Raw genomic sequence first — 213,575 nt, 5'->3', positions numbered from 1 at the left:
TCATTAAAGGAGGCTATCTTGGTTAGGGTTTGTACTAGTTTTTTCACAAACTGATTGTTACTTTATGTCTCTAGGGCATTCATAACCAGCTTTCAGCAGACCTATGACTTTTCTGTAGCCTGGAAATGGAATTGCTCCTGACTGGAATACCAGTGTGAAGTGCTCTTTTGATGGAGCAAGCTGGATCTTTACATATTAAATCAAGAATAACAGATGGAATTCAAGTGAGCTCTCATACCAACCCCTAGCAAAGGATGATCAGATTTAAAGGGTAGTAAACACTTGGTATATGCTTTGTTTCAATCATCAAAGAATTAGATTTTCAGTGAAATAACATGAATTCTCTAAGGCCTTTTAGGAGTATGTCCTACAGTAATATACTATCCATATACTCATCTTGCAATGTTCATTTTACCCCATTTAATTTCAGTAAAAAGACATTAAAGCACAACTGTATTATTCTAATCTCCCTATTGTAAATTACCTTTTAGTAAGATACAAAACCAAAGTCAAGAAGGCCAAGCTGTTTAAATTTAAAACTCAGTGTGCAATATTTGTAGAGCCTTTTTAAAATATACATAGGAAAAATAAGACAAATACTATAAAACTGGACATTTGAGAAACCCAAAGTATATTATTTCTAACAGAGTTAATATACCTAATACTTTGTTTTTCATTTACAGCAAAAAGCTGTGCTACATGTACAGAATATGCCTAACTTGATTTAAGGGCAACTAGTAGTGCCTTTTCTTCACTTACACAACTAACATACAGCTCTTTAAGTATCGTATTTATTTCTCAGTTCATTTTTAATATGTGAAATACATACATTCCTTTTTGTGCACATTATTATTTGCGTTATATTGTTAGATGAACGACCTTGTGTTCTGAGCAATATTGAGGAACAAGAGTAATGACATTGACATTGCACTGGTATCTTCTAACCATATTTATAGAATTGTAGAATTTTAAGGGAAATGGAGCTTCTAGGCTCGCTCTTTTTTTTTTTTAATAGAAAAATGACTTGGATACCTAGAATCACGGGGTTTTTGCTGTAGAAACCCCATCATATTGTTAATTTTTATGTGCCTACTAAGCTTGGTAGCATTTTAAGACATTTTAATGCTATTCTTGTTTTCCTTAAAAATAGGAAATGTGAAGGGATCATTTGCAAGCATGAAAAGGAAAACAAGTTCAGGTGGGCGTAAGGTCTTCAAGGAAAGTGTACCCAAACCAGTCAAATCAATGGTATGAATTGAACAGAATGTTTTGGTAAATAGCTTCAGCTGTATTTCAGGTTCCATGACTTCTGTTGAAGTTGCTTTACATGCACCAAACATACTATTTTCTGTTTTTGGAATAATAGAATAAATAGCAGTGTTCTTGGTTTATGGAGCCCATAGAAAATGATCTTTTTTTTTTTTTTTTTTAAAGATTTTATTTATTTGACAGAGATAGAGACAGCCAGCGAGAGAGGGAACACAAGCAGGGGGAGTGGGAGAGGAAGAAGCAGGCTCATAGCGGAGGAGCCTGATGTGGGGCTCGATCCCAGAACACCGGGATCACGCCCTGAGCCGAAGGCAAACGCTTAACCGCTGTGCCACCCAGGCGCCCCAGAAAATGATCTTTTAAACCACAAAATCTAATTAGCCCTAAAAACCATTTGTTCCATTTGTTTTATTATTTTTATTTTAATATTTTATTCCACTACAGATGCTTCAGTTCATAATTGAATAATGTCATAGTTTTGTGTATTTGAAAGCAAGGTATAGTTCCTTTCAGGTTAACCTTACTAAGATGTCATGATGTAGAGGTAAAATCAAAACACAAGATATTTATAAAGGAACAAATATGGGGCACGTAGCTGTCTCAGTAGGTAGAGTATGTGACTCTTGGGGTTGTGAGTTCAAGCCCTACATTGGACATAGAGCTTACTTAGAAAAACAAAAACGAATTCAGGATAATAGTCTGCTGAGGTGATTATTAGCGTGGTTGATTTTCCTTTAAAAAACGTTTTTCAAATAACAAATAAGCATTTTTAGAAACCAGAAGTAGTGAAGAGCTCATAGTGGGAAATTTATAATCCTCTTCCTACGTGTAGTCCTAATCCATTGAGAAAGTAGCTTTTAACTGTTTCTGGTTTTCCTTTTTAGGTTACCTCCTGGTCTCTAAGCAGTGTGCATATCTCTCTCTAAGTAACTCTAGGCTTTGTCTGTACACCTATGTTAATTACGTTTCTGTTCCATCAATTATGAGTAGTATCTCTTGACTCCCTATCTTTATCCCTAACCTTCATTTAGTACAGGTGGTCCCTTTCAGTGGTTTAATTTACAATTTTTTTTACCTTATGATGGTGCAAAAGCAATATGCATTCTTTAGAAACTGTACTTTAAATTTTGAATTATGATCTTTTTCCTGGCTTAGTAGTATGCAGTGTGATACTCTCTTGTGATGCTGGGCGGTAGCAGTGAGCTGCAGCTCCCAGTTTGCCACGTGGTATGAGGGTAAATAATGATACACTTAGAACCATTCTGTACACATACAGCCATCCTGTTTTTCATTTTCAGTACAGTATTCAATAAATTACATGATATATTCAGCACTTTATTATAAAATAGGCTTTGTGTTAGATGATTTTACCCAACTATACACTAATGCGTTTTGAGCACGTTTAAAATAGGCTAAACTGGGGTGCCTGGGAGGGTGGCTCAGTTGGTTAAGCGTCTACATTCAATTCAGATCGTGATCCCAGGGTTCTGGGATCTAGCCTTGCTTTGGGCTCCCTGATCAGCGGGGAGTCTGCTGCTTCTCCCTCTGCCCTGCTTGTGCTCTCGCTCTTGCTCACTCAAATAAAATCTTTTTAAAAAATTAAAGGATAAAATAGTCTAAGCTGTGATATTAGGTATATTAAGTGCATTTTCAATTTATGGTATTTTCAGCTTACTATTGTTTTATTGGTACGTAACTCCATTGTAAGTTGAGGAAGATCTACAGTGGAATTTAGGTTGAGGGAGGGTTGTTGTATGCATGAAAGCTTTGAGAAAGTATGGTGACTTTGGGGCAGAATATGTGTAGGTAAGGGGCACTTACTCATTGGAGCAGTAATTGCTTTGGAACTGAAGCAGAGATAAGGAATAAGTAAACTGAAACAAGGAAATTATGATATCTAGATTGGGGTCACAATTAGAAGAAGAAGATATAACGGAACGACTATGAAAGGAAGAAAGAACAGGCAAAATGTAGTAAAAGATCAAGGCTGTAAACCTGAGGAGGGCAGGATAGGAAGGGAAAAGAGTGCTATGTTGGAAGACATCCATGTAGGAAGTGCAACAAAAACCTGGGCCCTCAATGGTAATCGTTTTAATGTGCTCAAGTTGCTGTTCCAACCTTCTATCCCCAACTCTCTCAATTTAATTGAGTAGATGAATAACTTTCTTCCTGGGCCTTTGAGGAGCTTCTCCCAGACATCCTTCTTTATACTCTTTATTACTTTCCATGGGTCTTAGATTATTTTTTCATCATCCAGCAGTTCTTTTTTCCAACGCCTTTTTCCATTAAACTGTTCATGCTTTTATTTTCTCCTCTTTTCCCTACTTTCTACTACTCTTAGGAAAGTGCTGCTTCCTGAATAGTTTGCTTCCTTAACCTTTTCTTTATTCTTTAATTCTCACAATTTGGGTCTTGGCCTCCATCGTAATACTAAAATTGGTCTGAAAATTCTGCAGCCCTTCAAATTACAGATAGAAAAAAAAAATTGAGGTCTTTACTTCCCAAAAGTAACTGGATGACTGACATTGTCAAATTGAGAATTTGAGTTTTCTGTCCACTGTACTTATTTTATTTTTAAAAGCATTTGTGTGTGTCTGTGATAAAAATGTGCTCATTCAGGAAACTTACACTTAAAAAATAAGTCCTAAAAAAAAAAAGTCCTAATCCTACTACCTCCCAGACTTAATATTCTGGAGTATTTTCTTTAATGTACTGTTTTTATGCAACTAAGCTAATCCTATATAATTATCAATATTCAGCTTTTTAAAACTGATAATCACAGCTCTTTAACAAACTTTTATATAAATATTTTGAATGGCTAAAGATAGGCCATTGAGTAGGGTTACCATATTTTACATATCAGTTACCCTATTAGATGTGTAGCTTGTTTTCGATCACACATTATGCTGCAGGGGATTCTGATTAAACATGATGAGTACAACAAATGCTTTCCTACTTGCTTTCTCCTAAAACTCAGTTGAAATGACATATTTTTAAAAAGAGAAAACAATAGGGATGCCTGGGTGGCTCAGTTGGTTAAGTGTCTGCCGTCAGCTCAGGTCATGATCTCTGGGTCCTGGGATCGAGTCCCACATCAGGCTCCTTGCTCAGTGGGGAGCCTGCTTCTCCCTCTGCCTGCTGCTTCCCCTGCTTGTGCTCACACGCTCTCTCTCTGACAAATAAATCAAATAAAAAATAGAAATCAATAGAGACAATGGAAAAGAAAACAATGTCAAAATTCTTTTTGGAAGAGGGTGCCTAGGTGGCTCAGTTAGTAGAGTATGTCTCTTGATCTCAGAGTTATGAGTTTGAGCCCCATATTGGGTATAGAGATTACCTAAGTATTTTTTTAAAATACTTTTTGGAAGGTAGAGGAGTAGAAACTGATTTAGTATAGTAGGTGTAAATTGTCTACAGGAGTGTTTATTTTACAAGCAAGATGATTTGTTCCTTAAAACTCAGAAAGACCTAGAAATGGGAGAGAACAGATCTTGCAGAATGTGGGTATGAAATGTTGGGCTGGGAGTGGATATTGGTTGAAAATGTATTTCTTTCTGCCCAGTTAGGTAGATAGCTAGGTTACTACTATACTCTTTTTTTTTTTTTTTTAAAGATTTTATTTATTTATTTGACAGCAGGCAGAGAAAGAAGCAGACTCCCTGCTGAACAAGGAGCCGATGCTGGGCTTGATCCCAGGATTCTGGGATCATGACCTGAGCTGAAGGCAGACGCTCACCCAACTGAGCCACCCAGATGTGCCTCTAGGTTACTACTATATTCTTACATTGGAAGGAGAATTACTGTCTTGAGAATTTAAAATAAGTCTTCAGACTGAGATACCAGTTATAGATTGAAAGGGATCAATTAAAATTCTGTATACTTAGTAGATTCCTAGTTTCTAGAATGCTGACAGTTAAGTATCAGGGAAAAGGAGACAGGATCCTTTTTTTTTCCTTCTTCTTCTTCTTTTTTCCAAGTATGCTCCATGCCCAGCATGGAGTCCAATGCAGGGATTGAGTTCATGACTGTGAGATCCAGACCTGAGCTGATATCAAGAGTTGGACGCTTAACTGACTTGAGCCACCCAGGTGCCCTGGCAGGATCCTTTTCTAGAAACTCCATGATCCCAGAGAAAAGACCTTCAAAGGGATTCAAACATTTGAAGTATTTCCAGTGAGAAAGCAGAGTACCCTACATGAGGAATGTCAAAGTATGAACAAACTCAAGAATTACCAGATTTTTAAAAAGATTTTATTTATGTATTTTAGGGAGTGCATGAGAGTGGGGGGAGAGGGAGAGAGACAATCTCAATCAGACTCTGCACTTGAGCATGGAGCCCAATATAGGGCTCGATCTCACGACCCTGAGATCATGACCTGAGCTGAAATTAAAAGTCGATAACGTAACTGACTGAGCCACCCAGGCACCCCAACAAGCACCAGATTTGTGAAAATTGCCCCAACACCAACAACCAAGACCAAAACAAGATCAGTACAGGAAGAAGAAAATCTGAAAATACAACTTGCCTTCAAAGATAAGATAAGCTCTTGTGTTCATGAGAAAAGTACAGAATGTTTTATAAAATAGATTTTGTAAATTATGACAAAATTTAGTTAAAACATTTGAAGTTTAAGAAGTACAATAAAGGGGTGCCTCGGTACCCCAGTTTGTTAAGCATCCAACTCTTGATTTTGGCTCAGCTCGTGGTCTCAGGGTCATGAGATCGAGCCCTGTATCAGGCTCCAAGCTCTACATGGAGTCTGTTTGAGATTGTCTGCCTTTCTCTCTGCTCCCCCCCCACCCCCAACTTTCATGCATGCACTCTCTCTCTAATCTTTAAAAAAAGAAAGTAGGTAAAATAAAAGTTAAAAATACGAAATGTTTGAAATTATAGGATCACTCCAGAAGGTCCAATATCTAATAGGTAACTTTTTTTTAAAGATTTTATTTATTTATTTTAGAGAGAGATAGCACAAGCTGGTGGGGGGGAGGGCAGGGGAAGAGGGAGAGAGAATCTCAAGCAGACTCCACACACAGCCTGACGCAGGGCTCAATCTTATGACCCTGAGATCATGACCTGAGCTAAAATCAAGAGTTGGTTGCTTAACTAACTGAGCCACCCAGGCTAATAGGAACTTTAAAAAAATGGAATGATGCAAAGTATTAAAATAATCAGGGACATTTAGGGACACTCTATTCTGAGGGAGCCTATTGAGCACCCAGCACAATGGAAAAAGACCCACAGTGAGACATGTCTTGTTTCAAAACATTAGGAAAATGAGCCCAAAAAAATGGAATTGGGAGCTTGAGAAATAGGCCCCTTAAATAAACAGGGGATAAGAATGTCCTCAAGTTCCTCAGTGATATGGGAACCTAGGACGATGAAGCAGTGATTGAGAGTTTTGAGTGAAAAATTATTTCTAAATTCTGTTCCCAGCTGAGGTGTCAGTTTATGCTAAAGATAGTTTCATGTATTCAAGTCTCAAAACATTTTTTTTCTTTTATTGTCTTTTTCTTGGGAAGCACCTGAATGGTACACTCACCAAAATGGAGGAATAAGCCATGCAGAAAAAAGACATGAGATACAGCATAAGAGCTGGTGGTTTTCTGGAATGAGTGAAGAGAAATCCTGAATGTCAGTTGTGCAGCAGGCTTGAGCAGTTGTTCCAATACATAGAGGACCTACCAGAAGGATGAAATAGTCTGGAGAAGATCAACAAAATGAAAGGAACTGATAGATTATCTAATATATTTTACCATGTGTTTAGAGTGCAAGGAAAAAATTGACAATAGTAGGTATACGGAAAGCTAATAATAATTTAAAAAAGATGTGGGGTGCTGCGATGGCTCAGTCGGTTAAGTGGCCGACTCTTGGTTTCAGCTCAGATCATGATCTCAGTGTCCTGGAATTGGGCCCTGAATTGGGCTCCGTGCTCAGCCAGGAATCTGCTTCATAATTCTCCCTCTCCCTCTGCTGCTCCCTCTGATTGCTCATGTTCACTCTGTCTCTCTAAAATAAATCTTAAAAAAGAAAAAAGATGTAATCGTTCTAGGAAAACAAAGATGTAAAAAAGAAACATTCAAAGTATGGCCATTTAGCAATCAATAACCACATAGTCATAATGTAAACTATTTTACCAGACTTGCCAAGTACTAAACCATGAAAAATGGAAGGGGGATATGTGATACAAGAGAGCTAAGAACTTGTATACCTTTATGTTTTTAAGTCAGTGAATACAAACATAGTGTAAGCATATTATTTTGCAAATGTTTGCCTTTAAAGATTGAAATGGGATATGTGTGTCAAGATATGCTTTCTATGTGTGTGTTTTTAACAGATTTGCTGAGATGTAATTCACATACCATATCATTTGCCCATTTAAAATGTACAGTTCAGGGACACCTGGGTGGCTCAGTTGGTTAAGCTTCTGCCTTTGGTTCAGGCCATGATCCCAGAGTCCTGGGATCAAGGCCTGCATCGGACTCCCTGCTCACCAGGGAGCCTGCTTCTCCCTATCCCTCTGCTGTTCCTCCCGCTTGTGTTCTTTTGCTCTCTCTCTGTCAAATAAATAAAATCTTAAAAATAAGATGTACAGTTCAGTGGCTTTTAGTATATTCATTTGTTACTATATTCATTTGTCATTTGTTAGCTTGATTTTAGTCATTTTCATTACTCCAAAACAAAAATCTGCAGCCTTTACTAGTCATGTGTTTTTTAAAAATAATCCTTTAATAAATAGTTGACTTAAAATCTAAACATACTACTTCGATAAATGAAAAATGCCGTATTGAATCATTTTGTATGCATTTCAGATTATTTCCTCAATTAATTACAATCTGCTGGAGCAACTGGTTGGCTCAGCGGTGGAGCATGTGACTCTTCATCTCGGGGTTATTAGTTTGATCCCCATATTGGGAATAAAGATTACTTTAAAAATTAAAGGGACTCCTGGGTGGCACAGTTGGTTGAACATCTGACTCTTGGTTTCAGATCAGGTTGTGATATCAGGGTCATGCAATTGAGCCCCATGTCAGGCTCCACGCTCAACACAGAGTCTGCTTGGGACTCTCTCCCTCTCCCTCTGCCCCTCCTTCTCTATGCTCACTTGCACACGTGCTCTCTCTCTCTCTGAAATAAATCTTTAAATAAAAATAAAATTTAAAAAGGACAATTTGCAGAGGTTTGCTTTATTGCTAAAATACTTTCCTATGATGTTGTACTAATTAATATGACCACTAACACATGAAAGGGTCCCTCTTTCTGAAATGTAAGTATTCATTTAAAAAAACACTACTGTCGGGCTCTCTGCTCAGCAGGGAGCCTGCTTTTCCCTCCCTCTGCCTGCCTCTCTCTGTCAAATAACATCTTTAAAAAAATGCTGTGAAGGTGCAAGTAATGTGGGTTTGTTTTTAAGATACACTGTGGGTGTCATTTCAAGGGTTAATTTGCACTGGTATTCCTCTCTGTTTAGGTTCCTTGTTCACTTGAATTTTGCAGTTTTAATTGTTTAAGAAATTAGAATACTTCTCTAAGAATAATCTTAGCATTGTTTTTCAAAGCAGAATGGGAATTAATATTGGGTTTTTACTTTATATCAGATGGCATTTTATTAAGATTTTATTTATTTGTCAGCACAAGCAGGGGGAACAGCAGGTAGAGGGAGAAGCAGGCTCCCTGCTGAGCAAGGAGCCTGATGTAGGACTTGATCCCAGGACCCTGGGATTATGACCTGAGCTAAAGGCAGATGCTTTTTTTTTTTTTTTAAGATTTTATTTATTTATTCGACAGAGATAGAGACAGCCAGCGAGAGAGGGAACACAAGCAGGGGGAGTAGGAGAGGAAGAAGCAGGCTCACAGCAGAAGAGCCCAATGTGGGGCTCGATCCCACAACGCCAGGATCACGCCCTGAGCCGAAGGCAGACGCTTAACCGCTGTGCCACCCAGGCGCCCCCAAAGGCAGATGCTTAATCAACTGAGCCCCCAGGTGTACCTGTGGCATTTTAGATAGTATGTATTATGTCACTGAATACTTCAAAACAAATGTAGTACTTTTTAGATCGTATTTATTTTACAGTTGAAGAAACAGGATGAGCAACTGACCAAGACTTAATGAATATCAACCCAACCAAATCAGATATCAAACGTAAACTTCTGTTCCTATTTATCATCCTGTTAAGAGGCACCTTAGTTATTTTCAAAACTACATTAAATATCTGATTTCTCAGGGCGCCTGGGTGGCTCAGTCGTTGGGCGTCTGCCTTCGGCTCAGGGCGTGATCTCGGTGTTCTGGGATCGAGCCCCACATCAGGCTCCTCCGCTGGGAGCCTGCTTCTTCCTCTCCCGCTCCCCCTGCCTGTGTTCCCTCTCTCGCTGGCTGTCTCTGGCTGTCAAATAAATAAAATCTTTAAAATAAATAAATAAATAAATAAATAAATAAATAAATAAATATCTGATTTCTCTTTTTAGCATTTCAGTCCTGACTTCTGATTAAAGCTAGAATGGATTGGCATATTTATCCTTCATTTCTCCTAAAAGACCACATTTAAAGGAATGCAAGGTGGGGATTAAGAGTTATATATCCTTGGGGCACCTGGGTGGCTCAGTTGGTTAATTGTCTGCCTTTGGGTCAGGTCAAGATGCCAGGGTCTTGAGATCAAGCCCCATGTCAGTCTCTGCTCAGCAGGGAGTCTGCTTCTCTTGCTATCCTCTCCCTCTCTACCAAATAAATAAAATCTGAAAAAAAAAAAAAGGAATACAAGGTAATTATACATATAAGCTGACAACAATGAAGAAAATAGGATAGACTGAACAGTGGATAAAGCAAAATCCTGCAAAGTAGGAACCAATGGGTGTGAAGTAATGCTACATACAGAAAAAGCCACAGCTTAGCTAGAATGCAGAGAGCTTTGAACTGTGGAGAAGGATGGGCTTTGAAGGAACTAGGTATTGTGTGAAAATATAAGTTGGATAAGAGGCTTAAAATGGGAATTAAATGAAAATAAGGATATATAAAATTTTTTAAAAAGATTTTATGTATTTATTAGAAAATGAGAGAGAGGCAGGCTCCCCACTGAGCAGGGAGCCCGATGTGGGGCTTGATCACAGGACCTTGAGATCATGCCCCGAGCTGAAGGCAGACACTTGACCAACTTAGCCACCCAGGTGCCCCAAGGATATATAACTCTTAATCCCCACCCTGCATGATTATCTTTTTAAATTTTTTTATTTATTTAATTTTAATAGTTTATTTGTCAGAGATTACAAGCACAAGCAGGGGGATTGGCAGGCAGAGGGAGAAGTAGGCTCCCCACTGAGCAAGGAGCCCAACGTGGGACTTGATCCCAGGACCCTGGGACTTGACCCAAGCTGAAGGCAGGCGTTTAACCAACTGAGCCACGCTGGCATTCCCAGTTCAAGACTTAAAGTTATTTGATGACACCTAGACCTTTAACCCTGTAAAGCTATTGCCTGATCTAACCCAATCTTACTAACTGGCCCTCTCCACCTCCTTCCACCATGCCCTAATTCATAGAATTCTCAGGAGCAAAACTGAATCTTGATTACTTCCTGAGACCACTGTTTTCCCTGGAGTCTCCGCAATTGGTGGTTATGTATATATATATTTTTTAACTTATTTTTTGGGGTGCCTGGGTGGCTCAGTCATTAAGCATCTGCCTTTGGCTCAGGGCGTGATCCGGGTGTTCTGGGATCGAGCCCCACATCAGGGTCCTCCGCTAGGAGCCTGCTTCTTCCTCTCCCACTCCCCCTGCTTGTGTTCCCTCTCTTGCTGGCTGTCTCTCTCTCTCTCTCTCTCTGTCAAATAACATGGGGCTTGAACTCACTACCCCAGATGAAGAGTTGTGTGCTAAAAAAAAAAAAAAAAAAAAAAAAAGTTGCGTGCTCTACTGACTGAGCCAGCCAGGCATCATCTGGACCTAGGGTTTTCTTTTTTGGAAGATATTTAGGTACAAATTTGATGTCTTTAATGGATATAGAACTATTGTCTCTTGAGTGAGCTTTGTTGCTTTCAAGGAAGGAAGTTGTCCATTTCATCTAAGATGTTGAATTTATGGGTATAGAGATTTCTGTAGTATTCCCTTATTCTTTTGATGTCTGTGGGATTGCTAGTGATAGCTCCTGTTTTGTTCCTGTTATTGGTAATTTATATCTTCTTCATTTCTTTTCTTAGTCATTCTGGCTAGAGCTTTATCAGCCTTATTGCTTTATGAAACCAGCTTTAGGTTTCATTTATTTTTTGGCTTTTTAAATTTTTCACTTTCATTAATTTCCCTTTAATCTTTATTATTTACTTCTGTTTTCTTTGGGTTTAATTTGCTTAGTTAGGTGGAGGCTTAAGTTATTGATTTTAGATCTTTCTTTTTTTCTTAATATAAACATTTAATGCTGTTAGTTTTCCTCTAAGCACTGCTTTAGATGTATCTCACAAATTGTACTGTGTTGTGTTTTCATTTCCTTTCAGACTAAATTATTTTTTAAATTCTCTTGAGACTTCTTCTTTGATCTAAGGACTAGTTTATTTAATTCCAAATATTTGGGGATTTTCTAAATATTTCTGTTGATTTCTAATTTAGTTCTGTCTGAGAACATATATTTTCAGATTTTTGTTACTTATATTTGTTAAGATTTGCCATATGGCCCAGAACGTGGTCCATGTTGTTAAGGATTCCATGTGTACTTGGAGAGAATATATAATCTGACATTTTTGGGTGGAATATTCTGAATGTCAGGTCAAGTTGGTTGATAGTGCTGCTCAGGTCATCTCTATCCTTACTAATTTTCTGTCTACTTGTCAATTACTGAAAGCATAATGTTAAAGTCTCTGGTTATACTTATGGATTTATATATTTTTATTTTCATATCTATTTTTGCCTTGTTGTATTGAAGTTCAGTTATTTTAGGTGCATGTACATTTTGGATTGTCCTTTGTTGGAGAATTGACATCTGTCATTTTCTAATATCTCTGTTTGTCTCTGATAGTATTCCTAGTTCTTAAGTCTATTTATCTGAAATTATTTAAATATTCCAGCTTTCTTTTGGCTAGTGTTTGCATGATATATCTCTGTCCTTTTACTTTTAACATGTCTAAGTCTTTATATTTAAAGTGGATTTCTTATAATTAGCATATATAGAGTTGGATCTTGCTTTTTAATCCATTCTAGCAATCTGTTTTTTAATTTTTTAAAGATTTTGTTTTTTAAAGTAATCTCTACACTCACTGTGGTGCTTCAACCCATAACTCCAAGATCAAGAGTCATTTGCTCCACTGACTGAGCCAGCCAGCTCCTGCCACCCCCACCCCTTTTTATAGATTTTATTTACAATCTCTGTCTTTTAATTTGTGTGTTTAGACCATTTACGTCTAAAGTGATCATCGATATGGTTGATTTAAAATTCTCAGTAGCTGTTTTTAATTTCACAGCCCAAATTCCTGAAGGTGAGGCATGTATACTTGTTATTCCACTTCCTCTTTACCCAACTTAGTTTCCATGGGACGTCATCATAATTATCCCTTGTCCCTTGCTTCCTGATCTTCTTTGCAAAATCTCATGTGTCTGCCTACTCAACTCCTATACCTTCATAGCAGAATTAACTGGAGAAAAACACAGTTAAGCTGAATGTTCTCACCATGAGCTGATCACCGGTATTTTCAAGTGTGCCTTTCACACTTAGCTTCAATCTTGTATCTCCCTGATCATTTCAGTCTTCTGTTCTCTGAGGTGACTATTTTACAACTTATTTGCCTCCAATCTCCATCAGATACTTCTAATTCTTCACAGTTAATGAACTAATTTCTTATATTACTGAGAGACAGAAGCAAGGAGCACTGCATCTTTTCATCATCAAATTTATCAGCCCACCTGCATCTATTGTTATATACTTTGTCTTCCTCTGTTTTGGGATTTTCCTCCCATCTTTTTCTCTTATGTTATTAATTTCTCTCTTTTTTACTTCAACCTGCAAACTCATAATATCTCCATCTTAAAGAGATAAAGGAAAGCTTTATAGTTTCCATACCTCATCTGGTCCAGGATTTGAACTCATGGAGACCATCTCCATGCTTTTAACCACTGTGCAGGATATTTCATACTTAGATTTAAAAAACGAAATCTTTTTTCCCTTTTCACCTCCACCCAAATCTGCTGCTTCCTCCATCTTTCCTTAGGCATTTGAAAGGTACCATTATTTATCCAGTTGTTCAAGTCAGACCCTCCACCCCAAATCACCCTTCACTCCTTTATCTGCCTAACAGCCCATATTCATTAGCAACTCTTACTAGGTCAGCCTTTAAGTATGCACTTGACCTTTGAACAGCACAGCTTTGAACTGTGTCTACTCTTTGGATCTTTTTCCCAGTAAATATGTTACAAGTGCTGTAAATATATTTTTAAAAAATTTTTAAAGATTTTATTTATTAGGGAGAGAACGTGCGAGAGAGAGCACAAGCAGGCGGGAGGAGGGGCAGAGGGAGAGGTAGACTCCCTGCTGAGCTGGGAGCCTGATGAGGGGCTCCATCCTAGGACCCTGGGATCATGACCTGAGCTGAAGGGAGATGCTTAACTGACTGAGCCAACCAGGTGCCCCTAAATATATTTTCTCTTACAATATTCTAAACATTATTTTTATATTTATTATAAGAATACAGTTTATAATACATATACAAAATATGTGTTAATCAACTATGTCATGTAAGGCTTCTGGTCAGCACTAGGCTATTGGAAGTTAAGTTGAGGGGCGCCTGGGTGGTGCGTCGGTTGGGCGTCTGCCTTCGGCTCAGGGCGTGATCCCGGTGTTGTGGGATTGAGCCCCACGTCAGGCTCCTCCGCTATGAGCCTGCTTCTTCCTCTCCCACTCCCCCTGCTTGTGTTCCCTCTCTCGCTGGCTGTCTCTGTCTCTGTCGAGTGAATGAATAAAATCTTTAAAAAAAAAAAAAGTTAAGTTGAGGAAATCAAAAATTATTTGTGAATCTCTTCAGTTGCCCAGGGGTTTGGTGCTTCCAACCCCCACATTGTTCAAGGGTCAACTATATTCTGGTTCTGATTTCCACTTACTGCTATCACTACCTCCCTAAGCAAGCCATTATCACTTTTGCTTTGACAATTAAACGCCCTCCCTCCTACTGGTGAGCTTCTATAGTCCATCTGCCACATAGTAGCCAGAATGTTTTTAAGTGGTGCTTCCAGTCAAAATGACTTTTAACTAAATTTAGAGTAAAATCCATGTTCCTTACTGTAGCCACAATACTCTAACCATACTATCTGTTATGCTTCTAACTAGCTTGTCTCTCCAGAGTACGCCAGAGACTGGAAAAAGGTGGGCAGAAGAGATATTTTCATTATAAACCTGTTCTTTCTTTAACCACCACTTTATTCTTTGCATAAAAATACAAGTTTTTTTTTTTAAGGTTTTTATTTATTTGTCAGAGCAAGAGCACAAGCAGGGGGAGTGGCAGGCAGAGGAAGAAGAAGGCTCCCCGCTGAGCAAGGATTCCCAATGCCAGACTCAATCCCAGGACTCTGGAACCATTACCTGAGCTGAAGGCAGACACTTAACAGACTGAGCCACCCAGGCATCCCAAAAATAAAGTTACATTAGGAGGTCTTTCATTTGCTCCCTATAGTAATGTTTCTCTAAGTATACATTGTGCTTCCTCAATGTTTGAAATTGCTGTTGCTTCTTTTGCATATGATTCTCTTCCATTTCTATAAATTGAAATCTTATCCTTCAAATCTACCCCCAAATGCTGTCACCTCCATGGACCTTTCTAAATCTCTTATAGGAACTTATAAGTTCCACTACCCATGTACATTCTAGCTTATATTCTTGCTAGTTGTTTACCCTGGTTGATTGTAAACTCCTTAAACACAGTCTTGGTGGTTAATAAATGTCAAATGTGCACTGAAGAAATATCAAAAGCGGAGGAAATGGGACTAAGAAGGGCGCTATCAGCAACATTAACGGCGTCAGAATCATGGAGCAGATGAGAGCTAGTCATTGCATTATTGGCAATTGTTTCAGCATTTTATTAGTTTTCTTCCAGTATCTGAGCAGTTTTGACAAACTGATGGAATTAACAATCAGCTTAGAAGTTAGAGAATGGTGAGCTAAAATAGAGAAGTTTGGCTGTTAAAAAGGGAACTAAAATAATTAGCAAGTATTGTCAGGTGAAGGTTTGCTTTCTAAGATGAGAGAAACTTGTGCATGGGCATATTTTGACAGATGGAGAAAAGTCATTGGAGAGAGAAATTAAAGATGCTGGGAAGATGGAAAATAATCTCTTGGTGAGAAAAGTGGGATACAGAACAAGTATGGATTGTATAATCAAGAAATATATAAAGGGGCGCCTGACTGGCTCAGTTCATGGAGCGTGACTCGATCTTAGGATTGTGAGTTTGAGCCCCACATTGGGTGTAGAGATTACTTAAAAATAAAATCTTTAGGAGCGCCTGGGTGGCTCAGTCAGCGAAGCATCTACCTTTGGCTCAGGTCATGATCCTAGGATCCTGGGATCAAGCCCCACATCAGAGCGGAGCCTGCCTCTCCCTCTCCCTCTGCCACTCCCCCTGCTTGTGCTCTCTGGTTCTCTCTCAAATAAGTACAATCTTTAAAAAATAAAATATTTAAATATATATATATATAATTTTTAATTTTGATATAAAATGCTATTTAATGTATTATAACTATTTTGAAGGAATTATTGTCTGAAGTATAGATGGATGCAAATATACCCTGTCAGTAGCAGGAACCATAGAGATCTTTGAGGCAGATCTCATTTTGCTCGTGAGAAATTCAAGCTGAATTGCAGTTTGCCTAAGGTCATTTATACATTGTTAATGAATCATGTAGTTGGGATTTGAACTGTTTTCCAAATCTGTATTCTCCCTATTTCCCTACCCAGTCTGAAATACCTGTCTCCCTCCTGATGAAATCCTATTTAACTAAATGTCAGTTTTCTGAAACATTTTCAAGTTTCTTTAAACTCCCTCTCAGGCACAGTAAATTTTTTCTGACTCCTATTTTTTGTGTAAACTTTTATTATAGCACACATCACACCGCATTAACACAATTTGTTTTCATGTCAGTCATTTCCTCTTTAAGGGTTGGAATCATGTCATCTTTACTTTTCTCCCTAGTGCAAAGACTGGCAGAGAACTGGTGCTCAACCATGTCTTCAGATTGGAATTCTTATTATGAATCATTTTGATCTGTGGAAATTGTCCCACAGGTGCTATTTATAAGCCATGCCAAAGATATCCAGGGAATTTATGCTTGTGGACAAAATTTTGGAAACATAAGACTTCTAAATAGCCAAACAGAAATGTGAGGTGTCTCAAGCCCCAAAGGACTTGGGTAATTCTAGTGATCAGAATTTTAGGCCTCTGTGAAAGCCAAGCGAAGGGCTGTTCTCAGAAATGAGTTGGAAAAAAAGGAAAGTGAAATTGAGTATAACAAAGCTCTGTTTATAAGGGTTTTATATTGTATTTTTCTTTTTTTTCTTTTTGCATTAGCGTTTTAGTATTTTTTTTAATGTTTTTTTATTAAATTATGTTAGTCACCATACAGTACATCCCTGGTTTCTGATGCAAAGTTCGATGATTCATTAGTTGTGCATAACACCCAGTGCACCATGCAATACGTGCCCTCCTTACTACCCATCACCGGTCTGTCCCATTCCCCCACCCCCCTCCCCTCTGAGGCCCTCAGTTTGTTTCTCAGAGTCCATAGTCTTCCATGCTTCACTCCCCCTTCTGATTACCCCCCCTTTCTTTATCCCTTTCTTCCCCTACCGATTCTTTTACGGCCTATTCCTACTTTTCCTTCTTCCCATATTTCGTATCTGTACCTTTACAAGTATCAAAAAAGATTTGAGGCAAGTTTTAAGAGCAAGTAAAATAATTGTATTAGGCCCAAGGATAAGAAAACTATGCAAGCATGAAATTGTTATACATCCTAAGTGCTTATGTTCTCTTAAAGGGGCCAAATCAAATACCATTAGTACTGTGTCCTGGCCCAAGTCTAGGATCTCTGGGTAATGTCTGTTTCTCTTCTTAATATGATCCTGTCCAGATACTGTGTAACCTGTGGACTAATTTGAAAACTTCATACTCTATATAAAATAATGCAGAAAAGTGGAAAATAGCTTAAAATATAAATATGTATATATTATTTAAATTTTATGTAGGTTACTGAAATATGTGATGTTATTCAAGTCATATAGCAAAAAACCATAGTTCATTGCTGCTTCTTATATCTGCAACTGGTCAATGATGCAGTAGCTGACAAGTGTCACCATTATGATTTCCCTTTATTACAAATTCACCTTCCATTGGCTAGCTCCTCAATAGATTAGGCAGCTTTTTATAGAACACCAGTTTCCCTAGATTTCTCCACACCCCTTTCTGCCACTGTTGTGGAACAGTAACATATTTCCCTATTTGGTAATATAGATCATTCACCCCAGTCAATTCTGTAACATTTTCTATTGGTGACGTACCCTGTGTATTTAATACCTGGAGTGAATAATTTTTTAACACCTTTTATGCTACAAAATTATTATCAGTAATCATGTAATAATACAAACATTTTTATTGAACATCATTTATGTATAATTATGTTATAAAATTTTGCAGTACAAAAGAGGAAAAGTAGTAGACTAATGATTTTAAATTACATTAATATCTGTTTTGAGAAGAGGGGAAAATGTATTAGTCTTGCACAGTGAATAATGTTGCGATTTCTATTTTTGTTTGCTTTAAGGATTTATTTATTTTGAGAGGGAGTGAGCATGAGCAGGAAGAGCAGAAGGAGAGGAGAGAGAATTCCAAGCAGACTCTGTGCTGAAAGCAGAGCCCCACTCGGGGCTTGATCCCATGACCCCGAGATCATGACCTGAATCAAAATCAAAGTCAGGGTGCTTAACCGACTGTGCCCCGCAAGTGCCCTGCTATTTGTGTTTTTTTGTCTGACTTCCCATCTACTTATTTTGCAATTTCTTTTTTTTATTTTTAAAATTTTAATTCCAGTGTAAGCCCCAGATCTCTATAAAGTGTCTGTTTTTTGGTTTGTCTCTCTTTTTTTTGTTTAGTTTTGTTTCTCAAATTCCACATATGATTCTTTCTCTGACTTATTTCACTTAGCATTATACACTCTAGATTCATCCATGTTGTTGCAAATGGCAAGATTTCATTCTTTTCATGTCTGTGTAATATATATATATAAAGAAGATATGCCATGTCATTCATTCATCTATCAATGGACACTTTGGATATTTATCTATCAATGGACACAGTGCATATATCTTTTCAAATTAGTGTTTTTGTATTCTTTAGTAAATACCCAGTAGTAGAATTACAAGATCATTTGGTAGTTCTATTTTTAATTTTTTTGAGGAACTTTCATACTGTTTTCCACAGTGACTGCACCAATTTGCATTTCCACTAATAGTGCAAGAGGGTTCCTTTTTGTCCACATATCCACCAATCCTTGTTGTTTCTTGTGTTTTTGATTCTAGCTATTTTGACAGGTGTGAGGTGATATCTTACTGTGGTTTTGTTTTGCATTTCCCTGATGATTAGTGATATTGAGCATTTTTTCATGTGTCTGTTGGCCATCTGTATGTCTTCTTTGGAGAAGTGCCTGTTCATGTCTTCTGCCTGTTTTAATTTAATTTAATTTAATTTAATTTAATTTAATTTATTTGCTATGTTATTTTAATTAATCAACTAATTAGTTAATTTAGAGGGCGAGAGTGGAGAGGGACAGAAGTAGAGGGAGAAAGAATCTCAAGCAGACTCCACAGTCAGTGCAGAGTCCAACATAGGGCTCAATCTCATGACTCCAAGATCATGACCCAAGCTGAAATCAAGAGCTGGACACTCAACTGACTGAGCCACCCAGGTGCTCCTCTTCTGACCATTTTTAAATTGGATTATTTGTTATTTTGGTGTTGAGTTGTATAAGTTCTTGATATATTTTGAATCCTAACACTTTATCAGATATGTCATTTGCAAATATCTTTTCCCAGTCAGTACGTTGTCCTTTAGATTTGTTGATAGTTTCTTTTGCTCTGCAGAAAATTTTTACTTCAATGTAGTTCTGATAGTTTATTTTTGCTTTTGTTTCCCTTACCTCGGGAAACCTATCTAGAAAAATGTTGCTACAGCCAATGTCAAAGAAATTATTGCCTGTGCTGACTTCTAGGATTTTTATGGTTCTGGTCTCACATTTAGGTCTTCCATTCATTTTGAGTTTATTTTTGTGTATAGAGTAAGAAAGTGGTCCAGTTTCATTCTTTTGCATGCAGCTGTCCAGTTTTCCCAACACCATTTGTTTTTTGTTTGTTTTAGAGGATTTTTATTCAATTTTTGAGAGAGAGAATGAGCAGTGGGGAGGGGCAGAGGGAGAGAGAGAGAGAAGCAGACACCCAGCTGAGCCCGAAGCCTGATGTGGGGCTCGACCCCAGGACCTGGAGATGATGACCTGAGTCAAAGGTAGACGCTTAACTAACTGAGCCACCCAGATGCCTTTTTTTTTTTTTTTTGAGAAGACTGTCTTTTTCCCATTGCATGTTCTTGCTGTCTTTGTCAAAGATTAATTGACCATATAATGGTGGGTTTATTTCTGAGCTCTCTGTTCTGTTCTGTTGATTTATGTGTCTGTTTTTATGCCAGTACTATACTGTTTTTTTTTTTTTTTAAAGATTTTTTATTTTTATTTATTCGACAGAGATAGAGACAGCCAGCGAGAGAGGGAACACAAGCAGGGGGAGTGGGAGAGGAAGAAGCAGGCTCATAGCAGAGGAGCCTGATGTGGGGCTCGATCCCATAACGCCGGGATCACGCCCTGAGCCGAAGGCAGACGCTTAACCACTGTACCACCCAGGCGCCCCCAGTACTATACTGTTTTGATTACTACAGCTTTGTAATATATCTTGGAATCTGGGATTTTGATACCTTCAGTTTTGTTTTTCAAGATTTCATTGGCTGGGGCGCCTGGGTGGTACAGTCGTTAGGCGTCTGCCTTCGGCTCAGGGCGTGATCCCAGGGTTCTGGGATCGAGCCCCACATCAGGCTCCTCCGCTGGGAGCCTGCTTCTTCCTCTCCCACTCCCCCTGCTTGTGTTCCCTCTCTCGCTGGCTGTCTCTGTCAAATAAATAAATAAAATCTTAAAAAAAAAAAAAAGATTTCGTTGGCTATTTGGGCTCCTTTATGGTTCCATATACATTTTAGGATTCTTTGTTCTAGTTCTGTGAAAAATACTGTTGATATTTGGTAGAGATTGTATTAAATCTGTAGATTGTGGGGTGCCTGGGTGGCTCGATCGGTTAAGTGTCTGCCCTCAGCTTCGATCCCAGGGTCCTGGGATCAAGCCCCACATTGGGCTCCTTGCTCAGCAGGGAGTCTGCTTCTCCCTCTGCCCCTCCCCCTGTTCATGCTAGCATGTTCTCTCTTTGCTCTCTCTCTCTCTCTGAAATAAATAAATAAAATCTTAAATCTGTAGATTGCTTTGGGTAGTATGGACATTTTAAATTTGTTTTTCCAATCCATGGGCATGGCATATCTTTCCATTTGTTTGTGTCATCTTAGTTTCTTTCATCAATGTTCTGTAGTTTTCAGAGTACAGATCTTTTACCTCCTTGTTTATGTTTATTCCTAGATATTTTGTTATTTTCGATGCAGTTAAAAATGGGACTGTTTTCTTAATTTCTCTTTCCTGCCATTTCATTATTCATGTGAAGAAATGCAATATATTTCTGTATATTGATTTTTTTTAAAGATTTTATTTATTTATTTGACAGAGAGAGACACAGCCAGCAAGAGAGGGAACACAGGCAGGGGGAGTGGGAGAGGAAGAAGCAGGCTCCCAGCAGAGCAGGGAGCCCGGTGTGGGGCTCAATCCCAGGACCCTGGAATCATGCCCTGGGCCGAAGACAGATGCTTAACGACTGAGCCACCCTTCTGTATATTGATTTTGTATCCTGTGACCTTACTGAATTTATTTATTCTAATAGCTTTTTGGTGGAGTCTTTAGGTTTTTCTTTTTCTTTTTTAAGGTTTTATTTATTTGAGAAACAGACCAAAAGAATGTGAGCAGGAGAGGGGCAGAGGCAGAGGGAGAGGACAAGCAGATTCCCCACTGAGCGCAGAGCCCAACACAGGGCTCGATCCCAGGACCCCGAGATCATGACCCAAGCTGAATTCACACACCTAACCGACTGAGCCACCCAGGCATCCCGCTAGATTTTTATATATATAGTATCATGTCATCTGCAAATAGTGAAAATTTTACTTCTTCCTTCCAATTTGATTACCTGTTATTCCTTTCTCTTGTCTGATTGCTGTGGCTAGGACTTCTAGTACTATGTTGAATAAAAGTGGTGAGAGTGGAATCCTTTTCTTGTTTCTGATATTAGGGCAAAAGCTCTCAGTTTTTCACCATTTGTATCATGTTTGTTTTGGGTTTTTCATAGAGGCCTTTATTATGTTGAGTTATGTTCTCTCTAAACCTATTTTATTGAGGGTTTTCTTTAATGAATGGTTGTTGTACTTTGTCAGATGCTTTTTCTGCATCTATTGGGTTGATCATATGGTTTTTATCCTTTCTCTTAATGTGATGTATCATGTTGATTGATTTGCAAGTGTTGAACCACACTTGCATCCCAGGAATAAGGCCCACGAGATTGTGTTGAATCATTTTTGTGATGACTCAGTTTACTAATATTTTCCTGAGGATTGTTGTATCAATTTTTCCTCAGTATTGGCCATAGTTCTTTTTTTTGTTGTGTCTTTATCTTGTTTTGGTATCAGGGTAAAGCTGGCCTCATAGAATGAGTTTTTAAGCTTTCCTTCCTCTTCTATTTTTGGAATAGTTTGAGAGGAATAAGTATTAACTCTTTAAAGGTTTGATAAGTTTCACCTGTGAAGCTTTCTGGTCCTGGACTTTTGTTTGGAAGGTTTTGATTACTGATTCAATTTCATTGCTGGTAATTGGTCTGGTCAAATTTTCTACTTCTTCCTGATTAAGTTTTGGTAGGTTATGTGTTTCTAGGAATTTATTCATTGCTTCTACATTGTCCAGTTTGTTGACATATAATTTTTATAATTTTCTCTTGGGTGCCCAGGTGGCTCAGTCAGTTAAGCATTTGCCTTTGGCTCAGGTCATGATCCCAGGGTCCTGGGATTGAGCCCACATAGGGCTCCCCCTCTGCTTGTGCTCTCTCTCAAATAAATCTTAAAAAAATAATATTCTCTTAAATCATTTGTGGCATTGGTTATTTTTCCTCTTTTATTTCTGATTTTGTTTGAGTCTCTCTTTTTAAAATTGTTGTTACTGTTGTGTGTTTCTGTTTTGATGTGTCTGGCTAAGGGTTAATCACTTTTGTTGATTTTTTTAAAGATTTATTTATTTTAGAGGGAATGTGTGAGTGGGTCGAGAGGTGGAGGGAGAGGGAGAGAAGCAGACTTTCTACTGGTTTCAGGTTTTGTTCTGTTCTAGCTCCTTAGGTGTAAGTTTAGGTTGTTTATTTAAGTTTATTGTTTTTTTGTTTTTCGGGGTTTTTTGCTTCTTGAGGTAAGCGGGTAATGCTATAAACTTCCTTCCCTCTTAGAACAGCTTTTGCTGCATCCCGGAGATTTTGGACTGTTTCATTTTCATTTGTCTCCACATATTTTTTAATTTCCTTTTTGATTTCTTAGTTGACCTGTCTGTGTTTTATCCAGATTTTTTCTTGTGATAGATTTCTAGTTTCATAGCGTTAAGGACAGAAAAGATGCATGATATGACTTTAGTCTTTTTTAATTTGTCGAGACTTCTTTTGTGGCCCCACATGTGATCTGTTCTGGAGAATGTTTCATGTGTACTTGAATGTGTATTGTGCTGCTTTAGGATGGAATGTTCTGAATATGTTAGATCTATCTGTTCCAATGTGTCTTTCAAAGCCACTGTTTCCTTGTTGATTATCTGTTTGAATGATCTATCCATTGATGTAAGTGGGGTTTTAAAGCCCCCTACTATTATTGTATTACTATTGATAATTTCCTTTATGTTTGTTATTAACCACTTTATGTATTCGGGTGCATAAATACTTAAAATTGCTATATTCTTGTTGTATTTTCTTATGCTTATATAGTATTCTTCCTTGTCTCTTGTTACAGTCTTTGTTTTAAAGTCTATTTTGTCTTATATAAGTATTGCCACGCTGGCTTTCTTTTCACTTCTATTTGTATGATAAATGCTTTTCCGTCCCCTCATTTTCAATCTGCACATGTCTTTAGGTCTGAGATGAGTCATGCTCAACTGACTAAGCCACCCAGGCGCCCCAACGGTCTTGCTCTTTTATCCATTCCATCACCCTGTGTTTTTTATTGGAATATTTAGTCCATTTACATTCAAAGTTATTATTGATAGGTATTTATTTCCATTTTGTTACTTGTTTTATGGTTGTTTTTGTAGTTTTTGTCTGTACCATTCTCTTGCTCTCTCATGGCTTGCTGGCTTTCTTTAATGATATAGTTGGATTCCTTTCTTTTTATTTTTGCATATCTATTTCTGATATTTTATCTGTGGTTACCATTAGGTCTATATATAATATCTTATGCATATAGCAGTCTGTATTAAGTTGATGGTTGTTAAGTTTGAACCCATTCTAAAAGCACTAAATTTGTACTCCTCTTCCTTCCACCATGTTTTAGGTCTAAATTGTCATACTTTATATCCTATTATTTTGTGAACCCCTTGACTGATTTTTATAGAGTTACTTTTACTGTTTTTGTGCTTCCTACTTTTCTTACTCCTGCTTATGATCTTTCCTTTCCACTCAAAGAGTCCCCTTTAACATTTCTTGTAGGGCTGGTTTAGTGGTGATGAATACCTTTTAACTTTGGTTTGTGTGGAACTTTTTAAAAAGATTTTTAAATTATTTTTATTTTTAAGTAATCTCCATACCCAGCATGGGACCTGCACTTGCGACACTGAGATCAAGAGTCACACACTACCAATTTAGCCAGAGAGGCACCTCTGTCTGGGAAACTCTTTATATCTCCTTTATTTTGAATACCTTTGCTGGATTGAGTATTCTTGGTTGCAGATTTTTTTCTTTCAGTGCCTCAGATATATCATGCCACTACTCTCTGGCCTGCAAAGTTTATGCTGAAAAATCAGCTGATAGCCTTATGGATTTCCCTTGTTTGTATCTGTTTTCTTTTTTTCTTGCTGCTTTTAAAATTCTCTATCACTGCTTTTTGTCATTTCAATCCCTATGTATCTTGGTGTGGACCTCCTTGGGTTGATTTTGTTGGGGGCTCTCTGTGTCTTCTGGATCCATATTTCTGTTTCCTTCATCCTTTGGGAAGTTTTCAGCTATTATTTATTTCTTCAAGTAAATTTTCTGCACCCCTTTTCTTTCTCTCCTTCTTCTGGGATCCCTATAATGTGGATGTTATTATGCTTGATGGTGTTGCTGAGTTTCCTTACACATTTTCATTTCTTCTTATTTTTTCTCTCTCCTGTTTAACTCAATTGCTATCCATTATTCTGACCTCCAGGTTGCTGATCTGTTCTGCTTCCTGTAGCCTGTTTATCCCCTCTGTGCATTTTTGATGATTCTTTTTTTTTTTTTTTTTTTAATTTCAGAGAGCATGCACAAGCATGTGTGGGGGGAGGGGTAGAAGGAGAAGCAGACTCCCTGTTGAGCAGAGGGCACTGTGTGGTGCATGATCCCAGGAACCTGGGATCATGACCTGAGCCGAAGGCAGATGCTTAACTGACTGAACCACCCAGGTGCCCCCCCCTTATTTTTTTTACTCTTTCTTTCTTTCTTTCTTTCTTTCTTTCTTTCTTTCTTTCTTTCTTTCTTTCTTTCTTTCTTTTTCTTTCTAATAATTTCTACATCCAGTGTGAGGCTAAAACTCACAACCCTGAGTTCAAGAGTCATATGCTCTACCAACTGAGCCAGCCCGGTGCCCTCTAGTGTATTTAAAATTTTAGTTATTGAGTTCTTCATCTCTGATTTTTTTTGGTAATGTTTTCTGTCTCTTAATATTGATGATTTCACTGAGGTCCTCCACTTTTTTCCCCCCCAGCACAGTGAGTATCTGATGAGCATTTCTTTAAATTCCATTTCATTTAGTTCTTGCTGTGATTTTGTCCTGTTCTTTCATTTGGGACATATTCCTCTGTCTCCTCATTTTGTCTGACTCTTTGTTTTTTTGTGTTAGGAAGGTCAGATATATTTCCTGCTCTTGGAAGTGGTGGCCTTATGAAGAGAGATCCTCTTGTGCCCTGTAGTGCATTGTCTCTTGTTCACCAGAACCTGGTGCTTCAATGGTGTCTCCTGTGTGTCGCATGCATCCTACTATTGTGGCTGCGCTGCATTTGCCTTCCGTCAAATTGCCTGCAATGGCTCTCTTTGCTTATTGTGGGCAAGGTTTGGTCCCTCTGTTGTTAGTGACTTAAGTTGAATCACATCAGGCAGTTTCCAGAGCTGCAGTAGCACCAAACTGCAGGGCACTCTTCCCTTGAGAAGCTTTAGTTGGTGGGTGGAGCATGCAGTCAGAACAGATGTTTGCTCCCAGCCCACTGCTGTGGCCACAGTCTAACTGGCATGGGTGATTATCTTCCCCTCTCCCCGGGGAGGGAGTCACTTTGGAGTGGTCCTGGTCCCTGTTGGGGCTGCTTGCACATTGCCAGGCCTGTGGCACCACTTTGGATGGATAACTGCCAAGGGCATGTTGGGGGGCAGATTGGCAGGAGAATGTGGGGGTGGGGCATATTGTGCCAGCAAGATCCTCATCAGTCTGCTGCAAGAGGGGCCTTACAGCTGCCTGGGAAAGCGGCATAGGCTGGGATGGAGGGGACACATCCACAGGGGGGTGGGGAATGTGCTGTTAACAAGCTAGGTGGAGAGTGTTCGTGCTGTGCTGGTTCCTATGGTGTCTGTGTGTCTAGGCTGTGCAGTGTCAGAGGAAAATGGCACCTGCCAGCTATGTTGTTCTTGGAGAAATCACCCAAAGATCCTTGTTTCTCCAGCACTTGCTATGAGATTAGTAAATAAATCTTCTGTATACCTCAGGCATTTCTCAAACTCCTGCTGCTGTGCTTTATCTCAGTGGGGCTGTTGGTTGTGTTGTCTCTTCAAGGGTTTAGGACTCAGTTTCTTTTCTCTCTCCTGTCTCTCCCAGAGCCAAACCCAGTGATTTGAAAGTTCGGATTGTTAAGCCCCACTGATTGTAAGAACTCGAAGTTAGGCCCCTATGGTTTTCAAAGCCAAACGTTATAGGGATTCGTCTTCCAAGTGCGGGTTTCTTGTGCATGGCATGCCTGATGCGGTGGGGTCTGCTCCTGTCCACTCTCCATTGTTCATGGAGTCCCTCCCTCCCACAAACAAGCCTGTGGGTCCATTTGGCTCCTGACTCTGTCTCCACCCTCCCTACTGTCTTTGATGTAGCCTCTTATCTACATTTAGCTTATAGAATGTGTTCTGCCAGTCTTCAGGTCATTTTCTGGGTTATTTACACTGATGTGGGTGTTATCTAGGTGTATCTGTGGGACGAGGTGAGTTTAGGATCCTTGTACTCTGCCTTCTTCCCTGAAGTTCTCTCGCAATTTCTGGTTTTTAAGCCTTAAGTTCTTCAAATTTATTAATGGTATTGTCAAAATTTTTTTATATTCAAAAAAGACTATACCCAGATTTGTCATCTATCCTCACTCATAGTTGAGCAAAGAATACTATTTATTTTAATTTTGAAAAGTATTGCATGAATCAAGATCAACAAATTATGGGAAAAGTCTTAAGCATAAGTTTATGTGTGTCAGAATTTCATAAAAGTCCCATGTCACAATATATTCCAGAAATTGCAATATTGTTAGTGTTTTTGCTTTTCAGGATTGATTCTAGCAATTTCAATAGAGAACAATTCAAACACAAAAACTCCAAGTTGTCATAAAGAATGACGAGACTGATGTAACTGAGGTACAGTTCTTTGTCTGATTATTTTGAATCTAGGATCTTCTGTCTTCTGCCTTGAAGGTGAAGAAAGCTATAAAGAGAGTGATTACTACTAATCCACAAAGTCATTTTCTTTTTTCTTTCTTTTTTTTTTTTAAAGGTTTTATTTATTTATTTGACAGAGAGAGAGACAGCCAGCGAGAGAGGGAACACAAGCAGGGGGAGTGGGAGAGGAAGAAGCAGGCTCATAGCGGAAGAGCCTGATGTGGGGCTCGATCCCAGAACGCCGGGATCACGCCCTGAGCCGAAGGCAGATGCTTAATGACTGCACCACCCAGGCGCCCCAACACAAAGTCATTTTCTTGAACCCATCAGAGAATTGAAGTAACCAGATGGCCTGAAATCTAAACAAAGGTGCCTCAGACACCAGGGGAGTTTTCATCTACTCATAGGTACTTTTACGTGGTCATTGATCAACACTCACAGGGACTACTGGGCACAGGTGGAGACCAGAGACAAGCCTTTCTTGGTAGTGCAGGCCTGGGGAGGTGAGCACGTGCTGCTGTGTCAAGGAAACCAAGACCTGCCTGGACTCTTCTTCCCTATGTAACAAAACTCATAGCTGCTGGGAAAGGAAAGCAACTCTTCACCCCGGAGTATAGGTGAAGATCAGATAAGGTTGGGGAAAGAAAAAAATCCCTGTCCCATTGGAGAAGGGGCAGAAAACCATGGGAGAGGTCAGGATCACAGAGGAAGCCCCATCCCTTAGATTGCTTTCTACCGGGGGATCCATTTTCTGGCGAGGCCTCTTTGCCTGGATTGCAGCTGGCCATCTTCTCACTCTGTCCTTACATGGCCTTTCCTCCATGTGTACAGCTGGAGAGAGTGCACACGTGAGTTCTCTGATATCTCATAAGGACAGGAACTCGTAAGAGAAGGAACTGATCAGTCATTGTGAATATGTTGGTCTCTTGTTTACACATAGTATTTTGTATCTTTGGTTGATAAAGTCAATTGTGGCCATGACCACAGTGGAGAAAATGGTTTCCAGACCTGCCTAGCTGAGAACCAGATTGACTCCAGCAAGTAATCCTGTGAGGAGTGGGTGTTTTGCCTGCAAATTCAGTTATAGTTAATAATGGTATTTTTGACATGATGTGGATTTGACAGTCTGGTACATAGGTGGATGCTGCATTGTTTTTCATAGTTAAAGATTTTTCGAAGATGTATCATTTATCTTTTTTTTTTTTCTTTTAAGTAATCTCTACTCCCAGGGCACCTGGGTGGCGCAGTCGTTAAGCGTCTGCCTTCGGCTCAGGGCGTGATCCCGGCATTCTGGGATCAAGCCCCACATCAGGCTCCTTGGCTGGGAGCCTGCTTCTTCCTCTCCCACTTCCCCTGCTTGTGTTCCCTCTCTTGCTGGCTGTCTCTCTCTGTCAAATAAATAAATAGAATCTTAAAAAAAAAAAGTAATCTCTACTCCCAGTGTGGGACTTGAACTTAAGACCCGGAGATCAAGAGTCGCATGCTCTACTGACTGAGCCAGCCAGGTGTCTCATTTATCTTAAGATTTATTGAGGTATAACTTACCATAAAATATAATTCAGTGGTTTTTAGTAAATTTATTCAGTTGTGTGACAATCACTGCAATCAAGTTTTAGAACATTTCCATCACTCTGATAAGATCCCATGAGCCCATTTAGAGTTTATCCCTGCTCTTAGCCCTCGCCAACCACTATTCTACTTTATATCTCTATAGATTGGGCTTCTCTGGGTATTTCATATACATGGAAGCCTATAATATGTAGTTCTTTGTGTCTGGCTTTTTTCACTTAGCCTAATGCTTCTGGGATTTATTGATGTTGTAGCATGATTAGTATTTCCTTCCTTTTTATTGCTTAGTATTCCATTGTATATACACATCACCACCCCGTTGCTGTCTCATTGCTGCTGTGAGGTACTGAACCCAAGCCTTCCAGGGTTCCTGCCTGAATTCACAGAGCAAGTGTCTTCTTTGCATCTCAGCAATCCGTACTCTCAATGATTCAGCTTTCATAGGGGCAGAGGTTCTAGTTGCAATGCCAGCCCTTTCTGAGCCTCTTTGCTCAACTATTATTGTTGAAAAATACTGATCACAAGCAAGGATATTAAACTGGACATGAACTCAGGCAGAAATCTTTCTAATCTGTTCCTTCCCACATTCAAACCTTATTCTCCCCAAAGCCAAATGGCAATGAAGGCCGTGTTTGCACAATGGCTTTCTTCTTGTCCCTGCTAATTATTATGGAATATTAATAATGCCTTCATCCTTCCGTAGGAATTCTAATGTTTAGCTGTTCTCACCCTCAAAACACAATGCCAAAATTATCAGTAGAATAGAAATGCCTCAGTGAAGATCAGGTCTTTGGACAACAAACACTTTGCTGCTATTTATGTTGCTATTGTCACAAAAAGGCAGAATCATCAGACTGGAGATGATATAATATTTGGTTCATAAAATATTTGTGAAAGTTTTCCCTGAATTAGCTTTGGAGACTGGGACCTGTTGACCGTCACAGCATGGTGGATGCCTTGTGATCAAGAGAAGATCCTAGTTGCATGTATGTGTGGAGAGAGAGAAAGGCCGTGGGATCTGTCTAGTTTTGATCCCAGTGAGCTCTGACTTCTAAAAAAGAGGCAGGCCCTTCTGTTTGTAATTCTGAGTCCATGGGCAGACCAAGCTGGGCCTGTTCTACATAGGACATTTAAAAGAACCGCTGTACAATGGTTACAAGTTAAGTGGCTTGAGGGGTACCAGCCTTCTGCCTTTCAGTTCTTAGCCTGAGGTAGGTTGTGAAGGGGCAGGTTCCTCTTGTGTTCTGAAGCTGGCCTGTCTCTTGGAAGGGTACACTCCATTGTAAGCCAGGGGACACCAGATAGCCAAACTGCCATACCTTTTAGAGGAAAATGTTCTCAGGCACTTTTTTGGGATGAGGGTGTATGGCCATCAGGGGTGAGTCTCGTCTAAAAGGCTGAGAACAAAACTAAAAGAGGTGCTTCAAGGGGACACTGCCTGGGTCTCCCCAGAATTTAGAGCACAGTAAGGCCCTACGGTTACACAGAGTTTGTCCAAAGAAGCTACAGAAATTGTCAGCACACCCAAATTTGTGCTTGGGGAGGGCATGCACTCAGGACAGCGGGTGAGCAAGGTTTGGGGGCTAGGACAAGGTCTTCCAGTTTTCAGAGGAGTAATCCTTCATGCGTAGGAAGTGCTCAGGCAGTTTGCCCTGGTGAACTAGCAGACTTCTTTCTGGTCCTTCCCTGGCTGCAGTTTGTCCTTCCTTGTGGTCACCTTTGCTCAGAAGGTCCTCAACCTCCTGCATCAGATCCAGCTCATTGTGAGGCACAGGCTTGCTCAGCGCAGTACTTTTTTCAGAAACTGCATCTCCTCTTACAGTTCTCAAGAGTTGTATTGTATTTCTCTATATAGAAAAGGTAGGTTTCATTTCTATAGGATCTATCAGGGCTTTGAAGTCCAGACAATGTATCACCTGATACAGTCGTATCTGCCTGTGTTGTGCCATTTGCTTTGTATTGCTAGTCCTTCTAAGGCCCCAAACTAGCGTTTTTAGTGTCAGCCCCTGGCATTGTGCCTAGTCTGTACAGATTACATAAATACCTGTAATGAGGAAAATCGCTACCCCTTACTCTTCAGTTTTTACTGGCTTTCCGTAGACTTGGACCTTGCTCCTTACATGCATAAATGACCTCCGATTGATTGCTTTCCAAGCTTCTCGCAGAATTTGATACAGTGCTATTCCTAAAAGGAATGGATTTTATTCAGAATACATGGTCTTTGCTAGAGAACAGGAGTAACTAGAGAACAAGGGGAAGGAAACTGCCTTTAGCTGGCAATCAGCATCAATAAATGTTATTTGAGAAATACCCCAAAATTGAAATCCTGATCACCACCCTGGCCCAGATTCCTTAGAAATGGGACCCACATGTTCCTATTGGCCTTTCATCTCTTTTTTGAGAGTGTGAGCGCACAAGCTGGGGGAGGGGCAGAGGGAGGAGAAGCAGACTCCCCCACTAAGCACAGGGAGCCTGATGTGGGGCTGAATCCCAGGACCCCAAGATCATGACCTGAGCTCAAGTCAGATGCTTAACTGACTGAGCCACCCAGGTGTCCCCATTGGCCTTTCAAATAAGACACAAAATGAAGTAAAGAAGGTTTATTACTCTTACGGAAGTGAAAATTTACAGCTCTGGTTTACAGGCTGAGAAGGTATGTGATTTTGCACATTCATTTCCATTGTTCTACACTGTTGCTGGCTTATGGCCAACTTTTACTTCTTGTGAGCAATGCCATGATTATATTGAGGCAGGCTGCAAAGCTTGTCAGACTGTTGGAGACTTGTTGGTCTCCAGTGGTTTCTATGAACAGTTTATCCATGTGAATAGTGCAGTTAGAAAAGTCGTGACAATACAAATATCAAGGTGTAGAATGGTAATCCCATTGAGGGTAAAATACAGAACCAGGCAGGATAGCTAGCTTTATTTCGTATTCAGCTCATTTCTTATTCCGGATACATGCAATCTGCTTGCTGTCCATCAGTTTTTAAACTAAATGCGCATGTCCAAAATTTGCAGTAAATAGATGTATCAAAATATAAATGAAAGGCCACTTTTAAGTTGTTGGGTTAAAAAGCAACTTCTAAAGTTTCCCAAATGTTTACCAGAATTTATTGTCTATTATGTTCTCCCTGTCACTGTAGGTCAGATCAGAGTTAGTAGCCAGGAAGTTTGAAGGTTTGATTTTTTGATTTATGATTACATTTGATTTCTTATAAGGATATGCAGACTCCAGAATCCAAAGAGAAAATATGCAGATATTTTATCAGCTTGTGACATACCAGGGGGTACATGAATATTCAGGGTTCCACACTACTATATAATGCTGCATTTCTTGGTTTTATTTGAAACAATGCATATTTTTAGCATTTTATGGTAGGATTTTACACTCATCATTTACACAAATTACAAGGTTCTGCTTCAAGTTTTTAAAAAATTTTTTAAAAATTCAGCCCATGTGCAGCACAAGAATATGCAAAACTACTTTACATTATACACACTTTTTATCAAAGGAGATACAAAATTCTGGCTTGTAGTTTTAGACAAATACAAGAAGCTTCAAACTAGACACAAAGGGTTAACATTAATTCTCAAATATAAGTCTGCACTTTGTGTTGTATTTCTCTGAGATGTGAATATCAAATTCCTAAGGGATTTAACTTTTTCCTTTTTTCAAAGGAAAACTGACAAATGTCCCTTAAATCCCTCCCCATCATCTCAAATCTTTTTCTCCTATTCCCTTCCCTTAGTGCCAGAGGCTTGCATCATATTATGAAACCAGGGGGGCCATTTACATACACCTGTGGACCAGATCCTTTTAGCTAAACTCCTCTCCTGCAAAAAATCGAAGCAGCCACAAACAGATGCAAATGGTTCTGCTACATTATGTTGTAAATATGACTTAACACCAGGTAATCTAGCTGAGTAATCAAAAGGAGTTGAAAAAGGTCCCTACCAGTGTGCTTTTTAATTGGTGACAGATCAGTGGCCTTAAGAATCAAGTTGTTTGATGCTAAGAGCACTTTAAAAATCTTTCTAAATATACATGTCCACTGTTTGCTTGAGGGACTTCTCTGATGCTTCTGCATAGATATTCTTTTTCAGTATGTTGGAGGCAATATTTTATACTTTCCTTCTAAAGGGTAATGAAGAGGCAATAAGAGTGAGGGCTTTTCCTGCCCTTTTAAAAGGTATTGTTTTCTATCACTTGTATCCACTGTTCCCTAACCATCATCCAATACTTAAATGTGTGTACATGCATATTTGAAAGAATTACCCATCTTTCACTGAGTCAATATACAGCCAACTCTTGATTATCTATGAGATACGTGACATTTACTGGCAAATTTCACATTCAACATAATCATTCTTTTTTGACGTAGCTCACGTTCGCTGTTTTATATCCATTGTAGACTACAGCCTCTCAACACCAAGTTCTAATGCAAGTGTCATTTATGTCTTCTGACCCTCACTGGGAATGTGCAAGGCAACTGAGTGAGCACATTCAGTTAGGGCTTCGGGAAAGAGCGTCAAGTACGGCATGGGGGGCAGCTACAACTCTGATCACGAGGAAGGACAAATTTCAAGTTCCTCCTGAATTAGCTCTTGCAAAATACTTGCTTTCATTAAGTCTGTGATTTAAATTATGACTGCAAAACTCAAAACCTGAGGCATAGTCACTATTTTATATAGATAATGGAGAGTTGACTGTAATCATGTTATGACTTTAGCCCTTTCACATAAAAAGAAACTCACAAGAAAACATAATATGATAAAGAGATTAAAAAAGACTACCATATGACATCTAGAAGCATTTATTTTATGCAAAAAACTTAAATATGATTATGTGTACACAAAAAGTGCACACATTACCTATGCTGAACAATGCCAAGAAACAATATATTGATGCAACAGTTGTCTTCTAAAATAAACATAAAAACTGAGCCCAGACTGGCAGACAAAAGCAATATACTTATTTCCCAACAGCACAATGCTGAAGATTGATAGCAATCCTAAACACCTCCAACTTTCCTTACAAAGCTGCCAAAGTCCGACTATTTAAAAAAAATTGACTTTTTCTTTACATCAATAATAAAAATCTGGTGACAAACATTATAAAACCAAATGCTGGGCAGTCTTTACTCCTTTAAAATTCCAAATATTCCAACATAATCACAGGAGTAAAAACCATTTTAAAGTGATATGCTTTATGAAACAAACAACAATATGTACATTTATTGCAAATTATATTAAACTAAAATGGAGGGGAAATCAAAATATGAAGTGATATGAAATCAATAATAATTTTAATTATTTTCTCACTCTGATAAAAATCAGAAAGCAACATTTATAAAATTGCCACCACATCACTTTTCATAGCAGGGAACTGAAATCTGTACATCTCATTTTTGCAGAAAAGTAGGCAGGCAGAAAGAATTATACATAAAAGTTTCCAAAAGGAAAAACAAAGAAATATTTAATCTGATCTCTTTTCTTCTAAAAAATTAATTCAGTAGACTTCTATTTTTTTTTTTCTTTTCTGTTTAACACGGGAATTCCTGGCTCTAAAATTGATGAATTTTCAGTGTCAGTGTAAGGACATCCTGTTACTTTCTTTAAAATAAAAACTGCAGCATGGAAATTAATGGTGTATTATGCTTTTTTAAACTCCAGATATGCAGGAACTGGAACCAAGTGTTAAGCAATTTGCTTAATTATTGACTCTTCATAAGAAAAGTCTAGGGGAGGGTAGAATAGAGTTGCTTTTAGCCTCTCTCTCAAGAGTTTCTGCTGTACATTTCCATCAAAGGACTTGTGGTCATGTGAAAAGGAAGTAATAGTTTCTTTCAGTTTTCAAGGCAGAAAGTGTGTTCTGAAGTTAACTTCATTTTCTGTTCAGGGACATTGTGAATCCAAGTTTTTGCAGAAGCTGGAGCCTCCTTCTGTTTGGCTTTCATTTTCTCCCTTTGCAAATGAGTTTTCTTTTTACCTTGCAGAGGGGAGTAGAAGAAAGAAAAGTTAGAAAAGACATAAACGGGAAAACACACCAAACCAGAAGAATTACTTCATTTCTACAGTTATTATCTAAAAAATCTCAAGTTTATTTTTCACCTGAGACCTTGTTTTAAGTAATCTTTCTCTAAACTATATAAACACAAAATACCATGAAGAAGTTTTTACTTTCAACCACTAGGTGCTGCTACCCAATCAATGGCAGATCTGCTTATAATAATAAAAACAATAAAAGCTATTTATTTGAAATAACTGTAATCTGTCATTAGTATTATTTCAAAATGGTATTACAGAAAAAAAGTTACTGGGCACTATTTATAAGCAGCAAAAGAAGTTCTGACTTCTGAACTGGGTAAACATATTTTTTTAAGATTTTATTTATTTAATTGAGAGAGCCCAAGCAGAGGGAGGGGCAGTGGCAGAGGGAGAGGGAGAAGCCAACTCCCCACTGAGCATGGAACCTGATGTGGGGCTCGATCTCAGGACCCTGAGATCATGACCTGAGCCAAAGTCAGACACTCAACTGAGCCACCCAGGGGCTCCAAACACATACATTTTAGTATACTAAAAACAAAAAACAAAACAAAACAAAACACCCAAAAACCCACAAAAACACAAAAAAACAAACGAGGGAAATTTAGCTTAATTCCTTTAAAGAGGTTAGAGGAATCAAATCCCCACTGGTCCCATCTCCCTGCTAAGGAGAGACAGTCTCATCTCTGGAAGCATGAGCATGGGGGAACATGATCTCTCTTCTCTCACCTAAGTCCTCTTTGGGAGGAGGAAGAACCCATCTAATAGGGGAGGGGCAAGGGGGGTGGAGGAACTAAGCATGCTGGGCTTGTCCTCTCCTAGATTTGTTTTCTTTTGCCTCCAAAAGGGGCATTCAGGTCTGCCTGTGGTGGTTCAATTCAGAGGCAAGGCATTAGCAGCCACCTGGCCTGTCATTTCCACATTTTTCACCAGCCATATCAGCATTAAAACTGGGTCTCCTCTGCAACAGTTCCAAACTTGGGAGAAAGATAAGGGAGTTGTTTACTTGTATTCCACTACATATACATTTTATTAAAATGACAATGCTTAAAAAACAAGCTAAGTGATTAAGATTCTTACAGAGACTTAGTTTGTTATAATATATAAAACAGATTTAATAATGTGATATCAAAGAGTCCTCTAGAAGCTGCCTGCTGCACCTTCAGGCAGCTTCCCTTTATGAGCTCTGAGTCCTCAGTATCTTCCTGGCTGCTCTCACAGACTTTTAAATGATCCAGATCACTGGAAGAATTTCATGAACTTGATTCTATGTCCCAGAACCGTCATCGCACCCAAGCACCTGGCTTCTAAGAAATGTCATACTATTTTGATAAAAATTCACCTGTCACTGAAAAAGTATTCACATCAAAGTAATATATGGTTGCGTAACACATGAAGATACATACTTAGGGGTTACTATGATATTAAGATATGAACCCAGGTAATGACAGGAAACTTTCTCAATATACAGATATTTGGGCACAGAAGTAGGAAATTCTTTGCTTAAAAAAAAAAAATTCCAAGATTCTTGAATACTTCCACTAAGCATGCTAAGCAAAACATAGTCATCCAAAGATGGGAAAACTATAGTCTGTTTTCCTATAGATAATTTCTTTATATTTAGTTTCCCCAGAAGTCCCAAATTTAAGGACTGTTTCTCCACTGGTGTTTCCTGATAGTCTCTTCCTTGTGGAAGAATTTAGCCTTAAGTGTAAGAGGAACATACCGAAGAATCAGCAGACCTATAAAAATACATTTTCAATGCAAAATGTTTGGAATTGTTTGCCATCTGGATAATGGCTCAAAAACAAAGGAAAAACAAGTAAACTAAATAACTGAAATGATCTACCCTTCACCCAAAACTCAGAAAGCCAACATTAATTGTCCAGTTGTGAGATACTGTTTCCTGGCCATAATACACAAATTGCTAATTATTATAAATGTATAGGGTAAATTCCAGGAATTTTCTTGACGTAACAATTCCAAATATAGCCCAAAATACAGACAGGAACATTTACTGCAAAAATCCAGGGAGATCTAAAAATTCTATAGTTTACAAGTTAAAATGCTCAGCATCAACTCCCAGATTAAGAAATAAAATCTATGCCAGTAAATTTTTGTACATACCATACGTGTTTTGGATAAAATATCCATCCTTCAATTAGTAAATAAATTATACAAGTAGGAATCATACTAAAAGTAATTATTTACCTAACGCTTACCTTACCTCAGTAAGAGGACCTAGTAAGAGGAATTCTAAGGGGTTAGCACCTGCCACACATTGTAAGTGCTGGCTGTGGTATTAGAATAGCTCTAGAGGCTACCATTTACCAAGAGTCCTACCTAATAGCGCTGAAGGGTTAAACAAGGTAGCAGACATGAAGTATCTAGACTGGTTGGCATATACTAGGGTCCCCAAAACGCTTTTCATTAATAATATAACCACACAATGATAATACAAATATCAAGCAATAAGATTGGGTGAGTTTTCGAGCGGCGGTAGTAGCATAAGGTGTAGAGAGGAGATCGCATATTCAGAAGGACAAAGGAATAGATGGAGTAAAGAAGATTCGGGTAATGTCAAGGGGAGAGGGTCCTGTTGGATGTTACTGTGGAAACCTGGGACCAGAGCAAGAACAGACCATCTGAGTGAGAAATTAAGCAAGTGAAAGGCATGAAGAATAATGCAAGGTTGAGGAAGAGACTGAAGTGGCATGTGAAGTTAGAGAGCAGCGCCACAGAGAAGCACTAGGGTACTGGGCCTTCCTTGTCGGAGTCTTGCATTCCAGCTTCAAGTCCGGGCGGCGAACTACTTTAGTGCAGCAGTTCAGACCTCACCTCACAAGGCAAGGCCTCTAGGCGAGGCTTTGAGTCTCCAGAGCAATAAGCAAGCTATCACCCTGGGGTCATCCCTCGCTCACAGATTTAGTGTTTGATGGCTCTCATGTCTGGCAACACTATTTCTTCTTCTAGTAATTAGCTGGTTGAAATTTTAATGACAACCTTAACAGGATGATTCAAAGTGCTGGATTAGCTCTATATTGAGAACTGTAATCATGTGGCTTTAATCTGTATGTGATCCTCACCAGGTCTCAGGAAAATACAGGTGGGATGTCAAATCAACCACAGGTAATACTTGCAGTTAGTAAGAAGTATGTTTATTTTTCCTTATTTTTTAGTAAACTCTATGCCCAATGTGGGGCCTGAACTCACGACCCCGAGATCCAGAGTGGCATGATCTACCGACCGAGCCAGCCAGACACCCCAATGAGAAGTAGGTTTAGAATCTTGTAGGAGGGTGGAAACTACGACATGTAATAAAAATAAAGCCGGTACCTTCAGGATTTTGACCATTTAACATTTCTCCTTAAGTTGAGATAGTTAAAATATCAGCCAAATCACAAATCAGGAACTTTTGTTTTGGTGTGTCTATTCCATCATTTGATGGTAAATACACATTATCTTTTACATCATTACACAATATCTTTTACATTTTAAGAGGAAAAACAAATAGAGTTCTGAATGTTCACAGTTTAAAAATGTTTAAAATACTGCATAAATTACTGGAGGAACGACCACACTGAGGTGCTTACTAAGGGATGCTCCTAGATTTGACATAGGTGCCTGGAGACAGTCTGTTCAGGTCTCCTTACCTCTAACATAGGGTTGTACTTGCTTCCTACTGACTGTTGGCAAGACAAAGGTTTAACAACCTTTCCCTATTATTACTATTATTTCTATTAATAAATATGCCAAGCACCACCCCAAATATCTTCCACACATTATTCTACCTAATTTTCATCAGCCTATGTTTTTTTTTTTTTTTTTTTTAAAGATTTTATTTATTTATTTGACACAGAGAGAGACAGCCAGCGAGAGAGGGAACACAGGCAGGGGGAGCAGGAGAGGAAGCAGCAGGCTCCCAGCGGAGGAGCCCGATGTGGGGCTCGATCCCAGGACTCCGGGATCATGCCCGGAGCCGAAGGCAGATGCTTAACGACTGCACCACCCAGGCGCCCCAGTCTGACAATGTTCTTAGCATGAGGTGCTTCGTTTAAGTGTGCCACTTTCAAGAATCTCTGATCTACTGATTGATTTATTCCTCTCTGATGCTAACATGCAGGGACTTCTGTTTGCGTGTACTCTGAAAGAGTTAAAAAAGATGACTATAGTTGGTTTGTTTGGCTTAACCTGTGGTTATTTTAAATAAAATAGCTTTAGGGGCGCCTGGCTGGCTCAGTTGAAGAGCATGCAACTCTTGACCTCAGGGTCTTAAGACTGAGCCCCATGACGGGTGTAGAGATTACTTAAATAAACTTAAAAATAACTAAATAAACTAGCTTTTCACATTAGAGTTAGAAAAATTAACAATGCGGGGCACCTGGGTAGCTCAGTGGTTAAGTGTCTGCCTTTGGCTCGGGTCATGATATCAGGGTCCTGGGATCGAGCCCCATATCGGGCTCCCCACTTCTCCCTCTCACCCTCACTCTCCTTCTTCCTCTGTGCTCTTTCACTCTAATAAGTAAATTAAATCTTAAAAAAAAAAATTAACTCAAATGTACTCCATTATGGAAACTATTACACATATCAACTACATTAGCTATTTACGATATACAAGAAAATAAAATATACAAGTATTTTCAGAGCACTCTCTACCAGTTTTGTGCACATGTATAATACCTTAGAATTAAGACTTAATTTTATCTTAAAATACAATATACAATGGCAGTTACAAACTCTGGAGAGACATTGCCTGGGTTTAATCCTGGCCCCACTATTTACATAAGCAGAGACCAAAAGCTACCCCTATACCTGGGTTTCTTTTCTTTGTAAGCTGGAAATAATGTTAGAACTTATTACCACAAAGAGGTGTTTTAAGGATTTAATAGGTTAACAAAGAGTTTAGAATTGAGCCTGGCTCATTATCAGTACTATATTAGTGTTAGAGATTATTATCCTATTTAGCAATTTTTTTGTTGTAGTAAAATTTATATGACCCGACATTTACCATTTTAACCATTTTTAAGTATACGGTTCAGTGGCATTAAGTACATTCACAATGCTGTACAATCAAGGCCATTCATTTCTAGAATGTTTTCATCTTCCCCAAATGAAACACTGTACACCCACTGAACACTAAAGCCTACTCCCTCTTTGCCCTGGCAACCACCATTCCACTTCTGGTCTACACAAATGTGATGGCTCTGGGTACCTCATATAAATGGAATCATATGGTATTTGTCCTTTGGGGTATGGCTCATTTCACTCAGCGTAATGTCTTTAAGGTTCATCCATGTTGTAACATGTGTCAGAGTTTCATTCTGTTTTATGTAGTAATTAAAAAAAAAATCCTATACTTTTACTGTATCCATCAGCAGACCTAATGTGAAAGTTTTCTGGTCTCTTCTGGAGTTGATAAGCTAGGGAAATAAACTCTTTGAGGGCAAGAGCCTTTCCACTTTGGAAACATCTGTATTGCCAACACTCAGCATGATGCCTAGCACTCTTATCAGTTGAGTATTTGTTAAAAGAACAAATGACAAGTACCAGGAGCAACACTGATGTGCTGACAAGGCATTCAATTCTATTCAAGAGGGGTTACTCTTGCATCCAAGCAAGACTGCATCTAGTTTGTGGAGTAAGTGAGCTTTCCCTGAACAGTTCATCAGGATTCCAAGCTTAAGTCATAATGCTAGAATGTAAGGGCAGAGCTGTATATTAGGTTTGGGAAAAGATAAAAGAAAGCTTGGGAGAAAGTTTCAGAATGTACTATGTTTTGTTAAATTAGTAGCAGACAGTTCAATCAGAAGTTTCTGAAATATGTGTGCAAAATACTCAATCTAGTCTCCAGAGTTAACACAGTACAGCGTTGTCAAGAACATCTAACTTAACCACCTAACTTCACTGAGAATATAGACCCCATCACAGAACTCTGTTTTGGCTAACACACTACCCCCCCGCCCCCAATGACCTACTAGCCAGCATACTTGAGACTTCTAAGGTGTTTTTCACTCAAGACAGTTTTAGATTTTCAAGAAGGCTCAATGCTATTTTTAACCAGTCTCTGGCGCGAAAGCCGTTTTTGTTGGTTTGATGATGTTGGGGCACACGGTGTAGCAAAAGTAGAGCAGGGGGCTTTACGAGGCGCTATCAGAGACAAGATCCGGTTGCTACTGAAAACATTTTCAGGGACTAAGTAAGCACCCTTGGATATTTTTGTTAGAAGGCAACAACAGGACAGTTAATGAGAGGTCAGGTCAGGTGGCTCAAGTGGCCTGTGTGTGATGATCAGTACTAATGGAACGGCTAGAATAGAATTTTAGAAACCCTTCAGAAAATTCTGGCCATCACAAAGGAAACTGTTCAACTTCTGTGTAACTGAAAAGTGTATTAAGAGGTAGAGAAACTAGAATTCAAAACAATGGCTGTAACAATGACTGAGCATTTATTCTGTGAAAGGCACTTGGTTTAAGTGCTTTATATTTACTGATCCATTTAATTCTTAGGACAGTCCTTTGAAGAAGGTAATATTATACTGTCTTACTGATGACAAAGAGGAGGCAGAGGGTAAATATGATGTTCTAGGTCAAAGATCTAGATCTGAGGAGAAAAATAATAAATTTGCCCCCAATAGCTTTCATTATTACACTTATTAGTCCATAAAACTGGAAGTGAGTAGGAGAATCACCCATTACTTAGATCAGGTTTGGGCCTGGATCCGCTCCCATGAGATGTTGTAAAAGACAGCCTGAGACACTTAAAATATAAGAAAATATAACATGAATGGTAATTTAAAAAGTGTACTTTCAACGCATACGCTTCAGGCAACACTATACTTTATAAAAATACTGAAGCAGGATCGTAGGGTCATCCTGAGATGATCAAAACTGTCTCTCTCCTACAAGGAATTCAGAGGCTTACAATCTGATTCAAGGGGAGATGAGTCAGGTACGATACAGAAAGAAAAAAGAAGGGGGTAGGGCTAAGTTCTAACTGTAGGCCAAGTATGAAAGGAACCAACTTCTAGATCTCCACCTGGAACACCACCATTACCAGGTAGAGAAGCTGAAGTCCCAGCCCAAGAATGATCAAAGATGAGCCGCTGGGAGGTCGTTTCACTGGAGAGTGGGGGGGAAGAGGGAAGTTGCTGACGTATATTAAGATGAACTCTAACAAGAGCAATTCAAGAGCAGGAGATACGTGTTTGTGTGTCATGACTTCTGTCTTCTCCATTCTAAGAACCCCCCCCCCCCTTTAAAAAAGATTTTATTTATTTATTTGACAGAGAGCAAGAGCACACAAGCAGGGGGAGCAGCAGAGGGAGCAGCAGGCTCCCTGCTGAGCAGAGGGCCCGATGCAGGACTCGATCCCAGGACCCCAGGATCATGACCTGAGCCCGAAGGCAGACGCTTAACTGACTGAGCCACCCAGGCGCCCCATTCTGAGACCTTTTACCCAAAAGGTACCCCTTTAAAAATTAACTAAAGCCCATATAACTGTGTGAAGGATACCGAGCAAAATTTAATACTGTCCTTGCTAGTAAGCAAAAATACAAAACAGGATATCCTAATTAAAAATTAAACAAAAGAAACAAGATCTCTCTTCAAACTGGCGTCCTGGAGGTTATGAGATCAAAAGAAATGCCATTATAACCTACTCAGGAAAACCAAGGGCAGTTTTCAGTCCCAAATGCCTCGGTGTTTGGGGAGACTGGCACATACTAAGAACAAAGCGAAATGTCTAAATTGACAGTTCAGAAAGAATGGCATCCATTACCTTTGTAAGTCAATCTGTCTCTCTGCTGGTGCTGCCTTTTTGGCTACATCTTGCAGTTTGGGTGCTTTGGCATTACCTGCTTCCAGACCCCCGGGGCTTTCCTGACTGACCGCAGCTCTCTTTCTTCCCTTGCCAAGAGGTTTGTTTATGTCATCATTTTTGGTTGCATTGCCCTGAGATTCCGACTTGGGTCGGCGTCCTCTCCTGGGTTTTGAAGGGGCAGGTGGTCCTGATTCGTCTGCTTTCTCATCTGTTTTTTGTTGGATGTTCTCTGTACCAGCTGCTGCTACACTTCTTTTCTTTCCTCGGTCACCGCTGATGTTGCTCTGGGTAGTCTGGTCAGAACTGATCTCCTGAAAGAGCACAAAACAATTCTATAAACACAAATTCCTTAAATATCAATGATCTGTACTGGAAAGAAGTATTTTGAAAGTATTTTCGAGGAGCTGGAATTCCAAGGCTTCTAATGAACTCCTTGACGGTAGGACCTGAGAGCACTGCCAACCATGGGGCATGGCACATATAATCTATGCAGTAAATGCCTATTAAAATGCACAGGTGGTCTACAGAGAGAAAATCTACTGAGTTTTGCTTTCACACTCATTCTAAGTGAAAAGGTCCTTTTAATCGATGGTATGCTCTAAATTTATCACTTTTTAAAAAAGGAGAGCATGTTTGCATAACTGAATATGCTCTTTATCTATGATGCCTCTTTCACTATAATAATTTCTGTAATTCTATGACACAAAGTTCTTCAATTTCTCACTCCGCTCATACATTCTAATTTTTGTCACTTTTTGCTGCAATCATTAACCTTCTACTTTCTTCTGAACGTTTTTTTCTCTAGTTTACCAAATATATATGTTAAGTCATCTAAAATGTTCAAAGTAATAAAATCCCATTTTAATATAATAGATATAATGGACTTTAATAGTTTTTAGAACAGAAAGTGACCTTTATACAAAGGATATTTAGGAATCACAATTTTAACTGATAAAATTTTAACTGATTAAAGCAAGACAAAGGAGCACTACCATCATCTAAAAAATGAGTTAATCTTTTCAATTAGCTAATTTTCATTTTCCCCAGAAAATCTTTTCAGAATGACTGGGTAAAAAATATTTATAAATCTTTCATGATTCAGGAAAATTTACTTAAATGAAAACTCATGAAAATAGTAATTTAAGTGAAAAGATTCACAAATCAGTGTTATACTTTGCTGGGCAGCAATGTCAAGTGTTCCACTTGAATGTCAAGTGTTCTCAAGGAAGCAATATGGAAATATCTAAATCACTAGTAAATGTTTGACGCACATGTAATTTTTAATGTAACATTGTTTGTAGTGGCAAAAAAGGGGAAAGGAAATATTTATGTGTATACACATGTGAAAATGGTAAGACAAGAATAAAATTAACAGATTACTTTTTAAAAGGAACAAAGACTGCATTAAAAATCATGCACATGACTGTACTTACACATTTATGAATATTATGTACATGTGCATATGTTTAAAGAACTCATTAAAAGGGAAATGAAAGAGGAAACCCACTGGTCAACCACAGGTATGAAGAAAAAGAAGCCTCCTTAAGGACAACAGTGGCAGCACTGCTTGCCTGAATCCACGGGGTATGTCTTGCTCCTTTTAACCACCTCCCTGAGTCATCCTTCATATTACAATTTGATTTCCCTCACAGAGTAAGTAACAGGAGAGAACGTCCTGATTTTCTTTTTCTTTTTAGCAATATTTCCATATCGCCTCCTTGAAGAAGTGGAACTCTTGACATTGCTGCCCAGCAAAGTGTAACACTGATTTGTGAATCTTTTCACTTAAATTACTATTTTCATGAGTTTTCATTTTAGTAAATTTTCTTTTTTTAGAGATGGGGGTGGGGGGCTGGGGTGGGCAGTAGGAAAGGGAGAGAGAGAATCTTTTTTTTTTTTTTTTAAGATGTTATTTATTTGCTAGAGACACAGCAAGAGAGGGAACACAAATGGGGGGTGGGAGGGGAAGAAGCAGGCTCCCCGCTGAGCAGGGAGCCCGATGTGGGGCTCAATCCCAGGCCCCTGGGATCACGACCTGAGCCGAAGGCAGATGCTTAACAACTGAGCCACCCAGGCGCCCCAGGGAGAGAGAGAATCTTAAGCAGCTTCCACACCACCCAGCGCAGAGCTGGATCTCAACATCACAACCCCGAGATCATGACCTGAGCCAAAATCAAGAGTCAGACACTTAACTGACTGAGCCACCCAGGCACCCCAAGAATGTCCTGATTTGTAAACACCCATATCTAGTTTGCTGGATAATTTTTATACACATAATATATTGGTTTACACATTAATTTCTTTGAAAAATTGGTTAGTAAGAAACACTATCTTAGATCTTATTTTTTTTTTTTTTTAAAGATTTTATTTATTTATTTGACAGAGAGAGAGACAGCCAGCGAGAGAGGGAACACAAGCAGGGGGAGTGGGAGAGAAAGAAGCAGGCTCCCAGCAGAGGAGCCCGACGTGGGGCTCGATCCCAAGACTCCGGGATCACGCCCTGAGCCGAAGGCAGACGCTTCACCACTGAGCCACCCCGGCGCCCCAGATCTTAGTCTTCTTTTGGTATAGCAACAAGATAGTTTTTGAGCCTGGAAGACTGAGGACTCAGATTTTGGAAAGAAATGACAACACCAACTTACAGGAGACCTGCTTAGGAAGCGATTAAGTTTTGTCAAAATACAACCCTTGTGTGTTCAAGGCTATAGCGAATCTGTTAAAACATTCTTTGGAGGGGGTGCCTGGGTGGCTTAGTTGGTTAAGGGTCTGCCTTCAGCTGGGGTCATGATCCAAGAATCTTGGGAGAGGGGAGCCTGCTTCTCCTTCTGCCCCTCACCCTGCTCGTGCTTGCTCTTTCTCTCTCTCTCTCAAATAAATGAATGGTATCTTTGAAAAAAAAAAAAAAGAAAACATTCTTAAAAAAATTCTTTGGAAGTGTGAAAAAGTTCAAATAAGGGTTTGGAACAATATTATAGATTATTCATAAGGTAACATTTTGGCTTCTCAAAAATTAGAATTTAAATATCACATTTTTCTATTATTAAAGTATAATTGACATATAACATCAATTTGTATCTTACACAGAATTTTGTATCACAGGAGAGTAAAGTTATAGATAGTTGTTTATGCCAGATAAACATTTTTATCCCTGTACCACCTCTTCCTAAACATGTTAAATATGTTTAAATGAATGTCTATGGCAATATGCATTTTTGCATCTAAGTCTGTTTACATGAAGACTGTTAAATTCTATATAAGAATCCCACAATATTCAAGTCTATTGGTTTCTAAATTCCAAGAGTTTTGATAGTGAGAGGCTCTCTGTTACCTGAATCTACTGACATACTGAACTTCATATAACAAACAGCAAGAGGTTGAATAGTGAGAGACTGATCTAAAAATGTATCCTTATCTATTCAGTTTGAATTCAGATAATGAGCTCGTATAGTTCAGCTATTGTGGAATAACTGTACAGTTTTGTATTTTATGTACCTGACGGTGATTGCTAAAACATTTGATGAATACTATAAATATACGGTGGGCAATAAAAAATGTGTTGAGAATATGATTCTATAGGAAAAGATGTAATAGTATTTCTATGCCACTGCTACTGAGGTAAGTTACTGGTTTCATTCTATGGTTAAACAGAAGCTTAGAGAAGTCAAGCAATCTGCCTAAGTAAACACACAGCCAATGAGAGGCAGAGCCAGGATTCAAACTAAGGTCTGATTCTTACCAGTGTTTCTCTCCTGCCAAAAAATTGTTAAGAAAATTGGGTGCCATATTTATAAGGTCAATAATAAAGAATGTAGCTGTTTAACAAAAATTCAAATATATTTTAAAAGGTTAACTCATAAATTTAACTTTTAAAAAACAGAAATAAAACAGTGTACACATCCCTTATAGGAGTCAATCAACTTTTCAAAGTAAGATGTCAGAAACTCTCAACTCCTAGTCTTTCAAGTTTTGGGAGACAGGTACTGTTAGGAGTGACTGCATAAACTCCTGAAACGAGTGCGTGCAGGCAGAGTCATTTTCTGGAGAGTGGGAGCACGGTAAGCATAGTGGGAGGTGGGACACACAAATGCAGAGTAGGTGGTACGTATTAACTTGTTAAGTGGGGGTTTCTCAACATCTACCATGAAACTGTAATCATCTCTGGGAGAAATCCATTTGTGAAATTTTAAAAATTTACCTTATTCTTTACCGGGTCAATATTCTTTACAGGTGTGACAGAGATAATTCTCACAGGGTTCTCTTCATTTTCACTAACTCCAGTTTCTACTGCCTCTGAACTCTGTTCCCTGTTGAAGAAAAATAAACCAAAGCTTCTTTATTTCACCACATGGACAGATAGCCTACACTTTCACTAACCAGTAAGGAAGCAGAAGCTTATGGTAGTTTAGAAGCCCAGCCAAATGAAGCAACATCAGCAAGATTCAGATGTTCTGTGGTTATAGACCACTGCTGTTATTATATCATGTTATTGATTCCCTTTCACCGTACCAATTTATGACACCAGTGACTGCCTAAAACCACCTGACAGAAAGATCAGCTGTCTAGAAACAGAATCATATAAGACTTTCTCTTGGGGGTAGAAAACCCTAAAACAAGTAAAAATAAAGTGATAGATGTATTACAGATGGTGTATAGTAGAGTTGTCTCTAGTCTGTGTTTTTTTTTTTGTTGTTTTAAGATTTTGTTTTTAAGTAATCTCCACGCCCAACACGGGGCTCAAACTCACAACCCTGAGAGCAAGAGTCGCATGCTCCACTGACTGAGCCTGCCAGGCGCCCCTCCAGTCTATGTTCTTAATGCTCTGCAAGGGAGAGGGGCTGGAAGAAGAGATCACAGGGGAGGTGTTTGAGACCCACCATTTCTCTAACCACAGATGTTCCATGTTAATTTATTTTATATTTTGGGGTTCTACTGCTAAGAATGTGTTTAAAACAAGACCAACTGAGTTTATACTTATAATTTCACGAGTAAGAATAAAATCTTTAAAAGCTTTAATTTTTAGTGTTGATAAGAGTAGGGTCAGGTGGAAATTTTTATGCAGTAGCTAACATGGTAAGACTTGACATGTTAAAATAAACATGGAATATTCTTACAAGTAGAAATGTTATAACAATGTTATCTTAACTCATGCTATACTAATCTGATTGAGTTACAAATTAAAAAGCATATAAATTCAATTTATTTAAGAGTTATATGTTCACAGTTTTCCTAAGTGTTCAATTTTTTTATATAAACATTTCCATGTAAATTAGTTATACGAGATATTCTTAAATTTGGGGTGTGTGGGTGGCTCAGTCAGTTAAGCATCTGCCTTTGGCTCAGGTCATGATCCTGGGGTCCTGGGATTGAGTCCCGTGTCAGGCTCCCTGCTCAGTGTGGAGTTTACTTCTCCCTCCACCCTTCCTCCCCTCATGCTCTCTCTCTCTCAAATAAATAAATAAAATCTTAAAAAAAAAGTTCTTAAATTTGTTCCATTTACTTTTTTACACACTCGGAATGTTATATGGGTTCAAAATGTAATTTCCATCACTAACTGTACTAAAACTCAGCACTATTATTTTATGCCAAAATGTTTTCTAAAGTCTATTGTTGTGATCTAGTGCCTTAGGTAAAAATTAAAAGATGAACCAAGTAGTGAGTGATAGTAAAAAAAAAAAAAACAAGTGGAGAAAAAAAATTGCCTTGATCGATTTCCGGTTGAAGGGTTCAGCTCTGAATTTACATTAATATTGCTTCCAGTCTCAGCTCCAGTGCTTCTAACATACGGTTTCCTTCCCGTTGCTGATAAAGGCTTGTTTACTGCACCTAGTACTCCAGCAGGTTTTGGCTAAAAATTACACATATGCATGTTATTTTATACTTACTGTAAGGAAGTCACATAAATTTAGACATATGTAAAAGATAATGTTTAGCCTAAGCCAAGGAATTGTTGTTACTCTGGACAGTTAAATTCTAAATTTATTAGAAATGATAATTTTGCAAAACCGGTTTTGTCTGAATACAATTACAAGTCACAAGTATTACTTCTACTTAAAAATAACTAGGCAATATTTAATTGTTTCTTATTGCTCAAAATAAAAAGTGCCCCTGAAACACACAGTGAAATACATAAGATATTAAAATGTCTTACAAATAAACTATTAAATGTATATAATAATAGTTTAAGACACCGTTTTTATCAAAAATTAAATTTCTCTTGCTCTTTTAGGTGTCATGTTACTTTTATAGAACATAAATTATCTAACTCATTAATACCTTAAAATTATTTATAGAATATAAATTATCTAACACATTAATACTTTAAAATTATTTCTTTTTTTAAAATCTTATATATCTAAATTTATTATACCATTTTTCAAGAAAATCAGCTTTGTGGATTCTGAGTAACTTGAAGCATACTACTACTGATGAGAACACATGGTCGTAATTTCAAGAGTCACTTATGGCAGAAAAAGGCCTGAGAGAACAAAGACTTTAGATGCTACAATCTACAATACGATCCTTAAGAATCAGGAACTATAAAATCTGTGGGACATTTAAAAGTTATTTCTAAGAAGAGCAGAAGTAATATATATATGAGATAAAGATTTCTAAATTATCTAGTACATAATACCTTTCCTGTTAACAGAAGTACTCTGGTCTCTTCTGAAATATAACTCTTGTCATTACAGAAATCCTACAAAAAAAAAAAAAAATCAAGTGAATATGTGTATTTTTACTGTCCAAATAAGACTTTTCAGACACTGTGCCTTACAATAATAACAATTACATTTGGGCCAGCATACACATTAATTCCTCAAATAAAGCATATTTAATGAACCATGTCATTAAGTCTAGCTTTAACTCAATGGCACATAAGACTTGGAAAATATCAGAGTTCAATTACTTAAATCACATTTTAAATAAAACACATTCCTATTTTTTTCCATATAGTTCAGGGCAAATAGTCTCCAGGTTATTCAATGAGCTACTTTCTCCACTTTATTGTAAAATCTACTTCATCTGGGATCCCAAAACATCCAAAATGGTACAGTGCCTATATTAGGCACTTAATATTCAATAAAATAACTCCACACTGGATCTCAAGAAAATTATCCTCATTAAAAAAAAAAATCATCACTTTAATTAAAAATATTGTGTTTCTTAGAACCATAAGAAGACTGTCCAAATCATGTAGATAAATACACTGCCAAAATATAATTAAGTGAATTATAATGTTCTTTGGCGGCAGTGATGTTTACTAGTCAATAAATGAATTAAATCTAATGTGGACACTAATGGTACTTTCTTGAAAGTTTTATCTATATGAAACTTAAGAATCCTTTGATGCTTCTGTTAAATATCCGGGGATTAGCACACATATAAACCACAATGGTGTCACATAAGTAAATTGATTCACTATGACCAAGAAGTTTATTATTTTTTAAGTAAACTCACTTTAAAAATAATCTTTTTTTCTTTCCTTTTATTAAGTTTACCTTCACACTGGTGTCATAGGAAAGAACAGATGGCTTAAATGTGCCTATAAAGAAATCACAGTTTTGGCATGTGTTCCGGGCACAGCTGTATCTTTTTTTTTTTCCACAAAGGCTTTTATGCAGCTTAAATAAATGTTACAAAGCCTGGGCATGAAAGTTCATTCACTTTATTCATCAAGATATACTACAGCCTCACTAGGCTCATTATCCTAATATGCCTAGTTTTCTAGTGTTTGAATTTATACCAGATTAAAAGCAACATATCAGAAAAGGAAATGAGGAAAACTGTTCATTGAAAACAAAAAAAGTACTTCTTAAGAAAACAAAAAAACAAAACCAACTAAACTCTGGTATAGTGAGAAACAGCTTTTTTTTTTTTTAAAGTAGGCTTCACACCCAACATGGGGCTTGAACTCACGACCCTGACATTGAGAGTGCCCAGAAGAGCATCACATGTTCTATTGACTGAGTCAGCCAAGTGCCCTATAGCAATTTAATTCCTTTTTTTAAAAAGATTTATTTATTTGAGGGAGAAAGAGAGAGAAGGAGAAGATAGAGGAAGAGTGAGAAGCAGACTCCCCGCTGAGCAGAGAGCCTGATGTGAGGCTCGATCCCAGGACCCTGGGATCATGACCTAAGCCAAAGGCAGACGCCCAACCCACGGAGCTACCCAGGTGCCCCAGCAATTTAATTCTTGATGATGGGATCATGATTTTATTAAGATTCTATTTGGGTACTATTCTGGTCATGATAACCCTAGGTCAACAATAAAGTAAATTTAAATTCAAGAGCTCAGGTAGGACTATTTATAAAGATCAGTACATATTTATTTAGAAGGCAAAACTCTGCAATCTTTATTATTCCTATCAAAAACTAGGCACAATAAGTGAGGAATAATAAAGAAAATCCGTTTAAAATTTTTGTCAAAGTATGGCATTGAAAGTAGGAAGCTCCATTTCCCGGTATGTTCTTCTGTCAAATACTCTAAGAGAGGGTATTACTCTGAATATTCTGAAGCATATCTTACGGTTTGAAAATGTATAAAAAATTTTTTAATGACATATTTTTTCCAATTAAAAATATTCAGGACTCTGGGGGCGCCCGGCTGGCTCAGCTGGCAGAGGATGTGACTCTTGACCTCAGGTCCTGAGTTCAAGCCCCACGCTGGGTGTGGAGCCTACTTAGTTTAAAAAAAAAAAAAAAAAAATTAGGATTCTGTTCTTTAAACAAAGCACAGGAAGGTTAAACTTGCAAATGCTTCCTTAAAGCAGGAAATAAAATTCCAATTAGTTGGAAAAACAAAGAGCTTTTAGTTAGCTGGAAAATTTACTTACATGGAAAACTTAATTTGCTGATAGCAGAACAAATGTATTAATTATTACTACCACTTATTGAATGCTTACTATGTGACAAACTCTCATAAACATAAAATTATAGACATAATAATTATTCACAGCTATTATCACCTGCATTTTAGAGAGACAGAAATTGAGGCTTAGAAGAGCTAACTTGTCTGAAGTCCCTAATGTTAGAAGCTGCTGATTAGAATACTGGTTTATCATTTGCCAAGGCCAATTCTGTTAATTCTAACACTTTATTTCACACACACACACATTTTTATAATTATATTTATACTGTACCAAAAATTTTATTTCTTGCCTGATAAAACACAGCATTTTAACAAAGTGAGATTAAAATAATTTAAGAAATCTGAAAACTCCTCTTACATACTAGAAACACCCAGAAGGAATAGCTCACATAAGAACACCACCATAAAGCCTGATTTGCATTCTCCTACTCTGTAAGGTGAGAACGGCATTTGTTCAGGGCTTTGGAAGACAATCTCCCATTCCTTGATATAAATACAAAGAGATATTTCTTACTTTGTAGAGTCAAGACAATCCACTATTTGCCACTAAGGTTGATGGTAACTGAAACTTAAATCAGTTTATCATGGTAGAACCATGAAGAGAAAAAAATTACCTTTTCAGGTTGTGTAAAAAATTTCATTGGAAGGACGGGATCCTTTGGTGAATCTGCATTGCACAAAGCACTTTTACTATTTATAACACATAGAGCCACATCACATACTGTATAAAGTTTCTAGGGAGGAAAGAAAAAAAGATCATATTATAACTTTCAGTAGCGCAAAATAACCACAAGTACCAATTCTACCCGATGTATAAAATGAAATCGAAAGAGTGAGTATGTGGGTATTATTTATTCCTCGAACAGTTCACATTTGTGTTTGCATTTCTCTTATGTAGCCTCCTGGTAAAAACAAAAAACAAACAAAAAAGCCCTTTGCTTAATTAACATGAATGCTGAGTATGCATTAAAGACAAATAAACCAAATCAAACCAAACCAAGGGAAATACAGAAAAAGGAATATCTACTTGTCTGTAACTTACTAAGTTTGTAAGACAGCAGAGTAGTCAATTTTATTAGTTCTTATCCCCCTGCTCCGTAGAAGTTTTAATGTCCTTTTCAGGGTAATAAACATTCTTCAAATAACAGAATTCAATTATAATAAAATACAATAAAACTGACCATAAATATGTATTTTTATGAACATTCTGTAATCTAATTTATTATATAATGGGAAAAACAAGTGGGACAAAGACCATAATATTTTTTCCTGTAATTAACACACACTGGCCTAACATATCTTACTTCATTTGTCTTGGACTCATCTGGAGACTGGGCATCTTTTGTTAACTTGATGTTCTCTGCCATTTTCTTCATAAAGGCATGGCTATTGTTTTCATTCTTTGTCATTAAAACTTCAAGCATGAACCACAGGCACCTAAATAATAAACATATTCGCCTATTAAAAGAGACTAAATGTAGGTGCTTTGCTTAATGGATTAAACATCTTATTGGGAAGGTCTATTGTCTGGATATAACAAAGTAAGAGTAAAATATAAACTAAACTAGAAAATACTCAAAATGAAAACACAGCTTAATACAAGAAAGTCTGACAGTTTCACGAGGCATGTAAAGATTCATTCTGTAGGTATTCAATAGACATTTAGATGATTCGACGTATGTCATTGCCCAGCAATGACGACAAAACCAGCAGGCAGCAAAGTCTTTCCATTTTGACTATTTGCAAACTATGCAGGCCTAGGATTTGTATGGAATTCTGCTGTGATGGCTCCGAACTGCACGAGCACGGTAACTGTTCAGCTAAGCAGTCACATCTCAAACTATTTTTGCTTTTCCACTTACTACTGTATACTCCTTTAACACAAAGTATCTGAAGGGAACACCTGAATTTCTAAGTAAAAGTGAATCCCAAATCAGGATGAACATTAGAATCCTTGGTGAACTTAAATCAACAAATCTAGGGTAAGGCCTGTTTGTAAGTTCCCAGGATGATTCTCAGGCAACCATGGGACTTACTGCTTTACTGCATCAATAGGGGAGAAATCATTTGATGATTATGTATGCATACTTCTTTGCCTATATTCTATGTAAATGTTTCGAGAGACTACTTAAGGGGGAAATTTAGCACTAGATTAACGGAGTTCATTTTTAGTAGACCTGTTTTAAAAGAACTATTAAAGTGAGTCCTTCAGGCTGAAATAAAAGGACACTAGACTGCAACTTAAAACCATAAGAAGAAATAAAGAACACTAGCAAACAGTAAAGGTAACCAAGTAAGTAAATATAAAAGCCAGCATTACTGTAGTTTCAATTTTAACTATTTTTACATAAAGACTTTAAAGGCAAATGCATGAAGTAATAATTACATCTATGTAAATGGAAATAATATAAAAAGATATAATTTCTATCACAATATCAATACTAAAGGGAGAGGGATAGAGATAAATAGGACAAAGTGTTTGTATACTATTGAAACTAAGAGGCTATTACTCAATCTAGGTTGTTACGAATATTATTTGGAATCTCTAAGAAAATAACTAAAAATACATAGAAAAGGGAATCAAAAAGGTTCACTACAAAAAAACAAGTAAATACAAAGAAGAGAAGCTGTAATGAAGGAAATTAAGTAACAACATATATAAGAGAAAACAAATAGCTACATGGCAGAAATAACTCTTTACTGGTAATTACTTCAAATGAAAATAGATTAAAGCCCCCAATTAAAAGGCAGAGATAAGCAGAATGGAAAAAATTAAAAAAAACAATCCACCTATATCTGTCTACAAGAGATGTAAAACCACAAAGCATCTAAAAAGTAAAGGATAAAAAAATATATTTCATGTAAATGATAACCAAAAGAGGGCTAGTAGCTATTTTATAATCAGACAAAATAGATTTAAAGTAAAAAAAAGATTGTAAGAGACCCAGAAGTACTACACTGATAAAAGGTTCAATTCAGCAAGAAGATATTACTATCATAAAACACATACAAACCTAGCAAAGCCCCAAAATTACATGAAGCAAAAATCGACAGAATTGAAGAGAAACAGATGATTCTGCAGTAATAATCAGAAATTTCAATACCTTTTTCTTTTTTTTAAGATTTTATACATTTATTTGACAGAGAGAGCATGAGATAGCACAAGCAGGGGGAGCAGCAAGGCAGAGGGAGGATGTGGGGTTCGATCTCAGGACCCTGGGATCATGAACTGAGCTGAAGGCAGACATTCAACCAACTGAACCACCCAGGAGCCCTCAATATCTTTTCTTTTTTAAAAAGATGTATTTATTTTAGAGAGAAAAAGAGAGAAAGCGTGAGAATGAGCACAAGCAGGGGGAGGGGGAGAGGGAGAGAATCTTCAAGCAGACTCCTCACTGAGCGTGGAGCCTGATGCAGGGATCGATTCCACAACCCTGAGATCATGACCTGGGCCGAAACCAAGAGTTGGACGCTTCACCAACTGAGCTACCTAGGCGCCCCTTCAATACCTTATTTTCAATAATGGACAGAATAGCCAGACAGAAGATCAATAAGAAACAGAGGACTTGGTCTGATTCAAGATGGTGATGTAGTAAGACCCCGAATTCACCTCCTCTCAGGAACATACTGCATCTACAGCTACATATGGAACCAATTTCTTCTTAAAAAAACCTAAAGGCTGAGTGAGTGAATGATGACTACACATTAGGCAAACAAGAAAAAAAAAAAAAAAACCACATCAAAGTGGGTAGGAGAGGCTGGGATACAACCTCATCATGAACCCCACCCCTGGTGCTGCAACCCACAACTGGGAGGGAACTCAAATACCCGGAGCTTCTTCCTGAGGAGTGAAAGGTTCAAAACCCACACTGGTCACCCCAACTTCTAAGACAGGAACTTCAGAGATGAGTCCCCAAAATGTCCCACAGTGGGACGCCCAAGTCTGTAGTAATCTGAGAAATGCCTCTTAAAGGGTTTGTGTGATGGAACTGACCTGCCCCCAGGCCCAGCTCAGAAGCAGCTTAAAGTGAAGAACGTTAACTTGCTTAAAACCTCAACCTGAGGGGCAGGCATCTAATTTAACTCACACATCTAGGAGCCTGCTGGAACATCCTCCAGGGATGGAGAGTGGGGAGTGCCATCTTTGCATTCTCTCTTTGCTGTGCTCCAGAGAACGAGTAGCTCCCAGAAGGGAACCTTTACATGTGTCTGGTGCCCTGATTTTTGTGGGTGCTGCCCAGGGGGACATCTCTTGAATACCTGGCTCTGGAGAACAGAGGAGCTTGTGTTGCTGGTCACATGGGAATGTAATAATCACCTAGAAAGGAATTCAGAACCCTCCCTGGTGCCCCAATTTTTGTGATTGCTGCCAAGGGACACTTCTACATCACCTGACACTGGTGGCCAGTGGGGCTTAGTTCCTGGGTCCCAAAGGACTATAACCAATGCACAATGAGTGCCCAAAGAGCTACTGACTACCACCCCTCCCGGGCATAGCAAGAGGCAACTGACCCAGGAGCCTGGTTTTTCTGTGAAGTAGGCCTATTAGCTAATCATCATAACTGTGGCCTGAGGGGCAGGCTTCTAATTAAAACAATCATCTAGAGGCTGACTGAAATCCTTTCCAGAGACCTCGGAGGGCAGGTACTATCTTCACGCTCACCCTCTGCCATGCTCCAGAGGGCCAGTGTCTCCTGGAAGGGAGCTCTGAGTCCAGTGCCTGATGCTCAGGGGGCATCCCTTAATCACCTGGCTGTGGTGGCTGGAAGGGCTGGCATTCCAGGGTCCCAAGGGACTGTAGTAATCAAAGGGACAGTTGCTGGCAGGCTACCACCCTCAGAACACTGCACAGATAGCAGACTGAGGCATACCTTTAGTTTTTCCTGTCAAAAGGCCAATTTGTCCTAGAGCTTTGGACTAAGGGCAGGACTTAGGTTTGCCACACATTTAGTGGCCTATGGTGCTTCCTCAAGGAACAGAGGCTATAAATGCCATCTTAGTGCTCTCAGTCTTTCTCCAGCTTGTTGGGTGTCACCCAGAAAGGAGCTCATATACTCATTTGGAACCCTAGTTTTTGTGAATGTCACTTAGGGGACGTACCTCAGGACTGCCTGGCTCTGGTGGTCAGTGAGGCTTATGCTCCTGGCCCCTCAGAATTGTATATATCTGTATACTTTTAAAAGCAGCTGCCTGAAGGTTTGGCCTCCAGTCAGTCTGAATCTAGGTGCAGAGATCCTCCATTATGGGGCACTGACAGCTCTTGGTACATCCTTAACTACTGGGAGCTATTAAAAATATAACAGCCTGCTTGGATAAACTCAAAGCTTTGGGAGATGACCAAGAGCTGGGGTAGAGCTGAATGAAAAGGTTCAACTCCTCCACAAGGTCATTCTTTCAAGACTGGAAAAGATGGTTGTTTCATCTACTGTACAGAAACCAATTCAGAGGGTCACGCAAAATGAAGAAACAAAGGAATACGTTCCAAATGAAAGAATAAGATAAAAAAGCCTTAATGAAAGAAGAAAGTAAATTTATTAAGAGTTCAAAGTAATGGTCATAAAATGCTCACCAAACTGGGGAGGAGACTGGATGAATAGAGTGAGAACTTCAACAGGGATGAAATTTAACAAAGTACCAAACAGAAATCACAGAACTGAAGCATATAACAATGGAACTGAAAAATACAATAAAGGGATTCAACAGCAGACTAGATATGAAACAGAAAATAAGGATCAGTCAACCTAAAGAAAAGGCAGTAGAACTCACCCAATCAAAGCAGCAAAAAGAAAAATAAATGAAATAAAAAGTGAAAATAACTTCAGAAAATTAAAGGATATCAAATGGACTAATATATGAATTGTAGAACTTCCAGAAGGGAAGAAAGAAAGAGGCAGAAATCTTATTTGAAGAAATATGGCTGAAAACTTCCTGAACATAGGGGTGGAAATGGACACCAGATCCAGGAAGCCCAGAGAGTTCCAAAGCATACTAACCCAAAGAGACCTACACCAAGACACATTACAACTAAAATGTCAAAAGTTAAAGACAGGAAGAGAATATTATAAGCAACAAGAGAAAAAAAATTGTTAAATATAAGGGAATCCCCATGAGACTATCTAACAGATTGTTCAGCACTAATTTTGCAGGCCAAGAGAGAGTGGCACAAGATATTCAAAGTGCTGAAAAAAAAAACCAAAACCAGGAATATTTTATCCGCCAAGATTATGTTTCAGAATGTCCAGAAAAGTAAAAGTTAAAGGAGCTCATCATCACTAAACTGGTTGTCAAAGAGATGTAAAAACAGAAAAGAAAGGACCCTAATTAGTAACAAGAACACATGTGAAATAGTATCACTGGAAAGGTAAATATATAGTATAGTAAAGGTAGTAAATTACTTATAAAGCTAGTATGAAGGTTAAAAGACGGAAGTAGTAAAAACAACGATGATTCAATAATTAGTTAAGGTATATACAAGATAAAAAGATGCAAAATATAACATCAAAACAAAATGGGGAGGAGAGCTAAAATGTTGAGATTTAGGGGCACCTGGGTGGCTTAGTCGGTTAAGTGTCCGCTTGGGTCACTTAGGTCATGATCCCCTGCTCAGTGGGGAGACTGCTTCTCCCTCCACCTCCCCCTGCTCCATCTCTTTCTCTCGTCTCATCTCTCTCAAATAAATAAAATCTTTAAAAAATAAATAAATAAAATAGAATCCCATAAAATCTTTTTTAAATGTTGAGATTTAGAATGGGATCAAACTTATTAAGTTGTTATCAACTTAAAACACACTGTTATAAAGTTGTTATATGTAAGCATCATGGTAACCACGAAATAAAAATGTGTAGTAAATACACAAGAGATAAAGAGGAAAGAATATAAGCATACCACTGAAGAAAGTCATTAAACCACATAGAAAGTGAGCAAAAGAAGAAGAAAGGAACAGGAAATAACTACAAAAATAGCCACAAAACAATTAACAAATGGCAATAAGCACATACCTATCAATAATTACTTTGGATGTAAACGGATTAAATTCTCTAATAAAAAAAAACCACAGAAGGGTTGGATGGATTTAACAAACAAGACTCCCATATATGTTGCCTACAAGAGACACACCCAGTGAAAGTGAACAGATTACATGCAAACGGAAACCAATATAAAGCTTTAGTAGCTACACTTGTATCAGACAAAATACACTTTAAAACAATGACTGTATTAAGACACAAAAAAGAGTGTTACATAATAAGAAAGGGGTCAAAAAAGAGGTAGATCTAACCTTTGTAAATATTTATATGCCTAACATAGGAACACCTAAACAAATAAAGCAAATATCAACAGACCTAAAAGGAGAAATACAATAATAGTATTTATATAATAATTATAATTTATGATATATGGGGACTCTAATACCCCAATTAGTTAAATGAACAAATCATCCAGACAGAAAAACCAGGAAGAAAACTTTGGTCTTAAACAACATGTTAGACCAGATGGATTTAAAAGATATTTATAGAACATTCCACACGAAAGCAACAAATACACATTTTTCTTAAGTACACATGGAACATTTTCCAAGATAGATCATATGTTTAAGCCACAAAACAAGTCTTAATGAAGACTGAAATAATATCAAGGATCTTTTCTGACTATAATGGTTTGAATTCAGAAACTAATTACACAAGGAACACTGAAAAATTCACAAATATGTAGAGATTCAACAAAATGCTACTGAACAATCAATGGGTCAAAGGAAAAAATCAAAAGAGAAATAAAGGATATACCTTGAGACAAATAAAAATGGAAATGTAACATACCAAAATTTATGAGATGCAGCAAAAGCATCTAACAAGGGAAATTCTAACAGTGAAATTCATAGTGATAAATGCCTATCTCCAGAAACAAACTAATTTTACACCTGAAGGGACTAGCAGAAAAAAGAACAAACAAAGCCCAAAGTTAGTAGAAGAAGTAAGGAAATAACAAAATTTAGAGCAGAAGTAAATGAAACAGACTAAATTGAAATGGCAAGAGGTAAAAAAAAAAACTGATGAGACCAAGAGCTGTTTCTTTGAAAAGGTAAAACTGACAAAACTTTAGCTAGACTGACCAAGAAAAAAATAGGAGAGGTTACAACTAATACCACAGAAATACAAAGGCTCATTAACAGAATGCTATGAAAAATTATACGTTAACAAACTCAACAACCTAGAAGAAATGGACAAATTTCTAGAAATATACAACCTACCAAGACTGAATCACAGAGACATAGAAAATCTGAAAGACCAATTACTAGTAAGGAGATTGAATTAGTAATTGAAAACCGCCCAACAAACAAAAGTCTAGGACCATATGGCTTCCCTAGTGAATTCTACCAACATTCAAGGAAGAATTAATGCCAATTCTTCTCAAATTCACCCAGAAAAGAGAAGAGGAAGAGACTCTTCCAAAATCATTTTACAAGGCCAGCACTACCCTGATACCAAAACCAGACAAGAATGCCACAAAAAAGAAAAACTACAGGCCAATACCTCTGATGAATAAAGATGCAAAAATCCTCAACAAAATATTAGTGAACTGAGTTCAACAATACATTAATGAAAGGATCATACACCATGATTGAGTGGCATTTATTCCAGGGATGAAAGCATGGTTCAGCATCCATAAATGAATCAATGTGGGATACCACATTAACAAAATCAAGGATAAAAATCATACTATCATCTCAATAGATGCAGAAAAAGTAAATGACAAAATTCAACATCCATTTATGAAAAAAACTCTCAACAAAGTGGGTATAGAGGGAACATATTTAACGTAATAAAAACTACATATAATATCACATACTCAATGGTAAAAGCTGGAAGCTTTTCCCCTAAGATCAGGAACAAGACAAGGATGTCTACTCTTCACTTTTATTCAACAAAATATTGGAAGTCCTAGCCAGAACAACTAGGCAAGAAAAAGAAATAAAATGTATCCAATTGGAAAGAAAGACGTAAAACTGTCACTAGTTGCAGATGAGATATTATACATAAAAAATCCTAAAGACTCCATCAAAAAAACGTGAGAATAAACTAATCCAATAAAGTTGCAGAATACAAAATACACAAAAATCTGTTGTATTTTTTACACTAATAATTATGAGAAAGAGAAAACATTCCCATTTGTAAGTGCATCAAAAATAATAACACCTAGGAATATACTTAGCCAAGGAAGTGAGAGATTTATATATCGAAAACTATAAGACATTAATGAAAGATACTGAAAAACGTACAAATAAATGGAAAGATATTCCAAGTTCATGGACTGGAAGAATATTGTTAAAATGTCCATACTATATCAAAGCAACCTACAGATTCAATGCAATCCTTACCAATGGCATTTTTCACAGAACTAGAAGAAATAATTCTAAAATTTATATGAAACCATAAAAGACTCTAAACAGCCAAAGCAAACAGTGACACAGTAAATTAATAATTTCCACAAAGTTAAAAACCAGTTTGAAAAAACATATTAACACTTCAAATCACATGCTAACTTAAAACAATTGTTCAAAGATCCTAAAAAATGTTGCAAGCTAAACAGAACAAAAAAACATGTGCCAGTGATTTCAATTCAAACTCCAATTACTTCTTGTATATCAGGACTCTTCTCCCCACATCATAGTTACCTCTCTTAAGTCTAATCCTTTTTCCACATGACTGTTTTGCAACTGAAATATGCTAAAACATCCTCTAACATAGACCTTGTGTTCTAGGCAAACACATACATCACGTTTTCATTTTATGGAAGTGCTTTCTGAGAAATGCAAACTAAAAGTTAAAAAAAAAAACCGTAAAAACAAATGTAAACATTTACAAGATAAACAAAAAGGAGAATTGGAAGACATTTTGGGAATTAACTATTTTATCTCCTGCATTTTATGGGTAAGGCAATTGAGGGCCAGAGAAGTAAAGTTTTTAGTTACACAGCTGGGACTAGAACCTAATTATGTGGCTTCTTAAGAGCCCTAAAAACCTTTTTTTAATGTAGACTTATTTTCAAGCATTTGAAATAGAAAGACAATATTACTGGAATGATGTACTGGAAGCTACAACAATGAAATGACAAGCCTTTAAAACGTAAGGAGCTCATAGCCCAACGCTTAACAGTAATGTTGGACAAGACATAAGATCTCTTCCAATTAAGATATTGACACATTTTCAGTAATGAAAGCTGTAGGAGGTAGAGATAAATGTTGATTACAACCTTAAATTAGACCAGGAATAAGGTTTAATGTCACACATACAAAAATCATAATACTCTTATTTATTTTTTATTTTTTAAAAGATTTTGTTTATTTATTTGAGAGAGAGCGAGAGAGCGCACAGAGGGAGAATGAGAGGGAGAAGCAGACTCCCTGCTGAGCAGGGAGCCTGATGTGGGGCTTGATCCCAGGACCCCAGGATCACAACCCAAGCCAAAGGCAGACACTTAACCAACTTAGCCACACCCAGGTGCCCCCATAATACTTTTAAAATACAAGTTGAAGGTACCAATTTAAGAGTACAAAGCAAAATCATAATAAAAGGAGAGAAAGTAAATACTGCTTTAAAGTTTCTTCGAGGTTGGAAGCAAGGCAATCAATGCGGTCGCCGTTGGCCACTGGGCATAGCTGTCCCACCTTGTCTCCCTCAGTGCAACCCATCGGCTCTCCAGCAAATCTCTGAGTAACGAAGAAAATCTGAAACTGTTTGGGAAATGCAACAATCCAAATGACTATGGGCACAATTATAAGACTGATCCTGTTACAGGAATCATTATGGATTTGACCAACCTCAAAGAGTACATGGAGGAGGCAGTTATGAAGGACCTTGATCATAAGAATATGGATCTGGAAAATATTCCATGCTCATGGATTGGAAGAATTAACATAGTTAAAATGTCCATGCTACCCAGAGCAATCTACACTTTCAATGCTATCCCGATGAAAATACCAAGGACATTTTTCAAAGAACTGGAACAAATAGTCCTTAAATTTGTATGGAACCAGAAAAGGGGGCCCGAATCACCAAGGAACTGTTGAAAAGGAAAAACAAAGCTGGGGGCATCACAATGCCGGATTTTCGAGCTGTACTACAAAGCTGTGATCACAAAGACAGCATGGTACTGGCACAAAAACAGACACACAGACCAATGGAACAGAATAGAGAACCCAGAAATGGACCCTCGGCTCTTTGGGCAACTAATTTTTGATAAAGCAGGAAAAAACACCCAGTGGAAAAAAGACAGTCTCTTCAATAAATGGTGCTGGGAAAATTGGACAGCTACATGCAAAAGAATGAAACTGGACCACTCTGTCACACCATACACAAAGATAAACTCCAAATGGATGAAAGACCTCGATGTGAGACAGGAATCCATCAAAATCCTAGAGGAGAACATAGGTAGCAACCTCTATGACATCGGCCAAAGCAACCTTTTTCATGACACATCTCCAAAGGCAAGAGAAACAAAAGATAAAATGAACTTGTGGGACTTCATCAAGATAAAAAGCTTGTGCACAGCCAAGGTTTGAAACAGTCAAAAAAACTAAGAGGCAGCCCTCGGAATGGAAGAATATATCAGCAAATGATACTACAGATAAAAGACTGGTATCCAAACTCAATACACGAGAAACAAATAAATCATAAAATGGGCAGAAGATATGAACAGACACTTTTCCAATGATGACACACAAATGGCTAACAGACACATGAAAAAATGTTCAAAATCATTAGCCATCAGGAAAATTCAAATCAAAACCACACTAAGATACCACCTTACGCCAGTCAGAATGGCAAAAATTGACAAGGCAAGAAACAATAATTGCTGGAGAGGATGTGGAGAAAGGGGATCCCTCCTACATTGTTGGTGGGAATGCAAGTTGGTACAGCCACTCTAGAGAACAGTGTGGAGGTCCCTTAAAAAGTTAAAAATTGAGCTACCCTATGATCCAGCCATTGCACTACTGGGTATTTACCCCAAAGATACAGATGTAGTGAAGAGAAGGGTCATATGCACCCCAATGTTCATAGCAGCATTGTCTACGGTAGCTAAATCGTGGAAGGAGCCGAGATGCCCTTCAACAGATGACTGGATTAAGAAGATGTGGTCCATATATACAATGGAATATTACTCAGCTATCAAAAAGAACGAGTTCTGAACATTTGCTGCAACATGGACGGCACTGGAGGAGATAATGCTAAGTGAAATAAGTCAAGCAGAGAAAGACAATTATCATATGGTTTCTCTCATCTATGGAACATAAGAAGTAGGAAGATCGGTAGGAGAAGAAAGGGATAAAGAAAGGGGGGGTAATCAGAAGGGGGAATGAAGCATGAGAGACTATGGACTCTGGGAAACAATCTGAGGGCTTCAGAGGGGCGGGGGGTGGGGGAATGGGATAGGCTGGTGGTGGGTTTTGAGGAGGGCACGTATTGCATGGTGCACTGGGTGTTATACACAACTAATGAGTCATCGAACTTTACATAAAAACCCAGGGATGTACTGTATGGTGACTAACATAATAAAAAAACATTAAAAAAAAGAATCTGAATCTGGACGTGCCGTACTTTGCAGATGTTGTAAGCACAACAGAAAATGTAGCTGTATATATCTGGGAAAACCTCCAGAAATTTCATCCTCTGGGAATTCTTTTATAAAGTAAAAATTTATGAAACTGACAATACTGTTTTTGTCTATAAAGGAAAATTGCTTTTAGGGGTTAATAGTGTAGAAAGATTAATTTCTTTCAAAGGTCTTTATACCCTTGGACTATTAAGAAGTCATCATTTAATTGTTACACCTCCACATTGCATTCTGGAGTGCCTGATTTACTGAAATCATTGTAAGACCTATTGTGAATTCAAATCTATTTTAAAACCAAACTTGTAAAAAAACATTGAGTATCATTTAGAGAGTCTTTTATCTATAGATTAAAAATCACTTCATTTTCAGTAAAATGTGGTGGTGTGTAATTTAAAAGCAAAATAAATCAATTCCTGTTTTCCCATTAAAGAAAAAAAAAAGTTTCTTGGAGGTCATCTGTAGATGAACTTTGGCTTCCTCTCACTCTTTCACCCTGGATCATATAAATATACAAAGTTCTATTTTACAGAAGTACCACTTATCCAACAAGTGTTTTCTAATTGTTTTCTTGCCACTAGATACAAATCTGTGACTGGTGTAACAAGCCTGATTTTGTACTACCATAATCCTGCCACAGAATATTTCATGTGTACGTGCATATTTTTAAGGCATCTTTTGAGTAAGATAGTTTCAAGAAGAAAAATTTTTACTACATGGTTTTCTAAATTATTGAGCTGATGTAACTGAAACCCAACTTAATACAAATAGTAAAAATAATATACAAACTAAAATAACCAAACCAACCTATTTCAAAGACTCAGTTAATTACAAACAGGAAACAAAAGAATCGAAAAGAACTTGACAGATGGGAAAAATTTTGTAAGATGAAATTTATAACAAATAAAACTACAAAGAAGTTTTTATTCTAATGGGAATAGTAACAGGAAAAAATTTATCATCTTTTCAATAAGTAAAAATAATTTTTAAAATTCTTGAAAATCAACATGACTTACTCTTTAATATCACGAAGCTGATCAACATCTTGTGATCTTGTAAAATCTGGATCATGGGCTAGCAGGTGAATCATGTATGGAACTACATATTCAGGCAACAGTGATAATAATTTCTCTAAAGTAAAAACATTACTATTAACAACAGTAATAACAGCTTTTATAAAATCCCTCTCTAGTTTTGCATTCTAAACACTTCGGTTTCCATCTTGTTCCTCAGTTCCTTACAATTATAGGCAACATGCTATCTAGGTGACACTGAAATACATTTCAATGTTGAAAGCTATTAAAGCCAAAAGGATAATTTGAGATTATACAGTGAGTCCTCGGTAAAGCTGGGAAAATAATTCTTTACTCTCTGACATCTGAGCAATGTGTTTAAATCAAGCCACACTGCTGATCCCATAAGAAAAATACAATTCTTCCAAACAGTTTTTATACATTATAAATAGTACTTAGAAACCAGGATTTTAGATGTTAAGTATATCACAACTATAGCGACAGCATTCTATAAAAATTGTAGTGTTATTATAAATATGCTACAATGGAAATATATGAAATAACCCCCCCCCAAATTGATACACTCACAAAATACATCTGCACACTTGGAGCTTTCAAAATTACTTACCAGTAGCCATAGGGTTCTGTTTAATGTACTCCCTGCGTATACTGATATTTTTTAGTAAACACTGTCGTGCATGTGCTCTTCTTTCCTTCACAGGATCTTTGGCACACAAGGCAAAGATCGCCATATACTCCAATGGGAGAAGTAACTTCACGAGAGCCTTATGCAACTTCTGAGCAAATATCTGCCTTACTTGGTAGCACTCATCCTACAGCAGCATAAAACCACAAATACTTAAATAAAAATGTTAGTACTTTTAAAACCATGACAAAATAACTTAGTTACAAAAAGAACTGGCAAACATTTACTAAAGTACAGTTTGTTCCAAAAGTCTTCATTTAAAAAAAATGATTAATTATATTGGGGAATAAATAACAATACTTAGAAGACATTTAGTTAGAATAGTTATAATAGCAATTCCTTTTTTGCCCACGGTAAATGGATCAGTATCCACAGAAAGTAAATGTATTTAACTTTGAAGGCCAAGTAATTGACAAAAATAAGAGGATTACTTACATTAATAACAAGTGCACAGAGCTGAAACTGTTCTGGGGTTATAATTTCATGGTAACAAGGTTCCTGAGCAAGCTTCATTATGGCACTACCAGCAGCTAATCGCAAGCGAGACATATCAGATTTACTATAAACAAACAAAAAAGAAATAAACATTTCCTATAACCATTATCGTTCATGACAATGCTTTGATCCCTTTTTGAGTGTTAAGATCTTTAGCGTAATTTATGCTTAAAATGACATAATGTTTGACAAATCTGGGAAAGCTACTTCGAGTCTTTGAACTCAACACAGGGAAAAAGGCTCAAATCATTGTGACTAATGATAAATTTACCTGCCTTCATTTTTAGTTATGTTCTAGCATAGATACTCTACCACAGCCAAGCAGCTCTGCTTATGATCACAACTATGATAACTGCAATGCCAAGAACCATTTACATCAGGAATGATATTCCTCATTTTAAGAGGAATATATTCATTGTAAAAAAACTTGATTAAATCACCTATATTAAATCTATTTCCTACAGTTTTTAAATGCACGTACATACCTACACACATGTAATAGAAATCTAGCCTAAGCCTACACGTCTGATGAAATGGAGGGGCTAGCAATGAGGAGCTGATTTATACTGCAGAAGGGGAGGTATCAAATATCTAAAAGGAAAGGATATGGAAATGAGAGCCAGTGTCTATCTGGGCTACTAGTCTCTGTAGCTAGCCTCCCCACCCCCCACCAGGAGGTCCAGCGCTTCCAACCCTGCCCAGTAGTTTTTTATTACCTAACTGGTAAAATGTGACAATGAATGGAATGAAAGGATAGTCTTATTTCAACTTCTATGTGAAACATAGCATTGTTATGACATTTTAAAGATTTGAGGAAATGCAGAAAGCTAGCTGAGTCCATCATTAGCATACAAGAGAAGAAAACATGGCACTCTTAGACAACAGGATTATCAAAGTGAACACTGGTATTCTTAAGGGAACTTCAAATGGCTTCTAAGACAAATGATTCAGGAATTAAAAAAAAATAGCTACCATCTGGGTGCTTAAGTCTGTGCTAGGCAGTGTGGGAACACTTCACAGGCTTTATCTCATTTAATTTTCACTCTGTAAGATGAGGAAATTGAGGCTTAGAAAAGTGATTTATAGAAGTTCACGTGCTTAGTAAATGGAGTGTAGAGTTGTAGAAGTTTCTGATTCTACAGCTCAAGCTAAACTGTGGCATATATAATACCTAATTAAGATCTGCCTAAATTTCATGACAAGTGTGTTCCACAATTAACCATTCCCTTATTTTCTGTGATGACAAAAAATGCTGTAAAGAACATGTTTGTATGTATGTTTTTGTATGATTCTTTTATTATTTCATGAGTGTAAAAATAAAGAGTCAAAAGGTAACATTTACAAGGATCTAGACACAAAATGCCAAACTGTCCTGTCAAGACTGTGAACAATCTATATTCATAGGAGTAATGGGGGAACCCATTTCCCTGAACCCAGGAAGCAGCGATTACTTTAAAAAACATTTTTGCTGATTTTGATAGGCAAGAGGTATCACTAAGTTTAAACTGTATTTATTGTATTTAGTGATGTTAAACATTTTTAAAAAGGTAACCTGATAATTCGTAGTCTTCACCTCTACTGGGGATCCTGCCTATTTATCACTGATTTGTAAGAGCTCATTATTAAGCCTTTGCCATAGTTTCCCCAGATTTAAAACTTATTATCCCTAACTCAGCTCTAATCTTCTAATCCGTTCTACAAAACTACCCTTGACTTATTCTATGATAAAGATAATTTTCCATGTTTTTCTCCAGTGTATCAAAGCATTCAGCATCTCTACTGTAATTTGCTCATTTCCTAATCTTCTCTACTAGAATGCATAGTCCTTGGAAGGAGAGATTTTACACCTTAAAAAAAAAAAAAAAAAGCATAGCAGTACCTAGGATGACAGTGCTCAATAAATAATAAAGGCATAAATGAATAATTAAATTTATCCTATAATAACACATTTTAAAGTAGGAATGCATCACAAGTAGAATTCTGTAGTTTTATCTGTTGGTACTCCTGGACCCTAGTAAATGAAGAATTTGAAACAAACAAGGATCATGAAAAATTTGCTTTTATTTTCATCTTAAAATGAATAGAAGAAATGGTGATTTCACAAAACAGTGAAAGTGTGCAGAAATGGAAACAATTTGTTTTTTTGCATTTGTAGAATCTTGTTTTAATCTTCTGCAAACCACCCGGAGGGCTGTGACTTTTCCTCCTTTGAACCCCTCCACTGAAGCTTGTATTCCTTTCATAGTACCAAGTCAACCCCCTTGTTCAGTCACTACACCACAGGGCAAAAGGTAGGAAATGAATCTTATCTGTTTTTGCTGCAATGCTTTTCATGGTGTTTTGCAAAGAATAGTACTTCAACAGATACTTCCTTAAGTGAACCAAATGTTGAGGCCAACTGTAATATATAGTGGTTATGACTGAACATTTATTGGAAAAAGTCTGGTTTTTAGAAAGACACATTCCATCATCATTGAGATGAAAACCCCAAGTGAGTACATCAGATCTGATCCCGAAGCATATGGTGCAATAACAACACTCAATATTAATTAGGTAAATAATTCCTATGTAAGTTCTACCAACATTTTGAGCTGTAAAAATTGGAAAGAAAGAAAGATCTCACCTGATCCTCTTTTGCTCTGTCAGGTCACCCTCACTAACCAACATCGCTGATAATAATCGAAGAGTTGAATTGGCAGATTTAGACTGGTTGTTTTTCATACCCAACAGCCACCTTACCAGAAGTTTAATTGCCTGTACCTATAAAATATTAACATGCTAAAAAAAGAAAGGAACTTGAAATTCCAATTAAAGGGAAGATTAATTTATGTCATTTAGATTAGTGAGGTTGCTTAATTGTTGGTGGACATGTCTTATTAAACAAGTCTGTAGGATAATTAAGAACAACAGTAAGATTATTTATTCTGTTTAATCTGTAATAGGCACTTTTCCCAGAGATGTACACGTATACTTATTTGATATTCCAAACAAGTCTACAAGGGAGATGTTTTTATTTCTAATAGATAAGGCAATGGAGACAAACCACTATGATAGATAACTTGCTCAAAGTCTGGTTTCTGAACCCAGGCTTATCAAACTTGCCCAAGACTTACAACTTATTTGAAAATATATTGTTTAGGGGGTGGGGGAATGGGATAGACCGGTGATGGGTAGTAAGGAGGGCACGTATTGCATGGTGCACTGGGTGTTATACACAACTAATGAATCATCGAGCCTTACATCGGAAACCGGGGATGTACTGTATGGTGACTAACATAATATAATAAAAAATCATTAAAAAAAAAAAAAAAGAGCAAAAAAAAAAAAAAAGAGCAAAAAAAAAGAAAATATATTGTTTAAAAATAACTATTTAAACTATACCTATTATATGATTAAAATGAGCTTTTTAGATAGACTTCAGTATTTTTTATAGTACTGCAAACTATTTTGAAGAAATCGTTAAGTCTGATTCTGTCTATTCTGATTAAAAAACCTAGGATATTCCATAATTATTTGTGGTCATAATTACTTGGAGGCTTAGACTCAAAAGATTGCTACCAATACACATAAAAGAACTAGCTAAAGGATCTAGGTGTTATTTACGGTATTTATTGACGTGGAAAAAAGAACTGATGGAACACGACTAGGAAGCTATACAAAGTGAAAGTTTATCAAGGACGATGGTAACAAACAAGTCTTGTCTTCAGTCCCAATACTACCACTTTAAAAATAGTTTTATTGAGGTACATTTTGTATTTATCAAAAGTTACCAATTCGATGACAGCCATATGTTTTTGCCACGTTAATATTCGTATTTTTGTAGAGAGTGGTAGTGAGGCTAAACTTGAGATGCTTCTGAGCATCAACATCCTACAAACAATTTTTGTGTAAAACAGCCTCTCTGAAATTATTTCAGCAGGCAGGAAGTTCTAGGGAAGATGCTGACATATATCTATATGTAAATAACTCAACGAGAACTACAATTTCTTTGAGAGAAACAACTTTTCATTTTAAAAATAAAGTACCTCATTTAAAAATACAATTAGCTCAGGGTAAAGAAAAGGGGTATCTGTGAATGTTCACTATTTCAGCACAAAAGTTATCAAGGCCTACACAAATTTACCTTTGCTAGTACTTCAGGGGAAACCTCTTCATCTGGAGACCATAATTTTCCATTCTTCTCACCTGTTGACTACAGACAATTGAATATATTTAACTCTTAGAAAGAATTTTAAAGTTTCCTTCATTAAGTTTTTCATGCTGAACAACACAGTGCTCTAGGAAGCCTACAGAAAAGTCACCAGAGCTTGAAAAAGAAGAACAAAGTTGGAGGACTTGAATTTCCTGATTTCAAAACTTACTACAAATTTATAGTAATCAACACAAAATGGATGGCACTGACATGTATAGGCATATAGACCAATGGAATGAAATAGAGAACCCAGAAAACCCTTACATATATGGTCAACTGATTTTTAACAAGGTTGCTAATGCCAATTACTTCAACAAATGGTGCTGGAAAAACTAGATATCCACAAGCAAAAAAAAAAAGAAGAAGAAGAAGAAGATGAATTGTCACCTTATATTAACTCAAAATAGATCAAAGATCTTAAGAGCTAAAACTTTTAAAACTCTTAAAAGAAGATACAGGCGAAAATCTTCGTCATCTTTGATTTGGCAAATATCTGACAAGGGTTTAATACTCAGAATATATAAAGAATTCTTACAACTGAGCAACATTAAACAATCCAATTAAAAGTGTGCAAAGGACTGTGAATGTCCAAGATACACAAATGGCAAAAGCACATGAAAAAAAAGAAGCCCTCTACATTGTTAGTCATTAGGGAAACACAAACCCAAACCACAAGATACTACTTCACATCCACTAGAATGGCCATTATCAAAAATACAGAAAAGAAGCAGCATTGGCAAAGATGTGACAAAAACTGGAAGACTGGTACATTCATGGTGGGAATGCAAAATGGTACAGCCACTGTGGAAAACAGTGTGGTGGTCCCTCAAAAAGTACAACATAGGATGACCATGTGACCCAGCAATTCCACTCGTAGGTATATATCCAAAAGATCTGAAAACAGGGACACACATGTTCATATCAGCATTAGTCACAAAAGTCAAAAGGTAGGAAAAAACCCAACTGTCCACTAACAGATGAATAAACAAAATGTAGGCTATACATACAACAATATTATTCTGGCATAAAATGAATGAACCTCTGATACATAACACAAATGGACCTTGAAGTCATTATGCTAAGTGAAATATGCCAGGCACAAAAGGACAAATATTGTATGATTAAGAGGTATCTAGAAAAGGCAAATGCAAAATCAGAAGAAAGTAGAACAGAGGTGTTATCAGAGGCTGTAGGAAGGAGGCAATGGGGGTTACTGGTTAATGAATCCAGAGTTTCTGTCTGAGATTAAAATGTTCTGAAAATAGTGGTGACAGTAACACAACAACATGGGTACACATTTTAGGTGGTACTTGGGGTCACTTTGGAGAGTTGTTCGGCTTTCCTGGGTATTTCCTACGTACATGGGAGGCATACATGGTATAAAACTTCTATTATTTAAAAAACCAAACCAAACAAAAACACCCACCCAACAATGAAAACAAGAATATTGGTGTATGTAATATAAGTGATATACACTTAAAAATGGCAAAAATGCCAACATTTATATTACGCATATTTTACCACACAAACAACAACAAAAAAGAGCCATTGTAAAGTACAATCTAGTCATCTAAGAGGTGTCTTAAATTTCATGTTTGTTGCCATTCACATCTATCAATAGTGCAAGGAACAGCCCGAACGTGTTGAGTGGGAAATGACACTTCAGCCATGCTCTTCCATTCTTGCCTATTACATCCAAATGCGGGAAGGGAAAGAGGATGGAATGCACTGGCAAATGTCTTTTTTTTTAAAGTTTGGATATTGAAGGCTCTGAGACTATTGGATCATGTGGAAGGAATAGGTAAATTGGATAAATCAGCACTGCACCGAAAGTCATCCACAATGATCCAGCAGGTAAAACTGATTTGTCTTCAACAACTTTTTAATTTAGATCTACTTGGCAAAGTAGTGATTCTTAATCAGAGGTGTGTTTCAGGAAATCACTTGGGGTGCCTTTTTGAGCTATATATTCCCAGGCTCCAGCCCGGAGTTAATAAATTAACTTGTGCACACACATGTGCGTGTACCCGCCCACCCACACACTTCAATAACTAAAATAGAATATGCATCTAGTGCCAAAAATGCAATGTAATTATTTCAAAACACTAGTTAAATACAAATCCACTCATATTTTTAACATCATCTGATAAAATTCTAGCACTCCAGTAAATTGTCCTTCAAATGTTAGGATAATAGCATTTGAATTATATTTTTTACTTCATGATTCATCCATCTCATGTTCTCATTTTTTCTTTCTTAAATGTTAAACTCTTGTAATAGCTACATCAAGTCAGGATGTCATTTGGAAATTTAAGTAAATAAGGAGGGAAAACACAATAATTTAAAAGGAAAAGAAAATAGAGAAGCAGAAATGTTTCTGTGATAAAGATGTAAATAATTTTAGTTTCATTATTCTAAATTTAATTAAATTAGAAACTTACCCTGTCATTCATTAGCAGATCTTTCACAATAAAATTTGCTACTACAGATTTCATTGGGGAAGCAAATTGATCTGGTGCTAACATAGAAATGTGGCCCAATGAAACTAATGGAGTTATAAGTTGTTCTGGTACATCAGCATTCAGACTCCTACTGAGTGGCTATAAAAATAAAACAATTAAAATTACCAGTTTTGTTTTATAAATATCTAGACATTCTATGGAAACAGTAAATGTTCCTGACCCTCCTGAATTTGTTGTGCCCAAACAAAGCTGTTCTAATGGTATGATCAAAAGTAGCTTCAGCCATATTAGACACTCAATTCTTATTTCAACTACTGAAATTCAGTAAGATTGAGAAGAACCCAGAAAAAAAAAAAAAAGAAAAAAAAGAAAAGAGAAAGCACACATAAAAGGCTGAAGTAAAAACAAGAACATTTCTGCATCATCAAATCAGCATTATTTTCAAGCCATCTACAATAATTGGCTTGTAATGTTGGTGGACTTCTTACCCTATGGGGATATTTTAAAGATCATGGACCATAAATAAGTGTTCACTGGGTTCTGTTGATACTATATCCAATTTATAGTAACGGGAGTACCTTTCCAATAGTGGAATCAGGCCAAGGATCATACATAAGAAGAGGCAAACAGGACTAATTTTCAGGTAGGGTTGTCAAGTACTTTACACTGAGTAGTTCAAAGTTAACTTTCTGAGTATACATGGACCACCGAGCCAATAAAGCTAAAACTAAGCAAAACGTTCTAACACAAATACACAAAATATTCTTCTATATGTAGTATTTGAACATATAATGTGATCTAAAGGCTGTGAATACAGTGCTAAAAAAAGAGAGCCCCTCCTCCCATAGGATTTATATACTAGGGTGAGACTAAATAGCCAAAAAAAAAAAAAAAAGATCTACCTTCTTTCTTCATCAAACCACACAGCATAAAAATAAAAATCAACATAAACATGTCCTGTATATTATATATACCTCAAAAATCTGTGCAAGCTGGACTTCTTTGTTTGTGAATATGGCATGTATACAGTGAACAGCCTGTTTTGCTTGATGTGGAGTACCTCTCTTTGCTTTCTGATGTAAAATGGGAATTAAGGTCCTGTAAAAAATAATATCATAGTTAAAAAAAAAAAAAAAGCCCATACATCACAAGTAGTTCTTTTGGTTGTCTCCTCTACTTCCTTTCCCATAACTGTTTGGATGTATGCTGGTAGAGAAGCCTCTCTTATTATTATTATTTTTTAAGTTTATTTAAGTAATCTCCACATCCAACATGGGGCTTGAATCACGACCCTGAGATCAAGAGTTCGCAGGTTCCACCAACTGAGCCAGCCAGGCGTCCCGAGAAGACTCTCTTAAAAATTATCTCATCTATAGAGAGATTTAAAGCTCCTTATCTGTCCTCAACTATAATCCAAGAAATATAACATCTCAAGAAAAAGGCTACTCAGGAGACAATTTTTGTTTTAAAGCCACCTCATGAATATGGAGAAATAAACAAGCCACCTTTATTGTTTTATTTTTAAAAATATTTATTTATTTATTTATTTATTTATTTGAGAGAGAGAGAGAGAGAGAGCACAAGCAGGGGGAGCAGCAGAGGAAGAGGGAGAAGCAGGCTCTGTGCCAAGCACAGAGCCCTATGTGGGACTCGACCCCAGGACCCTGGGATCATGACCTGAGCCGAACGCAGATGCTTAACCGACTGAGCCACCCAGGCGTCCCAACGAGCCACCTTAATTTATCATCTAAAACTTGCCCCATGCCACACTTTTATATTTGCCTTCTAAGTACATATTCCTAATTTTCCATTTCCCCTTCACAATCCCCTTCAGTTATTTTATTTTATTATTATTATTTTTTTAAAGATTTTTATTTGACAGAGGGAAAGCCAGCGAGAGAGGGAACACAAGCAGGGGGAGTGGGAGAGGAAGAAGCAGGCTCCTAGCGGAGAAGCCTGATGTGGGGCTCGATCCCAGAACGCTGGGATCATGCCCTGAGCCGAAGGCAGACGCTTAACGACTGCGCCACCCAGGCACCCCCCCCTTCAGTTATTTTAAAGCAATCATGGAAAGAAAAGTAGCAGAAAGCCAAGTTTCATTAAAAAAGTTGAAATGACAGCAGTAAAACAAAGTATGCAAGGATACAGACACATATACATTGGTAGAGGAGTAATAAAAGCATCTAACGATTATTGAGTACTTGTGCCAAGCACCATTCTAAGTGTTTTTACATGGATTATATCAATTAATCCTCATAGTCACCCAAAGAGGACTATTATGTTAAAAAGGTAAGAAAACTAAAGCACAAAAATATTATTTATTTAAGCTTCTTAAGTTGATGGAGCTAGGATTTAGTGAGGGTGGGATGTGAAGATGTGTACTTCTATTCCAAGATCCATGCACTTAACCTCCATATTGACACTGAAAATCAAAGTAAAACAATCTTTCCTTAGGACAATATGTACTTTATTGTCTTATATGATAGTCTTAAGCATTAAATATTGATGATATGGAAAAACACTGTACGAAGAAAACAGCATGTGTGTATCAACCTATAAAAGAACAGGTATACACATCAAGTGGGTAAAATACTCATAAAAAATATCAGTGTTAACAGTGACTCTTTTCCTCCTTTTTATTTCCTAAAGTTTTGGCTTTTTACAATGAACATACAAGTATTTTTTTTAATCAGAAGAAAATCTAAGACAAAAAAATTTAACGAAAGATACTTGTCATTCATTTACTGCAGTGGTCGTATTTTATAGATTATAAGGTCAGTGGTGTCAAATACAATTGTGACAAAGGGTCCTCTTATGAAAACAGGAGGCTAGACATTAAGGGCAATACCCCATATCCCAGGTCATGCACCTCAACCAAAAAACTGGAACATATGCTAGTCAGTATAAATCGGATTTGACATTTCTGAGTATGCCACATTTCTTTGTATGAAGGTTTAGAATGATAAACTAGGGATTTCTAAGCCCAAGTAGCCTCCTTAACTGAGCACTGTCTTTCTCTCACAAACTCATTTACCAGTAACAGTTCTTATAAATAACACAAGTAACAAAGGGAGACACAGCATTGATCAAATTGTTGTTAAATGTATCATTAACTCTTATTAGTCTAATGAAATGATGACACATAAATCAACTTTAACCTTTTTCCTTGTTATTCTAGTGTGCTATAATTTAATGATGCCATCAAGATTATTGTTGAGGCCTGCACTGTTGTGCTTCCCTGCTTTTCAATGATTCTCTCCTTCCTTCTCATTAGTCTTAAGAATAAGAGGTTTTGGGGCGCCTGGGTGGCTCAGTTGGTTAAGCGTCTCTTTCGGCTCAGGGATGGAGCGCCCTGAGTGGGGGGGGGTCCTCTGCTCAGCGGGGAGCCTGCTTCTCCCTCTCCCTGCCGCTCTGCCTACTTGTGCTCTCTGTAAAATAAATAAAATCTTAAAAAAAAAAAATAGAATAAGAGGTTTTCTTCCTTGTATCCAAAATTAACTATTTCATCTATCCCCATTTTTCCACTGTTTCATTTGGGATAGAATTCCTTTAAGAATAAACCCTTTACCTTAAAAAAGGTTTTCCTACCTTGAAAAATTAACCAGAAACTTTATCCTACTCTGTCAATGATTTTTTTTTAAATGTACAAATATAAAGATTATTCCTCTAGACTATAAACTCCTTGAAAACAGGGACTGACTGTGGTAATGCTTTATTATTAGCCAGTACAGCTGTGAGAATGAAGAGAACGTACAATAAAAAATGACTTATTTCTCAAATTAAACTATTAGCTCACAAATTTAATAAAAACTAGGAGTCAGGAGTCCTCTTATCCTATTATTACCCTGTAAGGAAAAACTGGTTTGATTTGGCTATATCCGGAACTATTTGCATAAACTCTGAACACGTGATTCAACAGCTATCAGCAATGTGTTTTTCCTCCAAAAGACATCTCCCACATCTTTTGTCTAAATATAAACTCTCAGCACAAGTTTGATCCTAAGGCAACCTCTTTAAGATGCCAAAGTAAAAATATCAAAATGTATTTCATTCTTATGATGAAAGGGTAAAGGTAATCTTGAGGGAGAGATCAAAATTATAAAAGCACCACTGGCAACAACCAAGCAACTAATAAGATAAGCTATTAAGCACATTACTTGATTATCCCATTCTTTGGTGAGACATGAAGGTAGCAGCTATTGAATTTAAACCAGCTGGAGAAAAAAAAATGAAAATACATAGATAAGGAAGACATATTAACCACAAATTCAAAATTCTGTGAAAACTCTTGATTAATAGTAATATTTAAAAATAATCTTGTTATAAGCAAAGTTTCGGTTTGTTCTACCCAATTTCTTCTTTGGTCTTTCTTTTAATGGTAGAAGAGAGCATGAGGCAGAGAAAAGATAAAACAAAGGATACAGAAAAGTAGCTTTTTTTTTTAAGTAGACTCCACGCCCAATGTGGGGCTTGAAGTCATGACTCTGAGGTCAAGAGCTGGATGCTCTAACCGACTGAGTCACCCAGTTGCCTCCAGACAAGTAGCTTCTAAGTAAAAGTTCTCTTTCTTCTCTTCCTCCATAAAAGGGGAAAATTGACTGTATGGCTCCCACACTTAAAAAACTTATGTGTTAAAACAAAAGAAAACAAAACAAAACAAAAACCTTTTTGTTTACGATGAGAAAAAATATACTCACGATCGTATCTGGGGTAGGTCTGTTTCTATTTTGTGGCCTGTGTTTCTAAAAATTTGTATAGCAGCTTCTGCTACCTTGTCATCTTCCATTCTGAGGCACTGTAACAGGGACTCATATGTCTCTGCAGAGTGGAACGAGGTAGGATGTGTGAAAGACAGAACCTGGAGGAATAGATACAGCTTTAGAAGTACAGACAATGGTTTTAATCCATTAAAAGAAGATAATTATTTCTACTATAACTCAAAAATATTGGGCTGCATATGCTAGCTATACAGTATGAAGATTTTATTTCAGAGCCTCCTTTGCAATTTGTTGCATTTAATGAGACATTAGCATAAATAGCGTGCATTACTTTCCTTAAGAGAGTTGATTTATAGCCCTTGCCCTATTTTCTTCTTCACCTCTTAGTCGATTCTGATACTGGGAATGCAAAAAACGTGGCTCCTTTTTTATAAACTGTGATACTGTGATGTGAACAAAATATTAACACAAAGCTTTATTTCACTAGCAAAAAGATGCTCTATAAGGGACATTTTAAGTGGAATCCATCACAAAAAGTTCACTGGTCGTAACTATAAACAAGCCATAATTGTGAAATTTTATCATGAGTACAAACATAATTATTCCCTTATTTATTTCCACATCAGTCCCAGTCTATCCCAAAGGAATGTACAGCAAGTTAGACATGTCTACAAAGTTTACTTTCCGTGAAGTGGAAACAATTTAGTTAGCATAATATCAGGAATAAGGACTAAAAGTGGAGAAGTGGAGGGCAGAGGATGGAGTATACAGTCTTCATTAATTTGTTCAATAAGCTACATTTACTGGGTTACAAAGTAAAGAGACTGTCTCATTTGGTTAGGTTCTTGTTCATAATATTTAGATAGTATGTTGACATGTTAGTTGATAATATAAAACCTTGTAAGTTTTACAGAAAAAAATGGAGAATCATATTTGAAAAAACTGAATCAAACAACCTACTAAAAATGTTTATCTTAAAGATGATTTCACTCTTAAAACTATTTAAAAATATAACCTCATTATTAAACATATAATTAGAATCTTTTTTGCAAAGCATCATAACAATTCTCTCCATGAAATTATATTTAAGACCATTCCAATACAATCCCATCACTCCTTTTCTATCTCACATCTACTGCATTGATTTGTCTCCTCTCCCCCAGCTTATACATTGTAGTGATCTAAATACTTCTTTGCCTTCAATTTCCTCTCCTCTTTACTCCACTTGATGAAAGCTCTGTCAAGTGCTGTTATATAATACCTTTCTGCTCCAACAGCATTCCACAATCTAAAACCAACCTTGTTTCCCATTACTACCCAAAGCAATCCTTTTCTCTCATTAGGCTAGACTCCCCCAAATTCCTAAAATACGCCAAGAATTATTTTCTTTGATGATGCTGTGTTTCCCCAAGATTAAGTCATATCTTGTCCATAAAGTCTCGTCTGACTTGGCTCTTACGAACTGCTCTATTCTCTGAATTCTTTGGCATAAGAATATAAATATGATTAGTAATTGTTTAAAAATTCCCTGATCAGACAGATGCTATAATTTAATTCCTGTGAGCAATCCTACTACTCCCGATGAAAGATTAGATCATTTAGAACATACTGTTGTTATAAGCACATGTTATTAAATACAGGCATGCAAATGTTGAATGAAACTGCAAACCCCCCAAACATTATTATTTTATAATATAAAACAATTACATTATTATAATATAAAAAACATACATTATTTTTATAAACTATGACTTCTACCACAAATGTTTAATCTTTCAAATTTTTGTTTCAAATTTTGTTTCAAATTATTTCACTGTTTCCAGTGAAATAAAGCCCAACTCTTGCATATCCTTTTTTTTTCTTGCATTTCCTTAAGGGAGTTCAAATTAAAACTGTGGAAACGCATGGAAACAAAATTATCTCCAAAAGTACCTTAAGAAGTTCAAGTCCTGAACGAATAGCTGTATCTGGACTTACACCCTCCTCTTCATCATCTGCTGTCCCCTCTATTGACTTATTCATCAGCTTTACCAGTGCACTATTAAAAGAAGAAAATCTAAATTAGTAACCTTACTAGATTAGTAACTGGATCCTAACTGCATTGTGGCAGAATACATACAGAATCTAAACATCAGATACAAATATGTTCCTGTAGGAAAAAGTTATTTTGTGACTTTTTAAACTTTGCTCCCTATTTGACAGCTGAGCTTATTTTTTTTTAGTTTATCTCCCTACACCACCACCACAACTCCATGTGTAACTCTACTGTAAACCAACAAAACTAAAATTAAATGACACATACTGGAAATATAATTTAATATTGATTTCTATATATAAAGATATTATTTACAATCTTAGGGAAAACAATAGATGGCAGCTCCTAAATGGACAAATGACAATTCACTCAAAGCAAAAAGTTAATAAAAACATGGATAAAGATGTTTAAATTAATCCCTGGTAATTAATTCACTGAATCAGCAATTACATTCCTAGAAATTCATAGCAAAGCAGTTCATCAAAAGCATCATGTTATATTTATAAATAGATTCATCAATTAAAAACCATTTAATTACAAAAATACAGATTCTAAGGGGCACATGCACCCTGATGTTTACAGCAGCATTACCAACAATAGCCAAACTGTGGAGAGAGCCCAAATGTCCACTGACTGATGAATGGACAAAGAGGTGGTACATATATACAATAGAATATTACTCAAGCCATCAAAAAGAATGAAATCTTGCCATTTGTAATGATGTGGATGAAACTACAGGGTATTATGTTAACTGAAATTGTCAGAAAGACAAATACCATATGTTTTCACTCATATGTAGAATTTAAGAAACAAAACAGATGAACATATGGGAAGGGAAAAGAAAAAAGAAAAAGAGAAAGGGAAACAAACCGTAAGAGACTCTTAATGATAAAGAACAAACTGAGGGTTGATGAGGGAGGTGGGTGGGAGATGGGCTAGATGGGTGATGGGTATTAAGGAGGCACTAACTGTGATAAGCACAGGTGTTGTATATAAAGTGATGAATCACTAAGTTCTACTCCTGAAACCAATACTGCACTGTATGTTAATTAGAATTTAAATGAAAATTTTAAAAACCATTTAATTGTCCAACATTATGGAATTAGTTATTCAAACATATCTAACCATCACAAAATGGAATATTACTTGGGTCAATAAAAATCAGGTTATGTAGCAACACGGTACTATTTTAAGTAAAAACAGATGTGATTTTTGGTTTTGAGACTGCTTCCTCCTCAGTAAACTGAGGATAATACTACCTTATTTTGAGGGACATTAAATTTTATAGCAAATGGCCTAGTACATAGCAAATATTTAACAAATAGAAGCTAATGATAAAAGTTTTGGGTTAAAATTTTTCCTCTGGAAAAATATATTTTAGTTAAATTATTAAAAAAATTTTAAGTACAAAATATATAAGATGCACAGATGTATCTTCTATACAATTTAAACCACTTTTAGTACTTTTCTTTCCTTTTGAACATCACGAGAATAATTTAGAAACCTTAGTATCTTCAACTGATAAAAACTTTTTTGGGGGAAAACAAATTAGGGGTGTGTGCAAATGTTAGCTTGAAATACAATTTACATACATATAACTCACCTATTTAAAATGTGTTATTCAGTAGTTTTTAGTGTATATTCACAGGGCTGCATAACCATTACCACAATCTAATTTTAGATTTCTCCCTGTCCCCAAAAAACCCCTTTTCCAACAGGAGTCACGGCTATTCACTTGCACCACTTCTAGCGCTAGTCATCTACTAATCTAACTTTCTGTTGCTATACATTTGCCTACTCTGAATATTTCACATAGACAAAATCATACAATATATGGTCTTCTGTGACTACTTTCACTTAGCAAACTGTTCTTAAGGTTCATCCATGTTGTAGTATGTATCACTATTTCATTCACTTTATTTACTTATTTTTAAAAAAGACTTTTATTATTAGACAGAGATAGAGACAGCCAGCGAGAGAGGGAACACAAGCAGGGGGAGTGGGAGAGGAAGAAGCAGGCTCATAGTGGAGGAGCCTGATGTGGGGCTCGATCCCATAACGCCGGGATCACGTCCTGAGCCGAAGGCAGATGCTTAACCGCTGTGCCACCCAGGCGCCCCTATTTCATTCACTTTAATTCTGAATAATCTTCCAGTATATGAATATAAGACAATTCATCCATCAATTGATAGACATCTGGGTTGTTTCCACTTTTTTGGCTATTATGAATAATGTTGCTATAAACATTCATATACAGGTATGACATATATTTTCATTTCTCTTGGACATCTAATATTTAGGAGTGGAATTGCTGGTTGCTATAGTAACTCTCTATGTTTTAATTTTTGAGGAACTGCCAAACTGTTTTCCAAAGCAGCTCCATCATTTTACATTCCCACCAGCAATATATGAGGGTAACAATTTTTTCGCATCTTCTCCAACTCATCTGTCTTTTTGATTATAGCCATACTAGTGGGTGTAATGTGGTGTTTCATTGTGTACACACACACACAAAAATAAAAACATTCCCATCTCTGCACAAAAAATTGCCTTATGTCTCCTTTGTGGTCAATCAATCTACTTTTTCCATGCTGGCAATCACTGATGTGGTTTCTGTCACTATAATTTTACCACTTCTAGCCTTTCATGTATTTTGTGTCTGACATTTTTTATGTGACATAATTCTTTTGAGATTATTCCATGTTGTTGAGTAGAATCAGTAGTTTATTCCTTTCTACTTCTGCGAAGTATTATATGGATATGTCACAGTATGATTACCCAATTACCAATAGATGGATGTTAGGGTATTTCTAGTTTAAAGATAAAAATAAGGCTGCTATAAGCAATTAAGTATATGTCTTTATGGCAATTTATGTTTTTTTTTTCTTGTAGGCAATATCTAGTATTGGGATTCCTGAGTTGTATGGTAATATTAAATGCCTACTTAATGTTACAACAAACTGTCTCCTATATTATCAATACTTGGTATGGACAGTATCTTTAATTTTAGCCATTCAAATGGTTGTGCAGTGGTATTTCTCATTGTAATTTGAATTTATATTTCCCTAATAAGTAATAATGTTCATTGTCTTTTCCTGTGCTTATTTCCTATTTGTATATCTTACTTGGTGAAGTCTGTTCAAATCTTCTGTCCATTTTTAAATTGTATCGTTTGTGTTACAGAGTAGTAAGAACACTTTTTATATTCTGGAAATACTCTTTTATCAGATATATGCTTTGCAAGTCTTTTCTCCCAGTCTGTAGCCTGACTCTTCTTTCTCATAATGGTGTCTTGCAAAAAGGAAAAAGTACTTAATTTCTTTCATTGTTTGTGCTTTTTAGGTCCCATTTAAGATATCTTGCTCACCCCATATTTTGTTTTAGAAGTTTTAGTGCTGACATAATATATTTTTTAAAAAGTTATTTTCAGTTTGAGAAAAATACTCTGAATTAAGCTTTCTATTAGGAGGAAATCCTATAAAATGATACATAAATTTAACAAGATTACAAATGTGTTTGAAAAAATTTATAAATATATCTGATTATTTGTAAGAGGTCATCCATGCATCTACTTAGTATTTATTGACCACCTATTATGTGCCAAGTCTTAGGGTCTGTCCTAAAAGTATAGTGTAAAACAAGACAAAGCATAATAATCTTTTTCATTATAATGTTGGTGGATCACCACTCTGAGTAGAGCTATAAGAAAAAGACCCAAGTCTTGAAACCACAATTGTAGTCCTTCCTCTTCTAAAAGTACTTTAATTTCTAAATTAGAGAAATTATACATACTCCATATACTTCACAGGGATATCATGCAGCAAAAAGATTATTACCTATTCAAGTACATGTTCAAAACTGCTTGGAAAGTCTTCTATGTGTCTCTTTCTCTTCTATGCTGTGTAACAATGGAAACAAATCTTCGCCATTCTCTCTCAGGTCTAAATCCTTCCACTGAGCAGACTACCTACTTTACTTTTAACCTAATTGAGAATAATGGAGGTCTTGAGTGAAAACGAACATTCTATACCCTACCTTCTCACTTCCTCTAATTTGTATCTATTATTTTTTCACGTCATAGGGGAAGATTTCCTTCTTCCTGTTCCTCTTCTTTAGGAATGTTGCACTATCGTAATTCTATTCCTCTTCCCCCATGTTCAACCTCTCTTCTTTTCTATTAGTACCCCTCAAAAGTATTTCAATATTCAGAATTTCTCCATTTAAAAACAACAAAAGACCCTTCTTCAAGTTTATTCCCTTCCCATTATCTCATTTTTCTCCTTTACTTTTTATAGCTAAACTGTCCACAGTGGCTGTTCCACATCCCAATTTATCTCCTAAAGCAGAGTTTCGGAGTGTGACAAGGTATTTATCCCCTTTGATTTTCTCATATCTAAAGGTCGCTGAGTGGAACCTACTGGGATCCTGTTGAGCTAGGCCAGTCACCTCTGGGCTTGGGCAGTCTTCTCTGCTCAAATATTATCATTTTCTCTGTGTATCATGATGTGGATGTTGAGAAGGGCTATCTTAAGCTCTCATCAACAGTTGGGTCATCTGGGTTTGCCCTTGCTACCCCAAAGAAACTATTCTAGCCATTGTGATGTCTCTCCCTTTTCTAAATCCAATGGATACCTTTTCTGTTTTACTCTGGGTAGCATCTCACCCCTCCATCTTTTTAGTCCCTCTTTTCTGTTATCACTCTTTCCCAATTTTCCTTCCACTTTTGACCATGTCTCCTTAAAAAATTTTTTTTAATTGAAGAATTGTCATACGATATTATATTAGTTTCAGGTATAGAACATAGTGATTTGGTATTTATAAACATTAAGAAATGGTCACCATAATAAGTCTAGTTACCACCTGGCACCATACCACATTGTTAAAATTTTTAAGAATTCAATGAATTCCTTATCTTCTGCCAGCCTCTTAATTTTCCTTAGGATTCAGTCCTCACCTTTTTCTTTTTAAATTTTACCCTATCCCTGAGGTTATAACCATTATTACAATCACTACTTCACTTTCAACCACTACCTAAAGATAAATAACTAACTGGAGCATGCATGTGCGTATTTGTATAAACACAAGTCTGGAGAAAATATACTAAAGAAAAATTGGTTATATTTAGAATGATTTTCTACTATCCTCATTTCTTTCTTCCAAAATCCTTCATTATGGTTAAAGTACATGCAATTTTCTAACTACTTCTTGATTCTTTCTGCCTTTGTTTTGTCTTTTTCTTCTTCCTAGAATAGCTACTAATGTTCATTCGGTAATTACTGTGTGTGAGGCATTGTGCTAAGTGTTTTATATATCCATGTCATTTAAGCCTCTCAATAATTCCAGTTGTTATTGTATTATTCTTATTTTAAAGGTTAAGGAAATTAAAGCTCAGAGCAGCTTAAATAATCTACCCAAGGACACAGGGCTAGTGGCCTGCGCTACTCTTCCTCTGCAATCTTCACCTGGCTACCTGCCATAATTTCTACTGATCTTTCATTACCCATTTGTGTGATCTGTTTCAGAGCTTTCCCTAACAAATCCATCCCACACAATTTGGGTTATGTAACTATCCTTCTCCAGTTACCCAATGTATTTTACAAACTGCTTCATTAAATGTATGTACATGAATAAATAAACCCTCTATTTGTAATTTAATAGTCCATGAAGATTTGATTACATAGAAAGATTATATGACATAGATATTTCTCACTAAAATTAACTGGAATTTTACATAAAATTAGTCTCTCAGAAACCCTAACTAACCATAAGTTGATTTCTCTGAGCCTAAACACCTATGATGTTACTGAAAATACTGAGTTTTTGGTCTTTTAAGACTAGAGATTAACCACTAGCTTATTATAATTTATTAAAGTAAAGAAACTCTATGAAGCTTCACAGAAACAAACAGCAAATGCCATTATATGTCTCTTTCAAAGTCAATATGCAAAGACAAGAGTACTACTAAATGTACTATATCCTTGATTTACCCCATTAGAATTAAATGGCATAGAGCAAAGGACACTAACATCAAAAATAATAAATCTGGTGAGAATGTAAATGGTACAGCCACTGTGGAAAACAGTATGGAGGTTCCTCAAAAAATTAAAAAGAGAAATACCATATGATCCAATAATTCCACTACTGGGTATTTACCCAAAGAAAATGAAAACACTAATTCAAAAAGATATATGCACCCCTTTGTTTACTGCAGCATTATTTACAACAGTCAAGACATGGACATGGAAACAACTTAAGTGTCCACTGATAGGTGAATGGATAAAGAAGATGCCACACACACACACACACACACACACACACACACAGACAGACAGGAATATTATGCAGCTATAAAAAGGGATGAGGTCTTGTCATTTGCAACAACATGGATGGACCTAGAGGGTATCATGCTAAGTGAAATAAGTCAGACTGAGAAAGACAAATACCATATGATTTCCTTGTACGTGGAATCTAAAAAAAAAAAAAAAAAAAAGCCAACAAACAAAAACCACACACAAACAAAAAGCAGAATCAGACCTACAAATACAGAGAACTGATGGTTGCCAGAGGGAAGAGGGATGAAGGGATAGGCAAAATGAGTGAAGAGGAGTGAGAGATACAGGTTTCTAGTTATGGAATAAGTCATGGGAATAAAAGGTACAGCATAGAGAATATGGTTCATGATACTGTAGTATCATTGTATGGTGGTGACACATGGGAGCTATATTTGTGGTGAGCCACAGCATACAGAAATGCTGAATCACTATGTTGTATGCCTGAAACTAATGTAACATTGTGTCTGAAGTACACCCAAATTAAAAAAAAAAAAAATTAAAAATTACTGCCATCCTTTGGAAAAATAAATAAATATATCTATGGTTTTTGGCATTATCCAGCTGTGAACAAACCACTTACTCTCTGAAAACCTTAGTTTTCTTATTTGCAAATAAGAAAATAAAAAGGAATTCTTAGTTAAAAAGAAAAAAAAGACAAACATCACTGCTATTTGATGAATTATGTACCCCTAAATTCATATGTTGAAGTCTAACCTTCAGTACCTGATGTGATTATACTTGAAATGAGAGCCTTAAAAGAGATAATTAAAGTAAAATGAGGTGAAATGTGTGGGGCATTATCCAATATGACTACTGTCCTTAAATGAAGAGAAGATTAGGACACAGACAATGTGAGACCTTGTGAGGAGACAGTGAGAAGGAGGCCATCTGCAAGTCATGGAGAGAGGCTTCAGAAGAAATCAAACTTGCTGACACCTCTATCTTGGACTTCTAGCCTCCAAAACTGTGAGAAAATTAATTTCTGTTGTTTAAGTCATTCAGTCAGGGGTACTTTGTTATGGCAGCCCTACAAAATCAATACAACTGGCATTTCAATACAACCAAAGCAGTAGTTCACACATGGTGAAGTAATTAATAGCTAGAACCAGCTCTCCTAATCCAAGGCTGTTTAAAAAGAGAACCAATAAAAACAAACCAAACCAAACCAAGAGAGAGAGAGAACCAGTAAGTGCTATGTAATAACCCAACATGAAAAGGAAGACATATAGCTTATCTATTATGCCAGGCTACTTAGTTTTATGTGTTATCTCTAACTCTCACAATCATCCAACAGGGAGATATGACACACACATTGAAGTTAAAAATAAAATGAAAAACTCAGATAAATTACTGGGCTTCTTCCAAAGCCACAAAACTGGTATGCAGTAGACACATGCTGTGAAACCAGATTAGTCTGAGGGCAACTTGTGCTCTTTTCAAAATACTATTCTGTTTTCACATATCTCAAGTGAACAGTGATATATACTAAAGGAATGTTGTACGGCCATCAAAATGGTTAAGAAAAATCAAAGACAGATTGACAGCCCATAGATACAAGATTTTCTTCTTTCTCCATTCTTAATGTTCTAGGTTTTCTTTATGGAGCACATATAGGCTAAAGATAAAACGCAAGAACCCTTAAAAAAATAAAAAGCACTGAAGTAAGTCAAAAGACTAGAAAACAAGCAAGCCCTTCTTTCAACTTCAATGATACATCCTTCTGCCATTAAAAAGGTATACAGGGAACCTTTTTAGGTTTTCTTAGGGACCCAGAATTTAAACTTACAACAGTGTGGTTTCCGATTATATTCTATTTTTGAGTGAATATATTTCCTAGCTTACCTTATGGCTTCTGAATCAATGTGCACAGGTGCAATTCTTTCCAACAGAAATTTGACCATCTCTAGAAAAGGATTTGTTGGCTGCTTAGGATTTGCAAGTTTTCGAGCTATTTCTCTCTATAGAAAGGAAAGATTTTACCATAAGTATGATTTACTTTCATATTTTTCAAAATAAAAATGATTATAGGTATCAAAAGCATTTAAAGATTCAAAACCAGTAGAATCTGCTTTAGAAACTGACTAAATTTCTGCTTTAGACCCTGACTAAAATTATATACTCATTAGGTAATCAATGCAAAATCTGGACTTTGGAGAACAGAAAGGGGATTACACGGTATGATTTATGCCTTCTGTCTCATATTTCTCCCATGAAGTTATTGCTTAGTAAACAATCTTTGTTAATGCTCTACTTTCAAAAAGTTAAAAATTTAAACTTTCATGGGTATGTCTTATTAGTTTATTTCAAAATAATTTCATAATATTTTGTTTTATTTCAGTTAATGATTTGTTTTTTAAGGAAGGGAAGATTCGTTAAGTGTGAAATTATTTAAAAGTTTTTTTTAGTTCTGGAAGAGCAGAGCTGATTTCAAAGACAGTGGTATTACATCAAATATCTCCTACAAAGAGAACACATTATTGATGGAATTTCTAAAGATTATATTAGGACTTAATGATTATAGAGCCTTAATTCTCCCAAAGACAAGGTTAAATTTACAAAGTGCTAGGCATTGGGGAAAGAAGTTTAATAATGAGGCTTTTAACTGAATATCTGTGATGAGTAAATGTAAATTTTGGCTGAGAAGATAAAGCACATTAAAAGTGCTTTCCAAACTATAAAGCAATAACAAATAATAGTCACTTTATGTGCTCTTTTCATAAAAAAAGGAAAACAACATTAGTGATATATGGTCAGAGGGATGAGGGAGAAAGCAAAAAATTTCTACTGTAGTTTCCGTGACATCTTGACACAAATTAATTATAAAAACAATATTAAATTAGATACCATGCATATTTGTTAATAGAGTGTAAGTCTCAGGAAAACTTGTTAGTCATTAAGAGATGCCTGTTTTATTTTGCAAGCTGTAATTAACTGAGCAAAATTTTAGCATTTGAGAAAATAAAAATATTTTAGTCAGTGCTCAGTCCTTACATAATGTGCTCTAACCCATAGGTATACATTTTAAATCTGAATTTAAGTATGTTACTATCTTTTGAAATCAAACTTATTTTGTACAGTTCTCCCCCAAAGGGGATTTTTTCATCCCTAGTATAAAATTAATTGCTTTAACCTAAGATAAAGTCAGGGATCATTTAATAACAAATACATCTACTGGAAAATTGCTAGACAAACTATACAGTCAGTACTTTGGAACAGATTACTAAAAAAGGAAAAACTAGGCATTAGGAGAGATAGTTATGGTAGAAAAAATAAAGTTAATGTTAAAGGGAAAAAGAATAATTCTCAATTATCTAATCAGTAATAACACTATAAAATATACCTATATACATAAACAGTAACACTAGACACAATGAACTTTTATTTTAGTGAAGCCCAACATGGGGCATGAACTCATGACCCTGAGATCAAGACCTGAACTGAGATCAAGAGTCAGACGCTTACCCGACTGAGCCACCCAAGCGCCCGACACACTTTTAAAACCTGACATTTTTGTGTTCAAATATAACCTTACATTTAAGTAATCGCTCATATTTTATGTATCCAATATTTAGGTACTCTCTCATAACAATTATATGTGATAATTTTAAGTGATGTTGGGGATAAGCAGCAAGCCAAATTAGTTTCTGACAACCAACTAATGAGTTTGTAGCACCAAATCAAGTTTCCTTATTTTCTTTACACAAGAAAAAAAAATACCCACACATATTTCCAATACACATCAAGAAATTTTATAACTGAAAAGTACTTGACAAAGCTTCAAACAGAAGTAATCATTTGTGGGGCGCCTGGGTGACTCAGTCGTTAAGCATCTGCCTTCGGCTCAGGGCGTGGTCCCGGAGTCCTGGGATCCAGCCCCACATCAGGCTCATCTGCTGGGAGCCTGCTTCTTCCTCTCCCACTCCCCCTGCCTGTGTTCCCTCTCTCACTGGCTGTCTCTCTGTCAAATAAGTAAATAAAATCTTTAAAAAAAAATTAAAAAAAAAAAAAAAGAAGTAATCATTTGTAAACTTTTTAGGAAACGACAGCAGAATGATTAAAGAAAATGAATTCTTTCTGCATCCCTGACAATATTTCCAAAATTTCTCATCAACACTGCAGATTGATACTACTACTGATATTTACTAATTACATAAATTGTTTAGTGTATTAAGCACCCTTAAGGAGTATCAAGGAAATAAAGAAATAGTCCCTATTTTCTTTCTTTTTTTTATAAGATTTTATTTGAAAGAGAGGGTGTGCACCAGAGAACAAGCAGGGGAGGGGCAGAAGGATAAGCAGACTCCCCACTGAGCAAGGAGCCAGAGGTAGGGCTTGATTCCAGGACCCTGATATTATGACCTGAGCCGAAGTCAGACACTTACCGACTGAACCACCCAGGTGCCACAATCCCTATTTTAACAAGCTTATAATTTATTAATTGTTATTACAAAAATAAATGGCTTAAAAATTCTGCATCTATATATCTTTTGTTCTTCATTTTTTCCTTTCTCATTTTGACAATTAACAAAATAAATGTTTGTTAAAAAAATAGTATTCTTTCACGTACACAGAGTTCCCTCTCATATACTTTTGTTGTTTTCCTAATCAAAATGTCTCCTAAGAGGATTTAACATTAGTATTTTTCACAGCTGGAAACAGTAAACTAGATAAAGCAATTTCTCACAAGAAGCAGTTTCTAAAGGTTTCACTTTCATGTCACAGTGATCTGTTGTTTTTGGTTGGTGCGTGTGCGGGGGGAGGTTTCCTCCACCAGGAAGCAATTCTCCAGACACAGTAGGATGTCCTACAATTCAGCTCAATTCTGACACTGTCTACCCTGAGGCAGCATCGGTTCCCACAGGTTAAGAGTTCAATCTTAGAGGGACTGCTTCCCCCCAACCCCCAGACATTAGTTGTAAGCCCAGATTGTTACCTATACTTCTGACCAACCGTCTGTAAATCTACGTTCCCACGACCCCCTCCTTTCTTGGGTCTGATGAACTTGCTAGAGCAGCTCACAGAACTCAGAGTTAAATTTACTTACCAGATTACTGGTTCATTATAAAAGGATATAGAGCTAAGGAATAGCCGGATGGAAGAGATGCATAGGGTAAGATATGTGGAAAGGACAGGGAACTCCCATTCCCTCTGTGAGCCTGCCCATCTCCCCAGTCTCCACATGTCCACCAACCCGGAAGCCTCTATGATTCTTGCCTTTTTTAAGTTTTTAATGGAGGCTTCACTACATAGGTTTCATGATCAAATCATTGGCAACTGGTGACTGAACTCAATTTCCAGCCCCTATCCCCTTCCCAGATGTCTGAAGGTAGAACTGACAGTACCAATCCTTTAAGCATGTGATTGGCTACACAGGGAATCCCCACCCTTAGGTGAGCTCTCAAAGGCACCTCATTAATGTAACAAAGGATACCTTTGCAGCTCTCGGCACTTAGGAAATTTAAAGGGTTTTAGTTCTGTGCCAGAAATGGGGGACAAAGACCCATTACATATTTCTTATTATAAATCACATGACATCTTTTATCATTCTCGCTGAATCAGAGAAAGGTTAAATTAAAAGAAAATAGGAAGCACTTGATGACTTACTGAATAGCGTTAAGTCAGCACCTCTCTCCCCTTTCATTCTTTTCTTCTCTACCTCCTCCAGGAACTATACCTACGCTAATATATACCAACCAGCCTTAAATTTCAGATTTCTAAACACAACTGCTGTGAGGCCACACATCATTATCTTCTCTTATCCTTCAAACATCTTCTCTGATAACAATCACTCAAGCTAGAAATAGAGCAGTCATTCTTGCTATAGTGTTCTAATCCCTACTCCTCCTTTATGATTCGATTCAGGAATCATTTATTCTAGAATAAGCTATTTCCATTTCCACCCCTGCCTGGGATGGCTGCTGTTCCTTTGTTACCAAAGTGCATGATTCTATCAGAATACTTACCACACTGTATTCTCCACTGAAATATTTGCCTTCCTCTGTCACCTAAATTGCAACCTCAGTGAGAGGCCATGTATAATACAATTTACTAAATTACGCAGTGAACTATAATATAATGGTGTAGGCTTGATCAAGGGACAACCCAAAATTTGGCCTTCAGAAGATACAATGTATATTCAGATAACCCTTTGGGGAAGGGTTTTTTACGGTGTGGTCCATGAATGAATCTTATCAGAATCACTTTGAGACTGTTAAAAAGATGGAGATTCAGGATCCCTCTCCACCTATTTTAAGAATTCCTAGTGTTTGTCATAAATATGTAATACCATAAGAATTAATTTTCATTTACATCTCATAGGGGTCTTGTATTAGGTCATATATAAAATTTCATCTTATTCTAACAATCTTTTGAGGTTGATAATATTTATAGATGAAGAAAAGGAAGCTCAGAAATACTGAGTAACCCACTAACAGTCACAATGGTAGTAATGTTATAGCTGAAATTCAAACCTAAGACTTTCTCAAATGCTCAATAAACAAGCTTCCTGAAAAATCTTGAAATTTAGGTCATAGGGAGTTGCCAGAGCATAAAACAGCAAGCGGAGCTCATGCTATGGCAAATATGTGATCCTTCTCTAGGACCAAGGTATGGAAACTCAAAACCTGAAGTCCAAAGGGAAAGCAAATCTATCCGGCACATATCATAATACCATTGCTCATCCTCTCTCGCTACAGCATCATGTATACAGGTATTAATCCACAGTATGTGTCTGTTGTTATTCCTTGCTCAAAGTATTTGATCTCCATTCCCACAAATTCAGTTACTGAGTAATGCTTACCTCTTGAGAAGAAGTGATTGTCATTTAGAAAAAAAGGAAGTGGCAGTACATATACATTAGCAGGGGACAGAGAGGGGTTCTCAGAGATAGAATGAAATCTACACAGAACGACAGAAACTAAATTTTATGTTTGTATATTTCTTCTTTATTCTTTTCTTCAACTTCAAAATGAAACTATCAGGAAAAGAGGAATGTGATACTAGAGGGTATATGTAACTAGTACCAGTAGCCCTTGCGGAGAAAGACAAAATGATACAGATATTCTGGAAAACAGCAAAAACTCTTCTAACAGTGGTCATTTTCCTGAGTGTTTAAAGGGTATTATATATCCTATTTTATACTCAAGAATATATAGATAAGTTAAATAATGTGCTCAGAATACACAGTGCTAATTTAAAAGCCAGAAATTACTGTGAAACATTCACCAAAGAAAATAAATTAAAAACCATGAATAGCAGAAATTTTTTCTTCTAGAATAGAGTTCTATTAGCTATTCTGTAGACCATTAGTTAAAATATCCTCAGAATAACTCCCCCCCCCCAAAAAAGTATCATTACCATGCTCTTTACAGTGCAACTGCAGTTTTCATCTCTACTTTCCTGGTTGCTAAAATCAGGAGTGCTAATTGGCTGCACTGCATGGCTGCGGTATTCATCCTGAGATATTCTGGTTACAAACATCTGTTTTGCATATACTTTTTGGATTTGGAAACTCTTAGATATTTATGGTCTGACAAATAGCAGGAATTCACGTTACTGCCATTTTTTCAAACTCAAGCTCAATCTCTGTTTTCTCAGACCAAAAACACCACTTGATTGTTCTTTCTCAAGGTCACTTGTTGAGCAGTATTCAGTTTGTCCTGGCTCTTCCTACAAACAATGCAATGTATATAAAGAACACTATTGAGGACCTATGAAATCTAGACTCTACCTGCAGCTCAGCCACTATCACCAGCTGTAAAAGACTGGACGAGAAACCTTAAAATTCCAAGTCTTTATTTGTAAATGAAGTGGTTAAACCAACTCTTTCTTTTTTTTAAAAGATTTTATTTATTTATTTGAGAGAGTGAGAACAAATGAGCGAGCATACGTATGTGAGCCTGGGGAGGTGCAGAGGGAAAGGGGGAGAAAGAGAGAGAGAGAAAATCTCAAGCAGACTCTGTGCCGAGCGCTGAGCCTGATGCACGGCTCCATCTCACGACTCAGATCATGACTTGGGCCGAAATCAAAAGAGTTGGACGTTTAACCAAATGAACCACCCTAGTGCCCCTAAACCAACTATTTCTAAGGTCTTTTCGAAATATTTCATTCTATGATCCAATAACATGGGTAGATACCCTGTAGGACACAGTACTCTGGAACTAGAATTCGAAATGCCAAAGAAATAAATGCAACCTTTAACTGTTTTCAGCAAACCACCCAGCTCAGAAGTGCAAAAGTGGAGGTAGTCTGGGCACTTGGCGTATCCTCATCCCTGGGCCCAAGAGCCCACTGTTCTCTTCCCCTCATCTCTTCCTAATTCCTGTTTTTTAAATCCACTTAGAGACCTAATATCCCTAGAATAGAAAATACCAATTCCATGCTCTCAGATCACTTTGTATATACATCTATTATAGTCCTCATCCCTTTATCACACAAATAATTATCGCACTCTCTTTCTAGAACAAAGTTAGGCATAAATATCTGAAATAATTTTCTTTTCTCTTATTCAGCTCTGTAAGCCTGGTCCCAAACATAGTAGTTGTAATGTATGTAATACCACAGAAATACAATTTATTTAAATCCTAAAGGGCTGTGCAGGACCAGGTATTAGGATATATATACATAGACACACAAAATCTTCTAACAATCCTATTAGTTTTTGAACATTTACAGATGAGAAAAATAAGGCTACAAAATATTGAAGAACTTACTAAAGGTCACACTGGTAGTAAATGGTATAGCTGAAATTCAAACACAAAACTCTCATTAAATGCTGAATAAATGAATGGATGAAGTTTTCCTTCCTGATATTTTCAATGAATAATGGTTTTCTATAAAATAAAGAATCCAGGAACAGAATGAAGACAAAAGCCTAAATAGGAATTACTTTATCTATAAATGCATATATGGCAATGTAACTGTTGCTAATTTATTGACAAAGTTTATTTCCATGCTAATACATGAGTGAAGAAAATGCATACACACATAAGCATTTAGGAAATTCTACTTACTTAACAAACGCCTACTAAATACAAAGTATACCGTCTTGCTCAATTCCTATGACCAACCTCCCTGGCTTCGTTCTCTGTGTTTTTCCTAGAATTTGGCTAAACAGTGGTAAGAGAGCTAAGCTGACCAGAGATATACTCCTGGGTAATTCAGAGTTCACAATATTGTTAAATTAACACAAATAATTTATGTAAAGCAGACTTTAATGAAATATAAATTTCAACAAGCAAAGCTAAAAGAACATATGTAGAAGGATAATTTACTAACCACACAAACATCTGCCTGTTTGCATGAACAGGTTGGGCTGATTAATAACTCCAGCTGAGACCGCAATTTCTCATCATCACCAAGAACCTGGTTAAATTTCTTCACAAAATCTTGTGCTTTCCCAGGGTCAGGCAAATTCTCTATAAAATTGAAAGAGAATCCGTATTATAAAAGAAAAACCACTCTACTAAACTAAAAGCAAGCTGTCTTAAATTATCCTGAGCTATCAAAAGACAATCAGCCTAACTGGTTCTTAGAAATAAAATTAAGAGGATTATTTTCTCTTACTTAGTATTAAATTGATAGTCCCATCATGTAAATTGTCTGTTTTGATGTTTATTATATATATATGGAATGAATAAACAAACTCACTTGCTATGGTCATCAGTTTTCCAAACATGGCAGAACAGTTAGCCTCTGACTGAAATTTAAAACAAAAACAGAAGTAGTCATACGTGATACCAAATTTCTGTAAGAAAACCCAATTACACATTTTTAAAGAAAAAAAAAACCCAAACCAAATCAAAACAAAAAACATCACAAACCAGCCACCAGAAAATCTACACCCTAAGTTGGTAACAAAGAATTGTGAGTAACAACTATTAAGTTAGGTCAAACAAAAGGAAAGGTGATATCAAAAAGAGGTTTTTAAAAATTAAAAAGGAGTACATAACTTCCATAGGGAAAACACCTTGCAGAAGACTGGACTGAAGGTAACTGAAACAGTTATCATATCAAAATTACTGTGAAACCATACATCAAAGAAAATAAACTAAAAATGTGAAGAGTAGAAAAAAATTTCTTCCTGAATAGTTCTATTAACTATTTTGTTAATAGAACCCGGCCTATTACTTAAATAACCCCAGAATATCACCTGCCTTCCAAAAAGTACTTCCTTATAGTCCAACACAATAAAGTATTACTTTTACTAAATCTGTGTGAAATTTGAATAATTTGGATCAGAAACTGGTAAACTGTGGTCCTATGGACCATTTGTTATTGTTAAAGTTTTGCTGAAACACAGTCATATTCATTCATTTACATATTACCTATAACTACTTCTGCAATTTTATAAAGGCAAAGAGTTGAGGAGTTCACCAGATATTTTACGGCTGGTAAAGCCTAAATTTTTACAATCTGATCATTTACAAAAAAATTCTGCCAAACCCTGCTTTAGCATCAACAGACCCTTGAAGGTGTCTGTCTACAATTTCCTAGTTAAGAACACCTATTCTAATAGCAAATACATTTAGAAGTATATTAAGAAATTATTAAAGTTTCAATTTTTTTGTTAATTTGATTTTGCTATATTTATAGAATTGGTACCTAATTTGATACTGACTCTACACTGAAGGATCCAAAATGATGGAGTAAAAAAATAAATAAAAAAAAATAAAAAAAAAATAAAAATCACGATTTCTCAAAGAAATTACCATTTCTTTGTTCATGCTAGAAAATAAGATTTTGTTATATTCATTTAGAGTGAAAATTTAGCTTGAAAAACTAGAGAAATTATGTGTAACCAACATTTGGAAAACAAACACTCGAAATAGTTTTTACTTGCCTCATTATAACTACAGAAAAACTGAATAATGACCATAACAAACTATTAATTTAAACAAATAATGAACCTACTGTAGGTTGCTTGTGCAAATCCAATAGTTCCCGTACATGACTTCTAAGCATGTTCTGACACTTCCACATTTCATTGAGAGCTCTGTTAAAAAAGTTATAAATATGAAAAAATATATGTAATATAACAATTCTGGTAGTTACTCAACTTTACTACTTTTCTTGTTTACCCCACACTTCTACCTCTACCTAAAATTTTAAGTACCAGCACAGGCATTTATTTATAGGATTAAGACAGGTTAGTTTAAAATAGTAAATAAAAGACTTCTTACGAGAGAAAATATTTGAGAAGTTTAGAAGGATAAACAGGATCTTTCTAGGTAAATCGGGACTGAAAGACATTTTTTTTTTTTAAGATTTTATTTATTTGAGAGACAGAAAGCTTGAGCACGAGGTGGAATGAGGGGCAGAGGGAGAGGGAGAAGCAGACTCCCTGCTCAGCAGGGAGCCAGACGTGGGGCTTAAGCCCAGGACTCTGAGATCACGACCTGAGCCAAAGGGAGACACTTAACCAACTGAAACACCCAGGTGCCCTGGGACTGAAAGACATTCTAAACTTAGGAAACTAGAATGCTCTGGTACAAAAAAGATAAAATGTCATTAAAATGCCCGGGATAGAAAACTTAAAATTTTTTTTTTTACAGATTTGGAGCACAGAGTATGAATGAAGTAGCATCAGGAAGATGGAACATACTGTAGAAAAGGATCAGATCATAAAGGCATTTTCACGACAGGCTAAGAGGTATGCATGAAGGGCTAAAGAAATGAACTTTTTAGAAATGATGTAGACTCAAGGCACCAAATTTAACTTGAGTGTGTTTATTATTTATTCTAGACTCCTTTCTCTCCATTAAAGCAGATTTTCTTCTCTCACAAACCCAGTCCTTAATTCCAGGGGCCCAGAGGGATCTCTGAGACATTGGTCTATGTTGGAATATTCTTTGCCAATATTTTGAAATATAAAGAGACCAAAACCTTAGGCCAGGGATTTACTACCTAGGGTGAGCATTAGGAATCACCTGCCAATTTTTTAAAAAAAGATGGCTAATGCCTGCTAATATAATACACTAAGGATACAACGTTACCTCTGTAGAATTTCTGCTGAAAATGCATAATCCCAATCTAATAGAGGAAACACTGGATGAACCCAAATCGAGGGAATATTCTACAAAATTGGACTGGACCATGCAATACTTTTCCCCAGTCATCAAAGTTACAAAAGACAAGGAAAGACCAAGGAATGACTCCAAATTAAGAAACTAGAGACATGACAAACAAATATACATCTGTAATCCTAAGAAGGAAGAAAAAAACTCCATAAAGCACATTATTGGAACAACTGAAGAAACTTAAATACACATTAGATTAGACAATAATATTGTATCAATGTTAAATCTTTTGATTTTGAAAAGAGTACTCTGGTCATACAAGAGAATATCTTTGTTCTTAGGAATATACACTGAAATATTTAGGGGTAAAGGGATCTGATGTCTGCAAATTACTTTCGAATGGTTCAAAAGAAAATATTTATGTAGAGATAAAGAAAAAGTATATGCAAATGGCAAATGATAAAGCAAATGATGAATCTGGATAAAAGGGCTATCATAATGCTTTGTACTATTCCCGCAACTTTTCTGTAAGTTTGAAATTATATGAAAGTTAAAAGACAATTATATAAAATATAATATACACATATTATAATAATACACACACACAAGCTGAGGTTCTTTTCAGAAGAATCCAAATTCTTAGTGATAGGATGTGTTTACTTTTTAAAAAGCTTTTTACAGTGGAGTGACCACACATCCTAGTGCCCTGGGACAGTAAAGTAAAATCAGGCCAATCGCCTGATTAAAAATATTAATAATGCCTTTCAGTTTCAAAAATATCCCAGTTCAGACAACCTATCATATGGTCATTCTACACAGAGGTGATCTGAATATACTTTTCTGATTAAGAAGCAGTATTTAGTTCTTAGGATTAGTATTTTAAGCTCCACTAGTGTATTTTAGATCCCTGTCAACAGGTAGATAAAAGTAATTTTGACATGGTGATTTCTTTGAATCCCTGAAACTATATTATTAAGTTGCCAAATATGTCTATGTATATAGGAATATTTTTTGCTTTTAACTTATCTGAACTTATAAAAATTTTCTGTATAAACATTTATCTAAGGTTTTTTTCCTTAACAGCACGTGCGAGTGTGTGTGGGGGGGGTAAGTGGGGGCAGAGGGAGAGAATCTTAATCCAGCTCCATGCCCAGCCAGGGGCTGCATCTCATGACCCTGAGATCATGACCTGAGCTAAAATCAAGAGTCAGACCCTTAAATGACTGAGCCACCCAGGCACCCCTGAGGTTCTTGCTTCAACTAGAAGAAGCAACAACCCCATCAAGAATTAGACAAGGTGAAGTAATTTTATAAAATCTTTAACTTGAACAAACACTTAAAAAGTAACTTACTTGACAGCATTTGGATCCAAACTAGCATATAAATAATACAAGCATTTCATTCTCTCTTCTGTTTCCAGGTTGTGAGGAACAAGATACTGGGCAAAGATTTTCTCTACCAACAGTCTATGAAACAAAAAATCCCAATAACAATTATTCTATTTTTTAAGAAGCAACAGCCCTTTCATATTTTAACCATCTCATGCAAAGATATCAGACCTATGTGTGTAAGTACGATGGAAAAGATTAGTAGGTGACTAGATCCTTTACTTGGAGTATGGTTTTTATTTGCTTGTTGTTGTTGCTGTTTAGTAATCTCTATGCCCAACGTGGGGCTCAAACTCATGAAATCAAGAGCTGCGTGCTCTTGAATTACAAGTAACTGAGACAGGCAGGCACCCTGGAGTACAGTTATTTTAAAATTTAGAGCTATGGTTGCTATTTGTGGCTTTACTTTTTGTCAGTATGGAATATTTGTTCTAAAAGGGTTATATATTATTACTAAACACAGGGTGCTAGGCTGTTCCAGCTACTCTTCATCAGTCCTGACCTATAGGATATTACTTAACACTACATATGAAGCTACGATCAAGAACAGCTAATTCTAAAAAAAAAACCACCAAAAACCAAAATACCCAAAAACAAAACCAACCCCCCCCCCAAAAAACCCCAACACACACAAAAAACATTAATTTCCTCCAATTACAATCCAACTTCTTTCCCATGCTGTCATTTTATAAAATCAGGGGGATCTTCCTTCATATTACTTCCTGAAAATTTAGCTTTTCCTGTGCACATCTGATCTCTCTTCTCTCCAGTCTAAATTCCTTAACGATAGAATAACCTTCTCTCTAAGCTTATATTTATTATTCAGAACCACTAGAGTAAGACAATATAAGAAATCCTCATTAATCAATGAAATACACAGCCAGTGATGCCAAAGTCATCAGTCTAATTCTATAAAACATTGCAAAGTATTTTGCAAAAACCAAAATCATTACTACAACCCAATATAGAATTACAAGTAACATTCGAAAAATGAAAACAATATAAATCCTTAACACAAGAAAAAGAATTTTGTAACTTATGGGGATGGATGTTAAGTTGACATACTGTGATGATCTTCTCCCTATATATACAAATTTAGAATCATTATGTTATACACCTGAAATTAATATTATGTGTTGATTATACCTCAATAAAAAGAATACCATAGTACTGTCTCTATCGAAACTTACAGTGTTGCAGAAAAGTAAAAATAATAACTAGCAGTTATTGAATAGTCCCATATTGACAGGCATTGGGCTAGGGAGCTTTATGTTACTTTTTATTTAATCCACATGACCATCTTGTATGGAAAGCTTTATTATTACTTTTTAGATAAAACCAAGGTGCACAGAAGTTAGTTGTGCAAAAGCACACGTCTAATAAAGGGAAGAATGAACATTTGGTCTCTGGTCTGACTCCAAAGCCCATAACTACTTCCCTAATTATGCTACTTAACAATATGTGTCAGAGTCTTATTTAAACATACAATGTATAAATACACAGAAAGTGATTTCCAAATTTAGAAATAATTAAAAAATTAAGAAGAAGTATATGTCAAAAAAATTAAAAGCACTTTTATATTCAATCATTCTACCAACATGTCAGACTCACTTGTCATCGATGCTATTCTGATAATAAATATGCAAAAGTTTGTCCTTTATCCAGCTGACTTTCTCTGCAGCTTCCTTTCCTGCTTCACCATGAAGACAGTATTTCTTATAAAGCTGAGCCAGACCCATCATTGCTTCTTTTCTTACTCGCCACTAAAAAGTATAAAGTTTATTGAATGAGCGAGATACCAAACTTTAGTGTATTAATCTGCAAAAACTGGCATTTCTTCACTAGATTTTATAATCAGACTTATATGTATATAAACTGGCATAATATCCATTTTCCTAAGAAGCAACAAATTGCTTTACCAACAATTTTGAATACATGCCTATTTATAAATCAGACTATTTTAAAAATTGTCTAATGCAAATACTACTAAATCACCTACCAATTTTTTATTTGCCTCACAGCAAAGCAATCAGTAGTAAATCTTACAGATGATTTCATTAGATTCTGTTTAAAAAATGTGCCCAAGTTTTAAAATTGATGACAAGGTAAAAAAGTGTGTGATTTACTCCGCAACCAAAAGCTCCATCATCTGGAAGGTTTTATCTTAATTACATTCCTTTTGATATTAACTCAGAATAAAAACAAAATTTAGTATCAAGATCCTAGAAACACAAAGTTGGAAAGCACCTTAGTGATCATTTTAAGTGAACTTCCTTCCTTTATAGATTAAAAGCGCAAATAATTTACCTAGCCACATACTACTTAGTGGAAGAAGACTCTTTGGGACTTCTAGAGACTAGAACAGTTTGCTAGGAGGAAAGAAAGGTGGCAAGATGGAGGTCGATAAAAACCTACAGTTAAAACCATGGTACTGAGATATAATTAAAAAAAAAAATAACCAAAAAAGATATTTTCTCAATAACAAATCAGACACGATTTTTGGTTTATTTACATTAATATTTCTTTATAATCTTTTATATAATTTCCTCATTTTTAGGCTATTTAGATGGAATGAAACTTTATTCCCATATAACAGGTAACAGATGCCTTTTGACATTTGTCACATGAGAGCAAGGAATGTAAGCAGTGAAATCTAAGACTAAGTCCTGTTCCTACATTTTAGAGAGGAGAAAACAAATTTCAGAAAGGCTATATCCAGGGTCATCTAATTTACTGCACCAAAATCTGGGTCCTAAAAGATATCCAGCAGATGCTATTATAACCATATCACACAGCCTCAGGAAGACTCATGTATTCAACTCTTTCAGAAACTATAAACAAACATTAGCAGAAGCAGGAGTGAAATGTTTCTAAAAGGAGGAAATAACACAAATGGTAATACCTTAAATCGAGTGTGTGTATGGAGATGGGGATGGCGGGGAAGGGGGGGTTACCAGCTAACCACTAGGTAGAGCCTCATTTCATTTAAATTAAAGCCAGGAGGAAAAACTTGTTCAAAGTTATAATCACTGATCCAGTTGAACATGTTAAACAGTGCCCACCTGACATACTTGCCTCCTCTAACAAAAGTTAGAAAGAACTTAAAGAATACCTCTTGCTGTATTTTATGACCACGAAATATAGTTTTACTCCGAAACTATTGCTAAAGGACACTGGTTTTATGAGTACAGTGTGTTTTCAACCATGCCTCAAATAAAACAGTACACTGCAAAGCCAACTTTTGTTAAAGATGTTAATAAGATGTCTAATCAGCCTACCTTGCATGGCTGTCTCTTGCTTACAGCTGACACTATTTCTTAGCGAAAGCTTTTGTTGTTCTTAGCACTACTCTCCCTTATCAAACCATGTTTTTAACTGTAACCACAGAGAGGAAATCACACAAAAAAGTATCTGAACATACAACTATCACTTCTGCCTTTAGCTTGGCACAGCAGTAAAGAAATATCATTTTCATATAAAGTATGATATTCTTTTAGTCCAATGAATAACAGATCCAGCTAAGTTTATACAACATGATCACTTTTGAAACTCGTAAGTGAAAGGTAAAATAAAATTTTAGAAATAATTTCTATTGTCTTTAGCAAACACTTTAAATCTAGTAAATTACAAAAGAATAAAATTCCTCAGATTTTACCCGTTTATCCAGTGTTCTTTCTCTTACAAAGCCAAGTAGTTGATCATTTACTAAGGCAAGGTCTCTTTTGGCAGCTGTTATTATAGTAACAATGACATCGTGACGAATAGCCTCTTCGGGATCATGTGATCTAACTTTCAAATATTCTGTAATAAGAGAAAAAAACTAAAGCTAAATGTTAGCTATGATATTTGTCATGTTCAGAATGACAGAAAAGGCTAATGCTTTAGGCTTCTATCCATACTGAAACAATGTTTATAAAGAGTGGCATGAATTAAAATCATTTTATTTTTGAGGTGGCAAAACCCTACATAATCACAAAATAAACTATACCCACACTATTTATTACTGGAGTCACATCTTAATAAATAATGTATTTTACCTTAAGTATTCTGGAAAAGTCAAATCACAACTAAATATCTGATTTATATATTCAGAACACAAGTTACAATACAAATGAAAAGAATTAAAAGAAAACTAGTAAAAATGCTTATAGCAAGTTTGCTGACAGGTATATTTCTGTACATTACACAATATAAAATACATAGTAACATTCTATGACCTCTAAAAAAGATTCCTAAAAAAGATTCCTAAAAAAGATTCCAGAAAATGTTTCTTCTTTTTTTGTAAACAGCATTTTGATAAAAGCGTTTATTTGTCAATACCAAATAACTGGGTTCAAATGCTCAAGTTCAAATGTTCAAGTGAAGAATGAGAAATTCTAGTCTATTCTAGGAGATAACCACTTTCTGGGTTATTATTAGATTATGTTACTATATTTAATTATCACATAGGTATAATGATTTGTGGCCAAACCCAATGTCTACTTCCTCAAAGTATGATTTCCAAAAAATTCTAAAGGATTATAATATGAAGATTTCAAGTTTAATTTTATTGTATAAACATGAAATCATTTATCAGCCCAGGACTGATAAAAATCTGAAATAGTGCCAGAGTTAATTAAAACCTATTCAGATACTAAATTTAAGGTCAAAGGCCACAGCTAAAATGTATCTGTGTGATTACTCTCATATTTGTAATAAATCAGCCAGCTTACCTGTGAGATCCTTTGCTAAATCTGGGTGATTCATTAAACAGTGACTGGCAAATTTCACACTTTCTAATCTCACAGGAACGTGAATGTCATTAAATCTACATGGAAAAGGTTGCTAAAGATTAGTTGTAAGGCAAAATAATTATTTTCGAATAAGGTATACCTACATTACCTAAGTGCCCACAAACAACAGTTACTGATTAAAAAGTGTGTTATTTTATAATGACAATATGTTCTGAAGGGAGAAGATAAAAAGATACATATTTTCACAAAAACATATCTGAAAACAGAATGTTTACCATGCTAAAACAAAGTATAAACACATCCCCCAACCCAAACTACATACTTTGTAGAGCCCCAAGTTTAAGAGCCTAATTATGACACAAAACAAAAAATAAATATTTAAAACCTACAAAATCTACTTGAAAAAACTGTATAGGGGGAAAATACTGGAGGAATAAGAGTTTGCAAATCGGGGCGCCTGGGTGGCACAGCGGTTAAGCGTCTGCCTTTGGCTCAGGGCGTGATCCCGGCGTTATGGGATCGAGCCCCACATGAGGCTCCTCCGCTATGAGCCTGCTTTCCTCTCCCACTCCCCCTGCTTGTGTTCCTTCTCTTGCTGGCTGTCTCTATCTCTGTTGAATAAATAAATAAAATATTTGAAAAAAAAAACCAAAAAAACAAACAAAAGTATAAACACATCCCCCAGCCCAAACTACATACTTTGTAGAGCCCCAAATTTAAGAGCCTAATTATGACACAAAACAAAAAATAAATATTTAAAACCTACAAAATCTACTTGAAAAAACTGTATAGGGGGAAAATACTGGAGGAATAAGAGTTTGCAAATCGGGGCGCCTGGGTGGCACAGCGGTTAAGCGTCTGCCTTCGGCTCAGGGCATGATCCCAGCGTTATGGGATCGAGCCCCACATGAGGCTACTCCACTATGAGCCTGCTTCTTCCTCTCCCACTCCCCCTGCTTGTGTTCCCTCTCTCGCTGGCTGTCTCTGTCTCTGTCAAACAAATAAATAAAATCTTAAAAAAAAAAAAAGAGTTTGTAAATCATATGAGAGGCAGATCCAGAAGTTCAAAGGTAAGTTCATAAAATGCATGTGTCATAACTGCCTTACAATGAAAAAGTTTCGTAACCTGGGACAAACTTATATTAAAGTACTCTTTTAAAGGTCGAGTATATTGTAATAAATATGAAACACCACAGTAGATGCCAAACTGCACATAATAAAGGCAAACTTAGCAACTCTCAAATTTAAAATTTATTATGGGCAATTTAAAAAACAATTTATTATAAATCATCTGTTTTTAAATAGCAAGACATATTTTTTAAGTAATCTCATAAAATAACCAATTAAAGTTATATAATAAATGCCTTTCTTAAAAAAGATTTTATTTATTTATTTGAGAGAGAGAGAGAGAGAGCACAAGCAGGGGTGGGGCAGAAGGAGAGGGAGAAGCAGACTCCCCACTGAGCAGGGAGCCAGATACCCCAGCATCCCAGAATCATGACCTGATCGAAGGCAGATGCTTAACTGACTGAGTCACCCAGGTGCCCCAATAAATGTCTTAATAAATAAAAATAAAATAGACAAATCTTACTTTTTCTTAATTTCTTATGTAAAGATTAAAAGTACAGTAACTTAATAAATCTTGCATTTAGGATTTATAAATTTTCTAACAGAAAAATGAAAACATTATCATTTATGATCAATTCAATTACAAAGTATCAAAACACTGCTAAATAATTAAGGAAAATAATACAGTAAAACAGATACATTGGTAATACTTCTTTGTTTCAATGAATCGCTGATTATTAGAAATAATAGTGTACGTAAAATTATGAATATAAGAAGCCTCTTACAGTTGATTCAGTTTTTAGAAGTAATTGTTCTGCTATAAAAATTGTCGCAATCACAAGGACAGAATCATTCCTCTGTTTTTTGACAAGTATAGTTGCTTTATTCCCTCTATCCTAACTTCTCATAAAATCAAGTTTAATTTTTCAAAGTAGTCAGCATTTACAGACCTTCAAAATGGTCTGTTCTGAGCAAATTAAGATCGTCAGTGTCAGAGATTTCTCAAATTTTAAAATACAACTGACAAATCTAACTTGGGATTATTATAATGAATTTATTTTAAGAAAATTTCTAAGCCTACCTTCTGAATCAGTTGAACTAAACAACGATGAATCTAAAATGTTCTCCAGAATACTAACAGTAAAAACTGACTTTTCATGGTTTGAAGCAAAGAAACATGTAAATGGAATGCAAGAGGGAATTTGATAAATTTCACAGATTTTTCAACCTTACCATCAAGTTGAAAAGATCCTAATAATTCTAAGGTCTTGAGAAGGAACATTAAAAGTTATCTGAATGAATAGCAATGTCGTTTTCAATTTCAAAATCATACCATAATACCAAAATAGTTCATAACATACATCATTCAATTAGATAAGCTACAGACCTAAACATTAAACGCTAGTAAATGAATACACTGCTGGACTGAAGAATGGCATGGACTGGATCATCATGTCTTCAGTCTCATGATTTAAAAATCTTAAGACACAACATTCTCAGATGTTGCCTATCTATTTATTCTAATGACATTACTGCAGCACAGAAAGATTAAAAAGTGTTATGTGGTAAATAATAAGCATTCTTCATAAAAAATCTTATCTACAATTTGTTCTCCGAGAAAGACAGCAACACATACAAAAAAACACATATCAATAAAGTTTTGATATGTGTGGTTTTAATCAAATGGACTCTATTGACTGGCCTCCAAAACATAAAAGTTAGAATGCACAGAATTTATGTTCTCTTACCGTCCAAGAAAACACTGCCAAAGAGGACGATTCTGTGTTGCCAAATCAGAATCTTTAGAACCAAATAATTTAGCTAAAAGTCGAACAACAGCTAATCGCTCTTCTCCATCATTGCTCTAAGAAAAAAGACAAAATAAATGAAGCTAAGGTTTATTCATCAGATTACAGAAAACAACATGAATCATTCCTGAGAAGCTATAGCTTTATATTTCCGCTTAACAATGATGAGAACTATAAAATATCATATGTTCTCATTTACTATGTGAAAATTGATGTGATTCCATGTCAGATCATCTCGTTCTTTGTTCTTATTTCACACCCCCTCCAACAGCTAATTTATGCCTACTTCACTGCTTATTTGCAATCTACACATTGTAAAAATATGAAGATAATCATTCAAACATAACATTCCCTAAGAGTCTTAGAAAAAATTCTGCGAAGGGCAAAGCTGCAATAATTCCCACCCTATAAGTTTTCTTTTCTTTCTCTCTTTTTTTTAAGTAGGCTTCACACCCATTGTGGAGCCCAATGTGGGGCCTGAACTCACAACCCTGAGATCAAGAGTGCTTAACCGACTGAGCCACCCAGACACCCCCCATCCTAGTAAGTTTTCTTAAAAGAAATCTTTCCTGTCATTTGAGCTCCAACATAAACTCCTATCAATTAAGGTTTTGATATATGAAATTTTAATCAAGGATCCCCTAGGGGCGCCTGAGTGGCTCAGTTGGTTGGGTGTCTGCCTTCGGCTCAGGTCATGGTCTCAGGGTCCTGGGATCAAGCCCGTCAGGCTCCCTGCTCCATGGGGAGCCTGCTTCCTCCTCTCCCTTTGCCCTCCCCTGGCTTGTGCTCTGGCTCCCTCGCTCTCGCTCTATCTCAAATAAATAAACAAAATTGTAAAAAAAAAATTAAAAAAGGGGCGCCTGGGTGGCACAGCGGTTAAGCGTCTGCTTTTGGCTCAGGGCGTGATCCCGGTGATCTGGGATCGAGCCCCACATCAGGCTCTTCTGCTATGGGCCTGCTTCTTCCTCTCCCACTCCCCCTGCTGTGTTCCCTCTCTCGCTGGCTGTCTCTATCTCTGTCGAATAAATAAATAAAATCTTTAAAAAAAAAAATTAAAAAAAAAAATCCCCTGACTTACTGGAGAAAATAACACCAAAGAATGTCATGATTCAGGAAAACTCATTTTAATAGAAGAACAAGAACATTAAGATCTAAAAGATGTAAAAGATCGGCTAAACTGAACATTACAAAAAAAAGAAAATCAAAACTTAGTTTGAAATTGTTTTTTTGATAAAGGCCTCCAGTTTTCTTATCCTGAATCAATACATGCTATGAATTCTGTTTCAGTTTCACAAGTGATGCTACATCTTAATATAAATTTATTCTGAAACCATGTGGTGTGTGAAACTTTAAAAATCACACTCACTAGGAAAATAAAGACCGTAACAAAAAGCAATTGCTAATTTTTTCAAGCATTCATATGCAACGTGTGTCTAGAGTAATACCAGAAATCCAATAAAGAAATATTCACGGAAAAGACAGCAAGTTAAAAAAATGAAGAACATGGGATATGTTCTTTGTTATGACTAGCTTATCTTTCAGGAACAGGGGTTTTGTGGGTAAAACAGGCACACTTATCAAAGAGTAAAAACAAAAACTGTGTCAAGCTTTAACATTTGTAATTACAAAAATGATTTTCTTTGACAAAGTTTTTCTCAAGCAATGTGACAACAATGCAGATTAGGACCTTTTACTAAGTCCAATCAACTAACCAATGTGATTTATTTTTTTAAAGAAAAATCAGTCTATCTCTTAAATGTCAAAAACTAAAATAAGTGGAAGTTTTATTTTACTTGTAAGTGACTACTTCAGTGGCTTAGTGATTATTTCAAATGATATGACATTTTATATCTATTATTTTTAACTACTGAAACTGAGTGAAAACTTGCCCCCCCCTTTTAAAATTTTAAATATATTCCTTGGGTGAGGTTGGAATATGATTATATTGATGGTAAATTGACTTTGGTGCAAAAATCATTTGGTGTCTCTAAGGTGGTGTCTCCTTCAGTTTACTTTTAGTCCACACATAGAAACCTAGAAATCTAGTTCTTAATTCCTTCCCACCATCTATCATGGCAATCTTGTTTAAGGATTGAAGAGGTTTGACTTTTCACATTCAGACTCTTCTGAAGAGACTGAGAGAAAATATTTTAATGCCTTACACCCAGAAATAATTTGGTATGGAAACATTTTTAGGCTATTGTTAAAATAAACTCTTAATATTAAAAAATAAAACAAAAACCTTATTCTCCATATAATTTTTTCACAGAACGGACTTTCTTAGAAGCTTGGTACAATGTCCATTTATACTATAAATCACAAATATTTTTAATAAAGACAATATGGACAATTCTTTTTTTTTCTTTTTTTGGAGAAGAAGGGAGGGGGAGAGGGAGAGGGAGAAACTTAAGCAGGCTCCACACTCAGCACTTGTGTGTGGGGGGGAGGGCAAAGGAGAGAGGTAGAGAAGCAGACTCCCCACTAAGTGCAGAGCCCAATGGGGCTCAATCTCACAACCCTGAGATCATGACCTGAGCCAAAAGCACTAGGATGCTTAACACCAACTCAGTCACACAGCAGCCCCTAATATGGACAATTCTTAACCATCATGTATACAAGTTGAAAGAGTCTGAAAACTGGAGTTCTAATCTCATCTGTTTTAACTGTGCAACTGGGCAAAATATTTCATCTTATTCATCTCAAAAATCAAAACTATAATGTTGGTCCTAATTATACCACAGTTTTAGGATCAAATAACATACTGGATATAAAAAGCCTTTCACAAAGTCAAGAATATTAAGCAAATGTAAGCTGTTATCTCAGATAGTTCAACTGGGACAGGGGATCGAGTGTCAAGTTCTTCATATTTTTTGAGGAGTTATGAATCCCTTGTTTAGTTGGCTATAAAAAAATAACAATATGCCCCAAGTCATACAGTAAACTTTTTGTCCTTGATCTATACTATGGAAGGTTCATATAGTTAAAATCAAGACCCTTTGAGCACTCAGTTTGAAATCTTTTGATGTTCTAAAACATATCTACCTAATAATAAATACTATTTAATAACTATATTATAAGGGATAATGCCATTTTTCATATCTATTATTTGTGTCACTGTGTTTAACAGATATTTAACAACTAGGAGAGTTATAATTTTTCCATGTAATTCTATTACGCCCAGATGAGAGAGACTGTTTTACTGAAATAAAATGTGTATCTTAAGTAGATATAAAAAGATAAATTGAACCCATGTTCTATTCTTCTGTAAGAGAAAAACAATATTTATATCTTTTACAGTTATATATAAATTTTTCTCTCAAAGCTTAAAGAACTTATAAATTATAGTCAGTCCTACCTTTAGTTTGAATTCAAGCTGCGGCATGACAGACAATAATAAATGAGGATCTATTGCAAAAAGTTCCTGAATCAGATCAAATACATGTTCTGACAAATCACTTACTGATGATCTTCCCAGCACCAGGACTTGATTGAAAAACTAAAGGAGATATTAAACAAAAATAAAATATCCATTTCACTTAAAAACTTGGACAGATTTTTTTATAAACATGTCTACAAAAAGATTTAATTAGGCATTACATATACAACCGAAGGGGATGAAACAAAACATATTTCAGTTACTAATACATGACAGAACAGTCACTAAAACAGAACAAATCTCTAAATATCTAATTATGAATGTTAAAGGAAAAAAGGAATTCAGTTGTTAGTTTTTTTCCAAATTGAGAGGGTATTTCTAGGAATCTTCCATAAAAACAAAACAACTTTGATAGTTTATGTAATTCAATATAAAGAATTTTAGAGAGATATTTCCTTATAACAGAAAAATTTTAAAGTCTCAATCTTTTTGCCTTTTATTTAAGTCTGACTAATTTTGCCATGAGTTTAGTAATAAAGAGTATTTAAAGTTGGGGGTTAAAATATTTTTTAAATACCCAAAGATTTTGACTCAGAGTATCAAGAGAAAAAAAAAATGATGATACAAAAGCTAAGTGATAATTTAAAAGAATGCTAGGAAGAAACAAAGAGAATATCAAAAGCACAAATTAAAAGACACCTCTATTCCCTGCCAATACATATACACATATAGGAAAAAAATATTAACTTCTAAAAATGCTAAAGAGGCAGTTGCATATAACTGACATTAAGTATATATTTTTGGTAGTATCATCAAACAATATATTTCCTTTGAAAAGCAACATACATTAGAAGTTAGAAAATATTCATACTTACTATGCAGACCATGGGGGAAAAAATAGTTTTAACAAGATTAAAAAATACACATAAACAAAAATGATTATGCATAGAACACTAATTCTGGAAGGATATATTGAAAGTCTATTGGTAATGGTTATTTCTGAGAACTGAGAACAGGGTATTCAGAGTTGAAGAGAGACACTTTTCACTGTATATTCTTTTGTGAAAAGAAACTTTTCTTTTACCATGTTTAAATATTAATTTAGTAATATAAATAATACTAATAATTCACACCATTAATATACTCTCACTTGGGTTTTTATATGTGGAAAATAATTTAGCAATAGATAAATGCTACACTCAGAAAGATAATTATTAAAGGAAAACACTGAAAAAATCTAAATGCAAGATAATAAGGAAATGGTTAGGTAAATTATGGATATATGTCAATTCAAAGAAACATTTTATAGTCATTTATATTATAAATAAATAATTTCAAAATATAGAAACATAAATACAGACAATTCAAAATTTTATATAGAGTATGTGAAAAAATAGTTATGAATGTGAGCAGATGTGCAACAATGGAATGAACTGCTATATTAGGAAAAATTATAAATTACTTTTTATTCTAGATTACTTTATTGATCTTTTTAAGTAAATAAAAAAAGTACTCAATGAAGAAAAATATAACAGCTACTTAAGAGAGAAACAACAGAGTTCAGAGGAATGACCTAGAAAAATAAAGGTAAAGAAGAAAGGAGAAAGTGAAAGAGATCAGCATACTCAGGAGATAAAAAAGGTAAATATAAATAAAAGGCAGCAAAAGAGAGGTAGGAGTTGTAGACAAGTTTTTATAAAATATCATCTATCTTATGCCATTCAAAAATAATGTCAAAGCTTATATAGTTTTACTGCATTTGGTCACATCTAGATGTATCAGTTCTTTTACGTATTTGTTTTAAATAGATGAAACCATTTATAGGCTAAACAAAACTATATGTGAAAGGTCTCAATAAATTAATACAATGGATTAATAATTATACAATTATCGAATAAATACAAACAGAAATACATACATTGGCAATGCACGCCTCAATAGTTTGGACTGTCCTTTTCAATAAGACTTTTGCAAGGTCAAAGGACTGTTTATTTAAGTTCTGAAACACAATAAAAATATGCAAAGTTATAAATGAATTCATGAATTTATGAGACAGAACTATGATTAACACTATAATCTTCAAATCTCCAAACTATGAAGCAAAAAATAATCACTGAACTCCACTCAAGGTTTTACCCAATATTCTCTAGTCAAGTGGTCTTAAATGCAGAAGTTGCAAATAAATCAAAAATTAAAATATATTACACAGCCAAAAGCCAAACCCTTTATTTCGTTTAGTTTTATTAAACTGAAAATGGACCTAAGGCTTTGTGGGTTTGGTAACCAATTTGAACTACCAATTATACTGTATCCTAAATGAACACAGACACACACATAAACACACACACATCCTGTCTAATCCACCACCCTACATGCTTCATTGTCTAATCAATGTGTGATCGAAGAAAGAGTACACCTGGAAAGTTTTCCAAGAAAAATACTTGGTCAATTAGATAGTTTTGAAACACTGAATCTTGTTTTTGCTCCTCAAGATTCCCAGTGGACTATAACAAATTAAAGGGTCTGAGAAAGGCCATAGAAAAGACATATTCCACTTTTAAAAACTTGTTTGGAAATGGGTTTCTTGTTTTAAAGAGTACCTATCAGCATTTCTATACTTTGAAGTTTTGGACCAATGGAGATTCACTCACCAGCATCTTGCACCTCTCCCAGAAAGAGGCTAAGAAACCCTACACTCTAGGTGAGTAATAGGCAAACTTTTTATGCAAAGAGCCAGATGGTAATATTTTAGGCTTTTTGAGTCATACACAACTACATGATTCTGCTGTTGAGTGTGAAACAGCCACAGACAAAATGAAAATGAACGAGCATGGCTGTATTCAAAAAAACTTTGTTTACATAAACAGGTAGTGGACTAGATTTGGCCCACAAGCCATAGCTTCTTGACCCTTGCTCTAAGATTTTATTCCATTGGTAAAAATGATAGAATAACTCAAAATTAAGGCAACCTTCCTATTTCCTAAAACGGTATACAAATTTCCTAATCATAAAACTACTAAATAGAATATAAACACCAAATATGCTATCTATTCCTCTCAGTTTTTCCTCTTATTTTGCCTGACATGTAACCCTCCACCTTTGCCATACTCTCAAAATTTTGGCAAATTACAGATTCATTTGAATAAATAAAATGCATATTTGGAGGCAGAACAACTTCTAATTAACTGCATTATTAAATAAGTGTAATTAAATACACCTCTCATCTAACATCTGATAATAGGTCACTGAACCATTAGAGGAAAAGAGCAGGAGGGTAAACATCAACAATAAGGTAGGACTGAGTACGGCCCTAGTGGTAGAGCTTGTGGAAAGCTAAGTCCTTCAGCAGAGAGAAACAGAAAAAGGAAACAGGGAGAACTATACAGCTGTGAATCATCTCTTTCCCCTTAACATTAACCATACAGTTCATGCTTCTGCCCAAATCTTTTTCTGAAAATGCCCAAGAAAAAATGGATTCTGAGAAGAAATACAATTCCTATGTTCCACATCTGTGTTACAAAGGAGGAAATACATTTTCCTTCCCAAAAAAACCCCACCAAAACCCCCCCCAAAACAAAAAAAACCAAAACCCACCCCCAAAAAACCCCAGAACAAAAACCAAACACCTAACTAAAACAGTACTCTCCTAATTCCCACATTACATATAAGTGGTGAATGTGAAAGATTTCTGTTTTCCAGAAAATAGGAAGCACTTCACTGAATGAAAATCTATAATATATGATAATCAATAAATCTTCTAAAAACAGTAGCTTTTAAGACTAATGTGTGTTACACTATTTTATTGGGGCTAGAAAATGACAGTGGGAATAATTACATGAAACTGCAAATGGTAGAAAACAATTATTTTTCATATGTGTAGTACTATCTTTAAACATTAACCCTTAATATCTTCATACTATACAGACCTTATGTGCAGGAATGAGGTTAATAAGAATGGAGTCCAATAATTCTTGAGTAACTCCATCACCTTCCATGATGATAGAACTCATCAAGTCTAGCATGTGCATTTGTACCTTCTTGTTGTGGCTATTGCTAAAAAAAAAAAAAAAAAAAAAGAAAAGGGAAAAAAAACAGGCTTACAAAAAAGAAAATTATACTTCCCAGTTTAAAACAATTATCTCAGATACAAAAGAATTTTCACTTGAAGAAACTATACCAATTAATGGCAAAGAAATTTTGACTGCTCTATTTACTTTCTCGCTCTGACTATAACAACAGCTGTAAGGTATTGTAAAGTATTTTACAAAAGCAAAGACCTTTAAAATGAATTAAGTCACTACACAATTAGGATACAAAAGAGTGAGTTAAATTCTACCAAACAAAAATATCAACTTCAAAGAAAGGACATCTTTGCTTACATGTGCCCAGATTTTAAAAAGTGATAAAATTTTAAGTAAGAAAACAAAGAAAGGGGTGCCCGGGTGGCTTAGTCATTAAGCATCTGCCTTCAGCTCAGGCCATGATCCCAGAGTCCTGGGATGGAGCCCCGCATTGGGCTCCTTGCTCTGCTGGGAGCCTGCCTCTTCCTCTCCCACTCCCCCTGCTTGTGTTCCCTCTCTCGCTGCCTGTTTCTCTCTCTCTGTCAAATAAATAAATAAAATCTTTAAAAAAAAGAAAAAGAAAACAAAGAAAAAATACAAGATAATGAAAGCAGTTTTCCTTTTTATCCTTTTAGATCCTAATACATTCCCCAAAATAAAACTATAAACACCAAAAAAAAACCCTCAGCCAATACAAGTTATTTTTGCTATAATATCTTTGTCACTAGAGACTTAAGTTCACTAACACTGAAAATCAAAAAGTTTGATATAAAATGTTTATCAGAATTTATGACCAGAAGGTTCTGAAAATGTCACTGAGTATCTCACAAAGAATTTCAAACAAAATGAAAAATCAACGACGTATGAAGCCTAGAATCAGTTTTAGTCCTACTTCCTTAGCCAAGCCAGTGAAGAGTCAACTGTAGGCCTCCTTAATAAATATGTCTCTACTGCTGATCCAGTACTTACCTAAAAAGACTGGCTCTAAAACTGTTATAACTAGTAGAACATCTAGGCTTCTCTCCTGACTGCATCTTAACTAAAGACTTGAAATGTCCACTTTCACATTTATCAGATATATATGTAAAGACAAATCAAGAGAAATGATACAATTTAGTTATACTACAGATATAGGGACATAGAAAGGTTTAAATCAAGACAAAACTTTAACATCATTTACGTCTCTCTTAATTCTTAAAAAATTAACCTGAAATAAGTATAAGAGACCTGTTGAGTACTTGATGGTAAAATGCAAAGATGAAAATTTCTTAAGTTGGTGGAAAATTCTCACAGAGATACACTGTTACCACAACTTTTAGAAAGATACCTATTGCATGCCCTCTTCCAAATATCCTGTTTACTAAAGGCCAAGATCATGAAGGATCAACTATATAGTGTTAGGGGGAGTGTGTGTAAGGGTTAAAAAATAGAAATATTCAGCTTGATGCAAAAAAACTGAGGACTATTTAACTCTCAGACTCAAATATACTTGGGGATAGGAAAGAACCAAAGTGAAAAGAGACAAAAACAGACTTAAAATGATTTCCGCAGGTTCTAGTCAAGCAAGATACAATAACCAGGATATGACTTACCCTCCTACCTGAAACAACTAAAAGACTGAATAAAATATATGAAACGACAGTTTTCAGACACTGAACATCATGCACATGTTGCTGAGAGAGGGAAACATTTTCTAGGCTGCAGTGTGGGAAGGGAAGATACTGACAGAGCCTAGTGGTTTTCCTGCATCTGGAAAGACTAGAGTTTGCATGGCAGAAAATCAGAGGAGAGAGAGACCTATTCAGAGAGCAGGCTTGTAAAGATATCTCTGAGTCTTCAAGTGCTTACTTACTGATCAGCACATAGATGTGAGGAAATGTCTTGAGTGTGGGGAAGGCACCACCTGAAAGGAGTAGAGGGAATAATCCCTGGAACTTACAAAGGTCTTAGAATAGTGCATGTTTCAACCAAAGTGGAAAATGTCACAATTCATAGGGCATGTTGTAATCAGAATGGAAAATCCACATATCCAAAGTCAATGAGCCCCAAGCACAAGAAAAAGAAAGAAAACTCCATCGTGGTACATCATAATCAAATTGCTTAAAACCAGTAATGAAGAGAAAATCTTAAAAGTGGGTAGAGAAAAAAGATACATTATGTACAGAGGAAGGCAGATTAAAAATGACAAAAACTTTTCAATAGAAACAATGAAAACCAGAAGAAGATGGAGCAACATCTTTAAAAGTACCAAAAGAGAAAAAAAAACAAGAAAAAAGCCTATCAACCTAGAACTTTTAGCATGAAAGTTCACTTTCAAAAATGAAAGTGAAATAGAATAAAGACATTTTCAGACATATAAAACCAAAAGAATTCAATCAGCACCAGACCTGAACTATAGAAATGTTAAAGGAAGTCCTTCAGACTGAAGAAAAACACCACCACATAGAAATCTGCATCGACACAAAGAAATGGAGAACAAATGGTAAATGTGTCAGTAAATATAAATCAATGAGCTCCTCTTTCAAAAGCCAAGTCTTTTTTTTTTTTTAATTTATTTGTTTGAGAAAAAGAAAGAGAGCGCAAGAGAGCACGAACAGGGAGAGGGGCAGAAGGAGAGGGAGAGAATCCTCAAGCAGACTCCCTGCTGAGCAGGCAGCATGATGCAGGGTTCCATCTCCCTGAGATCATGACCTGGGCAAAAATCAAGAGCTGGCCACTCAACCAACTGAGCCATACAGGTGCCGTCAAATGGCAAGTTTTTTATTTACTCATAGCTCATTGTGAATTAATTAGATAATTAGGTCAACAATAAACTTAGATCTTTAGGTTCAGGAAATAAAAATATTAATGGATCAAAGAAAGGTGCGTATGTACAAGTAATTGTGAGAGGAAAGAAATATAATGGCAGAGTGGGAAGTGGACTTAAGTGGACAGTTGAGGTCAACAAGAGGGGCAGAATGATGACAATTTCAAGAGTTTTAAAATTTTCTGGTGATTTTAATTTTATAAGAAAAAGGGGCAAAAATGTGATAGAATACGAAAATGGCCACAAATTTTCTCATCTCTATATTCATATGCCTTTAAAATGCTGTTCCTCCAGAAAAATATGGAGTCTGTCTAACCAATCTCTGAATCTGGGCTTGACTATATGCCTTCCTCGGCCAATGAAACATAAGTAAACATGAAGTGAGCAGAGGTTTAAAAAGTGCTTGTGAGATAAAGCATGCTCTTTCTTGCTACTTTTGAAACCCATTCAGCATATGATGAGATCTGGGCTAGCCAGCTGGATGATGAGAGTGTGAGAGAGAGAGACACAGATGACCTAGTCGTCCTATTACCTCAGCCAACTGCCAGATGTCTTGCCAACTGACTGCAAATACAGGAGTCAGTCCAGCCCAGACAAAAAGAACTGCTAAACAGAATCATGAGTTAAATAAAATGGGGTCTATTTTAAGCCAGCAAGTTTGGGGTTGTTTTGTCATGCAGCAGAAGCTAACACAAAATATAAAGTTTATATATCTTTTTTTTTTTTTTTTTTTTTTATAAGCCTTCAGGTATTTACCATAGGAAGCTTTCTCTCTTGGAGTCTCTTTATAAGCTTCTATTTCTACACCAGTTCTTTCCTCTTAATTCCAGGTTAAATTCTATTCCTACCATTCTAAGGAAACGGAAAGCATGACAGCATAGTATTCATAAAAGATCTGCAGGAAACTCTAGAAGTGTGCTATCCAATATGGAAGCCATTAGCCAATAGCCACTTGGCCACTGAACACTTATAGTTTGGACAGAGCCACAAGTCGAAATAATCATGCTTCTGGGAGTATCTGGGTGGCTCAGTCAGTTAAGCATTGGACTCTTGATTTTGGCTCAAGTCATGATCTCAGCATCATGAGACTGAGCCCCACATCAGGCTCTGAGCTCAGTGGGGAGTCTGCTTGAGATCCTCTCTCTCCCTCTGCCCTTTCCCCTATTAGAATATGCGTGCCCATGCTCTCTCTCTTTAAAATAAATAAATCTTAAAAAAAAAATCTTAAAAATCTTTAAAAAGTCTTAAAAAAATTAATGCTTTGGATATTGTGGGATAAAGTATATTATTGAAATAAATTTCATTTGTTTCTTTTTAACCTTAATGTGGTTACTAGAAAATTTAAAATTTATGTGAGATATATTATGTTTGTATACTGTGCAATGCTGTAGAACACATCTCAGGATAATGCTTGGTTTACTATACAAAAAACCAAAACAGAATAAAACACAACAAAACACTGAACTGAAATCAGAATTTAGGCTCCCCTATTCAGTGATTTGTCCTTGGGCAAGCCACCACACTCCCTTTCCCTATGCATTAATTTCTCTATTTCTATAAAGAAAGAGCAATGCTTAAGGTTTTTTTTTTTCTAGCTTGAAAAGGAGAAGTCAGTGTGCTTAACCACTGAGGTACTATGATTTTCAGCACTCACTAATGATACTTCAAATACTTATAATTTCCACTTCATAATTTAGTATTTCATTATAGTATTTCATTACATAAGGTCCCACACCATTTGCTTTATAAGAGTTGACCAATATAATTGATACCTAACTTAAAATAGTGGTACAAGAACAAAGGCAGCTTGCAGACAACAGATTTGCTAATTTTCCTCTTCATGTCAAGTCTTCTAAGTAAAACATTCCATTATAAATCTAAAAGATCACAGTTATAGGCACAGTACACAATATTTCACTATGCATAGCAAGACAGAGACAAACAGAAATGAATAAAAAATAACTTACTTGATCACTGAGAAGAGAGTCCTAAAAAGCTGAATAAAAATTTCATTGCAATCTTCCAATTCGAAGCAGATGTTATAGGATTTAACCCAAGCTAAGTTCTTAAATAAATAAATAAATAAATAAATAAATAAATAAATAAATAACACTTGCACGGAATAGTTACACAAAAGCAAACTCATTACTATAATTTAATTTTTAGAATTACAAATCTGTAAAGGTCCAAATACATAAATTAAAGTTGTTACAGCTGTCATATACTGTGACCTTTAAAAAGACATGTATCTTGTTGGCATTAACTTACTCTAATGGAAAAACACTAAATTGTTAGAGATTAGTAGACATATATAAATACTAAATATAAGGAAGAGTGAAAATTACTTCAACTTAATCCCTCTTCAGATTAGAAAAGAATAAAACAGAAAGATGAAAACAGAGTTTCAAATAATAGGTTTTCCAGTGGAGTGTACTTTATCTTCAAAAAGACATTTTATTAAGTGGGATTTGTATACAACAAAAAAATTCATCTTACTTTATAAAGTCACTGTAAGGAATTTTCTATTACATGAATAGTGTGATAATTATTAAATTTTTTTACCTCTAATAAATAAAAGTATCTATTAAACTGTGGACTCTTTGTATCTTCCAAACCTTTTAATTGTCTGGTTATAAACAAAAATATGTCCTGTTAAAAAAAAATGATAAAATTTAGATACAAATACTTTTCATTCTTTCATAATACACTAATAATAGTCTGTATACATATTCTCCATTACATACAATAAAAGAAAATTCTTAGCCAAATGACTTGGGACTGGCTTAGCCCAGTATTCCAAATAATTAGAAGAGAGCAAATTATATAAAACTATATCTTTTAGAAATGATAATAAAAATTATTACTGGCATAAATCTTAAGGCTTCTCATTCTCAGAGAACCATAAGTTCTATATCTTGCTGCCCTTCCTTCTACTATAGAACTTCCTCCACTTTATTATCTTCATCTTGCAACATGGCAAACAATTATCTTCATTGTAAGGACCTGGACAAGAGTCTTTCCATTACTATTTCCTACATGAAAATAGTAATTTTCAGAATCTAGTTTGAATTTGTTGTGTGACTACAAACTTGTGCGGAACAAAAACAATAACAGACTGGTTCGAGGGTTGTACTTTTCATGACAATAGTGTGCCATTTCTTAATAAGCTTTCTTTAGAAGTTTTAACCCAAAATAGAATCAATATGCAAAGAAATGACTTTAGGACAACTGAAAAGTAAGCAGTTCAAAATATTAAAATTTGCCAAGAATAAAATTATTCAGAATATGAAGTCAGCTCAAGAGATCAATTCAAAAAAGCTCCTCAAACATTTTAAACAATGGCAGAAACCTCCAAGATAAGCATAATATAACTTTGCATGTAATGTGCAGGGGGAAATAATCACTTAAATATGTAAATTCTGTTATACTATTGTTTTAAAAGTGTCACTAATCCACTACTTATCCCTTCAATTCAGCTACCTGGGCTTTGTGATGGGTTAATATGAAGGTTACATATGAGCAGACCTGGACTAGTTTTGATCTATACCTTTCGATGCCTCAATAAAAATACCAGTCATTTTTGTGGATATGCAATGAATTTTAACTGAATGAATAATTCATCTGTTTTACAACTTACGATATAACCTTATGATGACAGGTGAATAATAATAAAAGCTACATTCCTAAAGGTAAGCTAAACTATAAAAGTAAACTAATTTTGTAAAGATTATATTTACCTTAAGTTTATCATGGGAAGTATATGGAGCTTCTGGGGCATAGATTCGAAAAATGTCGGCCAAACAACACGCTACAAGGAGACGCACATCTTTATTGGGATTCCTGAGGAAAAATTCAGATGCAAGATGCAAGGCTAGTGGGAGATACTGCTGTTTTTCGTCTTCTGAATCCTGATCCATATCCATAAAAGTTTTTACTACCATCTGTAAAAATATATAAAAAGAAAAAATACTCAACTCCTGATATTTAGAAATTAGTAGAAGACATATATTTTTTAGTTACTATCAGAGGATTCACAATCACTTTGTATAAATCTTCATTTAAGACTCTAATCATTTTAGGTAAAATTTAGCCCAAGTAAAAAAATTCTTAGCCTCATACATACAACCAAATTCATTTGATATTTTGCAACATCAATTATGTTTCTTTTATATTTTATTATCAAAGCTGCCTTGATCTAGGCTCTTTCAAACTGCTCTCATTTCACACTTAGTAGATTTTGCATTTCACAAAAGAAAACCAAGTTTAAGCATTTTTATGTAGTTGTACTTCTGATTAAAAGCTAAAATTATAAAATAACCTGTTGTTATTTATAATTACAAAATTAACATTTTAGAATCACTCTAAAACAAAAAAGTCCACGCTCATGAATTGGAAGACTACTGTTAAAATGTCCATACTACCCAAAGCAATCTACAGATTCAATGCAATCCCCATCAAAATACCAATAGTATTTTTTCACAGAACTACAACAAAGAATCCTAAAATCTGTATGGAACCACAAAAGACCCTGAATTGTCAAAACAATTTTGATAAAGAAGAACAAAGCTGGAGGTGTATCACAATCCCAGATTTCAAGGTATACTACAAAGCTGCAATAATCAAAACAATATGGTTACTAGGGGATGGGCAAAAGGAGTAAAGGGGAGTTGTAAGTACAGTCTTCCACTTATGGAATGAATAAGTCATGGGGATGTAAGGAATACAGTCAGTGGTATTGTAATGGTGTTTTATGGTAACAGATGGTAGCCACACTTGTGGTGAGCACAGCATAATGTATACAGTTATGGAATCACTATGCTGTACACACGAAACTAATGTAACATTGTGTGTCAACTATACTTCAATAAAAAGAAAAAAGAATAATAATTTAAAAAAAACAGTATGGTACTAACACAAAACAGATAGCTCAGAAATAAACCCATGCTCATATGGTCTATTAGTCTACCACAAAGGATGCAAGAATATATAATGGGGAAATGACAGTCTCATCAATAAATGGTGCTGGGAAAACTGGACAGCTACATGCAAAAAAATAAAACTGGACCACTTTTTTATACCACACACAAAAATAAAATGGATTAAAGACCTAAATGTAATACCTGAAGCCATAAAACTCCTAAAGGAAAACACGGGCAGTAATCTGTTAGACATCAGCCCTAAATTAATATTTTTCTGGATCTTTCTCCACAGGCAAGGGAAACAAAAGCAAAAATAAACTCCTGGGACTACATCAAACTAAAAAGCTTTTGCACAGCAAAGAAAACCATCAATAAAGCAAAATGGCAACCTACTGAATAGAAGATATTTGCAAATGATATATCAGATAAGGGGTTAATATCCAAAATATATAAAGAACCCATGCAACTCCAAACCAAAAAGACCAAATAATCCAATTTTTAAAAATGGGCAGAGGACCTGAATAGACATTTTTCCAAAGAAGATACACAGATGGCCAAGAGATACATGAAAAGATGCTTACCTAATCACTAATCATTAGGAAAATGCAAATGCAAACAACAACGCAATATCACCTCATATCAGTCAGAATGGCTAGTATCAAAAATACAAGAAATAACAAGTATTAGAGGAAGAGGGAGAGAATCTCAAGCAGAATCTGCACTGAGCATGGAGCCCAACATGGGGCTCAATCCCATGACCCTGAGATCATGACCTGAGCCGAAACCAAGAGTTGGATGCTTAACCACCTGAGCCACCCAAACGCCCCCAACCTTGTCCAGTTTAGAAACGAGGCTGTACTGGCTTAGAACAAATTGATAAGTGATCCCTTTTCTTTTTCTTCCTTTTTTTTTTTTTTTAAAGACTTTATTTATTTGACAGAGAGAGACAGCCAGCGAGAGAGGGAACACAAGCAGGAGGAGTGGGAGAGGAAGAAGCAGGCTCCTAGTGGAGGAGCCTGATGTGGGGCTCGAACCCAGAATGCCAGGATCACGCCCTGAGCTGAAGGCAGACGCTTAACGACTGAGCCACCCAGGCACCCCCCCTTTTCTTCTATTATATGGAAAGTTTATAGTAATGCTGGTTTTATCTTTCTTCCTTCGATATTTAGTGAAGTTCAACTGATCAAGAATCACAATGGAATTTAGAAAATATTATGAACTGAATGACAATGAAAATATAAACTATCAATACCTGTGGGATGCAGTTTAAGTTGTACTTATGGGAAATTTATAGCCTTAAATGTATAAGCTATAAAAGAAGGAAGAATGAAAAATCAGTGATCTACATTTCCACCTCAAGCAGTTAGAAAAATAACAAATTAAATGAAAAGGAGATAGAATCAAAGGGGAAAAAATTAAAACAGACATCAATGAATTAGAAAACAAACATAAAAATGAGAAAAACCAAACAATGCCAAATGTTGACTGTTGAAAAGACTAATTGACATGCCTCTACAAGAATAAATCAAGGAGAGAGAAGGCACAAATTACCAAAATCAGGAATTAAAAAGAAGACATATTATTCATCCTGACAATAATAATAATACACTGGAGGGGGCTGTCACACAAAATACGCTATCTGAATAATTCTATTTCTACGAAAAGAAACTGAATCTGAAATTAAAAACCTTCCCACAAAAAAAATCTCCAATGTTAGATGGCTTCATTGGTGAAAAGTCCCAATCGAGACAACTACATATAGACGGTAGAGTACTAGCTACTCTGATAAAAATTCCAAGCCTCTCCTGCCATTCCGTTATAGCTTTGTATCTTGGTTTGGTTATGCGGTTACTGGTCAGTCACAGCCTACTTACTATCCAAGCGCAAACACCCCTTTGAGATGTTAAGCCTTATTTCTTGGTTATCTGTTAACATTTTAGTAGAGATTGTTATCTAGTTGGAATTAATAACATAATACAGAAGATAAAAACCTGAAGTTTAGGAATTCTTAGAGAAATAAAGAGCACCAAATGGGAGTTGTGAAGGGATCGAAGATAATCCTAACATTAACTTCAAGTAGGATTACACAGGCCACCTGAAATCATCTGATTAGGATCCCTTCTACATAATTCGCCTAACCTCAACCAACAAAATAATTAAAATTTATATTTATGGATGAGTAAACTAAGGAACAGTTTAAACCCTTATGCAAATTAACAAAAGCCAAATGAGAGAACATGCAAACCAGACATATTCGGCCTTTATCTTGAAAGCAAGAATCACTGACGTGTTTTGAAGAGCGTAATATGGTTAGATTTGCATTTCATGAAAACACCTTTTTATTTACGAGGTAGCCAGTAAATGAATGTCTCACTCACAAGGTTTATGAATCTATTAAAGCTAACTCAGCCAAACTTTGAAGTCATTACAGACATCTTACAAAGTATTCTGAAGCAATCTGAGCCAAGTTCAGTGGGAGGCAAGAGATAAAGTAAGAAATGCCATAATTAAGGAGTTTTAAATTTCATTATATAGGAAATGGGAGTCATCGAAAAATATTTGTCAGTAGAAAAGTATATGTATTTGTCATCTATTGCTATGTGACAAAATACCCCCAAACTGTACCTTTAAACAATAAACATTTATTTGTCACACGGTTTCTATAGAGGTGGAATCAGAGAGTGACTTAGCTAGGTGGTTTTGCTTCAACTCTCTCATGAAATTGTAGTCAGTCAAAGCTATAATCATCTGAAGGTGATGGGCCTACCAGATGTGCTATAAAGGTAGCTCATTCACATGGTTGGTAAGCTGGCACTGGCTTTTGACAAAAGGCGTCAGTTTCCCTCTACGGGGGTTCTCTGGACAGCTGCTTGAGTGTACTCATGGAATGGCGCTGGCTTTTTCTCAGTGAGTGATCCAAGAGCGCTGAGTCGTAAATGGCAATCTTTTATGACCTAACCTTCAAAAACATACTCTGTCACTTCCACAATAGCCTATGAGTTAATCAGGACAGCCCTATTCATTTGGAATATAAGGAAACGAGGATCATTCGGGGCCATGTTGGAGGCTAACTACCATATTATGTCTCGTAATATTTACATCTTGTTTAGTCCTCTATCATAAAAACTCTGGGTTTGGTCATGTGACTTATCTTGACCAAGAAGAGATTAGCAAGCAAAATGCAAGGAGATAACCAGGTACATATAGAGGCTGGAATGCTCCTTACTGGAACCCAGCTGCCACACTGTTAGGAAGACTGGACTATCCAAGAAGAGACCATGCACAGAACCCTGGAAAATGAGGGGCGCCTGGGTAGCTCAGTCATTAAGTGTCTGCCTTCGGCTCAGGTCATGATCCCAGCATCGTGGGATCGAGCCCCACATGGGGCTCTCTGCTCCGCAGGGAGTCTGCTTCTTCCTCTCCCTCTGCCTGCTTGTGCTCTGTCAAAAAAAACCCAAAAAAACAACAACCAAAAAAAACCCCTCGAAAATGAGACAACACACAGAGGCAGACTATGTAGAGAACTCAAAGCCCTAGCTGAGCTCCCAGCTAAATTTAGCTTGTAAGAGTAACCCTGGCTGACACCACATGGAGCATTCATACCACAGAACTGTGAGGAGTAATAATTTTAACTCATTAGGTTTTGTTTTACTACACAGCAAAGGTTAACTGAAGCCATATCCATTCTGCAGTTTTTAAAATATGTCTTTCTGTACTGCAGAGACAGGAAAGCTAAAAACTATACATCCCTAGGTCACCTTACAATAAGGGTTACAGTTGTAATCTAGTTTAGCCAATCAGAAGCACTTACTCATGATTTGGAAAATGGAAATGTGGAAGAGGTTGTATTGCTATTGCTTCTATTTTTTTTTTTTTTTTTTGGCTGGCAACTATGCAGTGAAGGCATTTTGTGGTGTGTGGCAGCAGCAGCATTAAGGTTTGCGTAGACAGACAGGAAGGATTCATCTATTTTGCACTGGTACTGATCTATTAGATGCATGATGCTCTGGAGCAATCATCAGGGCAATGGTTTACTCATGACAGTATTTCCAAAGGGTAGGTACTATTATCATCTAAGTTTATGGATAAGGAAAGTTGTGCACTTGTAGGTAATTCGCCCTGGGTCACAGAGTCCCAGAACAAGATCAATACTAGCATGGAAGGGAGGGAAGAAAATATTAGAGGTACCACATATGGTAAGAGTATAATTTATTTGAAATTTGGTTTCAGATAAATATCACATACATGGCTGTTTGTACTGGGGAGCACAATATAAAGTGTATTTCTTTCTTTCTTTCTTTTTTTTTAAAGATTTTATTTATTTATTTGACAGAGATAGAGACAGCCAGCGAGAGAGGGAACACAAGCAGAAGGAGTGGGAGAAGAAGAAGCAGGCTCCCAGCAGAGGAGCCCGATGTGGGGCTCGATCCCAGAACAATGGGATCACGCCCTGAGCCGAAGGCAGACACTTAACGACTAAGCCACCCAGGCGCCCCTATAAAGTGTATTTCTTAACATGGGTTATGGTAAAAAAAAAAAAAAAAAATCTTTGAAAACTATGACAGTGCTTATTATATTAGTTCCTTACCAGTATCTTATATCCTTTTTAGAGTAACATATGATTTCACTTATATGAGGTAACCAGGGTAGTCAAATTTATAGAGACAGAAGGTAGAATAGTGATTACCAGTGATTAACAAGAGGAGGGAATGAGGACTTAGTATTAATGAGGACTCAGTATTTAATGGGTACAGAGTTTCAGTTAGGGATGATGTAAAAGTTCTGGAGATGAATGGTGCTGATGATTGCACAACAATGTGCATGTACTTAATACCACTCAACTGTATGCTTAAAAATAGTTAAAATGGTAAATTTTATGTTATGTATATTTTACCATAATTTAAAAAATCAGTACAAATGACTTCTAAAACTGGGAAGATATTTTTCTTAGCTACATGTTAATTAATGTCACAACCAAGTGAAATAAACACAAATATATCAAAACATGTAAACAAAAGAAAACAAAAACAAAAAAGTTCAGGATGAAATAAAATAGTGTCAAAAAAAAAAAAAAAAAAACCAAACACAAAAGAACATCTGATCCTTGGGGCTCAGCTAGTTAGGTTTTCAAAACTTTCAGAAAGGAATGCTATTACATACGCTGCCATAAACGTATAGCATGAATGACCTAACGTGGCAAAAACACAGGTAAGGACGACTATACATCACTGTCTCTATAAGCCCAAATACAAACATCAAGAATGGAATCTTAAAGAAGCAAATACAGTATTTTTGTTATAAATGGCTTTGTGCTGACATAGGACATGGGAGGGGGCAGAGAGGAAAAGAGTAGAAGTGGACAAAGTTAACATCTGGAGAACACAGGAGACTCTTTTTTACTATTCTTGGAGCTTTTCTAAGTCTGAAATTATATCGAACTAAAAAAGTAAAATTAAGAAAGAGTGCATTTACCACAAAATACAAGACATACATTTATTAATAGTTGAAATGAAAGTTTCACCAAACGACCTGTCTTAAAAAAAAAGTTTCTGATTTTAATAGAACATATTTACCATTGCATCATTAGCTTGATATACAGATGTTACAGATTTTGGGAATACAATGACATGAAGTATTCTAATTCTACTTTAAAACCTTAAAAAAGATAAACTGAATTACAGATTTCTTTCACCCAAGTTTTCCCAGGAAAATAATTTTTGTCTGTTAACATCTGTACCCTCAATGATTAGAACAGTGACTGGCACAAAGTGAGAGGGCATATGCTTTTTTTTTTTAAACATTAGAATTCACAAAATGCCTCTTTAACATCTACTCTGATTACATATACATATGTATATACACACACAAACATTATGACCCATGATGTATATTCCTACCATTCTGGCATAAAACTTACTCAGTTCTAGATAATCAATTAGTAAGTATACATCTGTTTGTTAGAAATTTATTTAGAATTCTTAAGTAAATAATTTTTAAGTAAATATAATCCTAAAGAATTTTTAAGTAAATATAATCCTAAACATGGGTCTAGCAGGGGTCACAACTGGAGGTGAGTGACATGGAAATAAGGACTGGGGAGAAATGGAGAAGACATAACCCAACTAAAGACAGAGCTAGCTTTAGTTAATTACTGCCAGGTGACAATGCAGTAAAATATTGCAAAATCATCCAGGTGATCAGGACACAACAAAATTTTAAGTGAAATCATCTGATTTGAGAATTTTAGCAACTCCAAAAAGTTCATACTATTGCAAAGGAAAAGCAAAACATGATTTTGGTCCTCAAATCAAAAATTTACAAATTGTTGAAATACCTTAAGGCAAAATGTCAATACAGACATCTTTTCAGGTAAACAAATTATTCTGGAAAGTTGTTTTCCCTCTTCTTTTGTCCTTATAAAGAAATACAAGTCTAAACAGGTTTAAAAAAACTAAGAAGAAAATATCCAATAAACTATCATTAAAATTTAGCGAATCTTTAAAATATTAGTAAAAATTTTATAAAACACACTCTTCAACCATTCCACAGAAAATATCATTAAATTAAAATTTTCCACTTCTAGAAAGTAATGGTAAAGACAGACCACTTATCTATCTATCTATCTATCTATCTATCTATCTATCTATCTATCTATCTATTAAAAGATCTCATTTATTTATTTGACAGAGAGAGCACAAACAGGGGGAGCAGTAGGCAAAGAGGGAGAAGGAGAAGCAGGCCCCCTGTTGAGCAAGGAGCCTGATGTGGGGCTCAATCCCAGGACTCTGGGATCATGACCTGAGCTGAGGCAAACACTTAACCAACTGAGCCACCCAGGCACCCCAAGACAGACTACTTTAGAACCTACCAAAAAAAAAAAAAAAAAAAAAAAAAAAAAAAAAAAAATTTCCCAGTGGAACAGAAATTGAAATCAGGGAGAGAAATCTAAGAAACTTTTAAAAAACTAAAGGAGAATGGGGCACTGGGTGGCTCAGTTGGTTAAGCAACCAACTCTTTAATTTCAGCTCAGGTCATGATCTCAGGGTCACAGAATCCAGCCCTGGCTGCATCTGGCTCCATGCTCAGCGAGGAGTCTGTTTGAGATTCTCTCCTTCTTCCTCTACCCCTCTCCCTGCTTGCATGCGTGTACTCTCTCCCTCCCTAAAATAAATAAATAAAATCTTTAAAAAAAGAATATATTTATGACATTCAGTAGGAAGGATTTCTTAAGACACAAAAATTGATTCTATAAAACTAAAATTAATGTGTTTATTGAAAGGCATCACTAGAGAGTTTTTAAAAGACAAGCTACCAAAAGAAAGCAGATATTGTGACAGGCATAATGAACAAAGAACCAGTCTTGTACATATAAAGAATTCCTAGAATTCAACAAGAAAAGGAAAACCCAAATGTAAAATGGACAAATGACTTGCTAGACTAAGCACTTCTTGAAAGAAACTCAAATAGTCAATATGAGGAACTAACTCCCATCCATGACCAAGGAAACGTAAAGTAAAATGTTAGTGAGATATGACATTTTAGGGGAATTGGGGTGGCTGAGTTGTCTAAGCATCTGACTTTTTTTTTTTTTTAAGATTTTATTTATTTATTTGACAGAGATAGAGACAGCCAGCGAGAGAGAGAACACAAGCAAGGGGAGTGGGAGAGGAAGAAGCAGGCTCCCAGCAGAGGAGCCTAATGTGGGGCTTGATCCCAGAACGCCGGGATCACGCCCTGAGCTGAAGGCAGACACTTAACGACTGAGCCACCCAGGCGCCCCCTAAGCATCTGACTCTTGATCTCAGCTCAGGTCTCAATGTTGGGGTAGTGGACCGGCCTATTCAGAGTATAATTGGGCTACTTTAAAAAAACCGAGAGAGAGAGAGAGAGAGAGAGAGAGAGAGAGACAGAGAGAGCACGTGCAAACTGACATTTTAATAATACTGAGTCCTCTGATCTGTGAATATAGATTTCTCTAATAATTTAGGTTTTTAAATTTTTTCTTCCAGCTTTATTTTGTAGTTTTTAGTATACTGGTCTTGCATGTTTTGTTACTCCAAGTATTTTACCTTTTCAGATGCTACTATAAATTTTAAATACTTTTTCATTTTCAAATTGCTGGTTCCTAGTACATAGATAACGCAACTTTTGTATATTGAGCTTGTATTCTATCACATTGCTACACAGCTTTATTGGTTCTGGTGTCTTGTTTCTGCATTTTTTAGGGATTTGCTACAAACATAGTAATATCACTCACAAATAAGGACAGTTTTATTTTGTCTTTTCTAATCTGTGTGTCTTTCCTTTTCCTTACTGCACTAGCAAAACCACCAGAGGGGTGCCTAGGTGGTTCAGTCAGTTAAGCATCCAACTCTTGATCTCAGCTTTTTTTTTTTCCTTTAAAGATTTTAATCATTTATTTGACAGAGAGAGACAGCCTGAGAGAGAGAACACAAGCAGGGTGAGTGGGAGAGGAAGAAGCAGGCTCCCAGCGGAGGAGCCCAATGCGGGGCTCGATCCCAGGACTCCGGGATCACGCCCTGAGCCGAAGGCAGACGCCTAACGACTGAGCCACCCAGGCGCCCCTTGATCTCGGCTCTTTTGATCTTGATCTCTGGGCTGTGAGTTCAAGCTCTGCGTTGGGCTCCACACTGGGCATAGAGCCTACTTAATAAAAAACAAGACAAAACAAAAACCCAACAAAAATGGTAAGAGAGACATTTCTGCCTCTTTCCAGATCTTAGAAAGCATTTGGTTTTTCATCTTAAGTATTATATTAACTGGTGTTTTCTGTAGATGCCTTTTATCAGGTTGAAAAAGCTATCTTTTATTCCTAAAGTGCTGTTAATTTTTTTTTCTCTAAAATTTATTTATTTGAGAGAGAGAGAAAACACGAGAGGGAGGGAAGGGGAGGAGCAGAGGGAGAGGGAGAAGCAGACTCCCACCTCAGCAGGGAGCCTGACACAGAGCTCAATCCCAGGACCCCAGGAGCCCAACCCAAGATGAAGGCAGACACCTAACCAACTGAGCCACCCAGGCACCCCTTAAGGGCTGTTAATTTTTATGATAAATGTGTTGGATTTTTTTCTCAGATATTTCTTCTACAGTTATTAAGATAATAACATGGGTTTACCATTTTATAGTAGTGTTAGTAAGTTGAATTGCATTAATATTCAAATACTAAGCCAAATTTGTACTCCTGGAATAAACCTGACACTGCAGTCATTAGGTCATTGTATTATGTGTTTTTTTGTTTTTTCTTCTATTTAGGTTTTGTTTGGTTGACTGGATCTGCTCTAATATTTTGTTGTTTATTAAGGCTCTTGATCTGTAGTTTTCTTGTAAAGCATGTTTTGTTTTGATATTAAGTTAATATCAGCCTTATTAAGTCAGAAGTGTTTAACCTTCTATTTGTCAACCTTGTGTAGGATTGGTATGATTTTTCCTTAAACGTTTAATAAAATTCACCAATGAAGTCATCTGGGTCTTTGTGGACAAGTTTTAGTTGCAAATTCAGTTTCTAAACTCAGTATTAGCCTATCAGGTTCTCTATTTCAAGTCAATTTTGGTAATTCACATTTTTCCAGAAATGTATCCATTTCACCTAGGATATTGAATTTACTGGCATAAACTTGCTCGTAATATGCCTTTATTATCCTTTTTAAAGCCTGTAAAATCTGTACTCAATCTCATCTTTTGTCACTGATTGCTAATTTTTGTCTTCTTTCTTTTTTTCTTGATTGTTCTAATATAGTGGTCCCAGGAAGGGAGGAGTGAATTTGCCACCCATCTGCAGAGGACATCTAGAGACAATTTTGGTTATAACATAGGGAAAAGGAGTTCTATTGGCATGTAGTGGATTGAGGGCAAGGATGCTGCTAAACAATGCATAGGAAAGAGTCAACAGGGCCATGGTTGAGAAACATGATCTAACAAGACGTTTGGCAATTTTATTGCCCTTTTCAAAGAACCAGCTTTTGGCATTACTGGTTTTCCCCACTGTTTGTCTACTTTCTTTCCTTCTTTCTTTCAACATGAGGCTTGAACTCACGACCCTGAGATCAAGACCTGAGAGCAAGAGTTATAGATGCCTGGGGGCGACTGGGTGGCTCAGTCGTTGAGCATCTGCCTTCGGCTCAGGGCGTGGTCCCAGTGTTCTGGGATCGAGCCCCACATCAGGCTTCTCCGCTGGGAGCCTGCTTCCTCCTCTCCCACTCCCCCTGCTTGTGTTCCCTCTCTCGCTGGCTGTCTCTCTCTGTCAAATAAATAAATAAAATCTTAAGAAAAAAAAAAAAAGAGTTATAGATGCCTGGCTGAGCCACCCAGATGTCCCTGTTTGTCCATTTTCTGTATGATTGATTTCCATTCTTTATTAAAGTTCTTCTTTCTTTAGGTATAATCGGGTGCTCTTTTCCAGATTCTAAGAGTAGAAGCTTATCATTGAATCTAGACTATTCTAATATAAGCATTTAAAAGCATGATCAAAATAAATTTCTCAATAAGCACTGCTTTAGCTATATCTAACAATTTTTCTTAAAAAGGAGAAAATAAAATTTAATAGTGTACCTACAGGGAAGCTACACAGACACTGACATTCCTATCCTAACAAATCTTGATATAATTTTCATTAAGCTCGAAATATTTTCCAATTTTCCTTGTGATTTCTTCTTTTATTCACATGTTACTTAGAAATATACTGCTTAGGGGTGCTTGGGTAGCACAGTCCATTAAGCGTCCAACTCTTGTTTTGGGCTCAGGTTGTGATCTCAGGGTTGTGAGATCGAGTCCTACGATGGGCTCCACACTGAGCATGGAGTCCGCTTGAGTTTCTCTCTCGCTCTCCCTCTGTCCCCCACTTGTGTATATTTTCTCTAAAAATTAATAAATCTTAAAAAAAAGTATACTGCTTAATTTCCAAATATTTGGGTATTCTTCTGGATTTTTCTTATTAATTTCTCACTTAACTCCTTGTGTTACCCTTATGTATACTATGAATCAAATTAAATGTATTGAAATTCGTTTACTGATCTATATTGGTAAATAATTCATATGTACTTGAAGAAAATGTGTAGTTCTGTTGTTGAATGGGATGTTCTATAAATATCAATTAGATCAAATTCACTGATACGTCAGCACTTTGATAGCTGTATTAATTTCTCTGTACTTGTTCAATAAATTATTGAAAGAGGAGTGTTGAAATTTCCATGTATTATTGTGGATTTGTTTGATCCTTTTTTTTTAATCTCTGTCGCCCATATGGGATTTGAACTCATGAACCCAAGATCAAGAGTCGCGTGCTCTACCAACTGAGCCAACCAGGCCCCCACCCCCACCCATTTTTCCTTCTTAGTTTCTATCAGTTCATACTTCATATATGTGGAAGCTGTTTTAGGTATATACATATTCAGGATTGTTGTGTTTTCTTAGTGCAGTGATCCCTTTATCATTATGAAGTATCCTTCCTAATCCTTGGTACTACTCCTGTTTTAAAGTTTATTTTGTTTCAAATACTGTCATTGTAAATTCCTAATGATTTGCATTACCATGGTGTATCTTCTTCCAATCCTTTTTTTTTTTAAGATTTATTTATTTGAGAGAGAGAGAGAGAGAGAGAACAAGCAAGCACATGTGAGCAGGGGAAGGGGCAGAGGGAGAGGAGAGAAAGAATCCTCTAGCAGACTCCCCACTGAGTGTGGAGCCTGATGTGGGGCTCAATTCCAGGACCCTGAGATCAAAACCTGATTAAGAGTCAGCCGCTCAACTGACTGAGTCACCGAGGTGCCCTACTTCTTCCAATCCTTTTACTTAAAAAAAAAAACAGGTTTATTGAGGTATAATTTACATACAATTCGTGCTTTTTAAGTGTCCCATTCTGTGAGTTCTGACAAGTACACAGTTGTATAACCATCATCACAATTGAGACAGACTATTTTCCAACACTCTAAAGGGCTCCTTTGTGCCCCTCAGAAGTCAACCCTCAATTTCTTCCTTAGCCCTTGACAACTCCTCCTATGTGCTGTCCCCAAAGTTTTGCCTTTTCCAGAATATCATATAAATAGAATTACATATATGTTGCTGTTTACACCCAGCTACCTTCACTTGCATACTGCATCTGAGATCCAACCATATTGTTGCATGTATCAGTTAATTTGTTCCTTTTAACCAAGAAGTATTCCAGTAGGAATACAGTTTAAATACACCGTGTTCATAAAACATATTTTATAGGATTTCAATCATTTTAATTTTTTGAGACATGTTGGCCTGGTATTTGGACTAGTTTTTGACAATTATGAATGAAGCCACTATAGGTATTTCTGTATTTTTTGTGAACGCACTTGTATTACATCTGTTGGGTAAAAGCCTAAGAGTTGGGATTGCTGGGTTATATGCTAACTGCATATTCACCTTTAATATTTATAACAAAATGCCAAAACATTTTCCAAAGTCACTGTATTACTTTGCATTCCTATGAGCATTGTATGAGATGGGCAGTTGCTCAGTAACCTTGCTCAGTCAGTTTTAGTTTTCTGTTTATTTTTAGATTTACTGGTAGGGGTGCAGTGGGATCTCATGTGGTTTTAATTTGTATTTTCTTTCTTTTTTTTTTTTTTTAAGAGGGAGGGGGAAGCGCTTGATCTCACAACCCTGAGATCATGTCCGAGCCAAAATCAAGAGCCAGACGCTTAACTGACAGAGTCACCCAGGCTCCCCTTAATTTGTATTTTCTAATAAAATTAGACTAATAAAATTCAATATTGAGCATCTTATTTGCTGTGTGTACATTCTCTTGAAGTGTCTTGTCAAATCTTTTGCTTTTTTTTCTATTAAATGAGTGTTAAGAGTTCTTTATATATTCTGGATACCAATTCTTTATCACATATTATGTATTTTGCAAATATTTTCTCTCTCAATGTTTGGCTCATCTTTTAAGTTTCTTAACAATATAGAATGGTTTATTAAGGAGGACTGAAGTGATGAAGTCCAATTTATCAATTTTTTTCTTTTATGGTTTGAATTTTTTTGTATCTGACCTAAGATATATTTGCCTAAATAAAGGCTGCAAAGATTTTCTCCTAATTTTTTTGTAGACATTCTATAGTTTCGGTTTTTACATTTATGTCTGTAATTTATTCTGAGTTAATTTCTATATGTGCTGCAAGCTCCAGGTAAAGGTGTTCAGGCACCATTTGTATGAAGGACTATTCTTTCTCCATTGAATTGTCTTGGCATCTTTGTTGAAAATTAGACTGTAATGCGTGGGTCTATTTCTGGATTCTCTATTATGATCCATTGATCTATTTCCCTGTCCTTTTAATAATACCACATAGTTTTGATTACTGTAGGTTCATATTAAGTTTTGAAGTCAGGTAGGTGTGTGAGTCCTCTAAAACAATATAAAAAATAGGAGAAAGATTAACAGACACTTTACAAAAAAAAATTATACACTCATGGTAGGAATATAAAATGGTCTAACTGCTTTGGAAAACTGGACATTTTCCATAAAGATACACTTAAAATCCAAGCCAAAAATTCCACCCTTATTTTTTTAATGTTTTTTTATTATGTTAGTCACCATACAGTTCATCCCTGGTTTCCGATGCAAAGTTCGATGATTCATTACTTGTGCATAACACCCAGTGCACCGTGCAATACGTGCCCTCCTTACTACCCCTCACCAGTCTATCCCATTCCCCCAACCCCCTCACCTCTGAAGCCCTCAGTTTGTTTCCCAGAGTCCATAGTCTCTCATGCTTCATTCCTCCTTCTGATTACCCCCCCTTTCTTTATCCCTTTCTTCCCCTACCGATCTTCCTAGTTCTTATGTTCCATAGATGAGAGAAACCATATGATAATTGTCTTTCTCTGCTTGACTTATTTCACTTAGCATTATCTCCTCCAGTGCCGTCCATGTTGCAGCAAATGTTGAGAAACCGTTCTTTCTGATAGCTGAGTAATATTCCATTGTATATATGGACATCTTCTTAATCCAGTCATCTGTTGAAGGGCATCTCGGCTCCTTCCACGATTTAGCTACTGTGGACAATGCTGTTATGAACATTGGGGTGCATATGGACCTTCTCTTCACTACGTCTGTATCATTGGGATAAATACCCAGTAGTGCAATGGCTGGGTCATAGGGTAGTTCAATTTTTAGCTTTTTAAGGGACCTCCACACTGTTTTCCAGAGTGGCTGTACCAAGTTGCATTCCCACCAATAATGTAGGAGGGATCCCCTTTCTCCACACCCTCTCCAGCAATTATTGTTTCTTGCCTTGTCAATTTTTGCCATTCTAAGTGGCGTAAGGTGGTATCTTAGTGTGGTTTTGATTTGAATTTCCCTGATGGCTAATGATTTTGAACATTTTTTCATGTGTCTGTTAGCCATTTGTGTGTCATCATTGGAAAAGTGTCTGTTCATATCTTCTGCCCATTTTTTGCTTTATTTGTTTCTCACGTATTGAGTTTGAGAAGTTCTTTGTAGATCTTGGATACCAGTCTTTTATCTGTAGTATCATTTGCAGATATATTCTCCCATTCTGAAGGCTGCCTCTTAGTTTTTTTGACTGTTTCCTTGGCTGTGCAGAAGCTTTTTATCTTGATGAAGTCCCACAAGTTCATTTTATCTTTTGTTTCTCTTGCCTTTGGAGATGTGTCATGAAAAAGGTTGCTTTGGCCGATGTCGTAGAGGTTGCTGCCTATGTTCTCCTCTAGGCTTTTGATGGATTCCTGTCTCACATCGAGGTCTTTCGTCTATTTGGAGTTTATCTTTGTGTATGGTGTGAGAGAATGGTCCAGTTTCATTCTTTTGCATGTAGCTGTCCAATTTTCCCAGCACCATTTATTGAAGAGACTGTCTTTTTTTCCACTGGATGTTTTTTCCTGCTTTATCAAAGATTAGTTGCCCAAAGAGCCGAGGGTCCATTTCTGGGTTCTCTATTCTGTTCCATTGGTCTGTGTGTCTGTTTTTGTGCCAGTACCATGCTGTCTTTGTGATCACAGCTTTGTAGTACAGCTTGAAATCCAGCATTGTGATGCCCCCAGCTTTGTTTTTCCTTTTCAACAGTTCCTTGGCGATTCGGGCCCTTTTCTGGTTCCATACAAATTTAAGGACTATTTGTTCCAGTTCTCTGAAAAATGTCATTAGTATTTTGATCGGGATAGCACTGAAAGTGGATTGCTCTGGGTAGCATGGACATTTTAACTATGTTAATTCCTCCGATCCACGAGTATGGAATACTTTTCCATCTTTTTGTGTCTTCTTCAATGTCTTTTTTTTTTTTTTAAAGATTTTATTTATTTAGTTGACAAAGATAGAGACAGCCAGCGAGAGAGGGAACACAGCAGGGGGAGTGGGAGAGGAAGAAGCAGGCTCATAGCAGAGAAGCCTGATGTGGGGCTTGATCCCATAACGCTGGGATCACGCCCTGAGCCGAAGGCAGACGCTCAACGACTGCGCCACCCAGGCGCCCCTCTTCAATGTCTTTCAAGAGTGATTTATAGTTTCTAGAATATAGGTCCTTTACGTCTCTGGTTAATTCCAAGGTAACGTATGGTTTTTGGTGATATTGTAAATGGGATGGATTCCCTAATTTCTCTTTCTTCAGTCTCATTATTCGTGTATAGAAATGCAACTGATTTCTGAGCATTGATTTTGTATCCCGCCACATTACTGAATTGCTCTATAAATTCTAATAGTTTGGGAGTGGATTCTTTTGGGTTTTCCATACAGAGTATCATGTCATCTGCGAAGACAGACATTTTGACTTCTTTGCCAATTTGGATACCTTTTATCCCTTTTGGTTGTCTGACTGCTGTTGCAAGGACTTCTAGTACTATGTTGAATAATAGTGGTGAGAGTGGGCATCCTTGTCATGTTCCTGATCTTAAGGGAAAGGCTTCCAGCTTTTCCCCATTGAGAATGATATTTGCTATAGGCTTTTCAAAGATGGTTTTTATGAGATTGAGGAATGTACCCTCTCTCCCTACACTCTGAAGGGTTTTAATCAGGAAAGGATGCTGCATTTTGTCAAATGCTTTTTCTGCATCTATTGAGAGAATCGTATGATTTTTGAATTTTTCTTTCTGGATAAAATCTAAGACACTGATAGATTTGCAAATGTTGAATCACCCTTGCATCCCAGGGATGAATCCCACTTGGTCATGATGGATAATCCTTTTAATGTACTGTTGGATTCTATTAGCCAGGATCTTGTTGAGGATTTTGGCATCCATATTCATTAGGGAAATCGGTCTGTAATTCTCCTTTTTGATGGGGTCTTTGTCTGGTTTGGGGATCAAGGTAATATTGGCCTCATAGAATGAGTTTGGTAGCTTTCCTTCCGTTTCTATTTTTTGAAATAGCTTTAGGAGAATAGGTATTATTTCTTCTTTGAATGTTTGGTAGAATTCCCCAGGAAAACCGTCCAGGCCTGGAGTTTTGTTTTTTGGAAGGTTGTTTATCATTGACTCAATCTCTTCATAATTAATTGGCCTGTTTAAAAAATCAATTTCTTCCTGTTTCAGTCTTGGTAGTTTATAGGTTTCCAGGAAGGCCTCCATCTCTTCCAGATTGCTTAATTTATTGGCATAAAGCTGTTGATAAAAGTTTCTAATAATCCTTCCAATTTCATTGGTGTTGGTTCTGACCTCTCCTTTTACATTCATAATTTTATTAATTTGGGTCCTTTCTCTATTCTTTTGGGTAAGTCTTGCCAGTGGTCTGTCAATTTTATTGATTCTCTCAAAAGAACAAGCTTCTAGTTCTGTTGATGTGCTCTACTGTACTCCTGGTTTCTAGTTCATTGATTTCTGCTCTAATCTTGGTCAACTGCTTCCTCATGCGTGGATTAGGACTGTCCCTCTGTTGCTGTTCCAGCTTCCTGAGGTGAGAATATAAAAACTACATTATAGATTTTTCTATTCTTTTGAGTGAGGCTTGGATGGCTATGTATTTCCCCCCTTAGGACTGCCTTTGCAGTATCCCATAGGTTTTGGACTGTTGTGTTTTCATTCTCGTTGGTCTCCATAAATTGTTTAAATTGATTTTTGATTTCCTGGTTTATCGAATCATTCCTGAGCAGGATGGTTCTTAGTCTCCAGGTGTTTGAGTTTCTTCCAAATTTTTCCTTGTGGTTGAGTTCCAATTTCAAAGCGTTGTGGTCTGAGAATATGCAGGGAATAATTTCAGTCTTTTGGTATCGGTTGAGACCTGTTTTGTGACCCGGAACATGGTCTACTCTTGAGAATGTTCCATGGGCATTAGAATAGAATGAGTATTCTTTGGTTCTGGGGTGTAGTGTTCTATATATATCTATAAGGTCCAACTCGTTGAGTATGGCATTCAAAGCCCTTGTTTCTTTGTTGATTTTTTGCATGGGTGTTCTATTTCTGATAGTGGAGTGTTGAGGTCCCCTACTATTAATGTATTTTTTATCTATATGTCTCTTTATTCTGGTTAAGAGTTGGCTTGTGTATCTTGCTGCTCCCCTGTTGGGGGCATATATATTTATAATTGTCATATCCACTTGTTGGATACATCCTTTAAGAATAATATAGTGCCCTTCTGTATCTCTAACTGTAGTCTTTAGTTTAAAATCCAATCTGTCTGATATGAGAATTGCTACCCCCGCTTTCTTTTGAGGTCCACTGGCATGAAAGATGGTATTCCATCCCTTTACTTTCAGTCTGAATGTATCTTTAGGTTCAAAATGAGTCTCTTGTAGACAGCAAATGGATGGGTCATGTCTTTTTATCCAATCTGCAACCCTGTGCCGTTTTATGGGAGCATTTAGGCCATTTACATTGAGACTGATTATTGAGAGATATGATTTTAATGATGCCATGTTGCCAGTAAAGTCTTTGTTTGTATAGATTGTGATTTTCTGTTCTGTATCACCCTTGGGCCTTTTTACTTTTACAGAACCCCCCTTAATAACTCCTGTAGGGCTGGTTTCGTGGTTATGAAATTGGTCAATGACTGGCTATTCTGGAAGGTCTTTATTTCTCCATCAATTCTGAATGACAGCCTTGCTGGATAAAGGATCCTTGGCTGCATGTTTTTCTCTGAAAGAGCTTTAAAAATGCCCCCCCACCCCTTTCTCTCATTCTAGGTCTGTGTAGACAGGTCTGACGTAATTCTGATACCTTTGCCTTGGTACGTGAGAAATTTCTTTGCCCTGGCTGCTTTCAATACTGTATCCTTGGATCTAATATTTGCGAATTGCACTATGACGTGACGTGGCGTAGGTTTGTCGTGGTTGAGCTTGGGAAGGGTCCTCTCTGCCTCTTGGACACGAATGTTTGTTTCCCTTGCTAGATTAGGGAAGTTTTCAGCTATAATTTGTTCAAATATCTCTTCTAGACCTCTGTTTTTCTCCACCCCCTCGGGGATGCCGATGATTCTGACATTGGAACGTTTCATTGAGTCAGTAATCTCCCGTAACCTACATTATTGAGCATGGATTTTTTTGAGTCCATATTCTATTTTAGCTTTCTCTTCTACTAACCCATCCTCCACTTCGCTGATACGTTCTTCTGCCTCATTCACCCTGGCCATCAGAGCCTCTAGTTCTGACTGCATCTGGCTCATAGAATTTTTAATTTCTGCCAGATTCGCTCTCATTTCTGCCCTTAGAGATTCTATATTCTCATTAACATTTTCGTTAATACTTTTTTCAAGTCTACACATCATCTTGACCATTGTTACCCTGAATTCCATTTCTGATAATTTGGTTATATCCATATCCATTAGTTCTGTGGCAGAGGCCACAGACTTATTGTCTTTTCTTTGCTGGGGGGGGATTTCTCCTTCTCGTCATTCTGATGAGGAGAGGTTGCGGGGTTGTCCGGAGCCCAAATTACTGACCGGGACCCAGGCCGTGCGCCCTTGTTTTATAGGGATCTTAGGGATGTGGGCTTCTTGATTTTTTAGCCTGCCTTCTGGGGGAGGGGCCTGCTGCGCCGATACTCAGGCAACCCTGTTTGGGTAGAGTCTCTGCGTCCCCTGCGAGGGGGGATGGGGATGGGCACACTGTGAGCCAGTATTTCCAGGCTTTTGTTCTCTGGTGACTTTCCCTGGAGGTCTGCTGTGCCTCTTCTGAGAGTCAGAGCAGCAGTGGCCGAATCTCAGCTTCTGTCTCAGAACAGAGGGATCGTGGACCGTTCTCCACTGATGTTCTGGCCACTTTAACTCTGTTTCTGTTGGTGCTGCTCAACCCTGCAGCGACCCGGGATGTGTGCCCCACACCCGGTGTCCCAGCCCTCACTTCCAGGGCCGGCGCACCTCTGTCCTTTGTGTTTCTAACACCGCCAGCCACCAGCCGGCCCCACGCGCTCCCGGAGCTCCTGGTCTCAGTCTGGTTCCAGTGAGCACACCAGAGCTCCATTTCAGTCTGGTGGCGCGTGTTCCCCGGCTCACGGTCTCAGTCTGCTCCCTCGCGGGTGCCGGTCCCCGAGTCTGCCTGCTCCCCCATGCAGGTGGCTACCGCTTCCCGGCACCCGAACGCGGCGACTCCCTCCCCCTTCTGTTTATCTTCCGATATCTGTGTGCGGTTTCACGGCTCCCCACTTCATACCTCAGTGCTGGAGATGTTCATTTGTAGAGATCCAGATGTATTTTCCCGCGTCTCAGGCTGATTCCATGGATGTTCAGGCTGGTCTGGTACCTATCCAGCTCGACTCAGGGGACCGGCTGAAAAAGGCATTCCCTACTCCTTCGCCATCTTAACTCCTATCCCACCCTTAAGTATTTACTGAAAACAAATGTTCACACAAACACCATGTTCATAAAAGCTTTATTTGGAATGCCCCAAATTGTAAATAACCAACTATCTATTGACAGGTAAATGAATAAATCCACTGTGGTATACACATACACAGAGCTACTAATAAAAATAAAAAGAACCTCATATAGGCAACACCATAAATAAATCTCAAAAATATGCTAAGCCAAAAAAGCCAGACACAAATGCGGAGCAGAGTGAATTAAAAAGGATTGGAGGTAACATTCAGGGGTGACACATATGTTCATTATCTTGATTGTGATGATGGTTTCCAGGTTGTATGCATGTATGTCAAAACTTGTCAAACTTAGGTCCTGAGAACAATTCGCTGACACCAACTACGTGTACTACATTTCAATTCAGTTCTGACAATAACTACCAGGAATTAGTACAAACCCCACAAGTTAGAGGACAAAATTCTTCTTAACACCACCCCTGCTTCAGATGCCATCTTACAAGTCCTGGAGGCCACCCATACTTCTGACAAACGAGCTGTATCTTTGGGACATCCTACAACACCCTCAGGTTCAATAATTTGCCAGAACAACTCAAGAACTCACCAAAAGCACGATACTTACAATTACAGCTTTACTATAAAGGATGCAACTGAGGAACAGCCAAATGGAAAAAACACTTGGGGAGGAGAGAGGGGGACAAAGAGCTTCCATGCCCTGTTCTGGTGGAATCTAACACTACACCCTCCCAGCACACCAATGTGTTTACCAACTGTAAGCTCCTCCGAGCCTTGGTATCCAGAGGTTTACTGGGCTTTTAATATAGCATTAATTATCATATGACTAAACTCAATCTCTAGCCTCCCACCTCTCCCAGGAGGTCAGGTGGCTAAGTTCCAACTCTCTAACCACTATGCTTGGACATTCTGATGACCCTCTAAGAGTTTAGGGGCAGGCCAAGAGTTACCTTATTAGTATAAAAAGATACTCCTTGGACTCAGGAAATCCCAATGGTTTTTGAACTTCTGTGCTAAGAACTGGTAACAAAGACTAGATATATTATTATATCATATTGCATAGTTTAATATGTGCAACCTATTTCCTTTTTTTTTTTTTAAAGATTTTATTTATTTATTCGACAGAGATAGAGACAGCCAGCGAGAGAGCGAACACAAGCAGGAGGAGTGGGAGAGGAAGAAGCAGGCTCATAGCGGAAGAGCCCGATGTGGGGCTCAATCCCATAACACCGGGATCACGCCCCGAGCTGAAGGCAGACGCCTAACCGCTGTGCCACCCAGGCGCCCCCAACCTATTGTATTTCTGAATTATGAGTCAATACAGCTGGATTTTTTTTTTTTTAGATTTTATTTGACAGAGAGAGAGAGGGAGAGAGCAAGCACAAGCAGGGGGAGTGGCAGAAGGAGAGGGAGAAGGCTCCCCACTAAGCAGGGAGCCCAATGTGGGGCTCAATCCCAGAACCCTGGGATCATAACCTGAGCCACAGGCAGACACTTAACCAAATGGGCCACCCAGGTGCCCCTACAGCTGGTTTTTTATTTTTTTAAAGATTTTATTTATTTATTTGACAGAAAGAGAGAGCCAGCGAGACAGGGAACACAAACAGGGGGAGTGGGAGAGGAAGAAGCAGGCTCCCAGCAGAGGATCCTGATGTGGGGCTCGATCCCAGGACTCGGGGATCACGCCCTAAGCCGAAGGCAGACACTTAATGACTGAGCCACCCAGGCGCCCCTACAGCTGGTTTTTTGAAGTCACTACCTTGGGGAAAGAGTAAAGTAAAAGATCTTTTTTAGCTTCCTCACTGGTAAAAATTAAATAAACAAAAAAGTCCAACAAAGAACATGAGAGCTCTCATTCACTGTTAATTGAAATGTACATTGGTACAACCGCTTTGGTGTTTTCAGTGAAGTAGAAGATAAGCATACCCAATGACCCAATAATTTCACCTATGTGTGTCTATGCCTATGCCCTAAAGCAGGTTGTACATGTACACAGAATATGTATACAAGTATATTCACAGCAATGTTGTTTGTAAATACCAAAAAAACTAGAAATCAAATGTCAACAGAAGATTGGATAAGTAGTAGAATAGAGTACTATATAGCAATAAAAATAACAAAAACAGATATAAGTAATAATGTAATGAAGCTCAAACATAATACTGAATAAGATGTATAACACAAGGAACCATACGATGTGATTTCATTCATATAGAATTCCAAAACTAAAACTAGGAAAAACCAAACTATGTTTTTAGAGATGCATACATAGATAATGACACTATAAGTAAACTAAGAAGACAGCCTTGATATAGTGCTTATAGAAGTTTGGGTGTGTTAATATTCTTTTCTATTCTATTCCATTTATTTATTTACTTATTTTCTTCCTTTCCTTCCTTTTTTTAATTTTTTTTATTTTTTCATTTTTTTAAAGATTTTATTTATTTATGTGACAGAGAGACAGCCAACGAGAGAGGGAACACAAGCAGGGGGAGTGGGAGAGGAAGAAGCAGGCTCATAGCGGAGGAGCCTGATGTGGGGCTCGATCCCAGAACGCTGGGATCACGCCCTGAGCAGAAGGCAGACGCTCAACCGCTGTACCACCCAGGCGCCCCTCCTTCCTTTTTTTTTAAAGATTTTATTTATTTATTTGACAGAGAGACAGCCAGCGAGAGAGGGAACATGAGCAGGGGGAGTGGGAGAGGAAGAAGCAGGCTCTCAGCGGAGCAGGGAGCCCGATGTGGGGCTCGATCCCAGCACCCTGGGATCACGCCCATGCCCTAAGCGGAAGGCAGTTGCTTAACAACTGAGCTACCCAGGCGCCCCTCCTTTCCTTTTTTTTTTTTTTAAGTAGGCGTCACGTCCAGCACGGAGCCCAAAGCAGAGCTTGAACTCATGACTTTTTTTTTTTTTTTTTAAAGATTTTATTTATTTGACAGAGAGAGAGAGACACAGCGAGAGAGGGAACACAAGCAGGAGGAGTGGGAGAGGGAGAAGCAGGCTTCCCATTGAGCAGGGAGCCTGATGCTGGGATCATGACCTGAGCCAAAGGCAGATGCTTAACAACTGAGCCACCCAGGCACCCCTGAACTCATGACTCTTAAGATCAAGACCTGAGCTGATATTAAGAGCTGGACACTTAACTGAGCCAACCAGGCACACTGATACTCTATTTCTTTATTCATATATTCACTTTATAGTTACTTATTAAACTACATAGTTTATTTATTTTTGTAAGCTATATTTCATACATAAGAGACACATCATAACATACGACCTTGTTTTAATAAAAGTTAATAGCTACTTTTACATAATACTAATATTTTACATAATACTAATAACTACAATATTAGTTAATAAGTTTTTAAGTGTGCTAATCATCGTGTGGTTTTGTAAAATAAAGTATTCTAATTTTTTAGGAAACATTTTGAAATAATGAAATGATATAATGCTTGAGGTTTGCTTCAGGAATTCATTATTCTACTTTGTTCATTTTTGGTTTTGTTTGAATTACTGCATAATAAAAAGTGACAAAGTTTAAAAAATAATATTACATGTACCATAAGAATCTCAGATTTCCTTTAAAGCAACTAATCTAATCACATTTTAGATAATGTAAGGACTCAAAAATTTCAATTCCATTAAAAATGAGAGGAAGAAGTGGGAGAAGGGGAGAAGAAAAGTTAAAGAGGGAGAAATGGAGACTAGAGATATTAAACTGAAAAAATGTAATGAGTTAATGGTAGCTCTAGGACTAAAAACTAAAACCTGCACCTCAGGATTAATAATCATACTTTTCCTGAACACCATTTTAATTCTCATATGTCAGGGCTTTAAGTTTTCAAGATTTTTTTTTTTCATTTTACTTACCATTCTCTTGTCTTTTTTGCACTAGGACTTTAAAATTCTGCAAATGTATTCATTTGTGTGGTCCAGGATCTTAAAACTGTACTGATACACAGCACTCTATTTTTTGAATTATGAACAAAAGCATTAGTTCAGACAATCTCTACATGTACACTAATCTTTAAACGACAACAAAAAAATCCACCATTCGGGCAAAAACATGTGAGCTTGGGAGTTAAATAAAATTAATGATTTTTATATTAAACCGGTGGCTTAATCAGTAAGTGTACACAAGGACTGCTAGATTAGAATGAGTACTGAGTTGTTGCCAGCATGTACTCCTTTCCACTTTCATATAATTATTTGTAACATAAATCTTTCTATCTGATATACATTTGGGGTGAAACCTGAAAGAAGCAGGTGAGGCAGGAGCACAGTTAATGCATAAACCATTAGAACTACAAAAATAAAGTCTATCTAATACACATTCTGATTTGGGAATTAAACAGATTAGAGTAACTTTTGGACCAAATGCTCAAAGTTCAAGTGACATACTGACCAAATTTACCGCATTATTATTATGTCTTTTCATTGCACCTAGACTTTAAATGTCTTTCAAGAAAACTTCAGTATTCTTAAGAGCCCTGACCACTTATCTCAAAAGGGAGTTACCTTAATACTGAATACAGTTTATACAACTTATATTCCTTCTTACACCATACCCTATTTTACTCTAATTCTCAAAATCAAACTCAATGCTTCTAAGTTATTCTTCAAACATCTGTTTTAATGTTACCACAATTCAAACAATGGTTCCCGCTGACCAACATCTTCTGACTTAAAACATCAGAATTTATACTCTTACTTCTATATAAGCATGTATATATACACATGTATACACTTTTAAATAAAAAATGTTTTATTGATTTCAATCTCCACTCTAGTCAAATTATGTTCATTATCTTCCAAAAACACTCTGAGCATCTTTTTTTTAAAATTTTATTTGAGAGAGAAAGAGAGTGTGCACATGTGTGAGCACTTGGGTGGAGGGGAGAAGCAGAGAGGGAGGGAAGAGGGGGAGAGAATCTGAAGCAGACTCCACGCTGAGTGCAAAGCCTGACCTGGGCTTGATCTCACCACAAGATCATGACCTGAGCTGAAACCAAGAGGTGGACGCTTAACTGACAGAGCCACCCAGGTGTCCCGTCCTAAGCATCTTTCAGGCTTTGCACAGAAAAAAGAAAGAGCTCATAGAGAGTGCAACACTTACTGAAGAAATATATGAGTATGCCCTAGAACTGCCTATACCCCTAACTATACTCCTCACCTTAAAATACCTTTTTTTCTTTGAAGATTTTATTTATTTGACCGAGAGACAGAGGGAAACAGCATGCGCACACAAGCAGGGGGAGCAGAAGAGGGAGAAGCAGGCTCCCCACTGAGCAGAGGGCCCCATGTGGGACTCAATCCCAGGACTCTGGGATCACGACCTGAGCCGAAGGCAGATACTTAACTGACTCAGCCACCCAGGTGCCCCAAAATACACTCTTGACTAAAATATTAATTAACTTAAAGTTTCTGCCCAAATTCTACTTCCTCTTCTTCTCCTTTTTTTTTAGAGAGAGGGAGAGAGAGTGCACACACGTGGGAGAGGAGGAGAGGCAGAGGGAGAGAGCTTAGGCAGGCTCTATGTAATGAGTTAATACTGATTTGGGAATTAATGTCTTGTTTGGAGCCCCACAAAGGGCTCAATCTCACGTCTCTGAGATCATGACCTGAGCCAAAATCAAGAATTGGATGCTTAACCCATGGAGCCACCCAGACGCCCCTCTACTTCCTGTTCTTGAAGCCCATTTGACCACCCTTGTCTGAACGGATCGCTGACTCCTTTGAACTGAAAACAAAGTACCAATTACAAAGCAATTATATTACAGTGTCACTTTGCTGTGCTTATTATAGATGTAAAAATCATGTATCCTCAAGATTTGGATCTCTAAGGGCTAGGGGCCACGTTTTACATATTCTACACTGGTCTTGTAAAGTAAGATAGAAGTGTGTATTTTCTGAAGGAATGAAATGTACTAGTATACTTTTAAACATGCTCTAGACTTTAGTGGTGAACCAAGCCTGAGAATGTAAATCTCTGAAATTCTTATTTGTCAATAACTATGCAATCAATATACATTTCAGGACTAAGTGCTAATATTAAGACAAAACAAAACATTAAAAATAGAACTATCATATGATTCAGCAATTCCACAACCCTCTTTCTAACCTCCAAACCCAAATCTATTCTAAAGGCCCATTCTATTAGTTCCAAGGCATTTAATAAGTATATGCTATAAAACTGCACTTTCAAGATTCCTGCAAGTTTCTTAACTAGAGGAAATGTTTTACCACATTTATTTCCACTTTTAAGGTAATCCAGTACTACTAGGGTTCTAAAAATAACCTGGATACTGACTGTAACAGAGACAGTCATCACAAAAGCTATTTTATTTTTATTTTTTAAGATTTTTATTTATTTATTTGACAGAGACAGACAGTGAAAGAGGGAACACAAGCAGGGTGAGTGGGAGAGGGAGAAGCAGGCTTCCCACTGAGCAGGGAGCCTAATGTGGGGCTCAATCCCAGGACTCTGGGATCATGACCTGAGCCGAAGGCAGACGCTTAATGACTGAACCACCCAGGTACCCCACAGAAGCTATTTTAGCTTCAACGGAAATTTATAAGGTCCTAAAATATGAATAGCCCTGAAGCCTGAGAGGTTCATACCTGCAGGCTCAGAGGTTTTGACTTTGGTTTTAACATAATCTTAGATGTTCTTGGAGTAGTGAGGTTGAAGGATAAAAATGAGTGAAGGCAACATTATACAAACCAATTAATTATTCTACAGTTTGATCCTCATATAATAAAGAAAATTCTCAATGAAAACATGTTTTTGTAGGTAAAGTATCTGTAATAGTACTAATAGCTATCATTTATTGAGTTTTTGCTATGTGCGGGCATATTTCAAGTAATTTAAATGTACTATTAACTCCTCTAATACAATGATTACTTATGGCAGGGCAATATTATTAACATCCTTATTTAACAGATGAGGAAACTGAGGCTAAGTAACTTGCTCAAGAGCATAAAAATTCCAATCCAGGCAATGTGGCTTATCACTCTCATGTCCCTCTTACCACTCAACCAATACATCATATATAGTATAGCATAGCAGGACAAGTGTTTATACAAAATGACTACAGAAAAATAAAAATATCTACACATACTGAGAGTATACTATAGAAACTATACTGTTATAGTGCTATAAATACTAAGTGGTTATGTTCCCAAGCCCACTCAAAAAGCCTATTTTTCTCACAATGTAGCTAAGTGAAGACTACAGTAGAGAATTTAGATGGGAGCAGATGGCAGCTTAATACATACCATTAATATACTAATTTAACTTCCAAGTTTTCTAGCTTTCCTTTTCCTAAAGGTGGATTATTTGCCCTATTCTTAAAATAATCAATCATTATTCAAGATCTTTCTACTCAAAAATGCAATGAGGGGACGCCTGGGTACCTCAATTGGTTAAGCGTCTGCCTTTAACTCAGGTCATGATCCCAGGGTCCTGGATCGAGTCCTGCATTGGGCTCCTTGCTCAACGGGCAGCCTGCTTCTCCCTCTGCTTGTCACCCCCTGCCTGTGTGCTTGTGCACTCTCTCTCTCTCTCTCTCTGACCTAAATAAATAAATAAATAAATAATCTTTTAAAAAAATCTTAAAAAAATGCAATGAAAAGTAGCTGGCTTATCTTAGGTTAAGTGGATTAAAATTTGGAGGAAAGAAGAAGAAAAACGAGGTTTAAGCAGGCCAGTGTATATATGTGGGAAAAACAGATGGAATTAATTATGGTACACGCAGTGAAAGCCAGGGGATAAGCAACAGTAAGTACAGGGGCAATTCACTAGGGGAAAGATGAAAAGGGAATGGTGGGAAAGCGTAGACAGTGGCAGGGAAGCAGAACTGGGCAAAGGCTTCCTGTATCAGTTGCCAGAAAAATACTTCTGCCCAAAAGAACTTGATGATTGCTACAGAAAGGGAAAATCAAAAGCTAGTTCTTTGAAAAGATCAACAAAATGGATAAACCTTTAGCTAGACAGACAAAGAAAAAAGAAAGAAGACACAAGTGACTGGAATCAGAAACGAAAGGGGATATTACTACTGACCATACCAAATAAAAAGGATTATAAAGGAATATTATGAAGAATTGTATGTTAACAAATTAGACAACTTAGATGAAAAGCATAAATTCCTAGAAAAACACAACTCAAGAAAAAATAGAAAATCTGAATAAACCTATAACAAATGAAGAGACTGAATTAGCAATCAAAAATACACACAAAGAAAAGCCCAGGCCCAGATGGCTTTACTGCTAAATTCTACTAAACATTTAAATAATTAATACTAATTTTCCCCAAACTCTACCAAAAAATAAAAGATACTGAAACACTTCCAACTCATTTTATGAGGTCAATATTAACCTAATTTCAAAACTAGACAAAGATATCACAAGAAAACTATAAATCTCAATCTCTTAAAAAATATGATATAAAAATCTTCAACAAAATACCAGCAAACAAAATCCAGTAACACATAGAAAGAATTATACATTATGATCAAGTGGCATTTATGCCAGGAATACAAGGTTGGTTTATCTTTCAAAAATCAATTAATGTAATACATCAATAGAATAAAAAAAAACAAAAATCACATGATTATCTTAGTAGACGCAGAAAAAGCATTTCACGAAAACCAAAACCCTTTGGTGATAAAAATACTCAAGAAACTAGGAGTAGAAGGGAAATTCCTCAACATGATAGAGGGCATTTATAAAAAATCCACAGTCAACATCATTCTTAATGGTGGAAAACTGGATGTTTTCCCAATAAATAAGATTAGGAACAAGGCAAAGATGTCTGCTTTTACCACTTCTATTTAACATTATACTGAAGGTTCTAATCAGGAGACACGGGCAAGATAAAGACATAAAAGCGTCCAGATCAGAAAAGAAGGACAGTTATCTTTATTCACAGATTACATGATCTTATATACAAAAATGCCTAAGGAATTCATTAAAGCCAATTAAAATAAGTAAGTTTAGCAAAGTTGCAGGATCCAAGATCAGTAATTAAAAATTAATCAAATTTCTAAATACTTGGAATAAACAATCTGAAAATAAAATTAAGAAAACAATTCCACTTATAGTAGTATCAAAAGAATAAATTATATTTAGAATGTAACAAAGGAAGGGTAAAACTTATACTCTGAAAACTACAAAATACTGTTGAAAGTAATCAAAGATCTAAACAAATGGAGAAATATCCCATGTTCATGGATGGGAAGACTTAGCACTATTAAGATGGCAATAGTCCCGAAATGGATATACACATTCAATGAAATTTCTCAACAGAATTCAAGCTGATTTCTTTGCAGAAATTGACATATTGATGTAAAATTCATATGGAATAGTTAAAACAATGCTGAAGAACAATAGGATTCATACTTCCTGATTTCAAAACTTACTATAAAGCAACCGTAATCGTGATAGTATATAAAGTTCTCATCACAAAGAAAAAAACCATTTTTTAAGAGATTTGAGAGAGAGAGAGAGAGAGAGACAGCGTGCACGCATGCAGGGAAGAGGTGCAGAGGACAGAGAGAGTCCCAAGCAGACTCCCACGTGGGGCTCGATCCCATGACCTGAAGATCATGACCAGAGCTGAAACCAAGAGTTGGATGCCCAACCAACTGCACCACCCAGGTGTCTCCCTCCCCCTAGAAAACATTTTTAAATCTACACAAGATGATAGACATTAACCGAACTTATTGTGTAATCATTTCACAATATATTTAAGTCTAGTTATTATGTGGTATACCTCAAATTTATACAGTGTTGTATATCAATTATATCTCAACAGAACTGGGGGAGGAGGGAGGCAGTGTGGTGCTGGCACAAGGACAGACATACAAATCAATGGGAACAGAATTAAGGGTTCAGAAATAAACCCATACATCAATGATCGACTTATTTTCAACATGCGTACTAAAGCCATCCAATGGGGAAAGAATAGCATTTTCAATAAATGATGCTAGGGAAAGAAAGGCTTTTTCAATACATGGTGCTGGGACAACTGAACATTCACTTGCAAAAGCATGCAATATGGACCCTCACATAATGTAAAAAAAAAAAAATGAACAATTCTTGACTAATTTCAATTTCTTGAAAACTGTGATTGACATAGATCAAAGACCTACATAGAAGAGCTGACACTATAAAACTCGTTATGAAAAAAAACAGGCATAATCTTTGTGACCTTAGTTTGGGCAATGGTTTTTAGATATGACACCAAAGTGCAAGTGACAAATGAAAGATAAACTGTGGACTTCATCAAGATGAAATATTTGTACCCAAGGACACCATCAAGAAACTGAAAAGACAACCCACAGAACAGGAGAAAATTTCAGCAAATCATATATATGATAAGGAGCCTATATCCAGAACATATATAAAAGAACTCTTATAATTCAATAATAAAAAGACAACCGAATTTAAAAATGGGCATAGGACCCGAACAGATCTCTCTACAAAAAAAGATACACAAATGGCTAAAAAGCACATAAGAAGGTTCTTGATATCATTAGTTATCAGGAAAATGCAAATCAAAACTACAATGAGGGGCGCTTGGGTGGCTCAGCTGGTTAAGTGTCCAAGTCTTGATTTCAGCTCAGGTCTCTTCTCAGAATTGTGACTTCAAGCCCTGCAATGAGATACCACTTCATATCTACAAGGTTAGCTAGAATCAAAAAGTCAGATAATTACAAGTGTTAAAAAGGAGGTGGAGGAATTGGAAACCTCATATACTGGTGAAAATATAAAATGGTATACACACTTTGGAAAAGTTTGCGTTTCCTCAAAATGACTAATCAGTTACCGTATGACCCAAAATTACACTTTTAAAAGCAAAAAAAAAGTAAAAATGTATGTCTACACAACAATCTGTACACAGATGTTTATAGCAGCATTATTCCTAATAGCCAATAGGTGGAATTACTCCACATGTCCATCAACTGATGAATGGATAAACAAGATTTGATGTATCCATTATGATGGAATATTATTCGGCCGTAAAAAGGAATGAAGCACTGATACTACAAAATGCAGAAACCCTGAAAACATTATGCTAAGTTAAAGAAACCAGTTTTGAGAAACTACATGTAGGTTTTATGATTCCAATTATATGAAACAACTGGACAGGGGAAATGTACAGAGACAGAAAGTAAATTAATGATTGCTTAGGGCTGGAGGGGCATATGGAAGTGACAGCTAACGGATACAAGGTTTTTTTCTGAGGTGATGAAATTGCTCTAAAATTGACTATGGTGATGGTTCCACATATCTGGGAATATACTAAAACTTTAAATGGGTGACCTGTATGTGAATTAAATCTCAATAAAGCTGTTTAAAAAAAAGAAAATACAGATGGATAAAAATGAACTGGAGATATTTTTCTACAAAAATATTCTTTTAAACATTAAATGTGTAGTTCCTTTAAGGCAATGAAAAAGGCTCAACTGACAAAACTATGATTCATAAGCCACCTTCCAACATTAGAAAAGAGAATAACTAAAAGGGAATAATTGTCCTAGACCATGTAAGCCAAGTAAACTAACCATGGCTTTTCCTATGTAACCACTGGACACTGACATCTATACCAATTACACTTCCCCTAACAAGTTCTAAACAAAAGGGGGGAGGGGCGGAACGGGCAATAGAGAAACTACGGGAGGCCGTGAAGACTCAAAGACAGGACAATCTTCTGCAAGGCAGAGTGTTTTCCTGCCTAGGGAATTATCAGACAGTATTGTAATATTACAAAATTAAAGTGGGGGGGAGAACACATTAGATTGTAGTGTGTGTACTACATAACCCTTTACTATAAATGTGGGGCAGAGAGAAACAGACTAAATTACCTATTTTCAAGAGAAAAAAAAGTTAACTTCAGAGAGATTTTATATAGGTCACTTGTTGGATGGTAGAGTATCCAGGATTTAGACATAAATCTTCAGATTCTCAGTTGAGAACTCCCAGATTAAGTTTAAATTTACAATTCACTCTAGATCAAAGATCCAGTTAAGATCCTGGCATTATAGTTCCTTATACCCCAATTTGCCTCAGATAGCCCCAGTTCACACACCTGTTGTCTCAGCATAATTACTAAAAGCATATCTCATCAATTTTTTTTCACTTTATCCTGCTTGATCCATGCCCGGAACCCCCTCATTTGAAACTTTTACTTCCAGTATCCTTAACTATAAAATTTCCTTTTTAAAACCAAATATTCTGGGGGCGCCTGGGTGGCTTGGTTGGGTAGATGCCTTTGGCTCAGGTCATGATCCGGGGGTCCTGGGATCGAGCACTGCATCGGGCTCCCTGCTCAGTGGGGAGCCTGCTTCTCCCTTTCCCTCTGCCGCTTCCCCTGCTTGTGCTCTCTCTCAAATAAATAAAATCTTAAAAAAAAATTCTGCCTCCCAACTACTCCATTTTTTAGTCTTATTAAATCTACCACTTGCCTTTAATCTGAACTCTAAATCTTCAAACATACTCTAAAACCAACCCCTGACCCCCTTACTTATCTCCCCATTGGCCCACATCCAAATGTACCATTTCAATCATGCTCTAAGAACACTACACACACACCCATCCTGGATTTGGTAATTCTTGACTTTCAATCTCCAATCCAGAGTGGTTTCTATTGGCTGAGTCCACCAGGCCAGCAATGCTAAAAACTGATGAGCACCTACGTCCCTTCTACCTTAATCTCCGAAACAGATCTCTTCCTTACAGCAGAGAAAGAACACAAATTAAATTTTGGATTTATACAGACCACAGGTGTGAATTCCATTCTGCTTCTTAATGGATATGTGACCTGAATAAATTACCTGTCTGTGCCTGTAAGACAAAAACAAGAATACAACCCTAAAGGACTATGATATTTAGAGATAATGAACATGAAGTTAGTTCCCAGCCTAGTGTCTGGCATACACTGGTAATACCATATTTTATCAATTCTGAGACCCACTTTTTAACATGTCTGATATTGAGATGTGTCTTAAAATCAGTGGTCTTATAAAAAGTGATAGCCAGAAGTAACTTTTGTAAAAGAATTGTTGCTTGTGCTCATACAAACTGTAGTTTGAAAACCTTGTGCTTATAATGCCTGATAATATCTACAAAACACTAGCACTAAATTTTGCAGCATTAAGTGTTAATAGCTTGGAAGAACATGTCAGAACAAAAATGGACCACTTTGAAAAGATAATCTGCATTACTAATACTTTTGATGAAAACAACACAGTATGGAAAAACATAAAAGTCACTATCTAGTCAAAGGTAAGATTCAGAACAGCCAAACTCTAAATGTGAAGACTCTCGGAATGACAGCCAATTTATTCCATTTTCCTTTACGTATGTAAAAACATGAAAAAAATGTTTGTCTAAGTTATCTATATGAGCTCTTTCAGAAAGTACAAAATAAAAATTTCTATGTGTTAAAATATCATCAGATAATTTAATTGGTAATCTTTTTTTGACAATGGGCTCATATCCATGGAATTGACTGATCTTCTACCTGTCCCATCACTAACAGCTAGCTTGATAGTGCAATGGAATGCTTTGCTGTTATAACAGCATTTGAGGACAATGCCTGAAGAGGTGATGTTTTATTTTATAAGATGTGACATATGCTCTATATTTGTGACCAATAAATTTTGCTACTTCTTCTATAGTACATGGGCCTAGAAACTGAAGGGCGGAAATCAGAGTGCCTCCTCTATTACATTTAATACCCTACACTCAAAGAATTTTTGCTTCCATCCCTAAAACTTTTGGTCTGCTAGTTAGAGATTTTGGTTTCCATGAGAAGAATGCTCTATATAGGACAGAATGGTTACACTAAACTAAAGCTGAGATTGCCACCTGCCCATTTGAGCTGTTCACGCCACTGAAACAGCAGGTAAAGAAGGTTACTATGACTGGTGTGACCGATCCCAAGTTACTATGGGAAAACTAGTTGCTACTATGCAATTGCAGCAGGGACAAAGAGGTTTAGAATTCAACAGATGGGTTACACAGTGTTGTCAAACTATTGGTGTAAATAACCAACCAGCTGTGATTCTTTAAAAAAATTCCAATACAACTGTAAAATACAAAATAATGCACTTAGATGTTGCAGCAACAGCAAATCGCCTATCAATGTTTCTTTATGTTAACCCTCAATTTCTGCCTTCATCCTGTTGTGCAGTGGTACCATACCCTCAACAGCTAAGGCACTTCTTAGGATTTCTGCATGCAATATTAAAAGTTCAGAGGAAACTACAGTGTTCTAATAAAGTCAGAATCCCTAAGGGTTTCACTCAGACCCCCGAAAATGAAGTTTAAGGACAATATACCAAGTTAAAAATAAAACCAGAACAGCCTGAGGTACTGGATGAAGGCAAAAGAAACAGAATGAGTTATGGAAAAAAAGTTAATTAAGGCCCTATGACCACTACAAAAATGACTGTATACAATTCTGGTGTCCCTGCTTGTTAACATCTGTGTGCTGGTGTATTAATTAATTAATTAATTAATTTTTCTTTCCCTCCTCTTTTCTCTAATTATTTTAGGTAAGGATTGTCAGTGGTGGTTTCTAACATACGTGTTTAGGGGACTAACAAACTTTTTCTGTAATGGATAAGAAAGTAAATATTTTAGGGGCACCAGGGTGTCTCAGTTGGTTAAGTAACTGACTCTTGATTTAGGCTCTGTGCTGGGCGTGGAGCCTGCTTAAGATTCTCTCTCCCCCTCCTTCTGCCCCTCCCCTGTCCTCTCTCAACAAAACAAAACAAAACAAGTAAATGTTTTAGACTGGGCAGGCCATAAGGTATCTGTCATAACTACTTCATTTGTATCAGTATGAAAGCAGCTATAGACAATATGTAAACGAATGAGCATAGCTGTGTTCCAATGAAACTTTACTTATAGCCTTTGAAATTTGTATTCCATATAATTTTCAGGTATCATGACATACTATTCTTTTGATTTCCCCCCAACCACTTAATAATGTAAAAATAATTCTTTGCTTCCAAGCCTATAAAAACAAACAGCAGGCCAGATATGACTAACCCCAGTTAAGACTATTTAAGTGGAATAGTGTTTTAACTAAAAAAGCAATTAACAGAATTGGGTATGTTATCACTTAGAGATCAACTAATGTGACTACTGAGAGTATCTGGAAAGCGATGAGAGCATCTTCATTTTTTAAAGAAGGACAGGCGTACCTTGTTAGATGAAAACATTAAAGAATTATTCTTGTTTTGTGGAAGTTCACATATCAGAACAGGGTGCTAATTATTTACATAGAGTCTTTCAACTCCAAATCCACCCTTCTACATTCTGTTCTCAGACGCTGAAGCTAGGATTCTGGAAAATGCATTGCAGACTTCTTTGATAGGAAGCAAAGTGATAAGAGGGCTGGAAAAGAGAAAAAGGACATCCTTCTTGTTTTTCTTGCTATTCCTGCCAATGTCACCTCAGTAGTATTCAGCTTCTTTCAGCACTTAATAGTCCTTAATTGATAGTATTTATTAGTATTTTTAAACACTGAATGACTTTAGAAAGTAGCTTTGGCTGCAGACTTGGTAACGTTTCTAAATGAATTCAGCTGTAACTACAGGACTGTTATGCACTTACATGTGAGAGTTACACATTAAAGTTATTTCAACAAATAACATTAGCTCAATCACAAGAAATGTCAAGCTCCTTCTTCCTGTAACTGCCAAAAGTTATAACAGAAAGTGAGATCTCCATTTCCAAGCTCAAACTCCAATTCCAGCAGCATTTTTAGGACTTTAATGCACAGGCACAGGAAATTTCCACATTTCAAAGCCCATTTCAAACTGCCTTTGAGGAGCTTCCATCTACCCTTCAAATGGAAGCAATTAATCTGCAATGTAATGACATGCTAAAAGGCAATTACCAAGAGAAGAATATAAAGGAATTCTATAAATGCCTCCCAAGCAATGAATATGTTCAATTAAAACCATATGCTCACAAACAGATAGCAATATTTGGGAATATCTAGCTCTGTGAAAAAAGACTTTCAAATGAAATACACAAAATTTCATTACCCATTAGCATTAACAGGGGAACATCTGATTTCAACTTTGGTGATAGGGAACACAAACTTCAAACCTCAGTTAAGTGAAATGTTAGTTCCACTCCCCCCACCAACAAGAATTCCATTCTTCTCATTAACAAACCTGTGTTATTAAAAAAAAAAAATGTACTGAAGCTTTATTACGTTTTGAATGTTGTCAAAAAAATTTGTGGAAATTTGTCCCCTTTTATTGTGTAAGTACCTACACAGTATCTTCTTGACTCATAAAGCATAAAATATTTAGTATCTGGCCCCTCAAAAAGTCTACCTACTCAAGAAACATGAGTACTTGCCTCTACCAAAAAACCCACACACAATGTTCAAGAAGTGTTATTCAGAAAAGCAAAAAACTATTAACCCAAACATCCATCAACAATAGCATGGATAAATAAATTTTGGTATATTCATACAATGAACAAGAATTACTGCACCCCATAACAATAAGGTTGAATCTCAGACAAGAATGTTTTAATAAAACAGCCAGACATAAAAGACTATGTACCACATGATTCTATTTGTATCAAGTTTGGTGGCAAAACTTTTGATAGAGGTCAGAAGAGCGTCTATCTCAGGGGAGGAAATGTAAGTCAGCCTGCTTGGAGTGCCAGAAATGTTCCACATCTTCATCTGGATTATGATTGTGTGTAAATATATATATAAAAATTAACAGAATGTTACACTTAAGGTTTATATATTTTAGTGTATGTAAATTATAAAACATATATTTTTTAAAAGAGGAAAGACACATATACGTTAATGCCACATAGATCATCTTCCAAGTCCCTATGACTACATTTTTCAGGTTGCATGTGTGGTTGAAGATGACATAAGAAAAAGTGGTAAGCTTGAAAATATATTAATAGGAATTATCAAATTTGAAGAACACAGAGAGAAATGACTGAAAAAAGGGGAACAGAGCCCCAGTGATCTGAGGGCAATATTAAAGAATCTAACATATGTGTAATTGGAGCCTAGAGAAGAGAAATGAACAAAATTTCCCCACATCTGCTGAAAGACATAAATTTACAGATCCAGGAATCTCAGTGATTCCAAGGCAGGACAACAACAGTAGAAACACACTCCTTGGAACAAAACAATGAAACTGCTGAAAATCAAAGAAAAAAGAGAAATATCTTGAAAGAAGCCAGAAACTGCAAATTATGTAGAAGGAACAAAAATACATATAATCACTGACTTCTCATCTGAAACACTAGAGAATACAAGACAGTGGAACTATATTTTTAAAGCCCTGGATCTATCTACCCAGAATTTTATATGCAAAAAGTAATATTCTTCAAAAATGAAGGTAAAGTAGCCATTTTCAAACAAATAAAAACTACATAAAATTACCTCAGCAAATCCTCACTAAAATATACACTAAAGGGAGGTCCCTCCAACTGAAGGGATATGATCATCAGGCGGAAAATCCAATATTTGGGAGGGAATGAAAAACACAAGAAATGGTAATAAGTGCACGAACATAAAACACTATTTCCCCTGCAACTTATTTAAAATACACAGAACTGTTTAATGTGGGGTTTATAAATATATCTGTGGCATAAAGGGAGGGGGAAAAATGGTCCCGTACTGATAAAAGATTACATGTTACATGAAGTAGTATAAAGTCTACGACTGTAAAAATTAAAGATGTGTATTTCAATCCCTGTGCAACCAGACATAGACACACAGAGCAAAAAGGTATGCCTATAAAGCCAATAGATATTTAAAATGGATTTCAGCAAATTAAGATAAAAGACAGGAAAGAAGAGAAAAACAGATGAGACAAATAGAAAAAGTACAAAATAGCAGACATATATCCAACCACATCAATTAAATGTGACTTACTCCAATTTAAACGCAAAAATTGATAAAATGGATAAAAACAGTATTAAAAAATTTAAAAAGCGTGACCCAACCATATGCTGTATGCATGTTAAATATAAAGACACACTGGTTAAAAGAAAAAGGTGGAAAAATATATACTGCAGACAAAAACTATAAAAAAGGTGGAGTTTAGACATCAAGAACATTTCATAATGCTAAAGTGGTTGATATTAGGAAGATCTACCAATCATAAATCCAACAATATGCGCCTTACAACAATTATAAAATATATGAAAGAATAATCAACAGAATTAAGGGAGAAATATACAATTCCACAATCACAGTTTGAGGTTTTATCGCTCTTTCTCAGCAATAGAACCAGTCCAAATTTTTAAAAAAATCAGTTAAGACTTTGATGATGAATAACAATCTCAATCCCCTGACAAAATGGACACTAAATGACCTTATAGAACACCATGTCCAACAAATAAAATACATATTCTTTCCAGGTGCACGTGATATGCTTGCCGAGAGGCCATATGCTAAGCCAAAAAAACCAAATCTTAACAGATTTCTAAAGACTGTAATCTTACAGAGTATGTTTTCTGATCACAAAATCAAATTAGAAATCATTAACAATCAGATATTTATAAATACTTCAAGTATTTGGAAATTAAATCACACATTTCTGAAGGACTCATAGGTCAAAGAAAAAATCACAAAGAAAATGAAAAAATATTTCTAACTAAATGGTAATGAAAACATCAAAACTAGTGAGATGCAACAAAACAGTGTTTTGAAAGAAATGTATAGCTTTAAAAAGCTTATGTCAGGACAGTGTTTCTCAACCAAGGTGGTTTTGCCTCCCAGGAGATATTTGGCAGTATCTGGAAACATTTAGATGTCACTACTGGGAGGAAAGGGCCTGCAACTGGCGTCTAGTGGGTACATAGATGCTGCTAAACATCCTACAATGCACAAGATAGCCCTCCAAAACAAAGAATTAACTGGTCTAAACTGTCAAGAGTGCAGAGATTGAGAAAACTCTGTATACGAAATAGAAAAAAGAACAGAAATCAATAGAAAACAAACAAGCAATAGAAAAAATGAGCAAAACTAAAAGTGAGCTCTTTGAAGAGTAATAGATTTGACAAACCTCTTGCTAAACATACCAATTTAAAAAAGAGAACCAATATGAGGAATGCAACAAAGGAATATCACCACAGATCCTACAGACCTTAAAAGGATAATATTATAAATACCTACTTTATGTGAATAGAAAACTTGGAAGAAATGGACAAATTCCTTGAAAATACACTGTAGGTGAAACTGTAAAACAGTACAACCACTCTGGGAAAAAGACTAGCAGTTGCTTACTAAATTAAACATAACCTGGGGCACCTGGGTGGCTCAGTCAGTTAAGCATGTGCCTTTGGCTCAGGTCATGATACCAGTGTCCCAGGATCAAGCCCCACATCGGGCTCCCTGCTCAGCAGGGAGTCTGCTTCTCCCTCTGCCCCTCACCCCACTGATGCTCTCTCTCTCTTGCTCAAATAAATAAATAAATAAAATGTTAAAAAAATTAATTAAACATAAGGTACCTTATGATCCAATGACTGCCCTCCTAGGTACTTACCCAATATAAATAAAAACATGTCCAAAAGAAGACTTGTACAGGAATGTGTATAACACCTTCGTAATAGCCGAAAGCATAAACAGTCCAAATTTCCATCAATAAAAGAATGGTAGAACAAATTGGGATATTCATACAATGCAATAATATGAAGCCATGAAAAGGTACAAACTAATGATAACAGGCAACAACATGGATGAATTGCAAAAACACTATGATGTATGATAGAGGACTTGCACAAAAGTAAATACATACTGTATAGTTCTATTTATACGAAGTTGTAGAAGATACAAAACTAATGTAGGTTTAAAAAATTTTAAGTGTGATTACCACTATGGGGGTGGTAAAGGGGCAGAGATTACCCAAAGGGAGCATGAGGGAACTTTCTGGGGTGATGGTAATGTTCTATATCATGATTAAGAATTTGGGTTATACATGAATAAGCATTGGTTAAAACTCATCAAACAGTACAATTAAGATATGTATATTACCCATCCAGACACAAAAACTATTCTGTGAATTCTAATTAATGATATCCATGCAAAAGTGTTTAAAGTATACTGATGAATGCAACTCACTTTGAAATACATTTTAAAAGATGGATGGAATAGATGTATTCATACACACATACACACACATAATAAAGCAAAATATAGCAAATCCAGTTCAACCAGTTAAGAACTGATTCAATCTCTCACACTAACAACCTGACAAAAGAAGAGATATGTTTACTTCTGTGCATAAATATTATTTACCTCAGTCTGTTTTTTTATACAATAATGTCCAGCATTCAATCAAAAACAGGTGGGGGTAGGGGAGACAGACCCATTTTCAAGAGATAAATAAGTCAACAGAAGCATACCCAGAAATGGCCCAAATGCTTAAGCTGACAGGTACTTTAAAATAATTAAAATTAATATGTTCAAAGATTTAGTAGAAAAGGTGGACAACATGCATTAACAATGGGGAATTTCAGCACGGAAACAAAAACTGTAACCGCTGAATATTATCAAACAGACTGGAGGCGAAGTAGGAAAAGAGAAAAAATGGAGAAGAAATATTTGAAGAGATAATGGTTGAATATTTTTCAGTAATAATGAAAGATAAACTATACATCTAAGAAACTCAGAGAACCCTAAACCAGAGGGTTTACATACAAAGAAAGACACAAAGAAATATACGAAAGACACTTAATAGTCAGAAAAAGGGAAAAAATGGGCAGCCCTCTTACTAAGGGAGAGGGCGATTTGCTATTTGAAATGCTTTATTTAATCACCATCATATATTTCAAGCATTAACAATTTACAAATAACTAAAGTGAAGTGATAAGTAATCATGCCACATAAACATTTTGTTTTTGATGATTCAGAAGTCCCACAGGAGAAAAAAAGAAGTCCCACAGGAATCGTAACACATACGCAAATGAGAATGATTAGTTTTGGGAAGCCACACACTACTAAAAACACAAAACAGCTCAATGCTTACTGACCCTTCTATTTTGGAAAAAGTACAACTCTCATTAGTAAAACATATACGGACTACCAATTTAACTTGAATTATTTTAAAACTCCAACATATTTGTAGCTGTCAGCTCAAATTAGGAAGACTAGAATGGAATGAGATTTCACTTGGAAACCCAGAATGTCTGCTTTCATAAGTAAATAACCCCATCAAATGACCTTGTAAGCTAATTACATTTGAGGATTATTTTTGTTAAATTGTATAACTACTAGTAAAACCATTTAACAAACACGTAGATTGGGGTGCCTGGGTAGCTCAGTTGGTTAGGCACCCAACTCTTGATTTCAGCTCAGGTCATGATCTCAGGATTGTGAGATCCAGCCCCATGTCAGGCTCTGTGCTGGGCACGGAGCCTGGTTAAAGATTCTATCTCTCCCTCTCCCTCGCCCCTCCACTCTCTCTCCCTTCCTCTCAAAAAAAAAAAAAAATTGTAGATCAATAGAGTTCTAAATAACAGACTGCCACCAGATAATGTAAAAGAGATCATGGCATATATAGTTGTGTGCCTTCCAAATAAATTTAAATGTTTTCAGGATAGAGCTAAGTTTAAAATAATTAGGGAGGGAAGTTTGTTTCTGGGCACAATTTAAACTTAATGTAAAAATACTATAACTAATTTAAAAAGTCTTTTTTAGATAAAATTTTTGAGAATAGTTAATATGAAATTTAGCAATAAAATATATTTTCTGCAGTTCTCAGTGTATATTCTCTGTATCAAGAACACCAGAGGGGCTTAATGAAAATGCAGGGGAAAACATGCAGAAAATTGAGCCCACCCCTAAACCACTAAATTGGGGGTATAGATGGGTGGGAGATTAGCAAGTATCTAACTTTTTTTTTTTAAACCAGTATCTAATTCTTTTTTTTTTTTTTTTTTTTTTTTTTTTTTTTTTAAAGATTTTATTTATTTACTTGACAGAGATAGAGACAGCCAGCGAGAGAGGGAACACAAGCAGGGGGAGTGGGAGAGGAAGAAGCAGGCTCATAGCGGAGGAGCCTGATGTGGGGCTCGATCCCAGATCGCCGGGATCACGCCCTGAGCCGAAGGCAGACGCTCAACCGCTGTGCCACCCAGGTGCCCCTAAACCAGTATCTAATTCTTAAAAGCACTGGGTGACATTAAAAAACTCAAAAAATCTGAGAACCATTAATCTAGATTAAAGCATGCTGAGTATATCCAAGATTTAAAATCTTCTGCATCCAGTTAAAACTAGCACTTAAAGCTCCACTTTGGTCAAATAAGAAAAGTCAAAATTAGGAATATTAAGAAGACAATAAATTCAACTTAGATAAAAAATGTAAGTAATACATAAATAATAAGCATTTGAGATTTTCCACAGTAAAAAATATATAGGAAGGGACAAGGGATATATAGGCAGAGCAGAGACAATTTTTAGGGCATTGAAAATACTCTAGATGTTATTATAAAGATGGATATATGTCAATATACATTTGTCCAGACCCAAAGAATGTGCAACACCAAGAATAAACCTAAGGTAAACTATGGACTTTGGGTGATTATGTGTCAACACAGGTTCATTGTTGGAAAGAAACGTACCATTCTGGTGAGTGATACTGATAATGGGGGAGGCCATGCATGTGTGGGGGAAGAAGGTATACGGGCAATCTCTATACCTTCCTTTCAATTTTGTTCTGAAGCAAAAATTGCTCTAAAAATAAATTCTTTAAAAAATCATGTTTTAAAGGATTATTTAATGATATGGATATACTCATGCTATACTGTTCAATGGAAATCAAAATATAATACATTTACAGTATAATTAAAATTTTATTTTAAAAAATAAAAAAAAAGGAATACAGACTTTGGGTGATGATGATGTGTTAATGTCCACCGACTGTAACAAACATACTACCCTGGTGCTAGATGTAATGGGAAGGGACGGGGAAGAGGGGAGACAGGAGGTTGTTGGGAACTCTGTACTTTCTACTTAATTTTGACAAGAACTAAAATTGCTCTAAAAAAGCATCTATTAAAAAAAAGCATTAAGTGAACAATAAACAAAAATGTATAGAAAAATATAAAGAACAAGTGAAACAGTGTATTATAATCTAAAAAATCTGGTAAAATATCAACTAAAGGATGAGAAATGAATAGACAAATTACATAACATTACTTCCAAGAGATCTAAAATCAATTTCATTTTATTACACTGCCTGATGATTTTTACCACTTTTTTCAAAGCTATTTAGGTACATGCTTCAAGAAGAAAACCATTTTCTAAACTTCTGCCAAAAACAAACTAGTCTTCTTACACATGCTGACTCAATCCTTAAACATTTTTATTCAATGATTTTCTTTTTGTATAATGAAAAATTTACCTCTACTTATTTTATAATGGCTAGATGAAGGATTTTCAATTCAAACATTTTAAATTATAGGACAATTATACATGTCCAATTAAATACAAGTTTAATTTTCAAGTATTAAACTTAACAACTTGGCATCAGTTTATTGTAACATTTACTTAAATTCATAACAGAAATTCTAAAAAATTTTGGAAAAAACACACACTAAATATTTGATAAAAATCCAATTCATAGGATAGTCTAGTACATAAAATTCTACTAACCACTCTTCTAAAATTTTACTCACCCACAGTCTTCACACCTAGTGCCATATGACTAAACTCTCACCAACTAACAGATCAATACAGACAGTATCAATTAGAAATGGATTACTGTTTGACCAAAGATGCTCTCTGGTCTGGAAATGAGGACAGAAAGACCACATATCAGCCACAAAGGTGGTATTCATGTGTAAAGAAACTGCTTGATCACTTAGTTTTGTTAATCATGTAAAACTATGACTTAGACACCAGACTCCTCGGCACAAATGTGTGAGTTTGTTGTTGTTTTTTTAACTTGGTATTTAAGGACTTGAACAATTTCAAGAGGTACCGTCCTCTTTTTTTCTCCCAACTACTCTCTTTTAAGATGTGTTAGCTCTATCTAGCAAAACTGTTCTACTCATTTTCTTCAAACACACCAAGCATGCTTCTGCCACTCCGTTTTTGTACTGTTGTTTGTCTGGGAATGTGCTACCACCTATTTGTCTACCACAGTCTGAGCCTTCAAATTCCAGTCCAACTGTCACCTTCTCCATGAAACTTTTCTTGACGATCAAAATTCATAGTATTTCTTTATCCAAAGAAACAAACACAACCCTAGCACAATCCTAGCATGCGATCCTAGTAATTGGCATTTAATTTGTAAGTTATATATGATAATCTCAAATATTCTTTCTTCATATAAACAGAAATCCATCCCAGTGTTATTCTAGTATAAATCTATTTTTCCCCAATGGACTAATGCTATTTAAGGGCTGGTTTTAACAGCACGAATCACAGTGCTCCTACTTTGGTAGGAAGTTTTGAATGTTTGATCTTAATTTTAAAACATGAAAAATAAAAAATATCATAGCAGTTCCCAACTTTTAAAATATCACATCATAGGGGCAGCTGGCTGGCTGAGTCTGCAGAGCATGTAACCCTTGATCATGGGGTTGTGAGTTTGAGCCCTACATGGTATACTGAAATTACTTGTAAAAAAATAAATAATTAAATAGTAAAAATAAATTTAAAAAATATCACATCATATACAAAAAAAAAAGATATAATATTTGTAACCCCCAAATATGGAGTCCCTCAGACTCCTGTATTGAGGCGCACCTATTACTGTGTAGAAGTACATCAGTTGGGAAGCCTGCCCTAACATAAAAAACCAAATGCCAAAAGCAAGGGAAAGATGATTAGTAAATTCCTGTTATTTTGGTGTTCAGCTTTCTATTGCAACTATTACCTAGAAACCTCTTGATTTGTTGTCTTCAGCAAATAAAAACTTGTTAGGCTTTTATATAATATATAAATTCTACTCATTTTATCTTTCTGAGCAGGGAATTCGACTGGACATATTTCCATGTGCCAACAACCTCAGCCTAGTGTTTAACTTAAACATTAATTCTGAAAATAGAAGCTAACAGAAACAAAATTCATTAATGACCTTAAACCTGTTTTCCTACTGTGACGACTCATCAGTTTTTCCCTTGGACATCCACAGATTTCTGATAGGAAAAATAAATCATGGTATTAGCATTTTACATACCAATGTTGCTTATTTCATATATGATTTTTTTTAAGATTTTTATTTATTTATATGACAGAGAGAGACAGTGAGAGAGGGAACACAAGCAAGGGGAGTGTGAGAGGGAGAAGCAGGCTTCCTACCAAACAGGGAGCCCGATGTGGGGCTTGATCCCAGGACCCTGGGATTGTGACCTGAGCCGAAGGCAGATGCTTAACGGCTGAGCCACCCAGGCGCCCCATCATATATGATTTTTAACATGCCTTCACTAATTTCTATTTAATTCAAGGTCCTGAATTAACACCTAAGAGGGACTTGATGATTTCAACACCATCTTTGTTACTAACATTTTGTCTCCATCTCCACCCATCCTCATTTCTTTAAACAAACTAAAAAAAACATAGGAACTAAAAAAATAACTCATTTCCCTTTGAGATTTTAAGGAAATCTAAATAGGGTTCTTACCCCTCTGAACCTCAATGTGACATGTAAGTTTAATCATTCCCATAAAGAACTCTTCTCACCAGGAGTTAATAAAATGGTTTTGCAACATATTATTTGCTAATTTAAAAGTAGGTATTACGGGGGCGCCTGGGTGGCTCAGTTGTTAGGCGTCTGCCTTTGGCTCAGGGCGTGATCCCTGCTTTCTGGGATCGAGCCCCACATCAGGCTCTTCGGCTGGGAGCCTGCTTCTTCCTCTCCCGCTCCCCCTGCTTGTGTTCCCTCTCTCGCTGTATCTCTCTCTGTCCAATAAATGTATCTTGCTGTATCTCTCTCTAATAAATAAATAAAATCTTTAAAAAAAAAAAAAGTAGGCATTACGGGATGACTGGGTGGCTCAGTGGGCTAAGCCTCTGCCTTTGGCTCAGGTCATAATCCTGGGGTCCTGGGATCGAGTCCCACATCAGGGTCCTCCTTGCCCAGTGGGGAGCCTGCTTCTCCCTCTCCCTGCTGCTCCCTCTGCTTGTGTGCTCTCTAACAAATAAATCAAATCTTTAAAAAAATAAAATAAATAAAAGTAGGCATTACTTTAAATAAATAAATAAATGCAGGCATTACTTAAGAACACATTATAAGAGCCTGAGCATTCTTATACTAGCTGATAGAAGTCAAAATGGTACAACCCCTATGGAGGAGAATTTGACCACCTCAAAAAAAAAAAAAAAAAAAAAATCACTCATAAATGTACCCTTTGACCCAACAATTCCACTCCTAGAAATCTGCCCTGAAGATACACTTCTACAAATACAAAACACGTGAACAAGGTTATTGACATTAGCATTATTTGTAACAGCAACATATCAGAAACAATCTCAAATGTAACAATGAGACTAGCTGAATAAACTATGGCACATCTACACATATAGTACTAAAACACCATTAAAAAAAATTAAAGATTTCTAGATATGGAAATTTCCAAGTGAAACTGGAGTGATTTCCAAGATTTACTAAATGAAAAAAAAAAAAGCAAAGTACAAGAGAGTACGTAGTCCACATTTATTTTATTTTACTTGACAGAGAAAGAGGGAACACAAGCAGAGGGAGCGGGAGAGGGAGAAGCAGGCTTCCCCCTGAGCAGAGAGCCCGACTCGGGGCTTGATTCCAGGACCCCAGGATCATGACCTGAGCTGAAGGCACGTGCTTAACTGAACGGGCCACACAGGCACCCCTGCCCCTGTGGTCTACCTTTTGAGTAAAAAGGGAGTCAACACAGAAAGGATAGACCAAAAACTAATGAAAATGACAATATTTATTTATTTTTATTATATATAGAGAGAAGGTGTATGCCTGTGTCAGTGGAGGGGAGGAGCAGAGGAAGAGAAATCCTCCAGCAGACTCCCTGATGAGTGTGGAGCTGGACACAGACTGATGGATGGACGGATGGGGAGGGTGGGGGGGAACATGTGGGTGGCAGCCTAGATCCCAGGGCCCTGAGATAATGACCTGATGACCTGAGGCAAAATCAAGAGTTGGTCACTGAACTGACTGAGTCACCCAGGCACTCCAAAAATGATTACCTATAGTGGGTGGGTGTAAAGGACAAGGATGGGAGTAAGGCTTCTGAAAAATATAAGTTTTTATATAATACTGACTCTTGAACCATGTAAAATTAAATAAAAAGAATGAAGTAATCCCTAAAACTGAATACAAATACAACAAAACAACAAACTGATAAAAAAATGGTTCAAGGACTTGAATAGACATTTCTCCAAAGAAGATACACAAACAGCCAACAAGCATGAAAAGATGCTCAACATCACTCATCAAAGAACTGCAAATCAAAACTACAATGAGACATCATCTCACACCTGTTAAGATAGCCACTATCAAAAACACAGAAAATAACTAGCACTGGTGAGGATCTGGAGAAACTGGAATCCTTGTGCACTACTGGTGCAGCTGCTATGGCAAACCTCAGAAAAATTAGAAATGGAATCATCATATGACCCAGCAGTATATATTCCGGGTATATATGCAAAAGAATTGAAAAAAGGATCTCAAAGAGATGTATGCATACCCATGTTCACTGCAGTATTATTCACAACAGCCAAGAAGCAGAAGCAACCTAAACGTCCATCAACAGATTACTATATAAAATGCCGTATATACATACAACAAATTATTATACAGCCTTTAAAAAGAAGAAAATCCTGTCATATGCTACAACGCGGATAAGCCTTGAGGACATTTTGCTAAGAGAAATAAGCCAGTCACAAAAAGATACTATGTGATTCCACTTATATAAGGTATCTAAAGTTGTCAAACCCCTAGGAACAGAAAATAGAATGGTGGTTGCCAGGAGCTGGGGGGAAGGGGGAAGGAGGGAGCTGTTCAGTGGGTACAGAGTTTCAGTTCTGTAAGATGAAAAAGTTACAGAGATCTGTTTTATTAACAATGTGTACATACATGGAAGGGGGCAGAGGCAAGTAAACAAAAAAACAATGCACATAGTGCTGTACTGTAAGACTTAAAAATGGTTAAGGTGGTATTTTATGTTATGTGTTTTTTAGCACAATAAAAAGAAATCAAGCAAGGATCACATTTATCAGTGGAAATAAAAAGTATTGTGTGTGTATAAAAACTGAATACAAACAGAAAAAAGAAACCAATTGTATATAAAACTGATAACAATCACTCAGACAAAAGAATTAAAATTCAAGTTAAGTAACAAATATGGTACTTTATACAACCTTAGGGGGACAACAAAACTGCAAAAAATCTCTCAAGGGATAGTGGCAGATGTCAAAAGGTAGAAGCAACCTGGGTGTCCATTGACAAATGAATGGATAAACAAAAGATGCTTTATATATACACAGTGGAATATTATCTGGCCTTAAAAAGTAAATTCTGACACATACTATATGGGTGAACCTAGAAGACATTATGCTAAGCAAAACAAGCCAGTCACAAAAGGACAAATACTATATGATTCTACTTATACTAGGCTCTTAGAGTAGTTAAATTCAGAGACAAAAAGTAGAAAGGTGGTTGCCCCTGCTGGGGGAAGGGGGAACCAGAGAGTTACTCTTTTTTTTAAGATTTCATTTATTCATGAGAGATAGAGAGAGAGAGAGCGCGCGTGCTCCCACAAGCAGGGGGAGGGGCAACGGGAGAGAGAGAGAGAGGGAGAGCAGACTCCAGCTGAGCAGGGAGCCCAGTGCAATGCAATGCTGGGCTAATGCGATGCCAGGCTCCACCCCAGGACCCTGAGATCATGACCAGAGCTGGAGGCAGACCCTTAACCACTTGACCCACTGAGCCACCCAGGTGCCCCAAGAGTTACTGTTTAATGGGTACAAAGTTTCAGTTGGGGAATATGAAAAAGTGTGGAGATGAAAGGCAGTGATGGGTTGCACAATAATGTGAATGTGCTTGATACCACAAAACTGTACTCTTAAAAATTATTAAAATGATAAAATTTATGTTATATATATTTTACCATAATAAAATTAAAAAAAAATCTTGCTGTTTTAAACCACTAGGTTTGGGGTAGTTTGTTACACAGCAACAAATGAGCAGAATAGTTCCTCTATACAAATGGAAGTCTAAAATAAGAACTGTATACAGTTAGCATTACTTCCCAAATACATATTGGCTATATTACAGGGCTTTATTTCAAGAAATCTTGCCTATTTAATTTTTTAATTTCCTAGCAGAATCTTCTGCAAAGAAGATTTAATACAAACATTAAAATAAAATACATGAACAGATTTAGACTGGAAGTCAATACTGAATTATATGTAAAATTAGCATCCTATATGGCATTTAGGGATAAATAAAAATCTTTTATGGAAGTGAAAATAATTATAACCAAAGTAGGTATTTCTGGGATCCACCTGGAGGAAAGAAAAGAAGGGAACGAATTCATGGCCTTCCTGCCCCTAATCTATTCTTCCCTCTCACAACCTACATTTGATGAGAAGAGAGAGATGCCCTACCTTAAGTCAAGCCCACCATATCCTAATTCCTAACTATATCAAACAAGCCATACTAGAAAGCAGAAGAGAGAGTGTGGGGCAGAGGGAATGGTTAACACAAAGAGAAGGTGACAGAAAAATACAAAGAAAATACAGAAATAACACCTGGTAGGAGAAAAAAGAGGGACATACTCAGAACAATGAAACCCTGTTATTTATTTAACCTTTCCTACTTCTGAGCACCAAAGTAATACGAATTTTGATTTGATTCTGTGACTGAATGAATATGGCAGATTTGAGTATGAAGTTAATAGCCAGAGAAATGTCTGGGGTACCGAACTCTGAGACCGGGTAATAAGAAACAGACATAAGAAATAATCTTTAGGGCCCCTGGCTGGCTCAGTTGGTGTGTATGACTCCTGATCTCAGGGTCGTGAGTTCAAGCCCCACATTGGGTGCAGATATTACTTAAATAAATAAATACTTATATATATATATATTTTTAAGACATGGAGAGTCTTTTTTTTTTTTCTTTTTTTTAAGATTTTATTTATTTATTTGACAGAGAGAGAGAGACAGCCAGCAAGAGAGGGAACACAAGCAGGGGCAGTGGGAGAGGAAGTAGCAGGCTCCCAGCTGAGGAGCCTCATGCGGGACTTGATCCCAGAACGCCGGGATCATGCCCTGAGCAGAAGGCAGACGCTTAATGACTGAGCCACCCAGGTGTCCCTAAATAAATAAATACTTAAATCTTCAACCTGGTCCGTCCCTCTAAAAATCAAGGTTTATCAAGGACCTTCCACTTCCCAAATAGCAAGAAAGGAAGGAATAAAATGTTGAGTAGCACGTAGTTCTATATTAATACATGATTTGAAACAGACTGTGTATAACTAACTGTGGGCAGAAGCACTCAACGGAACTTTGTACAACACTGTTTATAGGTGTATTTTGAATGTGTTATAAAATTCGTCAGACATGACTGCTACATTAGTTTCAGAATCCTTAACTATATAGAAGGAAGGCTATTTGTGAACTATAGATCTTGATGCTTAATGTAACGTTGGTAGTAAACAATCCACTGTCCTTTCAAACAGATAACTTTTGTATGGCCTTTAATATTTCTAAAATTAATAAATAATTGTAATTTAAGTAACAAAACTGTTTGTTTATTTTAAAAAGTAGGCTGCATGCCCAACATGGGGCCTGAACTCATGACAACGAAATCAAGAGTTGCATGCTCTACAACTGAGCCAGCCAGGCAAACCTAAGCAACAAAACTGTTAGTGACAGTTTTCAGCTTTCTGTAACTAGGGTTGGTCACAACATGTCAGACTCCGTTTCTTCATCTGGAAAATCAGAACAGAACCAAGTAACCTCTAAGCTACCTTTTGGTTCTAAAATTCTAAATATTCATGTTATCATCTCTGGTATCTTGCAATCTCAGGAAAGACTTAGCTGCAATTCAAAATATCTTCAAATTATCCTTCATTTCAAAATTACAAATACTTATCTAATCCACTACTATTTTTTCTAATCCAATATTAATACAAAGTATTCATTTGTCCACTGACCAAGTATTTGCTGGGCACTTAACTATGTGCCAGGCATTAAGCTTGGTGCAGGCAGGGTATAAAAGTAAACAAAAAGAGACATGGTACCTGTATTCATGAAGCTTACACAGAAGTTGGGGAAACAAACCAAATAAACATAGGCATAAATATAATATCATATCTGCAATAAATGATATGAAGGAGCTAAAAGGGAATCTAAGAGACTTCCCTTAAGAAGAACAAATGAGTGACAAGAGATGAATAATGAATGACAAAGGAAGTTGGGAAGAAGAGTACACGTATGGGTTATGTAATGTGGAATCTATCTAGGCAGAAATGAACATGGCATGCTCAAGGAACTGACCGAAGGCCAGCGTGATTGGACATAAGAATATTTGAAGTAATTCCTTAGAAACTGAAATTAAAACCTGTAATATATATACAAAAGTATATCTTCGCTATTCCAAAGACATACTCTAAGAACCATTTTCAAGAATGCCTCAAAGCATTACAATTGTTTCTAATGTTAAAAAAAAAAATGATGTCCTATTATTTCCTTGCAAAAGAGCAAATTAACTCACTGATTTCCTTCTCTTTTTACTTTACCATTTTCAATTGCATAATAAAAATCACAACTTCTTAGTTCGATTTAGATTCCTTTGAAGAAAATCAGCTATAAGAATGAAAATAAATATGATGCTACTGCCCTGGCTCTGTCACTAAGCCACACTATGCCTGAGCTCGGTACATATTATTTGGCCACTGGCCCAAATTTTCTCATTCATGAAATACAGGGAGTTCTAGAATTTCTCTTAAGATCCTTCTAACTCTAAAATTACGGTTCTATTGTAAAAATGTTTGTCCCATTCTTGAAAACTGAGGAGAATGGACCAAACATCTCTGAATTCCACTAAGATTTTACCTGCCTTTAAGCTCTGTTTGCATCTATACAGCATTTGAACATTGTTGCTATAATAAAAAAAAAAAACTACTCAATTTATAAAATTTGCCCATAATTAAGGGTCTAATAAACACAAAAATTATCAAAAATAGTTAAACATTGTTAAAAATCCATGCTTCCAATGGGACAGTACCACTTTAACAAGGGCCTAGAAAGTACAAAACCAAAACAGAAAAACAAGAGGAAAACAAAATCATAAGATTCTTGAGAAAAGCAAAATTTAAGCAGGACATTCAAACTGGTTAATATGTATGTCAATTTTAACTTCCCAAAGAACTCATAACAAATGATAGCCTAACCCAAAGCTCATTCTGGACTTGGTTATATGTCCATTTATATAACAGCATTTCTGATAATCTACCCACAAGTAGAAGAAGTACATATGGTTGTAACTTTTTTAACCAGATTATCCATCACTAGAATTCAAGATTTCAATATTCTTGATATGAAAATAAAAATCAAAAGATCTAAAAATTGTTTACTTAATAGCTTTGTATTTCATAATTTTTCAGCATCTCCAAACACTCAATATAACCTTAAGAAGCATCAATTAAGCACCTCACCTCATGTATTATCTTTAGTATCAAGTTTATTTTAATGGAAGGTATTATGTCCTTTTCCTTCAAAGGAGGCAACAAATTGCAGAATCTAATTAGATTTTAAAAACTAAAGTAAAAGAATACTTTAAATATTCATTAAGAACTCACAACATCATAAACATTTAGTAGGCACTACCCTAAGCTCTAGAACAAAGGGGCAAGATCATCCCCTAAAAATACATTTCATCAAGTTGCCCAAGGAAGAGAAACTGTCAACACTGTTTCTTCCCTCACCTCCCACCAAGTCTGATTCTAACTCTGAAACATTTCTTGGATCCTTCCTTACCTCTCTTCCCACTATCATTGCCCAGCTTCAAGATCTCAACATCTTTCACCTACAATATTATCAGTTTCCTAGCTGGACTTCCTCCCTCAAGTCTTTCCCTTTCCTTGCTCCAATTTAGCCCTAGCTGTGACAACCAAAATATTTTCAGCACTGACAAATGTTCCTTGGGGGTCAAAGATGGCTGAGGGGCACCTGGGTGGCTCAGTCGGTTGAGTTTTGGGACTCTTGATCTCAGGGTCCTGAGTTCAAGTCCCACACAGGGCTCCACACTGGCTGTGGAGGAAGGAAGGAAGGAGGGAAGGAAGGAAAAAAGGAAGGAAGGGAGAAAATGCATGCCCTGGCTGAGAACCACTGCATCAAGTTGATCTCTTTTATTTTTTTTAAAGATTTATTTATTTATTTATTTATTTGACAGAGATAGAGACAGCCAGCCAGAGAGGGAACACAAGCAGGGGGAATGGGAGAAGAAGCAGGCTTCCAGCGGAGGAGCCTGATGTGGGGCCCGATCCCAGAACACCGGGATCAGGCCCTGAGCCAAAGGCAGACGCTTAACGACTGAGCCACCCAGGCGCCCCACACCAAGTTGATCTCTTAACAAGAATAGCACTTATCTCGGAAGGCTGTGGGCACAATCTATGTCCATGCAACAGAAAACAAAAAGCTGACCACCAACATAAGGCTCAAACTTATAACCTTGATCTTAGGATTACCATGGTTTTTAAATAAGATAACTTAAAAAGAGCTAAAATATTCTCTCTTGAAAACCCCTTTGAACATGCGGACCTAAATCATTACTTTAAGTCTGAATTTTGAAGTTAGTACATTCTGTCAAAGTTTAACCATACTAAATTCATATTTAAGCTTCTGGATATTAGAAAATTGTAACAATTTAATAAAATGCTTTTAGTCTCCTCAGAAATTAACGGAAATAGGAACCCTCCTAGGCAAGCTATTGCCTACATTTAAGGTTGTAAGCTACTTTGAACAGTATTCTCATAAACATTTCCAGAAAAAAGTTATAAAAAAGTACTTAAATTCTTATGTTTGAAAAAACAGGCACACTCCTTTGAATTTCCCATAATTATTGTATCCCTACAGAACTATTCAAAGATACAGCCAAGAAAGAACAATACCTTGAAGAGAGGGTAAAAAACGAGATGATGAGAAACGTAAAAAAACCTGGGTAGGTGAAATTGTAAAGGCCAGGCCTAGCAGTGCAGTAATACCACAGGAAAGAGCACCTCCTACCACAAACGTCTGAAGTGTGAACACTGTGTCCAGACGCTTACCTTCAGTCGCTTGATCATTTCATCGGTGGTGATCTTGTCGGTGATCTCCTTTACCCCCGGAGGGTAAGCGATCTTCCCGTCTGCACTCACGACGCCACAGAGGGCAGTGGCAGGCTTGGGCTGCGCGGTGAAGTCCATCCTGGGGGACAACTTTTCTTTCACAGTCCTCTACCGGCCTCTATCGGTCAGAAAACAAAAGTTCAGCGAGAAAAGGGAGACTTTGTAACCTCTTTTTTCATTTCAAAAATCTCTAATCTGCAAAGGGCCCTTTCTCCGGGGAGGCCTGGGACTCGGCGGCGGCCCCGCCACTCGCCCCTCCCCGGGCCTGGACCCCGGTGGCCGCCCCGCCACCCCCACTCACGCGGGCCCAGCCAGTCGCGGGCCCACGGGGCTCTCCGGCACCAGCCGCCGCGGCCGCGGGAAGCGCCGAGCAGCGCCAGGAGTTTCCCATTCCGCCTTTCACAATGAAATCCACCGCCAAGCACCGAGGTCCGAAGTTTGGCAGCCTCCCGAGCCCGGCGAGGCCCTCACGGTCCCCGCTCGGTCGGAGAGAAGCCCCGAGTCCCCGCCCGGCCAGTCCCCTCCGGGAAAGGAGACGCGAGGCCTATAGGGCTCGGCTTAGGCCGCAAAACTAGGGACCCAACCGGACCCACACGCAGCGGTGGCTCCGGGAAACGAACGCCTTTGCCGGGCCGAGCTTCGGGACCCCCGGCGCCCCCGCCACGCTCCCGCCCCTCCCCTGTCCCACGGGAGGGGAAAACAAGCCGCCCTTCACCCCAAACCCCACGCCAGGAAGCGGCTGACGCGGCTCCGCACTTCACATTTTGTTCCTTCAACTTCGGCGGAGGGACCCTGGCGGCTTCTCTCGCCCCCGACTGCTCGGCGCCGTCCGGCGCTGCCGAGGCCTTACTGGCACCTCCGGGCAGCCCCGCCGGGCCTCGGTCCCGCGCCCCCCCCCTCCGGTCTCCCCTTCCGTCCCCTCCCTCCACCAACCGAGGGCGGGAGCCGAGCCGCCGCCGCCTTTACCTTCTCCTCCTCATGCGGGCGGAAGGTGCATCGAGCGCCCGGGCCTCTGTCAGGTGGTTGCGCCGCCGCCCCTCGTCGGGCTGCACACAAAGCGGCTCCGCGGGTCCCGCCGCCGCCGCCGCCCGCCCCGGAGCGGCGCTGGGGCTGGCGGTGCCGAGGAGGAGCAGCCGCCGCGGGGGGAGACGCGGGGCGAGTGTGCGCTGGGCGGGGAGACACTGCCGCTCTCCGTCTGGCCGAGGAAGAGCAGCCTCAGAGAAGGCTCCTCCGGGAGCGTGTGCGCCCGTGTCCGCCCGGGACCCCCGCGGCCCGCCCGCCCGCACCTCCCGCCGGCCGGGTCCGCCGACCGGGACCCGGACGCCCCTCGCAGCGGCGCGCGCCCGGCCGTCCGTGCCCCCGGGAGCCGGCCCTTCGCGCACACACCAGCCGGTCACGCGAGCGGTGCGAGAGCACGCGAGAGCAGGGCGCGCGCCTCGCTCCCTCCCCTTCCTCCGCCGGCCGTGCCTCCGCCTCCCTCGGGCCCGAGGCGGGCGCGCGCGGGGCGGACAGCGCCGCCACCCGGTTGGCGCCAAGACTTGCCGTGCGGAGCGCCTCTGGGAGGATTGGCCCCAAAGGGCAAGCGGAGGAGGGGCCCTTGTGGCGGGAAGAGAACCCGGTCCCAGAGGCCCTTGTGAGAGCACGCAGGACGAACCGAGCTTTACGTTATGCCGCGAAGATGAGTTCATGACTTTTGGGGGTCATCCTGAGAGACATGGGCGGAACTGGTTGAAAGACGGTTAATTACTCGGTGCAAATGAACTGATTTCCTCCTCAAGAACAGAAGATCTGCACACTGAGGAAAAGTTTTACAACATGGCACAACGTGAGCTACTCATTCTTGTTCCTTCTGACAGCCACCGGAGTTTTTGCCTTCCCCTCTTTGCATTTCTAAAATTAATATTTTGTAAGCTGCAAAATATGAAAATAGCTTTGAGTCGAGTAGTTCTCAAAGAATGGTCTGAAACGTAGGTTCCTGGGCTCCACTCCCGAATCTAGAGAATAAGGATCTCTGAGTGACACCCAGAAGTGAGCATGTTTACAAATTAGCTAGATGGTTCTTGTGAATATGGAAATAAAAATATTTCTTGAAAATGTTTTAAATATATCCAGAATAACTTTTTTTCATCCAAAGGAAGACCCAATGCAGTGGGTTTAAGCAGTTTAATGTAAAAAAAAAAAAAAGCAAATGAACCTCAAGTGCACATGTATTAGAAGATGAAGTTGAAAAAAGAATACAATAATATGAAATAGCATTCAGCTTTTGAAACTGACCACTACCATAGTTTGAAATTATATTCGATTATTATTCTCGATGGGTATCCACTGGTCTTTTCTACGTCCTTTACTTGGTCTGAAAAATATTAAAGATACTGTACTCACTGAATTGTTTTTCAGGTATTACACAAGGGAGCAATCATCTTAGAATGGAACTGGCCATAGTTGGTCATTTGCTAGAACTGCCCAAAAGTCAGTGCTTTGTTCTTGGGCATTTAGAGTAGCAGACAATCCATTTAAGTTCATCTTCATCCAACAATTAAACCGACCAAAACCTACTCTCTTTTAAGTGCTCCCTCTCAAGGTGTTTTTTTTTTTTTTAATCTGTCATATTTAAATAACAAAAAAGTGGTGCTTTTCATTTTCATTTTTTCTCTGAGTAATTTACCCATTAAATGGAGTTTTGTATATGCTCATAAATTTTAATTTTACACAACTTATGACTTTGTAAATATTGTTTGACTTTACAAACACTTACAAGATTAGTAAGCCCTAAGGATTGGAACACATAAATAAATTGAATTTAAGGGTGCCTGGGTGGCTCAGTTGGCTAAGGGACTGACTCTTGATTTTGGCTCAGGTCATGATCCCAGGGTTTTGAGATCAAGCCCCGTGTTGGGCTCTGCACTGGGAATGGAGCCAACTTAAGATTCTCCATTCTCTCTCCCTCTGCTCCCCCACCCCCTAAAAATAATAAGTAAGTAAACAAATAAATGGAATTTATACAATTCTAAAATTCAGGAATTCTGAAATTTCTGCTTTTAACCTCCTTCCTTAAACGTTTGTTTCCACTTGCAGTAAATGAGAAGGATACATTTATTTGTGCAATGATTATTTAGAGTGCCTGCTACACAAGGCATTGCTTTGGGCACTTGGAAAAAAATTGGTAGTGGAGAGCGGGACAGAAATCCCTGCCCACCCTGGTGGAACTTAATTTGTTTGGGGAGAGATAGACAAGAGAATAAATAAATTGCTATGGAGGAAAATGGAGTAGAAGAGGAATGCTGATCACATGTAGCCTTTTAGGCCTTTGGTCTTTGGAAGGACTTTGGCTGAGATGGGAGAATTATTGAAGTATTTTAAACAGAGTAGTGACATGATATGATTTATGTTCCATGAGCCAGGCAACCTTGGGCAAATTACTTAGTCTTCCTATGTGTTATTTTCCTCTCATCTGTAAAACAGGAATAGTAGTTTCTTTCTCTGAGGGTCATTATGAGGAATAAATAAGTTGACATTTGTAAAGTGCCTGGAATAGTAACTGGTACATACTAGGCTCTACATAAGTTATATATATATATATATGTGTGTGTGTGTGTGTGTATATATGTATATATATATAATGAAAGAATCATCCTAGCTGCTGGGTTGAAAACAATGTAGAAGTGGAAGTATAGAATTAGGGTAACCAAGTATAAGACAACTGCGAAAATCCCAAGGAGAGATGGTAATAAGGACCAGTTAATAACAGTGAAGATGATGAAAAATGTGACTATATAACACTTAAAAAGTGGCTATTACAACCAGGGAACTGAATTTTTAATTTAATTTTAAAATCTAGCTACATGTGGCTATTACATTGGACAGTGCAGTTCTAGAGTATATAGTTTGGAGGAGTGATTAACAGAAGATGAGGTAGAAGATAAACTGTGTTCTTATTGAATGCTACAGATGTTGAGCAGGGTGATAGTTTAAAGGGGTGAATTGGGGTCATAGGAGGCTAAAGTTATGCATAGTGAAAATAGACTAAGGTAAAACTATAATCAAACATAAAAATGCAAAAATATTTAAATATTTAATGCAGATTTAAAAAATGTGTCTGTTCTGTTTATCTGAAATTACTTATTTGCTTTTCAGTTTGAAATGAACTAGCTAAATCTGTCCAGAGTATTTTCACAAACTATATATATGAATCATCCGTATACCACTGGTCACAGAGAAATTAACCATCTGGCATAATCACTATGAAACTTGAAAAAATTGTGCTTTATTTTAGTGTCTTTCCAGATATCACTGACATCTTGGCTTAGATTTGCTAAAATTGAAATATATTTTGGCATACAATAATAATTTATCTGTACTGAACTAAATAAGTTTGACATGTTTCACTGATGACTGATAAAGACAAAAAATATGGAGTCTGAATCATTTTGGTCTAATATGACCAAGACGTTAATGATTAACTTGTTTGTCACAGTAATTTAAAGACTTTATTTGAATTGTAATATCTTAGTCTCCATGCACATCTCTCTTCAGTTTAAACTGTGAAGGCTGACCTGCGTCATCATTAGTTATATCAGCTTTCTTTTCCTTTTTTGTTTTTTAAGATTTTATGTATTTATTTGAGAGAGAGGAAGAGAGTGAGAAAGAGGAAAAGAGAGAGCACAAGCAGGGGGAAGGGCAGAGGGAGAGAAAGAAGCAGACTCCCTGCTAAGCAGAGAGCCTGATGCAGGGCTCCATCCCAGGACCCTGGGATCAGGACGTGAGCGGAAGGCAGATGCTTATAACCAACTGAGCCACCCAAGTGCCCCTATCAGCTTTCTTAAATTTGTTTGATCAAGACTAAGTATTATTTAAGTAGTAGGGAAAACAAACTATAACTAAATATTTTCAAAATATGAAAAAAACTACAGGTATGAACAACATGAATAATCTTAGTGATGTAATATGATAACTTGTTTATAACGTTCAAAAGCAAAGCTCAGGGTAGTGGTTACCCCTGAAGTACAAAGGGAAGGAGGGAACACAGGGGGACATGATGGGAGAATGAGTACAAAGTAGATATATTCCTATTAAAGCTTTAGTCTTGGGCAGATTGGTGGCTTCAAATATGCTCATTAAATGATAAGTGAATGACTGTATGAATGAATAAGGACAATCCATGCACCAATGAGGAATGTGTTTATAACCCAAGGTTGATGATTAAACCAATTCAGGGCTTCTGAGTTACAGAAGAGAAAAAAATAAGATGACAAACTCAAGAAATTTAAAAATATATATTATAATGTAGTATTTTTGTAAATTATATCCTGAAAATCAAAGAAATTCTACCCCCCAATAATTTTTTCCAATAGTGGTGGTAAAATGAGAAATTATTTGGAGTTATATTTTCTCAAATTGCTTCTTTCCTCAAATTGCTAGTACTAGGACAATAAATGATTATAGAACTGAAAGAATTTTCACAGTAATTAAACTTTGAACAATCACATTACAGTGTATTTTTATTATGAAGCTTGGGATGCCAGACTCATGTTGTTTTATATGATTAAAATAATTAAGAAAGTAAACTTATGACAAATACTTCTTCACTACAGTAAAGGCAGAAGAGATTCATTTATCAAAACGTATTAGGATAATAATTGCCTCCCCTCCTGCAAACTCTTTTAAGAGAGTGGTTCCTGGGGCGCCTGGGTGGCTCAGTCGTTAAGCGTCTGCCTTCGGCTCAGGGCGTGATCCCGGCGTTCTGGGATCGAGCCCCACATCAGGCTCCTCTGCTAGGAGCCTGCTTCTTCCTCTCCCACTCCCCCTGCTTGTGTTCCCTCTCTCACTGGCTGTCTCTCTCTGTCAAATACATAAATAAAGTCTTAAAAAAAAGAGAGAGAGAGTGGTTCCTATCCCAGCCCTACATATTCTCTCTCTTTCTCTCTCTCCTCCCTCCCTCTCTCTCTCTCTCTCTCACACACACACACCTGACTAAGCCTGCAGTGGCACCTGAACCAAGAAAATGCAGTCCATAGGCTGAGCTGAGCCAAACAAAATATCATGGCTGTGAATGAAGACTCAGCAGCAGATGGAACTTTCAGCTGAATTATATCAATGCAAAGCAGTAATGGTCTTTAAATGTCTACATATTTGTAAGTTAAGGAACCCTGACGTGCCCTAATTTTTGTCCTGATTGTTCTGTTTTCCTTGAACTCCCCTTAAGAATTGTTTCCTTACAGCAAAATCCCTTTTACCTGAGCAAATTTGAGTAAATTTCTGATCTTTCACCACCAAATATGACTTGATTTAGAATTAACAATTAGACTTCATGAAATCTTAATCATGATCCATGAACCTAGCTTTACTGAGTCAAATAGTACCCCCCGAAAACCATGTCCACCTGGAATCTGAAAATGTGATCTTATCTGGAAGTAGGTTCTTTGCAGGTGTAATTAGTTAAAATGAAGTCATACTGATTAAGGTGGGCCCTAAATCCAATGACTGATACTCTTATGAGAAGATATGCAGGGAAGAAGGCCAGGTGACAACAGAGATTGGCATGATGTAGCTTCAAACCAAGGAATGCCAGGGATAACTAGTAAGTACCAGAAGCAAGGAAAGAGGAAAGGAAGGATTCTTCTCTTGAGCCTTTAGGTGGAATATGGCCTTGCTGCCATCTTGATTTTGGGCTTCTGGACTCCAGAACAGTAAGAGAATGAATTTCTTTTAAGCCTTTGTGTTTGTGGTACTTTGTTACAACAGCTCTAGGAAACTATTACACCAGTCATGTGTAAAATTTATCTTAAAGTAGATTGGTCAGTAGCTATAAGAAAGCAAAAGCATTCTACCTTCTGAGAGACAAATTTCATCACTCTCATTTTTGGACCTAACCCTTTGCATTTGAAAGAGACCTGTAGAATATTTATAAAGCTCTGACCTACAGTTTATCTTATTTCTACTTTTTTACTAAGCTTGTGAGCCTCAATTTAGCTCTAGAATCTGCATTTTCATTTTTCCATTTTCTCACATTCTTAGGAAATAACAATATGCAAGCAAATATTTAAATAATTACACAACTACGATGGAGAAACTGCAAAAATGGAACTGTTGGTTGGCAACGAGTTTCACCAAGCTTTGGCTCAAAGTGTTCATTTGTCAGCTTATATGCCAAAGTCCAAAACTGGAATTTTGAAAGCAGTTTAGGAATGGGAATATATAATGTACTGAACGACGTTGTATAAAATTGAATGGACCAAAGTCACAGTCAGCTTGTTTAATGATCAAATAATTCTTTTATGTTCACTTTATTAAGGATTTTTGTAAGTGCTGTATTTTCTATAACTTATAACCATCAAGTGTCATTATAATAACTGCGGCAGACTGTAGGAATAAGTAGCTGAATTTCAAATTTCTTGTTTAACTGGAAATGTAACCACATTAGAACTGGTAGCCAGCACTATCTGACTTGTCCAAGGAATGTGCCAAGAATTTGCACAACTTTTGCCTTCTGAATTTTTTCAAGTAATTCCAGAAACTAAATAGTTCTTGGACTGTGGGCTACCTAGATAGATACTGTTTTGGAAAAACTCTTCAGAGTTCAATTATGCAGAGGCTTATCCAGAGACTAAAGAAAATTAAGCAGGGAATCCGAAGAAAATTTAATATGAGCTGTTTCACCTTTTCTTCTTCTTCTTCTCCTCCTTTTCCTTCTTCTTTTTTTAGTGGGCGTGGAGCCCAACACAGGGCTTGAACTCATGACTCTGGGATCAAGACCTGAGCTGAGATCAAGAGTTGAACACTTGGGGCGCCTGGGTGGCACAGCGGTTAAGCGTCTGCCTTCGGCTCAGGGCATGATTCTGGCGTTACAGGATCGAGCCCCGCATCAGGCTCCTCTGCTAGGAGCCTGCTTCTTCCTCTCCCACTCCCCCCTGCTTGTGTTCCCTCTCTCGCTGGCTGTCTCTCTCTCTGTCAAATAAATAAATAAATAAATAAAATCTAAAAAAAAAAAAAAAAAAGAGTTGAACACTCAACTGACTGAACCACCCAGGTGCCCCAAGAACTAATCATACCTGAGATTTATCATGATTTTCAGGGGATAGGATGTTTCCTGTTAATTGAATTCTTTGACAAATTGAAACTTAACCAGAAAATTCCTTTTCTGTTCACTCCATTGAAAATACTTCTAAAATATATCGCTTATCTTTTCAATCTTTAGAAAGCACAGGATAATGAACATAATCAGGAATCTTTGGTGTTTGAACATACTCCAAATGCCTCAAGGCTGTCAGTCTGAAAGCCACTTTAAATTTCAAAACTATAAGTACAGAATCAGTGATTGATTGAGCCAAACGCATACTGAGGCTAGAACTTCCCATGGAAGTTAGTTTCATCTCTATGTGTTTTTAAAAAAACACAATGGGGAGAGGCCAGTGAAGAACCTTTGGGTTTTGATACATTAAACTACTTAGCGCTCACTATCTGGCAGATAAATGTTGAGGAGGCAGGGGTGACAAGATATTGTCCCCGAATTCAGCAGGCAGTTTGAAGTTTTCTTGTGTTTTTTTACTATATTTTCATGTATTTGTGCTACCTTAAGTTACTAATTTGGAAACCAGAAGCTGGAGAGAAGTTAATGGAATTGGGATGGTGATGGGGAAATAAGAATTTTCTTAGGTATAAGCAGGGAGAAAATGCTAACCATGGCTCTCTCTTGTTGATGAGGTTATGGGATATACTTTTCTCTTTCTTCATACTTTCATGTACTTTCCAAGCTTTCTGAAAAAAGTTTGTTCAGAAAAAAAAATGGTTCTAAAATATTTAAAATTGGAAAACAAATTTATTTTTAAAATATGACAGACAAAATCTACATCTAATGAGATAAAATACCTAAAGTGCTTAGCACAGTCCCTAGCACCTAGTAGGGGCTTAATAAATACTGGCTACAATTGTTGATATTATTATCATTATTGCTGTTTGTTCTCTTTGGTTGCAAGGAACAAAGGAAACTAAAACTAGCTTTAGCAAGAGATAGATAGATGGATAGATAGATAAATAAGGTGATATTTCAGGGAACCCAAGAGAAAAATACAGTTATGCCTCAAGAAAGGAATGGAAGTGAGAACTGAAAAGCCATCAGGATACAGTCTGCTTCCTTCTGAACACCTGCTTCATTCTTTGCTCTTTGAAGAGACCCCCTTCTTTGCTTTTCAGTTCACATGGCATGCAGAAGAGAACCACCCCTCCTCTTCTGACTCTAGATCTCCTTCATCTTGGGTCAGTCTAGGCTAAACTAGAATTTCTTAGTCCAAATCCCAAATGCTAAAGACTATAGATTTAATCTTTTTCTTTTTCCCATAGCATTTATCATTAAGAATATACTAAATAATTTACCTATTTATGTTTATTGTTTATGAGTTGTCTCTCCAGGTGCCCATGCCTGGTCTAATCAGTTGGGGCCAGATGGGCAGGATCATGTCTAAAATGTACCTCTAGATGAGCCACTGCTAATGTCCAATAGCAATTTCTAGGGTTAAGGAAGGATTACTGGGTCATCCACCAAAGTTTTATCTCTTAAAGTAGTACCAAAGCAATGGTCTTTGTATTTACACACACACACACACACACACACACACACACACACACAGTTCCCAATGTACCCACCAATGTGTAAAAAAAAATCTCCATTAGCACTGAATTTAATTATTTACATGTAATTTTTTACTTCTTAATCTTAAAAATTGAATATATTATTCACATTTTAATAAATAATAATATATGTTAATAAGTTCCAAATTTATAACACAATATCTTTTTTTTTCATAAAATGCAACAGAAAACTCTTATCTACAGGAAACTCCATTTCTGTACCCTGGTCTGCATCCCTGTTTCTCTCACTGTTATTGTGGCCAGACAGACATTCTTTTCCTCTCTGTATGCCACTCCCTTATTGGGGCATAGCACATACCATGGGGAACAGAAGGGCATTTGGCAATGTGACTGAATGCCGAGGAAGGGACAGAGACCCTTTTAGAATATTAACACATTGGGGAGGTCAGTTTTGTAATGTGAAAAGTCTGATTGTATGTACTCCACTAATAGGATCTGACACACCCCAGGTCTCATCTAAAGTAGAATAGAGCTCACAGCCCATGGCCACGGGGGAAAAGAGTAGGATCCTGGGGAAAAGATGCAGGTGTCGTGGAGAGAGAAGAAAAGAAAGGGAAGGGCCAAAGGTGAGGATGCTTTTTCTTTGTTGTCAGTGAAAGGGATAGCCAAATAGGGCAGCATGGTGGGCCTAGATGGCAGGACCCTTGCCCGCTGATGGTTGTGGAGGCTGATATGAAAAGAGTAGCAGAACCCTTTCCAAACACTTACTCCCTTGTGACTCTGAGTTAGGAGATCCAACACTAACTTGAAGCAAGGCACTGTTGTGTACATTCTGCCACAATATAAGTTGTGTGAGCTCAGGGATCTTTTTGTTGTTGTTGTCCACAGCTGTGTGCCAAACACCTAGAATAGTGCCTGGCACCTATAGGCACTCAATAAATATTTGTTTAATTGAATCAAAACATCTTAGACTATGTGTATCTGTGTGACTGGCTAACAATATGGTTGTTTAATATTGGATGTATCTCTCCTGCTTTCCCTTTTCTTTCTTTTTTTTTTTTTTTAAAGATTTTATTTATTTATTTGACAGAGATAGAGACAGCCAGCGAGAGAGGGAACACAAGCAGGGGGAGTGGGAGAGGAAGAAGCAGGCTCATAGCAGAAGAGCCTGATGTGGGGCTCGATCCCATAACGCCGGGATCACGCCCTGAGCCGAAGGCAGACGCTTAACCACTGTGCCACCCAGGCGCCCCTGCTTTCCCTTTTCAAGGCATAGTTCTGGCATTTCATTAGAAATGAACTAGGGGTACCTGGCTGGCTCAGTCAGTAGAGCATGAGACTCTTGATCTTAGGGTTGTGAGTTCAATCCCCACACTGCGGGTAGAGATTACTGTAACAAATAAAAAAATCAAACTTCCCTTTAAAAAGAAAAAGAAATGAACTAGTACATTTGTCAAGTGTTGTACTAAGGAGAGGAGGGGGAGAAGGATTTACTTTACAACCAGTTGTATTAGCCTTTCACTGCTATTATCCCTGACTCCATTCCAGATACAGGAGGAATTAGGGTCAACAATGGAGTAGAATTAGATTTTTCCAATATTACTTAAAGTTTTTTAAATATAGAAAAAAATTTAAATATAGAATCTGCGGCTCTCTTTTTCCCTCTTTACTGTATTTATCCAATCATGTCAACTCTTTTGAAATGGATTGCCTTGGCCTAAGACTCAGGAGAAATGAGAGTGTTATATACTAACTTAAAAAAATTTAATAAAAATACCATAGCTTTAATTGTGCATAACAATATAGCAATTTATGTAAATAAGTAACTTCTTACCATATTTGAACATGGAACTCCATAGGCAGGATCAGGGGTGTTCCGTTATTCAGTCAACTGAACTCTTTTAAGATGTGAGTTTATCACTCTGGCTTTTGAACTCTAAGAAATTTTAGAGTGGAGTTTTGGAAAGTTTTCCAACAAAATTTCCTTGGCCAAATGACTTATAAGGTTATTCAGTGAAATAGTTATTTTAGTGTTTATTCATAATGCACTCCTCAACTGATTCCCACAGAAGGATGAGAGACATGATCCATGGAGGACTTCCCTGGAAAAAAATTATCAATTGCTGTATATACCGAGGGTTCATTACTGAGTCAGATGTGTCAGTCCTTGCTGTCCTCTTAGGATAAACTTTCTTACCAGGTGCTCCTTCCACTTTCTTGCAAATAAGATTCCTTTGGCTTTTCTCACTAGTTTACTAGGTATCTCCACGCATATATACAGTAGACAAAACTTGGGCTGAGGCTGGGAGCCCACCATCACCATCACTGTCTTATCTCTGTGTTATTCTTTATAGTTTACAAAGTGCTTTCACATCCAGTATTATTGTTTAATGCTATCAACAACCCAGTGAGGTAAGCAGAGATGGATTTACAATGAAGCCAATGAAGTTCAAGTTTCAGCACCCTCTGGAGAGGATCTTAGCAGAGTCACACGGTTATAAACTTTTGTAAAATTCAAAAATTTTTTTTTAAAAATTTTATTTATTTGTCACAGAGATAGACAGAGAGAGAGAGAGAGTACAAGCAGGGGGAGCGGCAGGCAGAGGGAGAAGCAGGCAGAGAGCCTGGTGTGGGACTCAATCCCAGGGTCCTGGGATCCTGACCTGAGCTGAGGGCAGACGCTCAACCGACTGACGACCCTGGCATCCCAAATTCAGAAAAATTTTAACAGATTAAGACTACTGTCACTATCTACCCTGACTACCCTCCTTAACACCTCCCTCACGCTGGGAGGCACAGGTGTGTCCTTAGGCATTTTTGGAATCCAGCTGAGTTTGGATACATTTAGTTTGGATTTAGTGGAATGTAGTTATGCAGTTTGAAATCACTTTTGTGCTAAGTTATTGCCAGTTGTCTCAATGTAGGAATGGTTTCTAGGAACTCTGCTATTGCAAACTATGAATGAATGTTGACAATGCAGAGTATTTGAGGTTTGTCACTGCATAAGACATCTTCAAATGCCTTGTAATCTTGTACCTCATACATGAAAGAAACTTGACAGGGATTTCCCAAATGTATCGACAGCCCTAAAACTTTGTATGATATTACCAGAGTAAGTTGTGAGGCCAAAATAAATGTTTTAAAACTAGCAACAGAAAAAAAAAAAAGAACTTTAAGAACCAAATTAGGGAGAAGACTAGATTGCTTTTCATTCACTATATAGAAAATAATACTACAAACGTGATGAGGAACAGATCATGTAAGGAATTGTTGACTCACTATATCGTGCACCTGAAACTAACACTATATGTTAACTAACTGGAATTAAAATAAAAACTTAAAAAAAAACAATAATATTACAAAACCATTGTCATATAAAAAGGTGATCAAAGACCACCAAGTTTTTGGAAAATGAGAATATGGAAAGATGGAGATATTCATTTCTTTGGCTGTTTAATCCACAAATATTTATGATTTGCCTACTACATTTTCCTTTTATTTATTTATTTATTTAAAAAGATTTGTTAATTTATTTTAGAGAGAGAGAACACGAGTGGGGGGAGGAGCAGAGGGAGGGGCGGCAGACTCCCCACTGAGCATAGAGCCCAACATGGGGCTTGATCCCATGACCCTGAGTTCATGACCTCAGCCGAAACCAAAAATCAGACGCTCAACCAAGCCACCCAGGCACCCCATCTTTTTTTTTTTTTTAAAGATTGTATTTATTTGAGAGAGAAAGCATGCATGAGCAGGGGGGAAGGGCAGAGGGAGAGGGAGAGGAAGAGGGAGAAGCAGACTCCCCTGCCCAGCAGGGAGTCTAACACAGGGCTCAATCCCAGGACCCTGGGATCATGACCTGAGCCGAAGGCAGACGCTCAACTGACAGAGTCACACAGGCACCCCTACATTTTTAAGAATGGTGATAGGGGCTGGGAATAGAACAGTGAATAGACATAAATGGTCCCTGATATTGAGATAGTCATAGTTGAAGGTGGAGAAGCCCCCTAACAAGTAATAATATCATTAACTGCTTATTTATAATTAGGATAACTGTGGTAAAGAGAAGTACCAGGTGTTCTGAAAGCTAATCTAAGTCTGGGTTTAGGGTAGTTTTCCTTGGGAAAAAAAAAAAGAATAATGTAAACTGTAGGATTTAGTTTGGATTTAGTGGAATGTATTTATGTAGTTATGTAGTTTAAAATCATTTTTGTGCTGAGTTGTTGCCAGTTGTCTCAATGTAGGGGAAGACAGAATATCCTACTCAGAGGGAAGAATAGGAACAAGGACTCTGAGGTGGAAAGATACAGTACTTGTTGACCTCAAAGAACCGAAAGAACGCCAATGTAGCTAGCTTGTCATAAACAGTGGGAAAAGTGGTGAATGAGTTCAACAGATTAGTTTGCCTGTTCTAAAACTTCACAAAGTGAAATTTAGAGTATATAATATATATGCTTTCATATAAGGCTTCTTTAACTCACCATAATGTTTTTAAATTTAATCCATGCTGTTGCATATATTTGTAGCTATTTGTTGCTGAACATTACTCTGTTATAAGGATATACTACAACTTATCCATTCACTTGTTGATAGACTGAGTTACTTATAGGTTTTGGCCATTAAGAAGAGAGCTGCTCTGAACATTTTTGTATAAGAGATGGGGTATTTTTAGTCTGTTTTTCCCACCTCACTGCAGTATAGACACAAGAATATGCTGTGTGTTGCACAAACTTTTTTTTTTTAAGATCTTATTTATTTGAGAGAGAGAGCGAGAGAGCAGGAGCAGGGGGGAGGAGCAGAGGGAGAGGGAGACGCAGGCTCCATGCTGAGCAGGGAGTCCCATGTGGGTCTTGATCCCAGTACCCTGGGATCATGACCTGAGCCAAAGGCAGATGCTTAACCAACTGAGCCCCCCAGGCACCCCTGCACTAAAGTTTTAATGAGAGTTCAAAGAACAGTTCAATACCTACCTGTGCCTTTTGTTGACCTCATGAAGATACTTGGATTCTAGAGTCTACAGATAAGAAGATCTAGGTCAGGTAATTCAACACGACATGGCAGCAGCCTGGCCTGAGTTCCACATTAACAGCATCTGATCCATCAGCCATACTTTGAGAGGGAGGTCGTCCAGACAGGAAAAAATTCTTGCTGATGCCTGAAGGTGGGGAACCTCTCTTGTCTACACAGCCTCCAGTCTAAACAGGAATCCATAACTAACTAAAAGACTCTTTATCCCCTGCCAAGTGATTTAATCTTACTTCCCCTTGTCCCTTTCCTGCTTCCCTTAAAGGACTGACTTGAGGGCAATGATCTGTAGCTCTAGCTTTTCTGTATAACCCCCTGGTACTTTTAGTGTATCTGCATATTCAGCAGAAGCAGTCCCAGCAATAAAACAATTCCTGTGCTGAGGCCTGCTATGGAAAGTCAACTTTGTGACTTTGTGACTATGGAAAGTCTCTTTCTGATTACTCCAATTTTAGTCACTGTACCTGTGACTTTAAATTGGAGTACAGGGGTGCCACAGTGACCATCGGTGAAGTCTCTGCCTCCAGCTCAGGTTGTGATCCCAGGGTCCTGGGAATCCCTGCTCTGCAGGGAGTCTGTTTGTGCCCCTCCCCAGCTCGTAAGCTCTCAAATAAATAAAGTCTTAAAAACAAATAAATTGAAGTACAACACTGTACAACCATGACAGTATTAAGAATATCTGTTTTTGCTAATTTTTTATTTCTGTAGGTAACAAAGATGGCATTTTTGAAGCAATTTTTTTTTCTTTGAGAAGAAACTTCTCTTGCAGGAATTTTCTTTCCAGAAAGGATTTCTATGCCCTTTTAATATTTTACATTCTTTTTGTTTCTGCTAGATTTCTACTATATTTTATACTTTTTTTTTTAGCTCAAAGTCAACACCCCACCCCAGCCTCCTAGATAATTCATTGTTTTCACACGTTTAACTGGTGCTGCCTATCCCATCATGTTCTCTATTCTTTAGATTTCTCTCAAATGGATCTTTCTGTGCTACTAGCAAGATTTTTCCTTTTAGCCTTTCCTTTTTAACCTCTAACTACCCACTTGAGTGTGTATGGTAAGAAATAAGGTGAGCTTCTTTGGTAATATTGTGAACTGATAACTGGGAAAATCTCCCTACAAAACATCTAGAAGTGCTGGATAAAATATAACAAACATTCTTTTAAATGAAGAGCTAAGCTAGCAAGAAAGTAGGTGTAATAAACTTGTGTAATGGCCATAAATTCCTCCCATCCCAGGTTGCATGTGCCTTTGCAGTCTGACTTGACTGCTGCTTGTCTCAAGAGATAGAGTCTACCTCCCTCACTCGTTAAACCCAGACTGCCCTTGAATTCTGACACCAATGGGTGTGCTGCAATACAATTCTATTCTAACGTTAACCATCTAGGGGTACTGTCAGAATCCACAGGTTAAAGGGCACAATCTCCAACAAGATTGCCCCGCTCTCTAAAGTGGATGCCAGCTGCAAGTGCCCCCCCCCCAAACCACCTGCTCTTGTGACCAACTAGCTACGAATCTGGGAGGGTTCCCATGACCCCCTTTCCCAATCAAGTGTAGTAATTCATTAGTATGACTTCTAAAAGTCAGGAGAGTGCTATACTTAAACAATAACAGTTTTGTTATAAAGGATACAAATCAGGACAAGTCAAATGAAGAGACACATTAGTTCAGTTACAGTAATGGGTAACTGATACTTGAGAGCCAAAAACAAGGTAAAACCAGAGCAGTAGGCAACTGAGCTCTCACTCAGGTACCCCTGGACAAAGGTTAGAAGGGGTTTCCATATCTCTATAACAATGGGGCTTAGGGGTTTTTTTGTTTTTGTTTTTGTTTTTTTTTAATTATGTTCAGTTAGCCACCGTATAGTAACATCGTTAGTTTTTGATGTAGTGTTCAATGATTCATTAGTTATGTATAACACCCAGTACTCAACACAACATGTGCCCTCCTTAATACCCGTCACCCAGCTACCTTACATCTTAACAAGGCTGTGACATCTCATGAGATAGGAAGCTGGAATAAAGTCCCCTTAATGAAGTCAACACTTTGAAAGACTACTCTATGTGACAAGTGGACTAAGAAGAACTCTGCTTCCTGGCATACGGAAAGGACAAGAAAGCTTGTCTGTCTGGGCCTGGGATCCAGACAGTAAAAAGAAAGTATTCTGTTTGAATTTATAGCTACTAATCTACTCTGTCCACACTTAGATTTGGAGTTTGAATGTATATCATCAGTATTAGTATCAGTCTGGCAACACCCAGTTTGAATTTAACATAAAAAGTGGTCTGTGGGGGTGCCTATGTGGCACAGTCCCTCAGGGGTCCCCTCTTGGTTTTGGCTCAGGTCAAGATCTCAGGGCCCCGTATCCGACTCCCTGCTCAGTGCAGAGTCTGCTTCAGGATTCTCTTTCCCTCTGCCCCTTCCCCAGATCGCTCCTGTGTGCGCATGCGCTCCCTCTCTCTCTAAAATAAATAAATCTTTTAAAAAAGTGACCTATGGATGACACAATCATCTATATAGAAAATCCTAAGGAATCTACAAAAAAATCCTAGTTCTATAAGTGGTTTCAACAAACTTTCAGTATATAAGGTCAATACACAAAAATTAGTTGTATTTCTTAACAATGAACAACTGAAAATTAAAAAATTTAAACGCCATTTATAATAGAACCAAAAGCATGAGGGATGCCTGGGTGGCTCAGTCAGTTAAGTATCTGCTTTCAGCTCAGGTCATGGTCCCAGGGTCCTGGGATTGAGTCCCACATTGGGCTCCTTGCTCAGCAGGGAGTCTGCTTCTCCCTCTGCCTGCTGCTCCCCCGCTTGTGCTCTCTTTCTCTGACAAATAAATACATAAAGTCTTAAAAAAAAAAAAGAACCAAAAAGCATGAAATACTTAGGGATAACTTTAACAAAGTATGTGGAAGACCTATACACTGAAAATTACAAAACCGTTCTGAGAAACACTGATTACCTAAGTAAATATACTGCATTAATGGATCCGAAAACTCAATATTTTTAAGATGTTAATTCTCCCCAAATTGATCTATAGATTCAATGTAATACCAAACAAAATCTCAGCAGACTTTTTGTATAAATGGACAAGCAGTTTTTAAAATTTATATAAGGGCGCCTGGGTGCCTTAGTTGGTTAGGCATCTGACTCTTGATCTCAGCTCGGGTCTTGATCTCAGGGTTGTGAGTTCAAGCCCTGTGTTGGTGGCCTATGTAAGAATTCTTTTCCCAACCCAACTTTGCTTTTGGAAAAACTTAGGTTAAGTTTATGCTCCATTTCAAGTTAAAATTTTTGTATGATATGAGATAAGGATAAAGGCTTACTTTTGCTTTTGGATATCCAACTGTTCCAACATCATTTGTTGAAAAGATTATCCTATCTCCCATAAATTATCTTGGGACATTGACCATATATATGTGGGTATATCCCTGGACTCTCTTTTCTGTTCTGTTGATCTACATGTCAACCCTATGCCAATATCACACTCTCTTGATTACTGTAGCTTTATAATAAATCTTATAATCAGGGTGCATGCATTCTTCCAATTTGTTTTTTTACAAGATTGTTTTGGGCTATTCTGGGTCCTTTGCATTTTTATATAAATTTTATTTACTTTTTTATTTAAGTAGGCTCCATGTCCATGGGCCACAGAAAGCACAATCCATGAAAGAAAAAATTTTTCTGTAAAAATTAAAAATAATTGCTCTTTGAAAAACACTTAAGAAAATGAAAGACCATATACTGAGAGAAAATATCTGCAAAAAATATATCCGCTAAAGAACTTGTATCTAGAATATTTATTTTTAAATATTTTATTTATTTATTTATTTTAGAGAGAGAAAGGAGAGAGAGAGAGAACACGTGAGTAGGGAGAGGAGCAGAGGGAGAGGACAACCCAGAGACCATAACCTGAGCCAAAATCAAGAGTTGGACACTAAACCGACTGAACCACCAAGGCATCCTTAAAATATATTTTTTTAAAGACTTTATTTATTTATTCGACAGAGATAGAGACAGCCAGTGAGAGAGGGAACACAAGCAGGGGGAGTGGGAGAGGAAGAAGCAGGCTCATAGCGGAGGAGCCTGATGTGGGGCTCGATCCCATAACGTCGGGATCACGCCCTGAGCCGAAGGCAGACGCTTAACCGCTGTGCCACCCAGGCGCCCCTTAAAATATTTTTTAAAAACTCTTATGACTCAATAAAAAGAAGACAAGCAGTGTGATTTAAAAAAAGATAGGCAAAAAGTGTGAACTGGCAGTTCACGAAAAAAATGTATATGAATGACTAATACACACATGAAAATATGCTTAACATCATTTATCATTAGGGAAAAACAAATTAAGATCACAATGAGATACTATTATACTAGCTTGGCTAAAATTAAAGACTGATAATACCAAGTGATAGTAAGAATGTGGACCAACCGAACTCTCATATATTGCCGGTGGGAGGGCCAATGCTCATATTGGAAAAGCTTGGCAATTTACAAATAGCAACTTTGGAAAAATTTGACAATTTCTTATAAAGGTAAACATATGTTTAATATATAAACCAGAAACCCCACTTCTAGGGTTTACACAAGAGAAGTGACAACAAAAGTCTATACAAACACTTGTATACAAATATTCATAGCAGCTTTATTCATAGTAGTCAAAAACTGAAAGGAACCTAAATGTCCATTGATTGGTGATTAGTTAAATTAATTGTGGTATAGAAATAAAATTAGTAAATCACTGATAAACTTAACATAGAAGAGTATCAGAAATATGCCAAACGAAAGGATCAGAAACAAGACCACATACTGTATGATTCTATTTATATGAAATTCTATAGGAATCAAAAGTATAATGAGATAAAGCAAATCAGTAGTTTCCTGGGATGACAGAAGAGGATTAACTACAAGGAGGCACAAAGGAACTTTTTTAGGGTGATAGAAATATTCTATATCTTAATTACGGTTGCAGTTCCATGTCTGTTTACAATGATCAAAACTCACTGAATTGTACACTTTAAGTTAGTGAATTTCATTTAATGTAAATTATACCTCAGTAAAGCTGACCCAAAGAGGTGGCTTGGTGTCAGTAAAAACTTCTCTGGAGAGACATACTCTTTTTTTTTTTTTAATGATTTTTTATTATATTATGTTAGTCACCATACAGTACATCCCCGGTTTCCGATGTAAGGCTCGATGATTCATTAGTTGCGTATAACACCCAGTGCACCATGCAATACGGGCCCTCCTTACTACCCATCACATGTCTATCCCATTCCCCCACCCCCCTCCCCTCTGAGGCCCTCAGTTTGTGGAGAGACATACTCTTAACTTAGACTTCAGAAGATTCCAGAAGGTAAAGCCTAGCTGAACATGAATTTACCATACAGAAATTTCAGAACACAGAGAGAAACTCTAGCCTCCATCAATAAAGACAGACACAATAATCAGCAAAATGAGGTACCCAAGGATGGCAGATACCTATTCAGTAGAGTATAAAATATAATTATTTAATATATACTTAATGATATATTCTTTAAATATATATTAAGACATACCTCAGAAGGGATTGATACCTTCAGAACAAAAACAAGACATTGAAAAAAGACCAGAGCTTTGAAAACACTCTTTCCTTCAAGAAGAAGAAGAAGAAATAGAATTTCTTCACAAATACAAATTCTAAAAAGAAAAACGTAATCACTGAAATTTTAAAAATTATGGTCAGGTCTAACAGCTGATTAAAGTGCCTAAAGAGAGAGAGTTAAGGAATTGAAAAATTGATCTAGGGAAAATACATAGAATATAGTATACAGAGATAAATGAAAAATGTAAAAAGAGACATGGAGAATAGAGCAAGAAGATCTAATATATTCTTAATACTGCTTCAGAAGCAGAGAATAGAATGAAATGGAATATCCAATGAGATAATGACTCAGAATTGTCCAAAATCGATGGATGACAGTGAACAAAGAGTAACATGGCTTACAAGACCTCAAATGATAACCCTTCTTAAGCTTTTTAATTTTTTTCTGTCATCACTTCTCTAACTTGACACTTCACTTATTTGCTAGGATAAACAATATAAGAGGAAGAACAGCTAGCTTGCTTGTGGAAATAGCAGAATGTTGTTTGTTTAATCCATTTCAAATCAGTGTTTTTTCTTGCACCCTGAACTTTGTGCATGCTGTTTCCTCTACCTAAAATATAATGTTTAGTTGATGTGCCATTATACATCAGGTCACCTTTCCACCCCCCAACCTCCCACTATTCTGATTAAATAGTTCGAGTCTCCATTTTGTTGTTAAGGGACAGGTTATCTTCTTCCAAGAGTTCCTTTACTCATGATACATCCACTAACCTCAGGCGTTTACTTAGGCCTATGAGTAATGACCTCAAAGACCAGAGAGTCTGTTCCATTTGCTCTTTATGGATTGGTGGGTCAACCATGTTGAGTGGTCAGCCGGACCAATGACCTTGCCAAGGAACTTTGGGGGTTGAAGCTCAAATGTCTACATTTGAAACTGAGAGTATGCTACCGCTACCATAGCTCCCTCTCTACCGCTGTAGCAGGAAGACCTTGGAGGCTCAGCATGGTGTTCGTCTGGGCCTGTGACCAAGGATGTGTCACCACTGCCTGTCTTCCCACAATCTCAACAGTGGCTCTCCACAAACTCCCTGCACACTTCTTGTAGGACCCCACACATATGAAGGTTGCCAACAAAATGAAAGTGTCTTTGGCTTTTCACAGTAATTGATCGAAATCACCACAAACCCAGAATCTCAACACTTAGTTCTTCACATACACACACAGCACAGAGCCAGCCCCTGTCCCTGTGGCATGCACCCCAGGGCCAGGATTTTGGTGACCAAATCCAAAAAATTCTATTTCCTTTTGTTTCCTTTTAATTTGTGCTGTTTTTCCTCCCTTCTGCAATCACCATGGCTCTGATCCTCAACACCTCTTATCCAGACTCCCACAATAATCTAGTCTTCCAGCCTTCACTCATCATTCACACTGCCCTGCTTACCTTCTTGACAACTGCCATACCCTTGCTCTCCTGAATTCCTTTTATCTGTCACCAGAGGGATCTTTCTACATCTCAAATCTGATTATGGTCTCCTGATTAAAGTCACATTATAGTGAGTTAGAGTCTGAGTTTTAAGGCCAGCAAACTCTGGTTCCATACTTTGCTAGCTACTTAGCATTTTTGGTCTTTAGTTTCCTCTCATATAAAAGAAAGACAAATAATGGCATCTATCTCATAAGATTATTTTGAGGATTAAATTATATAAAGTGTGTAAAGTTCCTGAAACAAGGCCTGGCATTAGTAAATACTACACATATTGGTGTCTCCTTTTCTTCCTTTCTTCTTCCTAATTACCTATGACTAAGTCTAAATATTTTGTGAATAAACGTGTCTGCAATGTCCCTAGCTCTTAAAGTAGAGCTGGCTCTCTCACACATAGTTTGCCTGTGAGTATTAAGCTCCTGTCTCTGGTATTCACCCAGAACATTCTTGTTCGTGTCCAAGCATTTTGATCATTTGACTTTTTACTCAACCAAATTTATATCAGACTTCTGGTCTTTCTGAACTATTTGGAATCCTCTCACCACCAACCAGTCTCAGGCCAAACCCCACTTGATTTTAATTTCACATTCTTATGTGATTTTGATGCAGTTGACATTCTCATCAGTTGACCCTGTCTGGGTATAATCTAGACCAAATTCCTCTCCCTTCTCCTCACCCCTAACCTCTATACCCCCAGTTCCACTTCAGTTTTAGGGACTAGAAATAAAGTCCTTTGGTATCCTTCCCTGCCTTCTTTGCCATTTTCCCTCCTCCTACTTGCCATCCATCGTTTTTGACATCTTTGTATGTTTATCTGTGCTGTTTTCTCTCTTGGCCTCGTGGGAAACTCTCACACCTGTTTCAAGCAAATTTTCTTTGGTAAAGCCTTGGTGACTCTTCCCTTTTTTTTCCTCCCATGTCTGATTGAAGTGGGACCCGGGTGGTGCCAGGCATGGAGTTGGAGGTCAGTGAATATTTGTGGAGAGGCAGCCCATGGAGGCTGGTCATTACTTCCAGATTCCTGGCCCTGCCCTTGCACCCAGCTTCTCAGATCTTTAGTTTTTTCTTTGATTTTGTGAACTACTCTGATACATTTCAGATAAATTTTTTCTTTTCTTTCTTTCTTTTTTTTTTTTTTTTGCTTAAGCTAGCCAATGTGTTGCTTACAATAATAGACTCCTAACTGATGCACACATGCGCCGCTTTTACAATGAGAAAAAAATGTTTTTTACAATGGACTATAAATAGATTCCAACTTAATCAGCTGTTCATTGGGCAGCTATTTTGAGTGAAGTGAGAATCTTCACATTCACCTATAATAGGAGAGTTGAAATTTGAAGAGGATTTTCAATAATGAAGTGAGAACATGAGAGATAGAAGGCAGAAATCTCTGGCCAAGACACGGGCAAAATGCACACAAGAAATGCCACATTAGGTGCATCTCCAGAGAGTGCATCCAACTTAAGTTGAACTTAATCCCTCAGTTGGCGTCTTTGGAGAGGGACCTCTCCCTGAATTTATGAGAAGTAGGCACATCATCTTTAAAGTGGTACTCAGGACAAAAGAGCTTCTCAAAATGTTCGCTGAAAATTGTACTTAGAAAAAAAAAATCAAGTCGTATACAAAGACTGAACTGAGAGATCCCAAACTTGATTTGACTCTGAAAGGGACATAAGGTAGAGGAGCAAAGATAAAAGATTTAAAAAGGGGGTGAGAGGGAAACTAGATAATCTGAAGAGGCATAGCACCTAAATATATAAGGTGTAGATATATTCCTAGCTGTGCTTCCATCAATGTGTGAGAAAGAATTTAGTTCAATTAAGTTGTGGGGCGCCTGAAGAGCACTCTTCTAGTCAGAAGAGCATGCAACTCTTGATCTTGGGGTTGTAGGTTCAAGTCCTATGTTGGGTGCAGAGATTACTTTAAAATAAATAAATAAATAAATAAACTTTAAAAAAATCAATTGAGCTGCCCATTACTAAGTTGTAAAAATAGCTTTATTGCACTCAGGCCTAGCTGCCATTAATGCTTGCTTTGGGGTCACACTATTTCTGCTCTTGTAAAACTTGCCAACTATATTACAAGAAGCCTAGGGAGGTCATATTAGACGTGTCTAAGAAGTCTAGGGAGGTCATACAAGACTGTGAGATGTTTCCTAGATCTTTGACAGATGGCTCTTCTTCCTAATTCCTGCCCCAACTTTGTGTCATTCTAGGGCAGTTGTGCTCAGTTGAGGGTGTCCCTCAGAATTATTTAGAACTTTGTAAAAAAAAAATACACGTTTATCCCCAGTACAGACCTACTAAATTAGAATGCTTGAGACTAGAGTTTCTTTTTGTTGTTTTCACTTGTTTGCTTTTAATCATTTTACAGAGATAAAGTTAGCATACAATGAAATGCATAGATCTTAAATGTTCAGTTCAATAAATTTTGATAATTACATACACTCAGTAACCACTATCCAAAACAAGCTATAGAACATTTCATTCATCCTCAAATTCCCTTATGTCTAGTCCAGTCTGCTCCAGCCTACCAGAGGCAACCGCTCTTCTGATTTCTATCAGTATAATTTAGTAATGGGATGCCAGGATTTTTAAAAATACAGGTACATGGCATGAAGTATAGCTACATAATCCAACATGAATATATCTCAAAAACATTATAAAAAGCACCCCCCATTGCAGAAAAATCCAAGAAACTTGTTTCATTTATAGAAATCATATACAACTTAAAAGTAGGCAGAAACAATAACAATTATTCTTTAGAGTCGTATACATGTAGTAAAAACATAAAGATGTACATAGGAATAATAATCATTAATTTCAGGAGAGAGGCTGCCTTTTGTAGAGTGGAAAGAACTAAGAACAGGGAAGAACACTCCAAGGATTTAAACACTGTAACATTTCATTTCTTAAGCTGAGTAGGGGGTACATGGTTGCTCTTTATATTATGATTTGTACCTTTCTTTATGTCTGCAGTATTTCATAACAAAGTAATTAAAACATCACGGAGAATTTTGATGTGCATGCTCTTAAATCTCTAGACTCCAGAAATAGTCAACATTTTAATAATTATATAAGTAAATATACTTCAAAAACTAGAATTAATTGTGCCATCTGTTCAAAGAGCCCTTTTTTAAAGTTTTTATTTTAATTCCAGTTAGTTAACATAACGACTGTATGTTACATTAGTTTCATGTGTGCAGTATAGTAATTCAACAGTTCCACACATCACCCTGTGCTCATCACAGCAAGTTCACTCCTCAATCCCCACCCCCTCCCCCACCCCCTTCCCCTCTGGTAACCATCAGTTTGTTCTCTATAGGTAAGAGTCTGTTTCTTTTTTTGTCTCTCTCTTTTCCTTTGCTTGTTTGTTTTGTCTCTTAAATTCCACATATGAGTGAAATCATATGGAATTTGTCTTTCTTTGACTTATTTCACTTAGCATTATACTCTCTATCTCCATCCACGTCATTGCAAATGCCAAGATTTCATTCTTTTTTTTATGGCTGAATAATATCCCATTATATTTATATACCACATCTTCTTTATCCATTCACCTATCGATGGGCACTAAGGCTGCTTCCATAATTTGGCTATTGTAAATAAGGCTGCTATAAACATAGGAGGGGATGTATTTCTTAGAATTAGTGTTCTTGTATTTTTTTGATAGATACCAAGTAGTGTGATTACTGGATTGTAGGGTAGTTCTATTTTTATTTTTAAAGATTTCATTTGAGAGAGAGAGAGACAGAGAGAGAGAGAGAGAGAGAGAGCAGTGGGAAGAGGCAGAGGGAGAACCAGACTCCCCACAGAGCAGGGAGCCCAATGTGGGGCTTGATCCCAGGACCCAGAGATCATGAGCTGAGCCAAAGGCAGATGCTTAACCATCTGAGCCACCCAGGTGCCTCGGGTAGTTCTATTTTTAACTTTTTGAGGAAAACATTTTATGTTTTCCACAGTGGCAGCACCAGTTTGCATTCCTATCAACAGTGCTCAAGGGTTCCCTTTTTCTCCACATCCTCACCAACACTTATTTCTTGAGTACAAATTCTTACCTTGTTACTTAGTCAAACTTAAGATGTGGTTTTGACCTCATGATCCAAAATGGCTGCTTAGTCTCCAATCATCATATCCTCAGTCTAGCCAACAGAAAGGACAAAGGGGAGAAGTGCTTACTCCCTCCTTTCAAAGATACTTTCTAAATGTTGCACACATAACTTCTATTTACATCTCACTCTCTAGAATTTAGACATGACCACACCTAATTATGTTGAGATTTGGAAAACGTAGTCATTATTCTGGGTGGCCCCATGCCCAGATGAAATCAGAGATTTTATTACTAAGAAAGAAGAGTGAGATTAGTGAATCAAATATTTAAATCTTATCATTTTATTATACATTATTAAGTTCATTATACTATATTATATATACCAAACTGTTTATTAATATTATATAGTATATAGAGGATGGGTATTACATGTATAATGTTTTTAATTTTAATTGAATACCAGGAAAAAGTATAAAATGTTTTTCTTTAAAACAAAGCTTCTTCAGGGGCACTTGGGTGGCTCAGTTAAGTGACAGACTCGTGATTTGGGCTCAGGTCATGATCTCAGAGTCGTGAGATTGAGCCCCATGTTGGGCTCCCTGCTCACATTCAGGTCTGCTTGAGATTCCGCTGGAGATTCCCTCTCCCCACCCCAACCCCCCTCTCACATGTGCGTGCACTAAAAAAAACAAAACGTATTCATTTTTCCCTTTGTAAAAATCTTTCTTGTTGCCTGCTGTGAATATAGCATAGTAAGTTTTTAAAAGCATGGAATCAAGAGCAGAATGACCATGTTTAAATCATGGCTCCATAGTTTATTAGCTGGGGCTATAAAACTTCTAACAAGTCACTTAACCTCTCTAGCCACAATTTCTTCATCTGTAAATGAAGAGAGTAATAGTACCAAACTTATGGAATTGCTGTAAAGATGGTTATGTATTAATACACATATGCACATACAACAGTGAGTACTCAGAAGTGCCTGGCTGGCTCAGTCGTAGAGCATGTGACACTTGATCTTGGCGTTATAAGTTTGAGCTCCACATAGGATGTAGAGGTTACTTAAAAGTAAAATCCTAAACAAAACAAAACAAAAAACAGTAAGTGCTCAATAAATGTTAGCTATTATTATTTATTTTCAAAACTTTTAGAATATTCAAAAAATTAGGGTAAGGGTAATCCATAATCCCACTTCCCCAAAACAACCAATATTAAAATGTTGATGTATTTACTTACAATCTAAGTGCTATGGATATTTTACAGCGTTGAAATATTTATGTATATTACTCTTAGCCTGCTTTTGTCAGAATCCACTCCCCTCCCTTCTCCATTCTGCTTTGTGCCCCTAGAAGTGGACCAGTTAAGTACTTCATCAATAGTTTCTACTGGGTTGTTCTATATGGATTTGGCCAATAGGGAACAGAGTATTTCCATCTCCTTCTTTGAGGGATTGCTGCGGGTTGGCTTTGTCCCTTTACTGAAGGTCCCGGCTCCTGTCAGAGCCTCTCTCTCTCCACATAGCTACCCTTTCTGGGGTATTTCTTTCAAGCCTGGGAATGGTAGCAGTTGTTGACAGACCCAAAGTCCTGCAGTAATCCTTATTGGTTTCTGTTAACCTTTTGTAAATAATCCCTTTATTAAATCCCCTAAATTACCCAGTTTCAGTGTACCAGACTTTTCTTGTAGGACTTTGACTAAGACATAGGAGGATAAGAATCTTTTCAGAAAGATTTTTTGGTAGCTGTAGAATATTCTATAGTGCCAATGTACCTTAACACTAATAGCAAATTACTTAACATGTGTCCAATACCTAATAGACACCACTTTATTCATTCCTCAGCACCCCAGGGATTGGTATTTTACAGATGAGGAGACTGTGCCTCAGGGAAGTCTGAAAATTTATTTCCCTGAGGTCATAGAGCTGATAAGCAACAAGGTTAGTGTTACTTCAGAATCTATATTCTTCGCACTAAACCCAGTGTTTCTAAAACCCAGCTAATCATCAGAAGAATCTAAGGAATTTGTTTCCTGTGTCCATTCACAGAGAGCTTAATATTGTAGGTCCAGAGTGAGATACAGAAATCTCTATTTTTATTAAACTTCTTCGGGGATTCTGATAATCAGCTAGATTTGGAAATAAATTATTTAATTTTAATATACTTATGTTTCCTTTTGTAGGATATTTGGATCATCTATACATTTTGTAGTTATAAGAAGACTGCAATTAGGATGGTTATATATAAAGCTTTGCATGTATTTGGTATTGTTCACATAGGATGAGTTCCAGAAGAGTGATTAGTGAATCAATGATATAAATATTTTTAAGATTCTTGAAATGTTTCATTCAAATATTTATTCATTCAGCTACTCAAATATTCACTTACAAATTATGCATTCTTGGGGCGCCTGGGTAGCTCAGTCAGTTAAGCTTCTGCCTTCAGCTCAGGTCATGATCCCAGGGTCCTGGGACCGAGCCCCACGTCACACTCCCTGCTCAGCAGAGGAGTCTGCTTCTCCCTCTCCCTCTGCCTGCCACTCCCCCTCCTTGTGCTCTCTCTCTCTCACTCACTCTCTCTCAAATAAATAAATAAAATCTTAAAAAAAAAAAAAGGAAGTGCAAAGGAAAGCTGAAAAGTAGTGATGTAAGAAGTAGGAGGAGAAAACCAGAAGTGTGAGTTAAGGGAAAAAATGTTTCACTGGAAAGCTGTCAAAAAAGTCAAAGGTTTTTGAGTGATCACAGAAGATGACAAATGAAAAGCTATGATTAAATTTAGCAAAATAAGTTATTGAAATGAGTTGAGAAGGGAATAGTGTGCACAAAATGATATCCCATCAAATAAAATGAACAAGGGTGATCACTGAAGCCCTGTTTATGGAAATAACTTGAATGTCCCATTTACAGCAAAGGATAGATGTACTGTGATTTGGTTGTACAATGGCATCCTTAAAGGGGTACCTGGGTGGCTCAGTCAGGTAAGCGTGGGGCTCTTGATTTTAGCTCAGGTCATGATCTGAACATTGTGAGATCAAGCCCCACATTGGGTTCTGTGCTTAGTGTGGAGTCTGCATGAGATTCTCTCCCGTTCCCTCTACCGCTCCCCTGACTTGCGTACGTGTGTTCCTGCATTCTCTGAATAAATAGATAGATAAATAAAATCTTAAAAAAAGAACATGGCTAAAAGATGCGATGAGACTTTTTTTTTACCAAAGACAATATACTATACTGATGCAAATGAGATTTTCAACTTCACTAGGCATTAATGAAATGAAAACTAAAGCCATAATGAGATATTACTACACTTCTTTAGAAAAGACATAATAAACAAAAAGTAGTGACGATAACAAATGCTGGCAAGAAGGTAGAGAAACTAGATTGCTCATACATTGTTTATGGAAATGTACAATGGTATAACCACACTGGAAAAAAAATTGGCAGTTTCTTAAAAACTAAACGTATATTAATCACACAACTCACTACTTGCATGCTAGGCATTTATCATGAAGAAATGAAAATTAATGTCCACATATCAACTGTATAGGAATGTTCATAGCAGCTTTATTTCTAATTGCCCTAACCTATAAATCACCAGAATATCCCTCAATAGGTGAATGGTTAAATAAATTGCCATACATCCCTACCATGGAATATTTAGCAATAAGAAGGAACAAATTGGTGACACATGTAACCACTTAGATGGATCAAAAGGGCATTATGATGAATGAAAAAGCCAGTCCCAAAAGGATATATGCTGCATGATTCCATTTATATAGCTTTCTACAACTGACAAAATCATAGAAATGGAAAAAAAATTAGTGGTTGTCAGAGTTTTTAGGGTGTGTATGTATGGCTACCGAGGCTAAACTGTCTTAATTACTATGGCTTTATAATAGGTCTTCAGAGGACAAGTTCCTCCATCTTATTTCTCTTCAGATTGTTTTGGTGCTTCTTAACCTTATTCTTTCTCATTTCAATTTTATTTATTTATTTAATTTTAATTTATTGACGCGTTTGTTTGTTTGTTTTCAAGTAAGCTTACGCCCAACTTGGGGCCTGAACTTACCACCCCAAGATCAAGAGTCGCATGCTCTACTAACTGAGCCAGACAGGCGCCCCATTTTTCATTTCAATTTTAGAATATACTTGTCAAGTTTCAGGAAAATCTGATAGGATTTTGGTTAGACCTGCATAGAATTTAAACCTCTTTCTTCTTATTGAATTCTTATACATTCCTTAAGTAGCAGCTTTAAATTTTACCTTCCTCAAGAAGGCCTTACCCGACTTCCTAGATAAAGTTAAATTTCCTTATTACGTATTTCCACAGCATCCTGTACTTTCCATTAATTAACACAAATCAAACTTATAATTCTTTACTCGAAGTCTCTCTCCTGGGCTGGAAAGTTCACAGGGACCACATCTGTCTAGACCACCGCAATACCCTCCAGCACACAGTCTAAAATAGTTTGTGCTTAAGCCATACTTTAAAAAAACTTATGTAAAAGGGTGTTAGTTGGCAGGGGTTGAAGGGCTGAGGTTGAGTCTTCAGCATGTAATATGCAAGACAGGGATAATCAGTGGAGTGAGATCCCTGATGAAGTTGAAGAAACACGGTAAAGGGATTAGCCTCGTATAGGGGAAGGTATGCCTTGTCTATTTAACAGGAGAAAGGTCAAAGAATGGTTAGTTGGTGAGATTTAACAGAGTTCTCTTCTCTTATTGTTATATTCTTCCTCTGTTATTATTTCTAATAATCTTCTACTATTATTAGTACTTCCTTTTCTTTCTACAGTAAGAGATGAGGGGATTTGGTACTCGTGAGGGAGAGGCAGTGGGATTGGAGATGGGAGAAGAACAGAGAAGAGGGGTGAAGAACGGATGTGTGAACAGAATAGGGGAGCCAAAGAATCCCTGGGTAGGATTAAGGGCCCAGTGGATATTGGAGACCATGAATTCATACTGGTCCCAGTCATACCAATCTGCACAGTATGGTTTTCTCCAGGTGTCCACAGCAGCACAGGTCCACCTATAGATGATGTGAGTGTTGGATTGATCCAGGCTGGAATTTCTGCCAGACCGGTGCCAGGGAAGGACAATTGAACGAACGAGCGAGTTCAAAATATTGGTCAAAAGTGGTTGATAAGGGATGCCTCGGTGGCTTAGTCAGTAAGTGTCCGCTCAGGTCATGATCCCAGGGTCCTTGGATGGAGTCCTGTATCCGCCTCCTTGCTCGGCAGGGAGCCTGCTTCTCCCTCTGCCTGTTTCTCCCTCTGTCTTCCACTCCTCCTGCTTGTGCGCCCGCGCTCTCTCTCTCTCACACACAAATAAATAAAATCTTTTAAAAAAAAGTGGTTGATAAGAAGAAAGGAAGACAGGGAGACAAATGGACTAGAGACTAAAAGGACATTTGGTCTGGTTTGTGACAGTTTTCTATTCCTGGTTTCTCAGCTATGTTTCCAACCCATGGGTTCAAGAGATTCCCCTGCATCATTATGGCGGATTTTCTCTTTTGGCTGAAGGGAGTTGGAGGAGTTTCTGTTTCAAAATAGTCTTAACTAAGAAATGTAATATAGACTCTTGTACTTCTCATACTGTGTTTTTGTTTGTCTTGTTTTGTGGGTTTGGAGGTAATATAGACCCAAAGTTGATGAGTTTTTCAAGCATTTAGGGCATTTCTGTGGAAATCATCTAATAGCTCTATTGCATAAAAGGCTCAGAGTTCTGGCAGATGGTTTTGGAGCCCCTGGGCTCCCGGGAAAAGGGGAAGGTGAACCCTCTGTTCTTGGCCATATCGAAGATCTTTCCTGACTTGCTTCCTATTGCAAAGTGAATCACTCTTGAAGTAGGTCAGCAATGCCGCAGTCATCTGTCTCTTTCCAGGCTCTATCACTTTGAGATCATATCACTGACCCTTGTGTCTTTCTTCCCAAAGCCATCAGAGACAGGTTTACCAAAACATTTACCTTCTGTTTCCTACTCCACACAGACAATGCTAAATACTAACAAAATGGGGCTCTGAGGCTGCCTGTTTTGGGATTTACTTGACTGACATCTCTACAAGGCATTTAGTTTTAGTTTCCCACAATAGTAACACACAAGCAACTTTCATTCTCCTTTTCTCAATTCCTCCTTTCAATTTAACAAGCTGCTCTCAAGGTGGGTTCTAAAATGAGTCCTTGGTATGCAGAAAAGGCAGTAATGCTATTAATTTAAATTCCATCAAGTGATATGTCATAACTGATTTAACAATTCCCCTCTGGTTGGACATCTAGATTATTTTTGCTATTTGATTTTATAATTAATTACTGTAAAGGATATCTTTGTGCATAAAAGTTTTTCTGCATTTAGGAAAATAATGGGATTCCTCCTTAACTTTGCAGAGTTTCCAATACCATTAGGGTGTAAATATTGTCTACTGTTGAGCCTGAAAGTGTAGAATAATGATATTTAACACCTGCCCTTTTTTCTCCCTTTGCTTAATTTTCTTTGAATCTCTGACCTCTGTAGAATGCTGATGAATTCCGTTTTCTACACTATCACTGCCATTTCTTGCCCATGTAGACCTCCCTTCTGGAGGTATTTGTCTTCCTACTTGGATCTGTACTGATTTCTTTCTCGACCTACTACACAGCAGTCATCCTTGCACTACCCAGTTTTCTGGATTTCATGACTTACTCTTTCCTGTTTACTCTCTTATTTTGCTGGAGTGTATCTTCTAATGTCATCCTGATGAAGAGTGCAAAGAAGATAAACATTGTGATACTATGCATGTCTAAATATATCTAAGTTAAAAACCATTTTCGAATTTTGAATTTTGAGGACAATGATCCATTGTCTTCTAGCATGCAGTGTTGTGGAGAAATTCAATATGATTCTAACAGTCTTATGTTTGTGGTATTTTTTTTTTCTTAGAAAGCTTCTAGAATCATCTCTCTTTTGGTGTTCTGAAATTTCAAGTTAACATGTCTTAGTGTTGCTGTTTTTTAAATTTATTATGTTGAGCACTCAGTATGCTCATTTTTATTGAGATACAACTGATACATAACATTGTATTAGTTTTAGGTGTACAACATGATGATTCCATAATTGTATGTTCAATATGTGCTTTTATTTTTATTTTTTCAGATTTTTATTTATTTATTTATTTGAGAGAGAGAGCATGAGAAAGAGAGAAAGCGCATGAGCAGCAGGGAGGGGTAGAGGGAGAAGCAGACTCCCCACTGAGCAGGGAGCCCCTTGCAGGGGTCAATCCCAGGACGCTGGGATCATGACCTTAGCTAAAGGTAGACATTTAACTGACTGAGCCACCCAGGTGCCCTCAATATGAACTTTTAAACTAGAGACTTGGCCTCTTTCTTTTTCTTTCTTTCTTTCTTTCTTTCTTTCTTTCTTTCTTTCTTTCTTTCTTTCTTTCGATTCGCTTATTTATTTGAGAGGGAGAGAGAGAGAGCAAGCATGAGCGGGAGAGGCAGAGGGAGAGGGAGAAAGAATCTCAAGCATACTCCATGCTGAGCACAGAGCCTGATGTGGGACTCGATCTCACGACCCTCAGATCACGACCTGAGCCTAAACCAAGAGTTGGACGCTTAACCAACTGTGCCACCCAGGTGCCCCGTTGACCTTTATTTCTGGGAAATATTCTTGTGCTATTTCCTTGATAATTTTGTTCCCAATGTCCTCTCTTTGGGGGAACTCTTTTAGTTAGATATTGAAACTCTCAGATTAATACTTTAATTTTGTTATATTTTTTATACGTTGCCCCCATTTTTAATTTCCAAAATCACCTTTTGTTTCTAATTTTTCTCCCTCCCCCCTTTCATTTCTCTCCTTTTCCTTCCTTCCTTCCTTCTTTCTGAGAGAATTTCAGTCTTATTTCATGGGATTAAAATCTTATCTCCCTGATAATAGTAATTTACTTTTGAAATTTTCTTCTACCGTCTGCATTATCTGTTTCCTCTGAGTTCTTTTTCTTCCCCTTCGGTTTATTTGTTTTGGCCTCTGTCTTTACTGTTGGAAGCTTTCCTCGAAGATCTGGTGATCCTTGGATGTTTGTTCAGGTTTTTAAATGAATCACTGCAAAGCTGATTGGAAACTCTGTGTGAGTGGGCAGGTCTTGTTAGCTTGTGGGCTTATTTTTAGATTGAGGAGGTAGTCAGCCAGCTTGTGGGTGTGGGTGTGGGTGTGGTCCCCCAAATGTCAGTATGGGTAGGTATTTTCTCTGTAGCAATTTAGTTTATCTGGAAGAGCCTCTAATCTGCTGCCTGAGAAGGATAAGCCTGGCTGGTGGTGCTATACCACAGGATGAGGTAAGGGACTGAGGAGTCTCACAGTTCAGTAGGCAGACTTTTGTTAAAGCCTCACCCTGCCCTCTTCCTGCCTGGTGCTTCCCCAAAGCCTCTCAGGTTGTTTCTCCCCAGAAAAGTACCTGTGGGAGTTGGGGAGGAGTAGGTGCCTGACTGATGGGAATGGAGGAAGGTTTGTAAGGCTAACTGCTTCTTTTTCAGTCTTTCAGACACTCCTCATTGCTTTCAGTGCCCCATTCCTCTCACTGTCTTACAGGGGCAGGCTTCAATTGCTAAGCTTTTCTGGAGTGAGTTGTCTTGCTTCTTGAGAACATTCTCCAACAAAGTTTGGCCTTTTTCTGCTCTGCTAATTTATCTACTTATTTATTTTAATTTTTAATGGTTTTATTTATTTATTTGAGAGAGAGAGAACACAAGTAAGGGAGGGGAGGAGGAGAAAGAGAGGGAAAAGCAGACTCCCACCTGAGCAGGGAGCCCAACGCAGGGCTCCATCCTGGGACTCCAGGATCATGACCTGAGCTGAAGGCAGATGCTTAACCAACTGAGACACCCAGGCACTCCATCTACTCTGCTAATTTTGTTACCATTCCTCCCCTGCTTTTTGTCTTCATTTGTTGTGGGTTGCAGGTACAGATATTTCCTCATTTCGCTGAAGATGGTGTTTGTGTTTTTGTTTCTCCTTCTGATTGTGTTCGGAGAAGATTTTCAAAAAAGAGGTTAGAAAGGTCAATGCTCAGCCATCTTGATTCTGGAAATTGTGGAGGTGACATCCTAGCATTTGCCTTGATCACGATCCAGACTTACTTGAAAAAATTCAAAAGTATTTTGAAGGCAGTTCTATCTGCATGTATTCTTTGTTCAGTGGCAATGCCAAGTAGTGTTATGCCTCACTATATCAGAGCCTGAGACAAAAGCGAAAATTGGTAATAGTGATCCTATCTTTATTTAAAATTTTGATATTTTGTTATTATGGGTGTTTTTGTACCAAATTTGTGTTTTAAAAATATTGCATTAAAGTATTATTTGTCTTGATTACCGAGTTTTTAAATTTTACACCCTACTTGAGTGACTTACTTGCTTCACTCTAATCCTGGTCCTGGGGTGGAGGGCAGGTATCACATTCTTCATCAGCTGCTGTCCGCACCATAAACCACTACAAATAAACATAGAATCTAAGTAAAAGCAGCCTGCTTGACATGCAAACTTTCAGCTTCAAGACAAATCCCACAGTCAACTTTCCAACCCCTTTACCTTCCTTAGAGCTCATACATAGATATTCTTGAGTCCTCTCCTCTGTTCATAGCAATAGTTGGTCTCTTCCAGAAAATATATAGAGTTGTGTCAAAGCGGGTTCCTCCCAGTATAATTGAGATATCCGAGTTTTATTGATACATGTTGCAAAATGTAAAAGGACAGATGTGGCACTGCCATAATAATCAGGTCCACAGCTTTTTTTACTAAGTTGCCGTGACAGCAACAGAATCAGAAGCATTTCTTCTAAATTTTGGGGGTGGTTTTTGCTAAAAACTTTGAGATGAAGTAAAAGAAGTAAAAATTCTTCAGGTATTTCTATAGCCACTATTAAATATGGGCAAGAGTCAGAAAAGGATCCTTCCTTTTTTTTTTTTTTGTAAGATTTTATTTATTTTATTTTGAGAGAGAGAGAGAGAACGGGGTGGGGGGAGAGGAGCAGAGGGGGATAGAGAAAGAGTGAGAGAGAGAGGGAGAGAGAGAAAAGCAGACTCCCGGCTGAGCAGCGAGCCCAACTCGCTATCCCAGGACCCAGAGTGCATGACCTGAGCCAAAGGCAGACGCTTAACCGACTGAGCCACCCAGGGGCCCCAGGATCCTCCCTTCTTAATTAGAAGATTTTTGTTGGCCAAGTGAAGGTGTTTTGGCTGTTATGGGGCACTATGATGCAATGAGAGTGATTGATTGATTGATGATTGATTGATTTTTCTTGTTTTAATTAGCTGTGGTGATATGGGCAAATCTTTTATTTTATTTTATTTTTTTTTAAAGATTTTATTTATTTATTTGACAGAGATAGAGACAGCCAGCGAGAGAGGGAACACAGGCAGGGGGAGTGGGAGAGGAAGAAGCAAGCTCATAGCGGAGGAGCCTGACGTTCGGCTCGATCCCATAACGCCGGGATCACGCCCCGAGCAGAAGGCAGATGCTTAACCGCTGTGCCACCCAGGCGCCCCGGGGCAAATCTTTTAGACCACTGTGCATTGCCACGTGAAGAACAGTCATGTTAAAGGTATAGGGGCAGAAAAATTTTCCTTTCTTCCCTTTTATGTTCTTTGGCTGGTCTGATAATCAGATTGACACAAGACAGATTAGACAAGACAAAAACAAGTTAAATTTCCGCTGTGCCAGAGCCCCAAAGATCTGAGACTCAAGGGCATGTTGGGTAGCTGAGGCTTATATGCCATCCGCAGCTGAGGGAGGGGATAGTGGCCTGGGGCCTCAAAGGGACGAGGGTAATTCACAGGACGATAAGAAAAGCCTGTTTGGTAATTAGCTGTTGTCCTGGCACACAGTTAAGTCTTCCAGATAAAACGTTGTCTCTGGTAATAGCTCTCTTTCTGGGCCAGGTCCCTATTGAAATTCTTTTAGGTAGTTAAGGGAGAGGTAGAAGTTTGCCTTGGGTCTGTTGGGTCTTGATTGACTTCAGCTCAAAATAATCCACATGCCAAAGCGGCACATTTTGGGGTGGCATGTTCTGCTCCCCATCAGTCCTGCCTTTGAAACTTCCCTAAGAAGTTCCATAGTCTAGAAGTTGAGCTGGTAGATCGTTCCATCTCATTGAACTAGTCTGTTCGTCCTAAGGGTGGGTCACTTCACTTAGACAGTTGTGTCTCATTTCAGGAAGCAGAAATGTGGGGGGCTCCCAAAGTTGGACCTGTGGTTCAAACAATCAGGTATTTAATAAAAGGCATTTCTATGGAAACAAAAGAAAAACAATGGTTAATAATTGGAGCAGATTATAATTTCAGTGTCTGGGCTCTGAAGGCAGCCAATCGAGAAGCTTTTTAGATGTCAGCCTCGAAGCATCTTCAAATGGAGAAAAGGCTGGCAGAGACAATATGATAGACTTTCCTGGTTTATAGTTTGAATGTCTATAGTGATCTCTCTGAGTAGCC

General features: G+C 37.1%; 2 protein-coding genes across 5 annotated transcripts; one reads left to right on the top strand and one right to left on the bottom strand.

The window, feature by feature from the left end:
- Positions 1–32,167: 32,167 nt before the first annotated feature.
- PDS5A (PDS5 cohesin associated factor A) lies at positions 32,168–177,521 on the bottom strand. 4 transcript variants are annotated; one of them, XM_045815991.2, is made up of 33 exons: positions 177,364–177,521; positions 176,338–176,515; positions 121,129–121,332; positions 119,954–120,040; positions 119,359–119,456; positions 114,451–114,577; positions 112,443–112,523; positions 110,504–110,644; positions 107,089–107,204; positions 104,252–104,346; positions 103,195–103,340; positions 101,151–101,302; positions 99,504–99,617; positions 97,046–97,127; positions 95,783–95,831; positions 95,411–95,550; positions 87,977–88,092; positions 79,700–79,805; positions 77,747–77,907; positions 74,024–74,147; positions 73,029–73,187; positions 70,519–70,587; positions 69,019–69,155; positions 66,336–66,459; positions 65,823–66,027; positions 65,198–65,312; positions 52,880–53,012; positions 52,190–52,309; positions 49,342–49,404; positions 48,410–48,555; positions 46,906–47,014; positions 42,745–43,021; positions 32,168–34,836 (listed from the first exon to the last, which is right to left on the bottom strand). In XM_045815991.2, exons 2-33 carry the CDS (start codon positions 176,473–176,475, stop codon positions 34,694–34,696), a joined length of 4,077 nt encoding a protein of 1,358 aa, XP_045671947.2. In that variant the 5' UTR covers positions 176,476–176,515; positions 177,364–177,521; the 3' UTR covers positions 32,168–34,693. The 4 variants fall into 4 exon arrangements, with proteins under 4 accessions (XP_045671947.2, XP_045671948.2, XP_045671949.2 ...); XM_045815992.2 differs by lacking the exon at positions 177,364–177,521 and adding an exon at positions 177,154–177,290; XM_045815993.2 differs by having other exon boundaries at positions 34,699–34,836; positions 42,669–43,021.
- On the top strand, positions 176,802–184,336 carry LOC148109586 (uncharacterized). Its single transcript, XM_087863918.1, has 3 exons — positions 176,802–176,880; positions 176,997–178,222; positions 184,099–184,336. Exons 1-2 carry the CDS (start codon positions 176,802–176,804, stop codon positions 178,085–178,087), a joined length of 1,170 nt encoding a protein of 389 aa, XP_087720044.1. The 3' UTR covers positions 178,088–178,222; positions 184,099–184,336.
- The last annotated feature ends 29,239 nt before the right edge of the window (positions 184,337–213,575 follow it).

Source organism: Ursus americanus, chromosome 8, assembly GCF_024610735.1.
Source record: "Ursus americanus isolate L20-20 chromosome 8, mUrsAme1.1.p, whole genome shotgun sequence".
Classification (NCBI taxonomy): domain Eukaryota; kingdom Metazoa; phylum Chordata; class Mammalia; order Carnivora; family Ursidae; genus Ursus; species Ursus americanus.
The sequence above is the reverse complement of the archived record's forward strand: the minus strand, read 5'-3'. Positions and strand labels throughout refer to the sequence as shown.

Coding starts and splice junctions, on each gene's coding strand:
- PDS5A (XM_045815991.2), bottom strand. CDS start 176,475: ATGGACTTCACCGCGCAGCCCAAGCCTGCCACTGCCCTCTGTGGCGTC. Junction 52,310..52,879: donor ATGAGTCCAAGACAAATGAA/GTAAGATATGTT, acceptor TTTCCTCCCTAG/AAACTTTATACAGTATGTGA. Junction 49,405..52,189: donor TTTTTACACAACCTGAAAAG/GTAATTTTTTTC, acceptor TTTTTTTTGTAG/GATTTCTGTAATGACAAGAG.
- LOC148109586 (XM_087863918.1), top strand. CDS start 176,802: ATGAAATCCACCGCCAAGCACCGAGGTCCGAAGTTTGGCAGCCTCCCG. Junction 176,881..176,996: donor GCCCTCACGGTCCCCGCTCG/GTCGGAGAGAAG, acceptor ACCCACACGCAG/CGGTGGCTCCGGGAAACGAA.